Source organism: Nesoenas mayeri (assembly GCF_963082525.1).
Source record: "Nesoenas mayeri genome assembly, chromosome: Z".
NCBI classification, from domain to species: Eukaryota; Metazoa; Chordata; class Aves; order Columbiformes; family Columbidae; genus Nesoenas; species Nesoenas mayeri.
This window is the reverse complement of record NC_137542.1, coordinates 59,281,386-59,502,634: the sequence shown is the minus strand read 5'-3', so window position 1 is coordinate 59,502,634 and position 221,249 is coordinate 59,281,386. Positions and strand designations below refer to the sequence as shown.

Sequence of the window (221,249 nt, the reverse complement as noted above, 5' to 3'; positions counted from 1 at the left end):
CTCAGGTTGCTTTGCAGAACTGAATTTTCCTCTGCACGTCATGAGTTGCAGTCTAATGAAGCTGTCACAGAAATGAAGCGAAGCGAGAGCTCCACTAACCTGGAGGCATCGCTCCAAGCACTGCTGAATAAATCTAAATAAACTGAACTACAGTATGATCTTGGGGCAGGGCCAAGCGACAAGCCCAGACCTTTATGCAGCAGCTACGCAGTGCCTTGGCTCACTAGAAACATAGGCAGCACTTTAGATCTGGACCATCTCCAGGCTTAAAGCTCTTCACGCTGGGCAGGCTGGCTGCAACAGTCTCCAGCCTAATGGGACAAACAACCTGAGCACTCTGGAACAAACAACTTGTCCTCAGCTGAGAAGGACACTGTCCCCTTCCCTCCAGTATCTCTTTTACGTTGTTTAGCTATCCCAGAAGTAAGAGTCTAATCTCTTGCACCCACACACTCTCCTGCCAGCACGGCAGATTATAAATACACTCAGCAGCACGCTTTGCTACTGGTGCCTCTACCGTGAGTAGAGGTGAGAAAATCGAAAAGAAATGCTCACACACTGCAACTGTGTCAGTTTTGCTGTATCTAACAGCACGGTTTCTCCCATCTACACAAACAGTGTTCACTTTCGTCATCCAGAATGCTCAGTGTCAGCATCTTCCTGACACAGCCAGCTGTACTTATATCTTACACACACACCCTCACCCACTCTCACACAAGCAAAAATAAATACTGCACAAGAGAAGACAAAAAAGAGCAATTAAAAGCCACCACAAATATAGCCAGTTCAGACTTAATACGTTGAAATCCCTCCTGCAGCCAAATAAAAGCAGCCTGGCTTTCAGATGCGCTTTGCAATCGCTTAAGTCTGTGAGATCTGCAAGAGCTCAGCACACAAAATTATCTCTCTTTTTTTAAAAAAAAAAATAAAATTAATGTCTCTAACATTGCAAGCCTTAAATATGAAAATTCAGACCCCAATTTTTATTGCTCCCATTTTAATCATAACTAATAGCTCAGTCTATGCCTTGGTGGGCATGATGCTCTTGCTCACAGATTTCTACCGCATTAATGCCAAGTGCTTTCAGATACAAGTTACATCTAAAATTCAATTCGATTGTGGTGGATGGCGAGTCAGTTCATCAGTTTTTAGAACTCATGAACTGACTCGGCATTCACCACAATTGAAGGACTTTCCAGTTTTGCAATAAAATGCTGATGTTTTAGGCATTAAAAATGTGCAAAATTAAACTCTTTTGTCATGCATTTCTAGTAAAACTGCACTTAGAAGAATAAAGTGAGATTGTTCCAGACATTCTCTTATTACAACAGAAAAGGACCAGACCCTTAGTCAGTGTTCTGAAGCCTTATTACAGCTGCGTTATACAGTACAGTCTAAATACCCATCCATGTCAACAGGATGGCAACCAACAAGTTATACTCCTTCTGCAGATACTAAAACTATCAGGGACAGGCACAGTGTTATTTATCTCAGTCAAAATATTTGAAATCAAACCCAGGAGAGGTCTTGAAGTTCCATTAAAACTGCCACATAATACCAAATTGTCTCTAACATTTGGCTTCCTTCATCCTTGATAATTAGGTGAGATTTTATCAAGCTCTTCATGTGCTTGCTCAGTGGTTCTCCAAGGCTCTTAGCACCTCTCTGTAGAGTATTAAGACACTTCTGTGTTGGTTTTAGAATCAAAAAACAGCTTCCAGCCAGTTTTAAATCTTTTCTCTTAGTAAGTGTCACTAGATCTAATGCTTCCATCACACTGAAGTTCTGCGTTTTCTGATCAGCAACTGTACAGGGCCTTCCGGTACAGATTTAATAATGTTCCAGGCATCGTAATGCATGAGGCCAAGTAATGATTTTCCACTAACAGCAAGAATTTCATCTCCAGTTTCTATGTTTCCAGATTGCTCTGCAGCACCACCTAGGAGCAAATGGAGAAAAAGTCAGTGTGGAAAAAAAAAAAGTAATCCCACAAAAATTTGCTTTCCACTGTGATGAACAGCAAATAAACCAATTTTCCAAGAGTGGTGTTTCAGTACAAGCCACTTATGTTCCGTTCAGCTCTAGCAATCTAACCTAATCTCACAGAAAGTGTTATTTTAACCAAGATAAATCCTTGTTCTCAGAAGGAAGCAGCACGAGTGCATGGAATATGCCGTACTTTACCCCTGCAGCTGTAAGAAAACCTGATCGATAAAGTAAACATACTGCTTGTACCATAGCATGGATGTATTTTCTCAAACAGAATTTTAATATGGTAATAAGTAGACAATGCACTAGATTTTCAAACCTGGATAACAAGGATGAACAAACCGAACATGGGTAGCAAAGGTAGGACAAACATGACAGTGAGAGAAACAGCTCCTAGGAAGGGACACACCCTTCACTGCTCGTGAAAGTAGGTTTTCTGTGACGATAACCGGCATCATCAGTCACCGTGGGGAGGGGAGGAGAAAAGGGAGGAGCAAGGGATTGTATCTAAAGAGAAAAATTAGTGAGCTCAAAAATTAAACATGTCCTTTACCCTCTGAATCACCTTCTAAAGAGCGGAAAACAAACACACAGATAAATTGATATGACATTCAGAAAATATCAGCCTTTTTTCCTTGATGAGAGAATATACCTGTGAAAGCTAATCCTGTATAAATGCTGCAAACCTGCAGCTTCAGTGAGAACATCATCTTCCTTAGAAAGTGCTATATTTTTCACTAAACTGAATCCCAGACTAAGACATTAAAATCACAGCATACTTCTGGGATGGGTTTCCTTTCGATACACGGTTCATTTAACTTTACCTGCCAACAAACAGACCATCCAAGAGTGATAGTTTTTGAATATGAACACCACCTATTCTTAGTGAAAGCAAATACTGATATCTAAGGAAAAAAAGGTAAAACTACTAATTGAGTACAATGCAGGATGGTGCTTTGGAACCACACTGATCATCTGCCCTGTACTTCTCTTAGAAAAGAGAATCGGATAAAAGGCATGAGCTTCTCAAACTGTTACGTACAATACTGCTGTTGTAATTTAATGTCTAGAATAGCTGATAAGCTAAGGAAGAAACTGCATCATATTTAGTAAATCTGATTGCTCCACAAACTTCTACGAGCAGATGGAACCTGTAGCCATTCCCAGGAGTGTTTATTTTAATGACCACTTTGGCTAGCAAATGGTAAAAAATGAAGGTCACAAACCAAAAGCTTGCTTCAAAAAACATCAAGTCCAGAGTTAAAATGTCTGTACAATGCACAGAAGGGTAACCAGAACAATATCCACTGTATTTACATGCTTGTAGTACCTTTAAATATTCTTTTCACAAGTAAGGGTCTGTCTCCAGCAATGGAAGCTTTTCCACCATCAAGACTGAATCCCAAGCCAGCAGAGGTTTTCAATAATTCAACACAGATGACATCATTCATATCCAGGTTTGGATCTATGACACAAGATACGCAGCATATTGTTATACGGTTAACGGAAAACTGCAAGTTGTGTATGGTTTGGTTTTGCTGCAGTGACAAAGCAATTCAGAGTTCAGTTCATATTCAAACTAGAACATGTTGTCACCCACTTCCTCAGAAGTGAATATGTATGATTGCAGCTGTGAAGGGGGAACAGTACAAAACACGTTCACGCAGAGATATTTTCATTTTGCATGTTCAAAAAAAACTTACCAAGGCTTTTTTTTTCAAAATTAAAGCTTAGCAAACTTAGTAAAGACTCTAAACATCAACAAAATAACTGAAAAATTGCAAAAACAGTGAGTGACGAGCACTTATTTTTCTTTCAGTTGCTCCCACTTGCTTACTCAATGAGCCACATCTTTTAAAAAAGCAGTAATGAATGAAACATTGCATTAAACAAACGTGTTGCATCCTCTTAAGTAAAAGTTTCTAATCACCACTAGTGTGAATAATCATTTTTGGTCTCATGTGTATGGAAATAACCACAATTACCTGCACATGCATCCTGCCTTCTATGTAGCAGACATTTTTATAATGCAATATTGCTGTAGCTGACATAAAACATGGGTTTGCTTCAGAGGAAATAAATCCACAGTTTTGGAAAACAGGGCCTTCTTTGCCCTGTGTGAACATCAAAATTACGCAGTCTGAACTATCACAAATTACTACTACTGTTATCTGAAACAACTTTAAATGTTATCGAAAACATGTGAAGCTGTGCTTTGCCTTCAAGATGGAAATACATTAATAACTCAATACTGTTGATTATAACATTATGTTGCCCCCTAGTGCCTGCACCAGCAGATGTTCCGGATCTGTCAACGACCAGGACACAGCGAGTTAAGGGTAGAAACGCATTCTGTAGTAATTACATGTGTTCTGTCCATGGGAGCAATCCCAGAAAGACTGATCCATTCATTTACAGAGTGCTTCCTATTTCTTTTAGGCCGTATTACAAAGCTGTACTATAAATCCCGGTGAAAGCATAAAACAATAAAAATGCTACAGGAAAAAAAAACCCAAACCAGTAATGATTATGGCCAATGGGTTAAAAATGCGTAAGGGCAGCTCCATGTCCGCGTTTTGGGGTGGTCTCAGCTGAGTGCCTGGTGTTGCCCTGGAAGGCCAGGGAAGCCACAACACCAGGTCTGTCAGCAGTTACTGTAACCACTGCCCACACCATCCAGCGACCCTGCAGGACTGAAGCAGGTCATCCCCTGCTCCCGAAGCAGTAGCATGCAGACAGGTAACAAAGGGGTTTCTCCTAATTCTACAAAAATTGGAGGGATCTGTTTGTAACACCCCAAGTGCAGCCCTCATGCTGGCATGCTGCCTTGTTCCCAAACAGGAACTTGCCATTCCACTCACAGGTCTGCACTTAAACCATTTATTCCTAGTTTCCTGTGGGATGGCTGACTTGGATTTGGCTTCATTTACCGTAATACGAAAATATTTTTTTTCTATGTTTTTAGTAGAAACAGTAGGAAAACTGCTGTTACAAAGTGGCAAGTTCAGTCCCTATGCATAACAAAATGCAGGGTTTGGAGTTTTCTTTGAGGTTGGTTTCATTTCTTTTTTTCTTTTTTGGTCGTTTGCTTTCTTTCTCCGACTACTGTTATTACTTAAAATTAGTTTATCCTGGATTGCAAGAATATGTGGAATCACTAACTTCAGTAGAAATTGGATTAGGCCCTGAATGTCCTTCTAAGTTTCTGCCTAGTTATGATATTGAGAAAAACCAAACCAAACCAAAACCAAACTGCTCCAAAGAGAACAAATAAAATTTAAAGGTAATTTCATTTGCTGCCTTCGATTGCATAAGGCACAGACACTTTTAATCTAAAACACATGGACATCATGGATATTTTCCCTTCAGTCTGCTCTGCAAGGGAATCCTTCCAACTGTTCTTGGACAAAGATCATACCTGTTCCTATTGCCATGGAAACATCCTTTCCAGACCCCACACATTTTTTGCCAGTAGCTGATATCTCAAGTCTGGAGAAGTTGTTTGCTTTGTCTTTTTCCTTCTGGATGACAATGACCGCATATTTGTATAGTCTTGCCTGATGAAGAGTGTTCAGGACATCCCCGTGGACTGAGCTTGCAAGAGACTTGCCGTTGATTGACAGAACAAGATCTCCTCGATGAATAGTTCCTTCTTGAGATGCAACTCCCTTTGAAAACACTCTGTGCACCTACAACAAAAATTTCAGCTTCAGGATGCAGTGACCTCACGACCACACATGGTGTTCTACAGGCCACGGAGAGCACGGAGACCCTACCAAAGTCTGCAAGCAGTGCCCACTGCCCGGATATCAAGCACACAACATTTGCTCCAATGAACATCCTCAAGTATTACACTAAGGCCTACGTGACTGGACAAGAACTGTAGTGAGAGATGGTGGTGCAAGCAGAGGAAAAGATGCTATTATTGCATGGCCATTTCCAAGCCAAAGACAACCAAAATCAGCTAAAGCATGTAATATCACAAGTCACTCATGTTGTCACTGAATGCCTCAAGGTGTTCAATTAACATACTTCCAAGCAGCAGACAGATTAAATCCACATCCTTGTTATGTCAAACACCAAGAACAACACTGCGGTGTGCGATACCCACTCCTCAAATTCCCACTGTCTGGGACACACACCCTGTGCTGTTTTCAAACACATACTTCTAAGTGGTGCGCATCATCTGTGCAAAGAAAGGCTCTGACTTACTGCAGTTGTACAAGTATTTAATTGTCCATCTCAATTTGGCTGACCAAATACCATGTAAATAGATGCAAATGGGTGACTTAGTGGCTTGAAATGCATTTTTTCTACAGAAAATATATTCCATTCAGAGTTGATTAAACTTTAAGCAAACTCCAAAAAAGTGCAGTCGAGACTTAGTTGTGTGCCATTTACATAAAAGGAACTGACTAAAAGACTCAAGACCCAGTATTTCAAGACTTGCCTATCAGGCACTGTAATTGTAGCAGCCAGAGTATGGCTTACCATGTTCTAGGTCCACTGGGCAAAAGCTCAAGGCAGCAAATCTGTGGACAAAATTCTGCATGGCATTTTCTCCAGGAATTTCTCCCGATACCCAGACTACAGAGAGACATAAACTTCCAGCCAGTCTCAGCAGGCATTCAAAACTGGAATAACAGCCACAATGAGAGATACAGACATCCAAAGGCATGAGGTAAATTGGATACAGCAGTCATGTCTGAAACATCTGCTGCCTTTCCTCACCTGCTCAACTCCTCCGTACCTTAAGGCGCACTGGGAATTTCTATTTCTGCACCCAAACGCGAGCAGAAAAGCCCATCTAAGTTACTCAGCATCCAATGCCAACCCTAAATGCAGCCGGCATCCAGAATCCCAGTAGGTCCAGGACGTTAAAAGGTTTCCCACCCGAGAAGCATGCTTTACACACACTCAACAAAGAGGATCTGGAAAGAGCAGGAGCTCATGCTCTTTTGTTCTCGTGGCTAACAGCATTCAGCAGAAAGACTTCATCAGCTACTCATCCTGAGAGAGCTCAAGATCATGTTTTTGGGTAGTGTCCCAGTACCTAAGTGAGGAGCTCTCTGGGTGGGACACTGTTAAGCCCTCCTCTTGCTCACAGCTGACACTGCGAGTATTTGGACCACAGACATGGAACACAGCCTTTGCAGTGAGAGAAGCTGAGTTCATTCCCGAGACTGTGACCATGTAAGACATTTCCCTATATTGGTCCTGTCTAAGAGCAAAAATCAGATTTCTGCAATGGCTGCTGCAGACCACAAAGACTGAAGACATGCCCTTCTTCTAATCTCAGCACTTCATGATCTCTCTCAGGGCAGAATTTAAATGCATAGCCTATGTAAAGGAATTGTCAGACGAGACATGGGTGTCTTGCATTCTTCTGTCTCAATGATCTGGTTTTTAACAGTGTACAATTTACTTGATATCACTGTTTACACACCAACATCATTTAATGGCAAACAGTAACTTTAGTTTAGAATGCTACAGAACACTTTAAAAAGCAAAACAACACAAACACCAGCCAAAACAGCAATCCTCATTTACCTGCCACCCACAGGTCTTTCTAACACCAGAACAAATTTGTGACATGAAACCCAGAATGTCTGCTGAGGTGCAAAGCTGTCATTCTCAGGATTTGCAAAATCCTTCAAAGACTTTGCTGCACAGAGTTTACCTTCAAGGGCTGGGGGAGAAAATCTCCCCTAAACGGCTACATGCACTGCAACTGCATGCAGAATTCTGTGTACACACAGACGATTTAGATCTAGCCGATCCTCTCCAGTAACAGACTTTGAAAGACTGAAAACGTAATTGGCACCCATCTCCAATAATAAAAATTACGCTTACCAGATGCTCTGTGATTTCAGTAGCAGATGGTATGCAGCCACCTCTGAGAGACACAGTTTTGTGACCGTGAACGACTTGCAGTGAGTCTCAATAAACGACCACTTGATCTATTCAACAGCCTGCTTTAAAGTGAGGCTTGCTAAAAATGACTTGCAGGCATCACTTACCGTGACTGATTTCTGTTCCAGATCCGTTCCTCCAGCGACACTGAATCCCAGGCCAGCTCCTTCTTCTTTGTGCAAGACTACAAAGTAGGTGTCTTCTTTGCTCTAGCAGAAAAACAGAGGTGGAGGGGAGGAGGAAGGAGAAGAAAAACAAAACCCAAAGATCAAGACCAAGTTCTCACACAAATGACAAATTCCCACTGTCCTCAGACTATGGCAGGTACGAAAACCCAACAACTCAAGGAATTAAAACAGAGACATGAAATGCATTTTTGTTCATGATACAGATGACTTGTAGCCATCCTGAAGAGCTCCTATGACAGCAAATGTTTCTCACTATGAGGCTAGAAAGCAAAGTCCAAACTAGGACAGTGGAAGGGTATTAAACCTTCAGCAGCCCAATTTTCACAGGCTATAATGAATATTGCATTGCTCGACATTTTGCAGTCAAAACTCAGCAGTTCCCATACACCTTTCTAGAGCAAGCTCTGTAATTTCCAGTAACTACAAACACTTCTCTTATCTCCTTTCTCCTTCTCCTTGAAAGGCAGTTGCATCAACCTCTTCTCAGCAGTGCTGGACAACCTTGCAAGTAGCACTGACTACAAATTGAAGCTTGGGAAGGTTAGATGGGACAGTAGGACTAACTTTTACTTGGGAGACAAAAGTTAGGAGCTTGTTAGTGATTCAAACAGGTCTAAATGTGCCACTGTAGAAATGGGAGCATCCACCAAAGGAAAGGGACTGGCGCAGGTCTGCACCAGGGCTGAACGTGGCTCCAGACAACAGTGTAAAGCTGATTTCTCCAAAGTGATGGATGGCCTGCTGCCAAAATGCAGGATTTGCCACGACAGAGAAGCAGTCCTGTCCAGCAAGTCTGGTGCTGCTGCCGCATGGTTATTAGGACTTAACCAGACACTCTTACAGAGACCACATTTTGTGCTGTAAGGGGGACAATAAGCAGGCATCTGGTGGATTAAGGGGATAGTAACTGACTGCAGGGCAGAGCAGCAGAAGTGGGGACTAGAATGCAGGTATCTCAGCTTTTCCCCGAGATCCCATCCAACACCAGTCATTTCCAGAAACTGCCAACACTGAAATTTATGGCACATCATTAGAAACCAACCTCCTAATCTATTTAGCATTAAATGACATATTGAGTTCTCTGAACTCAACATTTTGACTCAGCTTTGCCTTTTAATTTCATTTCAAAAGGCACAGGGAACCACAAATATCATTTTTTGATGAAACAACAATCAAATTCTTGCCCTCACTTTGTGCATTTTTGCCAAACAGTGGCCCTGGAAGATTTTCTGCATTAGAATCACGTCTGCAATTCACTGAGCCCGTGTCAGAAACCAGTGCCACCCTGATCCATCAGCGCTCAAAGAGAGAGGAGCAGTCAGGGCTGACCCTCTCAGTCCAGATTCTTCTGGAGATGCTCAGACACTCCTCACCTGTACTTAAGTGTAAACAGTTTTATGTTAGGCTGGAAATAATAAACTCAGTTATCTATCCACGCTAGCCCCTTTCAAGTGCAGTGAGTGTAGTGGAAACATATACATATCTTGGACCATTAAGTACTATAGCAACTCTTTGTGTTTAAGAGGTCAGCTTCATTCCAACCTTTGCCACCACAACTTCATCTGCTTACACTGGGAAAGGAAAAAAATAAGAATATCAGAGGCTGAGATGCTAGAGGGTTGTGTGAGGACCACATGTCCTGGGCCAGTCAGCAATACTGTGTGAACCCTTGCTTCCCATTGTCAAGGTCGTGCATTTCCTTTCTCCCCAGATCTCAGTGCTGTCCTCAGCCAGCACCTGCACTATGGGGCACAGAGGCTGGGCTGTGGATGCTTATCACTTTACTTGGCCACAGAGTGGACACACAAGGCCTCCAATGATCACCTCTGTTTAGCCCATTAGCCAAAGATCATCAGTCATACAAATTTGAACAACAAAATGCCTGTATATTTATTTTTAATATTAGGAGTACTTACTAAAAGTTAGCAGTAAATTCAGCACTATTCAGAGGAAAAGATTATGACAAACTCTATCCAGGGAAGGTCTGAGCCTGAATCAGGCAGTTCATCTCATTTATCAGAAGTTGCATAACTATGAAGAACTGTCCTACTGTACATTTAAATCCAGCATTTGACTAGTGTAAGATTTTCCAGCGTACATGCCAAACTGGTCTTAAATATGGTTAAGAAACTACGCAGACAGGGAGTGCATTCCAAAAAGCGTTTAGCTTTATAAATATTTGAGTACTCAGACTTTGAAAGGTGGCATAAATACACAATCTCTGCAAGACCCCATGCAAAATACTTCAATGAACACTTAATTACCTTTGGTCAGAAGGACAATCCAGTCCTAATTTTATCAGTAAACCTACCAAACCCTCTTGGCTCACCAACCCCTTGGGACTTGCAAGGCTTAGCTACACTGTCCCTGGAATGAGATAAAGCTGGGTATTTTCGGGAGGTGCTGTTCCCCCCAGCATGTTTAAGGTCTCAGATAGCAACCTTTGTGAATAAGACTCAGGAATGCTCTAAATGCAACTCAGCCAGCAGTTATGTGGACCAGATGTCAGTTTCCCCTCCAGTGCTGTCATTATTTTATCAACTTCTGATTTAAAAAAGATATGGAGGTTCCCCAAAAACACAAACACAGATGGAAGTAATGCTCTGGCAATCATTTCACTTTGGACGCCTCCTTTAAACACCTGTACAATGAAGCACGTTATCTTAATGCAATGACCAGTTTCCGCAGAGAGAGCAAAAAGGGCACAGGAGTCTCTTACAAACCCTCAGCAGCCGCTTTCTGGTGTTGCAAGCCACCAGTTCAGCACTAAACAAAACGAATTTCATTTCCGCAATTACAGCTTCTAACAAAATGTGGGTGCTTCCAGGCACAGAGAGGAGCTGAGCTACTCCTGCATGGTGGGGAAAGTGAGTCTGACACAGACGGTTGGTAGAAAGCTAGAATTCTGATGTGCAGTTGTTGGCAAAACCAGGAGTTTCTCAGTTATAATAATGACTCAAATGGAGGCACACTTCTACACTTAAACTACGTCTGTTCATTGTGGCTCAAAACTGCTTTTCCACTGGAGAAACAATACCCTTTCTCACACAAAAGCCATTTAAATGTATTATGTATTATTACATATGCATTATTATGTATGTGTTATGTATAGCAGGCATTAAAAAACCAGCATTAATAAGATCACCATCAACTGTAACATTCCACAGGAGTACTGGAGGAGCCCAAAATTGTTCCGAACAGATTTTATCTTCCAGTAAGAAAACCCTTAAAAATATCACCAATAACCTACTTTCATCTTCTGGATTTTACCTTTACTTGTGCTTTGACTTGTTGGAGCATAGCAGCAACATCACATTTTGGTACAATCGCTGACAAAACAGACTGCAGTTTTTGCTGGTCCAGGCTTGAGATGAGCAGCTGATCAAAGCTTAAATGAATAGAAAAATGTAAAAGACAGCTTTAAATTCCTAGACCATGTACATTTCAGGTACACGATGTAGTTTGCCTTAGGGTAAATGATGCTAGCTCATTAAAAAGCAGAAATCTCAAAAGCAGGTCAGAAATGGTGTATGCTGGGAGAACGGGAAGGGGTAGATACACCAATTCCTGAATAACTTTGAAAATCAGTCCCCATTCTGTTCCCCTCGTCCGTCCCAATGGTTTTAGCAACAGACACGAACAAAAACACGGAGACAGCTACATCTGCGGACTGCTTCTGGCAGGACAACAAGCTCGTTTGTCACCGCAGGCTGTGCTGGCAGCCAGCGCTGTGCAGCCTTCCCTCCAGAGCAGCTGCTGCGCTGCAATGTGGCCAAAACCTGACCAAAACCAGAAAGAAGGGACACAGAAAGAGAGCCTGGCCTTGCCAGGGTAGAGCATTTCATGGATAGGACGAGGGTAGCAGTTTTAAACTAATGGAAAGAGATTCTGGCTGGAGATAAGGAAGAAACTTTTTACAATGAGGATGGTGAAACCCTGGCCCAGGTTGCCCAGAGAAGTGGTCGATGCCCCATCCCTGGAGACATTCCAGGCCAGGGTGGACGTGGCTCTGAGGAACCTGATCTGGCTGGAGATGTCCCTGCTCATGGCAGGGGGATCAGACTAGATGAGCTTTGAAGGTCCCCCGCCAACCCAAACTATCCCACGATTCTATGATCCTGTACTGAAGCGTGTGTGCCATCATGCATTAAAAGAACATGAAGGATGGCACCCTGAATCGTGAGGGGAATGGCAGCTGGGGCAAAGCTGAAAGGTGCTGTGGGGTGGACAGAGGGCAATGGGAAAATTTCACCTCAGGGGAGGCTTATGGGATGAAAACAAAACTGCGGTCACAAAGCTGACACCAACCTGATGGACCAGCTCTTTTCTGAGGACTCCCCATCCGGAGAGCTGCCATGGGGCACGTCGTCATCCGAAGCGGAGCCTGGAGTCCCCGAGCCACTGTCCCGAGGGCTGCTGGCACACGTCCCTCTCGCGCCCACCTCAGCAGGGCCGCCCCGGCTGGACAGGGCTGCGTTGCTCCGGCAAGGCAAGCCAAGGGCTCTGCGGGGTGTGATTTCCAGCTCTGTCTTAAAACATACGGGTGGCGGTGGCCCCGAGAAGCCCTCTGCACACAACTTGTCCAGGTCGGGCATGCTGAGGGCCCTCAGCTCCCGCAGTCGGGAGCGGGACAGCAGCGGCCGCCCCAGGCCCCGGCTGCGGCGTGTCTGTGAGGCAGAGGGGGGAAAGGCGGCTGCGTCTGCCCCAGCGCTGCCCTCCTCGCTCCTCTGGGGCTTTCGTTCCCCCTTGCTGCCCTCTGCCACTCGAGTGGGCTCTGCACTGGTGTGAGCCTTGGCCGTGGCGGTGGCCGGGCTCAGACTGCCGCCGTAGGAGCTCAAGCTGCGCCGCAAGGCCCGTGGTGTCTCAGCAGGGCTGGCTGCAGCGGCCATTGCACCACATGACCTCCTGGAGAGGGGAGACCTCACAGCCGAGTGAGTATCAATTGCCTTCACAATGGGCCGGTCAAAATTTGCCAGGTTTTCAAAGGATTTGATCCTCTGTTTGACAGAGAAGGATGAGGTAGGTTCATGTGGCCAGTTCAGCTCATAGTAGAAGTAATTCCTCTTGAAAATCCTCAGCCTATCGGTGACAGGGTAGTCAATGTCACCCGCCGAGGGGGATGTGTCATGGATCCTCTGGGTGCTTCTGGAGGCGTTTGCTTGTTCCTTCCCTCTCTGGCCATTCGTCAGGTTGAGATGGACCATCTTTAACATCGCTGTCGCTGCCTGGGAGTATTTCTCCTCTGCAGGATCATCCTGGAGTCCTTGCACAGGATGACCCTCTGCAACATGGCATTCCTCCCTCAAGTGACCAGATAACTGGGCTGGCATGGAGTAAGTTCTTGTCACGGGTTTCGATAAGCCATGGAGATTTCTGTCTCTGGCAGTATCCCCATTTGAGAAATACTGCACGCTCCTCATCTCCTCAGTGAGACGAGGCACTTCTGCATTCACCTCTTCTGTTTTCTCCAGCAACGGCAACTGCAAAAATGATGCTGGTGAGGAAGAGGCAGAGGAGGAGGAGGAAGAGGATGATGAAGAGGAAAGCTTCACCTCAATGAAAGTACGCTGGATCTCCTGCCCTTCCACCTGTTCTTGGTGAATTGCAGGGGACCTCAATGAAGAAGAGCCTCCGGCAGATGGTCCTACATTTTGCAGATGTAATTGCTTAAGGTCATCTGCACTGTAGATGCTCTTGATCATGTTCAGGCCTGTTCCAGGGTTCTCAGTCCTCCCTTTCACATATTCAACTTTTTGTATCCCCTGAGGAGATGAAGTGACTTTGAACTGACCGTCCCTGGCCCTGAAATCATCCAGCTTAGCACCCTTACTCTGACATACCACAGGCTGCATGGAAACTTGCTTTTCTTTTGGCTTTCCCCATGCCTGCTGCAGGTCTGTTAGCTCCTCACAGCCACGCTTCATTTCACTGCTCACTGTTGGGCTGCCAGTGCCATTTAGGAGAGGCAGAAGTGAATCTCCAGAAATGACTAGCGGTGGTTTATTTTCTAGCTCTGACTTGAGAGTCCTTGAGGCTGCTGAAAGGCTCTTGCCAGGATCTGGGCTTGTTGGTGAATTATTGGACAACGGTGTTTTCTTCCCAAGGAGTTTTGGGGACAGCTGTGGGGAAACAGAAATTCTTTTCTGATCAGCCCCACTGACTTTGGTAGGATTAATGCCAGAAGAATCTGAATTTGCCTTTGCTTTGCTTTTGATAGTGAACCCTTTTAGTTTTGGTCCTGCTTTGGTCTTCTGGTTATTTAAAAAGGTGTCCATTATACTTTTTTGTGCAATCCCCTTAGACTCCTGACAAGATTTTTTCTGTGATGATGGGCTGTGCGGTACTGCAGCTCCTTTGCAGTGATTTGTGCCTGAGCTTTGGACTTTTCCATTTGAAGTCCTTCCTGAAGTCACAGAGTTAATTTTCTCATTTTTCCCTGGCAAGTCATGAGTTGCATTAGCCTTTGGATCTTTAGATCTAGTGGGAAAGGGAGACCTGAGTGATATTGCTCTTGGTGATGATGCATTCACATGATTGCTGTCTGTTTTAGACAAGTTGGACAAACTGTTGGTTTCTCTCTTCACTAAGCAATAACTAACAGCATGACTACAGTCATCAACCGCTGTTTCACTTTCAGATTTGGATCTCTGCTCGTCATGACATCCTTCTTTCTCAAGCAAGTCATTCTCCAAGCCATTGACATTTCCAGCAGAGCAAAAGCTTATCTTTTTGCAGTGCAGAGACCCTTCCTCTTCAAAGGATTCACAGCATTTCATATGTCCATCACTGTTCCCCGCATCCATGTGATCTTCTGTACTTAAGGCACCATTGTTACAGGAAGAGTAAACTTCAGCGATACTGACTGAATTCTTTAGGATGTCTTTTTCTGGCAGGAAAACTGAGGAAGGAGCACACAAGGCTGCAGAGGACACATCCAAACACTGTGAGGGACATGGAGTGGGACCACCATGATCCTCCAAGCCAAGTTTGTTGATGCTTGTCTCCAGTGACCCACACATTGCACAGCCCTCAGTTTGCAAAACTTTGCTGCCATACGGGTGCAGCAGGGACAGAGAGGATGAGCTTGTTGCAGATGTGAGATGCTGTTCCTCTGTAGGCTTTTGTGGCTCATCGTTCACGCAACAAATCTCAATTTGCTCCTCATCCGATTCCATTACAGTGCAGCTTGTGGAGGCATTAGCAGCAGTGCATGGCCCAGGCAACACCTCATTAGCACTATCGAAGTTTTCTGTGACAGACTCTGTGTCTGAGTGAGAATCCTCTGCAGCTCCGTACATAGATTTTGGAAATGGGTCGCTTCTCTTACCTTGCAGAGAGTTTGCTGCAGGAAACTCATCCTCATTTAAACTGCTAAAATTCCTAGAATAGTTATTTAAGGAGTTTTTATTCACAGTAAAAAGTTTGCCTGTGTTAATAGAGTCCAACACAGACAGGCCCAAAACTCCCTGTGCATTAGCTTCACAATTCCTAGTTTTTTCCAGCAGCTCCTCCTTGGCTGGCCGTGGCTCAGAACCGGGACAGCCTTCATCAGTCCCACAGCAGCACATAGTGGTGTACCCATCTCGGAGGGGGCTTTCCGCTCGCGACGGGGTGCGCGAGGCCCTGTTCTCGGGAGCACCCATTTGGCTGAGCAAGTCATCGATATCAGTGATGGGGATGGCAGCGCAGTCCTCAGCACGGCTGCTTTTTACAGTACCTTTCTGCACGCCTTTGCTGGTGGCATCAGGTGGCAGTGTTGTTCTCTCCACCGTGCAGCCGCCACTAGCACCTTGCAAACCTGCCCCTTCTTGCTTCACAGCACTCAGTTCTTCCTCAGTTGTGAGGATGCTGTTGACATCAGACTGATTTTGACTGTCTATCCCTGGAGACAGGATGAGGTTTGTGTATCTGCTGACAGCTGCATCAGGAGAAAAATAAACAAAAAAGAAGCAAAATCCTGTCAGATATGGGAAGCAATACACAATACACCGGGTTTTATTACCAAAAATAGACACCCATGCATTCAGACTACATGTTTTCCTTTTGCTCTGCACTCCTCCTATTCTGTAATGATGTTTACAACAACTCAAATTAATCACAACCTGTGTACTTGAGTAGCACACAGGAAGGAGCAATCCACTCAGCCAAGATGAGTAGTCATGACCTGCTTAATTCTCATCTTTGAAATTTCAGCAGTCAAGTAGCCAACTACCAAACTGTCAGTGGGCAGTAAGTCAGGCTGAGTGGTACCGCTTCTCATCATTTGTCTGATCAAAGATGTCTCCAATAGATTTCAGAGAGTACACAAAGCCCTGGCATAACAAAGGTGAACAGATAACAACACATTATGAGCTGTGCATAATCAACTTGACTCTGATCATCTCAACACTTCCGCAGGTGTTTAATGTGACGTGCATGGGTGATGTTCTACATGCATTAAGCATATGGGCTTTACAGGATTTCTGGCACAGACCTTTCCTTGCTTCCAATACACATTTAACCCACTCTTGGGCAACATGCTGAGCTCCTTGTCACTGCTGCACTTCAACACATTCCAGCTCACCCACTTCTCCTGCTCTTAAATTTCCAGCAATTCATCCTAAGTGCCTGCTTGCACCTTTCTACATTACTTTTGGGACACGCATCCCCATTCCAGATGCTTTCTAGAGGCCAGTTACTACCAGATGAGGCCCAGAAAGTACATGGAGAAGGAGGGGTGTATTCACAGAGTCAACATGCCTTTCTGCTCACTCCAACGTGCTGGCACATCTTCATAATCCATGCACAAACCTGCAGAATTACCCATAACACTTAATTTTGGTACCTATGTTAATGAGTGCAGGTTCCCCCTGGAGTCAACAAAGGGGGAGACAACAGAGCAGTTTCAAGTAGGTGGGCTGGGATCTGAAGTACTGCCCTGCATCAGCGTGCTGGTTCACACACTGAAGAGACCCTCTTCTCTGCCAAAGGGGCAGGGTGAGGGGAAAGGTAAAGCAGAAGAGGTGCCTGATAAAGGAGTGCTAATATGCCCCTACATCAATGCTATTAGTTTGCAAAAGCCACAGCAATCTGAGGAAACAAGAACAGGACTTTTTGCCAAGCCAGGCATTCCTTAAAGAACAACTGGAACTGAAGCATCTGGAAGCACTTTAGGCTCCCAGGTATTAATAGGTACATGAAGAAGATCATAAGCTAAAATGAAGCAAAATATTATGTTATTCCTGAATTTGAAAAGTATGGTTTTCTTTTGCAAACATTCATTTCCACACCACATGATTTGTATAGTCATTGGAGATACATATATTGCTGTAGCAATATAAATCAGCCCTGATGACAAACTAAGGGGGTATTAAATATTTCCATTTAAACAAGAAAGAGAGAGATAGAGAAAGAGAGAGGGAGGGAGGGAGGAAGGAAGGAGGGAAGGAAGGAACGGAGGAGGGAGGAAGGGAGAGAGGGAGGGAGGGAGGGAGGGAGGGAGGCAGGAAGGAAGGAAGGAAGGAAGGAAGGAAGGAAGGAAGGTAGGAGAAAGGGGAAAGGGGAAAGGGAGAGGGGAAGAAGGAGGGGACGGGGAAGGGAAAGGGAAAGGGAAGGGGAAAGGGAAGGAAAGAAAGAGAGAAAGAAAAAAGAGAAAAAGAGAGAAAGAGAGAAAGAGAGAAAGAGAAAAGGAGAAAAGGAGAAAAGGAAAGCAAGCTTTGATTATCTTATTGCACATTCATAAAAACATTACTTAAAAATCAAATTTAAGAGAGAGAGGTGTGATTATAAAGGATCAATATATTTACTGAACAGGCGCAGCAGTAAAATGGGTTGTCAGGGCAGGGTGGCTGCCGAGTTCACTCCAGATCTGCATGAAATGACTCGGACCTCAGCAAACACTGTCAGGTGAGACATGCTGTGAGCAGGAGCTCTGAACACTTCACACGGGAGTAGGTTTATTCCCCTCATCAGGGTGCTCAGGAGGACCCTGAAACCTGGTGTGGTGATGAAGTGCTTTGCCTGGCTTACCAATGCAGATGCAATGTAGCCTCTAGTTTTCCTCTGAATCCATATGGGAAGCTGGGGCAGCAGAAGATTAGACATTGCTGGTCCAGTGGAATTTTCTTCACTGGTACTTGTAACAAATGGTATGAAAGCAAAACTACTCTCTCACCTGATGATGCTTTCTGGATCTCCAGGGTTACAGATGTGGGAAGACATTGCATAAGCAAGCAGATTTCCTCATACGTCATCTTACTCACTGGGATACTGTTGATGGTAGTAATCTCATCTCCTACAGCCATCTTGCCCATTGATCCCTGATGCAAGGACAGATCCAAAGAAATTATAAATACAACTCTGAAATCCTGCCACAGGGGCAAAGATTGCAGGGAAGCAACTAACGACTTATAAGCAACATCCCCGGTTTCACATAACTGCAGTTCACAGGTACCACTGCTGTCAGTTTGCCAAAACGTAAATAAAGAGCAGACTGTGCTTTTGCCAAGAGAGAAATTAATGATCAATCTAAAACAGGAAGGTCAAAAGAGCTGCTGGGTTCTCTGAGAGATCAGTATCAGAACGAAGGACATGGCCCTCTTCATTTAAATGAACTAGGATGAACCAGCCCTAGCTTCTTCAGGACTGGAACACTCCATCATTTTTGCATTTCATGTAGGAATTATATTCCCAGTCACAACCTCCCATTGGACCAATGGAATTCTCCTAAATAACTAAATTGGGCAGAGACTGAGCTCTTAAGGTAAAAGCCTTAGTATGTTTCTAAATGCTGCACAATAGGTCAGAGAAAAAGGAAGGAACAGAACCAAAATCCCCAGCTCTTGAGGCCCAATTCAAACTGATATGACATACCCCCTTTTAGCCTAGTCACTATGAACTAGATTAAAAACGCTACATCCAGCTTTGTACACCACAGTATCCTCCCTCCTCCTTCTTCACCTTTGCATATAGGTCAGCGATTTCACATCCAGCATAAAGCAAGCATCCACACTAGTAGGTGCAGAAGAGCAATGCGTTACTGGTATCACCATGGTGCTTGGCAAATGTGGCCAGCATCTAAGGCCTCTTGGTACTAGATTTGTATAACACAGGAATATGTGCATATAAAAAACCAAATATTTTTAGTACCAAGATTTATTTATTTTTGTCTTCGCCTCTGGTAAAAAGAAAGGAAACAAAAGAACCGTATTCCCTCAAAACGGTGACTGTGAATGGGTATCAGTCCATCTCAGTGAATCTGCCTCTTGACTCTTTTAGTTTTGAATCAGCCAAGGGTGCACTTCTGAAGCAGAAACACTTCATTTAACAGCAGCTTCAGAACAATATGGGATGAGATGTTTCGCCAAGCAGGGACAAACATCTCCTTTGCACTGACTCTCAACCGATCACTTGCTTAATACTACTACTAATATCTGCAATGTGATAGTAAGTCACAATAAAGCAACTCAAATGAGAATATTACCATTTCTGCTGGTCCACCTGGCCGCAGCCCCGTGACAACAACCTTTAAGGGCATCGCCTGGATTTCCAAATCCAGGCCGAATGACTCATGCTCATTGCGAACCAGAGTGACTATTTCACCCTGGCTCTGCCCAGCCTCGTCGGGTGCTTCACACTTCTTGCTGTGAGGGAGTGTCCTCGCAACAGGCTTGTTGTAAGAGCCATGCTCCTCTGTCCTCTGTCTCTGAAGGCTTCGACACTCAGTGCTCATCATGCTTTTCACTCGCGTGACTGCTCTGTGCTCAAGTTTTGGCGACCTCTTAGATTCGAGTTGTGCTTCCCGGAGCTCCCTCAGACTCAGGCTGCCAAGACAAACTTCAGGCACACTTGAGTAATCGAACGCTATGATGGGGAAGAAAGGAGAGTCACTTTGCCCCAGCGTGCTGTCTGCAGACTCCACAGAGCTAGTGAAGACAGGGGAAGATGTCTCCGCGCCACTGTATCTAGGTGACTCACTGTCCTGGCTCTCATCATCGATTTCTCCAGATGAGGTTGAAACAACAATGCCAGTACCCTCCTGGCTCTTGGCTCTCTGGCTTCTTTGTGAGTGGGAACTTTCATCGTCATCACTAACGTCACCATCATAGAAAACAACTCTTCTCTGTCGATGAAAGGGGCTACGGGCAGATTTGGGGCTGTCGCTGAGGATGCCAGGTCGCACAGACTCCACATGCTTGTTGTGAGGGCTAGATGATCTCCCACCAGTTGGAGAAGCCAGACCATTTGCTTTTGCCATTCCCACTTCTCTAGTAGCTAGGGGGGGGAAATAAAAAATATATATACATACATATATTTAATTTCATTTATGGGTGATGATTTTTAATACCACGCATCTGACTGCAGAAGAGGACATGTGGCTCTGCAGAGGAAGTAAGCTCTCCTCACAAAGCAAAAGGCAGGTTTTTCATGTCCCTCCCCCAATTACAGTAAACGGCAAGAGGGATGGCAGATAGCGCCACAACTTATGGGTAATTTCTGAAATCTGTTCATGGCACATCTGGTTCTATTTTCAGCTTACTTCTAAATTACGACTATAACCCAAAGAAGAAAGAGATGCAAATTCACATGTGCATTTTACTTGAAACAACAGAATTTCTTTCACATCTTGCATAAATCTATGCTCAGGACCGCCTGCATCAATTCACAGTGACTGAGAAATGCTTTCCTGAACAGAGACACAAGCATACAACAATCAGTTTCAAATTAAAGAGTAATAAAACTGAGAACCCTTCCCATATCCTTATTAAAAAGAATTGCATCTTATTTTGTAGAAAGTTTTTTTTGTCTGCCATTGTGGGTTTTTTTGTTGTTTTTTGTTTGTTGGTTTTGTTTTTTAGGGTGTTTTGTTCTGTTTTTGGTTGTTCGTTTGTGGGGGGTATTGTTTGTCTTTTGTTTTGTTTGTTGAGGGTTTTTTTGTTCGTTTTTAATGTAATAATGCTTTTCAGCATTAAATAATGAATTTCCAGAGAAATATAAGCTGTAGACAAAGACATTACTTGAGAAGCACAGGGAAGGCAGAAACAACGTAATATCCTTTGAATTCAAGATCAGCTGCGTGTCAGTACGGCAACATAAGATTCTTTCATTCAGTTACTGTGGGGAGAAAGATATATATGCAAAATATCTATGTCAAATTTACCATTTGATTGTTTTTACACTGCTATACGTGACATTTTGAAACTGTCTATTTGAGGTTGCTCTGAACACTTTCATTTAAATGTAATCAATCAGATGATCATCCGTCATTTGAAAAAAACCCCTGCAGTGCTGTCAATCTGCTTTCAGCCAAACCAATCAAATAAAGTCATTTTCACCTAATCAGAGTAGGAATTTGGACAGAACACCATGGAAACGGGCATTTACGAGCAATGTTGTAAAGCCATTTTCCAGAATTTCATCTGATCAGCACGGGCTTGCAGCACGCAACCAGGCATTTCTTACCAGGCAGCACTGTAAACTCTCCTGTAAAACCAACCAGTGCTCACTCTGCCCTCATTAGCCAAATGACCAGACACATTTCCGCTGCTTACTCAGGTTGCCAGGAAGAAGAGAGCCATCATCCAACAAACTGTTTCTGTTCCTCTGACGAAGTTGCTCTTCGTCGCTTGAGCTGGTTACAGCATCAGAGAAGGGGAGCTGGGTCATGCTGTCATGGGAGAAGTACTGGGAGAGCTCTGACTCGGAGCTGACAGATCCCTGCTGAAAAGAAGTGAGCCTGGTGACCGGCCATCATCGATGTTTAAAGCCCCTGTCTGCATGCAAGCACCACGAACTCTACTCAGATTGCAGTGTCAATAACAGAAGTTTAAAGCTAATTATTAAAACAGAGGACTTCTCAGCATATCGAGAGCCAAACTGTCAACTTTGCATGGCTGAAAATGCTGTACATCAATACATTTTTAGTCAGTATAATGTATAAAAAAGGATTCCAAATCCCACTGCTTTGCAGATGTGGTTCAACACAGAAACAAGGGATGAAACTATTCACTTATGTAATTCCCTTTATACACCCTCCGTACTGAGAGAGGGAATGGTTAGTAACTCTGGACACAGTTTGTATGGCTGCTTTGGCTTTTCCAAGAAAACCAGAGACTTTTCCACCACAATCGCTATATAGAGAGACCAAGCGCTCAGTCTTCTGCCCTCCTGCTAATTCCATCTCTGTGTCCCACAGAGGAGAGGTGCCTTTGAGCTGGCAAGAAGTGGGAGCACACGGCTTTCTCTGCCATGCTCTGCACATGGCTCCCAAAGGCTGCAGCCACACAGATGAACAGGAGCTTGCTGCTGTTCACGATTTAGGTGTGTGGCGTAAGGAAACAACTCTTTTATGGAGCCCATGTGACACGGAAGGAGCATCAAGGTGTGGTTTGGATCTCCTTGATCCACTAAGAGCTTCAGTAAAGGTTGAATTTGAAGCACACTCTGTATTTATTGCATATAAATCCTTTTACCCGGCTTGCTGGCTCCAGAAAGCGTTTCATTGTCCAGCTGAGGGGAGATGAGGTCTCTCCTTGCTTGGCCTTCGCATTAGGAGATGGGTTTTTTTGTACAGCTCCTGTTAAACACAGCTTAGTTAGATGCCAAAAATTAAAGTTGCGGTCCATATATTCAAACAAGCTCCCGATTCACCTTCTTGAGCTGGAGGCTGCATTTAATCCCACTTATTATCTCACTTGCTTTCCTAAACTGAGATTTAATTAACATCTAACAAGCTTGCTCTCAGATCAGAGGAAACATTATGACAGACACATGTTATGCCAGCAAGGTCCGGGACAGAGCTATGAACAAGAGATGAGCAGGACACGGTCTCCCTTCCCTGTTGGAGCATGTTGGTGACGAGGTGCAACCTCAAAAGACAAATGAGTGGCCACTGGCAAGGTCTACTGCAAAAAAACATCTTAGTTGACAGAGATACAAAGGGGATAACTACAAATCTAACATTTATGTCTAAAAATCACCTTACTAGTCACTCTGCCATTGCCAAGAGTTTGCTTTTACCTGTAAGATTTGAGGAAGTGCTAAGTCTGGAGTTCAAAAACATCAGACAAATGCCAGATCACAGATTTTGGCATGACCCCAAAGATTAAAATGCAATATCTGGACTTTTTCAAATGCACACATCAATACTTCTTTTTTTTTTTTGGCCACCTATGTGGATAAGTGTACACAGATGGAGTTGATTCCTCCTGTCCTTTCCCTACTGGGACACTGATCTTCTCATTCATCCTGAAGAGAGGATTAGCATCCACCTCTTGGCAACGGTGCTTTCAGATCATGGCAGCCTAGAGAATCAAAGCAAGGAACAGGATCCCCAGGGAGGTGTCACAGCCCCCAGCCCGACTGTGTTCAAGAAGAGACTGGACAACGCTCTCAGACACATGGTGTCAACTGTGGACTTGTCCTGTGCAAGGACAGGAGTTGGACTCGATAATCCTTGTGAGTCTCTTCCAAGTCAGGACGTTCTACAATTCCGTGCTTCTAACATGAGCTACAGAGTTGATCCATGTGAACTGGGTGATTTTGCTAAAATTTCTGCAGCGGACAGAGCGACTACATGCCCCAAACTGTTCTGCTATTTTGAGTATCCTCAAAATACTGATGTCGGTAGCCCAAGAGCAGGTCCTTAAGCCCTCCTCCATCTGGAAAAGGACACATTAGGAGAAAACGTGCTGCTACCTGTGACGTGAGAGCAGCTGGCATCCTTACTCTCTCGGTGGGTAGTACGTGCAATTGCTTCATCCATCTCCTGCTCAGAAACCTGAAGTGAGGTGGAAGATAGAGCTCAAACATGGTAGATGTAATGAAGTTAGAAGTCTGACTGCTTATCACTACAAATACACGATTCATTTCAGATATGCTACTGTTTTTAAAGATGCACTAAAGTCGACCTAGTTGGGAGCTCCTAAGTCTGGCCCCTGATGCAGATTCTCCCTGTCACTCTCCTGCAGTGGCCAGGCAGCAGAAACCTGCTGACTTCATGAAGACCACATCGAAGTGCCACATTGTGCAAACAAATAAAACAGCACCAGACGTAAGGAAATGAAATGAAGCCATTACAGCACAATTTTAACTCAATTAAGTGCTATACATTGATTTTCAAGAAAATATCACCTTAAATAGACAAAGACTGCTTTGTACAAGCATACATCAGCAACAGAAGATATTCTACGCTTAATTTGCTGGGTGAATACTAGACTTCTGAAGATGTCAGATGTCTTTTTACTTTTCATTTCTCTTCTCCTGGCTTTAAAAAAGAAAATCTAAATTGGTAATTGGTAATTAATGTTTCTCTGGTTCAAGAATAAATACTGGCTTACAATATTTGCTACTTTTGTCCTGAATTACTGCCATGCACTTAATTCTTATTACTGGAAAACTCCATATAGTTTTATAACAGGAACAACTCATTCGCAGGAGCATAAGTTTAAAAATCAAACGCAGTTAGTTTTGTCAAAGATAATGTCTATGGACATCACTTTACATGAATTAAAATTCAGCATAAATAGAGACTAGAAACTCAAATCTTTCTGAACCATGCAGATTTGAAAGATTCCTAAGCAAACTCAGCACTTTAAACATAGTTTAAATGCCACATTCGCTCAGAATAACAAGAAGAAAGAAAATTTTGTGGTATTTCTCTTGGAAGTACATGAAAACACTGAAGTGAACATATTCAGCAACCAAACGTACTGTGGAGCTTTTGTGTCATAAAATGAGACATTAAGTATAAAACTGTCTAAACCAACATGCGTCTTTGCAGAAACACATCTCTGTTTTCAGGCTGTGGCACGACCTTACAGAAAACAGAAGGTCTCCAGGCTCCTGGGGCACAGGGAGTTCCTCCAGGACACAGATCAAGATCCTGAGAGTATGTTCCAGGACCTTTACACAAACTTGGGTACAAGGTGTCCCAGGAGTAAAACCAGGTGCTGGGCAGACTGCAGTACTTGTTTAAATCTAACCAAAAATCCGCACTTCTGCAAGCTCTGCCAGTGTTGATTTTTACCATCCTATACCACTCATGCAGAGCAAAATGTAGAGGGCCAAGCTAATTCCTAACTATGATCTGAAGTCTGAGGTATTATTAAGACCTAATAAGATAAAATACCCCACACACTCCTATACATCTGCCGGGGCTGTCAGAAAAAGGGTAACAGTGACATAATGATAAATACGGGTCCCCATATGGACACTCCTTCAAAGATCCAACTATGAAGGATTGTGGACTCAATACTGCCTGGAGGGGGAAATGCTTTAGGGTCTCGCCAGCTCAACTTTTAGCTTTCCTTAGCATTTCTTGGCAAAGGGCTTGTTGTCATTTTAAATATCACTTATGGAAAACTGTAATAGGAGCTACTTAATAGTTTCCCTCTGTTACTGAGTAATAGCAAGCAATTAGCTTAACTCAGTTCATCTTCTCAGCAGATACTTGGTTAGGTCACTTATTGGCTTCCAAGCCACCACCGCAGCCAGATGAAGGATGGAGGAGAGAGGACAGGCTTTGCTCCATGGAGTTTTTATTTCCTGCTACTTACCGACTCTCCAATAAGTCTATAAGCCTTAATAATGAAATCAAATTGAACCATCCTGTTGGTTCAGCACAGCACACAGGCTCCCTAGAAATACTGTTATCTTAGGCTATAAGCCCAATTCTTACCACCTCCATGCTTACCTTTAACTAACAGAACCAGAGCCTCTTTCTTTTTAGCAGCACAAGGCCTCAGAGCAATGAGGCAGTAGACTTCTCTTTGTCTATTGTTTGTGTATTTGATTTAGCAGAAAATACACAATTAATTATAAAATAAGAAACCTGAGTTCTCCTGGATATGCATTTATTAAGGCCCCCATTTGTTATTATGAGTTCAAAAGTCAGAGCTCTCTGGTCTCACTCACACTAATATTTTTACAGCTTCATTCCTGTTTAAACAGGAAGGTTTTGTACACTCCTGAAATTCTTTGAAATATTGAAATAAAAGAAGCTATTATTCCCTATAGCTTGGTTAAAAGGCTTTTATCTTCTATCATCAATTTTTAAAATTGCTTGAAAATACTCACTTTGTAAACAAAGCTTGATTTCCAAATTGCCCTTGCACAGATTTCACAGTGGCAGTACATTCCAGATTCTCATGTTTTAATTCCTGAAGGAAAACTTTGATCTTTGGACAGATTTTAGGGTTTCTTTTAAACAGTATTCCTACTACTTTATCACAGTTGATTAGTTCAATCTGTTGATATTTATATTCCTGGCCCTAAATTATATTCTACTCCAAGACAAACTAACTGCAAAATAACTTTAAGAAGGAAGAGGACTTGTGTCATATTTGCGTTGTCACTTGCTCTAAGTACCAAGAAAGGTGGAAACACTCGACTCAAGTAGTTCCAGAAAAAAATCAGTGGCTGACTAAGTGCAAAGCAGCAGGGACAGTCCAACATAGCTACAGCTTCCAAAACTGGAGGGCATCATTACAACCCTGACTTCTTACACAACACAGGCCCGAGAGAGAAAAATCCAATATTCTTAATTCGCTGCCTTCCCAACAGCAAGACTCAAATTGCAGTGCCAAGTGAAAACGACCCAGATACGCTAACACATTTACTCCTCACCTTTGGGTTAGGATGCCGACTAATGATGAGGCTAACAGGACCTGGACCGCATTCGCTCAGGATGGCATAGGCTTCACTTAATGCTGCGTGACGCAGACTCACCGAATCTGCCTCCAGGATCTGGTCACCTCGACTGCAGGGAGACATAGAGCCAGTCAGTCACATCTGCCTTTTACAGAAACATTTGTGCTTTTGACTGATGGTCAAGTTTTTTCAAGGATGTAAGTGTCTGCAAAAGATCTGACTTACAAAAAAGCTAGTCATGCACTTGCTCCCAGTGATATGAATGCTTTAAGTCCTGTTGACTTTGGGAGGGAGGTCCAGCGAACCCTTTGTACTTATCATCAGTGCTACAAACCCTATTAAATCAACAGAGAAAACTAGCTGCATTTGGACCAGGTTGAAAGCAAACCTCACTTTCAGTTTTGCACTCAGATATTTGTTGAGCACAGAAGAGGAAAAATTAGATTCAGATGGGTTGTTCCTTCCCATCACATTGAATTTCTTAACACAAACACTGATAAGAAATTAATGATTTAGATACGAGTTTATGAAACGACTCCAGGAAAAAAGATGAGCCTGATAAGCCTGTATTTTCTTCAAACAAACATCAGAATTATTTAAAATGAAAAAAACCAACCAAAAATCCCCAAACAAAGCAAGAAAAACCCAAAACAACAACAACAAAATACACAAACCAAACCAAACAAAAAACAAACCCACAAAACAAACCCAACCCAAAACAAAACAAAAAAACCCCACGCAACAGAAAAACAACTCTTCTGAGAGGAAAGTATAGATTATTTAATTTTATTTTCCTAGTTTCATAACTCTTACTCATTGTGCTTGGATATCTGGAACTATTCTAAATAAAAAAGATCATCAAGTAGAGATACCATTACAGCAATCTCCATAATTACTAAAGCATTTGGTTTAAGCAGACACCCTCAAACAATCTACTACTGCTGATTTGGGCTACCTATGACAAAGGAAATGAGTTTCCACTGTGACTCCACATGCCGAAGGCAAAATGGCAATTACACGTGGCAGCCCTCAGTAACCTGTACTTCTGCTACAGGCATAAGAAAGCAACAGGTGACCTATTGGTTGTGTAATCATGTTGCTGCTCTGCCCATCTTTTAGATTTACACAGCTATTAGAAACAAAACAAATGGAGTCACTTAGATAGGTGCATGATTGACAGAGGGAGCTCAGATACAGAGGAGCTGGATTCAACCCCATTCTGGTATAGCAAAGCCAGTATTTTATTATCAAAGTTTTCCAAAAATCAAAACCATCCTGCAAGTTTTGGCTTATGGAGCCATAAACTGCTGATGGGACAACAGAAGCAAAGTCTCACAGAAGCAAGCTAGAAATCTGGGAAGCACGCCTGGATATAATCAATCATTGAAGCCTAATAAAAAATACAGCTGTTACATACAGACGCAAACAACGCTGCAATCTTTCCCGAAGAGGCTTACAAAAAATCAAGTTAGCATTAAATACTGTCTCCTATAGACATTCCCATACAGTAGGAACTTCAAAGGGTTTTGGTAGGAATGCCACCATAAAATTATCTTCTTCCCTTAATCAAAAAAGTCAAACTGCTCTATCCCAGTTTTCCTGGTGGGTAAGGAAACAGAAGGCACTCTCTTTCCATGTCAAAGCAAGGCGTTTGCTCAGCCTCTCTGTACCAGTGCCCACACGACTGGTGTGGATCACGCAGTCCCAACAGGTCTTCAGCGCAGTTTCCCCTCCTGAGTGACGCTTGGAGCACCCGCCAGCATTTATGCAGGAACACAGGAAGGCGGAAGATTTCCTCCAGTGGTTTTTAAAAATGAGGCCTCTAGGAGAGGACCAGCAAATAACTTCCTGTCACTTAATCCAATGTAAAGCACCGGGGAACCCTTGGAATCATTGCTTGTCTCTCATGATTCCTTAATGACATCCAAACTCCATGACAGAGTAAATTAGACGGGCAGGTCGGCCAGCAGCGATCCTGCCAGACAGACACTAAGGGCAGAAAAGTGCCGCTGCACCCACGGGCACAGTCAGCTGCAAGAACATCTCCCCCAGCTCTTCTTAACAGAGTTTCAGGTGACTGAGCTTTTAGCAGAGCTCTGCAAATTCCCTCCCAATCTGGCATCTCTGGCTGCAGTTCTGATAAAAAGACATGAGGCTGCACTTCTTGCTGCTCCCCTTTCTCAAAGGGTGCTATTAGGCTCAGTTTTCTGTATAGAGAATTTAAAAAACCCCATATGATTATGCTGCTTCCAGCACAGAGAATAATGGTTCGTTGGTATTTGATACCTCTTTGGAAAGTCTTTATTTAAATGTTTTCTTTGTGGTGAACTTGTAGGTATAAATGCCCTCCCTGCTACACCAACCAATTAGTGAAAACAAAGTCTCGATCAGCTTTATTATGAAATCACTCCAGCATGTTTCTGCTTTAACTAACCTTAACCTGCCATCCATTTTAGCCACTGATCCTGGGGCCAGGCTGTGAATGTAGATCCCTGGAGAACTGTTTTCCAGTGTGAGACAACAGGCACCAATGCCGAGCCCAACCCCTGGCTCTGTGCAAAACAAAAGGTACAAAGAAAAGTACTGTTATTCTCCACAGATTGTAATCACACAGGACACACAAGTGTTTGTGTTCCCACATCCCATTTGAGACCAAGGCTCATGTATTGTTTCAGGGCTGGCCTTAGGTGCAGTCAGTCAGGAAGCCAAGACCAGCACTGGAAATCAGGATTGAAAATATCTGATCCTGACTGTTTTCTGAGATCCATCACTGAGAGGAACCAGCTCCGCTCCCAGCAAATCTTCTGTGTGCCGTGGGAACCTCCTGCAAATGTCACACAAGTTCTGATCTGCTCCACAGCACAAAGGAGTCGGGGCAGCAATCCAACAAAGATGTCACTGAAAATTACTGCAGAAAATGTGAGCACAGAAGATGCTGCCAACTGTACTGCTCTCTTTTGCTAAATATTTGCATGGTATCCCTCAGAAAAGAGGCACAAAGAAAGGTGAGGCATAATCTCTGGTTCAGTGATCTCCTCTGTCCACTTTCACCTCTGTTTTCCTTCAAGTAACAGCATTCCTAAAGTAGGAATTGTTGGACATCTTACCTCCTCTCTCCAAATTTTTAATCCTACCTTTAAAATCAGCACATTTCAAACCTTTAAAATAGGGATATTTGTCCCACAACATTTAGCATATGCCTGAAGTTTATCTTGTGCAATTGTTGATGAGAGCACCCCTGAGGCAGCAGTTCCAACAGCTCACCTGGGCAATTTTGAGCACTCTGTGTGTCTTTGCCTTCCCCAGAGCTGCCCTTTACAGGAAGGGCATGGCCATCTGGGCTGCCCAGAGGCTGACTCACATTTTGCCTGGTATCTCACAGCCTCCCTCTCTTTCACCAGCACAGACACTGACTGCTACTTGGAAGGCTCCTCACTCTGGAGCAGCAAAATGTGGAAGGGAGAACTCTTCATTGTTTTTTGCATCAGAGGACGTTTTCCTCCCCTATGCTGTGGTTCAAGATAAGATGGACATGGGTAGGTGGCCTGGAAGCAAGGTTTCGTTCTCCAAGCTCATTTCAATGGATCCTCACCTTTATTGAGCGTTACATCCATGACGATCCTGTCCTTTGGGCCAGGTCCTTTGCGGCTGGAGGCGGAACAGTCTGCCTCATCAGGGCCGGTGACCGGTGTGCCACCGCTGGCGCTGGAACTGGGGGAGCTGGAGCGGCTCAGCAACGTGGGAGCCACGCTGGGCGTGAGGCTGGGGCTGCGCAGCCGTGTCCGCACTGTCAGGGTCACCACTCCTTTCTTGAGTTGCTGGAGAGACACCAGACAACCTCAGTGAGGTGATGCGATACACTAACATTCACCAGTAAACCTGCATAGAGTAACTTGTGGTAACAGAGCAATATAAAGGGTGCTAAACAGCATCAATCTCTGCTCTGGTACATCTGTGTTACCTTAAACCTCTGAATGGCCTCCTGATGGGTCAGCCCTTGCAGAGACTCTCCATTAACTTCTAGGATTTCATCCCCTGGTAATTAGATACAAAAAAATGAAGTCAGCAATATACAGACTACACAGATGCAAAAAAACACTCCTATACCTAAGCTGACCCACTACCATAAGGATTCCAATCAACCGCTCAGTAAAAAGCCTTTTACTGTTCTCAGTTTATTTTCTCTTCTCTGCTGCCAGGCTCTTGGTCTTACTGCTTACACCCATGTGTACTGATCTACCTTACCCACCTGTGTTGATAGATCTTCATTCTGTTAAAGGAGGGCAGGTAAGCAGGATCCAGACTCGCTTTCTTCAATCTTACTTGCATGTGTGCAAAATTAGATGGGGTGATGCTATCAGCCAAGTCTAGCCTCCTCTCCTTTCCTTGCCCCAGTTTAAAAAAAAAAAGGGCATGCAAGCTCCGAATAGCCTGCAAAGGCTCGCCGGGCTTCTGGAACAGCCGCTACTCACTGGCATCCCATGGTGAGTAAAAACCTATGCTGCAGGGAAGCGAGCTTCCCTCTGGCAGTAAGTGTGAGAGCTGGCACCAAAAGCAGCCTCAAATACAACAAGTGTGGTGAAATGTAGTGAGGAGAATGAAGATACGAGAAGGAGAGAAGTAACACAGGAGCAGCTTGAGAGAAGTAACACAGGAGCAGCTTTCTACGGTTGAGAAGTAACCCAGCCCCTGCAGAAGGGTTGTAAACCACCCATCTTCACATGTGGTCACTTTGCGCTTTCAGCAGTAAGAGTCTGGCTGCCACAGCAGCACTGGGACCAGGGTGCAGACACAAACAGGGCAGGCTAGATGTCCAGCTCAGAGATCAAGACTGGAAAACCAGTACTAAAATCAGGATGCACCTACTTCTCTAACCATCTGGGTGATCTTACTGCCAATCCCATCCTTCCCCTTGTCTTTTTCTGGTTAGGACTCTTACTTGTCGATTGATGTCAAAATCGTATCAAGAGACTCGGAGAGCACAAAGGCCCAAAACAGCCTCTCCCAAGCATGTCCCTCTGTATAACCCCTTCTTGGAACAGTGTCTTTAAGCCAGATGTTAGCTGGATGGATAAATTTCACTGCTATCAATGACCCTTTCCAAGTGAAGAATTGCAGCTTACAGTTTGGGCAAAGCAAGTCCACTGAAGAGAAAGAGAAAAAAACCCTCCCTTATGCTGTAGTTTCCCCTTCTCAATACAAGATAGAATCAAATTAACTGCTAGGAATGGTCTTCCCCAGGATGGACAAACAGGGTGTGTCACATCCTGCACTACCTCTTGCTGATGGCCGGGTGCCTAAATAAAGCTCTACTTGCATTTTTTTGCTGGTCTGAAATAATACCTCACTGTGGTCCTTTATATGCAGCTGGATTCTCTCTACCATACCTTCTTTAAGCCTTCCATCAGCAGCCGCGGCTCCATTTGGGAATATGGTCTTCACAAAAATCCCCATGCGTCCACGAGCAGAATCCTGACCTCCCACGATGCTGAATCCAAGACCCTACAGAAAAGGGAGGAGAGGATGCTCAGCTGACACCTTACTTGATTATCACCCGTGTGACAAAGGATGTCGATAATGTACAAGACACAGGAGAGATGCAAATCGAACAGCTGCTGCTGAATTGCGCTGCCATCGTACCCTCTGCTTGTATTTCCTGACTTACTTTCACTTTAATATCAACAGAGTTATCAGTCGAAAAAAATAGCAGCAGGCACCCTAAGCTAAAAGGCAAAACCGCTATTGCAAGATTCATTTGTTTTAAAGCCCGTGTCAACGGCTTTATGTTATCCTTTTACCATTTTAAAAACTGTAACACATTGCTTTTAAATTGACACTAGATTCCTACCCTTGAGATCTATATCCAAGAGTAACTGCAGTTTTCTCTGCTGTCACAGATCCTGCATTTCCTCAGGAAAAAGAAAAGCTTAAGAAGATGACATAAGGTCAGTGCTGTAATGTCAGGAATGTAGCTGGAAGGGGGCTGGCGTGGGGGGCTGCCATGCACATGTACATTTTTAATCATTCTGGAGAGATGTACCACGTTGTATTTAAATAAATCTAGATCAATACATTCCCCAGGGCTCCATCTGTTAGCTCTTGCCCCTGCGCTGCCCTGGCTGGCTGCAGGACTGTCTTGCCAAGCTGATCAGGGGATGGATGAGCACAGCAGAACAAACCTCTCCCCCTCCTGCTGAGCCATTTCCCAGTCAAATCACTTTCTTGATCCCTTCCACACCCTATTTCTCCTCTTGTCACTGCTGTACACGTATTTTACAGAATAAAGAGGAAAGTCACCAACCAGGTGAACAAGGGAAGCGGAAAACTGATGTACTTCAGTGACCAGAAGACACAGTTATTATTAGCGCCTCGGGCACAGCTCTCCAGCTGAGGAAAGCTGCCAGGGCAGGCACTAACACTGTGTTTACAACCCAACACAACGACCCGCTCCTTTGTTTTACTCTGTGAATATGAAACCCATTACTGTTCTTATGAGCTTCTACTAATTTGGTAAGACATTACTGATCTCTAGAAAGAGAGCATCCTAGCGTTCATGTGCAACATAAAATAATTCTTTACTGGGCAACCAGATTCACAGAATCATAGAACAGTCTGGGTTGGAAGGGGCCTTCCAAGTTCACCTAGTCCACCCCCCTGCCATGAGCAGGGACATCCTCAACTAGATCAGGTTGCTCAGAGCCCCGTCCAGCCTGGCCTGGGATGTCTCCAGGGATGGGGCATCGACCACCGCTCTGGGCAACCTGGGCCAGTATTTCATCATCCTCATTGTAAGCAATTTCTTCCTCAAGTCTAGCCTGAATCTACCCTCTTTCAGTTTAAAACTGTTACTCCTTGTTCTACCACAACAGGTCCTGCTAAAAAGTCTCTCCACATCTTTCCTATAGTCCCCCTTTAAGTACTGAAAGGCTGCAATAAGGTCTCCCTGCAGCCTTCTCTTCTCCAGGCTGAACAACCCCAACTCTCTCAGCCTGTCCTCACAGCAGAGCTGTTCCAGCCTCTGATCATTTCTGTGGCTCCTCTGGCCCCTCTCCAACAGGTCCATGTCTTTCCTGTGCTGAGAGCCCCAGAGTTGGACACAGGACTCCGGGTGGGGTCTCAAGAGAGCAGAGCAGAGGGGCAGAGTCACCTCCCAAAATCTGCCGGACATGCTGCTTTTGGTGCAGCCTAAGATACAATTGGCCTTCTGGGCTGTGAGTACACACTGCCGGCTCATGTCCAATCTCTCATTTACCAGCACCCCCAAGTCCTTCTCGTCAGGGCTGCTCTCAATGCCTTCATCCCTCAACCTGCATTGATACCGGAGGTTGTCCTGATTCAGGTGCAGGACTTGCACTTGGCCTTGTTGAACCTCAGAAGGTTCACATGGACCCACTTACTGAGCTTGTTCAGGTTCCTCTGGATTTATCAACTACAAAGCAAGCTACAGAAAACACAAAGCTCCTGGCATTCCCCCGCATGGACTCAACACTTCTTCCCACAGGTCTGTGGGGTGGGTTGTGAGCAATACAGCTTCAAAGCACTGTGGTTCCCACATTAGCTCACCTTTCTGGAGAAGCAGTGCCACACCAAAGCAGAAAGCCACCCCTTGCTGATCTACCTACAGATGAAGAACCAAGGGCATACACTTGGCTTGTGGAAATACTTTTCAAGTCCCAGGTCTGCACAGAGATAATAAAGCAAAAGCTACTGTACAAACTATACGCAGTGCAATTCCTAACAGAGGTAATCGCTCAAAAAGTGGGTGGAAGGCACCTAAAAGAGAAGCTGTTTGAGGTGGTTCATGATAACTAGAGTCTGCATGCTCCCAACTGCTTTGTAATGCCTCAGAGCAAACTGCAGAAAGGCAGGAGCGGGCAGCTTATCCCATGGGGACAAATATGCTAATTCTTATGAGAAAAATGAGGTCCAAAAAATAAGCAAGTGGAAAACTAAATATTCACTTGGAAATGTCATGAGAGACCTGAAGCTCAGAAAACAAAGCGAGCTATAGCAACCATGAGACAATCTATCCAGAGAAGTCATTACTTCTAACTCTTTGCTAAACCTAAAGCACAACAAGGAATTTGTTTTTTATTTCAGCTTGAAAGTCAAAACTTTCTAGTCCAAAACATATCCACCTGATGAATTTAAAGAGTATTTCAGAAGAAGGCATGTGTATTTTTAGCATATGTAAATGACAGCTCCAATGCTATTGTGCATTGGATTAGGGAAAACAACAGACACCTAGGTTAATGCTTGTCTATTTTCATTCAGCATTCACTCAGCTGCTATCATGCAAATGCAAACACATTATCGGACCGAGAAAAAGAGGACTCTATGACCCAGAGAATTGAGTGCTTTCAGATAAGCAATCAACCAGGAATTTTTCTTTGGGTTTAATGCTTAATTTGCAGTGATTTTTTTTAATGTATCCAGATTCCACAGAGATAAAACATGCTTGTCTACAAATATGTGGGCAAACAAGTACTCTGCTGTAACTGCACCAACGTTGCATAAGCATACATATTTATCAATCTGTTATTAATATTTGATATCTTAGTAATGACCAGGTGCATCAAATCAGAATGAAAGCCACCATGCACCAAGTGTGTGACATGAATATCACTTTCCCCATATTTTGCAGGTGTTATCTTTGGCATTTACCTCTGAAAATGTGATTTGTTTATCATTATTGTTATTATTGGCTAACTCTAGAGCTGCTGAAAGTCCTGGGTGTGGGAGACAACTCCTGAACACCAGCTCTTGCTACATGTGTGAAAGTAGCCTCACACAGAAATCCTCACCTTGCCTTGTCCTTTCATCAGGACGATGTTGGAAATGATGGACGGCTGGGTCAGTCTCCATGGAGATTCCACTTGGGCAGCACTGAAGGAACGAGTAGATTTCTTCACGATATGGTAGTCCTAACAAACATCAGCAAAAAAGGGAAGTTGCTTTAATTGCTTGGCACAGGCATTGAGGTCTAATACCAGCAAAATCACATGTGTTGGGGAAGGGGAGGGGGGATCTTACACACATATTCAAAAGCATGTTCAAGGGATGAAATACTAGCTCATTACAGTCAAAATGAATCTTGCCACAGTAATTTTCCTGCATTTTGCACAGTAGGATCATTTTGTAATGTACCCATCACAATTTAAATTAAAAAGATTAAGGGTAGCCTCATGAAATACTGAAGTCCTTATCCACTTAAAAAACAAAACAAAACAAAAGATGACACCCAAACATAAAAGCCTACATCATCAAGTCATTAAAATAAAGATAAGCAAGATTTCTTTGTTGAAGTCCTCACATCTCTAGAACTGCAACTCATAAGATCAGCCTCCCGGCCACAGCAAGAAATACCCCCCACACCATCCTCAGAGTAAAACAAGCTCTCCATAGGTGGCGAAACATTCCCATTTTGGTGTGCAGGCCTGATTTCAGTCCCCATGATGTACCTACGTGGCCTTGTTTCAGTACTCTGACCTCTATGAGCTCCAAGCAGATCTCGAAGGACTGAGCACAGCCAGGTGCTCAGAGCCAGCCCTGCCTTTCCACCCACCTGTCTGGCTCCCGCCGACTCCAGCTGCTGGGGCAGAGAGTGCTTTCTTCCACCCCGGGAATATTTCACTGCTATTTCGTAACTTGATTCACCGTTTTCCACTGTCAGTTCATCATCTTCTCCCACAGACTCCAAGCGGGATGCAGCACCTGGGCAAAACCACAGAAACAACATCCCGCAAACATCTCAGAGCTGCTTTATCCTCTCGCCAGTGCGCAATAATTGCCTCCTGTAAATTCCAACTTAAAGAGTGCCTTAAAAAGGCTTCACAGTTATCAACCGGGCAGTCAGAATGTAGTTTTGATCATCCTCAACTAAAAACTTTTCTTGCTGTCACAGGTGTTCTATGATCTTTTAGTGATGCCGAACTCCCCAGTGCTGTCGCTCATAGTAGTAAGGAAAAGGGGAAGATAATTGAGCCGGTAGCTCAGGGACAGAAAAGAAATTCAGCTATTCTCACCCAATGGTACTTGCCAGTGCACTAAGCTCTCAAGCTTCATTTATTTAAAAGACCTGACACTGTAGCAGCATTCATTTCTGGAGGTGTCATGTCACTTTGAGGGAATTTTTTCTGGAATGGAAAAAGGAAAAATGTGCCAAATAAACGCTGTTTTCTTTCCTTCTGGGAACGATCCTAGTAGTCTTAAGTAGGAGAAGAGTGCAGAGTTCATGTAAGAAACAGAATTATTTGTCTTGAAGGACATCCTTTAAGTAGCCACAGAGTACCCTGCTCCTCACACTGGGGATCCTCCCATTCTCATTTTCTCCGAGGTCTCCACAGGACCCTCAGTCACAGCAGCTCCCGCACATTTATCCTTGCTATTTCCCCACCACGCAGGGAAGGGCAATTAACCCCTATTTTACAGATGAAAGCCAAGATGCAGCCAGGCCATACTCGTGCAAGCTGGATTTCATGATGTGGTTTTAAGATTAAACTAACGTTAAGCTGGAGCTGCCACAGAAAGGGGCAGCTCTGCTTTCCCTTCATCTCCACTGCCCTGTCCTTCCTCTGAGGATGGGGCTCTCAAGCCATGGGCTGAGGTACACCCAGTGCAAATTTGCCCAGGAGACCCGCAAACCTATTTTCTGCCACCTCCTCCTCGCCTGGAGGCTGTGCGAGCATCGCTGCCAGCGCCAGGGAGGGATGGAGCCCCTTGTTTTCACTCAGCATTAAAGCAGTTCTGCTGCCACATCCATAGGTGGAATTTGTACCCCCTGCCCAGAGGGTGATTTAAACTGCGTTGGGGTGTGAAATTATCTCTAGTTTTGAAGCTCCCCTTTGCTGGGCACACAGGCCACTGCTGCTGCACACAGCCAGGACAGGTACCTTGGCAGGACCCAGCATCCTGGCACTTCTTTCGCTTCCAAACCCTCTTGGCACCTACAACTAATCCTTTCCTGACACCTCTCTCCCTCCATCCTTCTAAGAGAACAGGTACATGTCTCTGTTTTCTGCCCATCTCTGAATGCAGCTTCCCTTCCTGTGCTGCATCCCAGGCCTGGGGATGCTCCAGCCTCACCCACAGCCCAGGGGCACCAGCCCTCACCAGAGCTGGATCCCCAGTGAAGCTCCAGCACACAGCCACAGGGGCTACAGGCAGAGCAGCTCCCTGGAGCACCCTAAAAATTTCTGAGTAAATGAAAATTCAGGTGAATATAGGAGGGAGGGAGACTTGGAGAGCATCAGGGCATCAGGGAAGAGAATGTGTTTGTGCTCTGCAGACAGGTTACTCTTAGGACTTGGGGAAAAAGCAATAGAAAATTTGCAGAGTATTCACCATAATGAGTATTTTGGCAACAGAACATCGAAAGATGATCCCCACCTCAGTGTTAGAGCACGCTGAAATATATAGGGAATGCACGTGTTAAAGAAGAGTGACAGAGAAAAGAACAAGAAAACAGCAAAAAAGAGAGAAGCTTCCAAAATGTTGCTTCATCTTTCTGTTCACACAGTAGTTCAAGTCTTACAGCTTGGATTTTCCTTCCAAATTAAACTAATAGGCTCTCCAAAGGAAATCAAAACGATCTCACTTTCAGAAAGCTAAAATAAATATACAGCATACAAATTCTAGTATTGCTATCTTTTATCTACCCGATTTTACCTTGGGATCGACTTCTGTATTTCAGTATGCCACTTCCAAGAGCTGGACTCTGGTTGTTTCCTTTGGACACTTCTGCACAAGCTGAATCTTGAGACTTCTCAGTTTCCACCCCCTAAAAAGAGTTATTTAAAAAAAAAAAAACTTACTTATTTGTAAACCAGAGAAGTTGATGGAATTCCTCTCAGTGTTACTAAGGGACAAAGATTCCATTGCACATCCTCTTTTTTTTCCAGAGCATGTCATTGTTTTAAGCCAGCACACATTTCTGTAAGTCATTTTCAGCAGTGCCTTTCAACATTATGGCAGATCTTACTGATGAGTACTCCTACAGTTCAGTACAGCCAAGAATCCTCTGCAGCATGCCACACTAATGCCCCTAGGCGTCTCCCACATCCACAGCACCTCATTCAGGTGCTTCCACATGCATTTTAACAAATTTCTAACGTAGCTCTTATTGCAGTTTGTTCAGCTTAGCAGTACGTTCAGAGACACAGAATCACAGAATCATTTTTGGTTGGAAAAGAACTTTAAGATCATAGAGTTCAACAGTTAACCGCACAGTGCCAAATTCACCACTAACCCATGTTCCAAAGAACCTCATCTCCGTGTCTGTTCAACCCCTCCAGGATGGTGACTCCACCACTAACCTGGGCAGCCTGTTCCAATGCTTGACAACCCTTTCAAGAAGAAAGTTTTCATAATACTCAATCTAAACCTCCCCTGGGGCAACTGGAGGCCATTTCCCCCGGTCCTGTCACTTGGGAGAAGTCACGGGGCAGCTGTTATCTTGGCACTCCGTGCTGTGACCCCCCAGCTTCGTGTCCCCAACAGGCCTGCAAGACATGGCGACAGGAGCCACCGTGCGGAGCGCTCGCAGCCGATCAACAGGAGTGCGCCCCCTCTCCCCCTCAGGCACATTTAGATCTCAACCCCCAGGGCAGATTTATCAGCTCCTCGAAAGATGACGTGAGCCACCAAGCTGCTCAGCAGCATTAAATACAACTGTGCATGAGAATAGAACATCTTCTGCAAGAGAGCCGAATGATGGGCGGCCCATGAGCTGTGAAATCCACACACATGGATACACACACCCCCACATGTGTATCTGCACATATTCACCAGTCTAAGAGGTCTTGTGTAACACATTTGCATATTTTTTTCTGTTTTACAAAAAATAAAAAAACATTAAAAAGCCTCCCAAAACATCACATCTTTATAGAGAAAACCACTTTAAAATAAAGTGTTATTTTATTATTAGTGTCCAGAGCTGAATGCCGATGCACAATGGATGAAAACAGGAAACGTAACAGAAAGTTCAGAAGGTTATACAGCTGAGTAGTTAAAAGCCTGGAAATGCTCAGCTTATATTTACAGGTGGAATCGCAACTCCATCACCCTGAGTAAATGTGCCGAGACAGGAGGAGTCGGCGTACCCGCCGTGTTTCCAGATGCAGGTGACAACACAAGGTGACAATATAGAGCAGCACGGCCACACACACCCAGTGTCCCGCTCCCACACAGTCCAGGATGAGCAGAGCTGCCCACATGCAAAGACACCTCAACCCATGTCTTGTGGAAGACTCTGGTGGCCTCCTCCTCCATTTGGTGCTTTCTCAACCAAGCTACAAGAGTCACATTTTCCTAGCTGTGCCGGGACACGCTAGTCCTCAACATATTCCACAAGCAATCACTAATTATTTCACATTTTCACCCCATCACCCACCATGCATCCTCTGCATTATTACTCAGAGAGCACATGGCAAGGACAACAGAATTTCCAATACCATCATTTACTGGTTGCATTATGCTTTTTTTATACTATATAAGCTGCTGGAAGTTAGTTTAAAAAAAATAAATCACTCAAATGACCACTCTCACCGTTAAAATAATTTCTATGTCTGCTATTCAAACTTAAAAATGGTATAATCTTCCCCAGAACCTGCTTCCCATCCCCCAGTTCCTCTTCTCTCCAAACCGAGAAAGCTAAAGTTTATCTTTTGCATAGAGTCTAGACTTAGTGATTTCAGTTCAAAGGGAAAAAGCTTCAGCAAAATATAAAACTGGTAGATAAAAGGAAGCTGGAATGGAAACGGGTTTTTATTCCTCCCCCTTCGACATGAACAGCTACACATAGTTTATACATAGTTTGCATATCCTAGGTAGTTCTTTTTCATTTTTCCAGGCATTGTAGCAACTATTTCAGAGACCACCTTAGTATCAAATACCTCAGTATCAAATGCTTTGCAGCTCACAGCTCCATGTAATCAGATTCATCTGAAGAAGAAAATAATTACATCAGCCTGGAAAAAAAAAAAAAAGGTGCCTATGCTTTGGCCACCCTAATGAGGGACTCAATCCAGAAAAGATGTAAGAAATTAGGTCCAAAAACCCACCCAAGAGATTCAAACCATCAGTGATTAGGCTACAACCAAAGCATCACCAACTCTCCCTATGAGAGTGGGGGATACCCAGAAGACAACAGAAGTGTTTGGAAGTGAGCCAGGACTTTGTGGTTCACACAAAGTTGCGTTGGAATTTACCATACAAGTGAAAATACTCTTTAAGTGAAAATATCGCCCTTGTAGAAAGGTAGAAATCATTTGCACCAACACACAAAAATCACATAAATGGTGGTTTTAAAGCTGTGCCAAACAATCAGTACCCTGAGGCAGAGTTAACACTGTGATAGATAAATACTTGGAAGTATAAGGATGAAGAAAAACAAGAGGGACACCTCCCCAGAGCAGCCAGTTTTGTCAGCACGCTGCTTATCCCAACAGCCAGAGATCTGATCTGATTTTTCTGGAACTAAGCACAACCCAGCTTGGGTACGGAGCTGCAGAGCTGGTTTGGTTTTGTGGCATTTTGTGGCAACCTGGGCAGTTGCTCCAGATGAGACCACACAACTCCCAGTCTGAAGCTGGGTTGCTTCCTTCGGCTCAGAGCGCTGGGGAAAACCTTGAGTTAGTTTGCAGCCGCGTACAGAGAGATGCTGAAATCATCACTGTCAACTTCCACTCCAAGCCCGGGCTCAAAGGTGACTCATTTGATACATCTTATGTGCCTGGGGGATTTGGTTTGGAGCTTTTATTTTTTTAGCTTTCATTTATTTTGAAGGTACAACAGAAGCAAAGTACAGATGTGTTCTGCAGTATCACAGCGGTGTAAGAGGAAAAACAGGAGACAATTGCCACTCACATTAAAACTGTGCATTCCGTTCCTTCACCTCATTGCTGCACAATCTTGGAGGCTGTAAGCCTACAGGCAGCAAACCCCACGTATCATCCACAGAAAGGCACATGTGTGCAAACATCATAACTGGGGAAAGCCTCAAGGCATTCTCAGCAGCTTCCTGAAATTACATTTTATCCAGCTTGGCTTCAGACCACACTAAGAAGTAAAAACATCTAAATTACCTATGTCTGTGTTTATTTCTTATGTTAGCAAAAATACTTTTCTGACACTAATTATAAACATATAGCAAAAGACAATCTAGCATTTGCAATGAAGTAGAAATTCTTTAAGTTGTTGAGCCTGTCTAATAAACCAACAAGAGCTTTATCCTATTCAGAAAGCACTTAGAAATCCAATCCACAAAGCTTGTGAGAACTCCCCTAAGTCATTCGTCTATAATCTTTGGCTCTGTTGTAACTCAGACAAGAAGAAAAACCCAGCTCCACCTTATCCTTCTGGCCACACGTGAAGGTATCGCTTTACTGTCTAGAGGCGGCTGCCCGGATTTAACCATGCCATTTTAATTTTCCTCACTTTCAAGGAAATGGAGCTTATTATTCCAGTTCTGTATGCCTCTTATTAAACTAAACCAATAAATCCTGCTCAACACCGTCCTGGCCTTAAGGACAAGGGGAGCTTTAATACGCACAGTAGTTTGAAGGGAGATCTAAAAATAGAGCCCATTTTGCCAGTTCATTAAGTAGCTGCGGGATCAAGCGATGGTGACATCTCAATTGATTTCAAAGGAACTGGCGCTATCAGGGACACGCGATCCTGGCACCGCACCAGCACGAACAACTGCCCCCGGAGCCCTCGCCTGGGCAAAGCTCCAGCATCACCAGGCCCTTAATTAGGCAAGATGAGGAGCAGGATTATGAGAGTCTGCATTGTTTAACCGCAAACAGCTTGGCAATCGCCGCCGTTCTACAAAAACAAGGCGGCACGCAGGGGGATGACACAATTTAATAAGCAAAACTGCTTTTCTGCTGCCGTTGTGGCGCTGTAAAGCTGCTGCCTTTCCCATAGGTGAGCATGTCTGACTCCCCATGGCACTGCGTGATGGGTTTCCCTGCTCAGGAGTACCAGCAGTACATAGACAAGTTTAACTGGATAGTTTGGGGGCAAAACAAGTGAGAATTAGTCTGAGCTGTCTATGGCACACCAAATTCAGCCCTACCTGCACTGGCAAAGCAAGTCATAGAATCATAGAATGTCTTGAGCTGGAAGGGACCCACAAGCATCATCGAGTCCAACTCCTGTCCCTGCATGTGACAACCCCACAGTTCACACCATGTGTCTGAGGGCATTGCCCAGTCTCTTCTTGAACACTGTAAGGCTTGGGGCCATGACTGCCTTGAGTCCACCACCAAGTCCACTGCTCTTCTTTAAAACAGCAATGTGAAAGTGGAACGGCTGTGCCCCTGCACACAGAAACCTTCCATGGGATAATTCCTCATCTTCTTTGGTCCCGACACAGCCAGAACAGCTTTTCCTTAAGCAGCATGACCCCAAAGATACTTGTCACAGAACACTCAAATTCTGCTGTCTGTAGAACAGCTGGCAGGATGGACCCAGTGAGTCTCCAAGAACAGCCAGCATCAGCCCCTTCAGAGAAAGGTGCGAATCACCACATGTAAACCTGGCTTTAGCTGGTCTCTACACAAAGTCCTTTTTCTTAGTCCCTCAAGACTAGCTGATATCCTAAAAGCTTTAGCCTTACCAAATGTCTTGGAGATTTTCTTTGAAGATCTGTTATAATTCTGGTTGTCCCAGTTATTTGTATGATTATTTATTGCTTTCTGGGGCACAGCATGCATTAAGCCTTAAACGTATCAGGCAGGCAGAGAGCTCCACAAGCCCCTTTACCTTGCACAAAAAGTAAAATACCTACACTTTTAAATTAGTTCTTTTTCAATTTAATTGAGCCTTTCTCCCAGATAAATTACAAAGTGCAGCACTATAATTTACTAGAATTAACACTGCAAACAATGCAGAGGACATGGATTTTCTAATCTTGGCTAGCACTGAGTCTTCCATGGCTTACTGCTCTGTTTTAGGGCACACACAAAGCTGATGGGATGCTGGAAAGAGCTGGACAAGCCAGGACACACAGCATCAGGGGCTGCAGCACTCTGGGCATCTTTCTGAAACACAGCACCTCTCAATGCCCAGGTAGCACCCTCAGCTGAACCACGGGGCTCACAAATCCAAATTAAACCCAGATCTAATTGTTTCTGCAGCAAGCTACAGGACTCTCTCTTCCAAAGGGTATTGCATTGTCGCTCCCCTCTGTTGTGGAACAAACACAGAGATCCAAGTGGGGCCAGGGATGAAGGAAAAGAGAAGGAACATCGCCTCCACGTCAGAGCTAACTCAGTACCTTAACCAGAATCTTAGATCCCCAAGTGTGAGGCTGCCAAGGCAGAGAGCAGCAATGCACACTGGCCAGGGCAGGCTCCATCAGCAAGGCCCCAGGAGGACTCAGATTTGGGGTATATTTAGCATCACTGGTGAAACAAAGCACCAGCCACCTTCCCCAGTAGCTCATCTGGGAATTACCCGTGCTGGTACCACTGAGTCCAGCCTGTGCTTCCTCCAATGTGGGGGAAGGGGATGGGAACCTGAGGCCTCCATTACCTAATTATAAAGAAAGTGTTGTAAAACTCCCAGTTCATGTGTAGCAAAGAGATCAGGAAGTCTGATAAAGAGTCAAGAACTGGAGCTGCCCTATTTTCTGAATAGGAGGAAATGCCAAATAAACAAAACAAAAGGCCTTTAAAGTGGTCTCTAAGAATGCCTGGTCTATCACTCTACCAAATGCCTGCACTCAAAAGCCACCCTAAGCTTTCACTCTGTTAACACAGTAGCTGCTAGAAAGGGCAGTTCTGTCAGCTTCAGGAGGCACAAAACCTCAATGGTTATTTTTATTGCTTTTTACTGAGTAGTCACACACAAACCTGCACATGAAACACAACCTGGCACTCACCAACGCTGAGCCAGCAGCAATGCCTGCCCACGCACCCTCAGCCAACAGACTGGAAAGGCACTGTGGAAGAGCTGAGTTGCTCTCATGTTCCAAAACACTTTACTTATTTTGTACAAGACACACCTCAAAACCTTCTTCAATGTGTTTGATAACAGCAGCCCCCACGCGCTGGCCATGGCTCAGAGGATGCTGGCAGGTTCTCCATGCAGCAGGATCTCGGTTGGGCTGGCTCCAAAGACTCACTGGTGCAATGTTATATTTACGGTCAGGGCTGCAGCTAAGTAAAGTAGATTTCATTTTCAGGTTTCCAAACAGTTGCTAAAATTAGTAATCATGTTTTAAAGAGACAAAACTTTCAAAAGATCATTTTAAATAAGAAGAAATACAGGAAAAGGCTAATGCAGCTAAGTTCTCCAAGACACAGATATCACAGACAACACATGCCTTGGAAATAGTAAGATGCTCCCAGCTAAACAGTTCCCAACCCTTTTTGGACCAGATGACTCTTCTTCTGCAATATGTTATGATTTTCACTAGAAACAGCTTCTAAGCTAAAGGAAATCAAACTGCATACATTTATGAAATGGTGCACAAACAGATTACTGCTGTTTTCTTTTTCATGCTTCATCCTTTTTCCCCCCCCAAACATCAAAAAGCACAACACGTTTGCATGCAGTTTAGTCATCGCCCACGAGATGTCTCCATGGGCTGCGGAGAGGTCCCACAAGATCAGTCCTTGTAAAGAGAGGAGACAAACATGGAACTCAAGTTGTGTGAAAGCCGGTTCAGCTCCTCTGTTATTTTCTTTAATAAATGCTCAGCTCATGGCTTAGCACAAATCCAGAGCCTGTGCATCATGATAAACAATAAATTTCTTCTGCTTTTTTTTTCTTTTATTTAAATCACAACCTTTTTACTCACAGCGAAAGACAAAGCAAGCAATAAACAATCCTCAAAATAAACAACTCTCCTGAGAATGAAACAAGACCTTCCTAATATCGAAGTCAACCCACAGCTGCAGTGTTCCCATGACACAGCTGGTGGACAGTTTTGGATTTCAGCTCCAAAACTACGTTTTATGTCATCCTAAGTACATGAGAGGATATGGAATACATAAGCTTTAGGTGTCTTTCATACCTGAATCAAGGATATAAAGCCTCATATGTTATATAGGCCATATTTATTAAAGCACAGCACATCTAGAATGAGTTTTAACTAAGCCCAGCCAAGACTGGACTGTGTACACACTCAAGAATTTTGCAGATAAACAAACTGCAGATGTGATGATACGACACACACACTAACTTTCAAATCCTACAGCCTTTATCATCCTTCTGTTAATGTATGTGAACTGCATGGCTGTGACAGCATCTCTCTTGTTCCAGTGCCATGAGCGGGTTATTTTTAGCTTGTTAAAGGCAGTTCATCTCCTTCAAAACTGGGCAGTTATCCAAACAGCCAAAGGAGAGACAGGCTGTACTGTATATGTTGCTTTATGGGAAAAACGCTCATTCACAAAAACAAAGACCATGCAGAACCTGTACTGTAGATAAACTTGTGTTTTTATTACTCTGCTGACTTGGCTTTCAAATGAATCACACAGAAGAGCAAAAATTATAACCCTGGGCATTGTCTACACCGGTATTTATGGTCAAGTCAAAAAGGTTATCTTCCACCAGCCCCAGCAAGAGGAGATATTTCATAGTTTGTAGCCTGCATCACACCTACAGGGAACCCTTCAGAGTACCGGCCTCCAGGTGAAACAGTTTTCTCTGAGCTTGCCTTTAATCCAGAGGCAGCAGAAAGCGTCCAAGAAGGGCCGGGAGCCAGGCACAGGGAAGGATGCAATTGCTCCTGAGAAGCCCTCCCTTGACCTGAAGAACACATTCACACTAATGTCTCCTTGACAGGTGAATTTCAGAACGTGTGAAAAACAGTAATTCAATGACACTGCCCCCCTAGGGGCCTTTCATCACTCTTCCTCCTTCCCAAATTTATGTGATGCATGCCCACACCTACCCCAAGCCCTTGTCAGTGCCACACCACCACCATCGGCCCATCACTGAACAGCCCCCCGGCAATAAGATGAATCGCAATTGCTTGATTTGATGTGATTCAGATTCTGGAAACAACACAAGAAGAACAGCCACATTAGGTGAACAAGGTTTGGTCCCCAAATATTTTGTCGTTTTGCCTTCCCCAAATTCTTAACTACATTTAGTCTAAAATCTTGCATTTCCTCGGTCCTCTGGAGTCATTGTAGGACTCCATGTGTTTGTTCGGATACAGCATGAGTGAAGGGCACTGCACAGGCACAGACCCACAGATAAGCTGGACAAGACTGTATCTCAGGAAGGTACCATGCTGCCAGACTTCCATCAAATGCAGCATTTACAGCCAAGCAGCAGCTCCAGTTGTGTGGCTGGACCCTGCTCTCACCTGCCCCTTCCAAGGGCAATGTGGCAAGAGGCAGAATCTGCAAACTATTCCAGCCCTCACCATGAAGAGGAGTTATTAAACCTTTCTCTAGGACAAGGGCTGGCTACGACCTCACCTCACAGCAGCCGCTTCATCTTCTTTGCCCATCAAGTAAAGTGCTTCAGTGCAAAGCAGATTTCTGACAGCAAAAGCACTTTCTTACTCTTTTTTTCCAGCCATGCAGTGCAGTTTGAGGAGTAAGTTGGGTTTCAGTGAACTCTTTTGAGACTACAGCGCCCTAATGGGAATGAACACTCAAGTCCTCCAAGTAATGAGCGTTTCTCTCTGCACTCGGCACACATTTAATTGTTGAGTTATGCTTCCTGTTCCTTCTCAATGCTAATGCTTTCTCTGAAATTCTCTCCCAGTGTTTCCAGAAGAACTTTTGACCCCGGGAGTGTTTTTAAACTTATGGCATTGTTATCCTCTTCCTTATTATGCTTGCATGGCTACAGGTAATTACATATGGATTCCCCAGTAAGACAGAAAGAAAAACTCATGACAGAAAATAACTAAGCAGTCCTATGGCTCAGATAAAATATAAAAATGGGGAGGAGAAGGGGGTAAACATGCATTTCTGCATATTCACAGAACAGGCTTATTTATCTACTTACAGCTGCATGCCTTGCAAAAAACAGAAGTAGTTTTGGGTAGGGATAAGGAAATCCAGCTCATGCAAGAAACCTTTAACTGGAGACATCCTGTTTCTGTTACTTGTAGAAGGATCAAGGTGTTTGTGGGTCATGGCCACAGCTCAAGTGAAGGTACACATCAAGAACACCAGGTCAACACAACACAATTAAACATGAGGAAAAAGGTTTTGCTGTCTCACAGTACAGGATCATGCAGGTGGGGATGCTGCCAGAAGCTGCTTCTTCAGGGCTCACCCGTGTGGTCAGTTTGGGCACAGGGAGGCAAATTGCCTGCCTTCCCAGTTCCTCCCCAACAGTTAGGGATAACAACGACCTCCCTTCCCAAATAAGAAAATCCTCTTTTGTAAAATTGTATTCCCCATGGAACAGACTTGGCTCAGGGTCCTGCCTCTGGCCTCATGAGCAGCAGATACCCAGGGGAGAGCATGAGATAAAGCAAAGTATAAGGGAATGGTCCCCAGGCTTTCCTTTTTGCCTCCAGCAACTACAGATCCAGACCCGCTGAGGCTAACATCCTTTCGTTGTATTTAGTAACTTTATGGAATTTCAGCCCATTAATATGAAGCTGGTCACTGACGTCAAACACTTTAAAAATAAAGTACTCAGATCATCATATATTGAACAACACGGCACCAGCAGAACCAACAGCAAAAAACTTTGAAGCAACTGAGAACGGTACATGCCTCTGCCTGGGGACCCCAAATCAACCACTTTGCAAATTCTTGGCCAACTTGCTTTCTCTTTAGAGTTCATTTCCCAGGTTGCTCAGCCAGCGATGCAGTGACAGATTCAACTTCAAGCAACAGAAATACTAGGAAAAGTGAATTAGAGATAAAAATAAATTGTCAAAGGAAAATACTATCATATCATCCTATTTCACTCACATATAAATAATGACACTTTAAAATAGCATGTCAACTGCACATTGCAAAAATATGAATTGGGGTGGGGGGAGTTTAAAACCCCCCCAAAGTGCCTCAGGGCAATTTAAGACAATATGGCTCTGTGGCCCAGTATTTTGTATCTGAAGTTAAGGAACATTTTGGCCAAACTAGCTCTAAAAGAAATGCACTTTAAGGATATTAAGGTAATCCTTTTCCTGCCTGACAGCACAAGTTTTACTGAAGTCACAACTTTAAGGATGTTTCATGTTAAATGGGGCTTTACATGGGGAGACTGTATAAAAACAGAGCTCCAACTTAATCCTATTACAAAATTTTTATTAATGAAGCACAACAAGTGGACTTTTCAGTAAGAGTTATAAGTGATACTTCTCTTAAATTATAATTTTCCAGTGTCACTGAACTCTCCTGCTGTGTCCTGGGGAAGCTGATTAGCTCAGATTATATTTCCCTGGCTGGAAATGCTGGAGCAGAATTTAAGAGTTTTAAAGAACTTTCTCACAGGGAAAATTTTTAACATACATCCCCATGAGATTTAGAGGTTTTTTTAAATATCTTTTCACAGAACTGTAGAGTAAGTCAGGTTGGAAAGGACCTTTGGGAACCCCAGGTCCAGCCACCATCTCAAAGCAGAGACAACTTAGATCAGGTTGCTCAAGGCCTGGTCCAGCTGAGTTCTGAAACACTGCAAGGATGGAGATTTGAATATATACCCTAGTTCAAAGTGATTATGTTTTGTGCCTGGTTCAGCCTTTAAGCAATCAGACATTAACAGCAAGTCCATCAAGTCTATAAATAATGGTTCAGAATATGCAGCACTGAAATAAATTCACAGCAAAGTTGATGAAAGAAGACCTTAGACAACCCTAAGAGCTCCTGTAAGCTTTGTACCATCTTCTACACTTGCTCGAGAATTAGATATGCAGTGTGCTGGTCAGCAAAGGGACAGTGAAACCTCAGCAGGTGATAAATCACTCTGAATTACTTTTTGTTACCTAACTGCCCAACACCTGACAGCATCTCTAAGTCTCTATAAAAGTCCTGCACAGTCAACAAGAAAATTCATTTATCTCTTGTCAGAGAAGAGAAACTGGTGAGAAGGGTAACTCCTGGCCAGAGCTGGGTTGAAAATCAGTTTCAAATCTAAGAGGTCTGATGCTTAAACTGAGAACACAGTCTCAGTTACCTGGTCCAGATGTGGAGTACGACCCACCCTGGAAGTCTAAAATGATTATATTTGTACTAATTAAAAATGGTCCAGCTTAGTTCTTGCTTTAAGCATCAGTCACACTGTCATCCCTTATCTACAGTACAAATATAATGGAATATACGTAAGAAAAAGAGAAGTAATGTGAGTATCATCAAGAGAGTGAGAGCAGCAAAAAACCAGTATTTTCCAAAGCAATTTGCAGTAATCTATATAACTATATAGGTGCATACATATATATATATATACACACACACACACACTTAAATAAAATCAGGTCATGTTTCATGTTCATAGTGACCTTGAAATCAGCTTCTAAGCTTTGCTATGAAAAAATCCCTCTCATCTTGCCAAGTGAAAGAAAGCCATGTGTGAAGTTTATCTTTTCCATACATTTACTGTACCTGTCCTGCCTGGTGGCACGCGGGATTTGCACAGCCCAGCTCAGCTCAGGCTGCCCTGATCTGATGAAGATGGATCAGGCTGTGGGGGCAGACAAGGAGCCTACGTGGTACAGGATGCCCACGCCAGGTTGTAGAGAGCCCCGTTTGCACTCCTGAGGCTGAGACGGCAATTATGTAAGGAATGCAAAAACATCCCACAATTTGGTTTAGAAGAAAAAGGGTTTCATGTGCAGCTCAAGCAAAAAAATAAGAGGTCATGAGAGTCACCAGCAACTTATGAAATCCCTCTGAATTACAGCCCCTCCAACAAAAAGTTAATAGAAACAGAGAAAAGAAGAAAAAAAAAAACTTCTTACTATTCTTCTAATGTGTTTATTGTACTAAGATTTCTGTGATTTCCCCTCCATCCCCCAGGGACGTGCTATGAAAGCACAGGGCTATTGCCATCAGGGGCGAGAGTGCCAGACAGGCTAGCACATCAAACTGGCTCTCCATCAGGCTGTCACCACTGGGCAGCACTGGGACAGGCATCAGGGCAGGCTCTAAACCCAGGTCCATGCTGAGGGTTCTGCGCAGGCTCATGGAGCTGAGTCTTCATGGTGGTGTGAACCTCAGCTATCTTGAGTTTTCCCTAGCATTATATTAATCTGAAAAGGAAACACCTTATAAAAGAAAAAAGCCATCGCTGAAAAGCAGGCAGAGCCTTGCTGGCAAGTCAGGAGCAAAACGGTGGCAAACAGCCCCTGATGTGTGCCAAAAGAATCACTGGAACACTGGGGAGATGCACCGTGAAGCCACATAAAATTAAGTTTTGGGAAAACTGATTTTTATGTTTAAGTGCTGCTCACTTACAGCCTCATGAAAAATTACCAGAATTTGAAACATGATATATGGAAGAATGTAAAGTATTTTGATAGCCAAAAGAATGCTTAGGTGCCCACTCAAGTTAGCACACAAACACTACACCATCATAAGCACGCTAAATATCCCTCATTTATTTGTTTTTCCATTCCTCCCCCCAGAAAGGCACCCTGGTACACAGAAGAGAAGACAATGCAGAAATAACAAAACTTGTCACAGCGAAGAGATGCATGAGAACGAGGACTATTATAAGCATAGACTCAAAGAAAGTCAAAAATAACAGGCAGGTATGAAGAACAGCACCAGGTGGACTACAGCGTGAGACTTGTCTTTTGCTCAGAAAAGACTAAGTATAAGAATACAAAATAAAAAAATAATAATCACCAAACCAGTATCACATCTGAGCCAATCAAAGGTTTAAGAGATTTATTATAGTTGCTGCAGAAAATAGGGGGAAAAAAGACAAGAAGAGAAAATAAAAAAAATAAAAGCTTCAAGAAAATCTACCTGCTTTTCCTTGCTGGAAAATCAGCCTCCAAGCTCTTTAGAGTAGCAAACATCATTTTATTCTTTGTCTGTACAATACAACGCAGGCTCAGAACACCAGTGAAGTTTCAGAGAGATGCTACATTACAAATAAATAATAATAATCCACTTAAATCTCTGCTTAATGCAGCCCTGAAGGGAATGCAAGTGAGATTATCAACTGGCAGCATTTATTCAGCAGAACTTTAGTTATGGTTCACAGCCAGAAATGAATATCCCTCCCCCTAAAAGTGTCTGTTGGTTTCAACACAGCAAATAAAAACTTAGAGACTTGGATCATAAACAGTTAAAGAAGTTTAGTTACAAAAGGAGGGGAAAGAAGAGCGTGTTACCACATAAGCACTGAGAGACGCTTTGCACCATATCCAACAAAAGCAGTGGAAGTGGGTGGAAAACAATCCAACGGCAGAGAGAAAAACAAAACAGTGATTGCTTGGAGGACGCAAGAGCTCCTGCTCCCTGTGCTGCTGCTTTGTTTGCCCCACCCCAAGGACCTTCTCCATGTCAGGCTGCAGGAGAACGTGAGAGATGCAAACAGGCATCAAGGGAGAGAGTAAAAACGTCACACCAAAGCCACACTTACAGAGACCAGTTTTTCAGGAGATACATTCACTCCCTTCACATCTTCTTCTGGCTCTTCGTTTTCTTTATTGTCAGTGCAAGACACAGAGTCTTGGACTGAGCACGTGCTAAGCAAGTCTGGCAAACTGGTAGATGGGTACTTCAGAAAATCCCCTTCAGCAGATTCCTACCCGAGAGACAACAAAATATGTTACTTCGCATGCAGAAAACCACCAAAGTCACGGTGAAATTTCCCTGTTTCACCTGCTCAGTGAAGGCTCCCCTCAGTACACACTTTCATGTGCTCCAACTTTAATTGTCCAGTTATCAAAAGCAGACCTGGTTTTAAAGTGCATATATAATAAACACAGGCCAACACACATCTAAAACATCTAGATTTCATAAAGGAGAATTTAAAATAAATGCTTCCCCGGCAGCCCACTCCTCCCCTCTTTGAGTTCATTAAATGTCACTGCAAGCAGACTCAAGAGTTTATAGACCTCATTACTCATTTCATTGCATCTCAAATCACACCCTATGCTCCTGCTCCCTTGCTGCGGATGTTCCCTTCACATGTTTATTTATCTACATGTAGAAGAATAAAACACTGACAAGCTTACTTAGGAGAACAAAATGAAAGCTGACCCACCAACCCTCTATCAACTCAGTTGTGACACTTCAGGATCTGTTTCCAGTCTTTGGCACAATTTTCATGAGGCAAACATGTGCGTCAACCAAAAGGAGTGGCCAGACAGACTCACATTTTATTGCTTTCAGAACGAATCCTGTGCCCAGAGTGCTCACCTGGCCAAATTGTGAGGCTGTGTTCCCATTCCAACAAATACGCTCAGAGGGAGCTGCTGGGGAACACTTCACTGATTTACACCTTTTCTGAGACTGCCTGAAACACGGCTCAGGCTGGGTTCCCCACCGCTTGCCTTTCCAAGTCCCTCTCCTGGGGACATGAAAACTGTCCCAACGCACACAGCACAGGCCAAACAGATTCAAAGCCTGATCAGGAACGTGAAGTTTTATGCTGCAAGCTTATTCACGATGATTATTTTGATACAATCATCACATGAATGAGTGAATAATTTCAAGGTGAAATTTATGCAGGCTATGGCCTTGTGGTTTGGCAGATAGTCCAATTGTCTAAACAAAACACTAAATGTACCTTTACTTCCTTCAGGTCAAAGCATGCTGTTTCCAGATTAAATACTGGTGTGGCTAACACCAGGCTGTGAGCCTACAGAAGGTCTTCAATTAACTTCACTGTCTGACTGAAACATTAGAGAAGGTATAGGAAGACTCTTCGAATATGGTGGGATACAGCCTCTGCTTGAAAAATATGAGCATAAAGCATTCCGTGAAGCCGTAAGAGCATCCAGGGATGAAACCAACAGAAACCTGTCTCAGGTTGACCTAGGGAACCTGAAGACCAACCTAAGAAAAATTTTAAAAATACTGATATGGTGGTCTGCTGACACAGCATGCTCCACCTGGAAATGCAGTTTTATGAGCAGTTCCTTTGGCCCAAGATGTTCCTGCCACCACACCAATGGCACTGATGGCCCCCACCTGCAGGCAGGTCCTTCTTTAAGACACCAGGCAGCTGCTCACCAAAGGCCTGGATCAACCCAAGCAGGGGAGCTGCATGCTGTGGTCCAGGGAGGAGAGCAAACAGGGGTGGGCAGGATTTTCTTAAACAGAAGAAAAAAAATCTCATGTAATATCCCCTCCATCTCTCCTGTGATGACAGAGAATGAAGAACCCAACTGATAAATGAGTTCCACTCTCATTTCCCTGAAATTTCATGCTCCTTTATCTGCAAGAGCTTCACTCCAAGCTATTAAGAAGGACAAAGTAAGGAACTCAAGACAAGAGATCATCATCAAGAGACCTCAGGCACACAGATACAGCATGAGATGAGATCTATGGAGGGTATGCGGGCAGGGAGCAGAAGAGGCTGAGAACAGCCTGCTTTATTTAGCCTACATTTTAAGAAAATGGTTTTGGCCAAAACTTAAGTAATGTCTGCATGAATAATTACAGACTCATTTGCACACTGAACAAACACAAGCAAATACAAGCAAATCATTAAGCTGGTCTATACCCTGCTGATTTGCCACAGATTTATGGCAGCTACTGATATATTTCCCATAGCTGTGCATTAAATTTAGGAGAGCAAATGTACACATGTGACTTCCTCTCAAAAATATGCCCCTTCCATGCAGCATGTGCATGAACTCTTGTGGGTGTATGTTCAGGAGACCACCAAGAAGAGGACCGTACCTTGCTAGCGACCACCAGCTGCACAAGGCCAGCGGCTGAGCGGAGGAGGGACACGGCGTCCTGGTGGGACAGCCCAACCAGTGACTGACCATTGATCATAAGGAGCTCGTCGCCTGCTGTCAGCCTGCCGTCCCTGCAGAAACACAGAGGGAACATGGAGCTCCAGGGTGGTCCTTCCTCAGTGCTAGGCTCTGGTGGCAAGCAGTGGGATGTGGAGGCATGGACAAATCACCTAGCTGATGCTAAGCTTGCATTGATCAGTGCAGTGTCATTTGCCCAAAAAAAGTGGCTCAGAAAGGTGCTCCCAGGAAATCACTGTGGTAACCAGAGCCATTTCTCCCTCTTTGCAGTTTGAGCCCCTCAAACCTTCTATGTGCCCCACTGAAGATGACCAGGGAGCAGCAGTGAGCCTCAGTCCTCCCCTACTAAGGAGCAGGGCCAGGGCTGGCATTAAGAACCCCAGGGTGCACAACCCACACTCATCCACCACCAATCCCATGGGGAAGTCCCGTTTTCTGAAAAGGGACTTGGGAAAAAAGCCCAACAAGCCATCACGCTCCTTGAGTGACACTCCATCACCAAGCAGGCATTTATCTGGCTGCACTTTGGGCTAAAGATGCTGAAAGGGGCTTCAGCAACCCATCAAAAATCCAAGTTTTTAAGCTAAAAATGCCTCATTCCCACCCTCAGGAAAGGGCAAAACCCCCACGCCTCTCTGCTGGGTCTGGCTAACAGGGATGGCCATGGATGCTCCATCACTCCCACTCCCGAAGGCACCGCTGTCACCTCACCTGTGTGCAGAGCCGCCTTCCTCCACGTGTGTGACGATGATGCTGTGAGGAGACCGCTTCGACCCTCTGCCTCCTGTTATCTGGATTCCCAGCCCGTCCATCCCCTTCATGATATGCATCCTCCATATGCGGCAACCTTCTCGCTGAGAGAAAACGTGTAGAGAGTCCTTGAATTTTGATTTGGACACTGAGAGAGGGCTGGGAGGGTACAGGAAGGAGCTATTTAGCAGCTTGCTGCCCGTCACCACACATCTGTATAGCTCAAGCTATACAGGTGCTTTTGCTGAGCTTTGCTGTGTTAGTTGTGGTCCAAGCGAAGGAGGCAGAGAGGAGGAGGCAGGACAGAGCAGGGTCACCACGCAGAGGTTTCCTTGCAGGGCTGTTTGCAGCGCTTCTGAGCCACGCAGAGGTGCTGCTCCCAACACCCCGATCCTTCCTGAAGCAACCAGCAGCCTCAAATCCCTTTCCCAAAACTCAAGGGTGAGCTGTGCAGGGCTGCAGAGGAGCAAGACCTTGTTCAAGGGGGACCTTGAACACCAGGTAGCACAGCTGCTATTGCAGCAGAGACCAGACTGGCATCACACAGCAGCATTTCCCCGCTCCGGAGGGCTTTGAAGGATTTAAGACACAGGAAAGAAAATACTAGCTTCAAATTATCAGCTGCCAATCAAATATTTCTTATTGTACAGCTGTTGTACAGACCGTAAATAATAATTTACCCACAGCAAAGAATAACGTTTCAAATATAAGCAAGGTAATAAGTGATGTTTAGAACACCTTTTTTATTGTTATAAATATTAATCCAAAAAGTGCTTTACAAACTCCAGAGCAATACAAAACTGCAAAATAAACACTGCTTCCCATAAGTCCTACTGTAAGGACTAGGCACAAGGAAACACAACTGTGGCAGATACCAGCAGAGCAAAAAAGGTAAGAAAAAAACAAGGAAGCAAGACATGTAATGTGATTGCCAGGACTTCCTCAGAGAGGAGAAGAACCAAGACAACAGAATTACAAGAAACTCTAGGAAGTTTTCAAGCTTACAAGGCAGCAAAATGCAATATTTGGAGGCAATATTTAGGCCAAGTGCTGTAGTCACCAGGCACCAGTTCAGCTGTTTCTGACCTGGTCTGTTCCGCACACAGCAACGTTCTCACAGTACACAAACACCCAAGGAGCAAAGACGATTAAAGTTTCATGCCAAAGTGTGAAGAGCATGTAGAAATTGCTGCTTGTTTCTGAGAGGGGGAACCACTAAATATATTGGCAAACCCAAGGTTTGTGGCAGCAGCCTGAGGATTTTAGGCAAACATTGTTTATCAAAGCCTTTATTAAGTGAAGAAAATGTGCCTTCTTTATAAGATCACTGGCAACATACCCTGAAGCTTTTAAATGCAATGCAAGATGCGTTTTTCAGATACAGGAACAAAGAGGTCAGTATCTACACCAACATGTAAGAACAAAGTGAAAAATAAGAATAATAATATCACACAGCCCCTAGACCAAAGGTAGGAGAAACAGGAAAACCAAACCACGTGTCTTAAGAGGTAACCCAAAAGTCTGGGCCTGAAAACCTATACATCTGTGGGTAATTTGTTAACTTGAAAGTCATGCACATGGGCAACATCCCAACAGGTTTAACTGGGATCCTCAGCACATCGATAAAAGCCCAGTCTCCTGCTGAATAACAGGACAGGTCAGGACAGAGAATACTTTGAGATAAATTAGAGTGATACATGAGATGCCATGTTAAATGCAGGGGCAGGAGTCAACTATATTTATCTACTTAAAAAACAGAACCGACCTATGACATGAAAATGCTCCAGAGGTTTTATTGCTATCAAGTACCTTGCACCCACAATGAAAACAGTATAACAGAGAAATATAATCTCTCTGCCACCCCCAACCAAGCCCAGGCTGAAATGATGACCATCCATTCTCCTCACAAGATGCTACTGCAAGCCTCCCATTGTCATATCTAGTTTGGAAGAAGTCCCTCCAACAAAGTTTAACAATGCAGTCATAAAATGGCATTTAATGATTTGCAAAAGCTTTTTGGAATGTGAGTTATGCAAAGGCCCACGACGTGCAGTGCCCAACTTGAGTTCCTCAGCACTCCTCATTATCATGCATCTTATTATTAAAAAAAAAAAACAACAAACAAAATCAAAGCAAATTTCTTAACTGGCCTGCTCTCAAATATTCAATTACACAGCAAATCAGTTAATGGCACCAAATGGCAAGACTCTCTGCTGTCAATGCAAGCACCATCTTATTCCTCTTGAACTCCCACTGAAATAAAAAGCACTTGCAAAGTAAAGCGTTACTGAGTCTGAACGTGGACAGCAGAACACAGCCACAGTAAAGACAAGGAACCCATGTGGCACACACCCTAACACATCTTTTTTTCACTCATTTTCAAATGACACGGTCACCATTGCCTGTGTAAGAAAAGGCTGTCCCTCGAGTCTCCATTCAGTACTTCACTGCACATAAACAATTTGGTGCTGACTGGAAATCAGATCCCCTCACTGTTCTTTGCCTCTCCTTCATAAAACATTCGTAGCTCTTCATTTAACCACGTGCTGCAAAGCAAACGCCCCCTCCAATATACACCTCCCTCCAAGGCATGTCACCCCGAGATTTTGAAAGCTAAGTATTAAAAAGCAGATTGCTATCCTTTGCTTGATGCCTCTTGGAGAAAGGGTGTGTTCAGCAGAAGCCCCTTCCCCTCCCCACAAAGCTGCTATCTCTGTTGCACAGAGCAGCACGGGATACTTCACAGCCAGCTAGGAAATGCTGCTGCTTTGAATGTGCATCTTATGCAACTCCATCATAGGAGAGCTTTAATAGTGAAGCTCTGTGCCAATTCCAAGCATTTGTAAATGTATTTAAATTTAACCTAAAATGAGTTTCCTTGAGTTACTGGAGATTCCCAGGTATGACAACACAATTTAAAATAATAAATTAAAAAACAGGCAGAGTGATGCATATCCTTAATTTTGAATTTTTTTAAAGGATCATATTCTCAAACTTTCCTTCATAAACAAGATTGCAAGATCACTTAGTCTTTAAAGGAAAGCTAGGATTCTGGTGTATTCACTTCACTCCAGAGACTTAGAATACCCAAGGGAAACTCCAAGTGTAGTTAGATTTGGCAGTTTGCAGGTCTGATGTCACTGTCCCTGGGGCCTGCACAATCCCTGCCCAGAGGAGGACATGTTTAACTGCTGACCGCTCTCCCCTGATCAGCTGCACAATTTTGGTTGCTGCTTGGCTGCTGGTCAGTTTCTTATTCCTATTAACATCTGAACTTTTCTATCCTCTCAGAATAGTTCTCATAGCTCAATTTATAAATGACTCAGAATAATCCCCCTGGCTTTGCTCACAAATGACACAATAAATCTGCAGATGTGCACCCACAGCTCTCACTGCAAAAGCCTTTCACGCCTAAAGCACAGAGGTGTGCTGATGCCGGTCCAGCCAGGTATCTCAAACTCCATGCATGCTTGGCAAGGACAGAGAGAAGGGCACTGCCAGCTCCTGTTCCAGACAGTGACTAGGCAATACCCAGCTCTGGTCATACTTAAAAATAAGGAGACCAACCTATATCCCTTAAACAAAGGCACGTCACAATAACAAAGCTGAGCACTGGAGAACCTATGTGCAAAGGGCTCACTAGATAACATGGGATGACAACCTGTGCATCACAATCCACAAAACTTCACGCATTCCCCCTGAGATTTGGCCAAGATGGACACTCAGAATGACATCCATTCTTGCTTTGTGAGTGTCAACAGAATAAGAAAACAAAATTTCCCTTAAGAGATTTGTTCCCGATCTCCTGGGAGAAAATGTTAACTCTGCTGAGATCCAACCCATGGACTTTCCTTGTTAACCCAGAGCAGCAGCAGACCTGTCTGCACAAAGGGACAGTAAACTACCCTCTGTGAATGGGTTTTACAGACATGATGGGTGAATATTTGCTGAAGCTGGATTCAGAGGAGGAGAGGACAACCCTTCTGCCCCTCTGCTCTGGTGAGACCCCATCTGGAGTCCTGTGTCCAGCTCTGGAGCCCTCAGCACAGGAAAGACATGGACCTGTTGGAGAGGGGCCTGAGGAGCCACAGAAATGATCAGAGGCTGGAACAGCTCTGCTGTGAGGACAGGCTGAGAGAGTTGGGGTTGTTCAGCCTGGAGAAGAGAAGGCTGCAGGGAGACCTCATTGTGGCCTTTCAGTGCTTAAAAGGAGCCTGTAAGAAAGATGCGGACAGACTTTTTAGCAGGGCCTGTTATGACATGACACGGGGTAATAGTTTTAAACTGGAAGAGGGGAGATTCAATCTGGACATGAGGAAGAAATTTTTTAACAATTCGGGTGGTGAAACACTGGCCCAGAGAGGTGGTCAATGCCCCAGCCCGGCAGACGTCCCAGGTCAGGCTGGACGGGGCTCTGAGCAACCTGATCTAGTTGAGGATGTCGCTGCTCATGGCAGGGGGTTTGGACTGGATGAGTTTTGAAGGTCCCTTCCAACCCAAACTATTCTATGACTCGATTAGACCAAGTCGCCTCTTGAAGCCCATTGCAGCCCTACATTTTTTGACTTCACTTCTGTTAACACTCCTACAGCAATAAGAAAAACAAGTGGTCAAGTCAGGCTGCCATTGGACTAATGGTTAATTTTTGTTCTCCGCAGTTACATCACTCTTTGGTGACTCAACTTTCCTCCTAACTTGGCTCTTTGGATCAGGCAGACCTTTGGAACAGATTTTTCCACGTGAAGCTGATCAACTTCGAAGTGCCTAAGCTAGGAATAATTAAAATGTTTTCAAAGGCAGTATAAATATTCTACTTGGATTAATTGCAAGGAAAAGAAAGGCCATCTTATGTAACCAACCGCGAGAACGGAGAATACAGCTTTCAGCTCCAAGTGGGTCCACCCCCCCAGACATCTTTCTCCACCGTGAAGCCACTGTACATCAGGCAACCTCTGTTCGGAGGGAGCCTACATCTGGAATAAACTAGCGTGCTGCAGATCAGAAAGGGGGCAGGCTGCCAGCGCGACGTGGGGAAGCTCGCCTTCTGCCTGCTCCAAGTGCATACCATCAAACGCTCAATTTCATAAGCACATCATTAATAAAACAAAAAGGAACGTTTTTCCTCCGAGTGTTGAGGAAAATAAATAAATAAATAAATGAAAGATGCTGGAGCTGTTCTTCCTCCCTTTCCTTTCACCAGCTAATTGCAGGGGAGTTTAAAGGGGTTTGACTGATTTTGACTGTGCTGTGTTTGAGAAGCTGCAAATCTATGTGTATACAAAGGCAAAATTGCTTTGAAATCTTGTATTAAAGAAAAGCTTGGCAGGAGCAAGGTGTAAACAAATGGAAAACAGAAACACAGTTAGTAGTTAAAAAGCCAGACAGTAAAATGGAAAATGTAAAATAGTTGTCTACAGAAAAAGCACTTTCTGTCACAGCAGTAATTCAGCCAAACCTGGTATAAATATGTAACAATTTGCAAATAAAAACAGAGATAAGCCCTGATAAGAATACCAATAACCATGCAAGGTCTGAATGCATTCACTGACTGCCACGGGCTCTAACATGGGCCATTGGATGTGTCCCTTCCTCTGCATTTAAAAGTGGATTTTTACTGCCTGTCTGCAGGGTCCAGTTCCCATTTACAAACTTCACAGGTTTTTGCCCATAGGAGCAGCAGAAGCAAACAGTGAACTGCTCCTCACCAGCCATGAAGCTGCTTTGGAAATGCGAATTTAGGAAAAAGTTCTAAGTTTCATGCATTAAAAAAAAACCAAACAACAGCAAACAACACAATAGGCCTGATAGGAGCTGGCAGCCAACGTGCTGACCACATGCAGCACAAAACCAACATAAAATCCACCAAACAGAAATGCAGCACATTCAGACCAGCATATAACTGATCACCTCTAAGCAATGACCAGTGCAGCATCCTCCTCTACAGGGACAGGGAGTATACCCAGGTGGCCAAACCAGCACACCACTCCCCAGCATCCTTCACTGATGTGGGATAAATTAAAAGCACTGCTCCCAGATGCCTGCCCCACCCGGGGTCAAATCATACCTATCCCCATTCCCCAGCAGGCAGGTGGGAGAGACGGATGGGTAGCTGGGCAATTAACTTGCATGATCACATCCCAGGTGAGCAGCTCAAACACGTCAATCTCAAGATACAGTCAAAAGCCACTACTCTTCACATCACAGATATTAGTGTGAATGACTCAGTGTCAGAAAATCATGCCAAGATCTGATCTTTCCAGATTCTTAACAAAGCAATTATTTCATTAGTGGATAATGAATATATTTTTCATCTGCTCTTAACCAGGTTATTTTCAAGGTCGACCTGACAGCAGGACTCCTGATTTCATATGCTAGCTTGGTTTTTGATTTCATTGCACAAGCAAGATAAACAACTGCAAGACAAACCAAAAACAGGGGAAAAAGGAAAGAAGTCTAAATTACTTTATCAACAAATTATTCCAATACAAGAACTCCTTGTCCATCTCTAATGTCTATGAATGTTTCTTAGCAGTAAGCCAGGCTAAGAAGCCTTTGACTTTTACCTCCAGATGATGCAAGTCCTGCAGTGGCTACCTCCTACGGCACTTGAAAGAGGGGAAAAAAACCTTGAAATCCAAGTACCCCTTGAAATGAGTTACACAGAATTGACTGTGTGAACTTTCCATGTCCTCGGAACAGGCAAGAGCTGGCAGCACAGATACAACTGCAATTGCATTCAAGTGTCCACTGCTGATTTAACAAGTCCCATTGTTTGGACAAACGGTCACCAGACACTTGGCATCCTTTCACTGAAATGCAAGTACTTTCCCCATGGAAAGAGAAGTGTTGTACAGGATAAAGCCTGGGGAACAGTCAAAAGGAAAAACATATCCTTCCCCAAGCAGAAACACATAATTAAAATACTCAAAACAGACATCACAGCAGAGGGGATGAAAATCCTGCAACTTAAAGCAGACTGTCCCTCAGGGATGCATCTCCTGAGACAGAGTGCTTGTTGACATCATTTCCTTGGCAAGGGCTTTAAACATTTTATCAGCCATTGCAAGCACCTGAACCACATCATCACCCCTTACAAAAATCTGCTGGAGTCATTTGTCATCCCGAGCCATCACCATCTGGATTGCACCTCTTCGGGCTGCTTCTCTCTTGCCGTCAACCGAAGCCTGACTGCAAGATCAGCCAAAGGATTTCTCAGCCACCTCCGACCCTCGGGGTTTTCTGCCCAGCAACTGCCCCTGTGGAGCTCAGGTTTTTAAGGGTTACAAGCTGTTTGCATTCCCTGAAGTATCTTGTCCAGTATAATTCTCTTGCTAGGCTATTGGGAACACTGGGTTGGTTAGTCTAAGTTCCTTAGAAAAGATCCTTGATGCTTGCAGTAGATGAAAGCCCATCCCAGAGTAAGTCAACCTGCTCCTGTGGCAGCTGAAGAGGGATCTCTTGTGGGGACTGGTGTTACATCTGTACGTGCCAGGAATCCTTTGGGTTTGATCAGTGGTTTCGGCACCCTGCCTCAAAAATTAAGCATATCTATCTTTATAATCTCAACTAAAGCTGAAATATTACAGCACCTAAGCATACTCTATTTTTAGGCATGTCGACTTAGTTTCAAGCATTCACACTTAATGGTTTAAACATAAAATAGTGTGAACTTACATTTCATCGAGAGCCAGTCCTTTGCATCTCAGTTGTGAGTTTGCTGTATCTTTAATACCATATGTAAAATGAAAAAAAACCCCACTTTCTGTGTAGATGGGAAACGCTTTCATGCTGGTGCCCTCACCTACAGTTTGTGATAGCTGAGCACGGCTGAGACCTCCTGGAACACAACCTCGTGCACATCTCCGCTGTCTTTGGGGGTAGATAATTTCCAAGAGTCAGGACCCCCTTTCAAGATGACACTTTAACTCATTAGAACTTGTTTATTACCAGGCTATCTCTATGCCCTCCACCACACACTTAGAAAATTCAATCCGAAAACAGAATAAAAGGACGGACTGCTATTCAAAGTTAAAATGACAACTACCACAGCTGTAGCTATTGCTCTAAATCACAGCAAAGAAATGCAAAACCTTAACCCCAGAAAGTTGTGATGATGGTTGTTTTATGGCAAGGTGGAACATAACTGGCAGCAAAAAAAAATTGAATGTAATTTCATGACTAGTCACATCAAAGCACTTCCTACAACCCCAAGTAAAAGCAAGGCCAAGATTTGTCAGTGCTGCACAGCTACAATTAAAAGACAGCTCTTGTCCCTAAGAGAGTTTACAACCCAAAACAGACAATAGAGAGGGAAGACGTGCTTATCACAGTGTACGTTAAAACCTCAAGATAGCAGATGGCCCCAGGATTTGTGTTAATGAAAGTTCAAAGCAAACACGACAGATAAAAAGATGTTAAGAACAGAAACAGATTCTGAGGAAGGCCTTTACATAACTAAAGGTGTCTACATAAAAAACTGAAAATAGAGTTATTTATGTCTAAAGCATGCATCATGTAAGAGTCCCATAAAAAGCCTCAATGAAACAATAATTACCACTTAGGTTGCCATAAAAAGTTGATATAAAGTAACTTAGCTCCAGTAGCTTCAGTGGAACTGTGAGTACTTACCCTTGTAAATACCTTGCTCACAGCAAGGTTTTCATTTTGGTACAGCAAGTGAACAATACTTTTTTTTTCCCCATCACGTTTAAAAAAATAGTAAAAGGGTTAAAGCCAGTACATTATTTCAAGTCTTATGTTTTTATTCCTGTAATGTGTCATTAGCCTTCCTCTTCTGCTTGGCAAGATAAAGAATATTTTCCATTAATCAAAACACAAGGTAGGGTGGGCATTTACCCACGATAATACTTTAATATTGCTATGGAAATGCTGTCAGTCTTTTCTAACTACAAAGCAAACCACAATTCAAAGGCATTCAGCCTTTTGTGAGACAAGTTATCTTAATAAGAAAGCAATAATGGGCCCAAACGAAGAGAGTTGTCGATAAAACGAAACTGAGCATTGAGCAGTTGCAGCAATACAACAGCAAATCCCAGCTGGCGAAGACCCAACTGGTCTTTTTACCAACACACATGTCCATGTGCACCTGTGTGCACACTCAGGAGCCTGGAGAGGGGTTGTGGTCAACAAAAGCTGGGCTCAGCTAGTCCATAAGGGAGCAAACCTGGCTAGGCACACTGCTCTGGCAGTGGTGACCACTGCAGAGTAATTGGGGTTAACAACACAGAGACAAGATCTTGAAGCACTACTACAACCCAGACATCCCCCAGAAACCTCTGTGTGGCAAGGAATTAATATCTCCTTGCCTTCCCCCCTCCCTTCTTTTAATAGATGGCACACCGACTTCAGAAAACCACCAGACACACCTCATGGGGCCCCCAGACACTGAGTTGTTTCCACCCCATGCGACCAGAGCCCCACATGGCAGTGACCCGATCAGCCTGGGAGAACTGGTGCACACCCTGCACTCCACCCGTGCCACATACTTCTCCAACGGGAGAAATGCCCAAATGCAGAGCCCCAGCCCCTATCACCCGCCTCCCTTCACTATTCAAGAACTTTGCTCAATCTCCTTTATGCAGTTTCCACTGGTGACTGCTAAATTTGGATCTGGATTTTAATCCCTTACTAACCTGGATGCTTATACAGAAGCAAGAGGATTCAAGGAGATTCTGGAGGTGTCTTGGTTTTTTCTTTTAATGGTTTGTGTTTTAAGGACTTTTCAGAGCACCCTGCTGGGGCTGCAGGAAGCACAGGTGGCTGGTCTGCTCTGGTACACTTCATCTCCAGTCAAGCTTCTTCTGGCTTCATCAATGAAAGCCTCTCATCACACCAGCCAGACCTGGATCAGTTTGAGTCCCCTTTGAAAACTACACTCCCACCCGTCACACTGGTAACCCTGTTCCTTGCAACCCTCACAGTTCTACCTCTGATCTCTGTCTGTGCCAGCTGTACCTAGCCACCTCTGGGCACTCCTCCTTAGGGGACGAACAGCCAAGGAAGTGGTCCACAGCTCTTCCAAAAACACCCTGGTGGAGAAACTGAGAACAAACCCAAGGGATTCTGTCCTACTGGTAAACACAGTGAAACCACAACATTGGAATATTGTGAGGAAACTTCAGTTTCCTTTTCTTTATCATTTTTCAGTTGACTCCAGCAGCCCCTCCCCATACTCCTCTTTCATCTGTGCCTTCATAATTACCAGCCTACAAAGCAACATCCTGTTTCAGGCCACTGAATAAATTAAGTAAACTTTGATTTCTGTATTTAAGCTGCCCAATCTTCCCAGGATGTGACGGATCATTAGTCTGGCTCAGAGATTGCCTGGTGTTAAATCACTGCCCATGACTCCCACTGCAGCCAGCCTGGGTCCTCTCCAAGGTCAAGTGTGGTTTCCAGAGCTTCAAGATCTTCCTGCCAGGCAGATAAAGCATTGCTGCTTTGAATCCCCACATTTAAAAGGGCACTTAGGTTAATCCTAAAAATATTGCAGCACAACTTAACCACCTGTAAACATTAAATGCTGCCTGCTAATTGACAGGTACAATATTTACTGAGGGTTACATACCAGCAAACAGCCTGGCAGATTTGTTTATACATAGTGATAGTGCCAAGTGTACAGGAGAGACAGACCAAGATCTGGGAGATGAAAGCAAGCCTGAAGAAGGGGACTGACACATGCACAAAAACCAGTAACACGGGAATCTCCTGGCAGGTTCACTTGACAAACAGTATTCATCTTGGCTCTCATTTCACAACTCAGCATTGCTGTTATTAGCAGCACGCAGCAAAACAACGGGAGGACAACCCCATGCTCGTGGGAGAGGTGGTACCCTGAAAGCAAACGACACTGAAGGCACGTGGATGCCTCAAAAGCACTCCCAGCACAACATCCCCAAGGCATCAGCTGTGAGCTGGCTGCTGCGTTCAGCACAGCAGCGGCTGAAGATGCAAGGATTCAACCCAACCTCTTCTCTCCTGTCTTCCTTAATGGTCACTTCAAAGTAACTTCTTACAGGGAGAAAAAGAGATGTTCCTGGATTCCATACTCCAATTTCAGTAATTCTCCAATCTGTCTCCTGGGGCAGAGGAAGAAGTGGTGGGAGGACCAGGGTAGGGGGGAGGACTAGAGAAGCGGGGAGGACCACTGAGGTCCTCCAGCAGCCACGCTGGTCGCTGAGCAGTTTCTCAAGTCTTTCCTCCCCCCGACAGCCGACCTCCAGCCCGCAGGCTGGCTCCTGTCCTCTCGAAGCAAATATAGTGCTCCCTGAAGGCACAGGGCTGACAGCCTGGACATTCAATTAGCCACGGCACGGAGGAGACGGCGAGCTCGGGGCAGGCAGCGGGGATGGAGCAGCATTCCCCAGGGAGAAGATGCCCTGCCAATGCACCGCATCCCTGCTCAGGAGGAGATAACTCATCCCGCGGCTACAAGAGGTTTGGCTCACACTTTGGAGCCTGGAAGGAGGTTGCAACTTCAGACACGGTGTCCTGGATGCTGTTTTCAAAAGGCTCCTGGCACGACTGGGTCTCACACGCCTGAGTGTCAGGTCACACTTTGAAAACGGAGCTGGGAGTGAGATTTGAGGCTCCCAAGTGTCGTTATTCCCTGCCTTTCAAAAATATATTTATTTTTTAAACAGGACTGAAATAACTTCAAAAATTTTATTCACTGTCACTATTCAATAGCTGCTAAGAAAATGAATTCAGCCATTCATTACCCTGATAGCAGCTACCCCATGGATGGTTAAGTGAAAGGCTTTGATAAGGCCTGCTTCATCTTTAAAAAGCGAAGGATGAGCAAGGCGTGCTATTCATTCTCCAGCTATTCACATTTCTTCTCATTGAGATGTCAGGAAGATGTAATTAATACTGACACACACAGAGGTCATATCCCTAAGCAAAATATTAAGGGGGGTAAAAAAATTAAAAGAGAGAGAAGCAAGCAATTTTACTAAACAACTGTGCCTCCCAATAGGCTCCATGCAGGTACACCACAAGCGAACAGATTATAGCTCTTAAATTTCCAGTGACTCAACTATACTTTTACATTTTACAAAGCCACCTTGTATGTGCGTTGCATTATAAATTTATTTATTGCTTACATTGCTACATATGTATTCTGAATTTAACAATTTACTTCTTACACCAAAATGACTCAGAACATCAAGGTAACGCTAACATGAGATGGCTCTGGATCAAGAGAGTTTTTTTATCTACATAAATATCTTGGCTTTCCACTTCCTACCAACAAACCCTGATCATCTTCATTTATAACATGTGTTTAATTAGACATCTTCAGAACAGATTTAAGAAGTTTTTATATGGAGCAGAGCTTTCAAAATATAGAAAGATTTATTTATTTATTTATTTATTTATTTATTTTTAAACTTTCAATGTTTTCTTTCAGAGAGACCGCAATTATAAGGCTTGGAAGAACAGTACACAAACATCCTTCCTTTCCTGTTGTACCACGAAATCAAATGTCTCACTGATGGGAAGAGCAGGTTTTCTCAATTATACTTCTTAACACCAGCATTTTTTAAAACTTGGTTTCAGCCCCTTCAGTGTACTTTAAACAAAATTAGCACACAAGCACCATCACCACCACCCTACAACAGAACTGGGAAGCACTAATTGAGAGGATACTTCTAAACCCATGCTTTCCTGAACAGAATTTAGTGATGAGATGTCCACTCATACTGCTCTGTTATCAGCTTTGAAGCCTTAAAACCAAAACCAGCTGCTGCAGCAAGCCCCAAGCCTAACAAAGCCGCCTTCATCTGTTTATACTATCAGCGTCTCTGGAAAGATTGGCAGACAGCTCTTCTGGTGATAGATGCATACTGAAACCTGATCAAGGCTTGGGTTATTTTTCTCCATCCAGCAATGCTGCAATTCTAGCCAGGCAACAAACCCCAAGATCTCTATTAGGATGAAGAGAGAAGCAATGAAAGCCCCAATCCCACTGTCGTCCCAAACACTAACAAATCGTCCATCTCATCAACTCCGAGAAAAACTCACAATAACTTCCATGTGGCCCCCAAAGCGCTGGCCAAACAAATTTTGTAACACAAATCAATGCACTATGATCTGGTGCATCAAAAAGGGAAGCTTCAATTCCAATTTTAACATGAGCTTTAAGACGCTATTGAGCACACAGCTAAACAAGAAGCCCCAAAGGACAAAATCACTGTCTTCCACTAACACCTCCTGTCACAGTGTCATAAGGTCATCAGTTGTTTCAACAAGAGAAATCCTAAGGCCAACCCTGACAGAGATATAAGGACATTCCCCTCCATCACAGATGGAGTATGATGGAGGTTTCTCACCATTATTATTAAATTATCTAAACCTTCTGCACCCCATCCCATGGCTTGGTGCCCTGACAGCCTGGGTTGTCACTTGGAGGCTCAGCCCAAGGATGGAGCTTTGAAAGCAGGGGAACTGCATGAGAAATTCCCTTAACGTGCTTGCACACCTGCTGCTCTCTTCTGTAGAAAAACCCAAAGCAAACATACCTGGGCAGATTGGTCACCAGTGTCTGGTACGCCGCCATCCGACAGCCGGGACCGGTACTGTCCCCCCGTGCCCCGAAGCTGGTCTTCCCCATTACTTTCCGCTTCAGAGGTCTCTGGCTGAGCAACCTCCACCTCCATTGGGGTGCAGTGCCCGTTTCCGTGCTCCGAGCCTAGCTTCTCCTTGCTGTCCTTACTGCCCGGTGTTCTGGTGATGACCCCAAATTTTCTGGTCCTTTTCCCATTTTGAGCGGCTCTGTCACCGGGTTCGGGGCTGGGCTTGGCTTTGGGGTCGCAGCTGTTGCTGTTGTTGCCGTTGGAGGGAGGAAGAGGGGCTTTGCGCTTGATGCGGCGCAACATGATCAGGTAGACAAAGCCGCCATTCCAGCACTGCTCAGCCAGGTAACTGCAAGGAAAGGGATGCGCAGGGATTATCAACTGCTGGTCCCGCAGTGCCCGCATCCCACCTCAGCACCCCAACACGCTGCGCCCCATGATGTGCATGCACCTTCTCAGGCAGCTGAGAAGGTGTGTGAATACGTTAGGACACCTTGAGGCATAGACAAATGCTCCTTTCCATCCGTATTAGAGGGAAAATAATATCAGGAATAATATCTGGAATTATAACAGCCCTACAGCCATCCAGGCTGATCCCATCACAGCGTAACATGACAGTCGGTAAATACCACCAAACGGGTTGCTGCTACCCTGAGCTCCACAATGGCAGCACAGCAACAGGGAAAGGTGGAGCAAGCAAATCAAAGCAGAGATTGCTTCCAGTGGGGCATTAAAATAAATAAATAAATATATATTTTTAAATTATATATATTAAAAAGCAGGTAGGTTTCTTTTGTGCAGCAGCCCATAGAGCATCTGCATCTGAAATGAGCCTCCTTGGTGAACTTAATCTTCTGCTTCTGTGTATATACATGCTTTGAAGGCCCAAGGGAAAAACAAAATCTGCCATGGGGATAAGCAGGCATAGTGCCAATGGCCTCAGAACAGCAAAGCGTGGCACCATAAGGTATCCCAGCACTGGTAAAGGAACATGGAAATAAGGCGGGCTTCCTTTTCAGAAAGTGCTTTCCAGTCAAAGCATCACCTCCCCTCCCAAAGTCCCTGGACACACCTGGAAGGAATTGACATTTCTGTTTCAAGCAAGTACTGGGTGTCCTTAAAGAAATTGCACCCATTGATGCACAAGGGGAATCTAACTTCATGCTTCTTCTGGGAAAGGATATATACCTCAACCCAAATTCTTAAAATATTTGTGTTCTGAGCCAAGGGTGTAACCAACTTGAGAGTACAAACAAGCTGGAATTTGTACTTAGCAGGTTGGTATGTGCCCTTTCACACCAATTTAGATCCCAAAAATATATTGCCTTTCTCACTACTGAAAGCAGTAAGAATTTCCCAGAGCATCCAATAAGGCTCTGCTGCAGCTGCAATGAACTGTTCACTAATATGAAGCAGTTGTTGAACCTACAGCTATCAGGGGAGATGAAAAAGTAGGTGTGCAGACGAACCATAAAAGATCCTACGAGAAAATGTTGTCGAGAGAGGAGAAGTGAATCAAAAGTATTCCACCCTTTTCTTCCCCTCCATGGTGCTTGTAGGCTAATTTTCCCCTTCCCTTTCTTAAAAGTTGTTTGGCCTTAAGTACAACACTTCAAGTTATTCCTACACAGAGGTGACTTAATGGCAAAACAGGAAAAACAGCTATGACAACCTCTGTAGCAAACTTCTGCACAGAGGAGCGAGGAAAGCACTCTCAGTTAGTCCAAGTAATCTGGACCAGCCTGGCAGTGGCTGGAAATAACACTACAGGCGTGTGTTTCTGTCCAGGGACATGAGCTGGTAGTTTCAGTCCACTTCTTCCCATAGCTTAGATGTCCCTACCAACAACATTGGCATTCAAATCACTTCAATTTAATTAGGAAGACCAATGCCCAAACAAACACAGAAAACGCACAACCTTAAAAGCAGCCCTGGAGCAAGACAGGAGGGACAACTACAATGGCTGTACCAAATTTCCCCAATGAATACAAACTGGACTCCAACTCCCTGGACAGTCCATTCAGCAGTTTTAACCAGGCAAGTATTTTTTTCCTTTTTTTTTTTTTTTACCGTTAAGAATATTTAAGAAAAGCCCTAAACCCATCTTCAGCCAATGAGCCCCACTGGTTGGAAAATCCCTGCAGCCAAGGTCGACCATCTGGGTGGCAATAAGGAGACACTTGGCTCAGGGAGGCACTCAGAGCTGGCAGAACCTGACAGGTTAACCCCCCCCACCATCACCACAAAAAAAAAATCCAGAACTAAGATGGAAGTATTTTTTATTATCAAGTTAAAAGAAAAATTCTTTTAATCAACAGAAAAAGGGGCAGTTTTGTTCCAGAAACAATATGGGCTGCCTGTTTTTCATATTTATCTTTCAACTCAAATTTCAAGGCAGCCAGTAAAGTTGATTAAAATTCATGACTTTTGCTTGCAGCAATACCACTGCACTCTGATCCATCATACATAAGCCTGATAGCATTGCTTCTCCTGGCACAAGGAAAGAGAAAAGCAGCTCCTCTTCCCATAGTCCTGTGGCTTACATGGGTGCTGCCCACCCAGTCTTTATGCAGAGTCAGTTCTGCCTGACTTGTTTTTGTGCAGGTGCACATATGTGGGTTTTTTTAAGAACATCGATCTCTATCTCTGAAGTAATCACTGATGTATTTTTGAGTGCCAGTAACCAAGTGCATGCATTAATCAACTGCTTGATTTAGGAACTAAAGGGAAGGAGAGGGAACTTAGCGTACGTCCAAATAAACTAATTTTAAAGAGGCAAAAATAATTTATCGTTTCACCTCCACTTGTAGCACTTGTATTCTGTTCATAAAGTGTAAAGCTATGAAAAGAGATGAAAGAAGGGTGGGGTTTTTTTTTCTATCCATTGTCCACAGATAACCATCCCTAGTCTGGAGCAGGTCCGCAGCAAGCGGTACCAGACGCAGCTGTACTGGACTATGTGGAGCTGTGCTGATTTACTCCAGATGTTGAGATGGCCTGCACGTTCCAGGCATGCAGCCTGTAGTAACTCATGGATTTATGTTTTCTTCAGTACTTCTTGGCATTTCAAAGCACACAGTAAGTTTCCATGAGAAAAAAAAAGAAGTGTGTTCTCTGGGTCAGTGAGCAATTACCTTTGCATGGCAGCAAATGACTGCGTATTACCAGATGATGTCAGGTATTTTCAGATGAGGGTAAATCCAGCTGGTACCAGTGATGAACTAAGTGGCATCATTATCTCAAGAGTTTATTTCAAAGCAAAGACCAGGCATTCAGAGCTCGAAAACCAGCACTGGTGTAACATCGAAGTCATACAACAAGATGGGAAAATAATACACCAAGAACTTGAGGTCACTTGCTGTATTGCCCTCCCAAGACAGATCTTCAGAAACCCTTAAGTTTTGCTAAGTACATGCTGCCTACTTAGCTGGCTTCCTTTTCTATGCCGTTTCTTCCACTGTTTAAATAAGAAGACGAAAAAACCCCAAAGAAGCACAGCAAGCTCTTAACACTGGACAAAAGACAGGAAAGGTTGTATTAAACGAGTGACAACTTTCAGATTTTTAATTATTTTCTATCAATCCAGAAGCATCCTATGCCAGAAGGGAATAACAGGATGGATTCAATAAAATGTAATTATACATCCTCTAGACCGTAGAAAACTGCAAAAGCTAAACAGCAACCAAAATCCCACTTCTCAGGGAGTTTAATGTTTGCAATGCAGACACTCCTTTTTTTAGATTTGGTCCCTGTAGAGCACTCACAGAGATTTTAGCAATCAATACACCAACCGTGTCTCAGGTAAGGCAGGATCAGAGCTGATAAGCGTACACAGCCCTTGGCACAGATGTGGGGAACCAGCTGCAACCTCCAAGTTGTCGCTTAATTTGAACACGGTCTTCAGTTTAGATGGAGAAGGTGCACAGAGCAAAAATGTTCCTAACGCAGCTTTGATTGATCAAAATTTATTGAAAACTGAGACTGTAGAACTTCCTATTCCCTGCTTTCGTTGGCAGGGGATGGAGTAGGATTCAGCGAAATCCCTGGATCTCATACACCAGCTAAGAAGCCTTAAGCAGTGAATGACATGTAACAAATCCTGTCATCACTAATTTGAAGAATGCAAGAGATTTTACCAGCTGACCACGCACCTATTAATATTAGTTATGAAAACAAAACGTTTTACCAGCAAAAGACTCATCCACACTTCATGTATTTGCCAGTCTTTGCAAGGTAGTGTTAAGTCCCCTCGGCACAGCTGGGAGTCCCCTTGGATGCTGCAGCATCATCTCCCCAAGCAGGGTCTAAAACGTCACCTTGAAACATTTCCCACAGGTGTGCTCAGAAGGAAGGACCACCCAGCTGCTCCTGCTGCTTTGATCTCACCCCGGCACCAGCTCTGCTAAAACCCCAGCCCATGTGAAACATCGTTCTGAAACAGCAAGGCAGACTTGTTCTCCTCTGTAGGAGAGAAACCATCATTAGGTGTTTAAAAGACGTGTAGATGAGGCTCTTATGGACATGGTTTAGTGCTAGATTTAGGTTATGGTTGGACTCCACGACCTTGGAGGTCTCTTCCACCCAAAATGATTCTATGATTCTAAAATGCTAATAATCCTTCAAACCAGGTGAAAATTATTTTACACTTGAAACAGTGCTAGAAATTTACCTCTTGCAAAGCTCAACCACAGGCTGGTCCTGGTATCAAGAGGCATCTAATACTCTTTTTGTATCAGAGCCATGAAGAGATGGGCACATCCACTTACTTCAGAGACTATTTTCAGTTACATGGCCAAATCCTACTTCTCCCCTACACAGCTGAACTGATTGCTGAGATCATAAAAACTGATAAACTTGCAGAGTTTATTCCAAGTTCCTTGGCAAGCGTGTTAAGTGTCAGACTCAAACATGGTGTCTTAGAATAAGCAAGTCATTTTTTCTTTTAGATATATGTATTTGTGTGCTTGCATGTATAAAGGTTTACAGACCCAACAAAGAGCATGCTGTGACAAGCTTTCTGACATAACCCATCTCTCTGAAACAAATGTAGACAGCCACACTGAGCTACAGAAAAACCAAAGACGACCCAGTAGCCATAAGAAAGCATCTGGATCCACTTTAGGATCAGAGATATTAAAGAAGTATGTTTATTTTACCCTAAGAATAATATTTAGCATTTCTCCAGAACCTTTCATCCTGATAGATCAGAAAGTGCTTTGGAAATGACACACACAGGGAGCATCGCTGACATCTCACCAGCCAACGCATCGTGCAGCTCACCAGGGCATTGAGGAGAAACCTCAGCCAAGACGATCACTTTCTGAGCCCCCACCTAATCCTACTAGGACCTGTAATGTCCTTAGAAGGACAGATAGATCACTGATTTTTATGCTCTTCTCTGAAAGACTCGGCATGGTAAAACATCTTGAAACTCAATGTTCTTCAGGCTGGAAAGATGAAGGGCAGTGTGGATCCTCACAGAACTGAAACCTCAAGCTCCAAGGGGGATTTAAAAGCTAAACTTAACAAACCATCTCTCCATGACACCGGCAAATGAGCTAACTTGCTTTTCAGGTAAGGCAGGTCAAATCAATGACTAACAGATAGTGACTGATGGAAGGGCAAATGGCTCCTCATGAAACCCTTACCATGCAAGAACACCCAGTCCAGTGAGGACAGATTCTGGCAAGCACTGGGGGGTACTTTTCACAGATTTCCAAGTCTTCAGGCAGGAGTCAAGTCTGGTAGACGAAGACACTGAGCTACAAAACCTTGGGCAAACCTTGCTGCAGCCAAGCTTGCAAGAGGTTTAACCCCCTCGGGGCTGCAGGGATGCCCCATGGCCAGCCCTCTCCTCCATATCCCTAGAGGACTAAGCTCTCTAAACATAATTTATCTCAGCAGAAATCCATGGTGTTGGTAAACCTGGCTGTTACTTCAACATACTTTTGTAGGCATGGAGCTACAGCACACCAGGAATGAGCTCAATCCAGCATCTCATCACCGACAAGCCCTTTCCTGCCTCGGGCCCTGCGAGTGATGGCACATGCAAGGGACACAATGTTCTATCACTACCTTAAACAGAAGGCAGAAAGGGCAACAGAAAAATCAGTCGCGGAGCTGAGAGACTAATAACACCCAGGGAATGTATTCAAACAGCCCTGGGTACGCAGGAGCTCTCTTACCTCTCTTTCAAGGATGAACAACCATCAGCCCTCAACTTGTGCCCAAGGTTAAGCAGCACCTCCCCAAGTCTCACAGAGGCTGTGGCTCTCTACGCCATACTGGGTTTTTCTCAGGATAGCCAAACTGGTGACTTTCTGGGGAAAAAAACCTCTGAATTCAGGGGGTTTTTTTTGCCTATGGCATATTTCTCACTTTAAAATTTATAGCAAGGAATGCAACTAGACCTACTGAAATCTTGAAGGAAGAATGAATTTGAAAATCAAACTTCAAGATATATTTTTGTGGCATAGTACAAGCCAGTACAAGCATGTTTGGTGCTGATTGGACACAATCTTCCACTGGATTAAAACCACCGGTAGCTTGAGGCATCACATGGTTGGTGCTCACTCCAGCAACTCTCAAGCTGTTTGCAGGCTAGCTGCTGTCAGGCTGCATCCCACCATGCCACACTAACATGTTGGAGAAGCAAGGGTAGCAGCAAGTAAATGGGGCAAGGTCTGATTTTCACTGCTCATCAGAGAAAAAAAAATACCAGGAATTTAAGACCAAAGGGAACAAATACTCCGGCACTGATGTCTGCAAGAGCCCCTGGGCAAAAACACATCTAGCAAGGCTGGCAGGAGGCTCCAGGCAAGACCTCTTCGCCCACCGTGAAATCTTGAACTCTCAGCAAAGGTGAAAAGGGAGTGAAGGGGGGATTGCTGCTGTGTATTCATGGACCCACCGCCTGTTTGTGACTTCTGCTGGAAGATGAGACTGAGCTCACCCTTGTGACACAGAACCATGACTAAAGCCTGGTGAGACACCTCACGCTACTTGGTACTGACGCCATGATGCAGCTATGAATTTGGGAGACTGAATTCCTCTCCTGTGCTACAGATGCCTCACAGCACCCCAGGCAAGTCTTTCCATGAAAATTATGGTCAACATGTCTTATCTCACAGAGTTGCTGCAAGGTCTCGGGTGGCCAAGCCACTGGCTTTAAGTATTACAGTTTCACAACCATTTTATACCTGGGATCAGACAACACCGAACAACACAACAGCTTTCCTCCCACCCCATATCCTGCTCAGGTGCTGGCACAGTCATTTAAGCAAGACTACAAATGAACCCAATCAGGGAACTGATCTAGCTTTAAATTAACCCAGCCAAAGCAAACTTTCAAAAACTTAGACCTCAAGACGTAGAGTTTAAATGCAGCCCAGCGCCCTGATCTGGTCACAGCAGCACAGAGACAGAAGAGGCTGGTGGTGGCAGGGAGGCAGCTTCTGCTCCCAGAACAGCTCTCATCTGTGTATGGCTGAGGGACACGTGTGGCCAGAGCCTGAAGGAAGGGAGTTGCACACACGGTGCAGACACAAGTACTGGCTGGCTTCCGCTGAACGGCATTCACACCTCTGGTTTCCAAAACTGAAAGGATAGGCATCCCCCTCGCAGACAAGGAAGCCATGCTGAATCACATCCCCATCACAGGTGTGGGGAGAAGACAGGCCAGATCAGTGCAGATTGTGCTGGTACAGCACAAAACTCACTTCTGCCCTGTGCGCTGTAGAGACACCTCAGAAGCACGTCCAGGGCTTTGCGAAAGTAACAAGCAGAGCAGGCACCTCCAAAACACCCAGCACATGGATGAAGGACATGAATGGCCACATTGATCCCTCTCTCCTCCTAGAACAAACATCTGAAGAGATTCATGGAGAAGCAATTTTTTACACTGAGGGTGGTGAAATACTGAGCCAGGTTGCCCAGAGAGGTGGTCAATTCCCCATCTCTTGAGACATTCAAGGCCAGGCTGGATGGGGGTCTGAGGACCTGATCTAGTTGAAGATGTCCCTGCTCATTGCAGGAAGCTGGACTAGATGACCTCTGAAGGTCCTTGCCAACCCAAACTATTTTATGATTCTCCATACCTAAGGAACCCCCCAAGTTCTGACAAACATCCTGAACATAATAGATTATGCAACTATAGTCATCATAAAATCCACTGAGATTTGCTGGTTTATTGGCTGTGCTAGCAGAACAGAGCAGTGATGTTGCATTTCAACTGCAGAGAATTTGGACTCAGGCTTTACAAAGGACCTGATCTCACTAAACATGCAACTCCCCAAACTGCATCTAAAAGTCCTGAAAGACAGACATACACAGTGCTGTTTGGGGCCTAGAAAAAGGCTGATGGGTTTTAAGGAGACAAATTCTATTTGTTCCCCAGTAAGCAGCAGAGTGTACAAATGGAAGTGGTCTAACCCAGTCAAACCATCACAGCACTGAATGTTCCAATTTGTTAGTTTATAGCTCTGCTGCAAGCAGACATTTAGCTGTACACATGGCCACACTCAAAAATATAATTTCCAGTTACAAGAAAACTGAGCAATTTAAAATGACTAGTTATCAGTTTAAAAATGATAAATACTTGCTTTCTACCTTTGCTGCAACAGGCCCAAATTATATCAAGTTACAAGTTGGTATTAGCACCTGCAATTGCTCCTTGTTCCATGATGTGTTACTGCTGTTCTGATGACATCTCTCCTGCCAAGGCAATTTCCTGCCCTTCTTAAGCCTCCTGAAGCTCCAGGCAACACAGGCACAAGCTTTTTGTTTGGCACCCTCTGTGATTGCTCTTCATTCCCAATTGGTCTCTATGCAATTGCTCTCTTCTTGAGGACTTGGAGACAGGTTGACTTCTACACCTCTTCTACACTTTTGCCAAAGAAGGTGTCAACTAATTTTCCTCTTGGAGCCCATGGTAGACATGCCCTCCCCTGGAGGACAGGGCAAGGCCAGACACATGCAGTTGCTTCATGCCGCTTGGTAACGCCACAGCAACACAGGGGTGAGTGACTACAGTCACAACTCTAAATCCACATCCAAACACCACCCCTGCCCTTTCCTCTTACTTCATTTTTACCAAATACATTTTCCAAAATGTCTTGATTTGTGTTTGTTTGCCCTCCTCAAGCAAGGCTTTACTGGACTCTAATGTGGCATGGGGGAGTTACTCTATAGCCTTGTTAGTGCAAGATGCACAAAGGGGAAAAAATGCCCCAAAACTGTGAATGAAGGGGGGTGTTCAATGTTCAGGGAGCCTGCTAGCCACTGTCCATCCCAATACCCCCTCAAGATCTGCCGTCAACAGGGGCCAGTGTACCACTTCAGTACACTAGACCCTGAAGGAAATTTCATTTTCCCTATTACTATTTCCCCTGTTCTCCAAGCTCTCACCAGGTTCCTCTCAGATGAAGTTCAAGTAGCAGATGTGTGCCAGGAGCACAGTCAGTGCACTCCAGTTGCTGTGTTGTATGTTTCAGCTGAATGGCCATCAGCATTTGTTCATGGGATTAGCACTAGTGCTAATCTGAAGTAACCCCACAAATAACTGGGGTGTGGAAGTCAGGTCTCAGCTCAACAGTTTGATCCTACCACTGTGGGCTATACTACTGCCTAACGCAGACATGGGGTATTTGCTCCACGCTCCTAACAAGAGTACTCTCCCGTGTATTCATCTGAAAGAATTTTGCAAAGACTGGGGCAAATATTAGGTGTGCGCATTTTTTTCTGCTTCACAAGAAGTGCAAGGACCAAGCCAGACTTGCTTGCGGACATGCCCAGCACACACACTGCAACACAAATACATTCCTGTTCACTTTTTGCAGCAGTTACTCTAAGTTACAGACAGCAGCACTGGAAGTGTTTTCACTGCTGCCATTGATTGCAGAGATGCAACTTGTTATCATTAGTTCAGATGTTTGGCTCTTTTAAAAACAATACTTCTGAACTAGACAACATAACTCAGAAATGTGAATGAAGAGGCACTGGAGCTTTGACTTTCGAAGTGAGAGAATATGTCAAAATAAAGATTTTATTTTATTGTAGATTGATTTGTGTTGAGAGCTATCTGTTCAAAAATCTTCAGTCTTGCATGGTAGCAGCTTTCCTTCACTGCACTGTTCTTCCATACAGGGGTGCTCAAACAAGTCCACATTTGCAAAACATGAAATAAATCACCCAACCAGAAAGTGCATGTACCTCACACTAAGAAACAAGGAAGGGGTCAGAAGCCATGCACGTGTGGCCCGTGTACAAAGGATTTACAGGGTGTAACGCTTCTCCCACTTCACCCTGAGTACTGAAATCCTGTCACTGTGTTTCGCACCTCATCGCCCTATTTCCAAGGCTCTCCACCTTTCTCCCAGGCTATTTCAGGATCACCCCTCTAAAACAACTTCTTTCTGAGCATCCAGCTTGCATCCTTCTCTCTTCCTGGCTGCAAATCTTTTATCTAATTCTGTCCTTGATTTCCAACCACACCAGGCAGCAGTGACAGCCAGGAGTTGATTTAACTTGAGATAAATGGTTTGTACTCAAAATTGGACGAGAAGTTCAGTGTGGGAGATGTTCTTTATCATAATCCAGGCTTTTTGCACAGATGCAGTACCTGGGGAAGGTACCATGAAAAATTCCATAGGTGAATGTGATAACCCCGTGGTGCAAAGCTTGCTGATGTCTGTGAGCCCAGGGACTGAATCGTGTCCAGGCAGTGCCGGTTCCGCAGCACAGGGCAGTGCTAGTGGCAGGTCCAGATTAGTTCTGGGAGGTGAGGTCAGTCCTCTGGGATAAAACTTCCTATTTTTCCCTGTGCAGGAGTTATTACAAATGCCCAAAAGAGAGGAGAAAAAACACACCCCACTGAAAGAGCTTTTATCCCAGCAGCGAAGTTTTGCAATTACATTTTAAATGAAAAAAAAAAAAAAAAAAAGGAAAAACTTAAAATCTCTGCAACATTGTTTTGGCAAACCACGTTCTTTAGATTTCAACATTAGTTTTAATTCCCAAAGTACTTATTTCCACTGAGAAGTCAACGTTTTGGATGTCTTTAAGCAACAAAAGGGAGAGCCAGAAAATTTAATCAAGTCTATTTTACAGCAGGAAGCAGTATGCTGGGGTAGAAGAGACTTATTTCCAATGCTTTTGCAAAGCTTACTTGAGCTCTTGAGAGGAGCCCTATTAAAAGTGAGAGGCCAGGCTTCAAATAATTCCGCAGCTGCTGGGGGGCAGATAGGGAAGGAACAAATTCACAGTGCTCAGATTTATTTGAAGGGGCCCATTTTAGCAGCAAGGGCTATTTGCCTTCAAAAGACTGTTCAGTTTTGGGTATTTTCCAGGAGTCTTCCTCATACTGGAAACGGTAGCTATACTTCATCAGCTGTTTCCTCCTTACCAAGGGGGAGCAACGCCTGTCATTCAGTACCCTCAGATCTTGCGATTTGACCACAAAGCTCACAAAGCCAGAAACATGTATTTGAGATGAGAAATTCAGCTCTTTACTAATAGTGAAAAATAAACCTTAACCCTCCATCAGAGCAGGGGAAAAAATCTGGAAGTGTGATCTGATTATGCCTTAAAAAACATTAAAAACAAAACATAATAAATGTGAAAAAGGGCCTAAACTCATGCACAAAAATGCATCACTATGTATGTTACTGCTTGTGAATTCAAGACGGACTTCAGGCTGCACGAGGCCCGAGGCAGAAGGGAGAAGAAGTGAATTTTGCACAAGCCCACACAATGCCATCAACACTGGGGCACCTTCCTGCTGAGGGTGGCACAGTCCCGCAGGAGGGACATGTTTGGCGCCATTCCCCATCGCTGTGCTCATGGACCACAGGAGACCAACCCAACCCAACTCCAGCCCCTGCTCCCCCAGCGAGGCCAGCAGTGCTTCGTTTCACTTGCGGCCACTCTCAAAAAGGACGTTTCTGTCTTTTGAGGACCATTGCCTGTGGGGACAGGAGGTTTATTTAGCTATTCAACATCGCTACTTTGTTCTTGGCTGTGATGACAGGCTGCGCATACAGTAAATCCCAGGGATGAACTGTTTTCGGCTCTGACTATGGGCTTGCTGAACCGTGCTTCCTCTGCATGCTGCGACAGGTTTCTAACCATAATAACTGCACACAAAGCACCGTCTCTCTTGCTCAACAGTCTCCGTCAGTCACACCAAACCCTTCCTCTCCCACTGCCTAAATACACCTTTGATATTCCTGACATCTGGCCAGGAATAAAGGACTCACCCTCACTAAAACAAGCAAACCGTGTCGATACTCATTCAGTTTTACAGTTCCCCATGAGAACAAATATTTCCCATCCAAGCTCTCTGGTGACGGGGCTGGGGTTATTTTTGCCCAGGCAAGTGCATTGCTTTGAATTCAAGCACTTTGCTCACAGATGCTCAGGATTCCCAGGCGGAGGCAGATCACCAGAGATCACCAGCAAAACACGAGCAACTACCAACTTGCTGAGGCTGCCGCCAACCAGGCAGATAAAATCAACCCCAGTCAGGCGACGACCTCGCCCAGGATGACACCCCCAATGTCTCCGCATGCCCCTAAACACCATTGCTCAAGTAAATTTAGTAACTACAGCCAGGACTCTGCAACAAAACAGTTTGCAAAGGCAGGAGTTGGGCAATGCCTGATATACATGTGCCTGTCTGTAGTACGTTTGCCTCTTTCCTTGGATGCTCACATTACAAACAAGCTTCTAATTACATCCTCACTTTCTGTTTTTACCACAGTGAGTTTGAACGAGGCCAAAAGGGAAAAATATTAATGAATGCGCATGGCAGCAGCCATAGATATTTCCTAACTTTCACTCAGTTTTGCAACACAAACAAGACAGACGTGCCCTCCACAGAGGTCCAATGGATTAGTGCTTGCAGATTATTTCAACTTCCCAACCAATGCTTCGCACACAACGAAGTTTTTGGGTTTAACACAGATTTTGCAGGCTGCTGTGACCACTCCAGCAGCTACAAAAGATACAAGCACCCCTCTGGCAGGCCAGGACAGGGGATCCAACCCCAGAAACTGTCTCGGGTGGGCAGGACAGCCCCCAGCAGCAGCCCCAAAGGTGAACATTGTTTTAACAGTCAGGAGAACGGATGGAACTCTGCCTTCTGTACCTGTTCACATAACTGGCTTTTCACAGCAGTAAATCAGCCCTGCTAAGCTGCTGCTGCAGCCAAAACTCATCAGGATTTGCCCCAAATTAGAGCATCATTAGATGCTGTCAAACATAACACAGATAAAATCCAACTTCAGACATGTCAGCAGAGTTAAAAAATATATACTGATTTTTTTCCTAATTAAAAAATGAATGTAGATTGTAAGGTCTCACCTTCCATCCCATGTCAAGAAACCACAACATTTCTGCCTAAGAATGTCCCTGAGAGCCCTCACACCTCCATCACACCAGCGAGGGTTACTCATTGATCTCTTCTCCCCACAAGCTCAGGAAGCAGCTTCCTGCAGCCACGACACAGCCTCTGATGCTGCCACCCAAATACAGCCCCCAGCTCAGACCTAGCCTCCAAGGAGGGATTGATGCTGCCACCCAAAAGTTCACCGCTGGTGCCCCAACCCAACTGAACCTGTTAACAGGTTAGGGCACACAGCGCCGCACACTGACCTGGTTGAGAGGAGACCCTGGCATCAACATTGGGGCACCCTCCTGCCGAGGGTGGCATAGTCCTGCAGGAGGGACGTGTTGGGGAAGGGATCCCACCCAGAATTACACAGCGATCAGGTTTGTTGCCCAGCAGCTCCCGACTTGCAGAAACGCTTGGTGCTGTGGCCCTGGGGGCTGGTAGCCTCCAGATTCTGCAGGTTAAAACGGCCCTGGGAGCAAAGCCAAGCGTGTGTCCCTGCAAAAAAACAGGCTGGGTGGGGAGGAGGTGGAGCACCAGCCCTGCTCACTTCGTGTGGTGCAGATGAGAAGGTGGCCATGGGCACCCTCTCCCCTCCACCTGCCTGCCCCTGGGGCTATGAAGTGTTCCCTTGCTGCCCGGGCACTGCCAGAACACAAGAAATCCAAAGCCAAGGGAACAACCCACACATTGCTCTGCACTGCGGCTATAGTTGCCAATACATCACACCATTGACCCGATTTCCCAGAGCAACCTAAAAAGTGGAACCATTGTCCTCCTTCCCCCCGGTCCCCACCCCGCCCTCCTTTAGTTTTTATTTTTAATTTTTATTTTCAGGATCCGCCCAGAAATCTTCAGCTCTGGCATGAGACAGACCAGCATCACGTCACAAGAAATCCCCTGTAGGCCTTTTGATGACTTTCATCTATTATTCACTCACCGCAAATCCTTGCCATTAAGAAACTGCACTGAGGGAATCCGAACTTTCAAAGCCACAAATCTCCTAACAACTATGGCCGCTTTATACATGCTCCAGGATTAGCCATGTCATCTGTTTAGAAACTCAAAGCTGCTCTTAATTATTGGATTGAACTTGCCTGCAAACAGCAAAGAGATTGATAAAACTGCCGCTGATTTCAATGGTGCAGGAGCATTCATTACATGACATTCTCCTCCCGGACACGTCAAGCCCAGTGGCACAAATTCATGCTGTGCTACTGTGCCAAAAACCCAGAAACCTCCCTCGAGCACACTGACACCAATCCTAGCAGGCAGCGTTGGAGTAAACTTGACTGTAAGCACGCTCAGGCTTCACACTGGCTCCTAGCATGCAAATCAAAGGCAGTTTTACAACTATCTGCTCTGTAAATTAAGAGTACCTTTAGTTGCTTTGAAAAATAAGAGCTTATTTAGTCAGTGCATCGGCTGCTTCAAAGAGCTTTCCAACTAATTAGCCATATTGAGTTACTATTAAAATACAGAGCTTACATGCAATACTCTTGACGATAACAGAGCTGGTGCTTTGGTGCCCAAGCTATAGAATTAGCACAAACTTCACCAGATGCATTTTCCTATAGGCTCCAAATTATATTTCAAACTGAATATTTTCCTTTCCTGTGGTGGATGTGGGAATTCACTTAATTCATGTGTAAGTTCAAAGCAATAATAATTTTTAGCCCATGTGCAGATCAAGTTTGAATATTCAACAGTGAGAGATAGCATGAGGGGATGGAAGACAGGCACACAAATGACACCAAAAACAAAATCTGCAGTAAAAAATAAAGCAGGTAAAAAAATCGTTGCTGTATTACAGATGAGCTGTACAGCTGTTCCAGATCAACTTTTACAGGACAGAGGGTGGCGTGGTGTTCTTAATTTAATGCAAAGGGCACACTAGCCAGAGGCAAACCCTTTCTCACAGATGCAGATAGGCTGTCAAGCAAAACAAAGTTTACAACCCCCCACATGATATGCGAAGCCCAGAAAAGCAGACTGCAAGGCTCAGAAATTTTAATTCCAAGAGTTTCTGCCCATCCCTGCTTCTTACGGATTTGGTTTATTTGGCAGATAAGCCTTTGCTACTTAAAAAAAAAAAAAAAATCAAAGGCAACAGCATCACAGGAAAAGAAATCTCCTTTCCCCTTTTGACTTCCATTCATCTGCTTTACGTGCCGGTTTACTTACAGCAGAGACCAGCAGGTACGCATCCGAGGGCTCAGTGCCGCTCCTGCTGCCTCCAAACCGGCTCCATCTTCCTCTCCCGCCCCACCCACAGCACCCCAGCTCTTCACAGAGCAACTCCAGCTCCTCCAGCACACCTCCCTCCCCAAGGGGATGGCCGTCTCTTGCTCCAAAGGTGTTACAAATCACATTTCTGAATTTCAGAGCGGAACCTGGCAGCGACTGCAGGAAATAAAAGAAGATTCAAGTCCCGACAGAAGGAGGACACTGAAAATTCCCATTACAAATCATCACAACTACTTCATTATTAGCTTATAACATGTCGTATAGCTAATTTCCTTCTCTACCCTTGCTAAACTTTCACTGAAGGTATTAATTGGACTTGTCAGCATGTTCTCACATAAAACTGAATTCAATTAAACGAAACACAACCAACAAGATAGCAGGTATTGGATCTCTGCTTAAAAATAACAAGTAGCAACACGCACATGTAGTCAGTATTAACACAAAATGAGGATGCTCTGTAATGTATTTTGTAACTGCTATCTGCACAGAAAAAGCCAGAAGCAGACTTTAACCAGCAACTGCCTGCAAGTAGCAGGACAGCAGCAGAGCACAACTACTGAATCTTATTTCACGCACTGAATCAGAGTTTAATCTGAGCAGCAAACACATAAATCCAGAGGGGCTCTATTAAAAACCAGCGCAGTGACTCATTCCATGGAGAGAAGCATAAATTCAGACTTGGGGCATCTATACATTCCTTAAAAAAGCCTTTTGTTTAGCAACAACAATTTCTTTGTTGGACAAGCAGGGGGCTGGATCACATCCCTGTGGCAGGACATTTCTGCTCTTCTAAGCAAGACAGAAGGGCGTTCGACAGCCCACATGCAATGCCAGAGAAATATTAGCTGTGCATGCATGTGCCAAGCAACTCTGCCATGGGCACTTCAATGTGGTGCTATTTTCAGTCTTCCCAAAAACAGCCTTTGCAACCCACCATACCCTAGAGCAGCCCTAAGGCTTAGCCCTACAGATGCAAAAACTCCAGCAGCAAAATATAGAGTCCCTCGACCCTTGGGAAAAAAATCAATTGGCACTTTACCACCTTCCCTGCAAGACCAGTATTTCCTTCCCAGAGCACAGTGATAGCTCAGAGTCATAACTGCTCCTTCACAGCCCTTCAGGAAGATTTGCCAAGAAGAGCACAGGTTATTTTTTTGGACATGTGCTGCCATTCACCAGGAGGCACAAGATTGTCCCTGCCACCAGCCAGGCCAGGAGCTCTCAACCCCAAAACCCAGCATGGCAACAACTGCCCCAGGGTCTTCCAGCTTCCACTTCTGGCTAAACAGCAACCTTCTGCAGCAGACAGGCTTGCCCCCCACCAGAAAACAAAATTAAAGCAACTCACTTTTTTGAAGACAGAAATACCCCTCCTGTCCCACCTCTACCTAGAGGCATTTGTATTCAATGATAAAGCAAATTTGTGGATCCTGTTTACTCAGATGAGAAGTGTTGACACATGATCTCCATTTGCTGTGCTCATGGAAGTCACGCACAGAAGATAATCTCAATAAATTGCTGCCGAGCACAACAATAACAGACACTTCAGCAGCCACATGCACCCCAGAAACAAAAGACCCACATCCATCTTTATCAGCATCATGCCCTGTTTCCATGACAATTATGACCCCCCCCCCCCCCCACGCATTATGCATTAGGACCGAAGTATTGCAAACAAAACCAGAAAAATATCAAAACCACAGGATGGGTACCTGTTGATACTCACCTTTTTATTTGGTGCTATCTTGATATGAAGGCACTATGAAGAGCTTCATCTGCTATATGCGAACCTTAAAATTAGCCTGCTACAGCCTTTACTCTGAAATATGGTAGCACTTACTCTCCCATGAACAATTTTTCTTTGTCTGGGATATATGTGCTCACACCGATCAAATATAGAAACATATATACATACAGATACAATGCATAAACTCTCCTCATATGGATGCCATACAAGTACCATAGGTTTTATGCATCAGGCTGGGATGAAGTCATAAACATGACTGAGACACTACAGCAGCAACACATACGTAACATATATTAGAAGCAAACACTACAGCAGCAACACATACGTAACATATATTAGAAGCAAACACTATGCAATCTTAATGGACAAAATTCTGCCATGTGCTGGGGGACAGTTTTTGGTTACCTGTCAATTCAGGTGCCAGGTCAAAGTCTGGGGTCTGGAAACACTTAACAGCACAGCTATTAAATCTAAGATACTAGAGGATGTTAAGACTTGGCATTTAGTGCAGGACAATGACATAGATATTAACAGAAGTTACAAGACAGTTAAAAATCCAACAAAATGGTTATCAAACTCCAGAATATTGATTATATCTGTTGCACTCTACTGGGTTTTGCACCTATCCTTTGCACATATAAAACACATACGCTCCATGCAGTACAACACAAAGCCTTTTATCATCTCGATGGGACTGAGCCAGTACCAGATTGGACATCTCATCATGTTGTTTGCAAATTCTGGTTTTATTTGACCAAGCAGAATCGCCTTGCTAATGCAGTTGCTGCATTTTCCATTCAAGACACTGCATGTTCCCAAAAACAGAGCTGGCCTAAGCAGCTTGTGTCACCAGAAGGCAAGAGGGGACAAGGGGCAGCGCTGTCCTCACAAAGCCCTCCTTGTAGTGACTCTGACTGAAGCCCCTCACTTTGGGAAAGTTTTTGGCAAGACCCTAGAGAAATGTGCTGGCAAACTCAGAGTAAGATGTTGTCAGCTTTCCAGACGTTCCTGCTCCTTGAAAATCCCAACGTGTCTTCCAGTTGAGAGGTTACCCATCCTCTCCAAACTTTTTTCCCTGAATCCTCCCTCACATTTTCACTTTTTTTTTGCAGGTGAAAAGAGGCACAAAGTCTTCTTTCCCTCTCTGTTTCTCCTAAATACATAAGCAGATGTCGGGCAAGTGAGGCAGCTCCTTGCTCAAGCGAGGAGAACAGAAAGCCAAAGCATGAAGCCAACTATTTGATCAATACTCTTTGATTTAATTAGATTTGGACAATGTTCAAAGTCAATGCCTTAGAAGAGCCGCCACAGGCAAAATCCAGTTTGCAAGAGGGATTACTTTCACCATTTGAGAAATAAAAAAGACATAAACCCTGGAGGGACTGAGGACGCATTTACCACCTAGTGAGACTTGCCTTCGGCGAAGCAACAGTCGGCTGACTTACCAAATAGTCAAACTCCTATGAACAGCTATCACACCAAATCTATTAATTTATTTTGTGCCACTTCGATTTCACATTTCAACTTAGTTAATACCTTCTTCATACTTTCTTTCTGTGCCCTCCTAAGTCAGCTCTTTGGACATGAAGGCAGAGATGGAGTTTCAGCAGTAATGCTCAGCGGACCCCAGCATTAACTTCCATTTGCACATAAAAGCTTGTTACCTCCTCTGCTTTACTAAATTTTATCTAAAAATTGAGATCTCTAAGCACATATATTAAACAGAACTGTTAACAGAACACACCAATATCTCACTAATATCTACTATATTTTAAGGTCTATTTAGCCTCTCCAATATACATATATTAATTGTAATGTATTGGATCTGGACCAGAAGCTAAAAGGCAAGATGTGAGGCTTGAAGTAGCAGTCTGGATACAAGTCCAAACTTGGCAGCTCAAACTCATATATAATCACAGTTACTCAAACTCAATGGAGGGAGGGCAGACCCTAAATCCCCATTAGATTTACTGACTTAATAATTTACTCATTTTACTCATTTCTTTAGTACATTTACTGACCCCATCACAAAGGATCTGAAAAGGAGGTCCTTAACCTATGGAAACGATGACTGCAGTTGAATGCTTGCTCTGTATCATTGGTGACACCTCCAAGAGGGGTCAACCACCCCTGCAGACCCGTTTGCCAGCCCCTGCATTTCCTCGCCAAATGAGCAATGACGCCTGCAGTGGAAACTCATAGGAAGTCAGGAGCTGGCAAGGGTCTCCCTGCTCATCCCATCGTACCCTGTTCCATGTTACTCAGTGTCTGCTAACACATCCTTGGCACCAACATCACAGAGGTTTCTCACTGCTGGTCAAAGATACGCATGACAGAGAGCACTTAATGAGCCCAATGTGAAATAAACTGATCTACATCCCAACAGCATCGACAGGGAATTAATCTCTTACACCAAGCAGTACAAGAAGGATGAAGCTGGAAATCCAGAGCCCCTCCAGGCACTTGCTGCTGAGTGCCCAACTGCAGACATCAAAAGCAAGCCCAGCTTTTGGTCATGCTCCACCCCACAGCAGCCTGGACCATGCCCAACCTGCATCCCTGAAATTCAGCTCCAACTTCCAGCTGTGACACTGAGGAGCAGCAGGCTCCTGACCTGCCCTTTAATCCTCTTGCAGGAGGGCAAGCAAAGGTGTGAATATGGCACCATAAAGAGCTCTAGTCTAAAAGGGCCATTGCAGAGATGGGACATGAAAAACGCAGGGACACCTGCAACTCTGCTGTGCTCCTGACTGCCAGCTCTGCTCCTGAGTAAGCAACAGGAAAACCCCCATATCCCACCAGCTACAGGATGCATTACTGGAAATATCTGACAGTTTTGCTCTGACCAAACTTTTCAGTGTTTGGAAATGAGAAGCTCTTAAGCATCTCCAGATCATACGACCAGGGCTGATGTAGGCAGGCTGTGTGTGGATCAACCAAAGCCAGTACCAATGGGAAGAGATCTCTGCAAAACAGCCAACATCAGCCACTGACTGCAGGCAAGAGACCCACCATGCCCACTGCTGCCTAAACCTGCCTGTGCAAGAGTGGGCTAGGAAAGAATCAATCACCTTTCATTTTCGGGCTCACATGTCATCTTTACTTCCAAAGCAGGTGGTAAGGTCAAACTGTGACTAGGCAACAGATAAAAGAAAAAAAAAGAGAGAGAGAGACCCTGCCTGGTAAACAAAGTAATAAAAACATCACCTGATGCATAAAGTAAGAAGTGTGACCGTCTGGGGGTAGGGAAACTGCAGCCAGTTTCTGAAGTCCAGAGAACGTGGGAAAACCCAACTATTTCAAACTTGCCTAGTGCATAAGAATTGCTTTTTTTCTGCTTTAAAAGCAGCATTGCTTTCACCACCAATGTGACCAGCAGTCACAAAAGGAGAAATCTCAACAACAAAATGCTGAACTGTGCCATGTCAAAAGGCTGCTGTTCCATGCCAGCGACATTCAGAGCTGGACCGTGCTGCTCGTTCCCATTCACAGCCGCTGCTCGCAGGACAACAAAAGCTGTGTCCCCACCGTGTCTGCAGAAAGAGAGACAATAGTGCTCACAAAAACCCATGTAAAGCTTTTCAGTGAGATATCTGACCTGATCAGCCCCTTAGAGTCAGGCTTTAACCAGCTGCGTAGTTTGTTGGCATACTATCATTTTAATATTAACCCTTTAAATTATCCACATGAGCACATTTGCTGCATCTTCCTCTCCCCCCACGCCAGGCAGAGGGGTGCTGACCCCTCTCTCTCCCCCATACATGTGTACACATCAAAACATTCTGGTATAAACTGTAATGCCTGTATGGGAATCAGCAGAAACTGCCCAAACCTCATCTGTTCAGGCTTTTCCGTGGGTCTGTTCTTACTTGGCCTCTTCACAGCCTTGTTAGTGGCCAAGAAATCTGCCTGACCGTAGCAGCTGGGCATGATGAGTCAGGGCACATTAATGTCTTTTAACCCCTTTCCACCTGCGCACTGGGCATATTGGCTGCACAGCTGAGTGCAGCTGGGATTAGTTCTCCCCTGTGGAGAAAAACCTAGGCAAGGTCAAACCTTCACAATCCTCAGCACCCTTCAGCAATGCTGAAAAAAAACAAAAAAAACCAACCAACCAAACAACAACAACAACCACCAGACAGACAAGCACCTAACACAAAGTAGACCTTTCAAATGACCAGCAAAGAAATGCAGCCAGAGGACAAAATGTGTTGTGATAGAATGGCACATAATACGATATAAATTGAGCACACACTAGAGCCTTAGCTTGCTTTATGCTTTGCAGAGCCCACAACTTTTGAATTCAATAAAATCATAAGCACCCTGACATTAATGCAGTTATCGATGCTAACTAAACCCAAGCACAGTTGTGCTCCTTTGATCAGTCTTTTCATAGAGGAAACAGAAATAGTATTGCTGCTTTTCCGTATCTTAAGAGGCTTTTAAATTTGGAAAGTGTTACAGGGACATACCAAGAAAATAAGTAGTGTTTTGTTTCTTTTTCCTTTTGGGCTTTTCTTTTTTTTTTTTTTTGGGTTTTTTGTTATTTTTCATACCATGGAGAGAAAAGTTAAACAATCAACTCCCAATGATGCAAACAATGTGTTTACATAAGGGTTTATAAAATGAAAAAGCAAGTTACTCCACATCCAAATATTTTGCGCTTCTGCCAAGTGTCTCAACAGACTAATGTCCTCGGAGATACAGACTTGTGCTGTAATGTTTCTGTCCAAAGTGTTTGAATTTTAAAAGCTGAATACAAAGAAAAGACGCCACAGCCCGCTGCCCAGCGGCAGTCCCTCGGTCTGAAGCAAAGCGCAGGGTTTGGGTTTGCGCGGGTTAGCGTTGCTGCCGCCTTGCAGGTATCGCCTGAATTGTTCCTGCATCCTCAAATTTTAGCAACCTGGCCCAGAGAGCATCCTGCAGGTACCAGGGGCTGCCAGCCTGGCAGGACCCTCACGCTCGCCTGGTCCCCAGCTGTGCTCAGCAAAGCCCCCACAAACCCCCAGCAACTTCAGCTTCTTCGGAAACACCAATGCCTGGCAATGCTGGCCAGCTCAGGTCCTTGAGCCAATGCTGCTCTTACTGCTCCTCAATAGTCTTTCCACAGGTTTTCACCGTCCCCAGTAATTCAATTAGCATTGCAAGAAGATTGAGCAAAGCATCAACTTCTAGTTTTGCATCTCAAAAACAGATGTACCCATGTGTGTTTCATGCTTGGGGTTATCACTTGGCTTTGTATGTGCTAAGCAGTAGTCTGACCCAGCTTTATCTTGTTAAACCCATTCCTGGCAATTAGTGAAAAAAACATTTCTTTCTGTAACAATTAATACTTACAGCCATTACCCTTCCAGTCCACAATGCTCTACAGGCATCCTTAAACCCTTATCTCATGAGGCACATATGCTCCTGAAAGAAGCTGTGTTCATGAAGGTGTTATTTTAAAATCCTACCATGAACAGAAACTAATCACAAAATGGAGACGGTTTACAGTTAGCATGACTAAATGCATCAGCCCTTATCAGGGAGTATTGGAGGCCCTGACACTGCTTCGTGTTTTGATCTAAGTCAAACACAGGCTACTCCATCAAAGAGACGCAAAGCAGCGCAACAGTGAAAATCCGTCAGATGCCTCAACACCATGATTTTGTAAAAAGTATGGCCTCAAATGATCACACAAAAAGGCTCTGACAGGGCAAGAAAACGTATCTGGGTTTCGCTGTCTCACATGAGCACCCTGCTACTTGGCTAGCACCCTACAGCACAAGTTCAACGCACAGGAGCATAGAAAGGGTCTGAATTGAGCATCCAAGTTCCTTCCTGACCTAATGGATTAAGGCAGCATCAGGGGAATGTTTTCCCTCATTTTTCAAACAACTTCAAGATTCCATATTCTCCACTTTATTTGCTGGCTTCTCCCCTGTCCTCAATGCCCAAGCGAAGGCAGCCTGGCTTCCCCTCCAGCTGCAAAAATATCTCAACAAGGATGGAAGGAGAGACCTTTTTCCATAAAACATTAGAGTCCAAAATACAATTCATGAGGGTTTTCAATAAATAAAAAACAACCCACAAAGTGCACAAAGTCCCTGGTCTCAGATTGAGCCCGGAGGAGTTAGGCTGCTGCTGCTGGGGGTCCCAAGAGCAGCCCCCTCTGCAGCAACTTAGCCACTGGCTTAGCTGAGAAAACCCCCTCTCGGGAGCAAAATTTCAGAGATGCACAGCCCTGAGAGCTGCCTGCCATGCCTTTCGGGAGCTGGATTCACCCCATACTCATGGGGAGTCATCCTTTCACAAGTCCCAAGGGCTTTTTTTTTCCCTGAGAGCGACTTTGCCACTGTCAGTCCTCTAACAATGCTATTTTTTTTTCTATTATTTTTGACAAAAGCTTTATAATCCTCTGCTTTTTCATCTGAGTGGAAACCACTATATGACAGCTTTAAACTTTTTCTTTCTTTAAACCCAGCACTCCCTCTTCAGCTATAATCCTCCTGTTGGAAAGATCGGTTTGCAAGTCCCTGCCTCCAGGCAGCAACATCACAGCAGCAATTACAGACCCCCAAATCCAATCAAACACTCTCATCTTTTAGCTCAATGGCCGTGACTTCAATTGCATGACAATAACAACAAGAAAACTGAGTGAAAATTTGCAGTTATAAACTGCTCCCAACCCACGCCATTCCCAGGTCCAGTTTGCTTCATCTGTGGCTCCAGGGTCCTTTGAACTCTGGGGATGGCAAATCTGAAGGCAGCAAAGTGACTTTGACATCGGTGTCCCATTTTTAAACTCTCCAAGGCACACAGGCTTCTGAGACCTTTTGGACTTTTGATCATCTTCCGGCTACGTCTGGCTTTTTCTCCTCCCTCCAATTTTATCCACAACGGCAAACGTTTAGTAGCTACAGGGACACTCTCAAATTCTTCCGTTTTCTTTGCAGTATGACATGAACAGTGCCTGTACAACTAAAATGGTAGAATTTTAGCTCTAAAAATTAGAACTGAATTTTAGTTCTAATTCTGTAAAATCAGAACTCATGAATTTTTTATGGAGGAATAAAAAGAGAGCAAGTCACCAGTGCCTGAATTAAAGAAAAATCAGATTAGCCTTCTCCTCAACAAAAGTCAGGAAAGGATATTCAGTGATGATGTCGTCAACACAATTTTGCAACATATGAAAAACTGAAACCCTCCCTCCTTTTTTAAAAACTGCAGTGAAGTCAGAGGAACTGGCACCATCCAGAACAAATCAATGACACACCCTGAAATCAGGCAAATCCAAGAGCAGAGCTTTGGTCGGCCTGCCACAGATGTGGGGGAAAGCTGCAAAGTTCAGCTCAGGATCCCATTAGTCCGAGCTATGCTTCAGGTCTGCCTTTCTCTTGCAAAAAATACAGGGTGGAAAAAAACTCCCTGTGGAGTTTCCCCATCTTCTCCCTTCTCCACAATACCATCCAGTCTCTGAAATTTTAATTTCTATAACCCAAATAATCCCTCATCAGTGCTGTGCCACTCCTGGGCATATGTGCAGACAATGCTTTCCCAGGTGCCTTCCTCCCTGCATCCTCAAACAACTTGGCATCATGGCTTCCCTCAGCTGGACGACCACAATAACTCCAAGCTGCATCCCCAGCCTACAACAGCGCTGAAATCACCATAGGTGGGAAGCAAAAACTAATCCCCAGCATCCAATCCCTTAAATTTGTGGTTTGGCAAAGGTTTTTTTTTTTTGAGCTACTGATTTTCACTGAGGTTTTTCCTCGCAGAAAACAGTTAATAAGTGGAAAGGGAGAAGACAGCATTCTTTAAAAAAAAAGCCTGGAAAGGAACAGCATGAGATATTGATGCAGTTGTTTGAAAAGCTCTCTCCTGATACACATACCGCGGGAGCCAACTCTTACTTTAACAGCACTGCCCATTTGGAACAATGTCCTAAAAACTGGGGGATTTTTTGGCTTTCTTGCTTGTACTTCTCTCCTTGCTCTAAACTCTGGGTTTTTTTTCCTTTACTAGACAAGAAGTCTCACTCTGCACCGTTGACTCGACCTCATTCTTAGCTACATGGCAGACAGCTGCATCCCTTGTTGAATCTCTTCCAGATGTGACAGCAGACAGTGCCAGCACCACTCCCTACACACACCTCCTCTCCAGCAATTTGTTGTGCTAATTAATAATCTGTCTTCAGAACAGACAGTAATCAATGAGACCTAATAAACACACACAAACCCCATATATCTCAGCTACCGTCATACTGATGTGCCAAAAGGGCTCCTGATGACACCAATGGGTGCTGGGAGCAGTCTTCTGTGAAGATCTCAGATGCACCTATGTTGCAGGCTGAAGTGTCCAAGCTGGCTTCATGCACTCTAACCACAAGTGTATGGACTTGCCTAAAGTCTAACTTACTCTGCTCTTCAGGCCATGGTTCAGCAAGAAAGGAAATCTGGTCTTAGATGCCATCAAATGCGGTTGAAATTGTGCCAACCACATGATGCAAAGGGCCAAGCTACTGCAGCTCCTAACATCCACTCCAAGAAGCTGAAGGGTTAGCTATACGCTGAGAGATACAAGGCCACGATGTCAGGTATCATCTTTCCTTCTGTATACACTACAAATCCAGGGTAAATGATGTACACTGGCTAGTCTAACAAATGTCTATGATGCCTGACTTTCATGAAACTGGAAGCAAGAGGTGATCAGGCATGCACAGATCCAGTGTTACTGATCAGCAACACCTGCCCACAGACAGGTCTCTCACAGCCTTAATGTGAGGATTTACACACATACTAAAGTATTTTTGCAGCATAAATAACAGTAACTCCAGCTGAAGTCTCTAGGTTCTCCAGAAGGGACACAAATGCCAGAGGTTACACATAACAATCCAATGCAAGACAAAGAACCACTGCTGCTAAAAATGTGCTCTCCTGACAGCACTGTCTCTTTCGTACAGACATGGAAAAATCCTACAAACATAGTTTATTCATGGCCTCAGTTTGACCTGAGCAAAGAGCCCGACTAAGAACTAAGGAATCTGAGTCTTCATTTCAAGTGTTAGAAAGCAATCCAAATATTGCATGGGGTTTTTTTCACATCTCCATACATCTCCATTTAACTAGTCTCCTGTGTACAGCTTTGCCCCTCTCACCGAGAAAATTCAGCTGAAAATGAAACCAGTAAAGAACTATTTGAATCTAGTTCCAAAAGCAGCTCCCATAAGGAGATGCTACAGGTATGGAGGAGGAAACAGTTCAGAAGGCCTTGCTCTTCCCCATTTCTGTATTAGAGTTCAAGGCACACACTCAAATGGGAAGAGATATCTGTAATTTTTTTACCTATGAAGTGAAGGATTATTTGCAGTTCCTTCAAATTTGGTTTGTCACATCATCCCCTACACCTACACTCAGCAACTGCAAAACATCCTTCAGGTAAGACACAATGGCTGACTTAAAAGCTTTCACCATCAAACAAAGGACACACAATGAATACAGAAGTGAGGAACCAATTAGTATTGCTGAAGAGATGTTGCCATTTCACTCCTGAAACCTCCAGCTTTTTATTTGATTGTCAAATTGGGTCTGTGCAGCTTCTGTCAAAACATGCTTTGTGCTTGTACTCTAAATATTAAGTACATGTAACTAAATCTAACACTTTAAAAAAACCTTCCTATACTTTGTGCTAAAAGAATAATCACAGTGCAGCTGGCATTTAAATAAAATAACTATTAGAACAGGAAATACCCAGCATAAAAGTACCAGGTCAAGAAAAGACAGATGAATACAGAGAAGCAGCATGGGACTGGATTTAATGCCATGTTTACTAGGGATCCGCTGTGTTGAGAAATACAGAGAACTTCCTCTGGCAAGCCAAGCTCAGTTACAGGATTAAAAACGTGGGCTATGACTAAAAAGGGAGATTTAATTATCTAGCTTAATTGGACAAGGAGGAAAACCAGCTCCCATATAAGCTACGTACTTCAAGAAGGCAGCAAACTACTTTAGCAACAGCTAGGACACCTACAGAGCTGTTAAGGGTTGAAAGGTTTTTCATACTTCTCATTACAACGGGCAGGTATCTATTCATTAAATGCAGCAAAAGAAATGGGCACTGGAATCTGAAACATGTTACTTAAATTGATTTGGATTAAACTGTACCAAGTCTACAGATTAGCATGAATTAGCCGCTACTGTCAGCAAGTCCTGGCAACGCTCCGATTCACCATCAGTGAACTACTCCATAAAATTTCAAGTCATGTTCACAATTATTAACCAAATCACATACACAACTGGCACAGGCTGACACAAACCAATCATACAAAAATTATCCTCCTCAAAGGAGGCATTATGCCCAACCCCTACCACTGACTCACGAAATGCCCTGCAGCAGGTCATTTGATGTCTTTGTGCCTCAATAAAAAAAAATAATACTTTCTCATCTTCATACTAATTGCCACTTAAGATCTATAGATGAGAAACACTATGGAAGTGATTACTAATAAATCACATGATATTCACAGGCCAAAATTCACTTTGCTGATCACTCAGCAGTGAATAAGAGCAGTTCCCTCTTAAGTCTAATCCAATTTGCTGTGGCTATTTTTATAGCGGCCACACTTACTTTCACGGTCATGTAGGGTTTCCGTGATGTCCTTCTCACCAGCGCATACCATTCCCACCATCAGGACACAATTCACAGCCCAGGCTGCTCCCTGTTTCACCAGTCGCTACACTGGGAGGCGACGCAAGCACATTTCCCACACACACACGGGGTCCCCAACAGTGCTGGAGCCATGAGGAGACAAGAAATGAACATATCTCCAAGAAACTGGGCTCCGCTGGCATCCCTTATTAATCCACATGCTAAACCAGATTACCTAAAGCTCCAGTGCATCCCCACGCACTACACAGGTCACCAGCATTATCCCTGTTGTGCCATGGAGAAACCTGAGATGGGATTAAAATACCTGCCTGAAGCCATACAGCAAATCCATGGCAGAGCTGAGAGCAGAAGCAGGATTAGGACAACCTGTATCAGGCCCACCACAGTGCTGTGTCTACGTGCTTTTGCACTCCTGCCCACATGGCAGGACCAGGGCACATGCAGCCACTCCACCAGCAAACCAGGAAGTTATGCAATTAAAAATTACGTCCTGCCAGTGGCATGGTAGAGTCCTCATCCCTGGATGTTTTCAAGAGGTGACTGGGAAGGGTGCTAGATAAACTCATCTAAGCTCTCCTTCCCATGAAAGGTTGGACCAGATGATCTTTCTAGGTCTCTTCCATGAAGAACCCACCTCGGAGTGTAGCAAGGAGGATTTGTTTTCAATGGCACTGTGGCCTTCAACTGTTCAACCATGTGCTCACACAAGTGCTGGCAGCAGCACAAGGGTAGTGTGAAAAAGCATGGCCACAACTAAGGGAAAGGGAGGGGAAACAGAGAATCACAGAATGTTAGGTATTGGAAGGGACCTCAAAAGATCATCTAGTCCAATCCCCCTGCCAGAGCAGGAATACCTAGATGAGGCTACACAAGAATGTGTCCAGGCAGGTCTTGAATGTCTCCAGAGGAGACTCCACAAACCCCCTGGGCAGCCTGTTCCAGTGTCTGTCACCCTCACTGAGAAGAAGTTTCTTCTCAAATTTAAGCGGAACCTCTTGTGTTCCAGTTTGAACCCATTACCCCTTGCCTTACCATTTGTTGTCACCCAGAAGAGCCTGCTTGCATCCTTCTGACACTCACCCTTTACATATTTATAAACATTAATGAGGTCACAACATTCCTGTTTTCCTCTGAAAGGGTTCTCTGAAGGCTTCAGGAGAAACACCATGTGCTAATCCCTTCCTGAGTTTCTACAGGAAAATACTAAGTGTGCAAACAGGTCTAAATATTGCTTTTGCCAAACAAGTGTTCTCCCACTTGTGCTTGCAAAGATGAATCACTGCCTTCTGAAAGTTGTAATTTACTGGGAGGGCATCAACAGGCTCTTTGTAGTAGGCAGGTGAAACCAATGCCTCCTCACTTAATTGCGTGTTTTTCTTCAAACACAAAACCTGGTTGACTAGTAGGATCTCATAAGGATTACCAAACCCAAAAGACAGATTTAGTAACACATGTTACGTAGCTAAGACATCACTCAGTGAAAAAAAACAAGACATCTCTGGATGACTTCCTTAATTTCAAAAGCTTTGGTTTGCTCCCTTTCCTAACTGATCCAAATGACCTGATTCCCAAGAAATAATATCTGGTCTTTGCCAAGAAAATCTTTATTGCCAAAGGTCTCAACAGAGGCTAAGGAGGCATGAGCCAAATAGATGCAACAAAGGAACATCAACAGCTAACTAACAGGATGCATCTAGCTTTCCACTCATAAAAAAGCAAAACCTATACTACAAAACAGAAAATATTTGGATTCAGGCTAACAACGTCCTCCCATGCGATTGTCCATGAGCAACTGCACTGACCACAGGGCTACTACAGAGAAAGCCAGGCATGACCTTCTCCAAACTTTTTATCTTTTAATTAAAGAGTGGCCACAAGAGCTCACCTGCACGCAGTCCCTGTTGTGCATATATGCATGACTGGTTGGCACACCCAAGATCACCTCCCCAAACAGACCTGTGGGGAATTAGGTCTAAGAACATGCAGTTTGTGAATTACAACAGCAGGGATGAGATCAGCATCGAGGTTACTGACACAACCATGAGGGCACCAGGCGTGTGCTGCAAAGCAGCTGAGATGCCCTGGAAAACAGAGACTGGTTCCGGGCTTATACGAGCAAGTTATACTGCAAGGGATGCCTGGTGCTAGGACAGGACAGAGCTCCACGCTGGCAGAGCATATAAAGACTTTTTGGTGCTTACGGATGTTTTAACATTATTCTCGCTCCAACTAAGCACTTTCATGGGGAGAGGAGCTGGGGACACTGTGCCTTAGTTCCCAGATTGTAAAAGAGATCAAAAGCACCTCCTTAGTTTAACTTCTACATCTTATTAATCCGCCACGAGCAATCAGGTACTGTGATGCTGAGAGCCACACAGATGGATATTCGAGCTGCTTACAGTGTTTGAACTAAAGGAGAACAAAATCCCTCCCCGCCAAGCTTGGACTAAGTGATTACATGTTTTAAACGTCATTCAAGAAGGTCTACGGCTTCTTTCTAGACACAAGGTCAGACTAAATGGAAACAACTGCCCTTCAGACCTGATAATCTCTCTTTTTGCATACCCTATAATTTTCTGTCCCTTTCTCCTTACAGTTTTCCTCTGTTCCTGCTACTGGTTCAGACATTAGAAATAATCAGGATATTTAGGACAATTCAGCTTAGATCAGCTAATTCATTGTATCCTCTGGGCTAGAGGAATCACTAAGGAGTAGAAAATTCAGAGATGTCATTTGTCAAAGGCACTTCAACTGTATTTATTGTAGTGATACCATGAGCTTATCAAGTGTTTCCCAACAGCGAGGTTATCAATGAAGATCTGTTTTCCTGTTACAATGCAACGTCATTTAATGTAAGTATATAGGCTGTGTCACATCATCACACATTTACCAAAGGAAATTAAGGGCACGAAGGACGGAGGAGGCAGGAATTCTCCAAATGCAGTGCTGTCCAGACAGTAGGAAACACTGAAAATACTGTCTTGTGTATTTGGAGCTAAGCCTTTCTGAATAAATTAGCATGGAGCCAGTGAGGACACATGGAAAGAAACTTTGCGAAGTGCCAAAAACGACTTGTCTGAAAAGAATTCAGTAAATAGATTCCAGTGTCTGACAAGTGTAAGCTGTGCTGAATATTATCAGAGAGAGCAATACTCCTTAATCATGTGGACTGCTTTTTAAAATGGTAGCCTCTACCAGCAGAAGTCCAAGAAAGATCATCTGGAGGGTCCCAACCAGGCAAAACAGGAATGGTCACGGTGACAGATGCTGTCAACCCAGAGTACTCAGAAGTTGTTGCTTGAACCTTATCAATGTGTTATTTATTTTCAGACTCCTTCCAGATTGTACAAGGGTAAGATCAAGAGCATTTCTTTTAAGAAACTAAGCTAACGAGGATATTTAACACAACTCCTAAATATACAAACCCTGCAGATAACGAGTCTCATTTGAATTTTGCTTTTCTAGCAAAAAGCAGACAGATTGATTTGACCAGCTTCATAGGACTTACGCCTTGCCAACAGACAAATGCCCTCCCTTTAGCTAAGGATCGATAACCAGGCCAACCATCTTCTCTAGGGCTTTGATGACAATTTAGGCCCTGTTTTAGCTTACTCCTTCACTTCTGCTTCTTCTGCCGAGCAGCCGGCAGCCAGAGGAGAAGGGGATCCCTCGTTGCTCTCACTGTTAGCAGCGTCTACACCATGTACTCACCCCAGGCTCCACAGAAACACAGGTTCCAACCCATGCACAACAGAACAATGCAACAGGACTTCAAACCATAATTTTGTGCTAAGATCAAGTTAGCACTTCAACTGTGAGGTCTCTCAGGATGCAGGACTTTAAAAGACCAGCAGATTCTAGATAACCATACTATCCCATGCAATGAGGGGAAAAAAAAATGAATAATGAAGTATTTCATTTACTTGAATGAGTGAAAAAAGGATCTGGGAAAATTAATGTAGTACTCATGATCAGTAACGGCTGGAATTTAATCAGTTTTGGTACAGGCCAGCAACCAAATAAATGCTATGTTGATAAGGTCCTTCTCATGATGCCAACACGCAGGAAGAGAGAAGAACAGACAAAACGTCATCACACAGATCGTACCATTTTTAATCCCAGTAATTCACCTCAACCAAAGACTGTTACTGGAGATGCAAAGCAGACTTCATGGACCACCCTCAGGAGCTACTTATCTAAACCTCCCTGACTGCACACACACACATACAGACATTTTCTGAGTGGCTTCTCAGGAGTTATTTGCTAAGTGGCCCAATATCCTCACTATTACGGTGTCTGGAAATTAGCTTCTGCTCATCACCCCATTGAGCTCTCACCAGCATCCCATCACAGCCCACTCCAGGCTACTCCTGCAACTTCTTCCATCTCCACAGGTCACCTGCAGCGTGCTGGTCTTCAGCACCCAGAGAAGAAGAGAGGACGGGGGCACGACTGTGTTTCTGCTCATCTCTTCCAGCTAAAGCAATCCATCCCTCTTCAATTGTAAAAGATTTACAGCACCCAGAGGAATCCCACATCCTGCATCACAAGGCAGAAACCGCTCTGAACCCCATGACCGCCGAGAAGATATCCAAAAGCCTCATCTGCTAGCAAATTCTGGCATTTGATGGGAGGCAGCAAATGGCATGCTCCCAAAGTCTCCTGTCTCTGCTCTCAATACTTTCTTAAAATGCATCCATACAGTTATATTAACGTGGATGATTTTTTTTTTAACTGGTTTTAAAATGCTTTCAACGCACATGGAAAAAAAGAATCTATCATGTGGAATACCTGCCATTTAAAAGATATTTTAAACAGAACAATACAGACTGGATTCAGGTGGTGATTCTTTCCAGAGGTCCCCGTGAGGCAAGTGACCCCTGCTAAATCCACACCTGCACATGGGTCTGATCTTTGCACACAAACCCATGACTGCATCTACAAAGCAGGTACCCATTCATGTGTACCTGCAGGACACACGCTGCCAAGAGACAGAAGGCGTGCCATTATTTAATGCACTGCTTGCACTTAGCAGCTGTCAGAATACATCTTTAATCAGTCAAAAGAGGCCACGTAGTTTCCTCAGTTTACATCCTTAATATTAAAAGGGCCTGAGATGTAATTGTTTTGAACGGGGATTCCTAGAGTTGGCTGCCACAGCCTATTGTTTGTGGCCACAATATCATATGCTCAGGCTCGAGAGAGCTAAAAACTCAGTCCGTAGCCCACTTAAATTGCCAGGGCAACATGGCTGACCCTATTCGTTTCCCTTTGCTAGCAGATAAGAGGACTTTTGTACTTTCAGAGCCTTAACCCACACTTATCCCTGCCCACTGGAGCTGAGTTGAGCAGAGGAACAAAGCTCAGCCACACCACCATCCTGGGTACCAGACACTGTGGGACCAACGACACTTTCAGGGGGTGCAAATAACTCTTACTCAACAGGCCTGCCTTGATAGCCCAGACTGAGTCAACCCTGTTTGAGGTCCAGGCAGCCTTTACTCATTTTTCTCCCCTTCACTAGCAAGGACACCAACTGGCTCATCCTTGTGGTCTTTTTCCATTCCCCTCTTCTCTCAATGTATAAAACGCCTTCCGTCATTTTTGCTGCTACGCACTACTCTGTCCATTCAGAGTCCTCCTCTCTGCTCATTTCTTATGTGATGCCCAGAGGTTATAAATCTACAGTGCTCTCTCAAAGGCTGTATTTTCACAAACAACCACATCCCAGTAATTTCCTTTCTGGAGTTCTCTGGCGTATCCTGTTTATTCTGTATCTATCTTGTTTGGATTGCAAACTCATCAGAATAAGGACCTTCCTGCTTTTTGTGCCCTATGCTGCTGAAAACGTGGCTGGTGCTACCCAATTCATAGCTTTTAAGGACAGAAGAGACCGCTGCAATTATCCAGTCTGACCTTTTGCACACCACACGACAAATTTCATCAAGTGACTCCTGCATTAAGCCCCTGATAATCCTCGTAGAGGTACACTGCTAACAGATGATGACCACACCATTTTTACTTTGCATTTTGCCTAGTTCAGCTGTATATTTAGTGTTCCTCTCCTTCATATTAAAATCTTTCCAATACTTTCAGAAATTAGCCCATTCAATTTTTAGAAGACATTCTAAAATACACATGTATCTTATTTCTACAATGCCTGCACTAAAACAGTTGTCACTAGTTACTTATTATACTTTGTATTCACCCTGTTTATATTTAACGTACATGTGCTGAGATAAGATTTGTTCAGGAAAATAGAACTATAACATAAAACATAGACCTACAATCCTGCTTTTAAGAAAGTATGTCTGTAAAACATTAAAGAACTGACATGATATGAGAATAAAGGGAGAGAAGGAACTGATGGCATTGCTGGCATGCAAGGTATTTTTGTGTTAAAAACATACATAGAAAACTCCAAATACCTGTATTAGCTTTAATGTACAACATGCTATTAAATGATCATCTTCAGAAGAAAAAAAAAAAGATCAAATTCCTTTGAGCCAAGTATTAAAAGCATTTTTAAAGCAAACAGACACAAGAAGAATCCTTACCAAAAAATCTGTTTCTCATCTGTCCAAAAATGTACTGGCTTCAGCTAAAAGTCAATCAATCAATACCCAAAGAATGAAATTTTAAAAAATGCTCTATCCAGCTATAAATATTTTGTTAACTACAATCATCTGGCAGTGGAGAACCACTGACCTAACTTCACGAGCATCTGTCAGCTGGTGATGGCCACAGTGCTGTCAGGAGAAAACGGCGACTCTTTCCTCATTTACCATGCGGCAATCAGAGAGACTGGAAGCGACCAGCCACAAACCACACAGCAAGTGGCACAGTCTGGACAAGAAAACAAACAAAAACCAAACACAACAAGAACAACAACCCAAAAACACGTACAAGGAAACCCCAGAGCCAAGTCTGCCCTGCATAGTGCACTACGGCTCTTGGAGGCTGCAAGGTGCCTAAAGGCTCAAAGTGTGAGCTGCAATGATTTTACTCCATCACCACTAGATGGTTATCCACCAAATTTAGATTTCATTATTTCTTAAAAAAAAAAAAAACCTGTATTAGCCCACCCATAGTTGAAGTTTCTATGAATGCAGCATCATACAAGCACAACAAAAGCACTTCCCCAATTATCTTTTAATTGCCATGACAAGTCTGTTTTATTTGGATTTAAACATCATCCTGGGATGCTTATAATGCAAACAACACAATGTAGTGAGGCAGAATGGGAGTCAGTGAGACACTAATTTGGCTAACTCTTCTCCAAACCAAGTAATGCAAAACCCACAAGCAGCAGCTGCAATGACAGATACAGGGGGATTAAGAACCAAACCAAAACAAACAGTTCTTTCCATCTGCTTTTTTTAACAGGGGTGGCAATCCTCTCACAACTCCAGCAGGCTGGAAAACAGGTAGAGCTCTACCAACCAGCACAACTGTGCTGCTGCATCCCCATCTGCCTTCGAGAGCGGGATTTTAATTTGCGTCATCACCCGCTCTGCACGTCAGCTCCCAGGGCTGGCTGAAGGCACGCTGATTAACTGAAGATCTACGGCGCTTTCCGTAACAATTGTGCTTCCAATCGTGCCCATAAATATCCATTATTAAACAGCTTCACAGGACACTGGCGGTACTTGCAGCATGTTCAAAACTCCTGTTGCCCTACGAGATTAGGCTAAAACAATACAAGCAACACCCAGACCACCACGAAACTTGGCAGCAGCACTTAACTGCTACTGCCCGAACTGATGGGAGCTCAGGATGCTGTGTTTGTGGGTTGTGTTACATGTAGGACAGACACGTGCTCAGCAGCAGCAGCACCTGATGATTTCACAAGATGTCTACAAGTACGTGCAGACTCCAGCAAGCACAAGTTAAAGTAGACGAGTGTGCTCGTCTGTGTAAAGTAGACTGTGTCCTCGCTGTCATCCCGTGCCACCAGAATTTGCAGGACCTTGAGTGAGCAGACAAGTGTGTTCATGCCACCCTGTCACACCTTCACCGAGCCTCCCAGACCAATGCTTAGCCGCATCGACTCGTTTCCCAAACCCAGTGCAGATTCAAATACAAGCTCTCAATCCCAGCATGGGAGGCAGAAATGTCAGCTTCCACCAGATTTAAGATTCAGCAATGCAGGAGAAAAAAAAAAAAGAAAGAAGTAGCCTAATTTACAATCTTGCCATGGTTCAAATGAAGAACTGAGTAATTGTTTTCAGACACAATAGGCAATTGTTGAAAGAAATGAAGAGAAGAAGACTCTGCAGCCCATCTTGGAGTCTACACAGCAGTTTTGAAAATCACCCATGGCTTCATCCATCAGGAATTTCTACCACCCAACTGGCAACAACGTGACCGCAGCTGGTGGCCACCATGACTGGGACTGACACCTCCATTTTCTGGGAACCGAGCAGCTTCAACCCTCCAACGTGACCGATTTACCTGCACGTTTTCCAAAATTACCCTTACAAGGAAACCGCTTTCAGTCATTCTGCAGGCAAAGAGAGTTTTGCTACATTTTGTTTTCTCCAAAGTTGCAAAGAGAATTGGTGGAGAAAAGACGAGCTACTTAGCTAATTGCCCCACGTGCTCTGCTTCCTCCTGCATCAGGGGCTGGCTACTTCAACTTTTCAGAGTTTTTGATGAGAGGTATCTGTCCCATCCATACTGGTGATTTTTACTGCTTTGGAAAAGCTGGAGAACTATTTTGTAAGCACCACCGATCACACACACCTGATGGGGAACATTGCAGAGGTATGGTGGGGTCTTAGCCTGCAGTGAGCACACTCTCCTATAGCCTCTGTATTAGGATTAAGACATGCAGAGCTTAGATGCCTCCATATAAACCCCACTGATCCTATCCCTCCTCCCCCACCAAAAAAAAAGAAAATAGTATTTTCAAGGCACCCTTCCACTCTCAGTACAGCAGAAAGGACTCTGGATAGTCTCCAAACAAGCCAGTAAACAGGGGAAGCCCCAAACCTGCAATTACATCTGCCCATGGGGACACAGAGCCACCATCGCTCCAGGTAGATCAGAAACAGAAGAGCTCCAGCACAGTCCCCCCTGTGTACAAAAATTATCATCACAATTGCTGTGTCTTGTTTGCTTAACTTCCCGCACAGAACCAGTTTTGTTAGGATTTCATGGAGAGTGGAGTCAACTAAGCCAAAGGCAAATGTCTAAAAACAGCAGCAGGGTGGGGATTATTTTTTTTGTTATTATTTTGGAACTGAGGTGCTGTATCAGCCTTTTTAACACAGAAAAAATAAGTTTTCCTCAGAAAGCTATATGCTTAAAAGGGTCTGCACAAGTAAAATAACACATATAGTTGCATAAAAATACCATTAACTTCCAAAGTGACTTTTTGGGACTGGTCAGGCTTAGACTTATCAATAAATCTCAGCAGTCCTCTCTAATAAATAAACCACCTCTAGTCACATCTGTGAGACAAATGCATTGAGTTTAGAGCTGCATGGCAAACCACTTCTGTAACAAATCACCCCCAAAATTTTGAAGAGTGTATTTCATTTTAGTACCATCTCTGCAGAATGTGGTTAGTTAATCCAACGTTTAACCCTCTTTGCCAACATTTGTATAGTTTCCGTTGCCGCGCTGGAATCTGCACATAACATGATCTGGCTCGGTGCTCGCAGTGCTCCCGGGATCAATTACCATTTTATACATCAGTGTTTCATTACTGAGCCGTGAATGTCCTCCTGCCAATCATACCTTCAGCTCTGTGCTTCAGGAGTCTAATCTTTGAAAATTAGGTATTTGGCAAGATTTACTCTAAGAAAGGAAAACTGCCCGGCTCATACTATTTTGAATATATGCATCTTCCATTCACAAATACTGCCCCTGCAGTGGCCACTAGACGTTTCCAGCAATGTGATTAAAAATAAAGAGCGATGGTAATTGTGTAGTGGAAATGCGCTCTCATCCGTCACTTCTCTTGGAAAATAATGATCCCTCTTCCTTGTTACATTCACTGTAATGTATCTTCAGAAAAGTCTTATAGAGATTAATGCTCAATTGCTGTAAATGAGCTTAGCTTTATTTATTCCAGGAGAGGATCTGGCCCCAAAGTCCCGATAAGCTATTGCTCCACCAACCTTATTAAAGGAAAATCCTATATGGGAGCTAAGACAGGACTTTAGCCCTGTGCCTCACCCATAAACTCAGTGACGGAGATTTGGCATGCTTTGTATTAACAAGCCATGCCTAAGTGTGTACTTTAAATGAGGCTAAGATACAAGACAGCAAACACTATAAATCTTAGTACGATAAGACAAATTAGTTGTTTCTGCTGCTCATCTTCAGCTTTGCCGCCTCTTTCCCGTGTGCTGCATCAGGTCCGCTAAACGACACAGGAAACTCATTTGCAGCAATGTAAATATCTGAAATATTTGATCCTTGGGCAGCAGCTCCGTAGCAGAGACATTGGGGAATGGAGGCACCACACATGGAGAGAGACCATGCAGGTCCCTGGGAGGGCGGGAGGCACCAGGGAAGGGAACCACGTCGTGAGGAGGGAAACCTCAGGGAGAAAGCAAGTGCGCTCTTAAAAACCACTGTGATTTCAGTCATCTGTTTTGAAACTGCAAGTGCTGTAAAGTGCCAACACACGAGCCACAACCACATGTTAAGACGGTTTGTTTTAAATCACGGAGTCAAAATGAGAATCCTCCGTTTAACATTGCCGGGCTGGTATGCAGCTATGCAACCCACGCAACGCCACAGCTGCGGTCGTGAGGTCTCAAAAATCTACTCCAGTGGAGAGGAGAAAGCACCAGAACCAAAAATGAGGACAATGCCAGAGCTCTCAGAGGCTGGTGCAATCATCCCCACCCAGCTGTTCCTCTTCCCATCACCATTTAAATCCCATCTGCATGCAGGCGGCAGGACAAAAACTGGCTTGCTGCTTGGGAAGGATTTTTTGCAGAAGCTTCACAGTTCAGCAGGTCTAAAGCTGTGGGTCAAAGCCTCTTACAGTGGCCACCCAAAGTACAAATGTTCCCTCAAATAACCCTTCTTGAGAACTGGGGTTTTCCACACCTTTGTGGAAAGTAATTTGACTTCAAGCAGAAAAAAATAACTAAGTGATAAAAACCCTCTACCATGCAACTTAAATGGCTCAGCCTCTGCAGAGCTCAGAGCCATTAAAAAAAACGAGAGAATCCTGTACTGAAAAGACTAATACACAAACAACTAAATAGTAATGACCCAATATTATGGCTTTTCCATTACTTCAACGGAGATTCTGTGAACCCAGTGTTGGCATCCCAATAAGCAAACATGTGCAGACAAGCAGTAGGGAACAGACACCAGGTATTAAGGAAAATAAAAATCCTACCTTTAGATGATTCTTTAAAAGAAAAAGATCAGTTGAATACAGACTCCTCCTCCACATATTAATACAAGGACAAAACTCCAAATTGTCTCTTCAAGTACACAAACACAGACCAAATTGTCACATGTGGATTTTTGTGGCTGGACAGCAAATGCTTTCCATTTTCACATCATCGTAGCTTGGACTCCCTGCCTCAGCTGAACATCTCACAGATGTCACTGAGTTTCTGATCTCCCACTGAGCCACCAGGAATGGCTTGTTTGCTCAATTTATCTGCTAGAATTCTCCAGGTGAGCTTTAAAGCTGCTGAACAAAGGAAACATGGCAGTTAAGAGGGGATTTGGAGTACTTCACCTCCTTCAAACACCAATTTTAGCAAACATCATACAAGTACAGCCATCTTTCTCTCCGATACACGTGTCCATGAAATGCGTAAAGCTAATGCCCTAGATCTGTCGCATTCTCTATTAATAATTCAGATTACTGGCCATTTTAGGCATATTGAATATACGCTTCAAAATTTAGCCTTTTTTATGTTTTTTTATGGCCCACTTGGTGGGCTTTTTTTTTTTTGCTTTTAGAAGGGCTGGGAGACCACAGTACTCTTCTCCTACCTGGAACTCCACTTGGACAAGGCCCATGGAGATGATCTATTCTGGCCTTTTGGCACTAGCCACAGATGAAGGTTTTCAAGACCATTTCTGCCAGATGACACACTCATGTAAGCAAGTGAGATAGTGACAATACTATTTCAGTAATGACTTCAATACTTAGAGCTGACAGAATTGATAATTTTCAGGTCCAGTCATTCCTACGGTTAATAAGAACATAAATTAAAAATGCCATCCTCACTTTACATTCACATCACTGGTTTCATGTATCTATAATTTTTTCCATATATATATATTTTTTTGATGAACAAAAATCTTCTCCAGGAACTGTTAAGTGTTGATAATAACAGACCAGAATAAAAGCCATTTTTCACCCTCCAAGAGGAAATACTTAACATCACGGCTCTGACACATGTATGCTTGCTGCCAACACCCTGCACATGCAGTGCTGGCCTGCACGTGGATCACCCACCAGCCCAGCTTCACCATCCATCCTGTTTACTATTTAAGACAGACATTAGAGCCAAACCAAGCTCCACCTCCCAAAAGCCAGAAGAAGAGCATCTTACGCAGATGTTGAAGTTCTGGTGAGAAAGACAAACTATAAACAGATTTCCTAAAAGATCTGCCTTGGGACAGTCTCATCCAGCAGTTCCGCTAATTCCCTTGATAGGGAAAGTAGAGGAATGCGAATGAAATCTGCATACAACAGATAGCTGGGAAAGTCTGTCAACTCAGAGGACGGGCAGAAGTACATGCAGAACATCTGAAGACTAAAACAACGGACAGGACACACAGCTTATAATAAAGCCAAGCACAGTCAGGCACTCTGGGATTAAAGAAATCTGTTCTGCAGCTTGGGAGCTCAACAGTAGGAAGTGACATAGAATGAGAAAGTCTTCGGTCATTTAGTGGCTCATGCCAAGCGTGTAAAAGAGCCCAAGGTCTCAGTGAGACATCATAAGACATCAGTAAGGTCTCAGCTGGAAAAATGTGCAATTTCAGATTATTGAGTTCATGAAAGGTTAAGTGAAATTGGAATAGTGCAAGAAAAGGTCAGCAGGATGACCTCTCTCATGAGACAAAAAGACATTGGCTTTGCACCTAGAGCACAACAAAGGTTCTCTTTGGAGACAAAAAGGAACGATAAAGAAGTATAAACCAGCCATAAGGAGGTTTAGGCTGGACTTGAGGCTTATATTCACCAGAAGACTACTGTTAGAGCAAAGCTTGCCAAAAGAAAAAATTAGGTAGAAGGCTGATTGTTCAGTGAACGAAAATCTACAGGATGGTTGCCTGAGACAGCCCAAAACAAGGCCAACCACACAGGAGGTCCAAAGCTGGTCCCAATAACACACCTCCTCACCATACACAGCCCAGTGAGTCCACCAACCAAGGTGCAGGAGCTGCACCGCTACTCCAGAACCTCCCAGACCTCCCTCACCTGCCACTGGGACTTGTGCTGTCACCAGAGGGACATGGTGTTTAAGCATATGGAGAGCGCAGACACGTGCTACTAATACACAGTAAAGGCTACGTGGGATATGAATAGGCTTCCCTAGTTACTACACCGTGAAAAGGGGATGACTTTTCCCCAGAAAACTTGAGGTTATGCCCAAATCAAGTCCAAGGAGGAGGATGAAGGGAGGCTGGTGAAGAGCAAGGCAGTTCACTCGAAATGACTAAAGGCAGAAGAGAAACACCGCTCAAGGAAAGGAATTGATGCTTCAGAGGGAAGAAATTAGATAGTTACGGCTGGAGGCTTTAAAAACCATCACTGTGATAGCAAGGGATTCACTATCATGCCTGAATTCCCCCACTATCCCCCAACATTGCCCAATAAAATTAACAGTGCAAGCAGGTTCAAATAAGGGAAGTTTACAATCTTGCTCCTCCAAATTAATCGCTGTTTCAAAGGAAAAACACAAAGTTAAAAAGGGGATAAGTGGAGAGAAGGAAAACATAGAGGCTAATTAATGTCAATCACTATAAAACCCCATGACTGATGCTTTTGACACGACCCTTCCAGACAGTGTTTCTGCAGACAGTCAGCGAGCGTGAGACGAGTGCGAGAGTGCCACATCAAAAGAAGGGGGATACCCACACAACACCAAACCATCTTGCTCCGATATTTATATACAAATACCTTTTCCAGATGTTGCTGTGGAGATGTATGTACCACCTCAAGAGCAGTTTAAGATGCCTGTGTAGCAGGATAAACAGAAACTAGACTCCAAGTGATTTCCACGCACAACTGCTACCAACAGGCTATACCTGCAAGGAAGGAGGACTACCCCTACGAGCTTTTCTTCCACGAATCCACCATCCCACTACCACCTCATATTTAGAAGAGCCTCAAACAGCATTACCAACTCATTCCAGGTTTCCCCCTTGAATCCCCCAATTATTTTACCCATAGATGGGCTTCACATGTACTTTTTTTTTTTTGTGGTCACTGTACTCCACTCGAGTTTCAAACCTTACAACAAAATGTACAGTACTTTTAGGTCATTAGGTGAGACTTAAACTCTCTAGTCATGAGAAGAAAATGAGTCATTAGTCAAAAGTTTATAGAAACAGAAATGCTCAGTTTCCCTCTATTCCTTGACCACGACTTGTTCCTTTCACTCCACTGCAACTCTGGGACTAGTGCACCCGACATCCTCTTCTTTAGGAAGAATTCAGAAAAGTCCTCATTGCAACACCAAAGACAACACCAAATACTGGCAGGAGGCTTTGCTAAGCAATGGGATCACATAGTGAAAAACTGTTCTTACATTACAGCTTTTGAGATCTGAATTAAATTATAAGCAGATCTGTGAAGTGTTCTTAAAACTAACAGCATGTGTCCCCAGGTCCCCCAAGTACTCCTTTGCAATTCACCTGCAACTCAAACAGCTGCCTTTGGCCAACTTTGTGTTTGTTTTTAAAGGGCAGCTGAGCTCATGGAAGACAATATAAAACATATTTTTCTCTGTTCCTCCAGGAGTGCCTCGGCTGCTCAAGCCAGCTGCTGCACTTTGCAGGCAGCTGGACTCTCTTAAATTTTAGTTTTAATGGCAAAACTAACTTGTCAGCCATGAACCAAATTCCAGTTCAGCTTTCTGCATCCTCAACAGCTGTTTCCGGAAGGCTGCTCAAGCATCACGGCTGAGTGGCGGCTTCTTTAGAAGTTTCTTCCCCAGAGGACAACTTCAGAAACCATCCTGGCCGATCTAAACTTCTGCCTTCGAAGCTGCACTGGAAGACGCTTCATGGTTTTTAAGTGAAAGCAACACTTTAACAGGATTGCAGCAGCTGGACTTGAGAAAACATGAGTTTAAAACAGAGCCTACAGCTAGGAGAGAACAGGCACCTTCCCATAGACCAGTGTAAATCACAATTTCATTTAAGTCCAGCTGGAGAGAGTGGCCTGAAGAGAGGTTTCCCTTTGAAGCCCCATAATTGCTGAGCTCCCCTGGAAGAGCCCAGCAACACCTCAAGCAGCCAGAAGACACTGCTGCATGGACACACATGCATTTTCTCTACAAGGCCCATCCCATCTACCTCAGCTCACTGCCCTGTCCAGCAGGCACTGCAGAGTTCTTCCTTTGCTGCTCACAGGTGCATCCACCTCCCCAGAGAAGCATTTCTCCATCCCACCTGCAGGCCCTTTCTCACTCTTTCTTCCCTACTCTGCTATTCAGGCATCAGTGTGGGGAATTCGTCAAGGCACCACAGTTTTAAGTCCTCAAGACTCCTCCTGCGTCTTGTTAGACACCTGGTGCCTGGTGATTCCTACCAAAACAATTTTACTTCTTTCACATTCATTTCATGAAAACATGAAAAAGCTGAGGTGACTTCAAACAGAAAGCATTTCTATATCCTTCACAGCCTTCTTAACAGGAGATCTATAAGAAATAACTTCCCTTTGCTGAAGAAAGCAACTTCCCCCAATTTCTTATCAGTTGGCTTATCATCAATAAAGTAATGGAGAATTTACACTAGAGATATCACTTAGTCAACAAACAAGTCCGTTCTGCACTCAAACCCAAAAAGGCTCAGCAAATCATGCTTATCCCTAGGTCATTGGTCAAGACCCACAGAATCAAGAAGTCATGCTCAATAAATATTTTCACATTAAGGAATCTGGGAAAGAGCCAGAAACTTCAGCCAGTCAGATGAATATCCAGCAGAAGCCAAGCAGTCTCCTATGGTTACCCTGTCTCTGGAAGCTGGCCTCTTAGCAAGTCATTTACATCTCATGCTCATTCATATTTTAAACAACTCTTTTAAAAGCTGTTTCCTACATGTCAGTGTGTTTAAGGATCTCCATAACTTTTTGTTGTGGCTGTTGCATCCTGCCCCCCACTTTTCTTTCAGCTTTGACCTAGAAGAGCACAAGAGCTATAACAGGATCAGCCCACATCGCAAAACATCCTGTACCCAAAAGAGGAAGGTCAGTGTTCAAAGACATAGGACAAAGATCTTTTTGCCTGGTATCCTTACTCCCTCCTCAGACTGCGAGATCATCTGTGAACAGCCAGTACAGAAGTTTGACCCCACCAAAGCATTCTTGACCATGCTGGATTACAGACAAGAACTGGAAAACGTGTTTCCTTCCTGTTCAGTAGGGCAAGATTCCTGCTCCTCTCTGCAACTCCTGTGTCAGCAACATCAGCGCTGCCCTGCTGCTCTCACCAGCAGCTGTGGGGATTTAAGGCTACATTCCCTGTCTATTTTGTACATATTCACAGTAGTACTTGGAAGCCACGCCACTATTTCTTGAGACAAAAGGTCAAATTCTGCAAGTTGCTGCAAATCTTCAGCTCCAGTAGACTTAGCTGCTGCCAAGAGCTTCTCCATATTGTAGAAAGTGCTTGAGATGGTGTGCGACAAACCAAGTAAACTATGTCAATGTGAACCTAAATATCCAGAAAGTAATGCTGGCAGCTATGCAAACAGCCTTCCCCTTGCAGTGTTCAACTTTTGTTTCAGATTTACATTAGATTTAGTCCATCACCCATTGTCAGGGCGTTGAATGTGAACTGTTAAAACACGGCATGGGTATGACATGGTCCAGAGACAGTACACCTAGGCCAACTCACTCCAGCACAGGGCTAAGCAAACAAACGCACACTGCATCCCATCCAGGTCGAGAAGCAGCAGAGCCACCTTCTCCTGCTGCTCTGGGGATCTACGTGACCTGAGCTGGCCCTGCACTGAGACAACCCAGAGTGCTACAAGCACTTTCCCACAAGCAGAAGCTCTGAGGATGGACCTCTGGGACACTAGATGGACCAAGGCTGGGTCCTGACGCCAAACTGTTTCTACACACCCTAGTTCTCTACAACTCTGGAAACTGGACCAGGCACTGTGCCAGCTTTTGGCTCAAGTGCCAAGTGACTTCAATCACTGATCACTAACGACGTCCACAGAGCACTCCGGAGAAATGGCAACATTTTCTCTGAATCTTGGCTTAAGCTCTCACTCATTTACTACATTTTGGCCCACAATAATGGAATTCCACCATGTATTTTAACTGAATGTATTACTCCTCATTGGCAGTCTCAGGCTGTTACAAGTCCTTACCCTAACAAAACACTGAGTGCATTTACTCCAGAAGTGACAACATTCCCACAACGAGCACAATGTTTCACACCCATCAGGTAGAACAGAGGTACCAAACCCTGCTCCATGGGTTTTACACCACCTCGCAGGCAGCGCAGGCTTTGCTGTGAACTGGACCTCTCAGACAAGAGTGACAGACACCATAGGGCAAGGTCTGGAGAAGGAGGAAGAACAAGGAAGAAAAAAAGTGACAGAACTCTGAAGAAATGTGGCTGAGCCCACAGTGAATGAAAGCCTGCATGCATGAGTTCATGTGGAGGAGTCAGGTCACATTCAGGTAATTCAGACTTCACTAGAGTCCCTGCAGCCAGCATGTTCATGAAGCTGGCTGTAGGCAGGTCCCCAGTTAAGCCCTGTGAAGCATTTTTCAAGGGCTGCTGTCTTTCTGCTGTCCTTCGTGACACACAGTACCCACAAAAGCATCCGTTTCTACCCACAAGTGTCAGATGGGCTACCGCCTGAAGTTCTCTGCAATCACAGATCTACCAGGACTGTGGACTGTGCCTTAACTTATAAAACAAGCTTGGCTGTTGTATTACAGGGCTAGAAGGAGGGAGGACACAAATACCAGTACCCAAACCAGGCATCAACTCTTCACGCCAAACAAGCAGTTTTATTAAGGAAATAACATCTGAGCAAGACACGCCGCACACACATTCTGCAGCTGGAATCTCTTGTAGATGATGCGTCTCATGGTGATACGTAAATAATTCAGCTCAGCCTTGGAGGGCTGTTGGTGGTGGCTCTGTGGTTGTAAGCAGGCACAAAGCATGGCAAAAAGCTAGGCACAAACTTCACAAGATATACAGAGCAAATCTGCTGAGAAGCATCTTTTTTTCCCTCTGCGGTGAACTCTGTGGACATAACAGGCTTCCAGAGGCTCGCCAATGCTCAGCCTCAAGGGAGAAGTTCTGGATGACTGGAGAAAAGCCCTGGGCCATCACAGCCCACCAGAGACTGTCCTCTTCCCAGGGCTTCTCTGCTGCCAGACTGCTTGTGTAGGGAGGAACATCTCTGCATGCAAGCAGGGGACACTGCACTAGGGCAAGAAAAATGTGTTCACAGAGAGTTATATCTACTTTGACTGAGAGTGCCACACAAGTAAAAAAAATAGGTAACAACCACACCACATTATGGCTTTGCCAGTTCTCACTCTAAACCCACATAATTTATAATACTTTAAATAATAACAATGAGGCATTAAATGGCACTGACACACGTAGGTCTGCTTGGCATTTGCTGGACATCTATGCAGAAACAAAACAGATCTTTGCAAGTTCACATACCTGCCAGCTTCTAAAAGTTATACCTCATTACTCTGCTCCCCTCAACGGCATCTCGAGGACTGATAATCAGTTTCAGAAGAAAGTCTGCCACCTTCTCCTTTCGCTTCAAGGTGTGGTGAGTAGATACAGAAGTCTGGCTGTCACAGGTAGGACAGGTACTCTGATTCTACAGCCTGGTTAAGGCTCTTTTCCTCCTCTCTTTTGCACTTGAAAAAAGTTCATCTCCACTAAAGACAGGGCATACAGAAGATCTCTCACAAAGGAATGATCCTGCCCATCTCACTGTGCTTGAAAAATGGGTTTCCCTCTGCTCACACTCAAAGTCCATGCATAGTCATAGATCTTCTAAATCACAGCCAGACCCTTCCCTACTGCCACAGGTTTTATATTTCAAATGTATTAATAATTTGCAGGCAACACTCTTTCCTGACCATGCAGAAAAATCATGGCATAAAGGATATGTCATTAACACACTTCCACCAAAAGATAATGCACAGAGATATATCAGGCAAGATGACTAACTCTACCATCAGATCCATACAAGGAATTAAATACTAAATTATGATTTTCTAAATATCATTCCAATATTTAGTCACTACATCAGAAATCTTTCCAAGACATAACAAAAAGTAACATCAGAGACATGCTCTCTTCCCAGGAAACAAAAAAAGTGAGGACCTAATTCCCACCCCATTTGCAAGCTGGAGCTACCCTGCTGTCACAGTTCCCAAGGTCACAGTTCAAGTCCAAAATGAAACCTTCACCACCTTTCTCAGCCACCTCTTACCAATTCCCCCCAGGTGGCTTCCCATCTCTCCATGTCCCCTACATGAAGGGGGATCCTCTCTTTGAGCCAGGAGATGGAGCCAAAGAGACACTCCCTGATGCAAAGAAAGGGTGAGGTGTGGGGGTAAAGAAGCTGGGGTAGAGAACCTCAGTTTCTACTATAAAGGGTACTACTATCAGTCTGTTATTGTCAGTCAGTATGAAATGGAAATCCACAATAACGCTTTAGGATGAGATAGACAGCTCTATAACTCACAAACCAGCTCTAGAACTAAAGTTAAGACACCAACCCACCTGAGCCAGCGAACACCAGTTACTCCTCTTCTTCAACAATCTGAGAATATTTCACAATTAAAAACTTGCATACTCATTTCTAACAAATACGCTGGTCAGGTGTCAGGCATCAAAAGTACTGTTAGGAGAGAGATGAGTTAACCTTTCTCATCAGAACTGCTGCTGCTCCAGACACTAGTGTGTGATATTTCTGAACAGCGCAAAGTCCAGTTCAGATTGCGGATGTGTTCATAAAACCTAGAGTTTTGTGAGCTGAATGGTACACACAGAGAGTGTACTCTTGTGCAACACAATACTTAAGACACTTCCCATCTGCACTCCATTTCAAAGCATATTTTACTTGTTAGCTTCATTTAGAAGGTCCCCCCAGTTCCACTGCAAGAGAGGACCCTGCCAAAATGCAGGGCTGAGCAGAAGCATTAAATTTGTATCAACATAAAGTACACATGAAGTAATAATGAAGTATGCCTATGCCCTAAATGTACAAAACCCACTAAACACCAACAGACTTGTATTTGCTTGAGGATTAGAAGACATTAGCAGAACATGATGGCTGTGGCACTTGAATGCCACCAAAAGCTTTCCTAACTGAAAGCCAGAAATCATGATAGATTTAGGAAGTGATAATTCAGCTCTATTTTTTGCATCCAGTTGGAAGACAATATATTTTCTTTATTAAAAGCTTTCAGTATGCAAGCTGGCCAAGCAAAGCTCCTCTGCAAGGCTTTCAGCAGTGCTTTAATTTTTTAAAATCTGGTATTCATGTGTCCTACAGGAAAGCATTTTGTGACTTGAGTTGTAAAGGTTTCCTCCAAACGAACTGTTTAGTGGTTTTGGATGGAGCCCTGTCCCCAAGGGAAAGCGTGCCCTCCTGCCAGACTGTAACTTAAGTTTCTGCCCAGCCCCGAGCCCGGAGCCCCCATCCCGGGCTGGGGGACGCCCGGCACCCGTCGCCCCCGCGCACTCCGGACCCGACAACCGCCCAGCGCCGGCCGTGCGGCATCGGCGGGTCCCGCGGGCACCCCCGGCACCCGCCGCCCGGCCGGACCCCCGGCAGCCGCAGCGCGGACCCCCCGGGGCCGCCGCGCACCCGCCCCGCTCCGGCCGCCGACACAACTTGCGGCTCCGGCCGCCGCGCCCCGCGCACCTCTCCGCGGTTCTCGTCCCTCCGCCGGGCTCAGCCTCCTCGCAGCAGCTGCCGGCCGCGGCTAATCCCCGCCGGCCGCCCCCTGCATCCCGCTCATCCGCTCAATCACCTGCCGCCACCGAGCCGCGGAGCCGCTGCGCGCCGGCGGTGACGGCGGCTGCTGCTGCCGCTGCTGCTGCCGGCGGGGAGGCACCTTCGGCGGCGCCACCGCCTCCCGGGCGCGGGGCGCGGCTGCAGGCGGCCACGCACGGCCCCCGCGCCGCCGCCCCGCCCCGCTCCGCGCCCCGCCGCGCACGGGCCTCCGCGCCGCGCAGGCGGGAACGCCGAGCGCGGGGCGCGCACGGAGTCCCCAGGGGCGCGCAGTGTCCCACAGCGCTGCGATGGGCAGAGAGCGCAGCCGCGGACATCAGCGGAACGTCGCCCCCCTGCACTCGGTGCCTGGTGCCAGGCTCGGCTCCCCGGCTCTGCAACCCCACCACCGTGCCCACCCCCACCGCGGAGCTCCCTTGCACAGGCCGTGCCAGCCGGGGGGACGCGCAGGCAGCTCCGCTCTGCGTTAGGAAGCCTTAACAGCTCACCTCCCAATGAGACCAGCCGTTTTTCCTTCCTGCACACTTGCTCCATCCAAAACACTGTTGAAAGCCACCCTGGACACTTTCCCCCCTTTGAAAATATTTCCACTGGGCACATCCTGATTAAAATCCCCACCGCTGCCTCCACATAACTCCCAGGGGTTGTTTTCTTCCCTGGAGCATGGCCTGATGTGCCAAAGCCAAGTGTCTTTATCACAGGCTGTCATTTAACATCTGACGGACATTTTTCAGGCATGTGGCAGCCAGTTCCCAGCAGGCCTAACAGGAATCAGGTTATATCCCATATTGCATCTTTTACTTCTAAACTATATAACTGTGCTCATGGTCATCTTTTGATGGCATAAGTTTTGGCCATACACTGGGAGCAAAACTGGCACTATAATTGTAAAAAAAACCAAAACAACAACAATGCCCAAGGAGTGAGCAGATCAGGCTGTAATAAAGATGGACAAGGATTAAACTCTTCCCCTCAGTCCTACACTGTATTCAAGCTGTCTTTAACAGCTTAGCTTCGATCACAAGAGTCCTGGCTCTCACATACACTACACAGAAAGAACCATCCCTCCTGTTTTTCAGGATTTTCAGCATGCATTTCATCCTTCCAGGGGTTTAGAGAGACAGGAGTTCAGAGGCAGACAGAAGATACTCTGAGCTTTGTTCCTTGGAGCAAAATCCATAGCCTGGTGTCAGTGCCTCGGCTCCCAGGGAGGACAGGTAGTTAATTAGGTGCCAAAACTGAACACACCAATAGTTTACATACCTAGAGCTAACCCAAAGGGAAGCTCTCAGTCCCTGGATGTGCCTCTTTCTGGGGCTCAACACTGCTAACCAGGAAATGCCTCTGTTCCAACCATGATTCATGGCCTGACATCTCCTGAGGAAAAAAACTCATAAGCCCCTTCATTTAAAAAGAAGAGATCAGATTCTGAGCACAGAAGGAGGAGGGTGTGATGGCTGCAACCGTCCTGTGAGCAGCACAGGGGCTGGGGAGTTCATCCAGGATACGGACAGCAAGTTCAGCAGCCTCTGCTCAAGAGGAGAGAAATGCACACCAGCGTTATTTTCCTAGGAAAATAAGTAGCCTCCAGACTGCTCCTGCATAAGCCCTCTCCATCGCATCTTCTTTTAACTGTATGCCCCTGTGCAAAACCAAAATCCAAAATTCAGGACATTCACATGGGAGGTGAGGTTGTCCCGAGTCCCTGTCCTACAACTGGTGTTGTGCCTACAACCTGGATATTATAGTAATATAGAAGAGTTCTGGAGCAGCAATCACACCTTGCTGTGCCTCCTTTTGTCTCCCTAACTATTTAGACTACAGTCATTATGAGAAAAGAGACCACGAGCGTTATCCTGCAGAATCTCCTGTGATACTGGAAGTCCAGAAATGTCCATGAAATGTTTATCCTATGGGCCACAAAATATGACCTAAATTCCCATTCAAGTGCGAAGTGAAATGCAAAGTCCTGCCTGGGAAGAACTAGGCAGAAGCAGCCTGAGGGTGTGAAAAGTGGTTTCTCTTCCCAGCTGGCCTGAGCAGACATGGTGGGCAGGAACACAGCACGGGGGTCCCTGTGGGACAAGGAGATGGATTAGCTGTCCAGGCCCAGGCCAGGCCAAAGGGCCCTGGACCAGTGCACAGAAACAGGCATCAGGATAGTCCAAAACTGTTGGCCACTTCCCGGCTCAGTGACACCTGCACAAGTCTTTTCTAGGTCAATTTAGGAAGCAACATCCCATTTAAATTCAGGGGGATTTGGCCCTAAAGGTTCTCAGCTCTTATTTTGGAGAATATTGATAGCATTAAGATATTTTATACACACACATGCAGGTGTGCATTTCAACGTAATTTGTTGTGATATAAGCCGAAACATGATTTGAGTCATATGGTTTCTCACAGATAAAGCATTGATTTATAAGTGCATATAGCAAGTCTATCCAAAAGAAAACACCACATACATATGCAAACAACAAGGAGAACTACTTAGACCAGACCATCTTCTACTGCCCCACAGAACACGGCATCAAATGCCTTTCTACCTTTAATTTCAGGAGTACAAAATTAGGATGGAGAAAATTAAGGATGGAGGAACGGTGGGCTGGTTAAACTATTTCAGGTTGCAGTCAAAAGAAGGCTGCAGAAAAAATGGTTTAGTACTTAGCTAATAAAGTTGCAGTTGCATCCCATGCCACTACACAGAGAAATGCTATGTTTCATTTTTTCGAACTACCATTATTTTCGGTTCTTTACTTGTCGTCTTCTTTGCACATGCAAGTTCTTAATTCACATTCAGAAAAACAACAAGGAACACAAATCACCTCAGAGCCACACTGGTACAAACTAAAGGTCACTGAAATCAGCTCCACAAATGTGTCAGTATTAGAAGTTAACACTTTGAGGAAGCAATGGAGGACCGTTTGTAAGTACTAGGTCTGTTCCTGAGTACCTAAAACTGCATTACATTTAAGACTTATCTCAAACGTTACCTTCAGAAGCTGGAGCTACTAGAAACATTTGTTCTTTACAGCAGACACAGACTTTTATATTCTCCCATTACTGCTGTTTCCTGGGCACCAGATGTCTCTCACCCTGACACACAACACAGAGATAAAGTCAATTACATGGTACACATTCCAAGGATCCGAGACTTTTGTGACTCTGATGGGCAGCAAAATGAATATGCAGTTTTAAATGAAACTCCTCTGAAAACACAATAAGTAGCTACATCCAGGACCACGTATAACCCAGAACAACAATATGATGTTTCATTTTTTTCCTAAAGGAAAACAGCAAACTTCAAAACTCAGCCAGAAACCACAAAAATGACACAAAAGAGGGTTAACACTGCATAGGAGTCCAGCATGCCAAGGCAGAGACAAGGACTGGAAAGGCCACATTCTGCTCCCAGCCATGCCAGTGTAAATACAAAAATTCCTTCCTGACCTCCATGTCGATGTCCCCACAGTTGCTCTGTTGATTCGGTGCATTCAGGACATGGCGCTCCCTAAGTCTCTGCAAACACCACCTCCAGAAAGGCCCATTTCTGCACCACATGCTATAAGATTAAAGCTATAGAGTAAACCTTTCCCTTACCATTTCTTCTGCATACAAGAACAAAAAGTCATTTAAAAAAAACCCAAAACAATGCAAGTTTAATATCTCCAGCACACAACTGCTATAAACAACCCTGGAGAGAATATGTCAGCCCATAGCCAGCATCCCCCCCAGAGCCACACAGGGCTCATCTGGGAGTTACGTGCTCCTCCTTCCGTGCTGCCCGCACACCCGCCACAATTCCATGGGCTCTTCAGAAAAATGCCAATGGCCAAAAAACATACCAAACAGCTCCAAGTCAGGCTGAAAACACCCCAGCCCTTAATCTTTATTGCAGTTCTATATGCATATTGCAGGCAGACAGGCCCTCGAAAGAGCTATACTATAATTATTTGTAAACCCTTGCTTATTCCTCCCACCATACAAACAGTAGCAAATCAGATGTTTTTCACTGACTGGGAGGGTGCATTCTGATGTCTTGTCCCTGCATGTCAACAAGCTCTTCAGCTGTGCACCTTACTTACATGGGCTATAGTCAGAGATATTTTCTCCTTTTATAGAAGGTAGGGTTTCTTAGGCAAAATATGGAAAACAAACCATAAGAAGCAGTATTAAGAGCTGTTGGGAAATTGAATCTCTCAATTTTATTAATCAATTCATTTATCCATAGTTATTATTTTTATAGCAGTCAAAATACAGACAATAACTTATAATGAAAATACGGATATAAGGTCTTTGTCCTGGAGAGCTTACATTGTAACTTCCTATGTTACGGGTAATTGATGCTTAAAATATGAAAGCTCTCTAGTCTTTGAGACAGAAATTTTAAGAAAATCTCTCCAGTGGACTCTTGTGGGGTTTTTTTTTTGTTTTCTTGGGGCTTTTCTTGCAGGAGGGTGAGGTAAAACTGCTCCCTACAAGCCCTCTTCTGGAATGTATCTTCCAATTATACCCCGTCAGCCAGCGGCTGAGCTCTGTGGGCAGAGACCTTGTCGTGAAACTTTTATAATGTCTAGTAAGCAGCCATACTAGAGCTAATTTTATGCATTTACAGTTTATTTATAAGCTGATCATTTTAAAAATCAATTATATACATGAAAAAACTCCCACTTTTAAATAATATTTCATTAAACTCCAAATTGTGATCCAATGTATCGACATTTTATAGCTCTGACCTCACTTTTTATTTAATTTCTTTATGTGCTCATAGAATTTATTTAGAGGTTACTACAAATCTATAGGGGATGCAGCCTTCTCACCCAGCATTTCTCTAATTCAGGTAGGTCTGTATTACCAGCATAATACTACAGCAATTACTACCCAACAGTGGAAATTTACATGACATTAAGTATACTGTATTTAACTTCAAAATACAAAGCAGTAACTCAAGACCAGAGAGAAGAAAATAGATATAAGGAAATGTACCAGTACTGCTGAAATAAACCACAGCGTAATAACCTAGAAATCACACAGTCTTAAAGCAATTTACCTTATCTGCTACATTTAACACCAGGTACAGTTATTAAAATGAAAAAAATCATCAAGCCGTCTTTCACATCTCAGTCCTTATGTACTATTTGCATTTCTCTTAGTCATGTCCTCTGTTTAATTTTAATTTCTGTTCACTTAATACTTTCACTTCTTTACAGTGTATGGCCCAGGTTTGAGACTCTACACAGGAACATGTATTTGCTCAAATCAATCTGTTATCAGTATTTTTTTTTTTTTTAATCATAACAAGAACAGCAACAAGAACAATAACAACAAAAGTGAAAGGCCAGATTTTACCCTGCATTGAACTCAAAGACTCTCAGCAATACCTCCATCCACTACACAGAGCCAGACATTTTCTCTCAGATAATCTTTCAGGCACCGAGGGAAAAAATACTTCACAAAGATATAATATCTTACATTATGTACTCACCCTTAGATCTCTATTTAAATTCCATTCTTTCCCTCCCCAAGGTGATGCCAATTTTCTCTGCTTTTAACCTTTCTCCCGTATTGTGCAATTAAGACAAACTTTTTTTGTCGAAGACTGTGTTCTGATTTTTAGCTCACTCTGTTTGGTCCAAAGGTTACCATTTCACAAAGTATCCTAAGGACATTTTTACTACCAAGAAATATTTTGACAACAAGGACTATTTTTAACTCTGCTAAGCTCTGCTGAGTGTAAAATGTTGCACGGGTGCTCAGCAGCCTAGGGGAACAGAGCTATTGACAAGGTTTGTTTTCTTTGCATGAGAACAGCAAGCAGAATCTTCCAGTAACAAGACTCCGTACAAACAGTACACGATGTATATCTCATTATAAACCTAAAGGGTCAGCAGATAGGGAAAAAACTGTACTTGAGACCCGCCAGTCATGGCTAGAGGCAGCAAGGTGCTGCTGTGGATTAGGAGGGCTCTGCATACCCACTACTGCCCATGTCTCATACCAGGATTTCCAAATCTACCAGAGAAGATTAATTTGGTCAAGAGATCAACTATCACATCAGGATGTTGCTGGTGATCTGCTCCAGGATGGTGCCTCCAGGTGCTCTCCCTGCCTTTCCCCATTTGCAGTAATGGAAGTGATTTACCCGTGACATGAAATGGGACAAGAGCACAAACCCCAGAAAAAAGCTTGGGGGAGATAAGGTCCAAGTGAGAGAGCAAAGGGTTAGAGGAGAGGACAGGTGGTGCTGGCTCTCAGCCCCAGCCACCACCTCAGCTGCACGATGATGCTGGGAGGTGGGGAGCAAGGTCAGACCCTCTGCTGATGAAATCTGCCAGAAGCACGCTGAGATTTAAACACACCTCCATGGGGAGTAATGCAAGCTTGGCATGGTGTGTTTTCAGAGCAGCCAAGGGAACGGAGCTAAAATGCCCTCTGCAAACACCCGACAGGATGCTTCAGTGCTACTTGCACTGCCAGCACCCCAGCTAGCGGGAGTTGTGGAGCAGGTAGGGTCACACAAGCTCTCTCTTCAGGGGTTAACTCCTCCCTGGCAAAGACACTGCCCATATGTGCCTGCTCACCAGGATTTCTTATAAAAGCAACATTTTTCCCTTCTCTTTGACTACAAAAATAATGTAGGTTACAGCAGAGGCTGCCCCCTCCAGCAACCTGTGTCCACCCTGGAGTCATTTTATATTATTCTCCCCAGTGTCCTAAACCAGGGCTGCAGAGATTGTTCCAAATGTACCTCTCATTTTATGCTAGAATAGCCTCCATTAATGCAATCCGCTGTTCTCCATACCTTATGATATTCTGAGTGGAAGCCCAGATCGTGTTTGCTTTTTAAACACCACCAGCCATCCTGCATTTTATCTGTGCAGACTTCCTAGCGCGTGTCAGAACGTGCCATCCGCCTGCCACTTATTAATGTTTCAAGAGTTTTCCTTAAAACATACATGAGATTTAGGGAGGATTTTGTTCCAAGAGTCTTCTGACCATTCTGTGCAGTCAGAGAGAATAGTTTTATTTCACATACTGGATTTAATATACAGAAACATACTGCATCTGTTTCAAAATATTTTCTTTCTAAAACCATTAAGAAAACCAATGCCAAAGTGTGCTTCTTTCTCTTTAAGGAGGAAACCTAATTTGGATTTCTTCATGCAGATCATCTTAACACTCAGGCTCAATTTTGCTTGCTAAAACAATCTACAGGTTCCAACTAATACAAATTTAATCTGCAAGACTTCTTGCTTGGGCTAGATGGGTCCAGCATGTCTTTGTTAAAGGTTCCATACCATGTGTCAGTAGCATCTGGTACTGATTGCAGATCTCAAGCATCATGCTTATGGGCTCCATGTGCACAATCTTTCTTGGATTTCTGATCTGTTTTGGATTTTTCACTAGGATATCCCTGTATCTTGCTGGATCAGAGATTTATGACTGGTCCTTAGCTTTGTGTTAATTTTTTGGAGCTGTGATGGAACAAATTTGTGGCAGCTGACTGTATTTGAGAACACATCCCCGCAGATCCAGTTCTTATTGGTCATAAACCAAGAGTCATCTCTTCAGTTAATTGAGTTATCCTGGTGTAATGCTTCAGGAACCACTCCTCTATCCCCTAATATTTGGATTCACCTCCTTCCCCCTCAATGATAACGTAAAATGTCTGGGAAAAGAGTGAAGTCATATTTTAAGGGCTGAAAAATAACGTGCTGTTTGATTGCACCCAAAGAGAAGGGGTATTATGAACAACTGCTCTTCTGTGGTTTCAGGTTTTCATTTAATAAGCTCCCAAGCGTTACTCTCAAGTCAAGAGCAGATTTTGCCCTCAGTTGAAAGAAAAAAAAATCAGGCCTCAGTAACTACACAGGAACATTTTGATCAATTGGCACAATCTAAAGGTTAAAAGTTCCAATCTTCAGGTGACCTGGGGAAAAATAAGAGTGACGATAAGTTTAAAATTTAAATATTCAATCAAGCTATTTCTCCAGGACACAATTTTCAGGCTACTTTGATGAATGCTGCTGAAAGAGCAGGTGGCAGAACATGACCAAGATGGAAACCCTCAGCCTCACCTCATGTTCACTTTTTTTGTCCCTTTGCCTGCAAGAAGGTAGTGCTCAGGAGTCTGGGCAACCTCAGAAACAGAAGTCCCTGGACAACATGAGTGGCAGCACAAACCTCCTATGTCCACACCTGGAATTCCCACACTGTCCCTTCACATCTCCCATGGGCTCCCTGACTGGCAAACTGGAGACCATAAAACAAGGTGGACCTGTGTGAGATGACCATGAGAGAGGAGTATGTTTGGAGGCCAGGGCAGGAAAATGCTCCCAGCATTACCAGACTCTTCCTGTTAAGTGGCCATGCAGCCATCACATGAATTACATGGTTATTTTTAATCCTATTTTTCTTTTTTTCTTGCATGCTTATCTTGACACTAATACTGGTTCCTCCTCAGCTCTGTTGCTTCCCAAGGAGCCTTTTTATACTTGCAAGGAAGTTCTCATCAAATAAGAGTTGCATTGAACAGGAAACTATTTCATCGCATTTTCCCTGGTAAGGCCCCAGACTGACTCTTTTTTTTCCCCAGTAAACACACATCCCACATCCAGAGCTGCCCTGCTAGACTTTTTCAGCTCTAAAAGATAACCCTGTGCGGGTATAATATGCAAAGTTTTATAAACTGTGGCGATCACTCCCACCAGAAAACTGGCAGCTCCAACAGACTTGGCTTTGAGCCTTCTCACTTCACAACAAACCTCAAATACCGTATCTGGAAAGCAAACTTCAGCTGCGTGTTGGCTGGAGCACCACGACAAAAACAGGATTGTTTTGTTTTGTTTTATTCTGTTTTTCTCAAAGCCTGCACCAGGCACTGAAAAGGACAGTGTTTTGGCTTCGAGGCCTTGGAAAAACATAATTCATTTTTTCCATTCTGTCATTATTCTAGCAAAACCCTACAGGTAAATAAGTTTCACTTGTTTGCACTGACGCCTCTTGGAGACATTTGGGAAGACTGGATAGTGGCTAAATTCATAACCAAGAAGGTATCTCATAATCCTGGGCTTACTTGTATTGCTCAAGTGTACTTCTGCAGAAACAGGTATTTCAAAAATTTTAGCCCTTATGAAGCTGCTCTGACTCTATAACCCTCCAACAGACCAGCAGGTACCTGGAAAGAAATGCTCTGCAGTAAATCCCGGCGTTTAATAAAGTGCTTTTCCCACGGAGAGCTCAGGCACCTGCAGAAAGCGAGCTGCTGTCATCGCCTCCCTGTCACCAGTGCCACAACTTGTTCACAGCAGGGGGAAAAGTTTTGACCAGGACCCAACACTTCTTAAGTCCACACGTGCTATCCATTAGGCTCTAAGATCCTAACAGGAGTTAGATATATAGCTCTAAGTCATATACGGTTTATGCAAACATAACTTACAAGTAAATGATTTAAAATAAAAGCATATAGTAGAGAAATGGAAGGTAAAGCAGGCAACTGTCATGGGGTCGCTGCAGAAAGCAAGACGAAATACAAGCAAGTCACAAATGCCATTAACATGTGAAGAAGGCAGAACTTTACATGGAATTTAAACTAGTTCTTTACATTGAGTTCATACTGGACTTTTACACTACCTCATAACTCAGTATACAGAAAGATATATGACATTTTTAATCTAAAAGAGATCTTAGGTTGGCTTGGCCAAGTCACACGTGACTCCTCTAATGTAGTACATGGCCAGTGGGTCCCAAGTGTGCGGCTGTGCACGTTGAAAATTATATAAAGTGGAAGAATATGCCTCCTTGTATTCTTTAACAGTATTATTGATACTATCATTAAATGAGAGAATATCCTCGAGGCTAGGAAAACCTCAGGGAGTCTGGGAGCTGACACCTGGACTCAGGATTGGTTTCCTTGGTTATTAGAGCTGGCTGAACTGTTTTAACAGATAATGATATCTGATTTAATTACATATTAACCAAAACACTTTTGATTATTATTCATCCAGCCAGAATTAATGAATTTCTAAGTCCTTCTTCCAGCCTAAATTTTTTATACCCTCTTGTCTTTTACCTCTTTTGTTTTCCACCCTCTTCTGAAATCCACTTCTCTCAAAACAGATGTTTACTTCTCTACTAACTTCCATGATTTTTTTTAATGATGATACCCCTAAAATTCATTCTAATTCTAATTTTATTATTGGGTCATCAAAGAAAGCACATGAGCCACAAAATAATTCTAATAAAGCACTGAGATTCTGCCTTTCTCATACACTATTTAAAACAGAGTCCATTTAAAGGCATAGCCCTGCAGTAAGCCCTTGTTGACTTTGAATTCCACACACCAGTCATGAACATATGATCCATTTGGCATCCATGCATGGTTTTTTAGCTATTATTATTTATTTCTCCACAGCATAACTGGTGAATTATTGAAATCTGATTTATTTTAACCACACAGTTCATCCTCATGAAATTGGCTAGTTTACTAAATAATTTTCTGCTCTGTTGTACATACGACTTACTTCCCAATTGCAGGCAATGATCAAAAAAACGATCACAGAGGAGACACTTTTGTGTATTGCTGGGTCAAATACGGAGTGGCAAGAAGAAATTTGGAAGGTAGAGTTTTCCCATTTCCATGGAGGCAAACGGGAAGCAATGCCACTGAAGCACACAGCATTTTGGCCTCGGGCACAGTTTTGTTTTTTTGTATAAGAAAAGTGTGCCTCAGACCACTCACTAGCAAGGACAGCAGAGAGTGTGAGCAAGAGGAGACAGATTCATGAACCCTTGGTGATTCCTTCAGTATCTACAGCCATGCGAGCATGACATTGCCTGGGCCACCCAGGTCCAGAGATCCCAGCCCAGGGTGAATCAACCTACAGCCCCAAACATATCTCCTTCCAGCCGAAGGCGAAGAATAATCCCTCGTGATTAAGCAATAAGGCGTCAGATACATGAGGGTGAGGTGCAAACATGAGCCCTGCACCAAGGTGTGGATGTATATACCGTTCAAACACAACTCTATTTATCAGATCCATGTGGCATGAGAAATGAAACCAAAACCACACAGTTTTCACTAGCATCTCAAAAATATTTTTGCAGCAACTAGAAATTTACAAACTGCTTATCATATTTCTGCTAAGACAGGGCTTAAAACTATGAGAAAGTCCTGCCTGGCCAGCAACCGTAATGAAAAAGCAGTTCTCACCTATTTAACTTATAAAGGCTACAGAAGAGCTGTGTCCTCAGATTTTTCTTAGAGCTCCTATTACTCAAAAGTAGAGGGCAAGTCCTGCTTTGCTACTTAATGACTGCTGGCTCTGAAGCCAATGCAACAACTGCTGTTTTTATTCACATTGCCTTGTTTTCAAACAGAGCACTTTTGAGAATAAGTGTTTTACTTTAATTAACTGCTTTTCCTGTTTTGAGAAAAACAAACAAACAGGTTTATTCATTTAGAGAACTTGGCAACTGGAGATCAACCATTACTTTTTTGGAAGAGATATTTACAAAGAATGTTAACCCACAAGTTCAGTAAACATATGGGATTTGCAAGTTAATCCAATAAGGCCATTACGGTGATGCTCCAGAGGACTAGTCACCATCAGGAGGGGAAAGGAGACTAATTCTAAAAGGATTTCCCCAAAGCCATTTTGATGTTGGGAAGACAAGAGCAAATTTCCCTTTTAGCTGTGTTGACTTGGCAGAAGGGAAGAAGATAATGACAGAGAAAACAAAAAAGAAGTTTGAGCCCATGTAAGTGTGTCTCAAATTATACATCTGACCTTTAAGGAGAACAAAACAACCTTTACCCATATTTGCCATTTTTTACACTACAGTGACCCAAAATAGGAGACAATATCCTTTAAGATCAATTATGAAGGACCAGACTGGGCACTTTCTAGATATACTAATTTTAGCAGCTGTTTATCTGGACAATTAATTTGAAAATTGGGCTGTTACTAACATCTATCAACCAACTAACATAATTGATAAAGTTGGAAATACCCAAGTTATTATAGAAATGAGTATTAACACAAAACTCTTCTGTTTCCCAGGTCCTGTGGACCACTTTGACTTGGTATTTAGATTTATCCTTTACACTGATGTTCCAGCTACCAGCATAAGCTACATCAACTGGTAACTTCATTCTCAAAGGACTCTACTGTAATCTCTCTTACAATAGATTAAATAAGGAGCAGCTACTGAAAGTCCTTCAAGCAGCACAGGTATCAGAGTGAGGTCTTCATGAGCAGTTCCCTCTCTGCATTCCAATGTAGGCAAATCTGCACAAAATTTAAAACATATTTCTATTTTTCTTCAAGGGATTAGTGAATGCACTGAACAAGCCCAAGAAACAACTAGAGTAATTATATTACACATATATGCATCCTAAAAAGGACATATAGAAACACTCTTCTCTGCTGTCTTATGAATTCTTACATAAGACAGGCTAAATTCCCAGTGGACATAACCCAAAAATTGTTTAAAATATTTATAAGACATTGCCCTCTAGAGGAAACCAAGAAAAATCTGTCTTTTAGCAGAACTTCTCTACAAATGGAAATACGAAACATCATTTTCAGCAGAACAATTAGGGTGTTTGTTAGAATCCATTTTCAGTGAGAACATCACATACAAATTTGGGTCCGTTAATCATCTGCGAGTTTTCAAGAAGGAATTCCCCAATCTCTCGCTCATTTTCCTCATCTGGGCTCAGTGTTCAGACAGATGGTACCATGAAGTTTACTGGTTACAAAATGTCCATGTTTTTCTCTTCACTACCAGAACAAAAATAACCCAACCTGTGAAAAATTGGCAACCACTTTTTAATTCTTCAGTTTTCATGGCAAAAAGAGCCACTGGTGAATGTGTATGAGGATGAGTTGGAGGACATCACCGACTTTTATTTCATCAAATAGTTACTCTGCTAGCCTGAACCCATTCCAGTGATCAAGTAACAGCCAAGAAAATGCAGTCAAAATAGGTGCTCTATTTAGCAGCTTTTAATTTTGCCAGTTTGTTGGGGGGTTGTTTTTTGTTGTTTTGTTTCTTTTTTTTTTTTTTTAGAAGATCATCCAGCTATCTATAATACCTAGTAAGGAAACAGGAAAAAACAAACTTCAGCACCTTTTTAAATGAGAGAAAAAAAAGTCTTAGGCATCAGCAGAAACAATGCTTTCCTTCAGTCAGATTTCAACAGTTCTGTTGCATTTTGAAAAAGCTTAAACCCATTTTCCATCCACCCCTGGTTCCTCACAGTCTCTTTAAAAAGCCTTCAGTGTAGCAGAGCTTCCTGAGTCTTGGATGCTCTAGGGTGAAGTTTGCTGCTAATAATCACATTTGCCCTACTCTTATCCTGTCTCAGTAGGTACCAGTCTTCCTGAGCTGCCCTAAACCTTCTGGCAGTGCCTGCCAACTTATCTTTTTACTGGAACTGGTCTGTTAAAAGTGTTCTCCTTTGAAGGCCCAGATGATCTTGCTGACTGTCATACACTTCATCCAGAGAAAGAAGTAAGAATGGTGAGTGATGCTGCAGAGCCTGCGAGTGATATATAAGCCCTTCCCATCTTAGCCTACATCTGACAGAAAGGAGACAGAAAAATAAGTTTTGAGGAGCATGAGATACTGCTCTGAGCTGGAGGCAAGTGTCACATCAGATAAGAAGAGCAATGAGCTTTCCACACGAAAAAAAAAAAAAGCCCAGCCCCAAAGCCATTCACTGCAGCAGCTCTCTCTGGAGTTATATACCTGCCTCTCTGCTGATCACACCTACATTTCTTATACTTACCCTCTCACTTATAGCCGCAGATGGCAGGTTCATGCTGACAAGCTGTCTCTCTGAGGCTGATGTCGAGCACAGCCTCTGTGTGTGGAACCATCTCCTGTTTGTTATCTTTAACCCTCCCCACTCCTGTGCTTTCCAAGCCAGACCTGATTCCCAGTGACAGGGGATAAGCAGGTTTTAAGATGCCACCACCTCTAATGCTTTTAAGCTCTGGAGGGTCACGGCTCAGTCGTAGTGTTGTCCTAGGATAACCATCACATAGGTGAGGTTGTCAAGAAGATATGGTTGCTGCTTCCTTACAGAGCAGCTCCCAAACTCTTCTGAGAATGGGAACACTGCTCTGCTTAGCCCAAAGCTAGAAGAAAAATACATTTCAGTGAAGACTGGATAAGCTGGGCCTTCCCAGGATTCATGGCCCATCAGTCTGTACAGTTGGGAAAGGACAACCTGCCATGTATCTCACTTCAACACAGTAACCTGGCACCAGTTGCTTTCTCCTCCTGCAGCAGCTCAGTGCTCCTGCCTCATGGAAATCAGTCTTTAGCCCAAAGCCTACTTTTTGAAAAACTTTGGACTTCCAGAGTATGAAGAGAAATTCACATTTACAGATTAGAATAGACACTGTGAATGACTGCACATTGCAAATTGGTGTGTAAGGGCACAAGCATTATAGAAAGAACAAGAATCATGGGCACAAAATGTTCCTTTCCTGTGCTTTTGAACATCTCTCCTTTTAATTATTGATGGCTAAAACACTGTGCTGTGCTAGCAAATCCACTGCTGGAAAGGCTGTGAAAATAGCTGCTGCTGTGGCTGAAGGCTTCACCTGCTCCTTGGCTGGGTGGTGGAAAAAAAATGACCCTATTTCGTGCATTCCAGTCATTTGCCAATTAGTTAAGTTCTGCTGCATCCTGACTGTGCTTCCAGATGACCTAAGACCATGGGACGCTTGCTGTGTGCAAGGCTGAAAATCCCATTCAGGATGGAAAGGTGCTGGCACTTTCGCATCAGAGCTAAATGATGAGGCACGAGGCTGAGTCACCAAACCAGGCTGTTCCCACAGTAGATGAGTGGGGAAGGCAGAGCTCCCTCCCAAACAGTGGGCTTGTTCTCTTGTAATTACAGTGTGGTCAGAACAGCAAATTTAATGGAGATGCACAGCCTCTTGGCAGAAACGTACAGCACTCTAAGCAGAGCTTCCATAGCTCAATGAAACAAAGCAAAAGCACACCAAAAAAGTTCATGACAGCCACTTTATAACCTCTGAAGATCTTACACCTCCTAAGGCAACACCACCAACCTCTGTCCAAGTCTTTTCAAGCCTGATGCAATCCCTCTGAAAAGAAAGCATTCAGAGCCAGGGCTGGAGAGCATTTGCCGCAGATGACTCTGGGGATGTTGCCTAATTATTCATATATGCCCTCTAGGGATCACACTTTTGACCAAGAGGGGCCAACTCTGTTGTTCAGTGGCAACAGTGTGTAGAAGGCAGCAACAAGTGTATTGCTCTCTAGATTTTGGGACAAACATGCAAATAGATACAGGATGAGCCATTTAAATTGGTGGGAGTATCTTCATTATCTTTTAAGTTTTTTAGATAAAACGGAGCTGAGCAAGAAGATCAATAAGATGCAAAGTTCAGGAGGATGAGGGGCTTGGAAGATACTTTGAAGAGGCAGTTGTAGTAGTGGGATGCTGCAAAAAACCATTGCTACAAAGAAATGGGTTTGGCTCTGCAGACACTCAGCACTCAGGGTTGAGAGGAAAGGCAGGAACCAAGAGGGTGCAGAGGGGAAACTGAGGGAACCCACACTCAGATTAATAAAGCAAATAGGACAAACAAGCTAAATGATCTCTGCTGAGTCTGGGGATTAGTGACCTTCTGCTTAAGTCTTTGGCTCTTGAGAGGGGATTTGGGATAAAGCTCATTTCTTCAGAGTAATTTATTTCTCAACATGTGTGGCTAAGTCTGCTCATACCGTTCCTGAAGACATAAAAAAAGGGAAGAAAAACATTTTTTTTTTGGTTTCTTAATCCTGTTATATTTTAAGGGGGGGAATTGATATCCCACTTCAGCATAAAATATGGAAGCCATGCTTCAGAGGAGGCTCTGTGCTGCAGTCTGCAAGACTTTAGGAGCACAGTGAGACTTGCACTGTGCCTGAGAAATGTTAGACACCCTTAGGCTTCCTCTGATTTTGCACAGGTTGGTAACACATGCACTGTCTCCCTGCCCACAGCAGCTCAACTGGAGGAGAAAACCCTCAGCCAAAATCCTCGCATGCTGCTTATTTTCCGTCCTCAGGACTCATGTGCCCGGCACCTTGGAGGGCATGTCAGCGTATGCTTCCCATCCATGCCTGTGATAGCAAGCCCCAGGTCCCAGCCTCTGTGGCCTCACGTAGCAGCATGAAGATTGGTAATATGATATGAAAAAAGAAACAAATCCAACTCCACAATAGGTTGGGGCTATTTTTTAGGTCAGTTATGCAAAATCTGTTCCCTGAGATTGTATTTGGAGGCTGCAGTCTCCAGGACCACTGTGTTTGTTTTTCTCTGTGTAGTCAGTGCTGTTAATATTTTAACAAGGAGCTCCCACAGAAATGTTTGCCCCTTGGCCAAGGGCAAAGGGCCATGATACATTTCCATTTGTTTTCCTATTAAAACAAAAATATTTTCTTATGAACATAACCAAGAGAAGGCCCTGCTAACACCAGGCGAAGCAGCTGCTTATACTGAGCAGCACTTTGTGTTGGCAGCACTTCTGCTTTAGGAAGGAGGTGAGGAAACACAGTAAAGCAATCAATCCATGCAACCTGACATGCCCAGGAGGTGGGGCTGTGGTGAGACAAAGCTTTCTGTGATGACCAGGCATAGTTTTCTTGGGCTGATATTTCCCTAAGAAAAAGTATGTATAAATGAGATTACTCTGCCAAATGCAAAATAAATCCACAATAACTTCCAGAAAAACAGGAATCCATCACAGGTACAGAAACCTAAAAACTTCCCCTTCCACCATAACACAGGAATTCATACACCCTAATGCTCGACCCTACTAAATAATGGATTTTTTACCAGAAACTTCACCTGAGGACCCCAGGAGATGAGCAGAGGGAACACAGCCTTTGCTCCCCATTCCCACAGCATGCCATCCCCACATGCCATTTGAAGCATCTGGAAGCCTTTTTGAACACATTGCTGAAGAACACGGTGCTACAAAATCCTGCAGATGCTCCACAGACAACTGTGGCCACCAGTGCAGGGACAAAGTGGCCACAGCGAGGACAGCCCGTGTCTCACCACAGCACAGCAGGAAGTGGTGCCCCATGGAAGATGCAAAACTGGAGCACTGCGCTTTGATATCAAAGAGTGACCACATTCGGGAGGGTTTTCTTCCCAATAATAAAACTGTTCTATTGCAGGGATAGGGACAAAGTAGTTTATGGTAAAAAAAATATTCAGTTCAAACTTCTGAGGAAGTTTGAGGGACATCAATAAAAAGTGCCTTGAAAGGTGTGCTCTTCTGAAACATCCATTTTCAAACCACACTGTCAGATTTTTGAGCAGCACTACTCAGACACAGCAAAGGTCCACGTTCTTTGTTCCCATCCCCTCAGCAGATGTACTGCTCTACATCTCCTTGCATGCAGGCCTCTCAACAAAGGGGCAAAGAAGAAAAGCACCCTCCTGAAGGCTATTGTTCAGAGCAGAATTTGGCTCCAAATACAGCCAGGGACTGCATACTGGCTTTCTAGCACCAGCGAGGATTGCTTTGATACAGAACCTCAAGATTTCATCCAGCTGAGCCCAGGACTGTTATTGACTGCCGCAGGCAAGCAGCACAAAGTGCTTTGCACATTTTGAGACCTGTAATTTGGTTAGACGTTCAGTATTGTGCTCTGTAATCAGCTGCTAGCACTTACAGAGAAGCAGAGCTGTGTTTAGAATGTCCATATATCACACAACTACTAATAGCATTGACATGTTAGGAGGACCAGGACATTACATTTGTACTTGCAGCTGTCCTGGAGCATGTAGATGTGCCGTGCAGCAGCAGCAAACACTCAGGAAAGACTTTGACTCTGCTGGAAACCCCCAGCTTCAGGTAAGGTCAAAGCTTCAGCTTGAGTAGTGGCATTTGATGCTCACTCTCCATTGCACATCTGATTTATTAAGGTCTTTCTCAGCTCCTTTAAAAATACACTGATTTCCCTGATATCCGGCATGCCAAATCTTGTGCTGGGGAGGAGTCCTAGCAACTCCCCCAGGACACTGGTTGAAGAAGAGAGGCTAAGAAAATGCTATGCAAAGGTATGGCTGTCAAAACACTTCTCTGTTCATTTTTTGGAAGTGTGACTCCAGGCTGTGGGTTAAAAAGAAGCCAATCAGTTCTCTGACTGTATTCCCATACATGGTGATGCTTGGCCATTTTTTGTGACAAGAAACACGATATTTTGAAGTAGTGGTTCAGTTTCCTCAATGACAAAATTATAGCAATATCTCATGTTTATACCACACTGTCATCACTTGTAATGTATCTTACTCTGCTTTCTTCAAAAAGTTTGAATTTGGAAATCTATTCAGCATTTATTTTGAAGATTAGATGTACATGGTAGCTGTGTCCAAGCACTGCAGCTATGCTTGATGAAATTCGTAATCAAATATTTCAAATTGAATGATATTCATGAAAAAATAATTCTTTTGCAATCCTCCCAGGACTTGCTCAATGAAGCCCCATTCAGTCATGCTCAAGAAATGAAGGATTCATCTGTTATTTGCAGGAATACTAAAAGCTTCCGTCCAGTAAATAAGTCATAGCTCAAAATGAGAGGAGGAGTTTCAAAATACATAGGAAGTTGTTGTCTGGGGGAACATAACCCATATGTTTTAGAGATACAGCTGTATAGACAGAAGATAAATAAAAATGCAGAGTTTTGACTAACCTTTATTCAATACTCCAATAAAGATAATTTCCCTGCAATTGTGTTTGATAGACATACACAATTTGCTAACTCTGAAGAGAGCCATAATTTTCCCTCAGTCACTAACATCACCAAAAATGCCACCACCTACATCATTCCCCTCTAATGTAATAATACCCTGTTAAGCAAAGAGCTTAAAGAGCTTTGATGATTATATTACTGCATAATGTTTCTCTAAATTAAAAGAAAGGAAAAACAACAACAACAACAACAACAAAAAACTAAGCTCAGCAATAATCAATCTGTTTCTGCTATTTACATGGCCATCAGGTGCAATTCAAATAAATAACTTTTATATAAAGGAGTCAGATTCAACCCTCTCCCTAGGAAGCAGGGAGAGATGGATGAGTGATGACAACAGCTGGCTTCTCCAAGAAGCAGTGTGCTGCTCTTCTGTGCTGTGTCTGACCCCATCACCACTCCAAGACCTGAGGACCTGTAGGCACAGGACCTGCCACAGGCAGGTGCCAAAAGAGTGCAATCTGTTCAGGGCTGCCCAGTGTGTTACGGCTCCAGACATTGGCCCCTGAGTTCTCTAGAGGCTGACCACATCCATAGGAAAGCCAGCAGAAGGGACCACGTGCCCCTGCCTCTCCTCTCCTGTTGTCCAGGGTATCAGCTTTAGCCCCTTGGAACAGGGAGGGTTTGCATGGTTGGATGGAGTTGGAGGTGAGGTGACACAAAGCTCAGGGTACATGAGCACACTTCTGCCAAACCTGCTGCAGAGGTGGTAACCCCCAGGTGGTAAGCCCCAGCAAAGTGGCAGAGTCGTGAGAACCTCAATGCTCTTAGAATCTGAAGAGGTCCCGGAAGACTGGAAGCTGGCAAGCGTTGTCGCAATCTATAAGAAGGGCAACGGGGATGACCCTGGCAACTACAGGCCTGTCAGCCTCACTTTTGTGCCTGGCAAAATCATGGAGAAGATTGTTCTGGGAGTTATTGAAAAACATCTGAACAACAATGCAGTCATTGGTTCCAGCCAACATGGGTTCATGAGGGGAAAGACTTGCTTGATGAAATGCCATTCTACAACAAGGTTACCCACCTAGGTGACCAAGGGAAGCCTGTCGATGGAATCTTTTTGGATTTCAGTAAAGCCTTTGGTACTGTCCCTCATATTATCCTCCTGGACAAGACATCCAGCACACAGCAGGATAAACACACAGTGCAGTGGGTGAGCAATTGGTTGAAAGGTTGGGCTCAAACGGTTCTAGTAAACAGAGTAAATGAGGAAACCTCATCGTGACTACAGCTTTCTCACAAGGGGAGAAGGAGGACCAGACACTGATCTCTTCTCTTCAGTGACCAAGGGAATGACAGGAAGATGTGCCAGGGGAGGTTTAGGTTGGACATTAGGAAAAGGTTTTTCACCCAAAGGGTGGTGGAGCACTGGAACAGGCTCCCCAGGGAGGTGTCACGGGCCCAAGCCTGACAGTGTTCAAGAAGAGACTGGACAATGCCTTCAGACACATGGTGTGAACTGTGGAGTTGTCATATGCATGGACAAGAGTTGGATTTGATGATCCTTGTGGGTCCCTTCCAACTCAGGATGTTCTAAGATCTATGATACACGATATATGATCTGATCATGCCCAATTCCCCATTTTTATGGAAATAAATCAGGAGATTCCCTAAAACAACAGTCTGGACAACATGCTCACCAGGCAAGGTGGGGCTGCCCTGGCACACTTGGTGGCCAAGGAATAAACATGCAAGCTGTGATTTTGCTTGCCCAATCTACCCTGGTGTTACAGGGGCTAAGGAGTATCTTAATTTCACTGACTGTGCACAGGCTACATTAGTACATCAAATCACAAATCATATCACTCACACCCCTTTGTATCAACTGGGAAGAGTTTTTCATCTAGCCAGAGAATAATTTAGGCAGACAGAAATGGAGCCAAGGCTACTATTCAGTGTGTTGTGCTGCCTCAACACCTTGAACAGCCAAGGGGAAAGGGCTCTGCTACTGCTACTGTAGCAGCAATATGGAAATACTCCAGGAAATCTTCTTTGAAACAAGTCTTCCCAGAAGGCAAGCTGGCATTGCCTTTCAGCCTGTTATAAACCTAGACAGAATTATGTCCCTTCTGAGCACCCCAATGCAGAAACCTACTGAAGGACTCTCAACGCATCCTGGAGCAGATCAAATGAACGAGTTGGTAAAATGGGGTTGGAGCCAGCTCCCTGAGAGCCAAAACCAAGCACTCCAAGGTCCCAAACTGTCATCCATCAACACCACCCTCATCAAATAGCAGCTGACAGTAAGTTAGGCAAGGATGCTTTGGATACTGAAAATAAATCAGGTTTTGACTCATAGATGTCCTAAATTTTGGCCTAAATTGGATGTAGAATATTCTAAACCAGGATTTTATGAACAACAACACTGGCCCTGCAACACCAAAACTCTGTCTTCATAATGGCCAAAAAAATATCTCAGCTAAGGAAAATGGAGCACTTGGTTCTCATTAGCAGCAGCCTCAGCTTGCTGGTCTAATAACAGAGCTTTCCGAAAGGAACAAGCCCAAAATGAAGCCTTCAGGGATAGGATAAAAAGAACAGCTACCCAAAAACTTTGGACTCCATTGGGTGTTATCTGTCATTTTGCCTTAATAATAAGATAACATTACTGCTGGCCACTGCAAGCAATTCCCTTGGATTTTAGGGATAGTGACATCTGGCAAAGGGGGAACAACAAACTAACTGCTTATTGCCACAAAACCTCTCAAATTTTGGGGTGTCACTTATTGGTACTGCCACAGCACCAACATTTATACACTCATTGAATTACAGGCTTGAAATTACAGAGAGTTGTTATCATACCTGCAAAACCACAGCCAGGCTGACCTGCCCAGCATCCACAGATTGAGGAGCTGCTGCTTTTATTCTGCTGCATGGCAGAATTGGGAGGGACTGTCCCCCCAAACTGCTGCCTCATTCACTACCCATTGGCAGCACAGGTCACGCACTTTGCAGGATTATAACTCAAAAGTGTTACCCCAAGGCCATCATGGCTTTGCAAGCCTGACAACTAAAGCAGCAGATAAATAACCAATGAGTCTTCCCGTCAATGCTATATTCTCACAGGATGAATCTGTAAAGGGGCTTGGTTTGATGGTTTGTTGTTTCGTTTCAGTATACAGGTTATTTCAGTTAGAACTTATTATGTGCTCCTACTGCAAGTCTCACTTGCTAGAGCACTTTCTCAGCTGATCTAAAATGGCATATTACTTACCATGTCCATAAAATGTGCTGGATTACCCAGGCTGCGGATCAACAGAGTTTCCTTTTAAAGAAGGGCCACTTTACTTGTTTCCAAAACTGTCTGCCCCCAAGATGAACCCCCTTTGGCATGAAAGGGAGCATTTCATGGCCTCCGGTTCATTGCAGCCTTAGGTATGAATGAACATTTGCATCCTCATCTTTAGCAGAAAAAGGTCTTTTTGCCTTTGCAAAGGGAAATGCGAGCAAGTCTGCCGCCCACAAAGAGTAAAGCAGGGCCAGTAACTGATTTTACAGTATACAGCAGCCGAAAATAAAACGCAAGAATAATCTATATCAATGCAATAGCATTCATGTCTGATTTGAACTCTTAAAGGTTTCAAGCTTTCTGGGACAGGAGACAGCACAAGAGAGCAAATGCAATAAAATCAAAGGGAATTTATTAAAATGAAATTGTTTCAATCTGGAAAACACAAAAATGTTTTGCTTCGAAAAATTCCCAGACAACATTTAGCTGTCAAAAATGCTTCCCTCAACTTAAATGAGTCAACAAAAATAAGATGCACCTGTAAAAAAAAACCTTCTGGTGCTGCTGAGTCTGTGTTCATTATTACTTAAAAGAGCAGTTTTAATCAAACCCAGGAAGACTCCTTTTTTAGCACAGACCCTCTGATGCTTATGACATACTATTTTTTGACACAATGACCCCTCAAAATTTTCTGGTGGATGTGCAAGTAGCATATCTAGGGTAATTATCTATTTGGTTTTGTTACTTGTTTTCTGCAGACCTTAAGAAGGAACCCAGGGCTTTCCCAGGGGCATAAATCAGAACTGACTGCAACCTGCATCATGTGTCACGACATGCAGCTGCGATGGCTGCTCTTCCACCCTTACCTCGCACCGGTGACGTCCACACCAACCATGAGCTGGCCGTTCAGAGAAAGGATCTCATCCTTCAGGCGCACTCTCCCACATTTCCCGGCTGGGCTGTTCTTCTTCAAGTCCGTCACCCAGATGCACCCGACATCAAGCACCGGCCCCTTATGTGCCTTCCTCTTCTTCCCTCCTCGACGCTTCTCCCCGTAGTCCCCCAGAGCAGGGATGTTCCCAAAGCTCAGCCCAAGAACCTCTGTTTTTCGCATCTCCTGGGCCAGGTACATGGTGCAGATCTCTGTATCGGAAGCCACACAGCTCCCTGGTTGCAGTTTGCTCTCATCCACAGAGAAGTTGAGCTGGATGTACTCACTCAGCTTCTGGACAGCTGAGCGGCAAAGACGCTGCTCGGCACCCTCATCCCCCTCCCGACGGCTGTTCTGCAGCCACTGGCACAGGAGGGGCAGGAAGACCCCTGCGTTGTCCTGCGTGATGGGCATTGCCGTCCCTGTGCATCACCTCACAGCAGCTCTGTCCCCAGCCAGCTCCCCAGACCTTGGCTCTGCTGCCCACCGTGGCTCCCTGCAGCCCCTGGAGCCATGCTGGAGAGGTGCTGCAGGCACAAAACAAGCCCCATCTAATCTCTCAGGGATATTTTTGGGGGTCCAGATGGCCAAAAGCACAGCCAAGGCAGGATGTTTGGTGTGAACAAGCCGCAGCTGGCCCGATGAAAAGGTCAATGGATGAAACAGTGGGGAGCGTTTGTGGCTATCCAGGTACACCTGCTGTCACAGTCCCCACTCTGATGGGAACAATGGCTCCTTCCCACCACAGTCACCATGCCGTCTTGTCCTGCAAGGGGAAAACAACATGGTTAGGAGTGCCAAAACTACTACAGGTATCCAACAGCCCCAGCCCAGTATCCTGCCGGGGCAGGAGCCCAAAGCCGAGCTTGCACGGCCGGAGCCGCTTTCCTTCTGCGATTTACCACTTGAGGGCACCAGCTGCTCTTCTCAGCAAGGGAATAAAAGGTCATGATTAGCTCCTGACCTCCCCGGTGAAACGGGGAATTAATGAGACGTGGGGATGCTCCTGCCACAGCTCCAGACCTGTCACCAAAGCAAAGGAGATGTTCCAGGCAAATTCAGTCCAACCAAATCCACTCCAAGAACCACTGATGGAGCACAGTGTGATGCTGGTCTCACCAGCACCTGAAGCTGGCTGATGCCATTGCCAAAGGCAGCTCTGCCCTCCTCCATGCCAGCGTTTTGAGGCTGGGATAGGCTTAATCTGGTTACTTCTGGCTACTTGCTGTAGTAAGACATAGATCTGGAATACTGATATAAAGATGCATAACTTACATACGGACTGGCAGAGAAAAAGCAGAGGCAGCATCTCTTGATATACCAAGGATGATGCATATACTCGCTCTGAGGTCCAGAACACAGGAGGAAGAACTGCTAAATTTTCTGTTTAATAATACAAGGAGACAAAAAGCCATGGGGAAGAGTACAACAAACCCCAAACCAAGAAGATTAAATGGATCAGGCTGCCTGATAACAACTGATTCAATGGTAATGGGAGGGTACAAGCATGAGATATCTGCTAGGAAATGAAAGCAGCAGGAGACAGAGAGTCCTGGTGCCTTCAGAGAAACATCCTCGCAGAACCGATAGGTCAGGTAATCAGTAGGGATGTGCCTTCAGAGAGGGATGTGTTTGGGGTAAGAATGTGGAAAGAAACTCATGTAAGAGTGCCTGTGAAATGACAAACTCTGCCATACTCAAGGGACTGGGGAGAGCAAAACAGAAATGTCTGGATTCAGTACATTAAAAAAATGCTAGGTAAGAATTCACAGATAAGAGTTTAAAGGAAAAAGAAATCAAGGTGAACTGTAGTTTCTCGAAGAAACAGTATTTTGTGCTTAAAAGATACAGGCACAATAACATCTCAGTGCAGAAGAAGGATCAGAAGACTTGGCAGCATCATGAGCTTTTCATTTACCTCAAAGACAAGAAGAAAGAACACAAAAAGGTTACTGAGCAGGAGTTAAAAAATAGTGTGAACACACAGGCAGAGATATTAGAAACATGAGGGCATAAAAATGAAATGAAACTTGCAGAAGATAAAAAAAATGTTACCCTTTACATGTATATTAATACCAAGAAGACAGTCTGGGAAGCTGTTGCTCAAACAGCGAAAAAGTTATTGAAAAATGACACTGAAAAAGGTAACACCGGTTTGATTTTTTTGCTTTAGTCCTTGTTAAATTTGGATACTATGCACAGGGGATTGGTACAGTTAATACTACGACACATTATCACTATAAAGGTATACTGTCCTCTTCTCTGCCCGTTCCAGGGTGAGATCTCTGTCCAAGTCAAGTATATGCAGATGAGCAGGGTAGGACAAAACACCTTTTATATTCCCTACAAAACCAGCCGAAGCCATCTGAGGTACTTCCCTCCTGGTCACCCATGAGAGCTCAGACAGGTAAGGTGCCAGAAGCCAGGAGGAAGGCAAGTGCAATGCCTGTCTTCAAGGGCAGAAGGAGAAGCAATGAAAGGAGACTACATCAGTCAGTCTAGCTTCAATCCTCTGAAAAACTCCAAGACAAACAAAGAAACAGTTTGTGGTAGATAACAAAATATAAGCAGCAACGGATGTAGAAGAGACAAGAAAAAAGATGTATCAAATCAAATTAATTTCTTTTCATAATGGAGAAGTTGTTAGATGTCATTTATCTGGGCTTTATTATAGCTTTTGACACCATTTCAAACAACTTTCTCATAAATAAACTAGAGAAACATGATTAAATGAGACTACTATAAAGCCATACCCAGGGAGTAGTTATTAATGATATTCTGCAACAACAGAGGGACACTGTGACCAGAACTCTGCTGGATCTATATAGTCGAGTTCTGCTCAGCACATTCATTAGTGACCTGGACGATGAAAGAGAGCACTTATTAAATCTGCAGATTAAACGAAGCTGGGAGTGATTGCAAACACACTGGAGAACAGGATTAGCATCTAAAATCATCCTGGCAAAAATTAAAAATAAACCCAAAACATTGTGTAGAAACTAGGATAAAGTTCAGCAAGGACAAGTGCAGAGTACTCAAAAGGAAAATCACATGTAGGTGGGGTTGGCTACATGGCAAATCTTCAGAAAGAGAGGCAGGGTTTGTAGAGAATCATTCCCGTTAATAAAGTCTGGCTGCTGGCGGGCAAAAAGGCATCATTGTCCCAGGATGTGTCAAGAGGGACAAAGCCTACCAGGCTCCCACAGGGCTGGGAAGGTTTCAGCAGCAAAACTGCCCACTTGCAGCAGAGCTCTGACATGACTACCCATCTAGAAAAGGTGACTTGTTCGGATATACTCTAGAAATAAGGGCCTGCTAGTGTAAAAAGGAGAAAGCATTGCAGGTGGGGTGTGAGAACACAAGCTGAAGATCGTCATGTACTTCAAAATGCCCCACAATTACCAGGAGGAAAAGAGCAATCTATTTCCCTTGCTCATGGTGGAGTGATGGATGTGAATCACATTGGGGTAGGTTTATGTTAGCAGTCAGGAAACAATAATAAAGAATACCAAAGCACAAGAGGACACTGTCTTGGGTGACTGGAGTCTCCATCACCCATGGGCTCTGCAGTGGGTTAGACAAATACCTGCCAGGAGCAATGACTGAAGCCAACCTCTCTTGGGCTGACAGAGAGAGTAGATCTCACTATGTCAATCTCTCTCAATTTTTTCCTTCAGCATCATTTTCTGTCTTAGTGAGAGCACAGTGAGAAGTCATATAATGAGCAACATCCACTGAATCATGACAAAGACACCGTTATCGTTGCCTCAACAACAAACATTGGTATGGCTCCCAGTAACGACACAGGGTTCAAAACAATTCAAGCTCTAGAGATGATCAGACCAGATCACCCTTTGAGGCCCTTTTTGGCCTAATAATTTAAGGAGTTTTGCTCTTATCCAATTAGTTTTGACATTGGGTTGACATGTTAAGGACTGCCCTTTGCAAACTATCCCCAGACCAAACGCGATGCCCCAGTGTCCATCCTGGAGAACTTGGGGCTCCTTCAAAGCAGCTCACAGTTTTAGCTCCAGAGTCTCCAAATCTCCTCTGCACTGGCCAAGGGCACAACTTGGTGTTGACTCCAGCTTCAATCCTGCAGTCAGCTGGGCAGGATGGGGCATTTAGAAGCATCTGCATCCCACACAAATCTCATCCATCTTTCATTTAGTGACATTGCTGGAGGGCTCTCCCCCTCCATGCACACACATCCCTCCAGAGACAGAGGATGACCCTGTGGGTTACCTGTCTATGCCCCTGAGCTCACTGCAGAGCCATGACAGACACTTAGGATAATCAGGTAGATAATTATACAGTACTTTCAAGGGATTTTATTTTCTCAAACAAAGCCTTCTGTCTTCAACAACAACAAAAAAAAAGACTCTTGACAAGCATAAACAGGAAATATTCCTTTCAGATGAAACAGGAGGTACAGAACTGAGCTGAACACCTCTATGATGGTGAGAAGAGCAGCTCAGCCTGTCCAAAGCAAATGGGAGCAAAAAATAGAAAGGTGGCAAATTGTTCATCAAGGGAAAAAATAGATCTGCCTGATAAAAATGGCAAACTCCTTGCTATGATGAAATTGATTTTTGCCCTTGACTTCCACCAAAATAGACTCAAGACCCACATGAGAAAATTCACTGGAGCTGCCACTACCTTGCTTACTTTCTGTAGGTGACATATCTGCCAAACCATCCCACTGCCTCACACGGAGTACAAGATGTTTTACAAAAGGCTCTGATTTTCTGTCTACCCTGGCACTGATATTTGGCTGGAGCAAACCCAGCCAGCACTGAGAATGGGCAGCCCTGCAGGGACACAAGTCCTGTGTCCTGGGAACAGGAGTCCCTGTTCTTGAGGACAACTTTCCACCAAAGAGATTTTGTCCTCATTGCTCTGAATGCCTGTGAGGCTACTGATTCTCACTCTCTGGCCAGTGATTTAATCTCACAGCCCACCTGGGTCTCAGTGGGGTCTATTGATAAAGTAAGTGGACTAACATTTTGCAGACTCAGAACATCCCAACTGTAAAGATACTGGTGTGGGAAATCCTACTTAATTGACTGGGTGTGATATGGACACAAATGTTAGTCTTGTTCAAATAGTAGGGTCATAATGGTGCAGAGACAGTATGACCACACAGTTTGAGGAGAACCCTCAAAGGGGTTTAACCCTTAGTGGTCTCTCAGTTTAGAAAGACCCACACCATGCTGAGTGTTGGTTTCAGGGCTCAGATTAACCCTCCTCTGCTGCAGAAGCCCACAGGCTGCACCCACAGACAACCACAGCATGGGGTAGGCACTCTCCTTTGCAGGAAGATGAAGCTTTTGGGTCAGATGCTCTCAAGAGGATCAAAAAGATGCTGAAGCAAACACCTTGAAAAAATATGGTCCCTTCCTACCAGCAATGCCAACAGCCCAAGTACCACTCCTCTCCGTTCAGCCACAGAAACAACCAGCCATTCTGCATGGCAGCAGCCTGATCAGCCCAGGTACATACCTCTTCCCAAAGATGTGCCACCAACACGCAGCGAGCGGAGCAGACCGGTCCTCTCCAGCCAGCCACCAGCCACAAGGATCATGTTGGGCATCACCCAATCTGGTCCCCAGCTATCACAGCAACCCTTTCTCACCCTCCACTCAATAAAACTCATCAAATTTTAACTCAAAGTAAAGAGCATTTACATATCTTCTTTTTTGCTGCCCCACCACACTGCATAGCTGGAAATGGTCTGTATTCCAGCGTGGATGCACTCATAATCAGTGTATACCCACGGACGTGTAGCTTCTACAGCTCTCTGCTCATCTTGATGTTTATCAGCTCTTCTAACCTTCATCCCTTGAGTACCTAACAATCAGAAAAATCAGCCTTTACCTGCCCTTCTTCCACACAGCACTCTCATATAAGATGTGCTCTCAAAGGCTGAAATACCACTTGCCTAACTGAGCTGGATATCTCCTTCTACCTTCCTGCATCAAAGTTTTTAGTTATGGCTCAGGAAGTAACACACTTTTTTCTTCATCTCCAGCCTTTACGTTCAAAATACCAAGTTAAACATAGGTGGCGTAGGTGAAGAGAAGTTGCTTCTTTTAGGCTTTCTTAAGGAAGAACTACTTTAAATAATTGCTTACAGAAGAATATGAGTATTTTCTTTAAGTGTGTTGAGGCTGGAACTGTCAAAAAGCATATATGGATATTCAGGGCATAAACACAACTTTTTTTTTTTTTTTTTTTTTTTTTTTTTTTTTTTTTCTTTTTCTTCTCCAGACAAGCTGAGCTTTTTCTTCCTACATTATCCTCAAAGGAGTGACGTAAAGAGCTCCAACAATTACTTTCTCATAGGGGGAAAAGGAAATATAGAGGGTCATTAAAATGCCCCATTACTGATTTTTAAAAGGTGATTTATGCAAACAATCAATGTGCAGTCCTCCAGGATAACCCCTCTGGCATTTCCAGACTAGTCTAGAACTCCAGAAAAACATACATACAGTTATTCCAAAAACTCTTTTCATCCCCTGAGTAAGATCACTTTAGAATTGCTTTAAAGGTTATACTTGACAGCTACTGTTAATCTCTTATATATAGATGAAGGCATCGTGTGTTTTCAGCACCAGAGAAATAAATTCACTACCAACAAAAGATGTTCATTTACTAATTTCTATTCAAGCGTTGCTTTCATTTCTTCTATATTTTGGTTAGCAACTAATAGCAAAAAAGTAACAAGGGGCTGGGGACGGGGGGAAGCAAACCAAACCAAAACCACCTAGGAGCTGAACTGAGGTTTTTCACTCAGAGACATGCAATTGCTGAAAGATGGTTTTGTTGTAATGGTCTGAGGTCTGAAATTCTTCAGGACAGTAGTGAAACTGTTTTATTCTGGATTACTCAGTGGTGCAAATGAGATCTGGGCACACAGTTATGTTTCTGCTGAACTAGCTAGACTGCACATTTAGAGGTCAGCTTTATGCCAGCCATAGGAAGACTACTGATATTTGACCTGGCAATAAAAATTTAAATCTTATGCTGGCAGGCTTTGAGAGATTTTGAACAAATTTGAATTGACAGTGAGTTTTATAGCAGTCAGCATTTTTTATCTCATGGCCTCAATGCTTTTAACCCAGCTGTAGGAGCCCTAAAGCTGGATTTACTGCATTGTCAAACCACAGCCTCAGTTTTGACCTCAACACAAGTAACAAGAGGAATACAGGGACATGAAAATAATCAAAACTGGGATTTCTTTTCCTTAACTTCATCTGAATTCTCATCTGAGCTTGTCACCATGGGCTCCCTTTCTGGCCAAAGGAGAGGAATGGGCACTCTTAGGAAATGATTATCTGAGCTGTTATAGATCTTTGTTTTCAGACTAGATGCATGACATCTTTCAAGCACACTTTCTGCTCCATTGCCTGAAAAATATGTAGCTAAGTCAAATAAAGATGTCTGAATATGATTAGATGGATTCTACTCTAAAACATGTAGTTAACCAGACAAATTGGGCACAGAATAAAAGAAATCTAACATAGCATAGCTAAATAAAGGCAGTGGCAAACTCCCTGTCAGCTCTTGCAGAAAGGTTCCCTGCAACGCTTTCTTAACTGCTTTGATTTTCAAGTATTTGTGTTGACTACATAAAAATCAGAAGATGTGCACACATTTAAATCAAACCTAGTAATTGCCAAGATTTTTATAGTATCAGCCCAAGCTAGGCCTGAGAACAAAGAACATTTCACCAAAAGGACATTGAAATAGCCAAGTGTAGAAATGCGAAATCTGTGCAGGAAATCTTACACAATTAAAGGGACATGTCTTCTTTAGCAGCATTGCTCAGGAGAAGCTGCCTCAGTTCTCACAAAACCCACCACTGCCCGTTGGTAGGAGCTGCTTGTTACTCCTAGAGCCCTGAAGCCATCCCCTACCTCCTTCATCTTTATTTCCATGTCTATAAAACTCCATATCACTGCTCTCCCACCTTCTTCTTTCCCATACTACCTGAGGACATTTCCCATCTACTCAGAATTCTCCACAAGGCTTTAATCTCAGCGCTACACAGAGCCCGGACTTAAGAGTCTCCAAAAACAAGTTTGTACAGAGAGATGCATTTCCAAAACATATTGTATGAAACGATACCAGAATTCAGGGTTCATGGTAGTTCCACCGAACCAGGAACATTATGGGATTTTACTGATACATTTTTACTGAATGTTATGAATAGCTGAACGCTGAAAAAGACATCTGTCAGCAGCTAACAGTCAAACTTGGAAGCGTGGTGTTGGTCAAAGCCTCCAGCAGCCATGCCAAAGTCTGGCAGCACAAAGCCCATCTCACACTGCATATTGCTGCAATCTCACCTACGTTCAAGTGGCTGGTGTCGCCTGGGTACAGCAAGTGCCATGTCTTTTGGGACAGTGAGGCAACCATGCAGGTAGCTCCTGTCTGAAATGTAGGAAAACCAAAGCCAATCGTTTTGGACAAGGTAAGAAAATGTGAAGCCAGGGCCATGATGACGCAGATTCACAGTTTATGGTCTTTCATACATGAAACAACAACTGGGTTGTTTGACCTGTTCAGCATAGTAAGGAAACCTTCCAAGCATACTTTTCGACCTGCCAAAACTGCTGTGGCGCAAGAGGAGATCCAGAGACAGACACAGTGAGTTTTTAAACTGGAGAGACTGCCTGGCTCTAACCAATGGGCTGTATTTTCCACCATCATTCAGATAAATTAAAAACAAGACAGCAGGGGAGGAAGCATCCATCTGGCCATCCATTATTAATGAGAGGATCAAATCTAAAACTCTTTCTGACACCAACACAGAAGCCCTTTAGTACAATCCATTCTCTGTAGTCCTCACCCTCTTTTTACACAAACTGTCTCCAGCAGCCAGCCTCTTCTTCGGGTCCAGGTCAGGTGGGACAATGGAAAAGCTCTGCAATCTCTAAATGACTTTTTTACATCTTTCCAATATTCTTTTACGCTGAATGCATTTTGAGTATTGAAGGAACACAGGCTTGCCTTTATGCATCCTTTTAGACCAGAATGAAATTACTTATTTCAAAGACAAGACTTAAAATCAGCTAATTCTCACATAATCTAGTGTCCCAGACAATATATGAAAGCAAACTTCTATAGCTGTCAGATAGTTAAAAATATCTGTCTACCTATGTGCCCCTTAAAGACTACTCAGTTCTGTGGCAGAACAGAAAAAGCTTGCTTATTACAAGTTTGTTGAATGATGGAAGAGCTCTATTTAAAGAGTTCCTTGAAGAATGGCGCCCATTCAATTCTGCAATTGTTCAGCATCCTCTGTATGCCAACATGCCTAATCATCCTTTGGATCTCTTCCACTTGCTGAACAGTTCAGAGCTGCTGCTGGGAAGCACCACTGTGAATTTTCAGAGTATCCAGAATTTGTTTCTGACGTCATTTATAGAAGCAAAAAGCTGGAGTAACATAATTAAAGTCAGTGACGCTTTTCTGGATTTACTTTACAGTTGTGTAACCACAGCAGAAATCTAACTTTAAGAACGTAGATTCCTAGAAACATCCCTTTACCAAGTTTTAAAATAGCACAGCTCTCTCTCTCTCACACATGCAGAGAGAACTAGTCAAAACTACAGACATATAAATAACAGAGTTAGACTTCAAATTTACATTTAGACACCTAAATAAGTGACCCAGTTTTCAAAAGTGCTAACTGATGTTACTTACTCCTATATGACCTTGAAATAAGCACTCACCTATCTACACCTTGATAGCCACAAACCCAGATTTCTCAGTTGCAAGGCTTTTGAAGAAAAGGACTGGACTTCCATGTAACATTTTGAACACTCCTATAGGAATTTACTGCACACCCCCGTTCTTTCTGAAAACAAAACTTACATAAAATAAGAGACAAAAAAGGCTTTGTAAGTCTGTAATTATTTTTAAATGCTTCCACTCTTCTCAGGACCTTCCTGTGGGAAAGACCTCTGCGATCATTATTCATAAAATAAGAAAATGCAAATAACATGTTAAGTTTGGACCACATTGTCTGCAGTAGTCATGAATCCAGGATTACAAACAAACCACAAACATCTGATGTTCTAATACTGCAACTCTGTATTAAAAATAAAAGTGCCTGAGAAATTGTTTAAATTAATTTTTTATAAGCACCAAGAAAACATACAGCTTAAAACCCTGCAAACTGAATACAGTTGGAAGATGGACTGATGTAATTTTACTGTCTCACAGGAAAGCCAACAATTAAAATAATTTTTTTTTTAAAAAGGCATGAAAGAAAAAGGAAGCTGTTTTCTATTATCTCTTAACTCTGAATTAAGACCAGCAAAATTATTATTATTAACAGATTTAACAAGACATATTTCCATATCGCTATTCCCCAAATCCATTAATCAACTTTAATCTGACCTGAGCATTAGAAATAATTATCAGCCTACTGTGAGTACTCCCAAGCAACTATGCCAAATAGAGCTTAAGAAGGGACTTTCAGGGAGGATCCTTCCTATCTTGGCTTTGCCAGATCACATAACATTTCTCCCTTACTTACCATAACCAATAGTCCCTTTAACTTCCCAGTAAAATTTATGTCCTTGAAACCTGCGGATGTTGGGATAACGGTTTACATCTCTATCACCAATATCTACCCGGAGGCAATAACAGCATTTGCTTTCAACACTAGATAGTCACACATCACTCAGTCTCCACGAGGGGTCAGTTTAGCTGTATGAAGCCCTTTGACACACAGGCAGAGCTCAGCTTTTCTCCGCACAGCCCTGACAGACAAGAAAGAGCATGCATGAAGCCAGCTACCCATCACGATCTTCGGGATTGCATCTCAGACCAGGAGATCACTCTGGCCACAGCCAGCAGCATGGTACACCTGAAATGCAGGATTTCCACAACTGCAGGGTCAGTGTCTGCACTCTGCAGTTGTAGTTTAGCTCCTATTCCTGCTCTCAAGTGAATGCAGAAGATTTTGTGGCAAAAGGGCTCATCTGTGACCTCTGAAGGACACAAGCCACTAAACCATAACCCTGCCATTCCTCCCTCTGTCCTCTTAACCTCCAGCTGAACTACAGCAGCTTCCCAAAGCATGCAAGTCAGACTGTGTTTTTCTTTCCCAAATTGAAGGTTAACCCTGCTGGTAGAAACTCGCTGGAAGCAGTGAGCTGTCACCTCTCAGAAATAAGATACTGCTGATGCTGATGCTGACCACAGCATCCATTTCCTTCTGCAGACAGACCTCTCGGGCCGGGGATTCGGAGCCTCAAACCACAACACGGTCATCGGGAGCAAACACACTGCATTCAGCTGCCTTAACAACAGCTGAACAACACCAAGAAAGCCTGTGTGACCCCAGCCCAAGCCTCCTCCGACCTTCCTCAGGTAACGTGTGATCGTGCTTTTTGAGGCAGCCAAATTTTGTCCTGCTTTTGAGGTTTCACACAGCCAGGCCTAGGATGGTCCTCTGATTCCAGCAATAGCTGAACAGGATAAAAGAGTGCAGCCTTAGGTCCAGTTACTCTTAAACACGTTGGTTTTTGGCTGACTGAAAATTATCTATTAAGGTAAAGAAGGGGGGAATGCAGCATAGAGATAGAGCAAGTTCACGTTGTTAGAATTACGGGGTTTTTTCAAGCTTTTGACAATTAGTTATTTTCTGCCAGGACCGTAGGACCTACATCCAACCAGTAGAACTTGTGCTCTCGGGATAACTTCAGGAGACACGTGCCTCCTAGAAGTCTCTATACAAGCTTCAGCAGAGTCCAGATGCCACAACCCAGAGGCACATTGTGCAGAAAGCTATGCAGCTCCACTCTTCAGGGACCCCTGTTACACCACATTTTGGTGAGGAGACTTATTTTTTACCCATTCACACTACATACTGTCTCACTAAATCTTCACACAGTCTGGTGAAAATGTTTCCAGCACAGAAGCTGATGCATGGTAGTTCCAATGTAAACTTTTGGTGCTTTAAAGTGCTGAATTAAGCCCCAATTAAAAATACATTAAAAATGTTATGGTCTATAAATAATGATTCAATGCTTTGCTTAACCACGTGTTTTTATGCAGTCATCATCTCTGCAAAGACAAGGAGCAAAGCCTTGCCTTCAGGCATTTTAAATATTCAAGTGTGTGAGCCAGTGTTCTTATTGGTCCAAAAGAACAAAAGAACGAGTCCATTTGGAGCAAACACACGTGATAATCTTTACCATGCCATACACTACTGGTATATTGCCCATACACTGGACTTAAAGAAGCATCATAAGCACTTTCATGTATTATGCTGTTCAGATGTGTGTCACAGCAGATATATGAAAGAAGCCAGGCAGGCTTCTTGAGACACGCCGAAGTTTTAAGAACATGTGACAAGACGACTTCACCATGTAAGTCCTCTTCGTAATAATTCTCTGTAACAAGATATAACCACTAAAAGAAAAAGACACAAAATATAACCACTAAAAGAAAAAGACACAAAACAGAACCACCACACATCCCTGTTTCCCCCCAAAACCTTCCACCATTAAGCTCAAGCTTCAAAGTCAGCCTCATTAAAACCAGAGTTTTTAAAACTAAAAAAGTGCTACTGCAATATCAGACTCAAATATTATAAATTAAATACACTTCATTTTTAAATAAAAAAAACAAGAGTAGTGTAGGCAAAAATCCAGATATTGAAAACTAAAGCACTAATCCTTCAAACACTTAAGCAGCTATGTGTACTATTGCTCATATCAGCAGATTTACAATGCATCTGTTTTATCCTGTTCTTAGAAACACACTTGGGATCAGGAGTTAAAATATGTATATGTTGTCCCCAGAATATTCCCAAAACCTCTATGATACATATTCAATAATCCACCTGCATTTCAGCACAAGAAAATCCATCCCATGTCTTCATATTCAAAAACACTTTTCTTAAACACTTTCAGCTTCAAAGCCATCACAGCATCCCAAGACATTAAGATCCTGCCAAAAAGAGTGATTTAATAGCCACATCACTGCACTATTTATCTAAGCAAAAAAATCAGTTTTAGTACTGTGATGATTAACATTTCATTAGTAGCAGCCCCCAGGCAAGAAAGACCCAGCATCAATGAGAAAAACAGTAGACAGAGAATTACTCTGAAAATTGCAGCAAGAACCATTTTTCCCAAGCAGGAAGGCTCATGAGGAGTTGCCAGCAAGCACTGACAACCCAGCATCCAGGAAAGCCAGAGCACGATGAAATCTTGTTCTTTCCACCTAGCACCAGGAAGAGCAAGTGCACCCTTCCCTGCTCTGCTAGCCCCATGTTCTGCTGTTCTGCCAAAAAGCAAGTATGGACCTGATTAAATAAGGAGTTCTATTCAAATGGTTGCTGACATGGTCCAGTTAGGGCATGGTGGGTAAGGAAAGGAGGAGTGTGGTGTCACACACAACCTTAAAAAGACCCCATAAAGACCCATAAACAACACCTTCCTCCAAAATGAAAAAAAAAGGACAGGTGACAAACTCAGAAACAATCACCTGCACATTGATAGCAACAAGTGCCAGAAGACTTTGCTCCACTGAGCATGATCCACCCTTGGAGGTGCAGATGGAAGGCGTAGCAACCTCTGTCCCTCACTGGATTACTTTATCTCCTCCAAAGATCTCCCTAAACCGGCTCAAAACCCAGCAGAAATCCCAACATGTGGAGGGATTTCCCCAAGGAGGAGACGGGAGAGCACGATGGGGGCCCCACGGTTTCACCAGGGGCACTAAGCACATCTGCGGCTGCCCGGGACCAGTCTGTCTCACAGCTCCACCCAAGTGCTAAAGCAGGACTGTAACTCCTGAAACTCGAACTAATGACGTGGCAGCACCAAGAAACCACGTGGCAACAGCACTTTATCAGCAGCCTCAAAATGAGCTGGGCTGCCTCCTCCAGCACCAATGTCAGTGGAGCAGTGTCCTCTTCTGTCTTCACCTACTTTTCTTCCGTTAATTCTACTAAAATATGCAAGACTCCCTTCACATTACTGCACTACTTCATATTTTGGCTGACAACTTGTATTATACCCAGGGCAGGAAATTATTCTGTAGCAACACATGCTGAATGATACTACAAAAGACAAATCAGAAATTATAATTACAAATTACAATCAGAACAGTGCTTACTACCTGGTAAAAGGAATTTTTCTTTAATTCTCTTTTTGTTTTTACTTCTACTAGAGCCATAAGAGCTCTTCTATGAACTTCTGTTGTTAGAAAGAATAGAAACTCATTAAATTATCTTCATATCATCTGGAAAACAGCAACATGACAGTATTGTAACTCCAGGCTTTATCAGGTGAACTGATTCAGTATCACAGCATCTCGTTTACACATTATAGCACAATAGTTTGTAACTTTGGTTTCACTTTCTTTGTTTGGTCCCCTGATGAAACGCTGGGCAAGTATGTGTATGTCAGCATGGCACTTTGTTTCTAAAAGCTAATTAAAAATACATTCTTTAAAAAGGAGATGTATGAAACTGACTTTGGAGGCCTAGATTTTAAGTTTCTTTCATTTTTTTTGACATCTATGTGCTGAGTGAATATAATTTCTCCCTTGAATTATTTAGATGCCCCAGTGCTTTTCTCAGAAAAGGAAAATTGAAGCCAGATGCCCAGCCTCAAGATGGAAAACCTGAAAAATAAAATAGAGTTATTAAAAAATTGGAATTCTCATCCACTGGGAAAACCCAGTATTTTAAAGAGATATATTCACTGGAGAATCAGATTAAAACACCTGTACAGCTCTGAAAGTTCCAGAGAACAATAGTAAGAAATCTCTATTTTTATTTGGTTTTTTTCCCTGCGTTCAGCCTTACTGAACCTGAAGAGTTTGGGTGTCCAAAACTGTTCTTGCAGACAAGGCTGATGATCACACATCCTCATTCTGCCAGTCCTCCCTCCGATGGAAACAACGTGACATATATGGCAGGAGGCAACACAGAACAGCAGCTGTTGCCTGTCACGGCTGTTTTATGGACTCTATTCTCCACCAACAGAGCACACTCACAGAAATTTTCCCTGCTTCTACAAAAAGCTGGTAAGGGCAAACCGTAACAGGAATTCAATAAGGAAAGAAAGGAGAATTAAAATATAATTTCTTAAAACCATAACCTGCCAAAAGATATTTCGGATTCTTTGCATAGGCTTGATATACTGTGTAACAATAGTTAAAAAAAAAAAAAAAAAAAAAGTAAGCCCTTGTTTAACCCATCCGAGCTATTCACCCCCACGGTTTCCAACCAAACCTGCAGCCCTTCCGAGCCCTCCTAGGGACAGGCAGGTTGCTCACAACTTCTCCCCCTGCATTGAAACAGTGTATTTGTACATTTGCATCTTAAGACTGCTCATCTTCCATTAAAAATTAATTTTCTTTAAAAAAAATAAAAACCAAACAAACAAAACAGGATGCAGGCAAGCTTTCTGGACTGTCATTTGAGAGGTGTAAAAATAAGGCCGGCCAGCTTCCAAAGCAGAAGTACAATACTTGTAGAGGAAAAGGAGAAAAAAATGCTGAAAATACAGTTGCCCGTATACATTATGTTGCAATTCATAATTTTACGACGGAAGAAGAGGTGCAAGGTCTAGTTTTAGCCTCGTTATCCACAGGACACAGCTCATTAGGACAACAACCCACCCCACATGCCCTAAGCAGCCCCGGGGAGGTGGGTTGCAGGAGAGCAATCTCTTTCCTCAGCCTGCCGACCACTTTCAGCCCTCAGCTCAGGGACCCAAGACCCAAATGAGGGACAACAGCTTGGTCACAGCCCAAAGGAGCTACCATGCATTCAGGCAAAAATGATTGCAATGCACCTTAATGAAGATCAAGCGAGCAGGCACCAGTCTGACACCTCAGGAGTGTGAGCTGCAATGTCATCTTTACATTTAGTGCAGTAAAGGTTTCAGAGGGCAGAGATTTATCTGAAAGACTGGACAGAAACCCAGACAGGTTGGCCTTTTCAACCAGCAGACAGTGAATTAATATCAGGACCATGTCAACAGAGAGGGGTTTTTGCTTTCTTCCTCCAGCCAACAGCCCCAGCTGCTGGGAGCTGTTGGAGCCCCAGCCTCCTCCCAGCACACACCAGGCACTGTGTTCCCAGCCACTCCCCTTACTTCTTCCACCCTCTCTTCCCACCATCATTACTTTGGGATGTTGTGATCAAAACCTACCCTGCTCCAAATGCTTTCTGTCACTGAAAAGCCCTACCAATGTGAACAACAGCAGCAGCTCAGGAGGCCATGGGTAGGATTTTCAACCCTTTCAAAAGGGCATTTATATACCCAAGCTGCTCACTTTAACAGCAATGCTTTCTAAAAGCCATAGGCAGCCTCAGCAAACTTCAGACATATTTTGCAAGTCACTAGACTAGCAACAAACCTCATCTGGCACTGGGAAGCAAATTTAGTTTTTTGGGGCTTGGTTGGTTGGGGTTTTTTTGTTTTTTTTTTCTTTTTGTTTCTTGGAAGCTACGCAAAACATTTATTGTCATGACATTGGTGAGAGAATAGAAATTTAAAACCTGACAATCTAGCTACAGAAAAAGTTCAGAGCTCAATCAGGCCACCAATGGCTGAGCAAGCTCCTTGCTACAGCTTTGAGAATGCACTGTGTCCTCATGTGCTCTCTGATAGACTGGTTGACCTCTCTTGGGTCATCACAGGTAGTCACTGAGCCCCTGTTATCATAGTTCAAGTGTCCAGCTTGAACTGGTATCTGATGTAAACTCCACTGTGTGCCTAAGCCTGAACTTTCCCTCCAAACATGTTATAATGGCTTGCTTTCAAGTCACCTCTACTTTTTATTGCCTGCTGCAAACCAGGTTTCATGCAGTGATGCGAATGGTCTGTTGGGGAGATCAGGTTTAAAGGTCTCCCTAATCACCTTCCTGTTGAATAAACAGTGAAAAAACCTTCCGTAGTTTTACTTACATATATACCACTCCTTGAACAAGATCGACTGAACAGCACGAGGAATTATCTCACTTATGGACCTGGACAAACATGTATGACCAGGTGCTGAAGAGTATGGTACCTCAAAAATCATCCCTGTTTTGGAGAAACGAGACATCTTGGCACTAACAGATGTGAAATCTTCCTGAAGCACCAGATATGAAGGTTTCATTCCCATGCTAGGAAACTCAAAAGTATTACAAAGTGAAAGAAGAAATGTTATTTTAACATCACAAAAAACAGTTACTTTTTGAAACTTATGACCTGCTTACAGTCAGTGCGTTTCAGTGGAGCTGTGTAAGTTTTATCACGATTACTGCACGTCTTCCAAGCAATTTTCCTGCACTTACATTCAGCAGGAAAACATGAAATTAATCTCAAGACCTGCCAGCTTTAGACTTCCCATTTTCTGAAAAGCCCTGAAGCGAGGAACTTGCTGCTAAGAAACCCAAAGGTCTGGAAAAAAATCAAAGCGACTCTTTGCAGCCATGGGGATCTGGACCTTATTCTGCTCTGGCTATACATAATTTTTTAATGTCAAATATTCTTTGCATTAACATGCTTTTCTGTCTTAGGCAAGGACAAAGGGAGGTAAGACTTCTGCTTTATTGATTTTAACCTAGTACAACTGCCTTCAAAGGCTGACTACCCATTTTCTGTCAGAGAAAGCATACTAACCTAGTTTGGAAGGTACTTCAATGGGGCTCTGCACATCTCCTGGCTTGAATACGGTTGAATGGAGCCAGTGCATCCCTGCAGATGCCTCCATGACAACTTTCTTTAAATCTCCACTGATGTAGATTTTCCAGACTCTCTAGGTAGCTTCTCCTGGTGAGTCCCACCCTTATGGTCACCATTTTCTTCTCTAATATCTCAATTATTGCTTCTTTGCTTCAAGCCTATGTCCATGGGCTGTTTTCTATCTGGTGTTAGAAAAGGAGAGGGTAAGAGAGCTTGCGTCTTCCTGATCTTCAAAAATCTTGGAAAATCGCAGGCCAGAGCGAAGGAGAGAGAGGACCAAAAGATACAGACTGGCAAGATTCTTGTGTTGGTTTTATTCTCACATTAGATAAATCTGTCATTTTTATTCTAAATGCTAATGTGTGGCAACACCAGCTGCCAATTTAGAGAGACATACTTGGCATGCCAAGATTTGTGTCTCACATCCCTTACTTAATTCTCCTGATAGTCACCAACCCTTACAGAAAGACAGATTTACTTGGCACTCTTCAAAAAACACTTACTTGATGAACGATGCTACCTGAAATCATGAGCCTCCCAAACTGAAAGCTCTTTGTCTAATGAAAACTATTACTGCTTTTTAATAAGTTCTTCAGCATTTAAAAATAGCACTACTAATTTCCTGCTCCACCGAGCACCACCTTGACTTCAAGTTAAATTATTCACAACCTCTTCTCTGCTGGCCCTGGGGGATACGAGTCTTGCATTTGGGGGCTAAGTACTTCTCTCAACAGCTGTGAGCAGCTCTCTGAAGCAGGAAAGAGCAACTCACTTCTAACAGTATCAGACAACAAAACCAAGTCACCTTTTTTTTTTCCTACTATTTTAACCCAAATGTTATAGGATAACAGGGAGTAACACCAGCAGGATTTATTTGAAGGAATTTACATTCAACTGCACTCTATTGTGGGAGAGTAACAGTATTAATTTGAGAGTCCACCAAAGAGATTAACATAACCATGTAAGCAAGAATTTGCAGTTTTAGCTTGCTCTATTTCTTGCCAGGCATATTTCTCCCGGGAAAACACCAGAGGCAAAATACTCACCTACAACACAAAATCAAACAGAAGCATGTTGTCACGTTGTACTGTGCCACAGTGTCATAAGCCTTAGCACTAATTTTTAGAGCAACTGTTTCATCCACAGATCTAGTACCTGGGTCCTGCACTGCTTCTTGAATCTTTTCAGACCTCCAAACTTACTAAACTTTTTCACATGTTTTTGTAAATGACCTTTCAGGTTACCTTAATCTTTCTTGTTGACACTTCATGCATGTCAAATATTCTTACAGGTAACTCAGTCTCCTAAAAGTCTGGTCTTTGCCCAAACTTCCTGGAAACCTGACATTCATCAAATGCTTTTACAAATCTCCCTGTTAATCATTTCACTAAAATGCATACTTATAGAATCATAGAATCATTTTGGTTGGAAAACACCCTTAAGATCATCGAGTCCAACCAACTTCTATGATTACGCTTTTGTTTGTAAGCCACAAAAAGAAACAGTGAACCCTAGCATGACCTAATTTTGTGTAAAACAAAAAAAACCAAACAAACAAACAAACAATAATAATTAACAAACATAGAAAATAAATTCTGCACAATATCTGCCTTTCTAGGTTCAAAAATAATTTTTCTGAGGACTTGGGGGAAAACTGCTTTTCTGACAAAACACTGTACGTGAAGGCTTGGTCAAATGGGAAACATCAAACACAAAGAGAGCCTAATGGTCTTCTCATATTAATTTTGATTCTGCAACCTATAGAATAGGAGAAAAAACACTAAAGCATAAGCTGCCTGCATTTTGGGATTCAGTTATCCAGCATTTCTGAAAAGACTTCGCACTCCGATGCTGTGGATCTATGAAACAAATAACCAGCAAGCTCTTCCTCTGCAAAGTTTTATTTGGGCTATTGACCCATTTAGTTCATACAAACTGTTTTTTTCCTGAGTGCACAAGTTGTGCATCTTGACCAAAAAAAAAAATAAAAGTCCAAACCCAAGCACTGTTTTGTCATGGGGATGAAACTCAAGCTGACTCCAAAGTAACTACTTGCAAAGGTAGAGCAACATTCAGAGGACACTGCAGAAAGAGGGCACATGAACATGGTGAGAACACATCAAACATGTAAAGGACCCCTTGCGGTTATTTAATGCTGACCCTCAAGATACAGTAAAAAGTCCATTAGATGCTTTTATTCCAAAAGTTTTTAAAAAAATCGCTTCATAACATTAAGCGGTAGTGTTTAGCCAAAGATTCCAGCAAACTCAATAGCAGCTTCTCCTTAATTTTGCAATTTGCAAACTGAGATAACCTTCACTCCACATGTGCACCTGACTTTCCTGTGCTAGGGACACAAGTGCTGCAAACATGAAACAAGTTTCTATGAAATAAATAGGAAAGAGCATGAAATGCCTAGGACACAGCAGGTCCTGCCTCAATTCTCCTGTGTTACAAACCTTCCCTGAGGATTATTTTATCTCCTTGCTCAAAACTGTCCTGCTGGACACAGACTGCTGCAAATATTCTTTTGGTAGATAAATGGGAAAATCTTAGTCTATATTCTAAGAGCAGTATGGAGAAACAGCCTCAGGCAGCTAGTTAAAAACCAAAGTTTTGACAGCAAGCCTAAATACATATATGCTTTTATATATATATGCAAAGAAAAAACACACAGAGGACAACATATTCTACCAGAGAAAAACTATAAAAAGACCTAATGGTTCCAGAATAAGGCTAAAACTGTGAATGTAGGGCAATGTTTTTTGTTGTGTTTATTTTGTTGTTGTTGTGGTTTGGTTTGGTTTGGCCTTTTTGATTTTGCTTTTGTTTTTCGTTTTTTTGTGTGGTTTTTTTTTTTTTTTTTTTTAGTAGAACTGCTCGGGAAATTACTTCTAATAATAATTACAGGTATGTGAATTCCTTAAGTAAACAGCATACTTCCCAACTTTTTACTCTAACACTGCCTTGGCCTTATTAAATATGCAAAAGAATCTGGACTTTGGCCACAGAGCATTTTTGTACTGCCTTTAACCACAGCTTTCTGAAATCAATAGCATCCATATGCTCCAGTGCACAGAGCTTGTTCCTCTAGGGTCAGGGAAGAGGCCCGGTTTAATACACACTTAATTCAATTAAGAGCTACAGAGCAACAGCCTCTAGTAAATTTTAACCTCTCCTCCACGCATCATTTACTAACCCGCTATTAATTAAACACAGTTATTAAACTAGCATGTTTATAATTGCTGTATGTTCCATGAATGAACAAAAGTTATTTATGGGATCAAACCAAAAAGCACTTGTTCATTCATGGTGTGGGATTGAATGCAGATGCCCTAAGCCAGCTGGCATTTTGACAGCAGTCTATAGACGCACAGAGACAGGTCAGTACAAATATCTTCTGCCCAGAAAAAAACCACCATATTGGAATATTTAAAATCCCTGCTTTGAACATTTTCTGCTGAAAAAGGCAGTACTGCCAGGTGCCTAGATACCCAGAGGAGCCAGTGCAAGCATTAATAAGCCAAACTCACAGGTATAACCCCTCTGCAGATCTAACAGGGTGCAATCTATTGTCTTTACAAGTGTGTTTGAAATAGCTTGGCCCAAAGTGTCACTAGATATCAGGAAATATTACATACTAGTGTTATCAACACCTTCAAACATGTGTCTTACATCAAACAAACCTCTGGAAAGAATCTGTGATGGTGAGGTATGGAAAGATATGACCACAGATGGCTGACTGACAACTCCTCTGCATAACCTGAGTCATGATGTCACAAAACACCCAAACCTTCACAAATGGACAGGGTTGCAGGACGTGCTGCCCACACCTTCCCCCTAAATGGTGTCCTGCACCTTCAGGTAAAAAGATTAAGGTTCTTCAGATGAAGCAACACATCACTCAGCACTTAGGTTTGACATTGCGTGTGGTCTAAGGCAGCTGCAATGCCCAGATTAGCCACAGGTCTATCATCATGCATTATCAAATTTAAACAAACCTGTCAAGTGACAGCAAAGCCAGAGAAACAAAGGATTTTTTGCTTACAACCCTAATCCAGAAATGTGTAATAAACACATGAAAATTCACATGCAGATTTGAAAAAAAAAAAAAATTTATAAAGGAAAAAAAAAAAGATATTATTAGAGATTATTTTGTCTGTCTTTGCCAAAATAAAATGCTAAAAAGTTTCGTGCATGTGTTTTTTCATTCATGTGCAAATACATGACCCAAAACCCCCACATTGTTTCTATTTGGGAATGTTTTTAGCATAAGCAAAGCAATGGGACAGGAAGACTGGGTTTAGACTTGGGTCACAAAATCAGCACAAAACTGCCAGTCTTTCACCTAGAAATGTAGTGGAAAGGGCTATTCTCAAGATGCAATACGAAATATTTGTCATACTTGTTTCAAATTTCTTATAGGGAGGGGGATTGCACCATAGCCACCTGCCTTTTGGATAGATCCCATTAACATCTTACCTTTTTTAATCAGATGCTTTCAATATTCAGTATGGATGATTCTGCAAGGTACATGAAGGCGAGGCTTGGTCTGCAGGTCCCTGCTGCACTGGGTGTTGCAGCACAGTATAGAAAAGTGAACCTTCAAGATTTAAAGGAACATCATAATTCTGCCCATGTTTGAGAGGCCCTACATGGAGAAGAGGAAACTGGGTGAATGGTCTCACCATAAGGTTAGGGGGAGAGAGTGCTGATGCCAACTGATGGCGTGACTGCAGATCCTCCACCCTGAATGCAGGAGGATGGTTTAACAAACTGAGAGCAGCTCTTGTCCTAAAGTCACATCTTGCAATGGATAAATGGCTCAATGTCCAGATGGAGATCAGTGACAAGCGGTGCCCCTCAGAGGTCCAATAAGGACTTCGGGACACTGGATGATGAAAAGCTGGACATGAGCCAGCAATGTGCACTCACAGCCCAGAAGGCCAATTGTATCTTGGGCTGCATCAAAAGCAGCATGTCCAGCAGGTGGAGGGAGGTGATTCTGCCCCTCTGCTCCGCTCTGGCAAGACCCCACCCGGAGTCCTGTGTCCAGCTCTGGAGCCCTCAGCACAGGAAAGACATGGACCTGTTGGAGAGGGGCCTGAGGAGCCACAGAAATGATCAGAGGCTGGAACAGCTCTGCTGTGAGGACAGGCTGAGAGAGCTGGGGTTGTTCAGCCTGGAGAAGAGAAGGCTCCAGGGAGACCTTATTGCAGCCTTTCCATGCTTACAAGAGGTCTATAAGGAAGACTGGGACAGACTTTTTACTAGGGCCTGCTGTGACAGGATAAGAGGTAACTGTTTTAAACTAAAAGAGGGGAGATTCAGACTAGATATAAGGAAGAAATTTTTTATGATGAGGGTGGTGAAACATTGGCATGGGTCACGCAGAGAGGTGGTCAATGTCCATCCCTAGAAACATTCAAGGTCAACTAAGATGGGGCTCTGAGCAACCTGATCTAGTTGTAGTTGTCCCTGCTCATTGCAAGGAAGCAGGGTGGAATCAGATGATCTTTAAAGATGCCTTCCAACCCAAACTATTCTATGATTTGCCAACAAATAGCAGAAACACAGCTACGTGGAACGGGATCATCATGGCTGTAGACTCCAGCCTGGGGTCTCTGGTTTTACAAATGGAAATGGTTAAGAAGAAGATAGATTAGATAAGAAGTACGAACACTTTCTTCTCACTTCTTATTTTGAAATTATTATTAAATCCTTGTATTATTTTGCTTCATGTTCAGAAAGAAGAATCATTCTGCTTTGCCAGCAGCATTAAAATGCTTTCACACGTGTTCCCAACAGTGTTGCCACAGAGCCCTTACTCACTGAACACATTTGCAACTCTGAAGCAATTACCCATGTAGCATATTGCATTTTGGCCTGCTCATTTGTCTACTAGCAATTATTCTGCTTTTCAAAGGACGAACTCCTCCCCTCACATGAGCAGATGGAGAAATGTCATCTCTCGTTCTTAGAGGAGCTTTGACCAATGTTCTGACTGGGGCATTAAATAGAGCAGAAGCCTGCAGAGCTACCTATGCTTTATGGCATGGGTTTTTTTAATGCATGAGCTCTGCTGTCAACAACATTGGCAGGAATATTCATGATGTTACGTGCGGTGTTTGTCAGCTGCTCACTTACTATGCAGCACAGGCCTGGGAGCAGCGAAGAGTGGAAAATCAGAGCCCCCCTCATTTAAATTTATAATCTGCAAAATCAGGACAAGGGAGAAAAATAGCAGAAATTGGCCCAACTAGTAAGATTTAGACCAAGATTCCAAAATGCTGAGGGTGCAGGAGAGCTCGGGAGCACCAGTGGTGACTCACAGTCTGATAAACACGTGGGATGGCAGAGAGGCACGCAACCAAACCAGATGGAGAAATACATGCCACACTGAAAGCTGCAAGGCAGCAAAGCCTGCCCCTGGACGAGTGAGTGGGACAAAAGCAGCTGAGTGACAAGGCACGCAGGGAAAGCGGCAGCCTGCAAGGCATCTCTGCCCAGCAAAGGCTGCAGGAAGTTGAGTGGCAATGGTGGGTGCTTGCTCCTGGGGACACCCTGCACGAGTGTCTCCCCTCAGAGGCAGGGTGTGAGGGGATGTGCCTGGCACCATTCACAGCATTGCTGGAGATGACAGAAGGCTCCCAAGGGAGGGGCACAATAGCACTTTATTGTGGCTAACAGCTGGCAATGGCTGCTACACTCAAAGGTTGCAAATCAGCTTGCATTATAATCACCTGGTTTTCCATGCTCACAACATCTCATATTTGGTCTCCAGAGAACAATTTGCCGCTAATTTTTTATATTAATTTTTGAGGAGGAAGAAATAGTTTTCATAAAAAGCTGTTGACTTTTGTATTGTGGGTGAAGATGAGTCGGAAAAGTTTAGTTGCGAAAGCAAAGAATAAATATAATTGCATTTCAGCTGAACAAATCCCCCTGAAACCTGGAAAGGGCATGATCCTCCCAAAGGAAGGGCGTCTGTGACAGCAGGGAAGGGGGATGCAAGCAGCAATGGGAGAGGTGAGCTTTCACCCACTTGAACGACATACTTGTACATACTCCAAATAAATGTCCAAAGCAATATGTACCAGTTCAAACAAGCATAAGAAGGATTTTCTTAATCACCATCAGGATCTACCCAGCGCTTTCAATTTTAAGCTGTTCTTTATAACCAAGCTTACCAACTCTGCTTAAGACTGTGTACAACACTAGTTGGAAACACATTCAGAGATGAGTTCAAAGATACTGCATATCTGCAATTCTTCCTCTTCCTCACTATTTGTTAAAGATGTGTGTTAGAACTCCACAGGCAAACAGTGACATGCAGGCCACTATTGTTTCTTACAAACTTTGCTATACCATTTACAGGTTAGATGGGTTTTTTTGGCTTTTACATCAAGCACCAAGCAACATGGGTAAAACAAACAGCACAAAGCAGTTAGCCAAGTTTCAGCGCCTCAGATGAGATTCAAGAAGACATCTCAATGATGTGCTTTGGCTCTCAAACCAAACTACTGGGAGCATAAGAGAAATGGTAAAATACTGAGTAATAATGAATAACAATGACTGAACGATGCAGTTGTAGATGCAGCTCCAAACACATATTTCAGCTGTCATCTTGTTGGAAAAACGGGTCCTTAGAAAAAGTACAAATTACTGCAAATGTAAATGCAAGTTTGGGCTGGACATGCTTCCTTGCCTCCACGACAGAGGAAAGCCCTAGGTGTTGGTATGGTTCAAGTTTCTTCTTGGGTGTATTTTTGTTTTTTGCCTTTGAGTTGTTCTTATAGCATAACTGTTCCCCTTTGCATACACTAAGGGCCAATGTGAGATTATGCTCTACCATTCTGAATGAGAGATCAGAAGTCTGATTGGAAACCTGCCCTTTCTGCCCTATTCTGAGCTGTGAGGGTCTACATATGCAACTATATCTCTCCTTGCTTCCAGTCCTTCATTCAGATATCTGCTTAGAGACTTCCTCACAACTTGGTCATACATCTTCAAGAGAGCATTTATACCACCAGTGTACTAGTCTGGGTTTGGATGCCTAAAATCCATTCTTTTATTGGGATTTGGGCTGGCTGAGATGTTACTTTTGAATAACAAAAGGGCCATCAGGTGAATTTAGTTTTGCCAGCATCTTCATGCATCCAGCACAAAAACTGGGCTGCTCTGCATCCCCTCCAGCAGCATCCCACCAAGTCTGGGCACTGTGTTGCACTTTCAACAGCAGGAGTTTAAAGGAAGGCACTAGAGCAAGGGTGGATTCACCCCGCAACACTCCCCTGCCTCTGTTCCTCCATGCTAACCCAGAGGACAGCATCGCCCTCCTTCCCAGGGCAGTGAGGCCACCACAGCCCATGTGAACCTGCCTGCAGGGCAGACAGGCCTCAGCTGAGTGAAGAGCATAATAGGAACACAGCTCCACTGGTCCAGCAGCCAGGGCCTGCCTGCAAGGGGGACATCCCAGAGAGGTGGTCAATGCCCCAACCCTGGAGACATTCAAGGCCAGGCTGGACAGGGCTCTGAGCAACCTGATCTGGTTGAAGATGTCCCTGCTCATTGCAAGGGGTTGGACTAGATGACCTCTGAAGGTCCCTTCCAACCCAAACTATTATATGATTCTATCCCAGCCATTTCCCTGCCAGCAGCACTGCCTCTGCAGCACCAGGGCAAAATTCAGACCTCCAAAGCCAAAAAGCCTGTTAACTGTTTTCGGTAGCATATTGAGCATCACTGCTGGTGCAAAAGTGGGGACAGGTCTGCACAGCTTTGGGAGGATGTGACTGTGCCACCAGCCATTGGGCTTGGCTGTGTCATGGGACTATGCCCAAAATGCCAATAGGACCCAGGGTGTGCCACCAAAAGGCTCTTGCAGCAGATAGAGCGACACCATTCAGAGAGGTCAGAACCACTCCTGTCACCAGAGAGTTTGGAGCACGGAAGATATTCTTGTAGCAGACAAAGAGTAAGAGACTCTGTAGGGAGGTTACAGAGACAGACTTAATTTGTGAAGTTAAGCCATTTCATTCACGGAGCTGCTCTGCAGCATTTGCAGTATTGACATGAGCAGACAGGAATTGCCAGGATTGTTTTCTGCTGAGCTCTCACTTTCCAAAAAGTCATTACCCAATCAGTATGAAAAGTCATTAGCTAATCCCTTTAGGATCACACTGTTAACAGAATTTGGTGGACTGCCTGGGCACTGGCCGAAAATATTATATAGGAACACACAAACGAAGAAATTCTCTTACGTATTACTCAGTGGGCTCCTCAGCTGCACTGAGCAGAGCCCCCTGCTCATATACTGCATGCTCTTCTGTGCCAAGTTCAATCCAACCAATTTCCCAACACAACTTAAGAGAACTTCTGAACTCTCCTAAATTCCACCAGTCTGCAATTCCCCATAATCATGCTCTCAGTGTTGGAGAAGATGACAACTGGGCAACTCAGAGTATGTTGGGTGCCAGGGCAGAGCACAGGAGAGCTGTCCTCTCGTAGACTGCCAGAGAACAACTTACATAGCACCTACGCTAATTCAGCAAAAGCAACAATATGCTTGCTCTTGATCCAAATTAAAATTGTACTGCAAGATAAACCAACTAATGCAAGACCACAGGCTAAAGAGAAAACCACTCAGAATTAAAGATCAGAATATAAGGAATTTGCTGAGGCACAGGGAAGACATAAACAGGCAAACAATACGCTGGCTGGGGCAAAGGCAGCCTGGGTGCCAGCTTGAGTAAATGACTTCTCTAGAAGTAATGATTTAGTTAAGGTACATCTTGTCTCTAAAGGCGCAGCAGCTCTGCATTTTTACCAGTTATTTCTCCATAAAAATTTGTCTTTGTATGAAAGACAGTGATTTGCACTGAGTTAGTTGACAGAAACTGGTGGTTAGCATGGGAGAGAAAACAAACTTCAGTTCCCAGTAGGTCTGCAAATCCCAGGTACTTCCGTAAATGAGCTGCATGTGTGTGAAACATCCCCCTTGGGCACCTGACATACAGGAGGGTGCATTGCTGCACAGATGTGGATGTGATGGTGGTTTGATAGTCAACTGCACCTGGTGACATTCATGATATGATGGTGATGGAAACAGGTAGAGCTAGAAAGGAAGAAAAAAAAAAACACTCTGATTTATAAAGTACAATTTCAGCTTTCTAAAGAGGTGAGAATGCAAAGCTAATTAAATGCACTAAGCACCTCTCAGAGGATATCGAGGGTTTTCTGGTTTTATTATCCCAAGTACAGACCTCATATTTAACAGAAGCCCTCACCCAAAACTGTGAGCACCCTAGCTGTTATGAAGCTTTCTCTCAGAATCTCTGGGGAGAAGAAACCCTAATATACAAAGCACTTTAGCTCAGGTACATTATTCTCTGCATATGAGCTATTACCCCAACTGTATTGCTATGACAGGCACTTGTATCAAGCAAGGCAGTGCCTATCAGCCTTCTTCAACTGTGTATCTATTGCCTGCAACAAACCACTTAAAAGATTCTGGGGAAAAGTGATCAAAACAGAAAAAGCCCTGTCGCTCCACATATGCACATCCGCAGTTCAGGCTTCACTTCATTATACCCAAGTCAGTTAAACCCATCTTAGCCGGAGAAGATCCTGCCTGCACATCTTCACAATGGCCAGTCCCAGAGACTTTGCTCTTCCTTGCACTGCTGCTCAGAGCCATTCCATCCTGCTGACACAGGCACCCACGAGGGGAACGGCACATCCTTCCACAGTGGTGCACAGAACCCCTCCACAGGGAGCAGCAGCAGCAGCCCAGGCAGATGCCCACTCTGAATTCTTCGTACCGGCAACCCAGGCATTTCGGGTGTGTAGCATGGGAAGCCGACCATAAGCCAGGCCAGGCAGCCATGGAGCTGGCTTCAGCCTGGCACCACACTTGCAATTAACTTTGACTGCCTGGAATTTGAAGAAAGGATATGCCACACCACATCACACAGCACAAATCGCTCTCCATGTGGTACCGATTGCGCTTTTTATAACCTAAGTATCGGTTTCTGCTGCAATGTTTCTCCCAAGAAACTAAAGCAGAATGCAAAATGATGGTAGAAAAATGCTGATTTTGTACATATGGAGAATTGGGACAGCTACATCATAATATTTTGTTGAAGTGAAATATTAATTGCAGGCCTGCGGTGCTGCCTCCTTTCTTTGTTGGAAATATTAGTAAGATATAGTCTGTATCCGTGGTATGGAAGTTGTGATCTGTTGAATAAATTTGGAACTAGAATTTACTTAGTGATTTTTTTTCCTCTTGTGTTTTCTTTGCTTTTAGGAGAGAGTAACTAGAAAACACACCCACACAGACAAATATTAAGCTGCAAGGAAATAGACTGAAGTCTCACAAATCCATAGGGCAACACCAGCTCTGGTTGCCCCACCATTTGGAAAGTTGGCCTGTGGTATTCTGGAAGATGAACAATTTCTGCACCAGGAATCTGAGATATGAAGGGAGAAAAAATGCCCATGATTCCCTGAATCTTTGCATTTTAGATTCTGAAAGGAAAAACAAAGAACTTTAATTGCTATTGTATGAAAAGGATCTTCAGTAATGTTTTGTCTCAGAGAAGATTCTTTTTTTTTGCTTACATGTATACTCATATCTGGTTAACTCATCTTTATGAAGAGGTTCAGAAAGAATAAACTTATTTGAAATAAAGATAGCCATCACAGATTATAACCAGCATTTTAACATGAAGCATCTCTACTACATACAGTAGGAAAGTTTCCAAGATGACCTACTAGGTGACCAAAATAAATATTCCAGGTTTTGGATATCTTACTGCAAGGATGTGTGTCCCTCTGTGGAAAGGCAAGAAAAAGAAATTATTCTCATTAAAAGAAGTCTGAACATAGTAAAAGTCTTCAAAGCTATGTAGGGTTATAAAAAGGGTAGCAGTCAATTGTACTCCATGCCCATTGAGAGCAAACCAAAAATTTATCAGCTTAATTTCCAGAAATGAACACGTAGACTATGCATTAGAAAAAAAAAAAAAAAAAAAAAAGCAAGGAGAGATTGCATAGGAACAAGCTACTAAAAGATATTGCATAATGTCCTCCCCTTTGTTTCTTAAAAGAGCAGGCTAAATAAGCTGGGATCTATGCATCCATCAGAAACTGACTGAGTATATTGGTCCTGCTCCAAGATGGGTAGTTGGATTCCACAATTCCCAATATCCCTCTGGTCCTACATTTTGTTGACTTTCTGGTCCATATGCCTCCTTGGAGCAAAACCAGATACCCAGCAGAAAACAGACACAATTCCTCCTCAGTGGCCGAGCACACTGATACTGAATGACATGTTCACACCAAGAACATCAAAATACTTTTTCTTTACTGACTATAAAGCCCATTGCAGGAAAACAGATATTCACATAGTTGCACCCCATACCCATCTTAAGGCAGGTAAACACAGGTAACACAAACATCAGTGGAAGAAAATTTTCTGCTCTGACTTCAAGGGAAAAGCAGACACTTCCTACCCCCAAGCAAACAGGCTTGGGAGGGATCATATCGTTCAGAAACAACCATTCCCATAGTACAGTGGGAGGCAGGAAAATCCACAAGCAAAACACGACAGCCAGCACCACCAGAGACCACAATACCTTGGTTACAGACCCACATCGAACTCGAATCATTCGCGGTAGCGATGCACTGGAGACAATGACTCAGAGACCTAGATGGTTCTGGAGCTTCAAATCAAGTGGGAAGATCTCCTGGCTTCCTACTGAGCTCCTGATGTATATGAGCACTGGCTTAGTGTCTACAGGCAGCACCTATGTTTGGGATCGACAAAGTTTCTGAAATTTCTACAACAGCAAATTACACCAAAAGGTTGAGTATTTCCAAATAAGTTCTCCAAGGCAGAGGAAAACATCGGGCACCCCCCCTACAAAGTCTTCCCTGCCACCCACACATGGGCTGGACACCACATTGTGCTGTCAAAAACCTCAATCTGTTTTTAACAACTAAGGAAAAACACTTCCAGCAAAATGAAACTTAACCTAAATGTTCCTTTGCCAGATGATGCCACCTCCTTTCTGGTTACATTTATGAGGTGGGGGAGGAAACTCATGAGTTAGGAAAACAAATGAATAAACCACTGGTCACTTCCATCCCACAAAACATCTCCTACCCTTGAGAAAAAGGGTTTTCAAATACTAACACAGAACATTAAAGATCAGCAAGGGACCCTGACAAAAGCTCTCAGGTGAACCTAAGTGCTACCTTGTCTTGGTTTTTAATTGACCTTAAACTCCTGAACTTTCCATGTAAAATGCCAGCAAGACAAGGTGCAAAGCAGGACACAAAGCACTACCCACCCCAGGAATACACACAAACATACAAGGCAACAGCCTGTTTTCAGCCAACTCCAGACAAACCAGCCATGACACTAAACATCTCTTCCCCTAAAGAAGCACACAGCAAAAGCCAATGAGTCCCACCCACAGCCAAACTTTAATTTTTAGGGATGAGCTCAGTAAGCCAGAGTTTAAAATGGAGGTTTATTATTTTCTCACTGCTGGGGAAAGTCAACTAACTCACAAAGAGGAAGGAAAAGTTTAAGTGCCTTTGAGGAGGTGATGATTCTGGTCTGCTGGCCAAGTGACGGAATTTGCCAGGGCTAAGTGCTATTTACCTTTTGCAGTCTTTTATTGCAACCCTGTCCTGTAAGTATTCTGTGTCTACAGACTGCATCTAACATCACAGCCAAATGCACGTGATTAGGCACTCCTGGGGGACGTAGCTGGATGGGATTATTTGCTGCCTGCGGCAGCTCCTCCTTGTCCTTTTCCCTTCTAACATATTTCTGGAATTTGAGGATATGGAGCTGAACCATTCCTCTCACCAAGTCCTGCTGCCACCACCACACCATTGCTGGCCTCAAGGGTACAGAGTTGTAGCATACCAGATACAGGCACCTCAATCAGTTAAGGATTCCCAATACCTACCCTGGCTGTGGCAAGTCCAGCTGGTTTAGACAGTACTTGACAGCCTGCCTTTCTGTCCTTTTTCCAGGTATCTGAAAAAACATCTTTCAAAAGAACATACAAAGCACATACTCACATAAGAAGCTCACAAATTAACATTTAAATTACTGCTTTTCTGTTTATCATACTGACATGACAGTCAAAGGCATACAGACAAGCACGAAAAGGAAGGGCAGTGCACCAAACTTGCTGTCAGAAAGCCACATCATTCCCAATAAATTCAGCTATAAGATTTCATATACCTCAGACAGGGATCTCTACATGTCTGACTCTGTAGATACAACCTGATATTGGAGATCTTCTTTGCACTAATTCCTTGCTATTGGAAGGATCTGACATTATTAATCTTTATATCCATTCCATTTCATACTCTTCTGCTGACAAATACTTTTAAGACAAAACAATTCAAAATCACTTCAATTAAATCCTTTGGGATGGTTTCAACTGAAAAAAAAATAAAAAAAATCAAAGCCATGAAAGACAGACATTAATTAATAAACACATTCATAAAGCAAGCTCTAAACCTCCAACAAGACTTGGCCAGAAATACTCAATAGCTAAGAGTTTCTGATGAAAGCTGCATTAAGTTAGCTTGTAAATTAATTCCAGCCTTTCCTCTGTAACTCAAGAAAGTCTTGGGTACTCACAGAAATTACAGAATTTGGAGAGGAGGAAGGGCAGACCGAGGCCACAAAGCTGGGGAGTCTCACACCAGATTTCCTTGGAGCTATTACAAATGTCCATCATCATTTAGCTTAAAAACCCTTCACAATGCAGGCCAGCTCAACAATAATCATCGTCATCATCGGTCCTTTTGTAGGAAAGCTGCTTGTCAAAGCAAAAGCAAAGGGACAGTAGTTTGCCCGTGGCTAGAAACAAGCCTTTTTAAGTCTAAAAAGGGTCAAACCAGGACCAGTCTCTGAGCCACCATGTTCCTGGCTGGTTTTCTGTTCGGCTTGATCAGCTGGTGGTAGCTCCCTCACATCAATGTTCTGTCTAGATACATTGAACGCCACATCTCAGAACACACCATTGCAGCCATCAGGGTCCCAACGTTTCCCCGCCGGGGGCTGGATGGTGAGGCCAAGGACCCACGCAGAGCCACGCAGCTGCCAGCAGTCCCTGTCCCTGAGCATGCAGGAGGTGGGCAAGTGTTTCTGATGACACAAAACATCAAACTGCCATCTCTCTAATGCTGGTAAACACAGAGCAGACAAACAGAGACTTCAAAGTAAGGAGAGAAGGGAGCATTTCGTAGGAGATATTTTAACTGAGACCAAAAAAAAGTTGGTTGGCTTTTGCTTATCTTATAATTAAAAAAATTTTTCCCATCCCATTCTTACCTTCCTTTGTTTTGGTGTTAGTAACTTTCTTTAGATGCTCTCTTCAGGTGAAAACAACAGACTTAATTGTCCTCTTGCATGCTCAGTTTTTAAAACCAACAGTTCATTGTATCAAGACAGAAAATATAGTTCTATAGCCACTGTTAAACAAATTACTTAAAAAAATCATCCAGCTTAAACGGGTTTTCCATAATTATGATAAATTATAGAAGTGGTTTGTTGACACATTAGTTACAGATAAGGGTGTACCAGTCTGCTGGCCAGAACACTTCAAGACCAAAGAAGAAGCTGCAAGTAGAGTAGAATATTTATTATCTTGATGAACATCATGTTCAAGAAGTCGGCACCACAGCCATGGGCTGTCCAAGTACAGAACAAACTAGTACTGTCTTCAAAAGGTGAGAGCTGAAGCACAGACCATGAAACAGATTAAAGCGGGCAGTACAAGTCAAGGATGAATGAAAGCATCAACGCCTCACTTTTTAATTGTGGAGTAATAAAAAAGGCATACTTAAATTTCTATTGCTTCATCAGGCTGATTCTGTCATCATGTAAACATTATGTAAGGCAGTATAATTAAAAATAAACTTTTTACTCCCCAGCAGCAGTTATGCAATAACTTTTAATTAACTGAGATCCTTCATGTTTAAGAGAAAATTCCAAGAGTTTAAGTTAGAAGTCAATGCCCTTCCTCATAACTTCACATTCAAATCCTCCAACAGAAACTATCTGCATCTTCTTTCTCACCTCTCCAGTACAAAGATGGTTTGTCAGGTTTATTTGGTTTTATCTGCTTGCAAGATGCTGTCTTGGGGTCCTAAAAATGCAGAAACATATTTTGTGCAATCTGTCAGCAACTGTCTTCAGATGCAAGGCTACAGGGAGCTGATGAGCTCTTTTCTTATCAGAATGAGCCATAAAAATGGATTATCCACACTTAATCCTCCTCACACTGGTGAATTTCCTGATTTTTTGTTCAATAAAAATAAAATAAAATCCAAATTGGCCTGATGAAACCTTGTAGGAACAGTTTTCCCTTGGGATGCCCTGGCAGAAGAGAAATATCGCTCTGCAGTTTCAGAAGACCACAAAGGTTCCAGCAGCCATTCCCTTCTTCTCCAAAAGCAAGCACCCCCTTGTTCCAGCACCCATTCCCACCACTGTGGATGGACCCCTCCATGCCCTCACATGATGTTCAATATCCATATTTTGGGGGTTCTTTTGCCTTTTTTTTTTTTTTTTTTTTTTGTGTGAAGTCCCCTTCTTCCCATGAACTAAACAAAGAAGAAACATTTAACCTGTTTTTTTCACAAAATTTTCACCATAAAAGTCTTACTAATCTACACTCGCTTGAAATGCAAATATTTTTTACAAAATCGTTCTGCTAATTTTCATGAAAGCCAGTACCTTGCATGATCTGAACCCCCTCCCTGAAACTCTCTTTCAGTTAAATCTCAAAAGAACAAAACCTGAGCTTGGGCAACCTCCCTTCCATTTTGAACAGGGATTTAGAATAAGAAGTGTAAGTTTTGCTGCTGTTTGCTAATCCCAGCTGAGAGAAAAAAGAATCCAAACTCCCTGAAAGCTCATCCCTGAAAATAATGTGATTTTCCTATGAGATTAAAAAAAAATGCATCTATCCATAGATTTGAGCTTAAAGAAGAAAAAAATAAGTCTTCATACTTCTGACATATGGTCCATGGCCAACTTTTAGTGCAAAGCTGCCCCATCAGGCAGCAAGCTGATGGACAGAATGGAAACCAAGGCTTCCTATTTACGGTTATTTCCTTGCTTATTGGATTTGGGTTTTTAGCTTCACTCTGAAACGCTGCCATGCTACATTTAGTACGTAGTAGCTGGCATCACTTTAAAGGCCCCAGCAGAGCTCAGTCAGCAAACCAGATTAGTTACACCATGCAGGGAGGAGGGCTTGTGTGTTTTGGGGAGCGATGGGGAAGCAGGAAGGTGTCCCGTTGTGGTGGTGAAAGCAGCAATGGTGGAGGGGGAGGGAAGGAGGAAGACAAGCCTGTTCTTAAAGTTGGCTTTCATCTTAAGACAGTGTGCTCTACTTAACCACATAAGGCCATCACACACAGACGCGACTCAGCCATCCTAGGAGACTATTGCAGACTGTACCACATGTGAGCAGTGTTACTGCCGAAGCAGAAGTTGGTGTCCTGTCGTGCCACATCACATTTCAGGTTAGTGCACCCTGTTGAAGCTAAGGAGCAACACAATCCATGTCTGCATCAGCGCAGACGACGTCATGCGGGTGACACGCGAAGGCAGAGGCGGGCGAGCATCCCGAGCAAACCAACGGCACGCAACAGAGCACCAGCACCTCTGGAGAACACCCGCTTCTCCAAAAAGTGCTTCCTGTAAATTACTCGTTTCTCTGCAAAACTTGCTTAATGGAATTAAATGAAGGATCGATTCAGTCCACAGAGTATGTGAAGTGCAGAATTAGGCTTTGTCTCATTCTATTACAGAAAGTTCTAAAATGGAGAAAAATTTTCAGTCAGAAGCTGATAAAAGTTATTATAAAAATACAGTGCAAAAATAGGAAGGGTTTTTTTCCTTCTGCAAACCATTTAAAAATATATGGTTTATTCAAAGCATGTACATTATTAAAGAATTATAGATGACAGCTACAGAGAAAGCTGATAAGGAGAAAAGTTTAATTATTTTTAAATTTTCTTTTTCAGTTTTCCAGCCAGAAGAGAAAAATCATTAAAGTAGAATCACAAGGATTATTTTGGAAGTAGAGAAAAAAACCCTCACATGCAACTTAAGATACCAACCAAAGTTAAACATATATTTGACAGTCTTTTATTCATTAAAATACAGATTTGCTTAACCCCCTTAGGCTTAAGAATTTCCAAAATGTATCTGTAATGTGAAGTTAAGGTACCATGTTTTTTCATTCTATCCTGTCATTTTTTTTAAGTATTTTTTAAGTATTTCCACCTTTTTTCCTCTAACAGAGGAAGAGGAAGGTTTTTATTATTTCGAACCTACTGTTTCCTCAGCAGTCAGATTTTGCACGGCTAATATTTTTTGGGAGGAAATAAAGGAATAGCAAAATAATTGCATAAAATATCACGAATATCTGGGAATGACACCGCCTTATCAATACACGAAAAGCATGTAAAAGGATAGTAACATATTAGGTCATGATTTGGGCACCAACCATGAGTTTGCTTTCAGCCACGAACCTCTGAGCTTTACCCGTCACCTCTGACATTAATGCTCTTGCTGCACTCATTGACCATGACTCAATGGCTATGTAGCAATACTCACATGCATGCCTGCCACCTCTGGCTTACTCCTTCTTCACCTCCTCCAGGAGGTGTTTAGATAGTAAAGATGGTATTTTGCAACTGTAATATTACTTCAGTAGGATGTGCACCCAGAGTGCCATCTTGGGGCAACCTAGTATTCAGTTACATAGATGCTTTGTCATTATAGGAGCTACAGACTGGATTAATTTCAGATTACTTCCATCACCTATATTATTAATATGTATCTGAATGCATGTTCTAGCCACCAGAGCAAAACTGCTTTTTTAAGGAACAATTCATCAGATTTTTCTAGACATCTATTTGTGGGCTACCTGAGCTGTCCAAAGCACTGCCAGTTTTTATGCACTGAATACAAGAGCAAAACCTCTGAGAGCATTTGTATTCGGTCAGATGAGCCCAAACATGGACACCTGTATACTGATTAAATTAGTAAAACCACAAAAAACACACCCTGAAAGAAATCTAGCCTCTGCCTCCAGCAAGACAGCTATTCCACAGGGAAAAAATATACACAGCTAATTCTTGGAGATACTACTAAAAATTAAACCGGTATATTACCAGCATAAATGCTGTGCTGCTCCTGCTATTCTCTTCCTGCTGTGGAGACATTGCAGAGCTCCTGGTCTCAGGGCTTGGCTCTGCTGGAGTTAGTCCAGGATCAGTCCAGAAATGATGCAATGTCTTACCTTTGATGTTCAGCCTTAGCCTCACACGGTAAACAAAAACTCTCAAACCGGAGTCCAAGAAACACAAAAACCCCAGGGACAATCCTGTAAACACAGCAACATGAGGGTGCAGAGAGGTTTCCAGGATCTGTGCCTAACCCACAGGAGCATGACGATCAAAAATGACCGTCCAGCCTCAGCATCGCACAGAGTTATTAGACAGCAGAGGAGAAATGCACAGACAAGAGGAAGAACTGCATTTTAGTAACTCTTAAATCCTTCCAATAATTTAATACCAACAGCAAAAAATACCAGCCCTTTCTATAAATATACAAGAAGTATTAGTACCATGTGTGTGGAGAAGGGTTTTTGCACTTGCCTTCATTGCAGAGCTTAAATCTTGGAGCAATCTCAAGAGAAAAATGAAACCAGGGGTCTGCTGCAGAGCCTGTCTGTGTGCACCATAAAGTGTCAGGAGCCCTGGCACAGCTCAGCCCCATCAGCAGCTCTGCTCCAGAGAGCCAGGACCAAAATAACCAGGGTGGGAAAACTTCCAGAGCCATTATGTACCCACTTTTACTCTGCCAAATACACTACATACTAATTTTCAGAAGTTCCCTGTTTTCTTTGGTAAATAATAAACTTACATGAGGAAACCAGCAATGGGATTTAGAGGGAAGAGTTTCAGTGCTAAGAGTAGCCCCCATGAAGATCTACAAGGAGAAAAGGGACAGACCACAAGAGAGGTTACAAAAATAAACCACACCTTATATGTAGAACAGATATTGAAGCACTTTTTTTTTTTTTTTTAATTACACAGCAATGGCATCTCCTACAGGGCAAAATGGGCATAAAACTGTCTTTATGCAGAGCTTGAAGAGCAAAGCACATGTGTGGGAAATGCACCCAGGTTGGAAGGAGTTGGTCTCTATTGTCCAGCCAGCAGACAGACAATCCATAAATCCATCTTGCCATGCCCTTCCTTCTAGGGTTGAATGGTTAGATCTAAAAAGGCATTTAGGAGAAGGAGGGATGGGCTATTAACATCTCTGCAGCATGACCACAGACCAAATGACGGTGAACAACTCCACATGCCAGAAGGGCAGATGCAAGGAATCCCCATTTGGGTGACCTCCTGCCCACATGGCTGAATTCACCAGCCACGCAAAAGTCATCAGTATGGCAATGAAACACAAGCTGCTGACTCCTGTGCTGAAGGGCCAGGGAAGGTCAGTCAAAGGCAGCTTTGCTGCCACATCACCGGACCAGCTTTACACGGACAGAGATCCTCTGACACCCCAAAGCATGTCTGCACAGGAAGATTCATCCGAGTTAAAGTAAATTTGGATGAAAAACAAAAAACAAGGAAGGAAATAAAATAATTTGTAATAAAGTTCCCAGAGGCCCACTGACAGCTAATTCATGATGAACAGCGTCTCGTGAACATATGTCCTTACTTTTGCCCTACACCATCTGAGATCCTCCAGCAAGGCGGGAAATCACCAAAACCCAACAAAAACAGTGGGGGTGAAAAAAAAAAAGGTCTCACGCTTTTTCTAGAGACCTTTGCAGTGGGAAGCAGGGCCAGTGCCAAGCACTGGAGACTTGCAGCCATGTGGTAAATCATTCCCCAGCCTAGACGCCAGCTTTTCGGAGGGATGTTTCTGCAGTCTGCAGAGAGAAAGTCAGGCTCCAGACTTGCATCATCCCATCCCTGAGTCATCTCACCACACAGCTCCTCTTCCCTACCATCATTCCTTGGCAAGGCTCACATAATTACTACCGCAGAGCTGCAATCATCCATCCCCACGCAGTCAGAGCAAAGCCGAATCCCCATACCCACGCACTTGAGAAAGAGCTGCACTTGCCCCAAATTCAGCAGCTGAACGTGAAACTAAGAGCCCAGGACAAGGCGGGGAGGGTGGGGAGGGCTCCTCCGGGGCTCCTGAAGGGATTCAGGCAGGGTTGCTGCCTGGGATATAGGATGCCCTACATACAGGGGATGGGAGCAAAGACAAAGTGGTGGTGGGGGATGGATGATCTGTGCCTTGCTCATGTCTATGACCAGGTTATGTCAGGTGCTATTAAGGCATGAAGCGTGAGCGTCTGTGTCTGAAACCTCACTGCACGCTGCTCCAGCAGCTTTGAAATAAAATCTCTTAAAAAAAAAAAAAAAAAAAGAGCTGTTTCGTTTTGTTTTTTGGATTTTTTTTAAGAAAAAAAGCACACAGCAAAGACAGAAAAACATGCGACCAAATACAGGGGAGCAAATGAAGGGGGCCTGCACCTCCAAAACCATCCTCCTCCCATGGGTTTTGGGAGTGCTGCTGCTGTTTTGTCTGCTCAGCTTCACCACCCGGCCATGTTCCCTAAAGACAGAGCTGCAGCCACGGGGGAGCTCCACTGTGTCTTCAAAGAGCCTAAAGTGGGTCAGCGGAATGGAGAGAGAAAACCTGATTTTCACATGAAGAAAACGAGCGGACCTGCTAGCTGAAAGACAGACAGCAGAAGGCAGGCTCTGCGTCTCCATGGAGGCACAGAAAAGCAAGGACCGCTGGTTCCCCCTTCCCAAAATCACAGGGAGGGAACTGCACTCCACAAATCTGTGATAGGATGCAGGTAACAGAAGCACATTTGGGAATGGGGGTAAGAAGATAAGTGCATTCATCTGTCCTCCATACGGCAGTCTGCCTAAGGCCACCCTCACCCACCCTCCCAGTCAGTTTATTCTGACTAAAATTGAGTGAGACAATTTTAATCCATCCATTCATCCATATTTAAAACCCTTCATGAGCCTAATGGCCACATCTTGCACTCTTCTTCCTTGCGCCAGGGCAAACCCAGAGACATTGGAGGAACAGCCCCAATAACAAATGCCGAACTCAGGCAGCATCTTTTGGAAGGAATTAAAAATGCTAAACAGGATAAACAGGAGACCATGAGGAGGCGGCTTTCTTTTCTCCACTCTGATGAAGACCTGTGACCTTAAAATATAACAGGCCAAAACCACCTCTGCATTTGTAGGCGAAGCACAGCAAATGGGATAGGGGCTGCCAAGTTCCAGGAGTAGAGGCGGACCCTTAAGAAACACACAACTGCCAGAATTGTAACTGGGGTGGTGTTTGAAAAGTAAAAGAGTTTTGCAAACCATGAAACTAGGAGCAGCTCAGAGCTCTTGTGGGGACCAAGCCTTTGCTTATGTCCAAGGCAGGTGATGGTAGCTAACAAAGACCCAGTTATCCCCCCATGCCACCAAAAACCTGTGCACACCCTCTCCCCACCTGGGCTTTCTGAAACCTAGCATAAATCTGACCTTGCTCTGGCAAAATGCCTTCCCAAGCCACACTGCTGGAAGCCAAGCAGGCTAGCTCAGACTCCTCTATGGAGCTGGAGACCCACCAGTGTGGTCTGTTGGGCCACACAAAACCATCACACCCTCGACCTGACCACAGGCTCCAGGGTGGGCTATATCTGTGCTTGAAGACTTTCAATGAAAATGTCAGCTTAAGAAATCAGAGCAACAAGGGGTGGGTGGTGAGAACATTCCCTGCAAGAAAGAATCTGAGCTTTGCAATTGCACATATCACATCTAGATACTGTTGTAAAGAGATCTACCTACAGAAGGAATAGGAGATTTGATCTAATACACAAATAAAAATCAGAAACCTCTCCTGCCAGCCATGAAAAAGGCTATCAATAATTCATTTTTACAAAATAGGAGATCAAAGAAAAACGCTGTGTTAGCTTGACATTTTGATATGTTGGTTCAGGATTCTTCTTTAATGTAATATGTAACAAACAGCAGAGTTCATCTATAAATGCCAGACACACTTGTAAATTGTTGAATACTGCAGGTCCTATTAATATTCACTTACACTTTTTAACTTAATTCACTTTGACTGCCTTTACCTCTCTCTTACTACCTTTATCCAGAAGTTGTAGGTCAAGTGAAGCTCTCAGAAATGCTACACAGTTTCCAAAGTTTCAAATCTGTAACCATATTTCCATCTATTTCTTCATGCTAGCCATGACATAGCTCAATGTTTGACGCAACACATTTGACTGTCACGTATTTGCTGTGAGTTACTTTAGAAAATGGTATGGTCAAGAGCCCAAATGAGGCCCTTGTGTCCAAACTGTCTGTGCAAGTTCACTCTCAAATATAGTGGTTTAATTTCACAATTTCACTTACAATTTCCTTATGAGCATTTGGTGGAGTGGATGAAGTATATTATGCTCCAGAAAGCACAGGCTTGCAATACACAGATTTCAGTGTTATGTTGCAAGAGGTATTTATTGCAGTGAAGAACTGTTGGCAAATTTAACCTACATTCCTCAAGCTCAGTCTATATTCCCTTTCGTGCAAAGGAGACCCAAGGGCACTTGCATCTTCTATAATAAATTCAGGGAGGGTAGGGCAAATTTCTTCCAAGACAAAATCCTCTCTAAAATGCAGAGAATAGTTAACTAACTGTGACTTACCACTTCTAGGGTCGAGTAGAAAAGTAAATACTCCTGTTGTTACATCACTTTGATTATGGATTCCCTTTAAAGTACATTTTTAGGTAATATTCAGACAGTTCTTTAAAAAAATATCTCCACAGAGGAAAGTCCTCTAAGCTTCGTTAGATGCTGACCCTGCATGTGCTATCTTTGGAGGGAAAGGAGTTGTCACTCAGGTCCTGAGCATGGCTGCATCCAACAGCTTCTTGGTTATAGATTTGTTGATCCGTGGGTTTTCTATGTACTGTAGTTTTTAAATTACTATTTATTTTGGCTGTTCTATCTAGAAAAGAACTGTAGTGTGATGGAGGGGGTAACAGTTACTGAACGTGATGACAGTCCAGATGGTAAAGCTGTTATCTAATCCAGATAATAAAGTCCTATCTTCTTTGTTACATCTAGTCAGTTGTGAACAGAAAGAGTCAAAAGGACTTTTTTTTTTTTTACCAACTGTTTGCAGAGCCCGATGCTGACAGCTGAATCCTATGGCACTGCCAGCTGTCCAAAAACAGCGCTCCCCAAAACATGCATCCCTTAGTGAACTGCTTTTACCCATGCTGGTCCCAAAAGTGGCCTTGGGTCTTCTCTTAATCATGTGGTGAATATGCACAGGGATGAGATAAAATGTTCAAGCTAAAGACAGCTCTCAATTCCCTCTTAGAGCCAATAAGATTTTAGTCTTATTTTTGCAGATGACAATAAAGTTGTTAAATCACTTGGACACTTTTGAAAACTTTAGTCACTGTTGAAATAATCCCAAAAGAAAGGGGGGAACGGGGTGAGAAAGCCACTGCCACTCACTCAAAGGGCTATGCTACCAGCTGCAAATCTCTGATACCCCTTTAAAAAAAGCCACTCTAGGAGGTGAAGAACTCCCACAGCCGGCTGGCATGCGACAGACTGACATGCAGCAGGGTCTCGTCTGGCAGCATAGATTTTATTTCTGATCATCAAAAACACAGCTGAGAGGCGTGGGGGCAGGACGAGGAGCTGTCAGCTCAGCCTGCAGCCCCCACCGACACAGACTCCCAAGTTCTCAGGACGGGTGGATGAAGCAGGTACACTGTCCTGGTCCCAGCAACATCCCTGGGTGGAGACAAACGGGCACTGAGCTAAATTCAGAGGGATTCAAAGCACAAGACCTGACTTTACCTAAGCCTGATCACTCTCAAATCTTTATTTATATCATGAAAATCAGGAGCGGGGAGAAAATGTTTCTCTGACATGCAGTACGAGCACAAACATGCTATTATTTGAAAGGCTGTACAAAGGTTAAGTCTTTAATCCCTTTAATCCAGACGACAAACAAACAAAACCCCAAGAACGGGATTCCGGAGGATGGCTGAGCACTGCCAGGTCTCTGGTGGGGGCTTTCCGTGCATTGCTGCAGCCATTTAATAGCCTCCAGCTAAAAAGTTGCTGCAAAGGAAATAGATGCATGCATAGTTTTATTCCCAATTCTTTAAAGTTTATCACAGGCAAACTGGCAGTCTGGGCTCACGTTTTGGTGAGAATGGTTTAATCCTCAGGTCAGTGGTACCAAAGCTGCTAGATTTCCAGGTCTGGCTGCTGTTGCCCTCTTAGTGACACCAGAGCTCTCAAGCACAGCAACTCCTCTTACCAGTTACTCATGCATAGAGAAAAGGCAGTTTCTCCTAAACAAAATCAAGAGTGGCCAAAGCAGAGGACTAATCAGGTAGTAGCAGAGAGCAGCATCAGAAGATGAACTGCAGAGAGTCGGGGGCCTGGGAGAGCTTCTCTTTCAGTACACCATATGGAAAGCATTTTGATCAGTGCAGTGCATGCCAGTGTTTGTACTGCTCCCAGACCACAGTACCATGATAAGCAGACATCAGTGCAGGCACCTGAAGGGTTAATTGGATTTAGGACCTGATTTGGGTTTATCAGAATAGTGGGAAATTCCTTCACTTATTTCATCAGGAATTGGGTCACACTACAACCATGCATCTCAAATGAACTGCAGGAAGAATGTCACTAATTTCAGTAGTAGTATTCACGAAATTCAAACTAGGTGTGTGGTTAGTTACCTTGCTGAATCAAGTCTACAGGAAAAGTCTAAGGCAGTGGTATAAACAGCACATTTAAAATGTCACTATCCTTTCTGCCATACAGACCATCACAAACAGGTGAGCTAGCATCAACAAGGTGCAGGAGGCAGTAATTAAAATCCACATTTCCTCTCAAACAGTTTCTCATCTTTTCTGTATCTGTCCTATCAAGAATGAGCCTTTCAGTGCAGATTCTGTCAATCTAGGGAAGAGTTGGTAGACGTGTCCTAAACGGCCACTACTTCAACAGTACATAGATAAGCCAGCAGAAGAGTTAACAGCGTTGATACAGCCCAACCCTCAACAACAATTTTTGACAGTTTTTTGGAACCAAAAAGTTCCCTTTCTCCTCATTTTGGATAGTCTGGGATGCTGCAACAGCTCCCTAAGCCTCACCCTGTTTTGCTAGAAGACAAATTGGACCTAATCTTTCACTCTGAGCAGAGGTCAGGCCAGAGCTGTGCTGGCAGCACAGGGAAGCACGTGGAAGCTGTAGGGCTGCAAGATGTCCTCTAGTTATTACAGCAGTCGCTCTGGTGTGTATCAAGCACACCAGATCCACGTAAATAATTCTCACAGTGGTATAAGGCATGACCACAGTCTGATCACTGTGTCCCCACTGCTGCTAGGACTGCAGATCACACACAGAGAGGAGGAAAATGCAGAAGGCAGTGGAAAGGTAGAGGCACAAATTATGTGATCCAGCCTATACAACTCAGAGCATAGGCATAAAAAAAGGAGAATGTAAAGGCTCCTACCTCAGATGATGGAACTAACACTAACCAAATTCAAAGGAAGTCTGGTGGCACAGGGAGCTATTGCTCTGCACAAGCCTTGATCTGTCTCTGGTCTCAGCAAATTCTGCTAAAGCATGTTATCAGTTTGAGATGGTATGTGCAGTGAAGGAAAAAACTAGATAGGGGAAAAAAAAAGAAACATGCTACACACATGCCCATTTGTAACCCGGCCCTTAATTACTGTGAGAATGATGCTTCCGATGCCGTAAGGATGGCAGGTGTATGATCTCATTTTGTAAAACAGAAAAGGTCACTGTAAAATTACAGCTCAGTTCCAGTTTTACTTGAAAAGGAAAGAATTCCATGGTCTATTTAGATCATTCTGGGAGCAGTCACCCCTCTCCCAGCTCCCTGCACGGAAGTCCCATCTCCTCAGTTTTTAATCTCATTTCGACAGAGCCCAACACTTGCATTTTAAGATTTGTTATAAAACCAAAATAAAAGGGGCGACAACTGTAATGGCCACAAAATGGTGAAAATAACTATAAAGGCCAATAAAGCCCCTTACTTAGACATCCTACACGATGACCGCTAGTGCCATACACTCTCGGGCTGCCAAGCTCCCCTCCTGCATGAGTGTTGACAGCCTTTCCATCCCCAGCAGTTCACAAGGTTGTCCTCCCCGCAGACACTTCATTCCACTTGCCAGCCTGGTTCTCTTTAGCCCCATCAATTTCATCTCTGTTCTTGTAGCCAGTGGCTCAAGAGTATGACAATTAAAGATTAATGTTATAAATGCATGGGAAGTTGAAAAGTCCAGATTTTTTGAATGTCACACCAAAAGTATTCATTTTTAAACCTTACCCTTGTGGTTTAGGACACCAGGCCAGGAGTGTCACTTTTCCCCAGCAGACTGCAAATGCTTTCTTCCTTTCAGCTGCCAGCTAGTTTTGTAGGCTTAGATATTTTTCTTTATTTAATTATTCACTGTAATGCATGAAACATTAAGCAGCTTCTTTCCATGAATAAATGAGTGCTGCTTCCCAATGACAACATGCTAAGTATCCTTAATAGCAGGAATAAGGAAATGAGTTTCCTAGAACAAAGGGGAGAAGGGCAGGGAAAATGAAAGAAGCTCCAAGCAGCTAGAATTCAGTAACAAAACAAAACAAAAAGCTGAGACTTCATTTTCAATAAAATAGTCGTGATCAGCTGGGAAATACAGCTAAAAGGACTTTTCAAGTGTAAAAAGATATGTTTTCTGATACAATTTTTTGCACTAGAGTTCTTTTCTTTCTCAACATTGGTGGAGATTGGTCAGTGAGGAGGAAGCCAGAGATGCAATGTTAAGATATGTAACAGTTTTATTTCCTTAATGGCACTAAACCCCTGATAGATGTGAGAAACGCCTGTTCTTCAGAAGAATGGAAATTTAAAGGCTGAAATCATCAGTGAAAGCCATTCCAAGCCACAATTTTTCCTATAAAAGCATGAGTGAATACACAACCTTCAGTGTATGCTCTACTCATTCAATGTCTTCTGCAGCAGCAGTAGCAGGCGATGGGCCCATCAGATTATGGAGCATTGTGACCTCCTGACAGCACCCCACACCACCGCACAGCCATATCTCACCATCAACCCAAGATGGGACAAGCCTGGTGACCTTGTCACTGCTGCTGGTTTGATGAAATCCTTTACCCTGTCCTTGAAAACCTGGGTAGGATTGTGTGGGCGAGAGGATTTTTCCTGATTCTGGTGTTTATTTGTTGTGTCACAGAGGCAAAATTATCTCTGTTTGATTACTTAAAGCTGCTGGCTGTGGAGCTAATCTGTGCATTAGCAGCTGTATGGTGGGTGGTTAGCAGTTTTGAATCTGCAGTTGGAAGCAAAGAAGTCATTTTGCACAGCACTTTGAGACAGAAAACAGAGCACACAGGACAAAAACCCCATCACAGACCATGCAGAAGTTGCTTTCTGCAACAAGAAATCTTCCTACTTGCTGGCAAGGTGGAGGGTGATTCCCCAGCCATGTCCTCCTGTGCTCCCCCCCTCCCAGGGCTGCACCCAGGGAGAAGGAAGACCCCCAGCAAACAGCCATAACTCCTGCAACTGCAACATTTATCTCTTCGTGGCTTCCTGAAAGGAGATCAACTACCAGAAGCACATCTTAAAACAGTAGGTCTCAGCAACTTCTTTAAGAGCCACAAACTTGCACAAACTTCAGCGAGACCTGGACAGGCTGGAGGGCTGGGCAGAGAAGAACCTGATGAATTTCAACACGGGCAAGTGTAGGGTCCTGCACCTGGGGAGGAATAACCCCAGGCACCAGTACAGGTTAGTGGCAGACCTACTGAAAAGCAACTCTGCAGAGAAGGGTTTGGGAGTTCTGCTCAACAACAGGTTGACCATGAGCCAACAATGTGCCCTTGTGGTCAAGAAGGACAAGGGTATCCTGGGGTGCATTAGGAAAAGTGTGACCAGCAGTTTGAGGGAGGTTTCCCTCCCCCTCTACTCTGCCCTGGTGAGGCCACATCTGGAGTTCTGTGTCCAGTTCTGGGCTCCCCATTTTAAGAAGGACAAGGAATTACTGGAGGGAGTCCAGCAGCGGACTACAAAGATGATGAGGCACCTAGAGCACCTTTCTTTTGAGGAGAGACTAAGAGAGCTGGGTCTGTTCAGCCTGGAGACGAGGAGGCTGAGAGAGGATCTCATCAATGTTTATAGATATCTCAAGGGTGGGTGTCAAGAGGATGGGACCAGACTCCTTTCAATGGTGCCCAGCAACAGGATGAGCGGCAACAGGCACAGACTGAAGCACAGGACGTTCCATCTGAATATGAGGGGATACTTCCTTCTTTGATGGTGCCAGAGCACTGGAACAGACTTCCCAGAGAGGTTGTGGAGTCTCCTTCCCTGGAGACATTAAAAACCCACCTGGATGCATTCCTGTGTGATCTGCTCTAGGTGTACCTGTTTTAGCAGGTGGGTTGGACTAGGTGATCTCCAGAGGTCCCTTCCAAACCCAACCATTCTGTGATTCTATAAAGAGGGCTCAAATCTTCTGCACTGGTATGACTTCTCTGGGAAAGGTGGAACAATATGCGTCCTCACTATGGGTAAACATTTAGAGTACAAACACTGCTGGAAACAACCCACTATCTAAACTCTCAATCTGGTAATTCACCAAACAGAAACTTCTTGCCCACTTCCGTCTGTAGGACACCCACAACAAGCCACTCCTTCCCAAGCCAGGACAGCTTTGGTTTGCACATTTTACTATGGAGATTGGCAATTTTTCTGCTCCTTCCTTCACTCCATCTGAAGCTGCTGAGCTTTAGTTCGGGCAAAGAGGATTGGGAGATGAGGTGGGGTCAGTGCTGGGCAGATTTCAGGCTGGAAGGCTTATAAAGAACAGACATCAAGACCAAAGCACAGGAAACTGATAGAAGACAGCAAGAGAAGCAAAACATGCCAGGGATAGGAGTGACAAGAAGCAGAGATGTGTATGTTTCTTATTAAAAATCTGCATCTTAAAGCAGAGAGGAACATCGTCACACACAACAGACCTGCCCCGTGCTATCTCCTCCCTTCTGCGTGGCCTGAAACACAACAGAGACACACAGCTTACGTTACAGTTTAAAATATCATCTATAGGAGGTTTTTAGTTGTTTGGGGCTTTTCTTTGGCTTTTTTAACAGATTTGCCACCACTATATGTGCAAGTGCCTTAACATGGTGCATGACTGCACACACACTGTCAACATCCACACTGCACAAAAGATCTGTAGGCACAATTGATAATATCTGGAACACATTAAAAAATTAGAATATATAGTTCCCTCAGCAGCTGTACTACTTTTCTCACTGTCTTTGCTAATTAACATACATTGAGGAGGTACCAAAAATCACAGACCCAAGGTCATGTTTAGCTTCCTTTTTAAACAAGGCACAGAATATCTTCAGTGTTGACAACACTGCAGTCTCAAGTGTCACAGAACTAAAACTTCAAAGAGTTTCTTTGCCATAAACACCTTTTTTTCTTTTCTCTTTTTTTTGAATCACAGAAATTAATCTAATACAGCATCTTAGTCAAGTGGTCTATCTGATCCACTTGGCCACCTCTATGGTTCCCCAACCCTCCTAGTGCAAATCCTTCCCGAGTCTGGGAGCTGCAGCCCCAGCTGCCTCCCTGCCCTTCATTCCCACTCCTCTCATGAAAATGAGCTGTCAGTTGGCCACCTTCCTTGATGTGCATTTCTCAGAGTGATAATTTGCATTATAAAATACACAGTGATGAATTCACTCAAGTTTTGTTCCCAAAGGCAAGCATTAAAAACCATCTTGAGGCAGTCCCAACATTCCTGCTGCCATCTTCTCTGCTCCTTAAAAGCCATCTCCACTGTACAAGCAATTTTTACATCTTTTAGTAAATCATTTAAGACAGCTTTCTCTGCTCATTACCTTAAAGAGTTAAAGGTTACATGGTCTGTATTGTCTCAGGATGAGAAAAGAGGCAGACATGGCAAATGTTTTATTCAAGCTTTAAAATTGGATGCGGAAACATTTATAAAAGGATTAATTTTAATTAGTGTCCTCATTTCATTAAAAAAAAATAAAAAGCATGCCTTAAAATTAATGCACTGCTACCCTGCATATTAACAAATGCATCAAGTATTTGCTTGTTTTAAAGCCCCTTTGTTGCTTATTGGTTTTTTATTATATATCAAAAGCAGCCCCTGACTAGTTGTGTTCAGAAACCATGGTGGAATCAAGCATGGGAGAAACATTTTTCTTGCCGTCCCCACAAGGGATATGCTACAGGGTAAGTGCACCATGACCTTTGTGTCCCATCACGCAGCACAGTGGAGGCAGCTCCTCCCTTCAAACTCATTCCAAAGAACCTCTTTGCTGTTTGATAGGTTAAAACTAGGTACCAGCCCCAGACCAGAAGCATTTGAATAATGGTTTTAACATTTGTCTCTCCTTGAACTGTTTCTCTAGAGGCTGCAGAAATTAGATTCTTTGCAGATAAAGAAGAGGTGTGGTACCGAGGAAGATTTTTAAAAGACTACATTAGATGTCTTGACATTTGCGTTATATTTCATTAGGACTCAAAGTAAAGTGGAATCCCTAAAAACCAGCCAGGCCAAAAAAATACCGATTTTGTCTTTCTGGGGCTCAATAATCCAAATCTTTGATATCTGAGTTTCTTCTGCAGATGCAAGAACCCCAGACAGAAGAGAGACCAACCACTGGCCTTTGTCCTCATCTTCTCCACACTGACTAGCGACAAACACAGAGAGATGTCTGCCTCAGAGGCTTTACTTACAATACAAACCAGGCAAGCCATTTTTTCTCTCTGAGTTAACAAGACTCAACCCCCTTATACACAAGTTTGCTTCCTGTCTCTTAGTATTTTTTACATTTTTTGACCATATCTGAGGACATCCTCTCTCCCAGACACAGGCTCCCATGAATAATCTCTGTCATTTGAGCTGCTTCTTCCTATACAAGCTTGCTGACATTCAGCCTTTCCTCACCAACCACACTACCAGTACCCACCATCATGGTTCTCCTCATTTCCTACCTTGGTCACTGTAGCCTGTCCCTCCTCACAGATAGCCTGACTTGCTTCCACTCCAGCCAGCACCACAACTGAAACAATAAATTAAAAAAATTAACAATACTTTTTTTCCTGTTTTTTCTTCCTCAACTCATTGCTGCAATCATCTCCGTTGACCTTGACATATCTTTACATGCCCTTTCACTTTACTCTGCACACAAACAGGGTTCGCCACCTCAATCGCAGCAGTCCACATATTCCATTTCCGAACCAAGCCCCTGTTATTCTTTCCTGTGATGGAAAGGTTCCCTCCAAATGCTCCCACAGCTTTGACACTCAGGAGCATTGTGGCCACCACATGCTGCCTACGCCCACATCAAGTGGAGGGGACCAACAGGAGACACTATGTGCACACCTACACCAACTGGGGTGTGTGGCAGTCCCAGAGCAAGGGTGGGACCTCCAGCTACTACCATATTCCTCTCTTCTACCCATTCTTCTCTTCTTCCACACTCCTCCTGTGAGGACCTTGCCCTCTCTGCACTGCCCAAACACGTGAAGGTGACTGCTCTTTAGCTCCTGGCAACTCGACCTCAGTCTCCTGCTCCTACCCCAGCAGGCATGCAGGCAGTCCAGGCAGGACATGAAACGAAACCCCTGTCCATTTTGGAGGGTGCGTTGCTGTTGTGACACCCCCAGAACAACCCCTCTGTGCATTTTGGGATATCACAGCTGCAAGTGATGGACTTGCATAGGCTGACGTCTGGCACCTTTCTGTGCTTCAGGTCAAAGAAAAGGAGGTGGGGAAAAGAGAGAGAAGTGACACTTTCTTCCTCCACTTGATGAAAGCAAAATCTGATGGGGGGGGGGGGGGGAGGGGTTGGGGGGGAGAAACAGATTGGGCTCTAAGCCCCTCATTAATTAATGCATGTTTTGAAAAAAAAAAAAAAAAGAAATGCAACTGTGCACTCATTTCTGCTGGTTTCTAGGAGCTTTAGTGACCTTAATAATTCATGTTTATGCAAGCTGCTTATAATATTAAGCAGTTGTTTTGTGTAGATTTTGTCCATTGCATTTAACTGAGAAGAATATATCTAGCTGTCAAATGAGGCTGGCCATAACACTCAAAGGGAAGCTTTAAAAAAAAAAAAAAAAATCAGTGTATTTATAAGGACAAACAAAATTCACAGCTTTGTCTGAAATTATTTTCCATCCACTACTGATACACACAATGTAAGAAACAGAAAAATTGCCCTTTTTCCACCCCTTCCCCGATTCATCCTTTCCCTTTCCTTTTCATGTTTTGACAGCATTTCCAATACCATAAACTTTCATTGTTTCTGAAGCACATCATCAGCGTCTCCCACCTGTTTTGCTTTTCTTCACAGCAACAGGAGAAAAAGGGGTAGGGATTACAAATACAAAAGTGATCAGGAAAACTATAATAAGAGGCAGGTAGAGCTCCTGATATCACCTTTAAACTCCTATTTTGGATAGCAGCTTTGGCTCCTGCAGCACACAGCACAAAATAGCAAGAGGACTGCTGGCAGAGGGAGAAGTTTCATTCTTCCAGGCTTATGCCCATCTCCTGTGGACACACAAGTCCTCTAGGACATCCCTTTAGACAATGGCCTGGACTCAGCAGCAGCTTATACCTGATACACCAAGTAGCCAGAAGACATGCCAGCAGACAGAAGCAGCAGCTGCTTATTGCCCTGAATGGTTTTATAAGCCTTTCCCAACACCAGATCAGACTATCTCTACATCTTCCCCATTGGAAAAAACAGGTCCTGGGAAAAATTGAGATTCACTTTGCATCAACACAAGCTTTCCTCACTGTCGCTTCAAAATTTGGCCAGATTTAAGAGGAACTGAGAACCTGCTCTTTCCTGGGCAGCTTCAGGAAGGAGACAGGGATGTTACTGAGAAGGGTCACCTCTTCCAAATGCTGGCAAGCTTCCGTACATCCCTGCCAGGCTATGTATACACTCGAAACTCTTCCATAAAGACTCTTAGTGTTCATTTCAACTGGAATTGCAGTTTGCCCCTCTAATTAAACAGCCTAATACAGGTTGCAGCTGCACCTCCCAGCAAACAGAAAGTTTCTGTCTGTGGCAGAGGAAGGGCGAACCATCCCTGCAGTGCCAACAGCTTCATTAAATAAATAGAAGTCTGAGCTGAAAGAAAAAGATTACTGTAAAACCCACGGCTTTTTGTTCCAGGTTTGCTCTGGCTCGAGCAGAAATGGGCCCCAATGAATCTTTTTTTTATACAAATAAAGGCTGTTGACACTTAACACAACCTACACAAGCATTGACATTCACAGCTTACACAATAGACTCGACGGTACCAACCACTTTCAGTGGTCTGTGCAGCCAGGCAAACTCCAGGCAATTACACACCAAAATGAACCAGGTGTTCTTAAGGTAAATATTAGGTCTTCCACAGAAGAGCTCAAGTTCAGTTTTGACAGACTAACAGTGATTTGTGTCATGTTTCCAGGCTTCATTGAGTTAAAGTTTCAACTAAAAATTAAAAAAAAAAAAAAAGTAATTGGCTTTAGCAGTTTACAGTAGGTTTTAGAACAAGATGCAGCCCCTTCTCGCCTTTCCACCCACAACAGAAATCAATGGATCCAGACATAGTCCTACAAGTATGAGACCATGGCAGTATCATTGCCAGCAGCTAAAATAATGTCCACTGTCTTGACTATCTAATAGTACATAAAGTTCAAAAAGCCTCCTCACTTTTTTCTATATTTTTTTGCATGCTTACAAGATCCAAACTAATAGTTTTACTCACTGCATATTAGGTACCTAAATCAGTTGGCATCTAATTCCAGCTCCATCAGATTTTAGGCTATCCCTCCCCTGAGGCAGGATTATCTTCAACGAACACTGAGGAGGGACATGAAAAGATTCCACAGCATATCTTCCAACAAGTAACGCTTCCTGCATCCCATCAGAGCAATTACCTCAGAGCTATCTTCCGATCTACAGAAAGTATTAAACGGCTACAGACAAAATCATTAATCACAAAGCAGGCTGTTTCAAGGCGAGACTTCTGACTCACAGACTCCATTTTTCCAAAGTCTCTGTAAACGTTGAAAAGCTGCTATCATATTAGAGGACCACTTCAAACAAGAAATATCAGTTCTAAAGAGTTTCCACGTTTCTCAAGCTGAACTACCATATTTGACGCTTGTCCACATCCACCAAAGAACCTGCTAGGAGATACGTGGCTTAGGACTAGCAAATACTTACAGAAATAGTTCATCTGGGCAAATTGCAACTGTGATACCTAAATCTTTCTGTACCTCATGTGCCAAGATGCACATTACAAGAAGGCAGGTTTTGCCTCTTTGGCAGTGTTTAAACGGTGATTTCATATCTGTCAGATGGGAGCACTCAAGCTGCACCCACGCCAGTAGCATCACGGTCAGCCAGCCACTCGGCTCTTACAATGAATGCTCCTTTCTTCAGTTACAACTACAGGCCATTACTGTTCACTTACAACACATTTAAAAGTAAATAAATGTATAAAGTACCAAATGATTTAGTGGAGCGTTCTCCAGGCAAACACTAATATCTCACCCCCAAGAGTCAAAGTTAATTGTAGGAGGAAGAATATTTTAATTGATATATCTCTAGATTGTAAAATGGCACTTGAGTGACAGGCAATTATACATCAAGCAATTTCTGTTACACAGTGTAGAGTGGAACAGATAGAGCAAGAAGGAGAAAATAAAACAAGGCTAAATGCACCAAGAAGTAAAATTTGTGTGCACTGTCTGTATGATCAATGCAAACATAACCACAAACATTTGCATTAGAATAGTGCAGTAAATAACTACCCCACAGCTAAGAAATTTACAGCCTCATCAGTAAATACACTTTTACTGCTTGCAGAGAGGATGACGATTTATTAAACCACCCAAACAAAACATCTTCCAATCACCAGTTGTGCTTTAATTAGGAAGGATCCCTCTGAAAGGAAAGCAGAGGGCTAGGCGACCCAGCAGGTCCTCTCCATCCTCGCTATCCAGGAGCTGTGATTCACCACACTTAAGACTACTCACTGTATAGAGGTTTAAATCCTTTGATGAGCATGTGGACGTGGATTGAAAGGCAAGGCTGTGGGGCACGACAAGCCCATCACACCCAGCTCTCCACAGCCTCACACCTGACAGCAGCGTCAGGCCACCAGCTGGAATTACTGTACATTTTGGAGTGGTGCCACCTATTTGTTTGATGCATTTATTTACTTTCAGCTGAGCTATGGGACAGATTTGCCATGTAGAAATGCTTGTAGGTTTATTCAGAGGAGAAAGAGGAGAATGTCTGTTACTCCAGACAAGAGGGGCAATGGATTGCTGCTGGAATAGGACATGCCACATCTCATCCCACAGCCCAAGCCCCATCATACCAATGAAGACAACTCCCTGCTCAGCTCCTCACCCCAAGAAAGAGAGGACCAAAGTCTAACCCTTACGGAGGAACGTTGCTCAGTGGTATGGATAAGATGCTTTGCTCTTCTGCTGCAAAGAGTCAAGTGTGGGAAAAATGATTAAAGAAGGGTAATACAATCTGTGCTGCTGGGAGCCTGGAAGGCAAACTGGAAACTAGGCTGAAGTCATGTTTGTGTTCCCAGATAAACATGGCAAGCATGTTTCCAGAAGAAATACCTGCAAGGAGGGCTTGAAAGCTGGAAACTGGAACTGCAGATTTGGGATACAGATGACCATGAGACAGGTAGTCATCACTCATGAAAGCCTCAAGTCCTTCACACCTAGGCGCCCTGAGTAAAACAGATAGAAGCATAAGACCAGGATTAATATTTTAAAGCTGAACAGCTGGTTAATGTTTAATGTTTAATACCTGTCCCACTTGTCATCTGACATCCTTCATGATGGGAACTGAGTTCAGATGAGACAGGGATTTCAGTCTTTAATATGAGGTCAGTTGCCATCAGAGCTCCTGCTAGCCCTGATTAAAGCTAATGGGCTGACAGCCAGGCACCACAACGAGCAGAGGTGGCTGCCATGTGTCCCCTCCACCAGCGCAGGGGACGCAGAGGAGCTGCTGGGGCTGCATCAGAGTTTTAGGCTTGCATGAAGCCTTCATGGTTTGTGTTTTGGTACAGACTTTGGAGAGGAGCCCTCTCAAAACACGTATAATTTTGAAGAATTTTCTTGACATCTGATTGTATTGAGAAATACATAAATATCCCAACAGATGACTCCTTGGTCATCCCAAGACCACCACAGCCAGTAAAATATATAGTTCCTTATTAAAGCCAGAATTACACCATGCTACTGGACAATTGTTTCTGCTCTGTGAGCAGAGAGAGAAGTAGCAGTTTGTTAACCCCTTCAGATCATGATTACTGATTTATATAGCTTCCCACAGAGGGAAGCATGGAGCAACCCTTCTCCAGCAAGGCACAGGCTGTATTTTACCCGTCTGCTGAGGCTGAGAAGACACGAGCATTGCTAAACTTAAAGACAACTTGCAGTGGTATGGTGGCACAGGTAAGATGATATCTAGTGAACTGCAAATTATTTACAGAAGACCAAGCAGCTGGGCTGCTCTTGTGCAGATGTGTAACACCAAGGAGGTGACAGTAGGCAGGATGTTCTCCCTGAAAGGCAACAGCAAGCAGAGTGGGCTCAGCATCTCTTTTAATAGATCCTACCTCTGTCAAACTTCTGGGCAAAGTTTGTTTGCGTGAGTCTTCAGAAAGAGTGAAGAGAGCATCAAAGCTCTCCTCTGTTTTGTAGGTCAGGAAGGCTTTGGGGCTGGCACAGTGTCAGCTCACATATATTCTGCTAAGTGCGCTTTAATTTTTCATTATAACAGCACCTACAGACTTTGATTGAAATAAATAATGAACCAATTTGTATCATGAATCTAAGAATCACCCTCTTCTGGTCCCCATCACAGAGAGAATTTTCTTCCCAGTGACAAGTGTTAATGCATTTATGCCCCAGTTTCCCACAGTGGATGTCACTATTGAAGTGTCAGGAAGGAAGGTTAGAGCTGCTTTTTCAGAGTGTTCCTGTCAGCCTCAGCAGTCCGTTTTGGATGAAAACATCCCGGCAGAACACAGGCTGAAAGAAGGCTGGATTTTAAACAGCAGACGGAAAGTCTTTGTGTTGTGTGTGATTAAAATGTAACATTGAATAGGTCTTTTTCCCAGTCTGAGACAGGGAGGATGGCTCCATTCTGTAAAATTACACGTTTTTTTTTTCAGGAATGGCGGAAGTTTCACAAGTCTTTAATGTAGTTAGAGACCATTTTCTACGCTTTTCTCATTTTTCAATGCTGTTCTTTCTGGTAACTCCCCTAGCAGAAATCCTGACAGGGGCTGCTCCATTTCTGAGAGCTGACAGGGGACAGCCGGCCATTCACTGCAGTGGGATCCCAAAGTGATGTCTACCTTCACTTCTCACAAAGCAAAAATGGCCAAAACCAAAACCCAGTGGGATTCAGACACTGATGTGAACCATTCTGACTGTGAATCATGACGATTTTAATAACCACAGTTACTCGGGGGGGGGGGGGAGTAAATAAAAAATGTATCAAAAGCAGACTTGCTGTAATTTCAAAGTTCTGCTAAATTAGTTTAATACAATTCCTTTTCAAAAAGAATTTAGATTAAGCTCACACAATAAATGCTGTAACCCACCCAGGTACTAATTCCCTTTGCAAACTGTCTAACACTGCAGAGAAAGTTAATAGAATGCTGGCCAAATCAAACAGTAATTAAATTAAAGCACAATTGGCATGGCTTACTGCAATGCTCTAGCAGCATCTTTGGGAGACTGCACCAAAGAGGAGCCATTGCAATTAGGCAGGTACAACAGGAGAAGTATTATATTGCAGAATAAGAGCTGCTCCCATCTCCCTTGCAAAGCTTTACAATGTCAGAGCAAGGCAGCAATATCAGTGTATCGATACTAGATTAGGAGCCCTTTTTGAACAGAAAAGGGTAATTATTTTATCCTAGAGAGAAAATACAAATTAATTTCATTCACCCGAACCACCTTTGTCATTGCTGGAAGCTGCTGCTGAAGGACCACAGACTCTGTCCTAGATGACACCACATTGCATGCAAATCTCCATCTCGGTACAGTGGTAACTGTGAGATATAATGTCTTGTGACATGGCGAAGGTCAGATTAGACTATCTGACCTTCAGGCTAAATTTACCGATTTAGCAAAATATATTAATATCATAGTTTTTAATTAAGACAACATAATACAAAGAGCAATACTGCTTGGTCCATTGCGGATCTCTGGTAAAATACAATATTCATGTAATCACTTTTGTACATGATCTAGTTAAAATTAGCCAGGAGAGCTGTTACTATAACACATGGGTAATAGGAGTAGAAAGCTGAGACTCACCAAAGCAAAGTGACTGCACTTCATTACAGCCCCAGCAGCCTCAGCAGAGCCAGCCACATCGGTTGGGAATAACAAAAACAGGGGATGCTTAAGGATCGTACATAGTACAATTCACAGACTTGGAGCAATAAAATGCAGTTCATTACAATGCCATTGTTTCAACAGAAACAAAACCCGAATTACTCATTCGCTGCTGTTATTTTCACTCCATCATCAATGGGGTACGTGTGAGTCGGTGCTGGACACGCTGCCCGGGATGGCACAAGGCAGTGCCAGGCTTTTCCCGGCTCCACACAAGAGCCGGCTGTCACACAGAGAAGGGGGTCAAATTCATAAAAATACCTTTTTCTACTCTCTCTTTGCATACGTTAATCTGCGTGCTTATTCCTGTTTACACTATGAGATGTATGCCATAAAAGAGCTTACAGGATGTGCATTGCAGCCAAGTTAATATTGCTGTTGGAGCCTCAGCCTCTGCATTTCCTGATTTAATGTTGCCCAGTTAAAACTTTTTTTTTTTTTTTTTAATTCTGCATTTGTCTAATGGAGTTTATTGGAGATTTGAACCCATTTAAGGTAAGACTGGTATGCAGAGCACTTATCAACACCTGCATGAAAGATGGCAAAAGAACATGCCCTGTACGGAAGACAGGAATAAAATTCAGAAATGTTATTTAGTATAGAAATGTTATTTCGTATAGAAATGTATACAAATATAGTAATGAAAGGTACCTTTAGAAATAACACTCAGAAAAAAAATAGAAATTTGCCTGCATTATAAGACCTTTCCATATGTTTCCACAGATAAAATCCTCAGCTTTTCATTTAGGGCACTCAAGTGACCTTCCAAAAGACAGAGTGTGCTGTGTACAAGAACTATAGTTTAAAAAGTGACCAAAAAAAAAAAAAGAAAAGTTGTGGTTTTTTACTCACAGATGTCACGACTTGGATTTTAAAGGCAGGAAGCGGAGGAAAGTTTCACTTGAAATGAACAAAACATTTCACAACATTTATACATATGAGCTAAGGCAGACTGACCTCACATTAAAGCCTCTTCCCACCTCCCAACACACACTGTGCACTCTTGCACACAGCCAGACTCCTGCCCAGAGCCACTTCTTTATTCCACAAAGCTACTTAAGAGTTAGCAAGTCACCCATGGCAATATCATGAAGAAATGCAACAACTTCTAAATTTGGCCCTTACAACACAGAGGTTTGATGTCACAGGCATTGCCAAACGAGCCCTGCACTAGACATCTGCCACATGAGACAGCTGCAGCTCTCTGCATTCCTAGAAAAGCCTTTACAACATCGCTTGGACTTCAACCTTCTCCCCTCAGTTCGTCTCAGCTGAAAGAAAGTCTTGATTCCTGCCTCGAGAGTCCTGAGCATCCCAGGCTGGACTCAGCCCTGCTGTGCCCCTGGCAGAGCTGCCTTTGCCAGCTCAAGAGCCACTAAACCACACAAAACATCTACTCACATGTCAAGTTTTTAAGACTAGCAGTGCTCTGTCAACATTGTAAAGGGAACACAAAAAAGACCTCATATCATAAAAACTGAAAGATTTTTAGCTCTTTAAAATAAATTTTAAAAAAGAAGGAAAAAAAAATCATATCCTGCTTCTGTGAAATGTTCGTGAGTTTTACAAAAGTGAAAAAAATAGGCTTCCTCCAGGCTATGCACTGAATAATTTTAAAGAAGAAAGACTTCAAAGACACATTTTAAATTCTATTTGCATCCAGGCATTTTGTTTTTCAGAAAATTATTACCTTGGTAATAGTGCAGGCTATTCTTTCATGCACTGTGAGCTTTGGCTACCCAGAAGACTATTTGTCCAGTGCAAGACCCATGCAAGAGAGGGAGAAGTTACTCTACAAATGGCAAAGCTTGTGAGTCAAGGGATTAGGGCAATATTTGCAAGGATGTGCATCCTGGACGTGAAAGTCAGTATTGCAGAGGGAGTACAGGTATCACAGTTTGCCTTAACATAAAGACAGAGGAACTTGGACCAAAGTGATTGAGCACTCTAACAAGATATGCCCACAGCCATTGCTGATGCCTTTACAACAGGAGCAAAATGAAGCCCAAGTCCTGATAGCTCCACTGGAACCACAAGGCTAACAAAGGGATGCAAGGGGCAGTGCTCGAACTTGCTGCCAATGCGTTGGCCAGAGCCCATCCACCACTTGTGTCGGTCCCACACCAACTCTCACAGCCCCGAGGACAAGAGACCGAAGGCAGCTCAGGGACGTCTCCTCCCGCATAGTCCCACCATGCTTTCTCCAGAGAGAGGCAGAGAAGATCTGACAGCCCATTGAGAGAAATTCATGAGCATTGCAGTTCATTAAAAGGCTATGAGGGAAAGCACCAAGGTTAACGGGACAGACTATATTAAGCCCATTTATAGCTTTATGGCACCTTCAAAGGGGCATCAGAGCTTTCTGCAGCTGAGTGTAATGGTCTGATAGTTACAAACTGAGTCAGGTTTTAGAGAGTACCCCAGGCCATCCAAAGTAGAGGCAGCGCAGTTAACTTCAGAGTTTGAGGGCAGCTCTTGATGTTTTCCTCTTACGTATCTCATCCACAATCACTCCCGGGCTCACAACGCTGCATATATCACAGCCTGCTTTGTGCGGACAAGAGTATTTAATGACACAGAGAACTACTTTCTGATGATTAGGGGAAAAAAAAAAATCAGCCAGATGCTTCATGCTGTCTGATTTTATTAGACTGCTGCATACAGGGAAGGGCAGTGTGTGGTTGTTTTTCTGTGACTACGACCCCTCTTCCTCATATCCCTGGGCCCTGCTGCACTGCAAGACAGTAACACGCACTGTCAAGACATGACCTAATCCACAGCACAGGGAAATAGCACCAAGTGTCACAGCAGGCAACAGGGCTGCCTCTAGCCCTCCATGCAAGGCACAGCAGGGTCAGAAGAGCAAGGTCAGGGCAGAGACCTGAGCAACCCCACTGACACACCCCACTGACCCCCAAGAGAAAGAATGCCCCAACAGGCTTGTGGGGATGGACCCTACTGACACCTGCCCCATTGACCTGCAAAGGGATGCACCCCACTGGCCCCTGGGCATAGAGCCCTGCTGGTTACTGGGGGATGCACTCCATCAGGCCCCTAACAACAGAGCCCCCAGGGTGATGGGAGTACACATCCCACAGACTCCTTCCAGGGGTGATGCACCACTCAGGCCTCCTGGAAATGGAGCCTCAAGGGTCATGGGGTGAGCACCCCACTGACAGTCGGGGGGGGGGAGGGGAGCGGTCCGGTTGAAGCAGCATAGGGTGGGGTGATGCACGCTGCCAACCCCAGGAGATACAGCCTGGGGGTAAAGGAGGAGGCAGCCACTGGCTCCCGGGAGATGGAGCCCTCGCTGGCACCGGCGTGGAGGCTGCACCTCACCAGCCGCCGGGCAATTAAGTCCCCGCGGTGCCGGTGGCGGGGCGGATGCCTCCCATCAACCGCCGGAGCGTGGAGCCCGCCTGGTCCGCTGCGGCAGCGCGGAGGGGGTAGCAGAGCACTGCCCAGCCGCGCCGCCCCCGGGCCAGCCCCGTTCCCGCGGGAGCGACGCCGCCAGCGGGGCAGGCACCAGCCGCCCGCCGCCCCCCGCCCGCAGCCCCGCGCCGCCGCCGCTCTCCCCACTCACCTCGGCGGGGACGGGGGCACCCGGCACCCCGACACCTGCCCAGCGTCCCCGGGTCAGGGCGGCCCGCGGCCCGGCGCCGCTCCCTTGCTGCCTGCCGCGCCGCCGCGCTGCCCGCCCGGTCCGGCCCGACCCGGCCCGGGGAGCGGCGGGGGCGGCCTCGACGGGGCGGGAGCGCGGGGATCCCGCGAGGGGCGGCCCCGACGGGGCGGGCGGCGCGGAAGCCCTTCGCGGGGCGGTGCCCAGGCGGGGTTCCCCACCCTCCCCGGGACACGGAGGGACCGACCGGGCCGCAGTGCCCGATGTCGCCTCGGGCTGATGGCGAACCGAGGGGTCAGTGACCGCGCTGCGGGGGTCGGCTGGCGCTCGAAGAGTTGCTTGAAGTCTCTGACCCCTGAGGAGCAGGCGCTGGTTCCATGCAGGCTTATAGTATTTTCGGGCACGTCGGGATTTTTTAAAGTCCTTTAAATATTTTTCTTGTAGCGCTTTTATCTTCTGTTCTCGCTCAGCAGGCAGTGCTAGTTCCAAAGAGGATTTAAATGAACTGCAAAATATCCTTTTTTTTTTTAAAGAAGGAGCTGAAAGAATCTTTTTTAATTTTTTTTTAAAAAGTTCTCTTTTTTACTAGAAACTTTAGATTATTAAAATGAAAGCACCTTCTAAAATGTTTGGTTGCTCTTTGGGGCTCACTTTTCCTAAGCACTGCAAAAGGAAATGGTCCACAGCTGTTTTCTTTCAAGCCAGAGTCCCTTTCTTGCTCATGCCCCCATACAAGACTCAGGGAGTGTGTTTCCAGTACTGCTGTTCTAAAATTAAATCTAAAAAAAAAAATTCAGATCAACCAAAGTGTCTCTAAAGTATTGTCTTTATTAAAGACTCTGTCAGGTAATCACTTTACAATTTGGCCCAGATGCTCTGCCTATCACTCCTTTGAAGATGATTGCTCATGACTGCAATGTCTAGGCTGATAACTAAATCAAGCCCAGTGTTTAAACCGGAGGGCTGTCTAGAGGTACTTGTTGCAGTGACAGGCTCAGCAGAAGGTATCAGGCAGTGCCTTTGGACTCTTCAACACGCAAAGGATGCTGTTAGTTGAGTTAAAATGTTCTACAAATGTACAATACTTCCATCCAAACAAAATAGTATCACGGAATGCATATTCGACCACCCTCCGTGCAGAGCAGGGAGGTGGTGTCAGCCAGGCCATAGCATGCAAGGAGGGGAAAATAAAAAAGTAAAAATAAAAAACCACCAAACCACACAACACCGCTTCCGTGGTGCTGAACTCCGGGATAAGGCATAAAAAACAGGTGTGTGATTCCTGCCATTGACCTTGTTTAGGTGTGGAAATTCCAGGCACACTAAGCAAGTAACAACTGCTGGTGCTGGGGATAGAGCAGCTCCTGGCAAGCAGCAGGCCGAGTTTTCCACCAGCACTGCTGGCAGACATGCTGACACCTGCCAGGTCACAGGTAACCAAGCAGCTCTCAGGAGCACCACGTCCCACCATGTTTTATACCCTGCATCCTCGTGCTGTAGTGCAATCCCATCAGGTGGTTTCCTGCAGGAATGGGGTTCATCCGACGCATGATTCCATGAAATTTCAATGAAAACAGATCTGGGGATGTATGAAATTCTGACACTACTGAAGATACTGTGCAGCTAATGCTGCCCTGTGCCCCTGCCAGTGCCAGGTCAAAGGGGATCGAGGCCCCTCCAAAAGTACTGCAATATCAGACTGATTCAGTCTCCATTCATGGGTTTTTCAGCCTCTTCCTAGGGACCTGCCTTTGAACAATGCTCTGTTTGTTATTTATCTGAGAACAGCCATGCGTGCAAATGATTCCTCTGTGCTTCCAGGTAGCTCTCTGGAAATGATGCTGACTCACAACAGCAAGATGGATGATGGGGTGAAGTAAGAGAAACCCTGAGAATTATTCCCTTTGACTCTCAAGTTCAAAAAAGTTGTCATCTCCCATCAGGACATGAAGAATTCCTAGAGGTACCACAGCACCTCAGAATAGAGTGCTGAGCCCTTAGAGCACGATGGTCCCCTGTGATCAGTTCTGGCAGGAAATAATAGCTGGTAGCCATGCAAATGTGATGATTAACTTCAGAGGCAGCAGCATATGGATCAGAATCACCAAAATATACATGCACTAACTCCGGATTATCTGTTATCTTCACTTTTAAAGGTCCACAGTCCAGCCTAATTCTACGGCTCACGGCTAAGACAACAGAGCAGATTATGTTTGAACCCCATCTCATTCAAATCAGAAAAATTCTATTCATTTCAGTGACTGAACCAATGTAGAAATTGGCATGAAAAGGAACTTTGCTTTATCTTTCTTATCCCTCCACATAACAATATCATTTAAATCTCTCTAAAGCCAGTCATATACATTTCCACCATTTTCTACATCAATTGTAAGATAATGTTATAAAGCACTGAACGTTTGGTGCTCTTGCTGCAGAGCATTTGGGCTTCTGGCAGGATTATACCATGGAAGCAAAGCTGATGCTCGTAACGATGCCTTTTGCTAAGCACTTTCGTAGGCAGCTGTCGGCATTCAATTTTGTAATGTAAATCAATCTTTGCTTGTATCTTCTGATACCAGGCCAAAAGGTAGAAAAGCTACTGTGCTATATGTGTGTTTGGTTTATTCTGCAGATCTCTATGGAAAGGTCAACTTTACCTACAGCTGGAATCAGTAATTGTGGAGGCTACCAGCAATATTTTAGATTCTCCTCATACACATCTAAGAAATATTATTTTTCTACTGCTCTTCCTGAAGGTTATGCACCTCTTCTGCAATGTGAACATCAAAATCCTAATTACATGTGGTTTCATGAGTATGGATCTCCTAACATTGATATATAGGATTTGCAATACTTGCATTTTGCAACCCAGTCAGATGTCGATAGCATCAGCAGCATTCTGTGTTTTTCTCAGACACCAGCTGAGAAGAGATTAAGTATATCCCTTAGTGTTTTCGACACTCCACCTCCCAGAGAGCGCCCAAAATCTCATTTTATTTTGCTTTAGATGAGGCAAGTATGCCATAAGTAAAGCAGGTATCTGGGCTCCAGAGGAACCTGGAAGAGGAGCTAGACCCCAAGGAAAGGGGGAAAAACGAGAAAGCAGGGAGAAAGATCAGATTAATTAAATGGTGTAATATTCACCTTTTGGGATTCAAATGCCGCTTAGATCAAATAACCTCCTGTGGCTGCATCAGCAGGACCAAATTTCAGTAGCATATTTGCAGAAACATGGAGTACTTTGAGAGTCGCTACACAGCAGATTTTAGTCACCCTAACAACATTTTATCCCAATGCCAACTTCAGCAATCTGTAATTTTGTCACATTTTCCAAGTGCAAGCAGGATTTTCTGCCCTGACCTGTGCCACCCTGACAGTATCCATCTTCTGCTACGCTCTGGGGACAGCTGGACAGCATCCAGCAATCTGGGCAGATCTGCTGAGCTTTCACCTGCCCTCAGCTCTCCCTGAAATCCCCATATGTGGGGGTTCACATAATTCTGAAGTTTTTCTGTAGCTGATTTGGTGCTACTTGAGTCTGTCTTAGTGGCTTAGGGACAGACTGTCTGGCAGTACGTAGAGAAGAAACTGCCAATGAAAAAGCATACCATCTTCATATTCAGGTGGGGTGTATGTAATGCAGCCACCACTGACAGGAAAAAGTGGGACAATAAGTATCTGGGGCTGATTTACCTGAACTGTGACTTTCCCCAGCAGCTTCCAAAATTCAGGCTGAAATTTAAAAAATGCAGCATGACTCCTGACAACATTGTGAGCTCCACGAGCAAGACTTCTGTTTTCCTGTGTTTATGGAAAAAAAATATGACCCTTCATTTTTATTATTACTCCTCAGCCTTCTCACCTCTGCCCTTTACAGACACACAGACGCACACACACACACTCCCATATATATAGCTGGTATAAAATAGACCAAGGACAAGCCACCACTGGCTGTGCTATTATAATTTCAATTCACAAGGAGACTAAATGAAATATCCTGTTGATTTTCTTGTCTACATGGAAAAAATAACCATAATAATTAAGGTCATAACCTACAGTTATCTTGTTCCTCAGGTGGGCACACTGTTCCAATTTTATTTGGAAATAATTACTTCAAAAGCAGAGCATTTTTTTCCAGGACTGTGTCTTACTCTGAAAGAGTGTATCCGTATGGCTTTCAGTGCAGAAGCAGTGACAATGATTTGCTTTGCTTAAGCAAAGCCCAAGAGAGGGAACACATTACCTATGCCTCCTCCATAACATGCTGCAGTAAATATGAGACTAAAGGCTTGATTAAGATAAATCTTGGAAGTGGGATGGAGCCATGCACAGAAAGTGAACAGTCACGCCAGACTCAGAGCCACAGTCACTATTTGGCTCTGCTCAGCCTTATATCATCTGTAATAACGACACTCCACTTTGTCCTAGCTTTAATTTGGATCACCAGCTACAAATGGAAACAGCAACAACAACAAAATTATGCTGATCTAATACTTTTTTACTGCCTTTTGAAACCTGCTACATCTTTACAGCAAGGGGAAAAAAATAACCTAATAGCTGTGGATCCATCATCAGCAATTTTTTGTCCTTTATGTCTTTCCTCCTGTATTTTCATAGACAAGCCTTACTGGGATGTAAAGTTCTCCAGGTGCAATGGGTTTCCCCCAGAACACAAAAGTGGGCAACCCTTAAGAAGTACATATTTTAAATAATCGTGAACATGGAAGCATAACTGCCTCCAACACACCAGGGGGTGAAGGCTGGGAACAACACTGGCACTATCAAGAAGATCTAAACTTTGTAGTGAGAAAATATACACTGAGATACGTTTATTATAAATTGTGGATACCACCTATTAAATTATTCATTTGCTGCAAAAGTCTAAGATATGTACTTTATGACCAAAATAAGTCAATAGTAAGGGCCAAAGTGTCTCAGATTCAAACTCTCATCAACAAATCTTCATAGAAACAATTGTTTTCCAAGCTCCTGAGGGTAAAAGCCTTTCTAAGATTGTTTTGCAATATATATGATACAGTTCTCTAAAGACTCTCTTCCATATAATTCCAAGATCAACACTTGCTTTAATTTCAGTCGTATAAGATATCTGAGGTCAGACTCATCCATTGGATGAACTTGACTGTATAGATAGAATATTTGTCGAGAACAAAGAAGTAGATACAAAAAGGCTAAGGTTAAAAAAAAAATCAGCTACTTAGAGCTTCTCATCATTTTTTTTGTGGATTTCTTTAGCAAATTGGTCATCTTCCTCTTTATTACTTCAAAGAAAAAAAACCACACAGCATCAGAGCAGCTGTGATAACCACTGCACAATAATAAAGTTTTCATTTCTTTGATTTCTTCTTTCCTCCCTTTGTCTACAGCAGTGCTTCTGTGTCTTTTAGGATTTATCATATTTCCTTGTCAAAGATGCAGACACATATAGGTTAATTTACTGTTACAAAGCACCTCCTTCAATTTGAACATCAACTTTGCACAATAAAAAAACACCTATGCACATAACTGTTGGAGAAACCAGATTATTTTATTCACAATAGTGGTTGGGTATGTACTGTCCTGACAGCATGGTATGAAAAGCACTGATCAAGTCCTTTCAGAACTGGCACCAGGGAGTTATAAAATAACTGTGCAATAGACACCAGCTCCTGCTTAAACATTTCCAGAGCAATCTACCACCAGGGAAAGGTCCACATCTTTAATGCACAAATAGTAGAGTCAGTACCTAATCAGTGTTACACTCACCAATGGCCTTGCAAAGAGAAGTACTTTAAGAGATTAGCCAAGTGCTGGAGAAGTGCTGCCCCAGAGGTACCCAGCAGCCAGCATCACGCTGGTCACGGCATCACTCCCACTTCCCCCAACACGGCCACAATCACGGTCTGGCTGAACCAAAGGGATCAGCCTGATTTCCCAGTGCAAACCACCAGCCTGATGTCCTCGCCTGGCAGAGGTGGGAAGCACTGGCCCCAGACAAAAGACCATAAACAGTCTACTTGTTGTTCAATAAAATACTTGTCACACATGTTAATCATTACAATCTATGCAGTCGGATAGTACCATTCATCAGATGAGCTCAGCCTACCAATTTAGCTTGAATCTGGTCCGGCATCCTCCTTGAAGTGTGGTTCGATTTGAAAATTATGTTAAAATTCTGCCTAGAATTGTTTGTGTGTGTGCATGTGGATCTGTGTGTGTCTGTACACATGGACAGAAATCCCTAATATTTCAGTACTGTTTAAATGAGTGCTGAGCACCATAGGCCATCTGCCAGTAACTGTATTTCTAAACTTGGAAAAAAAAAGAAAGAAAGAGATATTTTAATCCTTTTACACGTAACAGCAGTGATTTCTCTGGAAATTCAAGCAGTTTTGAAAGGGATGTGCTGTTTCCAAATACAGCTCTTACTCAACAGGTTTTTGAATACTTCATAACTCTATGTCTTAATATTCTACCATGTCAAACAAGGACAAACAATACATCTCCTTTTACCCGAGGTCCATATGGCATGTGCTTTCCAAGACATTTGGAATCTCAGATGTAGAGTACTAAAGAAAGGCAAAATAATCTTGTTAAATGAGGACAAGGCAGAAATGAAGTGTACTGTCAGAATGTCTTTGTGGATCATGAAGGTCTGTGTAATGCTGCATACAGAGATGTGATATTTAGGAGAGAATTCTTAGTTTAATCTGTCAGTTTTTACCACTGCAGTATGTGCAGCATCCTTTTCTTTGTTCCTAGAATTGTCTGAGCTTCTCCCTAAATTACATTTGTTACAGTGGGAAATCCTTCATCGGAAGAATTTTCTGGAAAAAAACCCAAACCCACCACTAACTGTCTGGCTGCAGTTAGTATTTCTTTGTCACACCCCCATTGCACAGCTGTAGCAGCCTCTTCTGAACATCTTTTCACTTGGGTTTTTGCACTGTAGAATTTCCTTTTGTGTTTATTGTGCTATAATAATAAAAAAAAGAAAGTGAGATCCAAGACTAACAAAAGACAAGCTGGCTAATGCAATAAACTACACACTTGAATATTTTAGTCCTCAGAGCATATGATGTGAAGTCTTGTGAAGCAGCAAAAGTCTCTCATAAGTGCTCCCAGATCTTCCTTCAGTGGCCCTTTCAAGTAACCAATATCTGGTTTCCTTTTTTTAAGTAAAACATGCTGTTATTCAGCTTGAACTACCTGGGGTCTAGAATTCTGAAAAAACTAATAAAAAAAGTTTTCTACACTGTTCTATTTTTGTATCAAATCCAAAGCACTGCAAGCCAAAGCTCTTACTTCAAATGAACATTTTTCTGTGTCATTGAGACACAGGTGCAATGTAACAAGCATAAGAAATCCGAAGGACCCCGGTGAATCAAATAAATCACCAGAAATCCTGATAGAGAAGGAGAGACAAAGAGACAGACCTAGAAAATTAAACTGCTACATTGATCTTGAAGAACTGCGATTTACAGCAATAAAAAATGTCCTTGCAAATAACATAATTGAAAACTTCCAAGAGCTGAAATGTCAAATACTAGCACAATTCTGCTAAATATCCCCCATATAAAACTCATTTCAGTGACATTAAAGAGTCAGACTATGGACTGTTACCACCCAGAGAGCTGAGCAAGGAGGGGTGTAATGGAGATTTACATGAAGACAGGAGGATCCAGCTAAGGGCCAGAATTTGCAGCCCATCACACTCACCAGCCTGGTGAATTCGCACATGGAAGTGAACCAGCACAACAGCTGTTCATACTCCTCTTTCTTTGTGAGAGCGGTAAATCAACAAGCCTTGTCCTTGAGTCTGTCAGGTTTAATGGAAGGCCTAGCCTGATTTCGAGTTAATTTGCTTGGAGCAAAGAAGTCTAAGTGCCATGAGCGCCATGAATATCAAAGGTGTCTAAGTGACACTTATGTAATACAAGGGGCTGTTATGCAGGCAGCCAAAGGCTTTTGCCTCTTTTTTTTTCCTTTTTTTTTTCTTTTTCTTTTTTTTTTTTAATTTAATACTTCATTGCCAATTTGCAGTCTGAACAGGTACTTGAAGCCAAAGAGCCGCAGGGACACCTATATGCAAACTCACTGCTTCCCATGGCATGGTCCTGCTCAGCAAGTAGCTGCTTTTTCTTCACTCCATTAGGGAGCTGCAGCACTGGGGATCTGCCCACAGGAGAGAAACATTAATGTATGCTCCCAGGCTACGTCCCATGTACCACTTTGTGAGCTGGGGATGGAGCAGAGGCATAGTAACCACCTGCCTCTTGCTTGGTTTCTCATCTGGAGGCCAACACAGAAATGGTCCCTGTTGGGTATTTATTGCAAGGAGTCAGATCTGCATGGGAGTATCTACAGGCTGGTGAAAGCCACGGCCTTTGAGGCCTTGTGTGATAGCCTGGGCTCTGCAAAGTCTTCGTCTTGCAAACCAGACAGGTTCCTGTCTGCACAGAGGCCACTGGACCATGGTCCATGTCTGGGTACACATAAAATGTATATTAATATTGATTGTGGTATTTTTGAGGTTGTGATGACAGCCTTGGTGGAAGGTCATTGAACAAATGTAATTCCTGATGGTGCCAGATGACATACTAGTTGACTCACTTCTGACATCTTCCATCAGTCACTTTGGTACTTCTCCCCTTGATGCTCCTTAATGCAGAGTGACCTGCAAAGTGCCATAGTCCTCCTTCACATCCCTTCTTACCCTGGCATCCCATCTGCTGTGGGGCATCTGTGTGGCCAGGGGTGCTGAGCACCCGTCTCTACATAACCTCATCTCATCCTGCCCCTCTACAGTCACACTTGCATGTACCCATCTGAATGGTGCTGGAGAAAGCACACAAGGCCCCAAGACCACGATTCACAAGCTCAGACCAACACAGATTTGGTGTTGAGGTCAGCTGGCACGCATTTAATATATTATACATATGAACATTGCAAAGTTAGTGAGTGGCAAATGATATCTGGCTGGAAGTCTAAGAGGGCTTTTCTGCTCCATATTTCTGCACAGCCCCCAGCCCTGGGGGGCCCCAGTCCAAGGCATGTGGTCTGCTGTGTACCACCACCCCAACTCAAACATCGTACTGATTGCCCTTCTCTCTGTGTTTCAACCGTGATGGAAGAGCCAGAAAATGCAGAGAAAATCTCATTGAGACCAACACCAAAGCTATTGCTGTGGGCAGTTCCCTTTCCTGTGACACGTACGTAGCAACCCAGAGCAGCTCAAGTGGAGGAGCTGGCATCTGCTGCATATTTCTCCACATCTTAGCTCCCTGTAATGCAAAAAGCAAGAAGGTACCAGGGTGCTTCTCAGATGTAGAACTTCAAGAAGAATTCACTGCTCGACAGCCTGACTGCCCATCCTCCTTCTCTCCCAGCAGCGCTCCTGCCCTCGTCCCTTTGAGATGCTGCAGCTCTGTGTAGAATAAGTGGTGACTGTGAAAGTCTGACAAAGGAGCGGGAACTAATGGGATATTTCTATTTCTGGAATTGCCCATTAGAGAAGCTATTCTGTGGTACACAGCATGCCAGCACACTTTAAAAAATAAATAGGAACAAGAATATTAGCAGAGGAAGCATATGTGGCCCCAAGACCATGACTCATCAGGTTAAATCGACCAGCTGAGGTCAGTACTTCTATTTATCAGCTTTTAGTTGCAAATATGGCAATGGGGACAGTGATTCTATTACTTAAATTTTACATGCTGTGTAAAATATGGCAGTGATTAATGTGTGTAACTAAGGCTAGCTGGATGTGCTGCTTTTAGAATTTGGAAGATATTTCAAGGTCAAGAGGTTTAGTTTTCTTTCTAAAGTAGGTTTTCAGCTGGTAAAGTGGGCTTCCTACAGATTTCGTGGGCTGTATTTATATACAATAAAGGTATTTTTGCTCTCATCAGCATTCAAAAACAGAGCTGAACCACAGCTTGATGAGAAAAGCCCCACTAATTGCACTTCCACCGTCACCCATCCTTAATGCATTGTGGAACCATGAAAGCATTGGCCCTAAGCTGATGCCAAACACGAGGCTGTTCTGACAAACAGAGAAAACATTTCTGTAATGTTGTCGTTGGTTTTCCTTTTGGTGTCCCCAATTTTGTATACAAAGCATCCTCCTTTTAAGCCAGTCTGTACCCTGGTCATTTATGCCATCAGTGTGTGTAGGGGTTGGATTAGCTGGTGCAGGTGAGGACCTTCATCTCCAGTTTGCTCACAGGTTGGGGTGTCAGGGCCCATTGAAATTCAGGCTCAAACAGATGGCTGGAAAACATCTCTCTGAGGAAGGTCCACTTCTGTTGCCAGGACATCACACGCAGAACATTAAAATAGGTGCAAATAACCTCAGATCCCTGCTGTCTTATGTGTGAGTTGTTACAATTTTCACTGGGAAATTATTCCATTCTGGTTTTTACTGCCAGTTTAAAAAAAAAAAAGTAAATCAGAGGGAGTTCTGGTGGGAGGACAGTATTCCTGTCTGTCAAACACCTATAATCCCATAGATGTGCCCAGGTATAATGCATTTGTACAGGAGGAGACAAATCTTTGTCTTCTCTCTTTCAGTAGGAAACCACAGGACAGTGACATGGCAAGCCCAGAGCTGCATTATCTCCAGTTATCAGTTTCCCAGGAGAGAAGCAGAGGTAAGTTAAAACCAAGTGACCCACTGCCCTGATTCACATCCCACTGCGTTATCCTTTGTCCCACTGCTGCACAGGTAAACAGGGGCTCAGCGAGTCTGCCAAGAGAAAGCCAAACTCTACTCAAGCAAGAGAGCTCACTCCGGAGGCTGATGTGGCAGCCAGAGCACGGATGGACCTCTGTGGCACAGTCCCGTCTCGGTTAAAATGAAGAGCAGTAACAGAGGGAAGTCCCAACCCAACAGCTGTACTGCAGTGTAACAGCTGGAGACAGCCGGTCCCCCTCATCACAAGGAAAATACACATGGGGACATCACAGGCATCTGCCAGGCAAATCCACAAGAAGGGCAGAAAGCAAAGGGTGTGAGGCTGGGCCAAGTGTGCCAAGGGTTTACTGGTTGCCAGCCCCAGCAAGGGGGAGGCTGAAGGATCTGTTAGTGTATCAGCTAACCCCTCTGGGCATCTGGGACAGGGCATGCCACCTCTTATCTCTCCCTTCCCAGCCAGCCTCCTCTTTCATGTCTGACTCCTGCAAGCAGACAAATCTCCATCCTTCCACACTGTTCAGCCTCGCACGCCCACGGCTGTCTGTCTGCCGGCAGCCTCTTAACAGTCAGACCCAGCCACCAGAATATGTAAAACTTCCTGCAGGAACCCTGTAGGCCCATGGTAATTACAGACAAACTGTGGTGCTGGTTGGGACTATGCTGTAATTACCAGCAGCGAAGATAAAACTTCGGAGGAGGCTCTCAAGCTATTTAGATTAGAGCTCCGCTCAGCTTAGCAGTGCTCTCTGCAGAAGCATCTTTGAGCAACACCAGCTGGTCACTGTGCAGGGTTTCACACAGTTTTACCTGCTCCCCAGTTCTTCAAGTTTTTTGTTTGTTTGAGGGTTTGTTTGGGGTTTTAAGGCCCATTTCTGTATGAGATATTTTGGTAAGATTTCCTTCTCTTAAGTGCTCGCTAGACAACCTTTCCAAGGTTCATATCCGTGAATTTCATTATTTCCAATGGAAATTGCATGCATCCCAGGACCCTGGAGCATCGAGGGGAAGTGATTTAACTACTAATGTTAGCCTGATAATTTTGTGCCCAGGTTTGGAGGCATCCTGTGCCACCGTTTCCCTACTAAGCTCTTGATGTCTTGAATTTTTCATGGCTAAGACATCTATGACTAAGGCATCCAGAAAGATTATTATTTTAAAATACAGGTTAGCTGCGCTTTTATTTGATTTGTGTGGGTGTTATTTCACTCAGCGCTTTGGCATCTTGTGACCCACTTACAGGCTAAAACAGGCTCCAGTGAGCATTCATGCCTTTATATTCAGATTCCTCTTAACTTACCAAAAAAAACCCCCAAAACATAAAAAACCCCAAACAAAACAAACAAACAAAAAAAATGAACAAACCTCTGAGGCAACTCTATCCTTGAGTTTTAAATCAGAAGTGGCTATTCTGTATAACTGATTGAAAAATGTTACATCTGTTAGATTCATGAGTCTCATGGGCTATGAGGGGCAAGTGGGGTCTCAGCAAGTCTCGGGGTGCTGGGCTAGCCTGGAAGGATAAGAAAAACTGGGGGCTGTTGTGAGCATTTGTTACTTCACTGGAAGCTCATGTCCCACATCCAAGAAGGTCACAGACCCAGAGCATCTCCTGATTTACATGTGGCAGTTGGGGTGAAGCTGCTGCAAAGGCTCGGGTGGTTCTCACCCACCTCCAAATCCTCCCCTGGGCAAAAGAAAGCACCGGGAGACCTTCCAAGACGCCTTTGGAAGGAGTTTAAAAGAAAACTAAAAGAAAACCCACTTCTATCCCAAAACAACAGTGTCCTTGTGGGGAGCTCTGTTGGTGCCTGGCACTTTAATTTACTGGTATAACTGTGCCAGGAGAACGTGTCTGATCTTCTGTACTGATATGTCCTCAAGGAGATTAAGCGGTTCAATCTGCCTTTGAAGACGTTGTGAGGTGACTTAATTACAATGTAGATGCATCTTCAGGGGGAAAAACATCACAATAGAATGAGTAAGAGTTACTGTCAGAATATGAGCCTTAGAAACGCAGGATACTTGCACAATACCAGGGCCTTATCCAAACAAAGCTATCGAAGCATGAAAAAGAAGTGTAAGGCTCCGAATCTCCTGTTCTCACATTAAGGCACCATGTCTCACCAGAAAATCTGATTTAGCCAAAACCCCTGATGCACAGCGGGAAACAGACACAGCTTTTGGTCAGTACACTAGACTAGATTTACTAGCAGTCTCTCCTCACTTTCAAAGTCACCTTCATTAACAGCCGCTTCACAAGATCCTGCAGCTTCAAGGAGAAACTTGGCCATTTCAGAGCAAGGTAAGTGAAGATGTGGAAATATCCCAATGGTATGTGGAATGGTATGTGGAAATATCCCCGTGACTCTCCACAACTTTGAATATTTGACTTGCATGGTACACTATGCATTTTAGCTTTTTTAGGTTTGCTTTTTTTTTTTCTCCCCTGAGAACTGTGCAATATAACAGCTCATGGAGGAAAACTAACAAGAAAGCAGCCACTTATTTAGAGAAAACATGGTCTTGTCCCATCAGTCCTAGAAGCAAGAGGCACAAAAGTAAGGTGTATTTTATGCAAAAACTTAAGATGTCCAGCTCATGCATTAGACAATACAGCAGCTTACAGTGCTTACTGAAACACACATGGTCTGTCCTGTGATAAAAGCAGGCTGTTTTAAGAGACCTCACATCCACATAAAGGCAGTGAAAGAACAACAAAACAATCTGAAAGGCAACAAGGACTTGCAGAGACATTGGTTTCCCTGGGCACTGAGGTTGGTCTGTGCTTTCAGAGGGTTCAGCCTGCAGCTCCATCCCTTTCCTCCTGCTCTGTCCTGTCTCTGGCGCATCCCCCATGTACCCACAGACCCCGGCTGGCAGGGAGCTCTTCCAGTTTCTAGTAGCAGCTGTAAATCATGCTTTACTTTGGCATGGGACACCTGCTTTAAAACTTCCCCTTTCTTTTCCCAAAGATTTTAATGCTCTCCAGAAAGGTTGCTTCACATCCTCTGTGACTCAAAGCACACAGAGCGCGAGACTGAAAGTGGTGGGCAGTTCAGTTCCTAAAGAAATCCAGAAGAACGCCTACACGCTTTTAAATTACATAGTTATGTGCACACTTAATTAAATTAAAAAACAATTACCACAATTTATGATATGAATCAAACTCTCTAGCAAACGGGGCTTGCAGCTGAGTTTTCTTTTTTTACTCTTTTTTTGTTGATTGTCTGTAAATGATCCCAGCTGCTGTTTCTCTTCACGGTGGAATAACAAAAGGCAGTTTTCGGTGGATGCTCTGGCTGTTCGTTTCTGGAGTGACATTAGCCTTCTTCTCTTCCTGAGGGAGGCTGGATGGAGGTGGCAGTTTGTTTATTGGGCATAAATGAGGTTGAACTGAAAAATAAGAGATTACAAGAACCTATGCTGAACAGCACGGTGTAAATGGCAGAGAGATACTGTACAGACTGGTAGAACACGAGAGATCCCTGCTGCACCAAGAAGTTCCTTGATATTCATTCATAAATATGAATAGGTATTAATTAGGAAAGGCAAGTATTTCACCAGTGCAGATATGTAATCCTGTCTTTGAAGAAAGTGACAGGTATACGTGTTTTCTGAAAATATCTTGGAAATTAATGGTTCTGCAAAATAGTTTCTCTCCTCCTTTTGTTTAACAGAACTATTCATAATAAGGAGCTTTTCCGTAATGCTTAAAGTCATGAAACAACTTTATAAATAGCACTCATGGACTTGCATGACTTTGCAGGAGCTCAAGAAAACCTCTCAGGCTGAGCTATTTTGACAGCAGTGGTGTGAGGTGCAGAGCTTCGCCCCCTCCCCATCCCACCCCCATCCCATACTACAGGCAGGTCTGGTGCCTTCCTTGGGGTTTGCTGCGTGGATGAGACCACCTTGGTGCATTATCTGCCTCATATTGACATTGTCTTGCAAAATAAGTGTTGATTCTGGCAGCTTGGCTGGAAATACCTCCAGTCTGTCAGTCAAATCAGACATTAAAAATCTGTATCTAAATCTACTCCCATGAAAGAACTGAATGTTTCTATCATGTGTAAAATTTGGGGGCATTAAGGACAAAGCTGAATAATATTGTAAGGACTGCTTTCCTTCTCCTCAAATACAAAAAAAGCAGATCACCCCTCTATTTCCCAGTCTTTCCCTCACTTGTTTGACCAGCCTGTTGTGCGGGAAGCTTGTTGGAGTATCTAACTTAGCAGTCTCAGTCAAAGCAATGAAGCTGATCGCAGCATTACAGAAATGTTAGCTGAGAAGGACCTTTGGAAGTCATCCAGCTCAGCCTCCCACTTGGAGTGGGTTTTTTGCCAACACTGGATCTGGTCAGCTGTGGCTTTGTCTAGACAAGTGTGTAAGACCTCCAAGGATGAAGATACCACAACACTTCAGGTTAGTCTGCCCCAGGGCCGCATCACGCTCCTCCGATTTGAAACTCCAAAGGTGCAGTTTAATGCATTTGCCAACTGGTATATTATCTACTGCTACCAAGAACAGTTAGTCCCTGTTGTTTTTGTAACTACCCCCCTTCCCATCCCAGTAATTATGGGCCCCCTAGGCCTTCTGTTCCCTAGATTAAACAAACCAAACTCCCTCTTCCTCTCTTGTAGTCCATTTCCCCCAAATCCATGACGATCCTGATGGCAGCCCTTTTCTGGACCCTATTTTCTGAGGATTCTTTTGAACCAAGAGACACAAAGCTGGACATGGTATTCCTGATGTGCACAAGATCTCCAGTGGAGGGAAGAAGTGGCTAAAATCTTTCCTCTAACTTCTGCTTATCTTCTTACTGTGATGAGAGTGTCCCAGTGGCTTATATTCAACATGGTCCATGTCCTTTCCAGCAGCGCCACTTCCACTTGGCTTCCAGCTTGCACCAGTATGTTGTTTTTTTGCACCTTGGGCACAGCTCCTACTCTGGAGACATTCAAAACCCACCTGGACACATTCCTGTGTAGCCTCATCTAAGTGTTCCTGCTCCAGCAGGGGGATTGGTCCCTTCCAATCCCTAACATTCTGTGATACTGTGATGCTACTGAACAAAATTAGCCCCAGTCTACTACTGGAGCCCAGTGGTCCATCCAATTTTCACTTCATCTAACAGTCTAGCCTTCCAGGCTGTGCTTCCACAGCTTCTTTCCAAGAGTGCTGTAGAGATGGTGTTGAAAGTCTTCCTGAAGCCAAGTGGTCTTATATCCACTGCACCCCCTATCCTCACAGCCAGACGTTTCATCACAGAAGGCAGCATTTTTGCCATGGCCCAATTAGTGTTTCATAAATCTTTGAACATTGCCTGGTACCTCCCTGCCCTGTTAGGTGTCTGGAAGTGGACTCAAGAAGTTGTGCTTCCTGCACGTGCCCAGGGTGTGAGACAAGGCTGATTTTATCCTGTTGTACATGTCAAAGATGAGCACAACACTGGCACAGTCCTCATGACTTCCCCGAGCCACTGTGAACTTTCCTAGCTGAATCTCACTATTCCTCTCAGCCCCTTGGGGTGAACCCCATCCAGCCCTGTGGACTTGTGTACATCCAGCATCTCTGAGCAGTCCCTGTTCCTGCCACCTCCCACCAGCCCAAGCTGCCGGAGCAAACACCAAGCTTTGGTGCAGAGAAAGGAGAGTACATCAGCATTTTCCATATTTCCTGTCACTTGGTTGTCTCCCTCACTCATCAATGGACCCACGGTGTTCACTACAGGCTGCCTCATCTGGCAACAGCATCTGTGCAGCTCCTTTGTGAACCTTTAGATCTCCAGAGCTGAGCGCAGTAAGCTTCAGGGTATGGGGCTCCCAGCCTTTGGAGAAGAGACAAGCTGCCGGGGCAGCCTTGAGAGTTGGCTGCGCATCTGAAACTGGCAAGAGGCAATTTTGCAAAGTTCCAAGCAGCTCAGAGACACTGACATGGGAGAGCTGAGACTCATTTGACTGTACAACCAAAGGGCTGAGGACCAAGCAGACTCAAACCCTGTTCATTACTGTAAGCCCATGGGGTGAACTCTCAGCTTTCTGAACTCCTTTCTGCGCACTGATGAACATAACCTGCAAGACATGCTACAAGCAGGATAATCACCAACCTGCTTGTAAATCTAGTTATCTACTAAGCAGTTACCTTTTGAAGATACACCTCAATTAAGGCTGCAGTAATGGTCACCTCCTTCCATCACTGCGCAGAGTAAATGAAAAAGTGCCAGACATTTCTGCTGTTCACAGCTCACAAATCCTTAACCCTTGTGCTGACTGTCAGTCATATGTGATCCTGGCAGCAGGTCCTGTTCATTCTCCACAGAATGAAAAAAACCAACAATAATACTTTAGTATGACCAAAAAATGACTGTTTCCTCTTAAATAAATATGTAAGAAGTTAGTTTAAATGTCTATAAATTCAGTGTACAAATTCCACTGCATGTCAGTGCTGGTCATACAGAAGGGATTCTGTATGCCTTTGGCTGAGTGTCTCAGCTTTGGCTATATTAAAGTGCCTTTAAATCTTCAGCTGGATCTCAGAAGGAAGCTCTCAATATCTAGTGGCTAACATCAGGCAGCATATTTGCAGCAAGGCATTTATTAATGCAGTGAATTTAGCTCCATTTCCTGTTAGCAACGTATCCAACAAACAGACCTCAGCTTTTACTCCAAATGTGTTTATAATTGTACTTTATTTCGGGCCTGTTTTATTTGTACATATTCCAGTTTAAAGAAGGTCACACGCACTCCCTTGTTTCAAGCACAACCACTCACCCACATGACGTGGTGTTTTCCCGGATGACTGAAACCTTTGTGAACAGCTGGCTGTTCCTCTCCCACGCAGGCACAAGCACAGCCCAGACACATCTGCAGGGTGCTGACTGGTGGACACCAGCCAGACCGCTCAACGCACAGCTCCCCAGTCCCCTCTGCCATGCTCAAATTAAGTCTTAGACCCTCAAAGGTCTCCTTGGCACACACAGGGTGTGATCATAGAGAGCAGCCTCCGGAGGAAGATGCTCAGGTCTGTCATGGCTACTACAGTTCATGGCCTCCCTGGATGGAGAGCAGCTCCCAGCTTGCCCAGGGGGCACCAAGGCTTCCTGGCCCCTGGCCCATGGCTAATCCCGCTTTGACCAGGGGGGAAAGAGTAATGAAGCATGTTTCCATACAAGATATTTTCAAAAAGCTCATTAAGAAAATTGCATAAGATTAACGGCCTCAGAAATCTCAGACCTTTCCAGGAGAAGAAGCTCCCTTGGACCAGTTTTTGTTCAGACACCAGCGTTTCTCCATCGGGGTTCTGCTCAATGTCACAGCTGAGGTGGGGTACTGCAAGGTTGCTGCTTGGAGAAACAAACTGTTTTTGCTAAATTCTTTCTGCAAGTCGTCTGAATACAGGGTCTGAGATTTATAATGGTGTGTAGGCATTGTTCTGTTTAGCACTGCAAAAACATATAGGACTTAGCTAAATCTTATTATATTTTCAGAAGTAACTGAGGTCCCCGGGAGCTTAAAGAGTCAGAGCAGGATTTTATAATAAAAGCTGTTTGAAACACGATTTGGTTTCATTTAAACAGACATGAAATAAGGAAGGACCTATAAAGATGTGCTGGCAATTGCAAAGAAAACTCAAGAACTGCCTGTCATTTCACTTTACAAGCACCAAAACCTTCTCCTAACACCTACCCATGAGGTCAATCCCAGGGCAAAGGGAGGAAAGAAAACAAAACAAAACCACAAACAAACAACAAAACAAACAAAAAAACCCCACCACAACAACCCCAAATCAAAAACCCCAACACCCAATACTTGAATAAATATACAAAAGGAAAGGTTAACACATGATAAATCCTAAAAACCTAGTGCATGACATGTCGACAAATCCTTTCTGAGCAGACATCAGATCCACTAGATGGGAATGAAGTGAATGATGTATTGGGAGTCAAGAAAGCAAAAATAAAAAAGCTAAAATGTTTGAGTCTATTTTGCCAGGAAACCAGCTTATGTGATCACATCTGTGCCTCTTTCTTCTCCCACTTAGCCCCTTAAATCAAATTAAATATAAGTAGAGAACCCTCCAAATAATTTAAGCATCTACAAATTCCATTTTAAAAATGGCCAAATAAAGAAGATGCTTTTTTGAGCTGCAAAACAATCTTTTTCTTTTTTTTTTTTTCTTTAAGCAAACAGAGAGCCCTAAAGGGAAAAACCACTCTTGAATATAACGCTCTCACTGTAGGTAGGAAACGCTTGAGGAAGAGATAGGAAGTTCTTAGAGCACTGGCTCAGGAACAAGATCCACTCACATTAGAGAACCAGTGAAATCACCACCCTTGGCTGCAAAGTCCTCCCTGCTACACGGACAACAGCTGGCTTTAGAAGGAGACAAAGAGCAGTTTCAAGGTAAATTAACATCAGGTTT

The 221,249-nt window shown here is 43.8% G+C and overlaps 1 protein-coding gene across 1 annotated transcript; it reads right to left on the bottom strand.

Moving 5' to 3' along the window:
• Positions 1-1,772: 1,772 nt before the first annotated feature.
• Positions 1,773-141,519, bottom strand: PDZD2 (PDZ domain containing 2; the record flags this gene model as incomplete). The annotated part of the gene is made up of 24 exons (XM_080362951.1): positions 1,773-1,939; positions 3,320-3,454; positions 5,408-5,678; positions 8,010-8,111; positions 11,361-11,478; positions 12,399-16,008; positions 18,244-18,388; positions 19,552-20,342; positions 21,620-21,788; positions 22,541-22,644; positions 23,766-23,847; positions 26,694-26,826; positions 29,152-29,269; positions 30,310-30,535; positions 30,679-30,752; positions 32,105-32,219; positions 35,522-35,641; positions 36,283-36,431; positions 38,385-38,496; positions 52,239-52,403; positions 54,509-54,641; positions 55,300-55,442; positions 68,880-69,282; positions 141,041-141,519. The coding sequence occupies 24 exons, from the start codon at positions 141,517-141,519 to the stop codon at positions 1,773-1,775; spliced, it is 8,064 nt and encodes a 2,687-aa protein (XP_080219077.1).
• Positions 141,520-221,249: the final 79,730 nt, after the last annotated feature.